Source organism: Hyla sarda, chromosome 5 (assembly GCF_029499605.1).
Source record: "Hyla sarda isolate aHylSar1 chromosome 5, aHylSar1.hap1, whole genome shotgun sequence".
In the NCBI taxonomy this organism is placed as follows: Eukaryota; Metazoa; Chordata; class Amphibia; order Anura; family Hylidae; genus Hyla; species Hyla sarda.
This window is the reverse complement of record NC_079193.1, coordinates 237,977,852-238,266,209: the sequence shown is the minus strand read 5'-3', so window position 1 is coordinate 238,266,209 and position 288,358 is coordinate 237,977,852. Positions and strand designations below refer to the sequence as shown.

Below are 288,358 nucleotides of genomic sequence, written 5' to 3'. Positions count from 1 at the left end.
TTGGGGTCCGGGGTTGGCTAAAACTACAAAGGGGCGACAATTCCTAAATTTATTGCAGGATAATTTTATGGGCCAGTTTGTGGAGGACCCAACAAGAAGTGATGCCTTGTTGGATCTGATCATTTCCAACAACGCAGAGCTGGTTGGTAATGTAACTGTGCGGGAAAACCTTGGTAATAGCGACCACAATATAGTTACTTTTGACTTAAAATGTAGAAAACAAAGACAGGCGGGGAAGGCAAAAACATATAACTTTAAAAAGGCAAATTTCCCTGGGCTGAGGGCTGCACTACAGGACATAGACTGGGGGGAGGTATTCTCAAATACTGATACAGAAGGTAAATGGGACATCTTTAAATTAACTCTAAATAACTATACAGCTAAATATATACCAAAGGGGAACAAATATAAACGATTGAAACTAAATCCTACATGGCTGACACATGATGTTAAAAGAGCAATAAACAGCAAAAAAATAGCCTTCAAAAAATACAAATCTGATGGGTCAGCGATAACATTTAAACAGTACAAGGAGCTTAATAAAATCTGTAAAAATGTAATAAAAACAGCAAAAATTCAAAATGAGAGACAGGTGGCCAAAGAAAGCAAAACTAATCCTAAATATTTTTTTAGATATATAAATGCAAAAAAACCAAGGACAGAGCATGTAGGACCCCTTAATAATGATAATGGGGAGGTTGTCACAGGCGATCAAGAGAAGGCGGAGCTACTGAATGGGTTCTTTAGTTCTGTATACACTATGGAAGTAGGAGCTGACATTGGCCAGGTCAGTGCTGGTAACACATCATGTAATGTACTGAACTGGCTTAATGTAGAGATGGTACAAGGTAAGTTAAGTGATATAAATGTAAGCAAATCCCCAGGACCGGATGGACTACACCCAAGAGTTCTTAGAGAGGTAAGTTCAGTAATATCTGTACCCCTGTTCATGATATTTAGAGATTCTCTGGTGTCTGGTATTGTGCCAAGGGACTGGCGCAAGGCGAATGTGGTGCCAATCTTCAAAAAGGGCTCTAGGTCTTCCCCAGGAAACTATAGACCGGTAAGTTTAACGTGCATTGTGGGTAAATTGTTTGAAGGACTTATAAGGGATTACATACAGGAATACATAGGGGATAATTGTATTATAAGTGATAGCCAGCATGGGTTTACTAAGGATAGAAGTTGTCAAACCAATCTAATTTGCTTTTATGAAGAGGTGAGTAGAAGCCTTGACAGAGGAATGGCTGTGGATATAGTGTTTCTGGATTTTGCTAAAGCATTTGATACTGTCCCTCATAGACGTCTGACAGGTAAGTTAAGGTCTTTGGGTTTGGAAATTTTAGTTTGTAACTGGATTGAACACTGGCTCATGGATCGTACCCAGAGAGTGGTGGTCAATGATTCGTACTCTGATTGGTCCCCGGTTATTAGTGGTGTACCCCAAGGTTCAGTACTGGGACCGCTGTTGTTTAATTTATTTATCAATGATATAGAGGATGGTATTAACAGCTCTGTTTCTATCTTTGCAGATGACACCAAGCTTTGTAGCACGGTACAGTCTATAGAGGATGTGCATAAGTTACAAGATGACTTGGATAGACTAAGTGTCTGGGCATCCACTTGGCAAATGAGGTTCAATGTGGATAAATGTAAAGTTATGCATCTGGGTACTAATAACCTGCATGCATCGTATGTCTTAGGGGGGATTAAACTGTCAGAGTCACTGGTAGACAGGCTGCTGCTTCCAAAGCCGGCAGGATATTGTCATGTATCAAAAGAGGCATGGACTCAAGGGACAGGGACATAATACTCCCCCTTTATAAAGCATTGGTACGGCCTCACCTGGAATATGCTGTTCAGTTTTGGTCACCTGTCCATAAAAGGGACACTGCGGAGTTGGAAAGGGTGCAGAGACGCGCGACTAAACTAATATGGGGCTTGGAACATCTTAGCTATGAGGAGCGATTAAAGGAGTTACAATTGTTTAGTCTTGAGAAGAGACGTTTAAGGGGGGATATGATAAACGTATATAAGTATATTAATGGCCCATACAAAAAATATGGAGAAAAACTGTTCCAGGTTAAACCCCCCCAAAGGACGAGGGGGCACTCCCTCCGTCTGGAGAAAAAAAAGTTTAGTCTCAAGGGGCGACACGCCTTCTTTACCGTGAGGACTGTGAATTTATGGAACGGTCTACCTCAGGAACTGGTCACAGCAGGAACAATTAACAGCTTTAAAACAGGATTAGATACATTCCTGGAACAAAATAAGATTAATGCTTATGAAGAAATATAAAATCTCATCCCTTCCCCAATATCGCGCCAAACCCCTACCCCTTAATTCCCTGGTTGAACTTGATGGACATATGTCTTTTTTCGACCGTACTAACTATGTAACTATGTAACTATGTAACTATGATACTTGTGGACTAAAGCCGCATCAATAAAGTCACCTGCTGATCCAGGATCCAAACATGCTGTAGCGCTGAAGGAAGACTTGGCTGAAGCAAAGACTTGTACAGGAATAGTTAAGCGTGGAGAGGTAATATTCACACCCAGGGACCCCTCTCCCACGTACCCTAGGTGCGGGCAAACTGTATAGTACTTGAGAAAGTGTTCCGGGCTAGCACAATACAAACACATTCTCATTGTGTCGTCGTGACCTCTCCTGTTGCATGAGGCTAGAACGATCTCTTTGTATAACCTCTTCAGCAAGAGGCGCAAGAAACTGAAGCGGTGGACTTTGAAACACGGGGGTCAGGGGGGCAGGTTCCCTCTCTAAGCGCAATTCCTCCTGTCTCTCGGCAAAACGCACATGAATGCGTGCGGCCAAGTGGATAAGTTCTGTCAAAGAAGATGGAGGATCACGTGCTGCAAGGGCATATTTAATCTTGCTTGACAGTCCTTTTTTGAATGTGGCACACAAGGCCGTATCATTCCAGGCAAGTTCAGAGGCTAGCATGCGGAATTGAACCGCGTAGTCACCAATGGTAGAATTTCCTTGACAGAGGTTCAGCAACGTTGTCTCAGCTGAAGAGGCACATGCGGGTTCCTCAAAGACACTGCGAAATTCTGCCAAGAATGTCGACAAATTGGAGGATACTGTATCACCACGGTCCCAAAGGTGTGTAGCCCAAGCCAGGGCTTTTCCGGACAGTTTCATCAGAAGCAGTTCAGACATGAGCTCTAAGTGCATGGAGCACTGTGTAACAAAGCCTCTACACGACTTGGAATCCCCATCATACTTGAAAGGCAAAGGCAGGCGTAGCTGGGAGCCAGAAGACACTGCAGGAGCTGGAGGTGGGAGTGGGCCAGATTGTGGTACCTGCTGCTGTTGCAAGGCCAAAAGCTGTTGCATCATGGCTGAAAGTTGAGAAAATTGCTGCGCCTGTCGGGCCAACTGCTGCGACTGACATACCACAATGGAGGGAAGATCCGCGACTTCAGGCAGGGGTACCTCAGCAGGATCCATGGCCGGATCTTACTGTAACACTCACGTTTCTGAAGACAGGAACCCCGGTGGATGTGGATCCGCTGGACCTGTGTGGCAGATTGTCAGGATCCGGGTACTGAGAGGATACTGGTGGTGGATCCTCTGTGTCAGTGGGGTGATGACGTGGGCCGTACCAGGGGAACGGAGTCTAAGGGGTTACTGGTATTCACCAGAGCCCGCCGCAAAGCGGCAGGTAACCCCCAGGTTGTTCCACCCGATAGCGACTCAACCCCGACTGACTGCTGAGATAGGCGCGGTACAAGGGATTAGGCAAGAGCAAGGTCGGACATAGCAGAAGGTCAGGGCAGGCAGCAAGGATCATAGTCAGGGGCAACGGCAGGAGGTCTGGAACACTGGCTTGGGACATACAAGGAACGCTTTCACTGGCACAATGGCAACAAGATCCGGCAATACAGGGAAGGGGAAGTGAGGTAATATAGACCAGTGCACAGGTAAAATTACTAATTTGGACCAGACGCCAATCAGCGGCGCACTGGCCCTTTAAATCGCAGAGAGCCGACGCGTGCGCGTGTCGGGACAGGACAGACGGAGGACAGGTCTGGTAAGCAGGCTGGGATGCGAACCGCGAGCGGGCGCGTCCCGCATCGCGGATCGCATCCCTGCTAGAGACACTATCGCAGCGCTCCCGGTCAGCGGGTCTGACCGGGGCGCTGCGAGCAGATAAGCGTTGCGAGCAGGTAAACGCTGCGAGCGCTCTGGGGAGGAGCGGGGACCCGGAGCGCTCGGCGTAACACAGATGACTCGGACCGTACCAGGGAGCAGAGTCTATGATGTCGCTGGTTTTCACCAGAGCCCCCCGCATAGCGTGATGGACTTGCTGCGGCAGGCGGCACCCAGGTTGCTACCCCTGGCACGGCTCGACCACACAGGCGGCTGAGGAGATACGAGGCACAGGAAGGATAAGGCAGCTCATAGTCTGGATAGCAGAAGGTCAGGGCAGGCGGCACAGTAGCGTAGTCAAAGGGAAGCAGGAGTTCAGTAGGCAGGCGGCAGAGGAGCAAGGTCAAGTCACAAGAGAAAGAGATCTGATACACGGCAAGGCAATACTGAGGAATGCTTTCTCAAAAGCACAAGGCAACAAAGATCCCGCAGGGAACTGAGGAGGGTGGAGGAATTTATAAATGAGCCACAGGTGGATTACACTAATGAGCGTACCGGACCTTTAAATCTTAAAGCTCTGGCGCGTGCGCGCCCTAGGAGACGGGGACACGCGCGCCGGAGCAGAGAGGCAGAGGCAGGAGAAAGACCCAGAGAGTGACTGACTGGGGCTCGCATGCGGGCGCGTCCAGCCATGCAAGTCCCAGCCCCGTTGGCATGTCCAGGTTCCTGACACCCCCAACACAGCAACGGGGCGGGGTCTTTGGGGAACACCTCCCGGGACCTTTAGGGCTTTCCAGCAGCCTGGGCAAGGGTGTAACCTCCTGGGTTTAAGCGCCCCCTCCCACAATTTCACGGTAGCCTAGTACCTTTCTACTAAGTCAACCATCCCCAGTGAATTGCTAAGGGAAGCCTGGCCAATCCAGCTCTGGAGGGAGAAAGGCAGAGCCCTCCAGAACATATCAGCCAGGAGACGGTCCAGCATCGCAGTGGGACTCAATGCCTCCAGCTGCAGCCATTTTTGCAGGCGTTGCAACAAGTTGTAATAGTGCGGCCTGGCAAGCTCATCTGGTTTATATTCCCACTTATGTACTCGCTAGGCCCAGACCCACACATTTACCCCAGTCTTGCCAGGATTTCACCCTTGACGACGTCATAGTCAGCAACCTGGTCATCAGGCAATTCAAAGTACGTCTGCTGGGGCCCAGATGCCAAGAATGGAGCGATGACCTCGGCCCACTGATCTCTGGGTAACTTTTCCCTCGTGGCCACTTTCTCAAAGACCGCCAGGTAGGTCTTGACATCATCCGAGGGGTCATCTTGGGGATCACTTTCCGCATGGTTTTCCGGGCATCAGGGGCGGCCCGGGTTGTCACTGCAGCTTGTAGCACCATCACGTGCTGTAGCAGCAGCTGGTTAGTCTCCTGCTGGTGCTTGTTGGACTCCTGCTGCTGCTTAGTGGACTCCTGCTGTTGCCGGTTGAACTTCTGTTGTTGCTTGGTGGACTCCTGCTGAAGCCAGTTGGTCTCCCATTGTTGCAAGTTGGCTTCCATTAGCGCTTTTATAACAGCCTCCATTTTGGCAACACTGCAGTCACTAGAACACTGCTTTGCCTTGACTCACTGGATAAAACACTCCCACAGTACTGACAGTCACTTGTCGGCAGGATTGTTGCCCCTAGCAACAACTCCAATGGGTTCTCCCAGGCTTGGTTCTTGGCAACAGGGTACTGAAATTCAACCGCTGACCTCACTGCGTTGCCCGCATCCTCCACCAAATGTGTTGATTCTCTCTTGCAAATAGGTGCGGTTGCAGTATAGAGGCAAGAAAACAGTACTTTTAAATCAAAGTTCAGTGTTTTATTCACACTTGACACACAGCAAACAGTTTTTAAATGCAGAACTAAGGCAAACGTAACAAAAGTCCACCTGTATTCCTCAGGTGTTTGTTCTCACCTGGGTCCATGCCATGCGGCATCAAGCAAGTCTTTTCCAGGCCTCCAGGCAAACTGTTCACCAGCTTCCAACCTTGCAGCAAATGCAGGGAAGAACTCCACATACAGCTCTCTCTGACAGTGTGAGCTGCAACTAGCAAATCCCCCACAGCTGGTGAAACAGGTTGCCTTTAAGGCCAACAAAAGGCAGCCTGGATTCAGGGGAATGACCCCCACTCTGCACTTGGTCATTCCCAGTAAGAGCCATCCCGGATTGGCCTTCCAGCCATACTACGGCCACAGTGTCAGTCTGCATCGCAGCACAGACACTGACTAAATGTTGGCTCTTACTTTACCAAAGCCAGGAGCCTTGGTGACACACATTGTCCATCCACCACGATGCCTTTCTCCTTCTCACAATATATATATATATATATATATATATATATGTCCAAAAAAAATGCAGCACTACTATACCACAGTAGACGGGTGCCAGCTCCTCAGGCTCGATCACAGCCAATTGATAACTTCAAAAAATGGTATGGCACTCCAAATATCCAAAAAATAACTTATTTATTCCACATGTCAAACAGTGCGATGTTTCAGCCCCTCAATGGAGCTTTTTTCAAGCATGCTTGAAAAAAAGCTCCATTGAGGGGCTGAAACGTTGCACTGTTTGACATGTGTAATAAATAAGTAATTTTTTGGATATTTGGAGTGTCGCACCATTTTTTGAAGTTATATATATATATATATATATATATATATATATAGACAAAGAATAAGTCAGCCAGCACTTTAGTTGATACCAAACTATTATATGGACCTGGCCTACAGGTGCACGCTACTAGGCTAGATATACAGCAACAGAAGAATGCAGCAGCACACTGCCAGCACAAGGATATAGGTGAAACATGAAAATGCAGTTAAAACATGGAGAGCTATACAGCTATGGTGTAATAGATGCAAATGTGAAACTATGAAATAGTGAGACCCTCAGCTCGCAAATTTGTCTCCGCCGGCGGTCAAATAGCTTGGACCGTCCCACCGCGATAAGTTAGCCTCCTTGGGACGGACCCTACACTGTGTATATGCCTCTGTGTGAACAGTTCAGTAAGCATGGCAGGATCTGGAACATCCAAGACACCTTATATACACACCTGATAGAGGTGGGTGGGGTGCAAGGCCAACATGGAGGTAGCCACTCCCCCGTATGTGCAATACAGACAAAGTTTGACCGCTATTTGACCGCCGGCGGAGACAAATTTGCGAGCTAAGTGCCTCACTATTTCATAGTTTCACATTTGCATCTATTACACCATAGCTGTATAGCTCTCCATGTTTTAACTGCATTTTCATGTTTCACCTATATCCTTGTGTGCAGTGTGCTGCTGCATTCTTCTGTTGCTGTATATCTAGCCTAGTAGCGTGCACCTGTAGGCCAGGTCCATATAATAGTTTGGTATCAACTAAAGTGCTGGCTGACTTATTCTTTGTCTGTATTGCACATACGGGGGAGTGGCTACCTCCATGTTGGCCTTGCACCCCACCCACCTCTATCAGGTGTGTATATAAGGTGTCTTGGATGTTCCAGACCCTGCCATGCTTACTGAACTGTTCACACAGAGGCATATACACAGTGTAGGGTCCGTCCCAAGGAGGCTACCTTATCGCGGTGGGACGGTCCAAGCTATTTGACCGCCGGCGGAGACAAATTTGCGAGCTAAGTGCCTCACTATTTCATAGTTTCACATTTGCATCTATTACACCATAGCTGTATAGCTCTCCATGTTTTAACTGCATTTTCATGTTTCACCTATATCCTTGTGCTGGCAGTGTGCTGCTGCATTCTTCTGTTGCTGTATATCTAGCCTAGTAGCGTGCACCTGTAGGCCAGGTCCATATAATAGTTTGGTATCAACTAAAGTGCTGGCTGACTTATTCTTTGTCTGTATTGCACATACGGGGGAGTGGCTACCTCCATGTTGGCCTTGCACCCCACCCACCTCTATCAGGTGTGTATATAAGGTGTCTTGGATGTTCCAGAGCCTGCCATGCTTACTGAACTGTTCACACAGAGGCATATACACAGTGTAGGGTCCATCCCAAGGAGGCCACCTTATCGCGGTGGGACGGTCCAAGCTATTTGACCGCCGGCGGAGACAAATTTGCGAGCTAAGTGCCTCACTATTTCATAGTTTCACATTTGCATCTATTACACCATAGCTGTATAGCTCTCCATGTTTTAACGGCATTTTCATGTTTCACCTATATCCTTGTGCTGGCAGTGTGCTGCTGCATTCTTCTGTTGCTGTATATATATATATATATATATATATATATATATATATATATATATATATAGTATGTATATTGTCATTTTCTACATTATATAAACATTTTTTGCTAATGACAGGTACACTCAAATGGATCAAGACAGGGCTTGCACAGTTACTCAAACTACAGTTAAAACCAGGAGTTTACATACACTATAAAAATTAAAAATAAACACATGCATGTTTTCATCATCATCTGATATGATATCAGAATAACCATTACCCGTTTTGGGTCAATAAGGATTATCAAAAATTATTTATATTTGCCAAATGCCAGAATAATGAGAGAGAGAGAGAGAGAGAGATTTTTTAAGGCATTTTTATTACTTACTGCAAAGTCAAAAGCTTAAATACACTAAGATTACTAGGTCTTTGAAAGCATGCGGATGTATTTTAATGTACACCAGAAATACACTGCTTATGTGTGTAACAACATGGGAAAGTCTAAAGAAATCAGCCAAGATATCAGAAACAGAATTGTGGACTCGCACAAGTCTGGATCATCTTTGGGTGCAATTTCCAGATACCTGCAGGTGCCTTGTTCATCTATACAAACAATTATATACAAGTACAAACAAGATGAGAATGTCCAGCCATCATATCGCTCATGAAGGAGACAGGATCTGTGTCTCAGAGATGAACGTGTTTTGGTCCGACATGTGCATATCAACCCAAGAACAAAAGCAAAAGACCTTGTGAAGATGCTGGCGGTAAGATTGTGTCATTATCCACAGTGAAACAAGTACTGTATCAACTGTATTAATTAGTATAGTTAGGTGGGTTTAGATTATTTTATTTTATTATTTTTATGTGTGTATTAATTTTTAATTGTCCATGTGTTTCGCATTTGCTGCATGGGACCTGCAAATGATGTTTGATATGCACATATTTTAATAAATTAGTTATATTTAAACTGATTCTCACTTGGTCCTCCCTCCTGCTTTTACCTTTCTAATATACTTCATTCCCATTACCTAGTAGGACTGCTAGTTGTATTTGTTTCTCTAGCCCAAATTTTGCACATAGATATTGGGTTTAGTATTGGTATTAGGTAACCTCGGTATTGGGTTTATAGATCTTTGTTAAACTCCCCAACCCTTGTTTTGTGATTTAGCTTTTGCATTACAGCATCAAAATATTCTGCTTGACATGGCCATCCTAAGATGATGAAATACACTTTCTCAGTGATTGTGAAATTTTGAATCCAGAAATGGCTAGAAGGTATGGAAAATGGAACAACAGACTAACAACAGTACAACATCTTTTTATTACATAATTTACAACTCCAGACATTTTCCTAAACATGACACTGGTTCCATAAGGATAACCTCATATCCACAGCATTTGTAACATGCAACTGAATTAAGTCTTCAATATCCCAGAAAGATAATCATTTTGGCGTTTAAAACCCTGGGATTTAAAAGGGTTTAGAGATTTTAAAGAAACACTATCTATCCTCCTCAAAATCCCTTTTCTTCCAAACTCCATACTGCTCTAAATATTTATCCTGTTTAAAATTTGAGGAAACATGGTCATATTACCTACTTTTTGCTTCTAGTCCAGAGCATTTAAAAGTGTTCCTGTCACTTTAAAAAAGACCCTTGACACATCCTAGACACATGTCAAAAGATTTATTCTGTTGGGGTCTGAGTGTTCAGACCCCCACAGATTGTTAGACAGAGCCAAGAGAAAGGCTTCTCTCCCTGGCTCATTTTAATCTCTGTCTCAATGCATTGTCTATTCTTCATTCTATCTTCTCTCTCCTGACAGTTCCCTCCTATTTGCTTCTGCCTCTCCCTCTCATAGTCTCCTTTAGAGTAAGGTCACACACAGCGCATCTGCAGCATATTTGAGCATATATGTGCTTCTGGCAATCACCGAGCGATGGCAGAGATCTCAACCAAAGAGCCCTGGCAATTTTATTTTTGCATTATACTTGTAATCCTGACTTCATAACCATTTCATACATGATTTACGAAAACATAGTACACATACATAATAGACAGGTACAATGATCAGATATGACAATCGATATGCAATATGATCACCTAATACATGTGGTAGCCCTTGGGGGGTGTATGGTAGGGATGGTAGGATGTTGGTATATGAGGGGTTAATATTAACCCAGTCACTCATGACGCCAGGGTGAGGGCTGGTATGCTGATTCTATGTTCCGGCCTATCGCCGCCCTTCCCAGAAGCGATAGGTGCAATGAAATGATTGAAGGTCCACAAGCAGATTTAACTTGAACTTCAATAACTTTACTGCAGTGCTAGCAATATCCAATACGTAATGACAGTCTCTTAATACAGTGCTTTGGTTGCATAGCGACTGGTAGAAGTTGCGGACCTTGCGGATTTAGTCCGGTGATGCTGCAGAGTGCTAAGGGATGACACACTCTATAATTTATATATATTAGGCTCAGGCCTAACTCACTGCGATAACTCCAATACAGGTTCTTCTCTGATGAAAGCCATCATCAGAGAAGGACCTGCTCCCTTATATGGGCAGGGGGTGTGGCAGTTTTGATTGGTCCGAACATCTGCCACTCACTTTACATGGTGAGATGGGATTGCTTACGTCACAGGCTCTATGTACATTGTAGAACCAGAACGAGGCTACAGATACCAGAACAAGACCTGGAACGCATCCAGAGTGAGGCTTGGAACGCATCACATGACCCGAAGGCCCTGCAATGCCGTAGAAACAAGCAATTAACCATTTACATACTGAAATAACACTATATACATTACTTTATAGATAAATTAGTAATCTATATACTATAATGGAGGCGACTAGGGGCGAACTGACCAATAAAGACTACTAAGTCCTAGGGACTCTGGCTATGGGGACCCACAGATAAATAAGTACCGTGGGAAATGCGGTACTGGGACACCACAATACATACTAAGGGATCATGGCTATTAATACCAAAATTTGGACCTGAGGTATACCGGTGGAATTTTGAAAATGGATGCTAGACTTTGCTTCCATAGAAATTCTTGTTAACTCTGAAGCCGGAAAATGTTTGCTGCACACCAGGGAGAAGAGGCACTAGGAAATAAGACAGTTGCCAGGAGATGGTACACTAAGGGCTCAGACAGAGAAGGAGAATCCAGCAGTAATCATACAGACCAGGTTATTAACAATGAACAAAAATAGACTCTAACAGACCAGTCAGGGATGACAACCGGCAGAAGAAGTGAGTGAGTGAGCAGCCAAAATACAAGGGCTGATCTAGTGTGGCAGAGCATTATTTGAACTGTATGCAAATACCAATGATCTAGGTATAGATTCTACAGGAAAAAATTGTTTAGCAGACTTTTACTTCTTCTGAATCAATCCTTTATTCCTTTGAATCAATTGTGTATTCAGTCCATTTGCTTGAAATTCTGAGTCTTTTTTTTTATAGATCACAATAGATCTAAATTTGGCTAGGTACATTTTATAACATATGTTATATATAACGTATGTTTATAGACGTAGGTAAACTAAGATCTAGCCTACAGAAAGATTGTTCGAAAATGCCCAGAGTTAAATGACAATAGTGTTTTTATGTACATGTTGTTGGGGAAACCAGAGCTACCGTGTTTCTCCGAAAATAAGACCGGGTCTTATATAAATTTTAGTCACAAAAAACACACTAGGGCTTATTTTCAGGGTAGGGATTATTTATTTACGGTATGGGGGGCTGCAGCAGTGTGGAGGATGGGAGGCTGCAGGAGTGTGGAGGATGGGAGGCTGCAGGAGTGTGGAGGATGGGAGGCTGCAGGAGTGTGGAGGATGGGGGGCTGCAGGAGTGTGGAGGATGGGGGGCTGCAGGAGCGTGGAGGATGGGGGGCTGCATGAGTGTGGAGGATGGGGGGCTGCATGAGTGTGAAGGATGGGGGGCTGCATGAGTGTGAAGGATGGGGGGCTGCAGGAGTGTGAAGGATGGGGGACTGCAGCAGTGTGGAGGTAGGGGGGCTGCAGGAGTGTGGAGGATGGGGGGCTGCAGGAGTGTGAAGGATGGGGGGCTGCAGGAGTGTGGAGGATAGGGGGCATCCTACAGTACCCTACACTCCTACAGTACCATACAGCAGTGTTTCCCAACCAATGTCCTCCAGCTGTTGCAAAACTACAACTCCCAGCATGCCCGGACAGCCTTTGGCTGTCTGGGCATGCTGGGAGTTGTAGTTTTGCAACAGCTGGAGGCACACTGGTTGGGAAACACTGCCCTACAGTGCCGCCCACCCCTCTGCCATAATAAACTTGGGTACCGGTACTCATTTCACTTTCATACCGTACGGTACCCTGCGGCGAGATCTTCTTCTGTTGCTTAGCAGCCGGGGGCAGGGACACGTCCGGGACGTCGGCCGTGCATACGCGCTGACGTTTTAGAACGTCAGCGTCCCTGCCCCGGCTGAATTACGGTAAGCTAACTTGCCGCAGGTGCCGCGGGACCAGCCAAAGAAGGCGGTGGGGTGGCCGAGGGGGGCTGTGGGGTCTGCGGGCATTAGTGGGGTGGCCGGGGGGATGTGGAATCTGCAGGCATTACCGCACTGTGGTGGCCGGGCGTGGTGTCGGGTCTGCGGGCATTACTGTGGTGGCCATGTGGGGTCTGCGGGCATTACTGGCGGCCGCGGTCCGGATCTGGACCGCGGTCCGCCAGCTGACTACCCCTGGACTAGGTCTTATTTTCGGGGTAGGCCTTATATTGCAGCCCCATAATCCTGCTAGGGCTTACTTTTGGGGTAGGGTTTTTTTTCCGGGGAAACACGGGGAATAACTTAGTCCACACACTTAAGTAAATAAATATATTTTATAATTATACATGTACATCCAGACATAGATATGTTATTATATGTGGGCATACATGCCTGTCCACTACTTAATCAAGTACATTACTTGTGCCCATGAGGGGTATAAGCAAGTTTGGCTGTACTGCTTTGCAACAACATATTCTAATCACTGTATTTTTTTTGTATACAGAGTGAGCACTAATTTTTGTTGTGCTGTGATCTGTTGTTTTTATTGGTACCAGGGGGTACATGGACCCTTTTTCCCCTTTATTCAATTTTTACTGGGATGTTGTAACACTCACGTTTCAGAAGACAGGAACTCCGGTGGATGTGGATCTGCAGGACCTGTGTGGCAGATGACTCGGACCGTAACAGGGAGCGGAGTCTAAGGGGCCACTAGTTTTCACCAGAGCCCGCCGCAAAGCGGGATGGACTGGCTGCGACAGGTGGCACCCAGGTCGCTATCCCTAGCACGGCTCAACAACACAGGCGGCTGAGGAGATACAAGGCACAGGAGGGATAAGCCAGCTCATAGTCTGGATAGCAGAAGGTCAGGGCAGGCGGCAAAGTAGCGTAGTCAGGACGTAGCAGAAGGTCAATAGGCAGGCAGCAGAGGAGCAAGGTCAAGTCACAGAGCAAAGGATCAGATACACGGCAAGGCAACTCTCAGGAATGCTTTCTCTCAGGCACAAGGCAACAGGATCAGGCAGGGAAGTGAGGAGGAATTTATCAATGAGCCACAGGTGAATTACATTAATGAGCGCACTGGCCCTTTAAATCTTAAAGCTCCTAGGGGACGGGGACACACGCGCCGGAGCAGAGAGGCAGAGGCGGGGGCAGGAGAAGCCCCAGGTGAGTGACGGACTGGGGCTTGCATGGGGCGTTTCACGTGATGCGAGTCCTAGCCCAGCCAGCAGCAGCAGGTAACGGGACCATGCGCTCACGGCCAGTGTGTGCAGCCGGAGCACATAACATAACAGTACCCCCCTCCCTTTGGTCTCCCCCTCCTTTTATGAGTCAGAAAACTCCTGAGAAGGTCACGGTTCAGGATATTCTCCTCAGGTTCCCAAAATCTCTCCTCAGGACTGTAACGCTCCCAGTCGACCTAAAAAAATTATTTACCTCTCACGGTTTTTGTAGCAAGAATCTCTTTAACCTCTTAAGGACCCATGAGGTACCGGTACATCATGAGTCCGCTCCCGTTCTATAACGCGGGGCCACGGCGTGGCCCCTGCGTCATAGTGGGTCTAACAACGGCCGGGACCCGTGGCTAATAGCGCGCAGCACTGATCGCGGTGCCGCACGCTATTAACCCTTTAGGCACGGCATTCAAAGTTGAACGCCGCGTCTAAAGCGAAAGTAAAACATTGCAGGTTAGCTCAGGGAGCTGTTCGGGGTCGCCTACCTGCCTCCATGCTGTCCAATCGCCGAATGACTGCTCAGTGCCTGAGATCCAGGCATGAGCAGTCAAGCAACAGAATCATCGATCAGTGGTTTCCTATGAGAAACCACTGATCAATGTAAAAGATCAGTGTGTGCAGTGTTATAATCTCCTATGGAAGCTATAACACCGCAAAAAAAAAAAGTGGAAAAAAAGTGAATAAAGATCATTTAACACCTTCCCTATTAAAAATTTGAATCACCTCTCTTTTCCCATTTAAGGAAAAAACTGTGTAAATAAAAATAAACATATGTGGTATCGACGCGTGCGAAAATGTCCGAATTATAAAAATATATTGTTAATTAAACCGCACGGTCAATGGCGCACGCGCAAAAAAAAAATTTAAGTCCAAAATAGTGCATTTTTGGTCACTTTTTATATCATGAAAAAACGATCAATAAGTCCTATCAATGCAAAAATGGTACCGATAAAAACTTCAGATCATGACGCAAAAAATGAGCCCTCATACCGCCCCAAAAATAAAAAAGTTATAGGGGTCAGAAGATGACAATTTTAAACGTATACATTTTCCTTCATGTAGTAATGATTTTTTCCAGAAGTACGACAAAATCAAACCTACATAAGTAGGGTATCATTTTAATCGAATGGACCTACAGAATAAAGAGAAGGTGTCATTTTTACCGAAAAATGTACTGTGTAGAAACTGAAGCCCCAAAAGCTACAAAATGGTGGGGTTTTTTTTTTTTCAATTTTGTCTCACAATGATTTTTTTTCAGTTTCGCCGTAGATTTTTGGGTAAAATGAATGACGTCATTAGAAAGTAGAATTGGTGGAGCAAAAAATAAGCCATCATATGGATTTTTAGGTGCAAAAGTGAAAGAGTTATGATTTTTTTTAAAGGTAAGGAGGAAAAAACGAAAATGCACAAATGGAAAAACCCCGGGTCCTTAAGGGGTTAACCTTGAAGATGTCAGAGGAGCCAAAGACAGGTGTTGGGACAAGATTCTTCTGAGAAAACCAGTTCATGACAAGAGGCTTGAGGAGAGAGACGTGGAAAGAATTGGGAATACGTAACATAGCAGGTAGACGGAGTTTGTAGGAGACAGGGTCGATTTTTTGTAGAATCTGGAAGGTACCAAGGAAGCGAGGACTGAGCTTGCAACAGGGGATCTTGAAGTGGATGTATTTGGATGAAAGCCACACCATGTCACCAGGAGAGAAGGACGGAGGAGGTCTTTTATCAGACGGAGGAGGTCTACTTTTATCAGCTTGCACCTTCAAACGTGAAGAAGCCTGGGATAATGACTGTCGGGTCTGTTGCCAGATTGTGGAGAAGTCACGGACCAGCTTATCAACAGCAGGCAATCCGGAGGAAACTTGGACAGGAAGAGGAGAACGGAGATGTAGTCCGTAGACAACAAAAAAGGGAGACGACCTCGTGGACTCAGAATCCTTATGATTATAAGAGAATTCAGCCCAGGGGAGAAGGACAACCCAATTGTCTTGGCGAGCTGAAATAAAATGCTGAAGATAAGTCTCAAGGATTTGATTAATCCTCTCCACCTGACCATTGGACTGAGGGTGGTAGGCCGAGGAGAAGTCCAGCTTGATGTCCAGATGGTTACAAAGGGCTCGCCAGAACTAAGAGATAAACTGCACACCACAATCCAAAACGATATGCTGAGGAAGACCATGTAAACGAAAGACATGCAGCAAGAAGTACTTTGCCAGCTGTGGAGCAGAAGGAAGACCTGGTAGAGGAATGAAATGAGCCATCTTGGAAAACCGATCTACAATGACCCAAATTACAGTGTTATTGTGAGATGGTGGCAAATCGGTAATGAAATCCATGGCAATATTGGACCAGGGAGTCTCCAGAATAGGAAAAGGCTGTAAGAGTCCTGCAGGTCTCTGTCAAGGGGTTTTGTCACGGGCACAAATTTCACAGGAACGAGCAAAATCAGAAACATCACGTTCAAGATGGGGCCACCAGTAATGCCAGGAGATTAGAAGTAGAGTCTTGCGTATTCCAGGATGTCCTGCTGTCAAGGAAGAATGAATGATCCCATTTCAGTACCTTGTGTCTCAATCTGGCGGGCACTAAGGATTTTCCCGGAGGAACTTGCTGAATTTCGGCAGGAGCGTCAGGAATCAAATGATCAGGAGGAATAATATGCCTAGGCGTGGAGTCCAAACCAATGATGTCAGAGGACCTGGAGAGAGCATCTGCTCTGATTTTCTTGTCTGCTGGATGGAAGTGGATGGAGAAGTTGAACCTTGAAAAGAACAGTGACCACCTTGCCTGGCGGGGGTTTAAACGCTGAGCAGACTGAAGGTATAGAAGATTTTTATGGTCGGAGTAGATGCTGACCGGATGAGAAGAACCTTCCAAATAAATGTCGCCATTCCTCCAAAGCTAGCTTGATAGCGAGGAGTTCACGATTCCCAATGGAGTTATTCCTCTCAGCAGGAGAGAATGTCTTGGAGAAGAACCCACAAGTAACAGTCTTGCCCTCGACATTTTTCTGAGTAAGAATGTCACCCGCTCCAATAGATGAGGCATCAACCTCCAAAGCAAAGGGCCTCTGCGGATCAGGTCTTGTAAGCATGGGTGCAGAGGCAAATGCAGACTTTAAACGGGAGAAGGCTTCTTCAGCCCTTGAGGCCAATTCTTAGGATTAGAAGCCTTCTTCGTTAGAGCCACAATTGGAGCAACCAAGGAGGACGAAAAATGTGGGATAAATTGACGATAATAGTTAGCGAATGCTAGAAAGTGTTGAATAGCACGTAGGCCCGAAGGACGAGGCCAATCCAACAGACAATTTATCTGGAATCTCGCGAGGGGCCACAAAGACATTGACATTTAGGAAGGCAAAGTTTGATCAACTCAGAGAAGCCCTTAACAATATAAAATGGGATAATGTCCTCAAAAACAAGAACAATGACACTAAATGGGAGACTTTTAAGAATATTTAAAATTCTCACTGTAAGAGGTATATATAAAGAGAGAGAGAGAGAGAGAAAGAGAGAGAGAGATACCTTATGGGAATAAAAGGGTCAGGGGAAAATGTAAAATATGTAAAAAAAAAACTGATAAAAGCCACAAAAATATAGACAGAAAGACTCATTGGCAAAGAGTAAAACTAACCCTAAAATGTTTTTTAACTATATAAATGGCAAAAAAATCAAAAAAGAAAGTGTAGGCCCTTTAAAAATGATGAGGAAGAAATTATAGACGGGGATCAGGAAAAAGCAAATATATATAAAAAAAATATTCTCCACTGTATTCACCGAGGAAAATGAAATGCCAGGTGAAATACAGCGATCTAAGGTAAACTCCTCAGTACAGGTCACCTTTATAATCCAGGAAGAAGTACAGTGCCACCTACATAAAATCAAAACAGAGAAATCACCCGGTGCCATATGGCATTCACCCCTGTGTTCTAAAGGAATTAAGTAATGTAATAGACAGACCCCTATTTTTAATATTCAGGGACTCTGTAGTAACAGGGACTGTTCCCCAGGACTGGCACATGGCAAATGTGGTGCCAATATTTAAAAAGGGTCAAAAGGTGACCCCGAGAATTATAGACATGTTAGTTTAAACTCCATTGTACGTAAATTGTTTGAGGGTTTTCTAAGAGATGCTATTTTGGAGTATCTTGATAAAAATAAATGTATGACTCCATATCAGCATGGCTTTATGAGGGATTGGTCCTGTCAAACTAACCTGATCAGCTTTTATGAGAAGGTGAGCTCCAGACTGGACCAGGGGCAATCGCTGGATGTCGTATATATGGCTTTTTCCAAAGCATTTGATACGGTGCCACATAAAAGGTTGGTGCATACAATGAGAGGGATTGGACTCGGGGAGAATGTGTGCAAGTGGGTAAGTAACTGGCTCAGTGATAGGAAACAGAGGGGCGTTATTAATGGTACTTATTCTTATTGAGTGACTGTTACTAGTGAGGTACCACAGGGGTCAGTCTTGGGTCCTATTCTATTTAATATAGTCGTTAATGACCTTGTAGAGGGGTTGAATAGTAAAGTAGCAATCTTTGCAGATGATACTTAACTCTGTAAAGCGGTAAACACTATAGAGGACAGTGCACTATTACAAATGGATCTGGATTGGTTGGAGGTTTGGGCTGGGAAGTGGCAGATGAGGTTCAACACTGATAAATGTAAAGTAATGCACATGGGGAGGAAACATCCGGGCTGGGATCATGTATTAAATGGGGAGCACACTTGGGATGACTGATGTGGAAAAGGACCTGGGAGTCTTAGTTAATAGTAAATTTAGCTGTAGTTACCAGTGTCAGGCAGCTGCTGCCAAGGCAAATAAAATCATGGGGTGCATCAATAGGGGTATAGATGCCCACGACAAAGAAATAATTCTACCGCTATACAAATCACTAGTCAGACCACACATAGAATACTGTGTACAGTACTGGGCACCAGTGTACAAGAAAGATATAATGGAGCTGGAGAGGGTTCAAAGACGGGCATCCAGGGTAATACAGGGAATAGGAGGACTACAGTACCCAGAAAGATTATCAGAATTAGGGTTATTTAGTTTAGAAAAAAGAAGGCTTAGGGGAGACCTAATAACTATGTATAAATACAGGTATAAAGGTGACACTAAGATAACACATCCTAGGTCTGAATGAATGAACTAATTGCAATAAATACTTTCGTCTTTACATAGTTGAATGTGATGACAACAAAATCACACAAAAATTATAAATGGAAATCAAATTTTTCAACCCATGGACCACACTACAGGCTGATCCAACTTTGATGTAATATCTTTAAAACAAGTCAAAATGAGGCTCAGTAGTGTGTGTGGACTCCACGTGCCCATATGACCTCCCTGCAATCCCTGGGCATGCTCCTGATGAAGTAGTGGATGGTTTCCTGAGGAATGTCCTCCCAGACCTGGACTAAAGTATCTGCCAACTCCTGGACAGTCTGTGGTGCAACGGGGCATTGGTGGATGGAGCGAGACATGATGTCCCAGATGTGCTCAATCGGATTCGGGTCTGGGGAAAGGGCGGGCCAGTCCATAGCATCAATGTCTTCCTCTTGCAGGAACTGCTGACACACTCCAGCCACAGGTCTAGCATTGTCTTGCATTAGGAGGAACCCAGGGCCAACCGCACAAGCATATGGTCTCACAAGATGTCTGAGGATCTCATCTCGGTACCTACTGGCTAGTGCGTCTTCAGACGTCTGTCACATGTGCCCAGTGTGAACCTGCTTTCATCTTTGAAGAGCACAGGGCGCCAGTGGCGAATTTGCCAATCTTGGTGTTCTCTGGCAAATGTCAAACGATGTTGGACTGTAAGCACAACCCCCACCTGTGGATGTCGGATCTTATTTCTGACTGTTTGAGTGGACACATGCACACTTGTGGCTTGCTTTGTCATTTTGCAAGGCTCTGGCAGTGCTCCTCCTGCTCCTCCTTGCACAAAGGCAGAGGTAGCGGTCCTGCTGCTGGGTTGTTGCCCTCCTACGGCCTCCTCCAAGTCTCCTGATGTACTGGCCTGTCTTGTGGTAGTACCTCCATGCTCTGGACACTATGCTGACAGACACAGCAAACCTTCTTGCCACAGCTCACATTTATGTGCCATCCTGGATTAACTGCACTACCTGAGCCACTTTTATGGGTTGTAGATCTCATGCTACCACTAGAGTGAAAGCACCGCCAGCATTCAAAAGTGACCAAAACATCAGCCAGGAAACATAGGAACTGAGAAGTGGCCTGTGGTCACCACCTGCAGAACCACTTCTTTATTGGAGGTGTCTTGCTAATTGCCTATAATTTCCCCCTGTTGTCTGTTCCATTTGCACAACAGCATGTGAAATTGATTGTCAATCAGTGTTGCTTCCTGAGTAGACAGTGGGATTTCACAGAAGTGTGATTGACTTGGAGTTACATTGTGTTGTTTTGGTGTTCCCTTTATTTTTTTGAGCAGTGTATATCAGAGGGGGCATCCTCTACGCTTAGAGGAAAGAAGATTTCTACACCAGCACAGACTGGGGGTTCTTTACTGTAAGAGCAGTGAGACTGTGGAATTCTCTCCCGGAGGAGGTGGTCATGGTGAACTCTGTAAAAGAGTTCAAAAGGGGTCTGGATGCATTTTTGGAGAATAATAACATCGCTGGTTATGGATACTAAATTTATAGGGACAGAGCGTTGATCCAGGGATTTATTCTGAAATTTGGAGTCGGGAAGGAATTTTTGCCTCTAGTATGAGAGTTTTTTGCCTTCCTCTGGATCAACTCAGAAGGGACTCATTTGGGGTATAGGTTGAACTTGATGGACTCTGGTCTTTTTTCAACCTTATGAACTATGTAACTATGTAACTATATATATTGTAGGAATGGCACTTTTACATTTATCTTTCACACTTAATACTACAAGATTGCCCAAACTTTCCTGTATTACTTCACAGCAAGAAAAGGAAACTGGGTTCATTTGACCTACTTATTTAAAAAAAAAAAATACATATATGTCATGGCAAAACAGAAATTCTAGAGTGTGTATAATAGTGTCAAGGTGAGAACTTGTGATTCATAATTCTGAGAAAACAAAGAGGAAATGATCTAAAAAATAAAAAACAATAGCTGCAAAGCAACATAAAACACAACTTCTGATTGAGTACCATGCATTAATTTAAATTTTTGTTTAAATTTTTTTTTTTTATTAATAATGTTTTACGTACTATTTGCAATGCAAATCTAACTGGTGAAACACACTTTTTTTTTTTAACAAGAAAAAGTGATATCACATGGCCCTTAGAGAATAGAGGACAATATACTTTTTATCAACAATAAATGTCCTAAATTTACCAATAATAAATAAATAAAATGTAACTTTTATCATAATGAATTGTAGCCCAAAAAATTAAAAACCAGCAGGGATGTAGTAATGTTTTCTGTATTTATATGATCCATCTCGGCCATTAAGCATTAGGTCAGTATATCATTTGTAACTGTATAGTGAACGTGCAGAATGCACTATAGTAAACTGACTGTATTAGCTGCTCCATTTAAAACACACAACAGTGCCTCCCCTCCAATATGCTTCCCAACAAGCATAGCAGCGTCCTCAGGGGCTATTGGGGCTGAGGACCCTGCTGTGCTTGGGATGGAACATGTTGGCGGGGAGGCACTGTTGTGTGTTTAAAATGGAGCAGAAAATGCAGTCAGTTTATTGTAGCATGTTGTGCAGGTGCCCTACATACTTACAATTCACATACTGACCTTTTGATCAATGGCAGACTACAATCTTATCAGGATAGAATTTATCCAACACACATTTATACTTTATTTATGTTGGGTTTGTTGGTCTCTGGAGCTCAGGCACAACAGAAGTAGGAGATGAGCTGGTCTGTGAAGACAGACAGGGATTAGCCTGTGATGAAAGGTATAATCCAAAGGACTTCACAGCCTTGACTAGGCCCCTTGGTCCTCTGGCCTGGCCTAGCAACCTGTCACTTTAACTGCTGCCTATTTATGTAAAATTGGAACTCCAGCCCAGCAGGTGTAAGGTTATAAATTATTTTGTGCCTCCATCTCATCTTAGAAGTGTTCAACTACCTTTCTGCAAAGTAAGGATAACTGGGTGTTATTTGTTCCACAATATCCAATCATCTGCCTATTATTTGCACCTCACCATTAAGGGCATCCCACCTTGCACTAGCCAGTTGATACTACACTGATAATGCCCTGGAAGAACGATTGCCCCCATTATTAAGTGCAATACGCTCATCACTGTCTTAGCCCAAGAAGTGCAGGAGTTCTGGATAAACTGCCATTGTGAACACCGTTACCAGATCGTAAAAGAGGACTACTACCCCCATTATTCCAGTCCAGACAGGGGCCATTCCAATGGGCCTCTACACAACACACTCCCCCTGGTTTGTTGCACACATAGGGGAGTATTCATCAAGAGTGGTGTAGGTGAACATCTTTTTACCCCATTCATTTCTATGGTGGACACTATGAACCTGCACCAGAATTAAACCCTTCTAAAGCAAAGTCGCAATGAAAAGTCTCAAAACAGTATCTGAGACAAACTGTGAGACAAATGTATACCACAAAACCAGGGTAAAACCAATGATGAATTCCCCCCATAGATTATAGACCTGTGGTGAACAACTTGTGGCCCAGGGACCACATGTAGCCTACAATGTCAATTTGTGACATGCTGCCCTGTAAACTAATGATTAAACAAAACACTATAAGGGTACGTTCACACATACAGGATCCTGCGCAGGATTTGTAACTGCCAATTAGAAGCTGTGCTCGGGTATTTAGTTTACATTGAAATCTGCAGCAGAAAATCCTGTGCATCAAATCTGCGTACGTGTGAATGTACCCTAAGGGTAGGTTCACACGTACAGGATCCTGTGCAGATTTGATGCGCTGGATTATTAACTGCCGATTAGAAGCTGTGCTCAGTCATTTAGTTTACATTAAAATCTATTATCACCAAATATAAGGCTCCAGTCACATATGAATCAACATATACTTTATTAATCACAATAAACATTAAAATACATAAATAATGAGAGAATCGGCAATGAGGTAGACAGGTGCACATGAAAGTGGTACTAAAGTGCATACAATTATTGCATACCAATCCATAAAGTGCATTATCAATGAATATTATAAGAACATAGCCATGGCAAAAATTGGACAGTCCTAGTGAAGGCCATTTAATGAAACATAAGAAAAATAGCTGAGAATGAAATAATAAGCACAAACAGGAAATGTCAGTAAGGTAAATGCATGCCGTCAGGAGCTCTGTAACACCTCCCCCCCCAGCGGATTATCCATCAGCCTGAAACCCAAACTGTCTGGTTTTTCCCACAACAACCAATCACAGCTCAGCTTTCAGCTCAGTTCATTAAAGGGGTACTCCGGTGGAAAACTATTATTTTTTTTTTCATCAACTGGTGCCAGAAAGTTAAACAGATTTGTAAATTATTTCTATTAAAAATATTAATCCTTCTAGTACTTATTAGCTGCTTAATAATACAGAGGAAATTCTTTTCTTTTTGGAACACAGAGCTCTGTGCTGACATCATGACCACAGTGCTCTCTGCTGACACCTCTGTCCATTTTAAGAACTGTCCAGAGTAGGAGAAAATCCCCATAGAAAACATATGCTGCTCTGGACAGTTCCTAAAATGGACAGAGATGTCAGCAGAGAGTGCTGTGGTCATGATGTCAGCAGAGAGCACTGTGTTCCAAAAAGAAAAGAATTTCCTCTGAAGTCTTCAGCAGCTAATAAGTACTGGAAGGATTAAAAATTTTTAATAGAAGTAATTTACAAATCTGTTTAACTTTCTGGCACCAGTTGATTTAAACAAAAAAAGATTTCCACCGGAGTTTAAGATATTAAACATGAGCTTTGATTTGTTGTTATGGGAAGACCAGGGTGTTTTGGTTCCAGGCAGATGGATAAATCTGGGCTATGCATTTTTAAGTAGTGACTTATAGTCCACCATACACTTTAACCACATGTCTGGTTCCTTACTTCATGACCCCCTTTCCAAGGTAATTGGTAACCCAATTGGTCATTTCCTTCATACAGAAGTAAAAGGTACCATAAGCTTTTTTCGTGTGGTGGTAATGTGTGCCAGATTTATTAAATAATTGCATGGCAAGTGAAATAATTCACATTATTTTAAATTATTATTAATTAAAACATTATTTAAACACTTCAGTACACAACTTTGTCTGGTTCCCCTGCTGTGAAAAAATCTGTGACTTTTTAGTGCGTTCAAACAAGCCAATTTTCCAGAAATCACTTCTAGAGCTGCAGAATAGTAATAAATATTTACGCAACAGAGTCACTGCACAAAATTTTGCAAAAGTCTCCCTACAATCTTATTCTTCCTCTACCTGGCACTGGCTACCCAGCAACTCTGCCAGGGCATCGCAACATTGAGCTCAAACAGCTTATGGGGAAACACCAAAAAAACTGTATATGCATTTCATTATACAAACAAACCATACATAATAGATATTGCTGTGTCTGTAACAATCCAACCTATTAAATGATCATGTGACTTATGCCACACAGTGAATGCTTTAAAAAGTTAAGATTAAAACCAATGCTAGAATAGCAATTATTTAACCTCATCTGTCAAAAAAATATATGTTTATGCAAAAATGTTACTAATAAAAGCTACAGCTCATCCCATTAAAAACAAGCCTGACATTAAATGAAATAAAAAAAATGTATGAATCCTAAAATATGGCAACTGGAAAAAACAACAAATATTTAAATGAAAAAAAAGGAAAACAGAAAAAAACATAAAAATTTACAATAGTATCTACTTAACCCTATCGACATGCAGACTAAAGGTAATATGTAACTTATATTTCATTAAAAAGTGGTTTTATTCTGCAACAGCAGTAAAACATAAAAATAAAACTATATGAACTTGGTATAACCGTAATCAAACTGATGCACAGAATAAAGTTAATATGTCATTTATACTGAATAATGGACAACCTAAAAAAAATTTACCACCATATCCCAACATGATAACAACCTCAAATGCACCACTAAGACACCCCTTGCCTTGCAGGCCTTGTAGACTTCTGACTTCTTCCCCAGAGTTTAGTGCTTACCGCTAGGCTTTGACATTCCTTAGAAGATGTGCGATTGCAGGATTAGACTTCTGATTAGCCTGAGGCCTCTTCAGAAAACCTTACACTTCTCTCTGACTTCTCCACACTGTACCTCAGGAGTTCAGCTCTAAACTAACACTGGAGCTAGACTGGAACTAATCTGGGCAGCAACTCCCCCCTACACTATATACTGGGTAATTTGGAGGATTCCCATTGGGGAAGACAGGTCACTTGATCCAGTCTGCACCTTCTCTGCTAACAGACTTAAAGAAATAGTAACAGAAAATTCTAGAATAACAACAATGGCATAACAATATAATATACAGTATTGAGTCCTGAGTAGTGGGCCCAAGACGGACACTGAAGGCAACATCTGCCTGACAGGATGGGCAGGATACAGTATTCTGTGCTGGATCCCTCTAAAGATAAGCTGCCCTCGGCGTAACGTCCTGGAGGGTGGATGTTGCAGAGGTGGACAAACAGGCCAAGTTAGTACAACAAAAATAGTTCCTGAGTCATTGGTTAAAATGTCCTTCTCAAGGGTGTAGACAGATGTGGCATTTTACTTGTAAATTTCCTGACTGACTCCAGATGAATGTATCAAAGTCCTTTGGGGTAACCCAAAAGGAAAAGTAACGCATCATTGGTACCTTTGTACTGATATTTAACCCATATGAACATTTTCAATTTCTTACAACAAAACAAGCATACATGAAACCATAAACAGACTATCTGTACACAATATGCTTTCTATACATTTCTGACTATTATACAATATACCTATATTACTTTTCTGACTGTACATAAGACTGACTAGGATATACTTTTTTTTAAGACTAGGCAATCCTGACTATAATAATATACATTTTGTTACTGACTAGACATATATACATTTGTTCTATGTACATTTGTGTTGATCATTCCCTATATCTGGCAGGTAATTGTCCCTGAGTAGACCGTTGAGATCTGCACTGCACCACCTCTTGGGGAACAGGATCCTAAGGTAGATCAGGGGATCCAGCAGGCATTTCTTCCAGTTAAGCAGGACCCCCAACTGAAGCTCCTGGGGCAGGTACATAGCTGGAGGGAAGGCAGGTTAGTAGCTGGATGTAGATACATACAGTACAGACCAAAAGTTTGAACACACCTTCTCATTCAAAGAGTTTTCTTTATTTTCATGACTATGAAAATTGTAGATTCACACTGAAGGCATCAAAACTATGAATTAACACATGTGGAATTATAGACATAACAAAAAAAAAGTGTGAAACGAATGAAAATATGTCATATTCTAGGTGGAAAGTGTCCCCAAGTGCAGTCACAAAAACCATCAAAAGCTACAAAGAAAATGGCTCACATGCAGACCACCCCTGGAAAGGAAGACCAAGAGTAACCTCTGCTGCGGAGGATAAGTTCATCCGAGTCACCAGCCTCAGAAATTGCAGGTTAACAGCAGCTCAGATTAGAGACCAGGTTAATGTCACAGAGTTCTAGCAGCAGACACATCTCTAGAACAACTGTTAAGAGGAGACTGTGTGAATCAGGCCTTCATGGTAGAATATCTGCTAGGAAACCTCTGCTAAGGACAGGCAACAAGCAGAAGTGACTTGTTTGGGCTAAAGAACACAAGGAATGGACATTAGACCAGTGGAAATCTTTGGTTTGGTCTGCTGAGTCCAAATTTGAGCTCTTTGGTTCCAACCACCGTGTCTTTGTGCGACGCAGAAAAGGTGAACAGATGGGCTCTACATGCCTGGTTCCCACTGTGAAGCATGGAGAAGGAGGTGTGATGGTGTGAGGGCGCTTTGCTGGTGACACTGTTGGGGATTAATTCAAAATTGAAGGCATACTGAACCAGCATGGCTACCACAGCATCTTGCAGCGGCACGCTATTCCATCCGGTTTGCATTTAGTTTGACCATCATTTATTTTTCAACAGGACAATGACCCCAAACACACCTCTAGGCTGTGTAAGGGCTATTTGACCAAGAAGGAGAGTGATTTGGTGCTGCGCCAGATGACCTGGCCTCCACAGTCTGGAGACCTGAACCCAATGAAGGCAAAAGGGCCAACAAGTGCTAAGCACCTCTGGGAGCTCCTTCAAGACTGTTGGAAGACCATTTCAGGTGACTACCTCTTACAGCTAATCAAGAGAATGCCAAGAGTGTGCAAAGCAGTAATCAAAGCAAAAGGTGGCTACTTTGAAGAACCTAGAATATGACATATTTCGAGTTGTTCACACTTTTTTGTTATGTCTATAATTCCACATGTGTTAATTCATAGTTTTGATGCCTTCAGTGTGAACCTACAATTTTCATAGTCATGAAAATAAAGAAAACTCTTTGAATGAGAAGGTGTGTCCAAACTTTTGATCTGTACTGTATATGTCAGCTGCCTTGGCGAAAACATGGGAACATCTATTGAAGGATGTATCCCTTCCCCAGGAACAAATTCACTGACTGGTTCTTCACATGGAGGAGGCGAGGTAGGGGAGCAGTCACTGGGAGGTTCTCTTTCACATAGAGTTTCATACGATTCCTGTGGACAACCTGTGGTTCACGATTAGACTTCCTGACTTCGTAGACATCAGACTCAGGGTATGGAATAGCTGTCACCGTGTAAGGCTCCATCTCCCAGATGGAGTCCAACTTGTCTGTTCTGAGAAATTTCTTTAACAAGACTTTGTCACTAACAAGTAAGGATTTAGCAGTAGCATGGTGATTGTTATCATCCTGTTGCCTCTGCCAGGCTTCCTCCATCTTTTGATTAACAATCTTTTTGGCTTCATGGATCCCCAGTTGATGGTCAGCAACCCAGTCTTGGAATGACAAGGGAGGGTCGCCAGCTGGGGCTTGCAACCCAAAGGCCCAGTCCTTAGGCAGCTGTCCATGCCTCCCCATCATCAATTAGAAGAGTGTATACCCAGTAGAACAGTGGACAGTGTTGTTGTATATTTCTACAAGTTCAGGTAACAGTTGAGGCAACTCTCCATGACATGTCCCAGAGGCTGCTAGCATGTGAATGAATACTTGGTTGATCCACTCACGCAAGGCCGCTCCACGGTCAGTTAAGACAGTTTACAGGCATCCAAGCGTCTGTACCCACTTGGAGTAGAACATTTGCGTGACCATTTTAGTCATGGGATCTTTAACTGGAACAATGACAACCCACTTGGAGAAGTGGTCAACCAGGGTGAGAGCGTAGGTGTACCCGGACCGGGTAGGAGCCAGTTTTACGTCGTCGACCAGTTGGTTGAGTCTGTTGCTATGGATGGAATGGAGGGGCGTCCTTATGTCCATTCTTGGTAACATTGCAGACAGAGAATTCACCAAACCTTTTCTCTATATCCCTTCACATCCCAATCCAATAGAACCTTCTCCGAACTGTGGCTTCTGTCACATGGACTCCGAAGTGTCCAGACTGGTCGTGGTATGCGTTGAGAACCATAGCTGCATCTCTTCAGGCAACCAGGATCTTATGAAGTCATTCACCAGAGACCAGATCCAAAGAATTGCGATACAGCAGTCCCTTGTGCGCAAACAGTGATTTCCTCTGATGCCACAGAAACTTCACCTCATAGTCACAATGGGCCAGACGCAGACACGTCAGCACCTTTCTCACCAGGAGGTAATCCCTCAGGTCTGCCATGACTTGGCTTTTGTCTTGCAGAGGCTTGTGTAGATATCCTCTTTTAGGCACCATATAAGCGTGGGTTGCCATTCATCACAAGTCAGTCACCATATAACATATTCATTTTAATTGCTACTATATCAATTTTATCATTTGTTTCCTACCTAGGTTCCTTTACCAATACTATCTTATGCACTTTCTGCCAGCTCTGCGCTATAGCATGCTATAGTATCCTTATGCATCAGGTATGCACCTCCTTTTAGCAAATATTTGATAATTTTATATTTTTATGCCACTCTTATGATACAATTATATATATTCCTCCGGCCGTTGAAAAACACCCAGTCATGTATGCACTTTACTGTCAACTGTACCACCATCTCCAGGTATGCTATAATTCTACTGTAATAGAATAATTATAAGTCCCATTCAGCACTTTTTATTTTCTTTTAATATATACTCTAAATGCCCATCACTGTTCAAGAGCACCCAATTTGGCGGTGTTCTGGTGCGCCAAGGATTGTTATCAGTGTAAACAGTGAACGGTGTGGCCGCCAAATAATCTTTGAATTTCCCAGTCATGGCCCACACTAGGGTGAGAAGTTCCAACTTGAAAGAGCTGTAGTTCGTGTCATTCTTCTCTGTTCCTCGCAGATTTCGACTGGCAAAGGCAATCACTCTTGGTCTCTTGGTTATCTTGAACTTGGGACAGGACGGCTACTTGGACTTGAAAACTGGCATTGGTGTATAGGTGGAATGGCTGACTGTAGTCCGGGTACGCCAAGATAGAGGGTTATGTAAGCAGGCATTTGAGGGCTTGGAACACTGTCTCCTTCTCTTCAGCCCAGGCAATGGGTGGACTTCCATTGTAGTTTTCCTTTCCAGTTCCCCGTAGGAGGACTGTAAGGGGCTCTGCAATTTAGGTGAAGTGTGGGATGAAACGGCGTTCATAGCTGGCAAACCCAAGGAAGATCCTGATGTCCTTCAATGTGCGAGGCGTAGGCCAATTCTTGACAGCGTCCTCCTTCTCAGGATTAGGCTGGACTCTCGCTTCGCTTATGATCGTGGCCCAGATAATTGACCTTAGGCTTGAGCGACACTTTCAGGGCTAGATCTTGAGCCCTACTTCATCAGGACATTGAAGACATCTGATAGATGACCAAGTACACTTTGGCAGTTCAAATGTCCAAGGCAACTTTCCATCAGATACCCTGTGGCAGGGGCATTACATAGCCCAAATGGCATGCTCTTTAACTCAAAAAGACCCATAGGTGTCACAAAGGCACTGGTTAAATATAGGGTGGAGAAATAGGCAGCAGAACCCAAGGCAGCAACTGACTCCTCAATGCGTGGCAAGGAGAGTGACGTTGTTTTTAGAATGCGTTGCTGGATCATCTACGTTTCCCCAAAGTCCATTGGGTGCTTACTGAAGGCATCATGATGTATTTTTGTCACATTCACAACTTGCTTAACCTGATTCGGAGGGGTAGTAGCGTCCCCTACATGGAGCTGCACCCACCAGGGTTCTGAGGTACTGGCACTGGGTTCACTGATGACTTGAGCCACTCGCTGTGTGGCAATCAGTCGCTCATTCATGATGTCTTCTGACTCAAGGAGATACAGCTGGTATACCTGAGTGTGCTTGGGCAAGACAGTGGCAGAATCAGACAAGTTCAACAACCTTACTGGTACGCTTCCATTTGAAACAGTGACTAGGCTTCTCACAGCCCAGACTAAGGGGTGGTCTTCAAGTTGGATGGGCTCCAGCAGGGCTTGCTTCGCTATGGTAGACACTTTTGACCCTGTATCTACTAATGCCCTCAAAAGTACACCCCAAAGGATCACCGATAAAAGGTTGCAGGAGGCGACATCAAGTGAGAGTCCAGACTTAGGTAATCCCGGGGGTTGATTGCTCTTTTCCTGAGGGCCAGCCTTCGACCTCAGGGTGAATCCATTTAAATCCCAGTACTGCATTTTCCAATGCCCAGGTTTGTTGCAGTAAGTGCAGAAGGGCCTACTACTTCCAGAATACCTATCCGACGGAGGTCTGGGGTTACATGGGTCAGAAGCAGAGGGGGGTTTTATAGGCAAAGATCGTTCACGGGAGAGTGGAGCAGGCTGGGTGGCGAGTTCCTTGACAGCTTTAGTCAACTGTTCAATGTCTAGTTTAACACTCTGAAAGTCTGTAGCCGTAGGGACTGACTGGGTTATTTGGACTAGGGGTGGGACAGGTGGATGAGGCTGTATAGGCTGGACTGTTGCCCATAAGGATTTCTGAGTGGGTGTAAGGGGAGCAAAGACATTGTCCAATTCAGTCCCGGACTCAATCACTTGTATGGCCAGCCTTTTAAAGGTAGGGAAGGAAATGCCTGGGTTTTGGACTGCTAATTTTCTCAATTGGGCTTTATCCCATTGGTTATCGGCTCCATCAATGAACCTGTCCATTGGCACCTTATTGCCCTGTTTGGGAGTTATGCCATCTAGCTTCTGGACAGTATCTAGGGCATTCTCTAGGGCCACACCACATGCTCTTAGAGTCTCACTTGGCTTTTGTTGCCTTTTACATAGTCGGAGACATACCTCTGATGGAGAATGAGATTCAAATACCTGGTAAAATCACCTTCTCAGATGCCGGCCAAGTGCGGACTTCCTCTAAAGCTGGTCCCTGGAGTTGTCCCATTAACAGCTGCATCTGTTGAATAGGAGGGAAAGAGTAAAAGACAAACAATCTCTGGATCCTTTCCTTGAAGTCCCACAGGGTGAAAGGGTCTCCGCTATAAGTAGGGAGTTTGGGGTTCCCCATGAATACAGGTGGAGATGCTGGAGCACAAGGGGCACTGGCAGTGGATGAGGACATAGCACTAGTCTCCGGAGTAAAAGGTGTACTTGCAGCAGGAGGTGGAGTGGTGCTCTTGCCCGGTTGTTAACTTTTACTTGGTTCGGGCATTTTGAAATTATAGAGTGCGCTGTCTCTTTAACCCCTTAAGGATGAAGGACGTAAATGTACGTCCTGGTGCGGTGGTACTTAACGCACCAGGACGTACATTTACGTCCTGTGCATAACCACGGGCATCGGAGCGATGCCCGTGTCATGCACGGCTGATCCCGGCTGCTGATCGCAGCCAGGGACCCGCCGGCAATGGCCGACGCCCGCGATCTCGCGGGCGTCCGCCATTAACCCCTCAGGTGCTGGGATCAATACAGATCCCGGCATCTGCGGCAGTACGCGATTTGAATGAATGATCGGATCGCCCGCAGCGCTGCTGCGGGGATCCGATCATTCAGAACGTCGCACGGAGGTCCCCTCACCTGCCTCTGTACGGCTCCCAGCGTCTCATGCTCTGGTCTGAGATCGAGCAGACCAGAGCAGAAGATCGCCGATAACACTGATCTGTTCTATGTACTATACATAGAACAGATCAGTATTAGCAATCGTGGTATTGCTATGAATAGTCCCCTATGGGGACTATTCAAGTGTAAAAAAAAAATTCAAAAAATGTAAAAGTAAAAGTAAAAAAAAAGTGAACAATCCCCTCCCCCAATAAAAAAGTAAAACGTCCGTTTTTTCCTTTTTACCCCCAAAAAGCGTAAAAAATAAATTTTATAGACATATTTGGTATCGCCGCGTGCGTAAATGTCCGAACTATGAAAATAAAATGTTAATGATCCCGTACGGTGAACGGCGTGATCGGAAAAAAAAAAGTCCAAAATTGCTACTTTTTAAATAAATTTTATTTAAAAAAAATTATAAAAAATTTATTACAAGTTTTTTATATGCAAATGTGGTATAAAAAAAATTAGCCCCCATACCGCCGCTTATACGGAAAAATAAAAAGTTAGAGGTCATCAAAATAAAGGGATTATAAACGTACTAATTTGGTTAAAAAGTTTGTGATTTTTTTTAAGCACAACAATAATAGAAAAGTGTATAACCATGGGTATCATTTTAATCGTATTGACCCTCAGAATAAAGAACACACGTCATTTTTACCATAAATTGTACGGCGTGAAAACGAAACCTTCCAAAATTAGCAAAATTGCGTTTTTCTTTTTAATTTCCCCACAAAAATTGTGTTTTTTGGTTGCGCCATACATTTTATGATATAATGAGTTATGTCATTACAAAAGACAACTGGTCGCGCAAAAAACAAGCCCTCATACTTGTCTTTGGATGAAAATATAAAAGAGTTATGATTTTTAGAAGGCGAGGAGGAAAAAATGAAAACGTAAAAATTAAATTGTCTGAGTCCTTAAGGCCAAAATGGGCTGAGTCCTTAAGGGGTTAAGAAAGATGATATGTGTTGCCCTTTAAAGAAGTTGAAGAGGTGCTGCAGCAACTTGGAGTTTGCACCAAGACTATAAGTGCGACGACTGCAGACACTCCCCCTCTGTTTTGCAGGTACTCAGCAACAAGAGACTTGGCAACTGGCAGCTATGGGCAGTAGTAGGATGATGGTAGCCGATCTGGACACCAGGGGTGCTGCCCAGCACTACGCAGGTGAATAATGATGCTTTCAAGTGATGCATTGTTGCGAGGCAGCGTCGGGGATAAGCGCAGAAGCCGGGGAGCTTTCAAGATGGCGGTGCCCAGGGAACTTCCTGCTCGGGTCCAGTCAGAAAAATCTTCCCCTGTGCAACATAGGATGGTCCTTTTGGTTCCTCCTTGCTGTGAGGGTGGAGCTGCAGCTACTAGCGTGCGCAGGAATCACGGGAGCTGGTTAACCCCTTCTGTGTAGGACAGCGATGTACTTACTGCACAGCACAAATCCCAATCACTGCTTGCACATGAAGGGAGTGATGGACACAGACTTGGTACTTTCACAATGGCCAGTAATAAACTTTTCTTCTCCCCCTCTTGTTCACTGGCACTTCACACTGAGCATAGGGGATTTTCCTTAGAAGATGCGTGGTTGCAGGGTTAGACTCCTGATTAGCTTGAGGCCTCCTCTGAATACCTTACACTTCTCTCTGACTTCTCCACACTGTACCTCAGGAGTTCATCTCACAGCTAGCACTGGAGCTAGTCTGGGCAGCTCCTTCCCTCCTACACTATATACACGGCAATATGGAGGATTCCCATTGGCGACAGGTCACCTGATCCACTTCTCTGCTAACAGACTTAAAGAAACATTAACAGAGAAAATTCTATAATAACAACAACTGCATAACAATATAATATATGTCTGTCCTGAGTGGTGGGCTCAAGACAGACACTGAAGGCAACATCTGCCTGACAGGATGGGCAGGAAATGGTATTCCGTAATGGGTCACCACACATATCTCAACCAAAGAAAGCTGGTAAGATATGTTAAATCCAGGGTAGCTGGCTATTCTTAGCAACACATAGCTTACTAGAGACCTTGGTAAGTCCTGTTTTCTGGCTTGGATTTTATGGAATGACAAACAGGTTGTTTCTTTCTAGCTGTCCATGTTGTGGGTTTAGCCTCAGTCTGTCCAATCTTAGAGACCAGCTCATTAGGTTTTGTACAGAGAACACTGGGATGCTGTCAAGGAACAGATCCTATGGTGTGGAGGCCATGATATGGAGGACTTCTTTTTATATTTCAAATATTTTTATTTGGTTTTCTAGAATTTTTGTAACAACAAGTAGAAAGAATAACATATATTCACAACAAATAAAATAAAATTAAAAGTAGAAAATATAAATCAAGGAAATATAAAAATTATAAAGTTATATCCTTTTCCGGTTCGCAATTTCACAGCCATTAATTATTAATTATTACAAATGGTTGAAAGTCCAATCCGACTATTCGAGGATTATATATATATATGCTTCAATCATTTTAACTGTGCTACCTACTACTAACCTTTAAAACTCAAGGAACCTAAGTTTGGAATCCGGAGTCCAGAGTCTTCCCCCTCCTCTCCATGTGGAAGAGAATCCAATTCTAGTATCAGTAAAGGTTATTCCAAGTAATGATTTCACAATAAGTGGTTCGAACCATTGTCTACTTATCAAAGTATAATGAACAAATGATTCGAAATGTGTCAATCTATCTAGGTGTCGAATAGTGGTCTAACCAGCTTCTCCATTTTAGACTACATTGAGGACCTCTCTGTTCCTTCCACGCGTATGTCCTCTCATATGGAGGACTTTAATCATGACTATTTTGTGTAGTGTTTATCTTTTGCTAGGTGGCTGGTCGTAAGCCATCTGTATGGTCAGGGCTAATATATGTTTGGGCAGTGCTTAGACAAGAAGTTTTTGCTGTGTCTTTGCAAATAAAGAACAGGAGAAGCCCTGCTCTGAACTGTGTCACTGTCTTTATCAGCTGTTTAATGCCATTTACCTGTTTCTACTGAGATAAACTCCCACAGGACTCATTGCTAACAAGGATAAGTCTCCATTTTAGCATCCATTGCTTTTTGCTCTGCACCATTGATAGTAGTGTGAGGTAAATGAAACACCTGTAGCTGGATGTCTTGCTGGTAGAGCAAAGTCAGGCAAGCACCTTCTGATGGTCTATGTGGACACTGTTCGATGTCTTTGTCTAATTTTTCACAGTTCAGAATGGATCCCATTTGCCATTCTTCTGATGACCTTTCAGTGCAGAAGTTCTTCTCTGCTCACCTTTTGCTGTCATTACTGTTTATTGGTCTCTCGACCACCGGGACACACGACATTACGCAGTGCTGATATTTCAACCTACACGTGTAGTGATCTGCCAGAGTGACAAACCAAGGTCTCAGGGTTCAAGAATTCTGTCCCTCTCAGTTCCCAACAAGATACAATAACTGGCATGTTAATAAAGAGGAGACACCGCACAATGTACTGACCTGATCTGATTTCTAAGATTTTATCTGGCTTTGATAGCATTGAAGCCCCTCCCGCATACCATAGATTGGAGCTAGGAGCTTTGCAGGACTGGGCAAAGTAAGTATTGCTTTTTAGTTTTACCATGCTCCCAGCCATATGTTAAAAATGTAATGAACCTGCATAACCCCTTTAAAATGCGTATTTATCGGGGTATACCACGCACCGGCCTATAACACGCACCCTCATTTTACCAAGGATATTTGGGTAAAAAAAGTTTTTTACCCAAATATCCATGGTAAAATAAGGGTGCGTGTGTGCGCGTGTATACCCCGATATACCCCCAGGAAAGGCAGGGGGAGAGAGGCCGTCGCTGCCCGCTTCTCTCCCCCTGCCTTTCCTGGGGTCTAGAGCGCTGCTGTCGGCCCTTCTCAACCCCTGGTTATCGGCGCCGCTGCCCGTTCTGTCCCCCTGACTATCGGTGCCGGCGCCGATAGCCAGGGGGAGAGAAGCGGCGCCGACATCCAGGGGGAGAGAAGGGGCAGCGGCACCCATTGCCGGCGCCGCTGCCCCGTTGCCTCCCCCCATCCCCGGTGGCATAATTACCTGAGTCGGGTCCGCGCTGCTCCAGGCCTCCGTCGTGCGTCCCCAGCGTCGTTGCTATGCACGGCGCGGCGCACTGACGTCATGCGCCGCGCCGTTCAGCGCATAGCAACGACGCCGGGGACGCACGCCGGAGGCCTGGAGCAGCGCGGACCCGGCTCAGGTAATTATGCCACCGGGGATGGGGGGAGGCAACGGGGCAGCGGCGCCGGCAATGGGTGCCGCTGCCCCTTCTCTCCCCCTGGCTGTCGGCGCCGCTTCTCTCCCCCTGGCTATCGGCGCCGGCACCGATAGTCAGGGGGACAGAACGGGCAGCGGCGCCGATAACCAGGGGGTGAGAAGGGCCGACAGCAGCGCTCTAGACCCCAGGAAAGGCAGGGGGAGAGAAGCGGGCAGCGACGGCCTCTCTCCCCCTGCCTTTCCTGGGGGTGTATCGGCGTATAACACGCACACAGACTTTAGGCTAAAAATTTTAGCCTAAAAAGTGCGTGTTATACGCCGATAAATACGGTAAGCATAAAACTATAGAGTGGACAGATATCTGGTGTATTACAAATGATGCCATCATGTGACATGTTGTGAGGGGGCTTGGATATTGCTAGATATATGAAACTATAAGCTTCAGTTAGGGTAAATTCATACCAGGCAGTTAAATTGTTCCATCCTACAGTTTCCTGCAAACATTACCTTTTCTAGTTTAGACGTTCAGGATGCAGTGTTTTTTGTTTTCTTCAATACAGCAATCTTAGAGCCTTACCGTATATACTCTAGTATAAGCCGAGTATTTCAGTACGCTTTTTCGTGCTGAAAGCGCCCCCCCTCGGCTTATACTCGAGTGAACTCTCACCCTGTCAATCCCTTCTCAGTGGTCTTAAACCTGCAGACCTCCAGATGTTGCATGAACGTCCCTGTGCGTCGTCGTCAAGGCAACGTCACTAGTCCGGGGCCGGGCCCGGAGCGCGGAGAAGAGGGCCCCCCAGGTGAAAATGGACAGCCCGGAACGACTAATCCTCCCCACCGGACGATCCCTGCAGCATAGATGGTCCGGACCAGCTCACTCTTCCTTTCCACTGAGGGGAGGTGAGTATTAAACTAAAGGGGGTGTCTGGATGATGACGAAGGCCGCAGTGGTCTTCATCCTGCAGACCTCCAGAGGTTTCAAGACTAAAACTCCCAGCTAACTCAAAGAAAAGTAGTTATATCAGCTCACCCATAGATCCACATAGACAGATGACGTTCCTCACAGTACATCTCAGGTTGGAAGCTCTGGGCTGTGCACTGAAGCCGTGTCTCCAGGTGAGATAATCAGAAAAAAGGAAGGTGAAAAAGTCCGGCTCCCATAAGAGTAAAAAATTGTAATATTTTATTGATTCATGATTAAAATCCAAAACACAAAAATAGCCGATGGCTGTCCGGGCATGCTCGGAGTTGTAGTTTTGAAACATCTGGAGGTCCACAGATTGAAGACCACTGATGAAGGGATTGACAGGCGGTGATGATGAAGGGGGATGATGACAGGGGTCTGGATGATGACGAAGGCCGCAGTGGTCTTCAACCTGCGGACCTCCAGAGGTTTTAAAACTGCAACTCCCAGCATCCCCTGACAGCCGATGACTGTCATATGGGCATATGACATATGTAGTATTTAATACCACTGTATTATTGTCAGCCTGAGTTATGTATACTTATTATTTTGCATGTTATGTATACAAAAAAATTATTGAAAACAGATCAGAGAAAAGCAGGACATGTTTCCCAAAACTTTTCACTGGGCATAGTTGTCCTGTTTTCCTCTTACGGGACCTGTATTTGATACTGAATATACAGCTTTCACAGTCACGGATCATATGCATAGTGACATATAACCCATACATGATCATGTTAGACTGGTCTTAGTTCTGACCTTATCAGACGCAGTCACATGCTTCCATTACTGTACCTAGAGGGTTTCCTAACACCCTCAAAGTTATACTTTAGATATTATAGTGCCTGAGGATGTTGTGTTGGGCTAATGGCGTGTATGTAGACTGTATGATGGTGTGTCTGAGGTGAATGTTCGTGACTCCAGTAGGATTAACCCACCACACTCCAGGGTAAAGCGGTTGCTTGGCAAAGCCTCCAATGAAGACAACTGCAGACAGATGGTACAAGCAGTTCAATTCAGTAGTAGTGCAATTTGACTGAAGGATGCAGTAGGAAACCACAGTTGCATTAGCAGGCACTCTGGGACTTGTAGTCTTTATCGACTAAGATGTGACTTTTACTTGACTAGTCTTGACTTGGACAGACTTGACTTAGCTAGACTTGACTGACTTAGACTTGACTGAATTTGACTTGACTTGGGAGCTGACTATGAAATCTAAAATGAGTGTTTACCACCAGGATGGACTTTAGTGGACAGAAGTGGCCGGAGGATCTTCACCCATTTATTCATAGTTTGCTATGGGGCCTGTGAGACTCTTCTGTTCTCCCCAAAGCTTAGACTTGACTAGACTGATGACCTGGTCGGTGGGAGCCTAGTGAAGAGTGAAGTTTTGACTGGGTCTTTGGGCCTGTCCATATGTGATGAGGGGCAGGTCTCAAAGCAGAGATCTTTCCTTGACCTTCACCAACTCTACACACAAACTCTGATTAACTCCTCCCTGTGTGGACAGACCTGGGTGGAGAAGGATAGGAGGCCCTGATTGGCCAAAGTGCAGATCCTCCTACAGAGATGAAGTTTCCTATTTTCATGGATGCAGGATATAATTACATTAAACAGAAGAAAATACATTAAAGAGAAATCACAAAATACATGACATTTCAACTTGGAGCTGTGGGCCAGCGCAGACAGCATAAAGTGAAATCCACATGACAGCGCACCACAAGGACATTAATAAAGATCACAGCAAAGGGCGTAGCTACAAAATGATAGGCTCCAAACTGAACTTTAATAGTAGCCCAATTATATTAAATAAAATTAATTCAAACCCCAAGATAAGATATAGATTGCCACTCAGGCCCTACTGACAAATATACTTCAGGTCAGGGCCCCTGCCACAAGTTGACTGATGCTGCTGCCCCATCTCTCACATAGACTGCCACTCCGCCAACCCCCAGGCTCATATAGATAACTGCACATGCCCCTATTCTCTCACACAGACTGCTGTTCTTAACCCACATAACATATAAACTCTTGCTCATGGCCTCTCTTTTCTTTTTACTGCTGCGCATGTGCCCCTGACACTGACCGGTCTCCATACCTCTCCTTCCTCACAAACTCCCCATGCCTTTCCCCCTTACCTTGCACCGCAGAAGTTTTGCTGTGATTTGCACAAAATCATATTAAAATACCACATCTTGCTTCAATTTATGTAAAAATGGCTTCAGAGCAATGAAGTCATGTGCAAATCACAGTAAATTTGCAGCAATTTTCAAAAAAAAATGATTACCGTATTTTTTGCCATATAAGACGCTCTGGCATATAAGACACACCCAATTTTAAGGGTTGAAAATCTAGAAAAAAAAAGATTCTGAACCACCAGCCGTTGGCTGTCTGGGCATGCCGGGAGTTGTAGTTTTGCAACATCTGGAGGTCCGCTGATTGAAGACCACTGGTATAGGAGGTAATACTCACATGTCCCCGCCGCTCCGGACCCGTCACCGCTGCCCTGGATGTCGCCCTCCATCGCTGTCGCCGCGTCCCCGGGGTGTCCCCGTTGCTCCGGAACGACTCTGCTGCCGGGTATCCTCGCTCTCCGTCGCCGCCATCACGTCGCTACGCACGCCGCTCCTATTGGATGACGGGACGGCGTGCGCGTCGACGCAGGGGATCCCGGCACGAAGCAGACACCGAGGAGGCAGGTAAAGTCCTTTCCGGTGTCCTGTAAGCTGGTTGGGACGCCGCGATTTCACCGAACAGCCGGGTTAGTGGCTGCGGTCAGCTTTGATCGCCGCGTCTGAAGGGTTAATACAGGGCATCAGTGCGATCGTTGATGTCCTGTATTAGCCGCGGGTCCCGGCCGCTGATGGCCGCAGGGACCGCCGCGATAGGACAGGTTTTAATGTGTATTTGCCGTATAAGACGCACCAACTTTTCCCCCCCAGTTTTGGGGAAGAAAAAGTGCGTCTTATACGGTGAAAAATACGGTAAGTAAAATACACAAACCTGACTGCAGCCCCATAGCTGTTCAGTGGCTCATACAGAATCCTTTGGCTCATCTGAGTCTTCAGGTTTACCATAAAGGTTGCTAACTGTCTATAAATCCACAGACTGTCTATAAAGACACTGGTCCTTTAGACTCTTGCTGTGATTTTGGGGATACAGTTCGCAGCAAATACTTCTAATTGCATTTATCGTATTGGTAACATATATTGGCTTTTTATTTTTAGGATTTTTCGTTTTTGGCAGACTGTATTGTCTGTTGCTGTTTTAATATTTGGTTACATTATAATTTTCCTACAACTTTGTCTTGGGAATTGTATTAGGATTGTCAGGACAGCATTTAGTGCTGCTGTTTTAGGGTGCGTTCACATGGAGTAATTGAAGAGAAATTTACTCGAGTAATTCCTGTTGAATTCTCCCCTCCAAATTAATGCACTTCTCCTCTGCCCATTCACTTTAATGTTATTTCTGCTGTCCTGTTCACACTGCGGAAATTCTGCTAGCAGAATTCCGACGCTGAATTCCGTTCCGCTTGAAGAAAGAACATGTTCATTCGCTAGCAGAAATCAATTGAAGTCAGTGGTAAAAAAAAATTCCGCCCGACATCGTTTTTGCGGGGAATTTGCACGGAATTCAAGTGGAAATGGCTGAAAAACCCTTCACTTCTTTCTCCCTCAATTCCACGCGCAATTTCCCGCACAATTCTGCGCAAATTGTGCAGAATTTTTTCTGCCCGTAAATTTTTCAGCGTGAATTACTCTTCATTTATTCCGTGTCAATGCACCCTAAAAAGAAAATGCATCATGTCCTGTAAACTGCATGGGAATGTCCCATTCATTGCAGTGTAATTGCAGGGTTTTTTACATACCACAAATGATATTGTTACAGGGGCACCCTAGCTGGTATTATAGGACATTATGGCTGAGATTATTACAGGTGCACTGCTGGCACTATTAAAGGGGTTTTCACATCTGACAAAGTTATCGTCTATCAACAGAATAGGGGATAATAAGTAACAGATTGCGGGGGTCTGATCGTTGGGCTCTTTCTGTGGCTCCCATAGAGAATAAATAGGCATATACACAACCCGCTGCTCCATTCTAATGGTAGACTGGGGTCTCTGTTCTTGAGAAAGCGGGCGACCTAGAGGTCAAAGTCCCACAATCAGCTAGCTGCCCACTATCCAGCGGATGGGGATAACTTAACAAGGGGCATTTTGTTCTATAATTTAAGTGATCTAGGACGGTATTATTTCTAAACTTATGTGACAGTACTTTTTAAATATTGATATTATATGGGCCCTATAAGGTGGTATTACTGGGTAAGAAATGGCACTATGATGTCGCCCATTTCATAAACATGTATATGAACTCAAATATTATGTTACTGTATAGCAGTATTAGGGGGTTTTTACATACGCCATTTTGTAGCAGTTTTTGCTTTAGTGAGTTTATTGAACAAAAGTTAATTCAACAGGAACAATTACAAGTCCTTCCTTTAGATCTCCCATTCCTTTTGAATTAATTTCAGAATTTTGCTTAGAAAAATTAATGAAAAAACTGCCACTTAAAGCTGTTTAAAAACCCTCTCTTATGCAGACAATAGAATGGCGGTATTATTTCAGAGCTTTACATGATGGATTCTTAGATTTCTTATAAACTCTAAACATAAGTGGACAATGTTGCAAGTGTATTTACATGTTTAATGTTATACTTTAGTAATAAAAAAAATGTAACATTAGTGAAGAAGTGAGGCTAGGTGAGGAACACAACTGTTTCTGCATAAAACCGCTAAATGCCAACCACTACTCCCACAGGATCTCAGACTACAGTGGCAGAAAAACAGTATGCTAAAACTGTGGGATATGATTCCGTACAAAAACAGAGCAAAAGAGAAATAAAGCCCAGTGAAGCGGCGCTTCCTGAAAAGTTCACAAAGTGCAAATAATTTCATAACCACAGGCAGACACCTTGGTGCGTTAGGGATTTCAGGTGCTACTAGCGCAGTTATCAAACTGCCTTAACCCCTTCCTTCTGGATACACACACGATGATTAGGCTGGCTCTTGAAAAGCAAACAATGATATTGTCTGGCAATCATACAGTTAACCTGTTCATCTATAAGATGGCCTTGTTCTGCAGCGCTTCATATTGTAAGAATGACACTGATTAATACGGTAAGTGTCACAAGTCAGATATTTACAGTGTACGCACAATAATAACAACCCTCAGTGTCTGAAACCAAATCCACTAAATCTGTAAGTAATTTAGCAGAATGGGATTTTCCTTTCCGTTGCCTGCCAGTTGCTCTTCTTTTCCAAATTTCCACAGCAGGGGAAGCCTATGACTTACATAATGACTTTAGCATGCAGGTTTTATTTATATATTTAAAATATATTTTTTTCCATTAAAAGTGCCTCACTTTTAATGTAGTCAGTGAATACTAAGGAATACACTTAGTAGTGTTAATTGTGTCGGGGGGATTACTACATGTGCACACAATACAACTAGGAGCTGCCAACTCTATATTAAAGAAATACTGCCACCAATAATCTGCGTGGCCATGGAATTTAATATAAAAGCACCAGGTAAAGATGTATATAAACTTGGACGTTGCAGGAGTAGCGAATTTGCAGAATTGATATTGTGGACGTTATTGAGTGAATTTTCGCTTTACGCCTTCTGTGATATAATGGACTACTGTGAGTGCTGCGTCCTCTTTAGTGTTTACCCACATACACAGGTGACAAATCTTGGAACATAAATAAATGGTTGGCTTCCAAATACAACCATCACATGATCCCTGATGAAGCCCAGTGTTAGTGAAATGTGTAAAGTGTCCAAACCCTAGATAGGCTCGGACAGATTTCTTCTTTAAATTTTGATTCTTCATTATTGCTCCCATTGTGATAATAGGTTATATTGAACATTGCCTGTGTGATTGATTTGTAGATTTAAAGGGGTACTCCGCCCTTAGACATCTTATCCCCTATCGAAAGGATAGGGGATAAGATGTCAGATCGCGGGGGTCCCACCACTGGGGCCCCCCGGGATCTTGGCTGCAGCACTCACCTGTTGCGGCTTCCGGCAGCGCTGGAGGCTCTCATCCTAACGCCTCACGACCACGGTGAGGGGAGATCGTGATGTCACGACTCCGCCCCGTGTGACGTCCCGCCCCGCCCCCTCAGTGCAAGTCTATGGGAGGGGGCGTGACGGCTGTCACGCCCCTTCCCATAGACTTGCATTGAGGGGCGAGGTGTGACATCACACGGGGGTGGAGTCGTGACATCACAATTTCACGTCACCGTGGTTGGGAGTTGAAGCCTCTAGCGTTTCCAGAAGCCGCAACAGGTGAGTGCTGCAGCCGAGATCCCGGGGGTCCCCAGCGGCGGGACCCCCGCGATCTGACATCTTATCCCCTATCCTTTGGATAGGGGATAAGATGTCTAGGGGCGGAGTACCCCTTTAAACCTAAATGCTTTATTGTTTTTGCTGGAGTTGTGATAACTCGTTTTACCATGGGTCTGCAATGCAGGATTTTTTGTGTGCATTAAGTGTTTTCAGTATTATGAGGAGAATTTATGTAGGTGAACTTCTTTTTACCCCTTTACTTTGTGTGGTGGAAACTATGTACGTGCGCCAAATTTATTAAATGGTGCAGGGCATGTGATAAATATGGTGCAGGTCCACATTTTGTATTTCAGTACTCCACTTTTTACCTGTGTGCCAAAATGTGATTTTTTTTTATAAAATGTTATTCACAGTTAGTTTTGTAAGCCAGGTCAGGGCTGGTGTACATCTGCCACAAATTGAGGGCACTGTGAAAAATTGTGGGACAAATCACTATGACAAATTCCTGAGCACTGCAAAAAGATGACCAGACTATGGCACGGCTACACTACCTACATTATGGCTAATCTAAGCTTTTATCTGACAAATGTATCCTCTATCCACAGGATAGGGGATAAAAAGGAGCTAAATGTGGGGGTCCGACTGGTTGGCTGTTTCCGCGGCTCCCATAGAGAATAAATGGGTACATCCCGTTGATCCATTCTAACAGTATACTGGGGTCCCTGTTCTTAAAGGGGTACTCCACCCCTAGGCATCTTATCCCCTTTCCAAAGGGGGACCCCCGCGATCTTGGCTGCGGCACCCCAGACATCTGGTGCACGGAGTGAACTTCGCTCCGTGCAGGATGACCGGCAATGCGAAGTGGAGGCTTGTGACGTCACACCCGTGCACCGTTCATGATGTCATGGCCACGCCCCCTCAATGCAATTCTATGGGAGAAGACTCCCATAGACTTGCATTGAAGGGGCATGGTTGTGACATCAGAAGCGGGACATGACAGTGACTGTCACGAGCCTCCGCATCGCATCCCCAGTCATCCGGCGTGGAGCGAAGTTCACTCTGTGCACCGGATGTCTGGGGTGCCGCAGCCAAGATCGCGGGGGTCCTCCTTTGGATAAGATGTCTAGGGGCAGAGTACCCATTTAAGAAAGCGAGGGGCCCAATGGTCAGACCCTCACGGTCAGCTAGTCGCCCACTATATCTTTGATAGAGAATAACTGTGTTTTATGAATTTTGACTGAACTGCCTGTGTGGATATTAGGCTAAAAGATGATGATTATTGGGTCATTGTACAAAATGTGATCAGTGACCGATATAAAGCAGAATATTGCAGACTGTCCAAGCTCCGCATGCGCTTACACGGGACAATATTTAGGAACTTTTGCATAGAATTTCTAAAGGATAATTAAAAGTAGCAACTTAGACGATTGTAATGTTATCAGTGAATTCTTTGCCAATATGTTGTCAGAAGTTTTTAGTTGTGAGCTAATGGTAAGACAAGTGAGGTCACTAAGTTTGGAGGAGTGTGCCTGCACTCAATGAGGGAAGGGGAACTACAAGCTGAGTAGTGACACAAGCTGATTCCCTCTCCCGGGAGTGCACAGACACTCCCCACCACTCACAGGAGTAGCAGTCAGGACGTCACTAGTGCCTTCTGGGCTGGGGGAGGTGCAGCAGAGGGGAGAGGAAGGAGGGACAGAGGAAGGTGCTGTGTGTAGGGGGTGTTTTCCAGCTTTAAAAAGGCAGCAGACACATAGCAGCCCTGCGTCAGAGAGACTTGGAGACTTTACTTAACTCCCAGCTTAACACAAACAGCTAGAGAAAGGCAAGAAGTCCCTCCAACTCCTCACTCACTGCCTGCAATAAGTACATGACACTTCTCATCCACTCACACAGCCAGTGCCACACATAGACCCATGTGCCAATGCCAGAGCTTGTGCTGTCACCTGCCTGCAGGACATCACCCAGGTCTGCACTTAGCATTGTAGCCACATAGCAGTCCCATCCCGTCCTTCTGTTACTAGGTGCACAGAGTCATCCTGGTCCCAGCAGCTCCTTGTCTCTGTCCTACCGATCCAGAGGAGGATACCGGTGCAAGGTGACAGCCAGCCGCACATTATTGCCCGATCACCGAGTGGATGCCACGCACTAGTGTAGCAGCTGCCGCTCCTTGCAGTCTTCCCCTCGGTCCGCTGCTTCCAGCCTGCGTCAGAGACACTGTGGAGTTCCAGCCCTTCTTCCCATTCATCATGAAGTCAGCGGAGGAAGGTACTGTGTGTGCGCTTGTCCTGTCATTGGGAACACGTGTCCTCCTGTGGATGTCACTGTCAGATATACAGAGCGCTTCCTCTACCCACTGCCTGACAACTTTCCGTGTGTCGTCGGGATGTGTGGTAGAAGAAATGCCGGGGTCACTCACCAACAGACCGGCTATATCTATGCTTACTATTCATTCTGACAGGTGACTGTGCTTGTGATAGGTAGAGGTGCAGGGATGGCGAATAGTAGACAATGGGTGAGTGGCCGATCAGTGATCAGAGTATGGATGTAGGTGTATGCTATGTTATTATCACTATTCTCTTATATATAGGACAAGTTTGGTTCTCTTGAGTGATTCACACTGTAGGCTAACATGTGATCAGAGTATTATGAAGGTGTATGCTATGTTACTATTACTACTCCGTTATATATAGAACTATAGGCTATAATGTGATCAGAGTATTATGAAGGTGTATGTTATGTTACTATTTCTACTTCGTTATATATAGAACTATAGGCTATAATGTGATCAGAGTATTATGAAGGTGTATGCTATGTTACTATTTCTACTTCGTTATATATAGAACTATAGGCTATAATGTGATCAGAGTATTATGAAGATGTATGTTATGTTACTATTACTACTCCTTTATATATAGAACTATAGGCTATAATGTGATCAGAGTATTATGAAGGTGTATGTAATGTTACTATTACTACTCCTTTATATATAGAACTATAGGCTATCATGTGATCAGAGTATATATGAAGGTGTATGCTATGTTACTATTACTACTCCTTTATATATAGAACTATAGGCTGTAATGTGATCAGAGTATTATGAAGGTGTATGTTATGTTCCTATTACTACTCCTTTATATATAGAACTATAGGCTATAATGTGATCAGAGTATATATGAAGGTGTATGTTATGTTACTATCACTACTCCATTATATATGGGACTATAGGCTACAATGTAATCATAGTATGGATGTAGGTGTATGTTATGTTACTATCACTATTCTCTTATATATAGGACAAGTTTGGTTCTCTTTAGTGATTCACACTTTAGGCTATCATGTGATCAGAGTATATATGAAGGTGTACGTTATGTTACTATTACTACTCCTTTATATATAGAACTATAGGCTATAATGTGATCAGAGTATTATGAAGGTGTATGTTATGTTACTATTACTACTCCTTTATATATAGAACTATAGGCTATAATGTGATCAGAGTATTATGAAGGTGTATGTTATTTTACTATTACTACTCCTTTATATATAGGACTATAGGCTATAATGTGATCAGAGTATTATGAAGGTGTATGCTATGTTACTATTACTACTCCTTTATATATAGGACTATAGGCTATAATGTGATCAGAGTATATATGAAGGTGTATGCTATGTTACTATCACTACTCCTTTATATATAGGACTATAGACTACAATGTAATCAGAGTATATATGAAGGTGTATGTTATGTTACTATCACTACTCCATTATATATAGGACTATAGGCTACAATGTAATCAGAGTATTATGAAGGTGTATGCTATGTTACTATTACTCCTTTATATATGGGACTATAGGCTACAATGTGATCAGAGTATATATGAAGGTGTATGTTATGTTACTATCACTACTCCTTTATATATGGGACTATAGGCTTCAATATGATCAGAGTATATATGTAGGTGTATGTTATGTTACTATTACTACTTTATATATGGGACAGGTTTGGTCATACTGTAGGCTACAATGTGATCAGTATGTGTGTAGGTATGCCACTATCATATGTGCCACATATGCCATTTATAAGTACAGTGTGTGGCTCTTCAGTGATATGGGCATATAAGTATGTATATGGTATGGATGAGTTATTGTGTAGACATGGCATCATATAACTCTTGATACATACTGTTTGCTCTTTATAAGGGAATGTTTATCATTGATATAGGTCAGTGTTTCCAACCAGGGTGCCTCCAGCTGTTGCAAAACTACAACTCCCAGCATACCCGGACAGCCAGAGGCTGTCCGGGAATGCTGGGAGTTGTAGTTTTGCAACAGCTGGAGGCACCCTGGTTGGGAAACAGTGATATAGGTACATGGCTTATCACAGATAGTTATATTAGTATATGTGTCCATACTCTTGTACATGCAAGAATTGCAATTTCCTAATATAGGTTTGGTATTCATATAGGTGTGTGGCTGAGGGTTAGCTGTATGAGGATTACTATGTAATATATATGTGACTATTGTAGCATTGCATATATATACATTCAGCATTCGGCTGGAGTGAGTATCAGGTATGGGTATGAATCTATATTATAAATGGGGATATGTTATGTGGAGGTGCGCATTCTATACTGATACAGGTGTGTAGTTCACTATTTATTGGTGTATGTACTGTATACGACATATACGGGTCACTTTGGGATAATACCGGTGTATTGCTCATAACTCATAACAATGTATAGACATGAAACTGCTATTTTCTGTAAGGCTTGTGTGCTGTGTAGCTACTTGGTGGCTGTATCTGTAGATAAGTGGTGAAATGTGCATGTATACAGTGCTTACAGTGTCATCTAGTAGTGTCTGGCATTGATGCCCACCAATATGTCAGAGATACAGCATTACAATGTAATCTAGTAGTGGCTGGCATTGATGCCCACCAATATGTCACAGATACAGCATTACAGTGTCATCTAGTAGTGGTTGGCATTGATGCCCACCAATATGTCAGAGATACAGCATTACAATGTAATCTAGTAGTGGCTGGCATTGATGCCCACCAATATGTCACAGATACAGCATTACAGTGTCATCTAGTAGTGGCTGGCATTGATGCCCACCAATATGTCACAGATACAGCCTTACAGTGTCATCTAGTAGTGGCTGGTATTTATGCCCACCAATATGTCACAGATACAGCATTACAGTGTCATCTAGTAGTGGCTGGTATTGATGCCCACCAATATGTCACAGATACAGCCTTACAGTGTCATCTAGTAGTGGCTGGTATTGATGCCCACCAATATGTCACAGATACAGCATTACAGTGTCATCTAGTAGTGGCTGGCATTGATGCCCACCAATATGTCACAGATACAGCATTACAGTGTCATCTAGTAGTGGCTGGCATTGATGCCCACCAATATGTCACAGATACAGCATTACAGTGTCATCTAGTAGTGGCTGGTATTGATGCCCACCAATATGTCACAGATACAGCCTTACAGTGTCATCTAGTAGTGGCTGGCATTGATGCCCACCAATATGTCACAGATACAGCATTACAGTGTCATCTAGTAGTGGCTGGCATTGATGCCCACCAATATGTCACAGATACAGCCTTACAGTGTCATCTAGTAGTGGCTGGCATTGATGCCCACCAATATGTCACAGATACAGCATTACAGTGTCATCTAGTAGTGGCTGGCATTGATGCCCACCAATATGTCACAGATACAGCCTTACAGTGTCATCTAGTAGTGGCTGGTATTGATGCCCACCAATATGTCACAGATACAGCATTACAGTGTCATCTAGTAGTGGCTGGTATTGATGCCCACCAATATGTCACAGATACAGAATTACAGTGTCATCTAGTAGTGGCTGGCATTGATGCCCACCAATATGTCACAGATACAGCATTACAGTGTCATCTAGTAGAAGCTGGTATTGATGCCCACCAATATGTCACAGATACAGCATCGATGCCCACCTAGGATGTTTCTGTGTCTAGTAGTGATTGGACTGCAGTGTTCTTTAGTGAGTTGTAGCTATCCTTGGCACCAGGTCATATTGGTCACTGATTTGCTTACAGGTGTTGGCATATGGGCCAGGTAATGAGGGGCACCTAGATGATGACAGTGCCTTGTTGCATACAGCTTGCATGCTGTGCTCTTTAGTCATTGTGTTGTGGGTGGTATGGCCGCTGGGCTGCACAGGTGTACTCCAGACACATACAGTTATACTGGGATCAGTTTAGCTGCGGGGTATGAAGAGGATGATGTAGATGAGGAGGCCGGATCCCTCATGGTGTCCCCTGGTTACCCCCCCAGCAGTTTGGAGCTGCACATCCTGTAGGAGTCTCCTGGGCTGGGACTTGGTCCAGATGCTTATCCTGCCCCCAGTGCCCTGTGATGTGCCCATCTCCCCTTACTACACTGAACCTACTGTAGTCAGTGTCTGATGGGCAGTAATTATAGTCTAGAAGCAAATAGCAGCGATTAAGGCAACACCCATAATTCTAACCATCCATGACATCCCAGATGAGACAGGACACATTCCTCCCCAGTCACATCTCCTGCTCCCCCTTCTCTTCTGGAGTTGGCAGTGTACACGTGTCAGTGAGCACTTACCTCTACACTGCTTTTCCAGTGCTACTCATCACACAGGCAGCAAGAACAAATGCCATTCACTCCTTAGGCTGCACTGGGATAACTCTCTGGGGTAAGATAACTCAGGATGTTAAATTGCAGTCCTATGTAAAATCACATAAAACACCTGTTGACTTTGCAGTAAGTCGTGGAAAATGTAATACTCAGTGCTACACGTTGGTATACAGAACATTTTCCCACAGCCAATGGATGACAATAAAGGAGCAGGTACAGATTATGGCAGGATATATTTTCTGCACCTAGGTACATAGCATAGGGCAGTGCTTCCTAACCAGGGTGCCTCCAGCTGTTGCAGAACTACAACTCATAGCATTTTCGGACAGCCAAAGGCATGCTGGGTTTTGTAGTTTTGCAACAGCTGAAGGCACCCTGGTTGGGAAGAGAGAGAGAGAGAGGGGAGAGAGAGAGAGAGAGAGGGGAGAGAGAGAGAGAGAGAGGGGAGAGAGAGAGAGAGGGGAGAGAGAGAGAGAGAGGAGAGAGAGAGAGAGAGAGAGAGAGGGGGGGAGAGAGAGAGAGAGAGGGGGGGAGAGAGAGAGAGAGAGAGAGGGGAGAGAGAGAGAGAGAGAGAGAGAGAGAGAGGGGAGAGAGGAGAGAGAGAGGGGAGAGAGAGAGAGAGAGGGAGAGAGAGAGGGAGAGAGAGGGGAGAGAGAGAGAGAGGAGAGAGAGAGAGAGAGAGAGAGAGAGAGAGAGAGAGAGAGAGAGGGGAGAGAGGAGAGAGAGAGGGGAGAGAGAGAGAGAGAGAGAGAGAGAGAGAGAGAGAGAGAGAGAGAGAGAGAGAGAGAGAGAGAGAGAGAGAGAGAGAGAGGGGAGAGAGGAGAGAGAGAGGGGAGAGAGAGAGAGAGAGAGAGAGAGAGAGAGAGAGGGAGAGAGAGGGGAGAGAGAGAGAGGAGAGAGAGAGAGAGAGAGAGAGAGAGAGAGAGAGAGAGAGAGAGAGAGAAATTAGAAGAATAGATGGGTAGATAGATGGAAATACTATAGGTAGATATATAGATAGGTGAATAAGATAGAGAGAGAGAGATTAGATGAATAGACGAGATATGAGGTAGATAAATAGATAGATAAAAGACAGATAGATATGAGATAGATAGATAGATAGATGGTAGATAGATAGATATGAGATAGATAGATGATAGATGATAGATAGATATGAGATAGATAGATAGATATAGATAGAGGTGAGAGAGAGAGAGAGAGAGAGAGAGAGAGAGAGAGAGAGAGAGAGAGAGATTAAATGAATAGAAGAAAGATGAGATAGATATGAGAAAGACAGACAGATAGATATGAGGTAGATGAAAAAACACTATATTGTGGAATTAGTATGAGAAGGTTTGGGTGTATTTTATTACACAGTACAATGTATAGGTTTCTAATGAATATTTAAGGTTTCCATGTGTGACACAACTACTTTGTACTATTACTGAGGACCCTGTGCTCCCCAGCAGCTTTGTACATACATCTCTGAAGGCTATAATGCTATTTTCTAATGGGAGAGCCAGCATTCCCCTATAGATCTTTATGCTGCATCCTGATTTATTTAGGGAGACCACTGGGTATCACTATGTGCCCTCTCCATGCCTTGGTCATGAATACTGCATCTGTAGCTACATATTAAATTGCTATCAAGTCTGTGCCAAATATTTGTATAGTTCCTACGTTGTTAATAAAACACATAATAAACAGGCTGCAGGCAGGGGAATGAAAGCCACCTTTATTTGTTGTAGAAATGACTACTATACACGAATAGTGTTTACCACCATGCCAGTGTGCCACTTTACACCCGGCTATGGGTTTGTTTACAAATAGCCTGTTAGAAATGAGATATCATGCCCTGGGGCTACACTCTTATTGCCCTGCATTGTGCAGCTGTAAGTAGCCCTAAGACCTACAACAGCGATCTTCAAACTGTGGCCCTCCAGATGTTGCAAAACTACAACTCCCAGCATGCCCGGACAGCCAACGGCTGTCCGGGCATGCTGGGAATTGTAGTTTTGCAACATCTGGAGGGCCACAGTTTGAAGACCACTGACCTACAACCTGATATGAATTGGAATCATAAATAATGTTCTGCCATATGTCCGATCATTCCCGGGATAACTCTGGTTTACTGTATTTTACTGAGAGGACCAACTCCTATCCATGGATAGAAACATAATCCTTCTTATTATTCAACAACCAATGTGTTATATAAAACGAATGTATTGGATAACAGAATAATAAATAATAGGAATTAAAAGACTGAAATGAGTAATAATCATCCTGCTAGTGTTGTGTTCCTATGCATTGTCCTGCGATCTGGTAGCATTTGTTTCTACTAAAGTATATATATATATATATAAATATATATATATTCACATTTGTTTCTACTAAAGTATATATATATATATATATATATATATATATATATTCACATTTGTTTCTACTAAATATATATATATATATATATTCACATTTGTTTCTACTAAAGTATATATATATATATTCACATTTGTTTCTACTAAAGTATATATATATATATTCACATTTGTTTCTACTAAAGTATATATATATATATTCACATTTGTTTCTACTAAAGCATATATATATATATATATATTCACATTTGTTTCTACTAATATATATATATATATATATATATATATATATATGAATAATCCCATATTTGCCTCTTATTATTTGCATCTAATTAATAATAATAATAATAATATAAATATATATAAAATGAAATAATAAATTAGTGATTTTTAAAAAAAAAATAATAATAATATAATAATAATAATTATTATTATTATTCAACTACATTTTATTAAGCATTTCAATACAAGAACAATGTATATCAGCGTTATTATTATTATTAAATGTTTTTTCTTCCCCTCGCTCACTCCTCACATGTATATTTGGCTTGATGTTTGGGGTGTCACACTTTACTACAAATTATAGTAAGAATTTTCAGGTCAGGTATTGCCTTGTTTTTATTTGAGTTTTTTGTTTGCTTTTTTAATGATTTCATTCCAATAAGCATAATTATTCTTATTTTTAATATGTTTAAGTTGTTTATGTGATGGGGCTGTATGTGTATGTGTGTACTGTGGGGCAGTAGGGGTAATCTATTACTGTTTTATTATGTTCTTCTTCCAGCAATCATAGGACTAAGGTAAACACTCTCAGTGGAGGAGGCTGTGCTGCTGTCAGTGTATAAGCTAACACATACATATACAGAGCAGTCACCCATCAGCTAACTATATAAGGCAGTAGGTTACTGGCCATGCTTAGTCTCCTAGTTGTCTCTGCAGTCATGGACATTTATAGGAAAAAAAACGATGTTTAGTTTTCTGTGTGTTGCTATACTATGCTTTTATCACTTCTGTGTCTTGGGATGAACAGGAATTATTCCATCTAGTGTCATATCAGTATTGAACATGGGTAATTTAGTTAGTATCACTGACTTCAAGTAAGAACTGTTTGCATAGAATACTATCACTAGTGGGTGCTGCAACTAAACACTTGCAAATGTCTGGATTGACAAAAAACAAAGCTGTTACATTGTTAGTGGATTGAAAAAAAAAAGATCCTCTATATAAGTGGTACACGTCATGTGAAAATAAATATAAATAAAATATATATATATATATATAATATTATTAATTATATATATACATATATATATATATATATATATATATATATATATATATATATAAAATAAATATATATATATATTATGTATACACAGTATGGGGATTTTAATAAAGGCCAAAATATCAGATATGTAAAACACAAAAATATGTAAAATGACATATTTGCTGACACTTTGCCGGTACTGATAATTCTTTCATTTAGCATTTTAAAGTCCAGAAAATGTAATATTCCCCACTTGTTTCGGTACAGATCTGTACTAGATTTTAAATTCCGTATATACAGATAACAATTATTCAGAGAACAAATAAGGAACTTTCTTTGATAGAAAAAAAAAAAAAAAGAAAAACATGCAATCCTGAAGTCACTGGGGAAATATAAAAAAAACTATAAAAATTTTTTTTTTTCCTTTTTTGGGCCAATGTTATTTAAAAAAAAAAAAAAAAATGCCCCATGCATTAGGTGTGGTATTTTTTCACCCAGTTTGTGGTGTTTTTCTGCTGTAGACATCCTTTTTTTTTTCTCCCTAAAAGGAAACGTGTAAATATGTTGCATTTTTTTTTGTTGCATTAAATGAGAAATATTTGAATCAAAGAATCACATGACTTATAAGAGGAAGACAGAAAACTGAATATATTAAACACACCGCTATGGAAAATGCTATAAAACTGTTAAAAAAATGCATGAAACATGAAATGAAACCCTGGTGTTTACATATTTAAAAACATTTTTTTTTAAGGAGAGCTCAAAAGTGATATTCCACAGTCCGCCTATTAGGTCTCTTATAGGCCAGAATAAGGATGCACTGAGCCTTATTTCAGCCATTTTTCTGTTCACATATATGGACATTTATCAACGGGTTTAGTCAGGTTTTCTTTACTATAATTGTCGCAAAATTGTCGCAACTGCGACTACGTGATTTTTCGTGCGACATTTTGACTGGAAAGCGAGAAAAGCAAGTTTTCCAAAAATTAACTACGTAGTAATAATTTTAAAATGGACTACGGGTAGTCTGGTATTTATTAACTGCGACAGTCGCAACTGCGCAAAAAAACAGGTTTAAAAATTGACTAAATTTACTCCGGCTCAAACATGGAGCAGAAAAAGCTACTACCAAAGTAAAAAAGGAAAAATTGCTTACGTGAAAGAAAATTATCAACAGGCTGAAACCAGTTGATAAATAAGTCGCACATAAGCAAAAAAAAAAGTAAGGAAAAAATTACAAAAAAAAAGAATACATAAGCAAACATTGATAAATGTCCCTCATAGTTTTTTCATTTTTTTTAATCCTTTTTGCCAGCCATATATGGCTCAAAATAAGGCTAAAAAAAGTGTGTGTAAGCACAGCCTTAGGCCTCCTTTTGCACACACAATTTTTTCACCATTTTTAAACTCCAAAATACGATGAATTTAAAAAATTTTCATAGCATTTTTTGCAAATATTTTAGAGGCATTTTTATTTTTATTTTGTTAAACTTATGCAATTTTTTCAGGTATTTTCAAGTCACATAAGGGAAAACTGTTAGAGGAAAAACAAAGCACCATATCAGAAACGGTTTAAAAATAATCCCACGAAAGGAACTTTTCCAAAATGATATATATCTAGACTATTCTATAATACCTGTGGCCTCGTAATTCTTTAAATAATTTAACATCTGTCTTCAGCAGTTTAAATGCCAATGGAAATGTTGCAAAATGCTGTGTGAATCCAGCCTAAGGGTACATTCACACATATGCAGATTTGATGCGCAGGATTTGATGCGCCGGATTTTCTGCTGCAGATTTCAATGTAAACTAAATGACTGAGCACAGCTTCTAATCGGCAGTTACAAATCCTGCGCATCAAATCTGCCCAGGATCCTGTATGTGTGAATAAGGATACATTCACACTTGCATATTTTCTGCTGCAGATTTACTGTAGCAGACTTTACTACCCATTCAAGTCAATGGACAGCAAAATCTGCTGAAGCAGATCTGTAGCAGAAAGTACGCATGTGTGAACGCACCCTAAAGACGTTTTTCTGTTGATGTAGGTGGACTAGACCACGATTACATCCTACTAAGTTTCCACTTTGGCAGTTTTTTTTCTGGCAGTTTTGTGTCAGAAGTGGATTCGAAAGGAATAGGACATATAAAGGAAGGACTTACACTTATGGATCCACTTCTGACTTTGGCTCAAAAACTGCAGTGGCAGATATCCAAAAACTGCCAGAAAAAAACCAAGAGGAAACTTAGCCTAAGGGTACGTTCCCACACGGCGTATTTGCTGCATATTTGCTGCTGTGTATTTTATTTTCCCTGTTGAAGTCAATGGGTAGGAAAATACGCAGCACCAAATACGCAGCAAATACGCAGCAAAATACGTTGTGTGGGAACGTACCCTAAGGGTGCGTTCCCACCTGGCGTATTTTGCTGCGTATTTGCTGCTGTGTATTTTATTTCCCATTGAAGTCAATGGGTAGGAAAATACGCAGCAAATACGCAGCAAAATACGCCAGGTTGGAATGCACCCTAAGGCTTCTTTCACACTGCCGTTGTGACACGACAATGCAACGCACGTCAAAGAAACGGGAGAATAGCGGAAGAAAAAATACCTTATGCAACGTCTTTTACTCCTGCTACTCCCATTATAAAACAACGGGGCCTGACGGACCCCATAACAGTAAATGAGATGTCAGGGATCTGTGTCCCCCTGACACAGCTGGACTGGATTTTTCGGTAAACATGTGACTTTTACCTGTAGAGTAATATAAAAATGGTTAAATGTAATGTTAGGTTAGTTTGCTAATAAAACTTTTTTTTGTTTAAATGCGTTCCTGAAGGGAGCAGAATGTCATGTGATTTTGTGCGCCAAAGCAGCCCACATGCCACGCATCCCCAGTGTTAATCTGCCCATACATGGGACAATATGTTTTACCCCCTAAATACAGTTTTTGTGCTGTTTGTTTCCCCCCCCAAAAAAAAATAAATAAACTGTGTGTATTGGGCATTTTCTCTTTGGTGTTTACCCCTGCATTTTTTTTCATTACAAGTCATGTGGTTCTTTCATCACATGACTCAAAGATTATTTTTATGAAAAAATTGGTGGAAAAAAATGTCAATATCTATACACACATTTCACTTTTTTCCACCAATAGAAGTCAATGGGAGGAAAAATGCCAAGACTTCATAAAAAACGCCATACCCTCAGCATGCTGTGATTTTGGAAGGCTACCACAGAGCAAGAAAGGGTGAAAAATGCCCAACCCCTCCCCCTCCCCATATGGGTATGGAATTTTTTATTTCTCTATTGACTCCCAGCTAACCTCCTGTCACAGTGGGGGAGATTTATCATTGAATATAGACTTTTTTCCCATCTATCCTTGGCGCTGTTAAGGCGCAGTACTTGTTTATTAGCGACTTTTGTGCGACTTGACTTGCAGTGCCCTTTTTTCACATTTAGACATGCAGCGCAACCTTATTTATCATATGCGACTTTTAAGAAAAGTCGCAAAGAATGCGCTATCGTCCATTTCTAGACGTAAACGTACACCACCCTGAAGTACGGTGATCCCTCAACTTACAATGGCCTCAACATACAATAGTTTCAACATACAATGGTCTTTTCTGGACCACTGTAACTTGAAACCAGACTCAACATACAATGCTATGGAATCTGCCAAACGTATCAATGGCTGGAAGAACCGACCAATCAGAATGGATATTTCACTGGTAAAACCCCTGTGCATGCACTGATTGGTGTCTGGTAGCGCCCCCTACAGTACAGGGAGGTATTACATGTTCTGTACTCTTTACCTGTGCCAGGGTTAGCTTCTCCTTTGGGCATCAGATGAGGGCGGCTCCATTTTCCTTTTTTTTAGGACATTGCATGTACTGTACAGGACCCTGAAAAAGCTCCTGTCCTCTACATAGACCAGTGTTTCCCAAAGAGGTTGCCTCCAGCTGTTGCAAAACTACAACTCCCAACATGCCCGGACAGCCTTTGGCTGTCCGGGCATGCTGGGAATTGTAGTTTTGCAACAGCTGGAGGCACCCTGGTTAGGAAACACTGAAATAGACAGTGATTTACACCTCCCAGCAGATCTTTCTTACTTTTATATGTAAGGACTTGCTTTATCTATATTAGTTATCTACTTATTTATCTTTAATCCTCACTTTTTCCTATTTTTGGATGACATTTTGGTGGCTTCAGAACCAATTATCAGGTTTCCATAGAGTTATGGTCTCAACATACAATGGTTTCAACATACAATGGTTGTCCTGGAACCAATTAATATTGTAACTTGTGGGACCACTGTATGTGTAGAAATTTCCTCCACCCTACAGAAAGCAGCATTAAATAGAAAAAATAGCAATACAAACTCTTAATTAGTCCTGCCACCCTTGACTGCATGAGGGGTGTTTCTTTACGACCTCCGTACGTTGATGGCCATTGTGAAGAAGGTGGCATTTCGTTAAATAGTGACATTAGCTGAATGTGATGTGAGCTCCTGAGGTGAGGGCTTTCAGCCCCTTTCTACTGCTGACCACTGTTATGGGGTAGAATTATATTTGGGATGTTATCATCATGGATTTCTGTAAGAGGTTAGGCTAATGGTTCTTCATACAGCTAAGGGTTAATGACATTGGTAAGGGCTAGGGAATAGGGATATTAGGGTCGCCCCCACAGAGCTGACTGCATGGTGACCCGAGAGGCACACACCCGGGCTCTCTCCCACCTCCACAGAAGGATGTACAGGAAGCCAAGAAAGAGAGGTGGTGCGGCCTTTTTCTTGACCTGCCGGAGTCTGTCTCCTGCACACCACCAGACAGGAGGACTGAAGGATTTCCGGAACACGCTAACGTGATGAGGTAAACAGTGCAGGAAGATGTCCAGCTGCAATGAGGTAAACAGTGCGGGAAGATGTCCAGCTGCTATGAGGTAAACAGTGCGGGAAGATGTCCAGCTGCAATGAGGTAAACAGTGAGGGAAGATGTCCAGCTGCAATGAGGTAAACAGTGCGGGAAGATGTCCAGCTGCAATGAGGTAAACAGTGCGGGAAGATGTCCAGCTGCTATGAGGTAAACAGTGCGGGAAGATGTCCAGCTGCAATGAGGTAAACAGTGCGGGAAGATGTCCAGCTGCAATGAGGTAAACAGTGCGGGAAGATGTCCAGCTGCAATGAGGTAAACAGTGCGGGAAGATGTCCAGCTGCAATGAGGTAAACAGTGCGGGAAGATGTCCAGCTGCTATGAGGTAAACAGTGTGGGAAGATGTCCAGCTGCAATGAGGTAAACAGTGCGGGAAGATGTCCAGCTGCAATGAGGTAAACAGTGCGGGAAGATGTCCAGCTGCAATGAGGTAAACAGTGCGGGAAGATGTCCAGCTGCAATGAGGTAAACAGTGCGGGAAGATGTCCAGCTGCAATGAGGTAAACAGTGCGGGAAGATGTCCAGCTGCAATGAGGTAAACAGTGCGGGAAGATGTCCAGCTGCAATGAGGTAAACAGTGCGGGAAGATGTCCAGCTGCAATGAGGTAAACAGTGCGGGAAGATGTCCAGCTGCAATGAGGTAAACAGTGCGGGAAGATGTCCAGCTGCAATGAGGTAAACAGTGCGGGAAGATGTCCAGCTGCAATGAGGTAAACAGTGCGGGAAGATGTCCAGCTGCAGGACGGCTACAATCTCCGTAACCTATTCCTACAAATCTCCGGTGAATTCATTGTATACACTAAGCAGTCTTGATGAATTTCACGCTGTCACGTAAAAATTTTGACGTAAATAAAGGTGATAAATCTCCCCCAGTGTTTTTGGCCCCAAACCGCCAAGTGTGTTTCAAGTCTTATGCTATTGATCCATGGATGCAGCATTTTGGGCAGCACCATTAGGTTACATGTGTAGCCACTGACCACCTGTAGTCTGAGCCAGCAGTGACTGGGCCCTTAGCTGTAGTTCACCAGAACCCTCTTCTGTCCCAGGACATGAGGTCTTGGCACAGGGGGTATAGTGGCCCCATGACCATGGGGTATCCAGCTATGGATGGGGCGCGCCAGGCTGGAGCCTTCACACCAGAGAGCTGGTATTCACACACAACAGCTGACGGTACATGCCAGGCGACTGTACCCAGCGGGCTGCCTGCATGCACTAGAGATGGGCACACAGGAGGAGTCATGCGGATTATCAGAAGTGAAGACATAGCGGGGAGGGGAGGAGGAGGGGGGCCGGCAGCCTCAGCAACAGGTCCCTGGTGAGGAGGAGCCAGCCGCTCAGCTCGTACCCAGCCTGCCAGCCTCACTCAGCGGCACCACCGCCTGTCACTGCCCGGACCATGAGCGCCACAGGGGACGACCCGGAGCTCGACTTCGACTATCTGTTCGAGTACGAGTACGACAAGGCGGCGGCGGGAACCGAGCACCGAGGTGGGTGGACCGGGACAGGACGGACCGTCTGCTGCGTGTACCAGCGCGCTGTAACCGGTGCCTAGCCAGCTGTTAATAAGACTACAACTCTCAGCATGCCCAGTCACTTGTAGTTAGTTGTTCAGCCGGAGAGCTGCAGGTTGCAGAGCACTAGTGTGTACTGTGCGGCTGGAACTCCATGTACACATTACTATGGGGGGTGTGGACTCAGACCTGTACCGCTGTATGCCCACCTGTACCAGTGTATGCCTGCCTGTACCACAGTGTACCTACCTGTACCAGTGTATACCTACCTGTACCAGTGTATGCCTGCCTGTACCACAGTGTACCTACCTGTACCAGTGTATGCCTGCCTGTACCACAGTGTACCTACCTGTACCAGTGTATACCTACCTGTACCAGTGTATGCCTGCCTGTACCACAGTGTACCTACCTGTACCAGTGTATACCTACCTGAGCCACTGTATGCCTGCCTGTACCACAGTATACCTACCTGTACCAGTGTATGCCTGCCTGTACCACAGTATACCTACCTGTACCAGTGTATACCTACCTGTACCAGTGTATGCCTGCCTGTACCACAGTGTACCTACCTGTACCAGTGTATGCCTGCCTGTACCACAGTGTACCTACCTGTACCAGTGTATACCTACCTGAGCCACTGTATACCTGCCTGTACCACAGTGTACCTACCTGTACCAGTGTATACCTACCTGAGCCACTGTATGCCCACCTGTACCACTGTATGCCTGCCTGTACCACAGTATGCCTGCCTGTACCAGTGTATACCTACCTGTACCAGTGTATGCCTGCCTGTACCACAGTATACCTACCTGTACCAGTGTATGCCTGCCTGTACCACAGTATACCTACCTGTACCAGTGTATGCCTGCCTGTGCCAGTGTATGCCTACCTGTACCAGTGTATGCCTGCCTGTACCACAGTATACCTACCTGTACCAGTGTATGCCTGCCTGTGCCAGTGTATGCCTACCTGTACCAGTGTATGCCTACCTGTACCACATTATACCTACCTGTACCAGTGTATACCTACCTGTGCCACTGTATGCCCACCTGTACCACTGTATGCCTGCCTGTGCCACTGTATGCCTACCTGTGCCAGTGTATGCCTGCCTTTACCGCTGTATGCACACCTGTACCAGTGTATGCCTGCCTTTACTGCTGTATGCCCACCTGTAACAGTGTATGCCCACCTGTACTACTGTATGCCCACCTGTACCAGTCTATGCCTGCCTGTACCACTGTATGCCCACCTGTACCAGTGTATGGCTGCCTGTACCAGTGTATGCCCACCTGTACCAGTTTATACCTACCTATGCCACTGTATGCCTACCTTTCTCATTGTGTGCATACCTGTGCCATTGTCTGCCTAGCTATGACACTCTATGCCTACCTGTCCCATTGTATACCTACCTGTGCCACTGCATGCCGGTCTGCCACTGTATAACTACCTTTGCCACTATATGCATACCTATGCCTATCTGTCCCACTATATGCCTGTATGCCTACCTCTGTCCATAGGGTCAACTGCAAAAACTTGTAGCAGTTTTTGGAGCCAGAGTCAGTGTCACGATGCCGGCTGGCAGGTAGTGGACCCTCTGTGCCAGAGAGGGATTGGCGTGGACCGTGCTAGTGGACCGGTTCTAAGCCACTACTGGTTTTCACCAGAGCCCGCCGCAAAGCGGGATGGTCTTGCTGCGGCGGTAGTGACCAGGTCGTATCCACTAGCAACGGCTCACCTCTCTGGCTGCTGAAGATAGGCGCGGTACAAGGGAGTAGGCAGAAGCAAGGTCGGACGTAGCAGAAGGTCGGGGCAGGCAGCAAGGATCGTAGTCAGGGGCAACGGCAGAAGGTCTGGAAACACTGGCAAGGGACACACAGGGAACGCTTTCACTGGCACTAAGGCAACAAGATCCGGCAAGGGAGTGCAAGGGAAGTGAGGTAATATAGGGAGTGCACAGGTGATAACTCTAATTGGAACCACTGCGCCAATCAGCGGCGCAGTGGCCCTTTAAATCGCAGAGACCCGGCGCGCGCGCGCCCTAGGGAGCGGGGCCGCGCGCGCCGGGACAGAACAGACGGGGAGCGAGTCAGGTAGGAGAGCCGGGGTGCGCATCGCGAGCGGGCGCTACCCGCATCGCGAATCGCATCCCGGCTAGCAGCAGGATCGCAGCGCCCCGGGTCAGAGGACGTGACCGGGGCGCTGCAGCGGAGGAGGTGAAGCGAGCGCTCCGGGGAGGAGCGGGAACCCGGAGCGCTCGGCATAACAGTACCCCCCCCCTTGGGTCTCCCCCTCTTCTTGGAGCCTGAGAACCTGAGGAGCAGACTTTTGTCAAGGATGTTGTCCTCAGGTTCCCAGGATCTCTCTTCAGGACCACAACCCTCCCAGTCTACTAAAAAAAAATTTTTTCCTCTGACCTTTTTGGCAGCCAAAATCTCCTTGACCGAGAAGACGTCCGAGGAGCCGGAAACAGGAGTGGGAGGAACAGATTTGGGAGAAAAACGGTTGAGGATGAGTGGTTTGAGAAGAGAGACGTGAAAGGCATTAGGGATACGAAGAGAAGGAGGAAGAAGAAGTTTATAAGAGACAGGATTAATTTGACACAGAATTTTGAAAGGACCAAGATAGCGTGGTCCCAACTTGTAGCTAGGGACACGGAAGCGGACATATTTAGCGGAGAGCCATACCTTGTCTCCAGGGGAAAAAACGGGGGGAGCTCTTCTTTTCTTATCCGCGAACCTCTTCATGCGTGAAGAAGCCTGTAAGAGAGAATTTTGGGTCTCTCTCCATATAATGGAAAGGTCACGAGAAATTTCATCCACAGCGGGCAGACCAGAGGGCAAGGGGGTAGGGAGGGGGGGAAGAGGGTGACGGCCGTACACCACGAAAAATGGGGATTTGGAGGAAGATTCAGAGACCCTGAAGTTATACGAGAATTCGGCCCATGGAAGGAGATCTGCCCAGTCATCCTGGCGGGAGGAAACAAAATGTCGCAAATAATCACCCAGGATCTGGTTAATTCTTTCTACTTGTCCATTGGACTGGGGATGATATGCAGAGGAAAAATTTAATTTAATCTTGAGTTGTTTACAGAGAGCTCTCCAGAATTTAGACACGAATTGGACCCCTCTATCTGAGACAATCTGCGTAGGCAACCCGTGAAGACGAAAAATGTGTACAAAAAATTGTTTAGCCAACTGAGGCGCAGAAGGAAGACCAGGAAGAGGAATGAAATGTGCCATTTTGGAGAATCGATCAACGACCACCCAAATAACGGTGTTGCCACGGGAAGGGGGTAAATCAGTAATAAAATCCATACCAATCAGAGACCAAGGCTGTTCGGGGACAGGCAGAGGATGAAGAAAACCAGCGGGCTTCTGGCGAGGAGTCTTATCCCGGGCACAGATAGTGCAGGCTCGCACAAAGTCCCCAACATCCGTCTCCAGAGTTGGCCACCAATAGAAGCGGGAGATGAGTTGCACAGATTTCTTGATGCCCGCATGACCTGCGAGATGGGAGGAGTGACCCCATTTGAGGATTCCGAGGCGTTGGCGTGGAGAAACAAAGGTCTTTCCTGGAGGAGTCTGTCTGATGGAGGCAGGAGAAGTGGAGATCAGGCAGTCAGGTGGAATGATGTGTTGCGGAGGGAGATCAACTTCTGAGGCATCCGAGGAACGAGAGAGAGCATCGGCTCTAATGTTCTTATCGGCAGGACGAAAGTGAATCTCAAAATTAAATCGGGCAAAGAACAGAGACCACCGGGCCTGGCGAGGATTCAGCCGTTGGGCCGACTGGAGGTAGGAGAGGTTCTTGTGGTCGGTGTAGATAATAACCGGAAATCTTGATCCCTCCAGCAGATGCCTCCATTCCTCAAGTGCTAATTTAATGGCTAGAAGTTCTCGATCCCCGATGGAGTAGTTCCTCTCCGCTGGAGAGAAGGTCCTAGAGAAAAAACCACAAGTGACAGCATGCCCGGAAGGATTTTTTTGTAGAAGAACAGCTCCAGCTCCTACTGAGGAGGCATCAACCTCCAATAGGAAGGGTTTGGAAGGGTCAGGTCTGGAGAGCACGGGAGCCGAAGAAAAGGCAGACTTGAGTTGTTTAAAGGAGTCTTCTGCTTGAGGAGGCCAGGACTTGGGATCAGCATTTTTCTTGGTTAAAGCCACGATAGGAGCCACAATGGTAGAAAAATGTGGAATAAATTGCCTGTAATAATTGGCGAACCCCAAAAAGCGTTGGATAGCACGGAGTCCGGAGGGGCGTGGCCAATTTAAGACGGCAGAGAGTTTGTCTGGATCCATCTGTAGTCCCTGGCCAGAGACCAAATATCCTAGAAAAGGAAGAGATTGGCATTCAAACAGACATTTCTCAATTTTGGCATAGAGTTGGTTGTCACGAAGTCTCTGAAGAACCATACGGACATGCCGGCGGTGTTCCTCTAGATTGGCAGAAAAAATTAGGATATCGTCCAGATATACCACAACACAGGAGTATAATAGATCACGAAAAATTTCATTGACAAAGTCTTGGAAGACAGCAGGGGCATTGCACAGTCCAAAGGGCATGACCAGATACTCAAAGTGTCCATCTCTGGTGTTAAATGCCGTTTTCCACTCGTCCCCCTCTCTGATGCGGATGAGGTTATAGGCGCCTCTTAAGTCCAATTTAGTGAAGATGTGGGCACCTTGGAGGCGATCAAAGAGTTCAGAGATGAGGGGTAAGGGGTAGCGGTTCTTAACCGTGATTTTATTAAGACCGCGGTAGTCAATGCAAGGACGTAGGGAGCCATCTTTTTTGGAGACAAAGAAAAATCCGGCTCCGGCAGGAGAGGAGGATTTACGGATAAAGCCCCTTTTTAGATTCTCCTGGACGTATTCGGACATGGCAAGAGTCTCTGGGGCAGAGAGAGGATAAATTCTGCCCCGGGGTGGAGTAGTACCCGGGAGGAGGTCGATAGGGCAATCATAAGGCCTGTGAGGAGGTAGAGTCTCAGCTTGTTTTTTGCAGAAAACATCCGCGAAGTCCATATAGGCCTTGGGGAGACCGGTTACTGGAGGAACCACAGAGTTACGGCAAGGGTTACTGGGAAGCGGTTTTAGACAGTTCTTGGAACAAGAGGACCCCCAACTCTTGATCTCCCCAGTGGACCAATCCAGGGTTGGGGAATGAAGTTGAAGCCAGGGAAGTCCAAGGAGAATCTCCGAGGTGCAATTGGGGAGGACCAAAAGTTCAATCCTCTCATGATGAGATCCGATGCTCATAAGAAGGGGCTCCGTGCGGAAACGTATGGTACAGTCCAATCTTTCATTATTTACACAATTGATGTAGAGGGGTCTGGCGAGACTGGTCACTGGGATGTTGAACCTGTTGACGAGAGAGGCCAAAATAAAATTTCCTGCAGAACCAGAGTCCAAGAAGGCCACTGTAGAGAAGGAGAAGGCAGAAGCAGACATCCGCACAGGCACAGTAAGACGTGGAGAAGCAGAGTAGACATCAAGGACTGTCTCACCTTTGTGCGGAGTCAGCGTACGTCTTTCCAGGCGGGGAGGACGGATAGGGCAATCCCTCAGGAAGTGTTCGGTACTAGCACAGTACAGGCAGAGGTTCTCCATACGGCGTCGTGTCCTCTCTTGAGGTGTCAGGCGAGACCGGTCGACCTGCATAGCCTCCACGGCGGGAGGCACAGGAACAGATTGCAGGGGACCAGAGGAGAGAGGAGCCGAGGAGACGAAACGCCTCGTGCGAACAGAGTCCATATCTTGGCGGAGTTCCTGACGCCTTTCAGAAAAACGCATGTCAATGCGAGTGGCTAGGTGAATAAGTTCATGTAGATTAGCAGGAATTTCTCGTGCGGCCAGAACATCTTTAATGTTGCTGGATAGGCCTTTTTTGAAGGTCGCGCAGAGGGCCTCATTATTCCAGGACAATTCTGAAGCAAGTGTACGGAATTGTACGGCATACTCGCCAACGGAAGAATTACCCTGGACCAGGTTCAACAGGGCAGTCTCAGCAGAAGAGGCTCGGGCAGGTTCCTCAAAGACACTTCGGATTTCCGAGAAGAAGGAGTGTACTGAGGCAGTGACGGGGTCATTGCGGTCCCAGAGCGGTGTGGCCCATGACAGGGCTTTTCCGGACAGAAGACTGACTACGAAAGCCACCTTAGACCTTTCAGTGGGAAACAGGTCCGACATCATCTCCAGATGCAGGGAACATTGGGAAAGGAAGCCACGGCAAAACTTAGAGTCCCCATCAAACTTATCCGGCAAGGATAAACGTATCCCAGGAGCGGCCACTCGCTGCGGAGGAGGTGCAGGAGCTGGCGGAGGAGATGACTGCTGAAGCTGTGGTAGCAACTGTTGTAGCATAACGGTCAGTTGAGACAGCTGTTGGCCTTGTTGCGCAATCTGTTGTGACTGCTGGGCGACCACCGTGGTGAGGTCAGCGACAACTGGCAGAGGAACTTCAGCGGGATCCATGGCCGGATCTACTGTCACGATGCCGGCTGGCAGGTAGTGGACCCTCTGTGCCAGAGAGGGATTGGCGTGGACCGTGCTAGTGGACCGGTTCTAAGCCACTACTGGTTTTCACCAGAGCCCGCCGCAAAGCGGGATGGTCTTGCTGCGGCGGTAGTGACCAGGTCGTATCCACTAGCAACGGCTCACCTCTCTGGCTGCTGAAGATAGGCGCGGTACAAGGGAGTAGGCAGAAGCAAGGTCGGACGTAGCAGAAGGTCGGGGCAGGCAGCAAGGATCGTAGTCAGGGGCAACGGCAGAAGGTCTGGAAACACTGGCAAGGGACACACAGGGAACGCTTTCACTGGCACTAAGGCAACAAGATCCGGCAAGGGAGTGCAAGGGAAGTGAGGTAATATAGGGAGTGCACAGGTGATAACTCTAATTGGAACCACTGCGCCAATCAGCGGCGCAGTGGCCCTTTAAATCGCAGAGACCCGGCGCGCGCGCGCCCTAGGGAGCGGGGCCGCGCGCGCCGGGACAGAACAGACGGGGAGCGAGTCAGGTAGGAGAGCCGGGGTGCGCATCGCGAGCGGGCGCTACCCGCATCGCGAATCGCATCCCGGCTAGCAGCAGGATCGCAGCGCCCCGGGTCAGAGGACGTGACCGGGGCGCTGCAGCGGAGGAGGTGAAGCGAGCGCTCCGGGGAGGAGCGGGAACCCGGAGCGCTCGGCATAACAGTCAGAAGTGGATTCAGCAGAAAGTATAAGCCCTTCCTTTATATTTTGAAGAAAAGAAAGAAAGAGCGCATAAAAACCATAACAAAATACAATGTGTGAACCCCTCTATAGTTCTTTTTATATGCCAGCCCTCTGTATAGCGGGGTACAGACTGCAGCACGCTCCTATACTGGTGAAACATACCAGCCTTAGGGAGGCCACAGTGGATGTTTATGTCTGGGCGAGAATGTGTCACACCTGTCTGAATGTCACATTTTATGTTGTGGCCTTGCACTAAAAAAAAATAAAAATCCCCCCCAATCATTCTGCATTCAGTACCCCATAATGACAAAGTGGAAACAGAATTATAGAAATCTTTGCTAATTTATCGAAAAGGAAAAACTAAAATATTACTTGGATATAAATATTCAGACCCTTTAAGGCTACGTTCACACTGCCAGCTGTCTCCGGTGGTGTAAAGTCCGTTATTTTAGGATCGAGAAAAGTTGGTGAAAAAATTGTGCTTGCACCATCTTTTTCTCTCCAAAAATAACAGCTGCTATTGAAAACAATGGGGTCCATCGGGCCCCGCTATTTGCCAGATTTCCCCCGGCAAAATTACGGCCGGCAAAATGCAAAAAAATGTATAAAAAGTTGGAGTTTGATGGACGATTTTGCTGGAGCATACAGGCAGTGTGAAAGGGGCCTACAGGAGATATGCAGCATAAATGTTTTATGTCCCCATGTGCCCGGGCTGCAGAAACTAATAAAACAAACTATAACTCACATACCTATGTTCCCCTGTTGCTCTGGTATCCGCGTCCCGTTCCTCTGCTGCTGCTTGGCTCCGTGCTTCGTATGCTTGAAACATCACGTTGCGGTCAGCCGACTCCTCACATGACCGTTCGCTCAGCCTATCACCGGTCGAGGCGGGACATTGCTGCGGCTGGTGATACGCTGACCGCAGCGTGATGTTTCGAGCCTAAGAGACCAGCAGCAGGGGAGGAACTGGATGCCGATACTGGAGCAATGGGGGAACGTATGAAGGTGAGTTAAAGGGGTACTCTGCACCCCTAGACATCTTATCCCCTATCCAAAGGATAGGGGATAAGATGTCAGATCGCCGGGTTCCCGCTTCTGGGGACCCCCGGGATCTCGGCAGCAGCACCCACCTTTACGGCTTCCCCCTCACACCGGCAATGCTGGAGGCTTCGGATCCTGACCACAATGGCGGACGAGCGTGACGTCACAACTTCGCCCCTTGTGACTTCACGCCCCGCCCCCTCAATGCAAGTCTATGGGAGGTCCGTCACGCCCCCCCCTATAGACTTGCATTGAGGGGGCGGGGCGTGACGTCACACGGGGCAGGGTCATGACGTCACGCTCGTCCGCCATTGTGGTCAGGATCCGAAGCCTCCAGTGTTGCCGGTGTGAGGTGGGTGCTGCAGACGAGATCCCGGGGGTCTGACATTTTATCTCCTATCCTTTGGATAGGGGATAAGATGTCTAGGGGTGCGGAGTACCCCTTTTAAAGTTAGTTTTATTAGTTTTTGCAGCCCAGGCACAGGGGGACATAAAACATTTATGCTGCATATCTCCTTTACCTCAGTACTTAGTTGAAGCACCTTTGGCAGAGATTACAGCCTCCAGTGTTTTTGGGGATGATGCCACACGGATAGCACACCAGAATTTGGGGATTTGGGGACAAGCTGCTTTCTGGTATTCCACAATGATGTTACTGGAATAAATGCAGTAACAAGTTGAAAGGGTGTCTCCAATATTGTTATTTAATGTGTAGTTAAAAGTTATGCAACTTTGTCAGATACTTTGTGGTACGTTTTCTCATCATTTTAACGATCTCTGCTTCCTGCTGATGGAAACCCTGCGGCCGGGTTACTGTTGTGTTTGCATCTAAAATGTGGAGCATGTCCTTTTAGATACATTCCATGCCTCACAGGGATATAGAGAGAAAGGGGGCATGACCTCGTGTGAAAGGCGCTGCTTAAAACATGGCAAAGGGCAACAGTATTTACATTAGACAAGTGTAGAGATCCACCACATTTATCATTCAGCATTGGCCACAACAAAATCTGGAGAATCCTTACACTGCCTGGGCTATGTTTCCAAGGGTTTAGTAAATCTGTCCCCTTATTCCACAGAGGCTGAAAAACCTGAATGAACCTAATGCTTCTCACAGCAGAGAGTTTGCTACAGTTGAATCCTGTGCAGACTGTCATGTGTGAGCAGAATACAGCAGCACTAACTTGTCTCCAGTCCTATAAGGGTGGGTTCACACCACGTTTTTGCAATACAGTTTTTTTATCAGGTTTTTTAAAATAAAAAAGCGGATTCCTCAAAACCTGACTAAACTGAATCAAAACGTGTGTACAAATTTTTATCTGTATACGGTTTGAGAAATGATGTCCAGTTGCATCCGTTTTTTAAGAAAAAAAAGTATACGTTTAGATTTTTTGACCCCATTATGAATAAAGTTTCACTTGTTTGATTGATTGAAATTCCAAGAAAAAAAACTGTGCAAAGTCTAAAACTGTATGGTGAAAACCGGATGGAACCGTACGCACATACAGTTCTGTACGGTTCCCATTGACTCCCATGTTAAAAAAAAAAAAAAAAAACGTATACAGGTTAATACAGTTTTTCACCCGGACCAAAAACCGTGGTAGACCACGGTTTTCTGTCCAGAAAAAAAAAAGTAAAAAACCGTGTGGTTTGAAAAACCGTATCCAAAAACTGTATGGCATTCCACAGAAGAGTACAGTAACAGCAAAGTTACAATACTTACCAAATCTGCAGCATTTCCGCACCCAATATTGCTGCAATATAATATAAACATATAAAAATATAATATTTTTCTAAAAGTAATGCGTTTAGGTTGTATTTTCCCCAAGGGTACATCCACATGTGGCAGAATATTTTATTACAGTGGTGTCCAAACTGTGGCTTCCAGATGTTGCAAAACTACAACTCCCAGCATGCCCGGACAGCCATTGGCTGTCCGGGCATGCTGTGAGTTGTAGTTTTGCAACATCTGGAGGGCCACAGTTTGGAAATCCCTGTTTTATTATATTGTATACATTTCTATAAAAAAAGAAATAATGACACGTGTCTCGGGAACCGCCCAGTATAGAAGAGGTTTGCAATGGGGATTTGCTTCTAAACTGGGCGGTTCCCGAGACACGTGTCATCAGAGAGCACTTAGACAGAAAAGAAAAACTCAACTTCAGCAGCTCATAAGTACTGAAAGGATTAAGATTTTTTTATAGAAGTAATTTACAAATCTGTTTAACTTTCTGGAGCCAGTTTATATATATATATATATATATATATATATATATATATATATATATATATAAGTTTTTTCCTGGATAACCCCTTTAAGCTTCCTGTACTTTTTCTGCAATACATAGAATAGGTATTTCTTGCAGTTCTGTTTGTAGTCGGCGTCCTCCTCACTCACGATGTGCTATAAACTGTTGTATATGTACATTTTTTGCATACATCCCTGTAATGTATGTGTTTGAAAACTTATCCCCAGAACAGGGGATGAGTGTCTGATCACGGGGGTTCTACCGCTGGGACCCCTTAGAACAGTGCATAAATCTTCCTGTACACAGAGCGGGGTCACCATGCCCTCTGTATGCATTCTATATGAGAGTGCCAGAGCTACACGAGCTCTGTACTCGGTTGTCTCCGGCACGCCCATAAAGAATACACATAGCAGGTGTGTTTACTCCGCTCTGTGCACAGGAAGATTTTGATGCGGAGATTGCGGAGGTCCCCGCTGTCAGACACTGGCAAAGTTAGGAGGCCCTTGACCTACAGAGGTGGAGCCCTTGTCAGTCAGACATTTATGGCATATCCTCTAGGTATGCTATACATGTCCCAGATGGGAATACAACTTTGAATGAGTTGTCTTAAAGGGGTACTCCGCTGCTCAGAGTTTGGAACAAACTTTTCAAAGCGCTGGAGCCGGCGTCGGGAGCTCGTGACGTCATAACCCTGCCCACTCATGATGTCATGCCCCGCCCCCTCAATGCAAGTCTATGGGAGGGGACGTGGCGACCGTCACGCCCCCTCCCATAGACTTACATTGAGGGGGCAGGGAGTGATGTCATGAGGGGGCGGGGCTATGACGTCAAAAGCTCCCAGCATCGGCTCCAGCGCTTGGAACAGTTTGTTCCAAACTCTGAGCAGCGGAGTACCCCTTTAAGACAACTCATTCAAAGTTGTATTCCCATCTGGGACATGTATAGCATACCTAGAGGATATGCCATAAATGTCTGACTGACACGGGCTCCACCTCTCTAGGTCAAGGGCCATCAGGTGCCATCAGGTGACCATGTGGCCTGAGTAAAGTAGCTAAGACAAAGTGGCATGCCATTGTCTTAGCTACTTTACTCTAGGGTTCGACTGAGGTCACAAAAGTTAGACCTCCATTGATCAGACATTAGTGCCATAATCCAGCAATTTGACACCAATGTTTATTTATGTATTTATTTATTTATTTATTTATTTATTTATTTATTTATTTATTCTGCACTTTAACTTTTTCTTATTGATATTTTAGAAATACTCACTACAGTATGTTTTAGGTGTGTTATTCATAGCACTAGTAAAGGATTTGCTTTATGTTTATACAACAAAAGATTTAGATCTAATGGTGTGTTGTAGTTTGTAGTTTACTTTACATTAAAGTTGCTCAAACAAATATTTTTCCGATATCACATTCGACTTGCACTGGATATAGACAGTTATTCTGCTCGATGAAATGAAGGTTTGTCATCTCCTCCAGGACTTCTTCCAAATCTGAAATGATTTGGCATCTCGTGTGCAGCAAACTTGCTTAGCACTCCGGTAGAGTGACAGGCTTGTACCAGTAACAGTGCTGCACTGGACTAGTAAAAATAACCTAAGACATCTGCTAGGGGATCTAGCTAGAGATTAGGTATCAGTTCTCCTTTAGATTATTGTACGCCCAGGTGCTGATGGCAGGGCAGCATAAATAGTGGAGAACCGCTATAGGGGCTCCACTAGCAATGTGGTATAAAATATATGAATATTGTGCTGCGTTATTGTTATTTATTGGATGCTCCAAGTAGGCACTTAAAGGGGTTATCCAGGAAAAAACTTTTTTTTTATACATCAACTGGCTTCAGAAAGTTAAACAGATTTGTAAATTACTTCTATAAAAAAATCATCCTTTCAGTACTTATGAGCTCCTGAAGTTGAGTTGTTCTTTTCTTTCTAAGTGCTCTCTGATGAACCGCCCAGTTTAGAAGCAAATTCCCATAGCAAACCTATTCTACTCTGTGCAGTTCCCGAGACAAGCAGAGATGTCAGCAGAGAGCACTGTTGCCAGACAGAAAACAACAACTCAACTTCAGCAGCTGATAATTATTGAAAGGATTAAGATTTTTTTTAATAGAAGTAATTTACAAATCTGTTTAGCTTTCTGGAGCCAGTTGATATATATAAAAAAAAGTTTTTTTCCTGGAGCACCCACCTGTTTCTGCTCCGGAAGCGCTGGAGGGTCTAGGTCCCGACCACGGGAACGGAAGTCACGCCCCCTCCCATAGACTTGCATTGAGGGGACGGGGTGTGACGTCACACGGGGACGGACGTCACACGGGGACCCAGACCCTCCAGTGCTTCTGGAGCAGAAACAGGTGGGTGCCGCATGCTATATTGCAGGGGTCCCCAGCGGCGGGACCCCCTCGATCTGACATCTTATCCCCTATCCTTTGGATAGAGGATAAGATGTCTAGGGGTGGGGTACCCCTTTAACCTGATAACAAATGGGTATTTTTATTTAGTACTGGCTATGGTAAATGAGTTACCTCTTGCTAATATACGGTACATTTACGACTTTAAATTAGCTGCAGTTTACATTAATGCAAACAACAAAAATGTTTTTATCTAGTAGATAATAGAATAAAGCACAGTTGTTGTTTTTAGGCATTTCTCCCATGCTGGAGAGTGTAAATGACCAGACTCTCCTCACACGGCAGGATGCTAAGGATAGTTATCACCGTTTATCTGCTGCCTCCCAGATAATCACTCATCCTGATTGACATCTCACTAGGATTGATGAGTGGATTATGGCAGGACTAGCACTGGGTCATAAAGGGGTCTTGTCATGTCACCATGTGTGGTCCCCAGTATCGTCATCACCGCCTCATGAGAACGCTGTCTTTTTTAGAAACTGTGGTGGATATGTTTGAGGCTTGAGATATAATACTTGTTTCTGAGGGAAATGTCAGGCTTTAGGTTCTCACTGCCTCATATCCATCATGACTTTAATGTCATATCTTTGACAATCAGCATTTGAATCATCTTTTCGATTCTGTTGCTGATAAATGGATGTTGATTTAACTCACCAAATGGCATGTGGCTTAGTAGTCGTTCCACAGTGGGATGCTGCCATCTGCCATTAACACCCCTGGCAAGCTGAGTACCGCATGTACTGAATGGAAGGAACTCCTGGCGTACAAGACTTAAAATGCATTTACACAGATCTGAAACTCTAATTATAGTCTATTTACAGGGCATCTAAATTGCAGCCTCCATCCCTTTGTTATGCATGGATGAGAGGACAGAAATGCGGCACAAAGCTACAGAGTTGCCATTTGTTTACATGTGTTTGCAGTATCACACCAATCTAGGTTATAAAAAATAAGCCATGTGATGTTGTTGGAATAAAAACAGACTTAAGAGTCCAGCCTTAGATCTGAGGAGGGGATGATGAGTGCGGCTCAGCTACCATAGAATATTTGAGTAATCTTATATGTGTATCCTGGTGCTGGAGATGTTGCCTATAGAGCTATAGAAAGTATAATATGATTTGCAATGTAAATCATTATAATCCTGTCTTTCACATTGTATAAAAACTTTTAAACTACTATCTCGGATCTTTTCCTAATGTATGGTATAGTGATATATCTAAATGCTTGTCAGAGCAAATGTATGCAAATGTCTGGGATCTTTAAAGGGGTATTCCAGGAAAAACTAATATATATATCTCAACAGGCTCCAGGAAGTTAAGCAGATTTGTAAATTACTTCTATTAAAAAATCTTAATCCTTCCAATAATTATCATCTGCTGAAGTTGAGTTTTTCTTTTCTGTCTGGCAACAGTGCTCTCTGTTGACATCTCTGCTTGTCTTAGGAACTGCACAGAGTAGAAGAGGTTTGCTATGGGGATTTGCTTCTACTCTGGACAGTTCCCGAGACAGGTGTCATCAGAGAGCAGTTAGACAGAAAAGAACAACTCAACTTCAGCAGCTCATAAGTACTGGGAGGATTAAGATTTTTTTAATAGAAGTAATTTACAAATCTGTTTCTGGAGCCAGTTGATATGTAAAAAAAAGTTTTTTTCTGGCTAACCCCTTTAAGGAAGAAAATGGAGACTATATATCCTCAGGCTATGTAATTCCTATTTATGTATGTGTGTCATGTTATAAATACATTAGAAATTTGTAAATACATTAGAAATACATTAGAAATGTGTAGATATAGTATATTCCACAGTATATAGATTTCATCCAGGTTTATAGGCCCTTGGCAGCTAAAATAGAGCTGTAGAAACTGTTAATCTGCAATGCATTTTTTTAATTTACCTAGAATTGCATGCATACAATTATTATTATTCATTATTATTACAATAATAATTATTATTTGTATAGCACTTACAGATTCCCCAGCACTGTACACTAAAATTGCCCCCCTTTCCCTATTGGGGCTCACAATCTAAATCCCCTATCAGTAACCCCTCAAGGAGTCAGGGTTTTTCAGTTTTTCCACTTAGATTTTTTTCCTTATCATCTTCTAAAAATCATAACGCTTTCAATTTTGCACCTACAGACTCATATGAGGTCTTACTTTTTTGCGCCACCAATTGTACTTTATAATGCCATTAATCATTTCACCACAAAATTTACAGCGAACCCAGGAAAAAAATATTTGTGGTGCAAAATTAGAAAACACGCCATTTTGTAACTTTTTGGGGCTTCCGATTCTACGCAGTGCACTTGTTGGTAAAAATGCACCATATATTTATTCTGCAGGTCCATAGGGTTACAATGATATCCAATTTATGTAGGTTTTCTTAATTTACTACCGTACTTAAAATAAATTATAACTACATGTACCAAAATTAGTATGTTTAAAATTGTCCTCTTCTGACCCCTATGTTTTGATTGGACTTTTTACACATTTTTTTATGGTATACAAAGTGACCAAGAATACGCAATTTTGAACTTTGGAATTTTTTTACATATACGGCATTGACCGCGCGGTTTAACTAACCTTATATTTTTATAGTTTGGAGTTTATAGTTTAGTGTTACGCATACGGCGATACCACTTATGTTTATTTTTATTATGTTTACATATTTTTTATATGTCATTTGGGAAATGGGGGGTGATTTAAATTTTTAATAAGAAAGGGGTCAATGTGTGTGTTTTTGAAACTTTTTTTTTTTTACACTTTTAGTCCCCTTAGGAGGAATCATTTGATTCCTCATACAAATCAATGTGGTTCCACAGAACCACATTGATCTGTGTGCTCTGTGCTTGATTGATAAAGCCTGGTCTTGCCAGGCTTTATCATTCACAGTGTAGCAGCTGACACAGGATGAGAGGTAAGCCCTCCAGCTACCTCATAAGTGGATCACCCCCCCGCAATCGCACTGGGGGGGGGGGGGCGATCCACCCCACTGGACCACCAGAGAACGTTTACAGGGTTCTTTAGACACCTCTGTCAGCTTTGACAGCAGCAATCGCCGCATGTCAGCTATTAATGCTGGCCCTCAGCTAGTAGAATCAGCTGAGGGCCGGCCAGTATGACGCAGGCTCGAATAGGGAGCCCGCGCCATACCCCTTTAACGGCACAAGGACGTGTATACACGTCCTTGGTCGTTAACCATTTAACCCCTTAAGGACCAAGGACGTACCGGTACGTCCTTGGTCCTGCTCTTCTGATATAACGCGGGGTTACACAGTAACCCCGCGTCATATCATGGCGGGCCCGGCGTCATAGTGAAGCCGGGACCCGCCTCTAATAGCGCACAGCGCCGATCACGGCGCCGCGCGCTATTAACCCTTTAGCCGCGCGCTCAGAGCTGAGCCGCGCGGCTAAAAGTGAAAGTGAAAGTTCCCGACTAGCTTAGTCGAGCTGTTCGGGATAGCCGCGGCTAATCGCGGCATCCCGAACAGCTGACAGGACAGCGGGAGGGCCCCTTCCTGCCTCCTCGCTGTCCGATCGCCGAATGACTGCTCAGTGCCTGTGATCCAGGCCTGAGCAGTCATGCGGCAGAATCGTTGATCACTGGTTTCTTATGAGAAACCAGTGATCAACATAGAAGATCAGTGTGTGCAGCGTTATAGGTCCCTATGGGACCTATAACACTGCAAAAAAAAAGTGAGAAAAAAAAAAGTGAATAAAGATCATTTAACTCCTCCCCTATTAAAAGTTTGAATCACCCCCTTTTCCAATAAAAAAAAAACACAGTGTAAATAAAAATAAACATATGTGGTATCACCGCGTGCGGTGCAAAAATGGTACCGTTAAAAACTTCAGATCACGGCGCAAAAAATGAGCCCTCATACCGCCCCATACACGGAAAAATAAAAAAGTTATAGGGGTCAGAAGATGACAATTTTAAACGTATTAATTTTCCTGCATGTAGTTATGATTTTTTCCAGAAGTCCGACAAAATCAAACCTATATAAGTAGGGTATCATTTTAATCGTATGGACCTACAGAATACATATCAGGTGTCATTTTTACCGAAAAATGTACTACGTAGAAACGGAAGCCCCCAAAAGTTACAAAACCGGGTTTTTTTTTCAATTTTGTCGCACAATGATTTTTTTTCCCGCTTCACCATAGATTTTTGGGCAAAATGACTGACGTCATTACAAAGTAGAATTGGTGGCGCAAAAAATAAGCCATCATATGGATTTTTAGGTGTAAATTTGAAAGAGTTATGATTTTTTAAAGGCAAGGAGCAAAAAACGAAAATGCAAAAACGGAAAAACCTCCGGTCCTTAAGGGGTTAAAGTGTGTGAGTAAACCAGAGGAAACCCACGCAAACACAGGGATAAGATACAAACTCATTGCAGATGTTGTCCTTGGTGGGACTTGAACCTAGGACTCCAGCGCTGCATGGCAACAGTCCTTACCATTGAGCAATAATAATGTATTACCATAGTAGGGAAGTCGTAGTGTGTATGGGTGTTTATCCTCTGTATAGAATACGGGCAGAATGCTGCTTCGATTCCACCATTTAGTGACTATTACTTATGAATGCAAATTCAGCATGTTTTCATTTCTGTACTACTTGGCTCCCATGCCCAAGAGCATCACATTTCAATTCTCTTCTGAAACATCTTAAATAACATTTGTATGAATTAGTTAAATTTGTTGAATTTCAGGATCAGTAATACATGTATCTCAACTTGTAGTTGTTTATACATTGTAGCGTTCAATATTTAGTCTGCATATGGTCCTCTATTAATAGCATTGTACTACTTTTCTATATAGGCAATGCAGATGTTTTGTTGGTGTAATTTTAGTGTGGGGAAACTGTTTTAGTTATGGAATCTATCTTTACAGTGGGTGGGAGGGCAGGGCAAGTTTGGTGAGTTTTCTGCTGTTCCAGCAATAGCCTAATAAATAGTTTGCTAAGATAAAACGGATACCTATCTTTTTTAGTGTTTTATTTTTATTTTTATTACAGCCTATACTCTGTACATTGTGTAGTGCAGTGGTTCACAATCAGTGTGCCCCCAGCTGCTGCAAAACTACAACTCCCAGTATGCCCGGACAGCCTTTGGCTGTCCGGGCATGCTGGGAATTGTAGTTTGGCAACAGCCGTAGAAAGACTGGTATAGGGGCTGTTCTGGGCTATTGCAGTAACCTACCATGGACATTACACAATGTGTAGAACTGTCTGTTTTCTGTGCTGTATGTGTATGTATTAAACTAGGGTGCTGAGGATAGGCCATCAATGAAAGGGTCCTGGAAACCCCCCTAAATTTTCTTTCCTGTTTTTTAATATCATCTATAAGCCAGTTGTTTTAGGTTACATAGGTTTAGAGTGCGGTGAACAACTACTGTAGGTCTATATGTTGTGCAGAATCCTGGACATTGCTAGCAGCGATTGTCGACTGACTGCCCCTTCATCATGTGTGTTTTAGGCCTGCCTAAGGAGTGAAATGATTCAGGATAGAAATACAAAAAAAACAAAAAGAAAAAAACACAAATAGCCGTAGTAGTTGCTGGTAGTTGCTATGAAGCTTAGCAGCGGAGCGAGCTTGCTTGTTACACTCCTGAAAAAAAACATCATTGCGCAGATTTTATGCAAAATTACCACTTTGGATATGATTGCAGATATGTAAATTTATACAAAAGAAATGTATAAAAATAAAAAAATAAATCCTCAGTGCTGTAAAAACTTCAGCAATGTGGATTTACTAAGGAATATGACCTTCCCCATAGAAGTCAATGGGGAAAAGAGAGAATCACTTCAATATCCATATCTCCCCTTCTCTAAAAATTTTCTTTTTTTAATCACACATCCATCAGCCAGCTGCCTACCAGAAACAAGTTTCAGACGATCAACGATTTACTGTATAATTATTATTACATTATCTTGTTAACTACCATATTTTTTATGAATTATTATATTCATTTTATGTTCATCTGGCATTTTACCATCTTTTGAAACATGCTATTTTTTTTTACTTACCTTTTTAGGCTCCTTTCACACTAGTGATTTTGCCGTTATTGAAGTTCCGTCGCATGCGATGGAACTTCAATAACGGAGAAATCACTAGTGTGAAAGGAGTCTTAGATAAAGCACATGCATGTCATTATTTTTCTTTTTTAACTAAACTTGACATCTTTCATCGTTTTTTTTTCCAGAAAACTATAACTATGCATCTTCCAATTTAAGTGCCAGCCTATCACTGGGTGTGATGAATTCTTCATTACCAACTCCATGCCATGGTGTTCAGTCATCCAACCCAATCATTTCCATTATTCCATCAGCAAGTCATTCATCTGGATATGGAGGGAATCCTGAGAATGAAGCCTCTGGATACTACCTATCTCCGAACATAAGGCCTAATGGAGCACCATTAGAAAGTCCTAGAATTGAAATCACTTCTTGTCTGGGGATTCACAGTGGCAATAACCAGTTTTTTCATGAAGGTGATGTGGAAGAATCCATACCTAAACGAACACTTTCTACTGCTACGTTGAACTTACCAAATGTTGACACCTACCGAGACCCTTCTTGCTTGAGTCCAGCAAGCAGTTTGTCTTCCAGAAGCTGTAACTCAGAAGCTTCCTCTTTTGAGTCAAATTATTCTTATCCATATACTTCCCCTCAGACCTCTCCATGGCAATCACCTTGTGTATCCCCCAAAACCACTGAGCCAGATGACGGCTATCACAGAAATATGGTGGCCTGTAATTTGGTAAACTCACCCAGGCATTCCCCATCTACATCTCCCAGGACAAGTATATCGGAGGAAAACTGGCTCACTGCTCCAAACTCACGTCCTACATCTCCGTTCAAAAGAAAATATAACATCAATGGTAGACAAACCTCTTACTCTCCTCACCAGTCTCCTACTCCATCTCCTCACAATTCCCCCAGAGTTAGCATCACTGAGGAGACCTGGCAGGGGAACACTCACCAGTATACCAATTTGGCTATAGTGGCAGCTATCAATGCTCTTACCACTGACCCCATAGACATGAATGATGGCATTCCAATTAAATCCCGGAAAACAGCAATAGATCACACCCCAAATATGGCTCTAAAAACGGAGCCCATTTGTGATGAACATGACACACTGTCACTAGCCACCGATTTGCCATCAGAAGACTTCTACCACATCAGGAAAACCATGCCTTGTGAACAATATTTATCAGTGCCACAGCATCCTTATCACTGGGCCAAACCAAAGAACATTTCCCCAACATCCTATATGAGGTAAGACATTAAAATTAGGTACCGTATATAAGGTATTCATTCATTTGAGTGCACATTAAACTGTTGTACCATTATTGTAATTTTAGATAGAAATTTGACACAAACATGCTTCAAATTATGGGTAATGGTTATGTTTCTTTGTTTGCAAATTCTGTTTACAACATAAACAAGTTTTTTTTAACAAAATTTGGCAATTTATTTTCTCCTCTAAGGCTGCTTTCACACTGTGAAAAGTATCCATTATATAACATCTGTTATAAAATAGAGGGCGATCGTGGGGTTAAACCGCCATTAGAAAATCCCTCACATACGTTTAGAAAATCCCATTATAGTCTATGGGATTTTTCTAATAGCCGTTTTAAACCGTTAACGGGCGTTATTTTATGACGGAAGATAGTAACGGGAGAAATAGTGCATGCACTATTTCTTCCGTTCAATCGCCCGTCACAAAATAACGTCCGTTATGAATAACTGGTGATAACGGATTAAAACGGCTATTAGAAAAATCCCATAGACTATAATGGGATTTTCTAACGTATGTTAGGGATTTTCTAATGGCGGTTTGACCCCGCGATCGCCCACTATTTTATAACGGGTGTTATATAACGGGTACTTTTCACAGTGTGAAAGCAGCCTAAGTCTTTAGAGCGAGATACGTGTCGTACAAATTGTATGCAATGAGGCAAATTTTCTATTGAAAATGATGCACATGCTGATTTATTATGCGTTTTAGTCTCTTTTTTTTTTTTTTTTTGCTGTTTCATGAAGGGGATATGGCTTTGGTATTAAAGGCGTGGCTTTAGCTAAAAGGACGTAGCCTAAACTGCGATTCCACGTTTCAAAATTGTGTCAGAATTCTGAGGATTCAGGTTTAAATTAAGCTGACTTATTATTATCCATAATGCAACGCATTTCGCAGCAAATCCGCTTCATCAGGCATGTTGGGAACAGGAGAGGCCAATAGTATTTATATTACATCATTAACCCTTAGATGAACATACAAAGACATTCTGTCGTATTGTTGAAGGGGTGCCTGTTGTATCTGTGGCTTAGGGCCAAGACAAGAAAAACTGCATTTATTACAGTTTATGCTAGAGAGCTAAATTTTCCATATTTGATATGAGTCACTTTTTATACAGCTATTTTCTCAGAGTGCTTGTAGCTGCAAAATCCAGTTTCTGTTATTAAAAAGGTTTTTGGGTTAGTAAACAAATATACCCAAAGGCAGAGGATCATAGTAAAAACTTATACTCACCCCTCCGCTGGCTCCCAGTCCATGGCTCCTATTGCACTCACCGGCAGAAATGCCTTAGTGATGTCACTGTACACGGTACTGCAATCAGTTTGTAGCCTTGCTGGTCATGTTTACTTGCTCTTTTTTATTTTATTTTTTATTGTTACTACCATCCCCTGCCCCTGGGAAATGTTTTATAAAGCCAAAAACTTTCACTATACATTATTTTTTCACAATTTATTAGTTGAAAGGTTTTATATTTGACTGCAGTATAGACGAGTATAAAAAATGTAAGACCAGTAAGTTTTCTGAGTCACAGATGTTAAGTCTGCTGAGACAGACAGTGTTGAAAGTCCCCATTTAATCATGGCAAAAGCTACAGATCATGAAACACATGATGTATGAGCAACATATGAAACAGATAAAAACACTGCATTCTTGAGTCCGAATTAAGGCATATACATTCCACGTCTTCCCAAAAAAAAAAAGTATCAAATTTTAGACAAGTTATTATCTTATGCTGAAGAAGCTGATATTAGCATTGTAGGTAGTTGGACTCTTATGCTATTCCCTCTGAGGATATGGTCTGCATATTTCCATTTCAGTCCCCAAAATGCATAAATCTTCTGCAAGGTATAGAAAAAAGAGAATCAGCTATATGTCTTGTGGCTGTAAAATATATTGCCTGGCAGGCTCCCTAGGCAGTGAGGGGGTTAAACAATGAAAAGATAGTGACCATAAAGCGGAAGTTTGTTGTGTGGTTGCATATTCATGGTGCAGAGGCCTGTCTCATGCAATGTCTCAGCTTTTTCAGAAGCTGAAAGTGTCAAATATTTACATTGCTTAAATTGATCTTAGTGCATTCTACGTCTGGGCCTATGTCACTCATGCAAACAAGCATCGTAACACATTATATGAGGGTAAATTGTGAGAAATATTTTTTTGTCATGTTCCCATAATGCTTCTTATCACAAGGGTGCACATACTTATTCCTAATGCATAGAAAACGTTAAACCAAGTTGATGCAAATGCTTCTCGCCCATTAACAATGTTATAGTTGACATTATTCAATCTGTCCGCTGAGGCCTTAGCATTATTTTCTAATAACAGATCATTTTATTAATATAGAAATGATTTTACTCCAACAATAACAGTCTGACACTGTCCCGTTAGTAATGACTTGTAGGGACCCACCCCTTTGCCAAGGGGAGTAGTAATAGTTGTAGATTTAGGCTATGTTCAAATTACTGTTGAGCCCTCTCGCAAAAGGATGGAATTCAGCGGATAAAAAAATGCATGTACTATGTTTTTTCCCCACTCACCTCCCCTAAGATAATAGACACCTGATGGATCCCATATAAGTCAATGGGATCTGTGGGGACTAGGATATGTCTGTTGTGCAAAGGGTTGGAGCACATCGGTAATATGAACATAGCCTTATTCATCGGTTTCTTTGAGAGCTACATAGAAACATTACATCAGTTTATTGCTCTGAAAATATGGTTTTGTATTGTTATTTCACAGGAAATACAATTATTTGCTAAAACAGACTAGTCAGCAGATCTGACAGATAATTCTTAAAGGGGTTTTTATGATATTTAACATTGACTACCTATTTATAGGATATATCAAGAAAAGGCTTCAAGGGAACCCGGCTTCACGTGGCTGAATGACCACAACAGGTGAACGGTAAAAGGAATTTATTTGACCAGAATGCAACGCGTTTCGCTGCGCATGCGCAGCGAAACGCGTTGCATTCTGGTCAAATAAATTCCTTTTACCGTTCACCTGTTGTGGTCATTCAGCCACGTGAAGCCGGGTTCCCTTGAAGCCTTTTCTTGATATTGCCATATATCTACCGGAGGGCAGCAGTCGACCTACTACTATCCTATGCTTACATCATTGTTGTGTATAAAGTTGCACAGCCACCCAGGGTGAGCAATTTATTTATTTAGTTATCTCACTACGGGACCTTAAAGGGGTATTCCAGGAAAAAACTTTTTTATATATATCAACTGGCTCCAGAAAGTTAAACAGATTTGTAAATAACTTCTATTAAAAAATCTTAATCCTTTCAGTACTTATGAGCTTCTGAAGTTAAGGTTGTTCTTTTCTGTCTAAGTGCTCTCTGATGACACCTGTCTCGGGAAACGCCCAGTTTAGAAGAGGTTTGCTATGGGGATTTTCTTCTTAACTAGGCGTTTCCCGAGACACGTGTCATCAGAGAGGATTTAGACAGAAAAGAACAACCTTAACTTCAGAAGCTCATAAGTACTGAAAGGATTAAAAAATTTTAATAGAAGTAATTTACAAATCTGTTTAACTTTCTGGAGCCAGTTGATATATAAAAAAAAGTTTTTTCTGGATAACCCCTTTAACGTTACTACTCTACGTTACTACGCCTGTCTCTTTTATCTCTATTTATAGGATAGGCCATCAATATCTGATCGGCGGGGTGCTGATACCCAGCAACCCACCACCAGCTGTTCTGCAGAGCATAAAAATAAGAATAAATATGTTTGGTACCACTGCAGCGCCACTTCAGGCACAGTGATGCTATTTTCTTTTAAACCAGTGGGCTGTCCATATAATATATAAACTTTCTGGGTCCTAAAGAATTAAAGACTCCCTTTGTAGCCCCTCTAAGCCCAGGTTAACCGATGAGGCTTATGAATGGGAGGACCCTTCTATTAAGTCAGAATAGAGTATGTGAAAGGGGTATTTAATAGTACTACACTCTACAACTTCTTTAATGGGGTACTCCGCTGCTCAGCGTTTGGAACAAACTGTTCCGAACGCTGGAGCCAGCGGCGGGAGCTTGTGACATCATAGCCCGGCCCCCTCAATGCAAGTCTATGGGAGGGGGCGTGACAGCCATCATGCCCCCTACCATAGACTTTCATTGAGGGGGCGGGGCATGATGTCATGAGGGGGTGGGGCTATGATGTCACAAGCTCACGGTGCCAGCTCCAGCACTCGGAACAGTTTGTTCCAAACGCTGAGCAGCGGAGTACTCCTTTAAGTGGTAAAAGACTAGAAAAATGATTCTTACAATTTGGACAATACCATTTTTTTTTCTTCAGCTTAAAAATATCTTTCGTCAACGATTTATCATCCATTTAGTAAATTATTTCAATCCTTATTTACGCTTATTTATGTTACAATGGCATTAGTAATTAAACATGGATTTTGTCTATTTCAGGATTTTATCTTTAGTTCTTCAAATAGAATTGTCTAATATTTTTGATTGAGCCCTCATAGCTGTCAGATTCTGCTGTAGTCAGAACCCAGTCAGCTTTTTACATTGCATTAATACACGCCAAGTAAAATCTCCAGCTCATGTAGCAAACATAGTTATAGAATCGTGCACATTTTATCAGATACCAGCATGCATGCTAAAAACGAGAAATTGCAACTATCTTATCAGTTGTGTGATATCAGCTGACATATGTAATCTTCCTTCTATGGATGTGAAGTTAAAAAAAACATTTTTAAGGTCACTGCTGTGTAAATGTGAGATAATAGAGTGAAGTAATAAAAAAAATGAAAAGTATACGATACAGAGGCAAACTGCACTGCTACTGAGAAGCCCATCCATGTAGCGAGCCACGTTTTACACTGGAGTACGGCACTAACAACTCAGGGATTTGTAAATGACTCTTCGATGTTTACATTTGTCATGATATGGAGCAGCTGCAGTTTTTCACGTTTCAGATACATACTGGACTGACAATGACGTGAAATCTGCGAGCACCTGGGTCAGAGTTAATCCAAGAGAAAAGCACTGATGTATTTATTAAATGTGCTGTAGACATTTTAGAGGATTTTTCATCTGATGTCAAAAGTTTTTTCTAAATTAAAAAATTCAGCAATGTCTACAATAAATGTTTTTAATCAGTTTTTTATGTCCAAGGTTGTAAATATTCATTCACATAAATGCATTTTCTCCTGTATATTAGTGGAATAGCAGAAGAAAAAATTCTGCTTCTCCCTCTACAAAATACCATCGCCTGAAGGATCCCATTATAAATGGCCGTTTAGGGACAGGGCATAACGGCAGTGTGAAAGTAGCCTAACTGATGTAAAAATTACATTTGGATAAGTATACACATAATTTTTTAAGAAACATAGATCAAAGAAGCACCATTAAAAAGGATACTTAGTTGTCTATCCACTGTTTGCTTCATTGAAAGAACTTGAAAATATAGTAAAAATATACAAATCAGCCACAACATTAAAACCACCGGCCTAATGTTACATAGGTCTACCTTGTGCCGCCAAAGCAATTTTGACTTACGGTAGGGTCACACGGGAGCGCATCCGCAGTGTATTTGATGCTGCGGATGCGCTGCCGGCAGTCAAAGAGCCACAGCGGAACAAGCTCCCTACTGCTGCTGCCGTAGCTCTGCGTGTCCACTGGTGACTGCCGTTGGGAAATCATCAGGTACGAGCAGACTCGCAGAGCTCTATGATTGGCAGCAGCACATCCGCAGCATCAAATATGCTCTTGTGTCACCCTACCCTTAAAGGGGTTTTACCATGATTAACTCTCCACAGCAAATTTTATATTTTGTTAGGTTGGATGAAATGAAACATATGTCTTAAAAAAAAAAAAAAAAAAACCACACAGACATGCCCTTATTTCCTTGTCTCTGCCTTCTTCTTATCCTCTCCTCTTGTCATATGAAAATCTGTGTGGTGGGCAGAGCTTCAGACTTTCACATGGTTTGCCCTGAACTCTATTTCCCAGCAGGCATTAGTGCACATGCTTTATCCTGTGCTGCATAGTGAGAGTCATCCATCAGGAGAATGTCATCTTAATGAATAGTAAAGTTATCTCTCCTCATACAGTGTGTTGTTATAGGGAATAATATATTTCCTTCCTCCCCTGCCTAGTGAATTTAGGGTTACAGCCTGTAATATAGAAACTAGAGCAGGATATGATATAATATTATATGACATATATTTACCTCATCCTGGCCAGTGAATATTCAGCCAGACTTTCTCATACAAATTTACTTCAGTTAATGATTTACTTGTAGAAGATTGTAGCTAGATAGACTACAGCATATACAGCTGCTACACTGATCTATCTGTCCATATCCTGTGTGTGAGGAGAACTGAGAAACTGACAATGCCTGACCAGAAGAGGAAACAGCCTACAGGACATATTCCATGGCAACAAGCAAAAAACAAAACGGCATCCAGCCTATACTGATAGTGCCGCCTTTTAAAAACGATTTCTGATAATTATGTGTATTTACAAACATGTTTAACGGGGTACTCCGGCGATAAGACATCTTATCCCCTATCCAAAGGATAGGGGATAAGATGCCTCATCGCGGGGGTCCCGCCGCTGGGGACCCCCGTGTTCTTTCACGCCACACCCCGTTAGAATCAGCCCCCGGAGCGTGCTCGCTCCGGGTCTGATTACTGGCGATCACGGGGATGGAGCATAGTGACGTCATGGCTCCGCCCCCTTGTGACATCACACTCTGCCCCCTCAATGCAAGCCTATGGGAGGGGCCGTGACAGCTGCGCCCCCTATTTATTGGTTATTATGAGAAGTAACTAGTAAATGTAATATTTTAATACCTTCTTTCAATGATTAGACTTTTTGGTGATATCATGTTTTGACCTTTTGACTTACTATCTGGTTCCCAGACAACACTTAATCTCTAGATGGTCCTGTTGCCCATGTACCATTGTAGGTGCTTTTGTGGGTGGACAAGGGTCCACATGGTTGGTTCTGATGTGTCCGAGGTTATGAAACTTCATAGGGTTTTTCTCTCATACATTTTAATAAATCATGGTCCTTGTCTTTTGTCACAACCAATTGAAATATTTTTTTTTCAGTTGTGCTACAGTAGCTCTTCTATTGGATCGGACCAGATGGGTTATGCTTCACTCTCCATGTGCGTCAACAAGCCTTGGGTGCCCATGTCCATGTTGTTAGGTTCCACTAACAGCACACCATGAGCACTCCTCAAGAACTTTCATATTGTAGATCCTCTGATCAGTTGTTGGGCCATCACCCTTGTCAGAGTCACCCTGACCCTTATATTTGCTCAATTTTTTTATTTCCAACACATCAAGTTACAAAAAAATAAAAAAATATAAATATATATATATATATATATATATATATATATATATATATATCTATCCCATCCTTGGCAGATTCCATTGTCATTAAATAATGTTATTCACTTCTATTGTTACATTTAATATTATGGCTGATCAGAATAATCTTTATGTTATAAAGGGTTTTTTAGTTTATATAATTAAAAAAAAAAAAACATTTCGAAAAAAAAGTTTATAGCCTTTTTAGGTAAATTTCCTTATGTAAAAGAAGAGTTAACATTGACTCAGTACCAGAGCTCTGTATGCCTTGGGCAAAATAAGAAGCATATCTTTCAGTCCTCACAGTCTCTCTTGTGATTCATGGGAGATTTGTTTTGCACAGAATACAGTTGTTAATTAATTCACACATTTATATGTGAGATAACAACTACATAAAAAATAATCCCGGTCTATGAGAGCTTACTGTATCACAGCATGTGGTCTGTGCTTTGCCTAAAATGTATCTTACTTTAAAATGGTAAAATGTTTGGAACAATGAAGTTATATTTATACAGTTGACAGTCTCTGGTCATTCCTTCAAAGCCAGTCATGGTATGAGATGTCAGAAACACTATAGATCGCACGTGCTGGGAAATGTCATGTCAGTTTAATCCTCACACATGCTGCATTTTGCTGCGTATTTGCTGCTGCGTATTTTCCTACCCATTGAAGTCAAAGGGTAGCAAAATCAGCTGCGAATTTTGCTACCCGTTGACTTAATTGAGTAGGAAAATGCACAGCAGATATGCAGCAAAATATGGCACATGTGACCCTACCCTAACGTAGTCTTGACATGATACTATGCAACTCTGGCCACAAGAAGTTTACCAAAAGGAAGCATTTATCACATGCCCACTTGATAGCTTATAAATGTAAAATTTATAAGGGGGGGAGGGTCTGTTTATTGGAACCCCCCTATGGCCAAAAAAGGGGACCAATGGAGCACTGCACTGTTGCTGTCAGTGCCCTCAAAATAAATGAGTAGTTGAGCATGTACCTTGCCACTTCAAGCCCCTCCCATCCATAATCTTGAAACTGGTAGATTCAATAAAGATGCCTGGTTTACTTGTGGTAAGAAGAAAAACAGCTGAACAGCCATCTTTCCCATAAGCATGAGCAAACCAGGCACATTTATTGCCATAAAAGATGGGGATAAGCTGCTGCCAGACACTTGGCTGAATTTATCTTCCTGGGGGAACATAGCTACAAGCATGTTAAAAGTCACGCTTCCTTATTTCCTTCAAGGCAGTTGGCTCCCTCATATGCATGAGATCACAAGGATCTGCCAATATCTATCCAGTGTGTTTGGCCAGCTACATCACTGACGACACATGCATAAAACATTTTGTATCATTTTCCATTGTGCAAACATATTGCAAATATAATGAAGAGCTGATAGTAGGTAATCATTCATAAGTCATATATTACCAAGGTATATCTGAGGTCACTAAATAGCCCCATTTCCTAAAAGACATGCAATAGTAAATATCTTCTTCCTGTCCATAGCAGCCAAGCATAGATCAGTATTTAGTTTGTAAACATTAATAAAAAAATGAAATACAGATGTTGAATGGTTGCTAAGGACAGCAATGCTATGTTTGTCATACATGAAACCTATAGTGCCTCATACAATGGCGGCCTCTGTACATGAGTGCTGGGGTCAGCACAACACAAATGTGCTTGCAAAAAAAAAAATTAGGAGTCATTGCAAAAGTTATATAAACATACTCGAGCGGACAGGAAATTTCCACTTACAGTTCACTATTACATTGCCTTGTTGACCATCATTAGTAAGAACTTGAGTGCATTAGAGCTTCACTTTCTCCCTTCTTTTTTTTTTTTTTTTACAAAACAACAGAAAAGATACAAGTTGCTGACATTTTTCTATCCAGTAGGCTTCCAAAGGTCGACTCTAAGGGCCCATGCACACGTGTATTATAGCCTATGTACGAGCTGTGTATTTCACGGCATTATTGTATCCTCTCGTGTTACATCAGGAAAGCCTGTCAGAAAATAAACTTCTGTATCAGCCAAACTACACTTAAAGTATTATATGTATATGGTGCACAATACTTGTCTTTATTGGACTAGTACCAGTCTCTTAAGAGTTTGTCCAATGGGTTGTCAATTATACATGCACCAAGCGGCTGGCACATCACACAGCTCTCTGCAGAGCACATCTAGGCAGCCTCTGGATGCCAGGACTCCATCCACTGATCGTGTTTTCTATGTGGATATACCCTGTAATGTTGGCCCATCTTATGTTCAGCATACGACATGGCTGTTATCGGACATCTTTATGGAGTGAAGACCAGTTTGTCTATCAGGACTGTACCCTGGACTGTTATGCATATGGTACACTCATACTGCCGGTCCATTCCCTGATGATGTCACGGCCATCTAGTAACAGAATTGCATGGGGTGGTACCTGAATCATTGTGATTGCCACATTGTTGACTGAAATTGATGCTTTTTAACTGTACCTATCTAGGTTTCTTTGTATTCTGTCCAGGACCCAGTGACCACCATTCAGGCCCCTAGGTAAACTGAATACAGCATATCAAATACACTGATAGTTGTTGAGTTTTATGCACGATTTATGAAAAGTTTCATTTTAGGCACTTCCAAAGTTTTATGTTTGTTTATACTTCAGTAGTTTATACTTCAAGTGTAGCCATGCTGCCATATGAACTTACTTTGTCTCAGAATAACAATAATGTGGTGAAACCCACAGTTTTTATGACTTTTATTATATATAACTGTACATTTGAAAAGATATGTGGATATATATATATATATATATATATATATATATATATATATATATATATATATATATAATATCTTTCTAAGTCAGATAGATTTAAGGTCTTATGTCAAGCAATATTGACATGAAAACTGTACCTTTTTATATACAGGGGACTGACTCTAAGCTTTTTTTATTCTTCTTTTAACATTAACTCAACTAAAGATTAGATTTTGCTTGACAGACAGAGTGCTTCAGATCTTTTACATATTTGTTTTCTAGGAAAATTCTAGCAGCAATGAGATTCAGTTGATTGGCTCTATACAGATTTCGATCACACAGATTTCCACTGTTTTGGTCACAATATGTTTCCTGCTCCCACTCAATATGTTTCCATCTGACCTTAGCAACTTTTGCTCTGTTCTGGTAAAAGCCAATACAGGAGAGAAATGGGAGCTATTTTGTTAATCTCACTTTTTAGCTAAACTTCCTTCCACAGTGAAAGTCCATCAACATACTTGTTTGCAGAATTATTTTAAATAGATTCCTACGTCACTAGGGTCAAAGACTACACAATGGAGTGATCCCTTTATGTTGTTTTTAAAAAAAATGGGCTGCGACCATACTTCCTCTTGGTGCACTTTAATGTTGTAATACTATGTATGTATGTATGTGTGTGTATATATATATAATATTTATATGTGAAAAAAACTATAAAACTGAAACTGAACACCTAAATAATTCACTCCATAGACTCATTATTTATTCCCATGTTTATATCTGCATTGGATGAATTTCAGTTTTAACCTTAAGGCTACTGTTTACACAGTGTAAAATGAATAGCAAAATACAGCCATAAAACAAATCCAAATTTTGACTTTAATAATGTGCACAATAGAAGTCTATGGAAAGACAATAGGAGTCTATGAAAATAAGTCACTGGAGCAAAAAAGGTCGGATTTGACAGCTGGTGAGGTGATTGAGCGTGCTGCCGCGAACTTCATAGCAATATGACTCGCAATTGTATTGGGTCTCAGGAGTGAGACCCGTGCCATCTAAACTTTTGTTGTCTGGGCCGGTATGTCAAAAGTCTAGTTTTCTAATATACTTTCTGCATAAATTCTTAAAATTTTTTAGGATTCGATTGTGTAAATAGCTGGACACCTATTTGTCCATAATATTACCAGAACAGGTTTTTATCTGCTGCTTGTGTCAAATAAAGTCTATATTGAATGACTCCAAGCAGAGATCTGAAAAGACTATGGGAACATGTATAACTTATATAAAGAATAATAACCAATGTGTAAATAATATTCATTGACCCTGATTTACTAAGAGTGGAGTGTAGGTTTCTTTGCTGGTTTTAATTTCCTACAATTTTTTTTCCACGGTATTTACTAAGGCTTCCCTACATTTTCCACTTTCCCTACATTTTGCTTTTTTTTACACATGTTCTGATCTGTGGAGTTTTCCTCAGCTCAAATCCACCACATTTTCTGTGGAAGCCTTAGTAAATATGTTGGGTTTTTGTGGAAATGTTGGGAACACGCCCCTTTTTGGTGACCATGCCCCCTTTTCCAGACAGCCATGCCCTTTTTTGGGGTTTTCTCAGTAAAATGGAGAGTTAGGGTGCATTCACACCACGGTTTTGCAATACAGTTCCTGTATCAGGTTTTTGATGAAGAACGGATTCCTCAAAACCTGACTAAACTGTATCAAAATGTGTGTACAAATTTAAAACCGTAAACGGTTTAAAAAATGATGTCCGGTTGCATCAGTTTTTTAAGAAAAAAGTATATGTTTTTAACTTTTCACTCCATTATAAATAAAGTTTCACTTGTTTGATTGAAATTCCAAGAAAAATAATTATGCAAAGTCAAAAACCGTATGGTGCAAACCGGATGGAACCGTACGCACATACGGTTCTGTACGGTTCCTATTGACTTCAATGTTTTTAAAAAAACGTATACGGTTTAATACAGTTTTTCACCCGGACCAAAAACTGTGGTAGACTACGGTTTTGGGTACAGGAAAAAAAAACGGACAAAACCGTACAGGATGCAAAACTGACACAACCGGATGCATCTTTTGGCATATGGTTTTCAGTGGAGAGTCAATGCATACAGTTCTATACAGTTTTCACATTGAAAATGTATATGGGAACAGTATTGCAAAAACGTGGTGTGAACACGTTGGGTTTTTTCAATTCTGGCACAAATTCTGGCGCAAGTTCTGGCATAGACAGAATTTCTGGTGCACAACCCATCGAAACTTGTCAGGTTTGCAATAGTAAATGAGGGCCAATGTGTAAAGAATTCTGCTTATGCCTAAGACTTGCTTTCTTCGCATGTATTTGAAGTATTTGTGCATTTCTGCAGTTTTTCTAAAGTGCTGTATAGTAATTTGCCTGCCCCACCATAGTACTTTTGTACCTTATTTCTTTCTTAAGGTGCCATATGGCCGAAAGCTCTCTCTTCTGATTTCCACATACACATGAATGCTTGGCACAGCCAAACGTTTGTATGTTCTCTATGGAGAGAGGAGTAAACTCCTGCTGGTCAGCTCTGGTGGTGGATTATCTCTCAGAGATCAAAAGTAGTTGAAATCCAACATGCTCAACCCTTCATTTACCAGCATCATATGTCCGGGGAGAGTCAGGAGGCCACCATACACTTTAGACAGTCAGCCATCCCTGACGAAATCAGCAGAGTTTTCCGCCATTTGTTTAAGTATATGGGGACATTTTGTCTAAAGTTTTTTTTTCTTTCTATAGCTTTTTAAATTTATTATTGTGTTATGTAAAGAAATTTGTAGTATATTTGCCCTTCATCGAGCTCTGACCTCTTATAACCAGAAAGATAAATCCTTCCTGTTAATACAGTATTACTCCATCATCTGCTTATTTATTAATACTCTCACTCTGAAGACAATTAAATGTGGTTAGATTCATGGAAAGGGAAACAATGTACACACAGTTTCCATTCACATAAGGAGTGCGGTGGCAAGGGTAACATCAGTGGCCATTCATCTTCATGAAGGGGAAAGAGGTTTTGGCCACTTCACGGGCTTCTAAATTACTTATGTCATGGCATTAGACCTATTGATGAAATTTTAAATGTAAGATAGTGAGGGATAGGCAGCTAATCATGGTCTCTAAAGTAATAGTGCCAAATTCCTGTGGTGTGGGATAATACACTTTGTGTTAATATTTAATAGCTGTTAAATAGCTATTCTTTTCCATTACAGCCCCTCTTTGCCTGCCCTTGATTGGCATCTGCCGTCACAATCAGGACCTTATGAACTTCGCATTGAAGTGCAGCCCAAATCTCATCACAGGGCTCATTATGAGACGGAAGGAAGCCGCGGGGCGGTGAAGGCATCTACTGGGGGACATCCCATTGTGCAGGTAACCATGTGATAGAAGGCATTGTTTGATCCTGGCATTTCATCAAAAATGTTACAATCCACAATAATGTGTAGAGGAAGATAAAACATTTTTTCCCAGGGATATCTAAAATGCATACATTGTACTGTACTTTAGAAGTTGATGGCTTTACAGGAGCTTCTTTCCTACTGAATTAAAGGTGTACTCTGGCCTTTAATACATCTTATCCCCTATCCAAAGGATAAGATGTCTGTTCAAGGGGTTCCCGCCGCTGAGGACCCCCGCAATCTGTCATTGCGCACCCACCTTTGTGAGCTCTCTGCAGCGCTGGAGGCTCCAACTGTGTAGCTTGACGACCACGTGGTCGGAGTTGTGACGTCACAATACTCCGGGCTACACATTTGGAGCCCCCAGCGCTGCGGAGAGCACACAAAGGTGGGTGCTCAATGACAGATTACGGGGGTCCCCAGTGGCAAGACCCCTGCGATCATACATCTTATCCCCTATTCTTTGGATAGGGGATAAGATGTTTTGGGGCCAGAGTACCCCTTTAGATATTTTTTCTGGTCAGCACCCAAAGGGATATAATCTTAAATGTTGTAGAAGTCATAAAAAGACACACTTGACAAAGTTACCTGGTTGCTAAAGGGATAGCCTACATTGCATAATTGTTAAGATTGAGGCTAGTCAAAATATCCTTTATTTTGGACACCTTTTGTTCTGAAAGCAAAGTTGGTGTAAGCTTAGGCTATGTTTTAGATGTCAGAAATTCCACATAGATGCGTAATCCTGCAACCACATTAATTTGGCCAGAATTCCGCATCTTTCTACATCTATGCAGAATTTCCGCATTAAAGGGGTACTCCACTGGAAAACATTTTCTTTTAAATCAACTGGTGCCAGAAAGTTAAACAGATTTGTAAATCACCTCCATTAAAAAATCCCAATCCCTTCAGTACTTATCAGCTGCTAAATACTACAGAGGAAGTTCTCTTCTTTTTGAATTTCCTTTCTGTCTGACAACATGCTCTCTTCTGACACCCTTGTCCATTTTAGGAATTGTCCAGAGTAAGAGCAAATTCCAATAGCAAACCTTTTGCACTGGACAGTTCCTGACATGGACAGAGGTGTCAGCAGAGAGCATGTTGTCAGACAGAAAGGAAATTAAAAAAGAAAAGAACTTCCTCTGTAGTATACATCATCTAAAAAGTACTGTAAGGATTGGGATTTTTTTAATAGAAGTAATTTACAAATCTGTTTATCTTTCTGGCACCAGTTGATTTAAAAGAAAATGTTTTCCAGTGGAGTACCCCTTTAATTCCTCAGGGATACTCAGACTGCTTTTTATTCATTGCGTAAGTTTTGTGCAGAATTTGCACAAAATCTGCAGTTTGCTGAGAAAAAAAGCCCCATTCACTTCAAAGGACTTCTGTAGCTGAATTCCGCAAAAATATGAGACATGACTTATATTTTTGTGAAACATGGAATGCAGAATTTTAGCTGCGAAATGTCCGATGAAGTTAATAGGCTATGAACACATGCAGAAATCCATGCAGAAATTCTGCAGTGTGATCATAGATAGCAATCCCTAAATCATGTGAAAAGGGAGAGCATGTGTAAAGGGGTATTCTGGTGTACAAAACTTATGCAAGTACAAAGTAAAACCCAACATGACCTGCAAAAGTGGGTGGAGGTTTGCTTTTCAGCAGTCAGGAAAATACAGGGGAGGAGAACAGCCTGAAAGCCAAGTCCACTCTTGCTGCATCAAGGAGGAGTAACAGGTTGCAAAAATGCAGCTGTAAGGCCCCATGCACACTACATAAATTCCATCAGTGGATCAATGCCATCTGGATTTGGGGTTCATTTGCTACCGAAATTAACTCCTCCGATTCGAAGTGTTGTATTGTTGTGCTGGGTGTTGTGACCCTACAACCTTTTTAAAGTTTCTTGTCTGAATGCGCAATACCCCATAAAACTAAAAATTGAAATGGTGGTATGAAGCTTGCAATATTCCAGAAAAAAATTAAGGTGATACTTTAAAGGAGTAGTCCAGTAGTGAACAAGTGGTGAACAACTTATCCCCTATCCTAAGGATAGAGTATAAGTTGCAGATCGCGGGGGGGGGGGTCCGACCGCAGGGTCCTCCCCGCGATCTCCTGTACGGGGCCCCGACAGCCCGCGTGAATACAACTCTATGGCAGTATCGGAGCGCTGCCTTCGGCAATCTCCAGCTCTGCCATAGCGATGTATTGAGGGGGCGTGTCAGCCGCCGCTTTGTGCGGGGGTCGACACCCGCTATCTGGCCGGAGATCCTGGCCCCCGTACAGAGAGATCGCAGGGGGCCCCAGCGGTCGGACCCCCTGCGATCTCAAACTTATCCCCTATCCTTAGGATAGGGGATAAGTTTTTCACCACTGGACTACCCCTTTAAAACTAACACACTTTCTGTTCACAGTACCAGTCTATATATTGCTTTTGCTAAAACATTCAGTTCACTATGACGAGTGGTGCAGCTTGTGCTGTACAATGTGTTGCTTTTGCTCCATGCTGCCTAGACATTCAGTGAATTTCCTGAATCTTTTAGCTAGGGCTGGGCAGTATGACCAAATATGTGTATCATGGTATTTTTGTAACTTATGTCGGTTCCACGGTATATATAACGGTATTTCTTTCACCCCCCACCCCAAATCATGTGACCCGCCAGCGCTGTTCTGCTCCCCCCCCAAAATCATGTGACCCGCCAGCGCTGTTCTGCTCCCCCCAATGATCAGCCCAGCGGGGTACTACTCACATATGTCACCCGCAAGCACTGCCCTCCTTATCTTTATTGGGGGCCGCTGGCGATGGAACTCTATACTGTACGCCAGTGGTCTCCAACCTGAGAGCCGTCAGCCTATCACCAGCCGCAGCGATGCCCCGCCCCGGCCAGTGATAGGCTGAGCCCACTGTCATGTAAGGAGCTCTGGCCGGCTTCTTACATGACAGTGGGCTCAGCCTATCACTGGCCGGGGCATCGCTGCGGCTGGTGATAGGCTGGCGGCTCTCAGACGTTCCCGTCCCCAGCGTAAGGCCAACATAGGTGAGTTTAAAGTTTATTTTCTTTATCTTTTGCAGCCTGGGCATAGGGATACAGTGTGCAGCAGTGCTCACAAACCTGCGGACCTCCAGCTGTTGCAAAACTACAACTCCCAGCATGCCCGGACAGCCAACGGCTGTCCGGGCATGCTGGGAGTTATAGTTTTGCAACATCTGGAGGTCCGCAGGTTTGAGACCACTGGTGTACAGTATAGAGTTCCAGCGCTGGCGGCCCCCCAATAAAGAGGAGTAGGGCAGTGCTTGCGGGTGACATATGTGAGTAGTACCCCGCTGGGCGATCATTAATTGGGGGGGAGCAGAACAGCGCTGGCGGGTAACATGATTTGGGGGGGGGGAGCAGAACTGCGCTGGCGGGTAACATGATTTGGGGGGGGGGAGCAGAACAGTGCTGGCAGGTAATATGATTTGGTGGAGGGGGGGGAGGGCGGGGAGCAGATCAGTGCCTGCGGGTCACATATGATTAGTTCCCCAATGTGGGGACAGCGCTGCTCTGGGCTGATAATTCATTCCCAAGGGGGAGGGGCCCAACTGGTATTGCGGTATGGGAAAAATTAATATCGTGCACCCCAAAAATGTCGGTATTCGGTATGAACCGGTATACCGCCCAGCCCTACTTTTAGCATAGCATATTTTAGTGCACTGTGGTTCTGTGCGGGTTAGCTGTAAATGAGTATAGTTGTACAGTTCACACAAGTTATCTTTTCCTGTACTATAACATTCTGTATCCACAACCATGCCCTCACAAATAAAAGAACATCCTGTATTTTCTTTTAACTAAATTTCTACCACTTGTATATACTTTATTTTCCTGTTAGAAAACACTGGCACATATTTTGCTTCAAATGGCATTTTGCCATTATTTGCTTTAGGAGGAAACCATCTTTTGCACATATTTACTATATTCACTTGCCATTTCACTCCAGCAGTAGAGGTCAGATGATGTTGTAATATTATTAGAGGCTATCTGTTATTATAGACTAAATATTGCATAATACAAGCATGTTGCACCTCCTATTATTCAGCCATTCTTTTTACTGTTTTTATGCCTGTCTCTATTCTTTTTAATAAAAACAAGATGAATGTATCATATACTAAGCACCTAGAAAATAAATCCTTTTTCTGCGTGGGCTGGAAACACAAATTGTATCTAACACATTCTTTGAGGTCTGAACATGAAGAACAGGAAATGTTTTGAGTCAGAATCTGTTAAAAAGTATATATATCAAAATATGTTTCTGTCCAAACAAAGATGAGAAAAATTAGAGGCTGGGAACGTGTTTAGCATAAATGTCATATATTCATTTGTGATGTGTAGACAAGCCAAAATTACACAATCGGAGGAACATTTGCCAAGACCTCTATGCCATATTGCTTCGACAGCATGTAAATTCTGCACTTATCCTTCTCATGTATTAGGTGCAAAAGAAGAACTAGATGTAAATGCCTTATTTGAGTAGGGTACGTAATAAAGAATATTGCGAGAAATCTGAAGCCTATTTATAAAGCATTGCTGAACACCAGTTTTCCGGGCCAACAAAGAATTTAAAGAATGTTTTGCAGAAAATGATGAGCAGCTCTAGCAGTGTGAACTGTTTCTATTGCCAGGGAAAGGTTCGCTGTTTGTAGATAGTGCTATAAAATGAGCTTGGATCTCGCTCTGAAAAGTACTTTCATGCACAATTTTATTTTTATTGAGTATCACATTCTCTAAATCGATTGTATTAGCTTCATGCGTAGTCTCTTCTACACTGTAGAAATCTACTAAGACAGGAAAATGGGCTTTCCACAACTACTGCTCTGTGTTATACCATAATTATAGCTCAGGGTCAAGGAGAAAGTTTAATTACAACTCATTGGGAACAAGGAGAATATTTTTGTAGCCGTGCATCAGGAGGAAGTGGAGGTAGAGTTGGAGTAGTAGACGGAGAGGAAACCTTCCAAATTGGTGTCAGTTCCTCCATGTTTTCATTATCCATTACCTACAATTTATGTATGGGTAATGCACAAATTGCTGGCTCCGTACCCCACCCATGTTTCCTTGGCATTCTCACCTGCACACGTGAACTGAAAAAGCCTGTGTCTATTGTCCATGTGTTTCTAAAATGTATCTGAGGTGCAAAAAAAGACATTAACACACATCTGCGAGCCAGGATGCAATTATTATATGTAATGAAGCCAGACAAACATACCACAAAGCAGACATTTTATAGCTCAATCATAAACGGCTGGCACTTTTTACCAGCAACTCCACATGGGTTATTGCAGTATGCACATGGCCAGCACTTGCCAAATAATACATTCACACATATTCAGCATGAAAAAGATTACATTCAAGTCAATGATTTCATCAGCTGGAAGCCGTAAGTTTGATTGTTGGGATCTGGCCAGTTGTCTCTGTGTTTTAGGCTCGCTTTTTCCCCCGATATACATATATTAACCTGTTGTATATTCCAGGTGGTAGAGCTCGGCAGTTTCATTGTCATGCAGAGCTGCTTCATGGTGTGAAGTTCTTTGGTGTCAGTTATTGTATATCACGTCTGGAACTAAAATTGTCATTAGAGTCCTATAGAAGACATGCTATGAGAGCAAATTGTTTCTTATTAGGTATCTTTTTACATCATATGTATGTCTTTCTTCTTTGTGGAGATTGTTGGCTTTGTCTGCTATGTGTGTAGATCAGCTTTGTATAGCGGTATTTCCTAGCCCCCCCCCCCCATAATAATTATCAGCCCACATCCTCATCGGAGTAAATACTCACATATCACCCGCATGCGTTGCCCTCATCGTCCTGTTTGTTGCGATCGCCAGCGCTGACACTCTATACTGTGTGGTATCCCTATGCCTGGGCTGCAAAAGGTAAACAAAATAAACTTTAATGCACCTACGTCGGCCTTACGCTGGGGACAGGAACGTCGGAGAGCTGTCAGCCTATCACCGGCCGCAGCGATGTTCTGCCTCGGCCAGTGATAGGCTGAGCCCACTGTCATGTAAAAAGCAGGCTTCTTACATGACAGTGGGCTCAGCCTATCACCGGCCCAGGCAGGACATCGCTGTGGCTGGTGATAGGCTGACGGCTGTCCGACGTTCCTGTCCCCAGGAAACAAGTGAGGCCGGTACCGGACTAACGGGAGGTGAGGTAAAGTTTATTTTGTTTATTTTTTGCAGCCCGGGCATAGGGATACAGCACAGTAGAGAGCAGTGGTCTCCAACCTGCGGACCGCCAGATGTTGCAAAACTACAACTCCCAGCATGCCCAGACAGCCAACGGCTGTCCGGGCATGCTGGGAGTTATAGTTTTGCAACATCTGGCGGTCCGCAGGTTGGAGACCACTGGTATAGGGTGTCACCGCCGGCGGCCGCAACAAACAGGACGAGGAGGGCAGCGCATGCGGGTGATATGTGAGTAGTACCCCGATGGGGACAGCGCTGGGCTGGGCTAATAATTAATTGGGGGGGGGGGCATTTATACAACTGTATATACATGCCTATGCCTTCAGTATGAATTTAGCCCAGCAGGAATGTAAGGTCTCATGCCTACTAAATTTTGCTCAGGTGCAGCAGCCTCCCTTGTTTTCAGTGTGATTCTGCTGCAACCGTGCATACTGCTGAATTTTTTCTGCCGAAACGTATTGTCGTCAATGAAAACAGCAAATGTCCAATTGGTCCTAGCACCAACTGAATCAGGTGGCAGAAATTCTTTAGTGTCCATATGCTCCTACTGTATGTTTATATTTAAAGGAGTACTGTGGTGCTAAACAATTTTTCGGTAAGTGTCTGATCGCGGGGGGTCCAACCCCTGGGACCCACTGCAATCTCCTGACTGGCCAACTGTTGGAATGGCTGCAATCTCCTGCCACGCTCTCCCCATAAAAGGAGCATTGCCGCTTCCCACGCGAAGTGGTGGTCAACATGCCCCCTTCATGTAACTTTATGGGAGAGCTGGAGATACATGAACGCTGTATCTCTTGCTCTCCCATAGAGATACATGGAGGCGGCATGTTGGCCAGTGCTTTGTGCGGAGAACAGCAACGCTCTGTTCATGGGGAGAGCAGGGCACGGTGGGCCTCCCAACAGTCAGACCCACGACGATCAGACACTTTTCCCCTATCCTTGGAGTAGGGGATAAATTGTTTAGCACCACCGTCCTACTTTAAAGTCATCTTACATTGTATATTTTTGTCTTATGTCCACCTATAGGTCTATAAGATGCGTACCTTCTATACTCATTTTAGTCCTGGTTTCAGAATAAATGAATACTCTTTTAAACTGTACAGATGTCTTGCATTAAGAAGAATAGAGCCATCTTGGCTTCTGCTTGATAAAGAAGAGTAGGTGCCACCTCTGTTTTTAATAAGTTCAGCATTCAGCCATTGTGTAACCTCTGTCATGCAGACAGGCACCCTTGCACATCATATATTTTGAAGAGGTGTGAACTATTTTTGTGTGAGCATGTAAAAAAAAAATCACCTATAATAAACCAAAATGAACAAAGAACAGATGTCCTCAGCACAAAGGACACACCATTTTATCACTTGGTTCATTTATTTTTGTTACAAGTGAAAGGGATCCATATGAAAACCATACAAGAAAACATATGCAGCTGACCCCTCTGATTTATACAGACGTGGAGAAGCCATGTTTCTGTATAGTTTGGCTCAGCCAGCAACCAGACGCACCATTATTTTTAGGTTACCTGCCAAACGCTGGGTATACAACATGAGGCAAGTGATACATTTTTATATGTCTGGCTGTAATAAAACATCTGGCCTCCATTCTTAGCGTAGTATCTTGGCATGAAAGGCTGTTTGCATCCAAATCGTATTAGTAAAAATCTGTTTGCATTAAAGGCATTATTAATTATAGTAAAATTGCACAAATAAAAAAGAAAATCTTTTTAAATGTTCTATCCTAATAAAGTCTCCCCTTACCATGTGGGATGCAGTACAGGGGAATTTCTGACTTGCTGTGGCCCCAGTATTTTATCATAATGGATTTTTATTGCACGGATAGTGTCTTATCATAAATGTCAGTAGCTGTTGTAGCATCTTGTCCCACACTTCTTTGCAGAGCAGATTCAATTCACATGATTTGGTGAGTTTTCAGACATACAGTCATGGCCGTAAATATTGGCACCCCTGAAATTTTTCTAGAAAAGGAAATATTTCTCACAGAAAAGGATTGCAGTAACACATGTTTTGCTGTACACATGTTTATTCCCTCTGTGTGTATTGGAACTAAACCCCACTGCCGCGGGGATCAGATCAGCCTCTGTCCGTCTCCCGGGGTCTTCTGCACTGATCTGCCTTCCAGCAGACCAGAGCAGAAGATGGCCGATAATACTGATCAGTGATATGCCCTATGCACAGCACTGAACAGTATTAGCAATCTAAGGATTGCTATAAATAGTGTAAAATAAATGTAAAAAAAAGGGGAAAAAAATTTAAAAAAATTATTGAAAAAGCCCCTCCCCCAATAAAGTTTAAATCACCCCTTTTTCCCATATTAATACAAAAAAGCGTAAAAAAAATACATGATAAACATACTTAGTATTGTTGCGTGCGTAATTATCCGAACTATAAAAATATAATGTTAATGATCCCCTACGGCGAACGGCATAAACATAAAAAAAAAAAAGTTAAAAATTTCGGCATTTTTGTCACATCAAACTGCAAATATTTTGTTATAAAAAGCGATCAAAAAGTCACATGTGTGCCACACTAAGCATGGACAACAGAAAGTGGAGAAGAGAACTGTCTGAGTACTTGAGAACCAAAATTGTGGAAAAATATAAACAATCTCAAGGTTACATGTCCATCTCCAGAGATCTAGATTTGCCTTTGTCCACATTGCACAACATTATCATGAAGTTTGCAAACCATGGCACTGTAGCTAATCTCCCTGGGCGGGAGAAGAGAAAAATTGATGAAAGGTGTCAATGCAGGATAGTCCGAATGGTGAATAAGCAGCCCCAAACAAGTTCCAAAGGTATTCAAGCTGTCCTGCAGGCTCAGGGAGCATTAGTGTCAGATCAAACTATCCATCGACATTTAGATGAAATTAAAAGCTATGGCGGGAGACCCAGGAGGACCCCACTGCTGACACAGAGACATAAAAAAAGCAAGACTATATTTTGCCAAAATGAACTTGAGTAAGCCAAAATCCTTCTGGGAAAACGTCTTGTGGACAGATGAGAACAAGATCGAGCTTTTTGGTAAAGCACATCATTCTACTGTTTACCAAAAACAGAGGCCTACAAAGAAAAGAACACAGTACCTACAGTGAAATATGGTGGAGGTTCAATTATGTTTTGGGGTTGATTTTCTGCCTCTGGCACTGGGTGCCTTGAATGTGTACAAGGCATCATGAAATCTGAGGATTACCAACGGATTTTGGGTCTCAATGTACAGCCCAGTGTCAGAAAGCTGGTCTTCCAGCAGGACAATAAACCCAAACATACTTTAAAAAAGCACCCAGAAATGGATGGCAACAAAGCCCTGGAGAGTTCTGAAGTGGCCAGCAATGAGTCCAGATCTAAATCCCACTGAACACCTGGGGAGAGATCTTATAATTGCTGTTGGGAAAAGGCTCCCTTCCAATAAGAGAGACCTGGAGCAATTTGCAAAGGAAGAGTGGTCCAACATTCCGGCTAATAAGATGGTTATAGGAAGCGACTGATTTCAGTTATTTTTTCCAAAGGGTGTGCAACCAAATATTAAAGGGGTATTCCAGGATTTTTTTTTTATTTGACTATGCTACAGGGGCTGTAAAGTTAGTGTAGTTAATAATATTTTGACCTGTGTGTTACGGTTTTCTCATAATTCTTCTGTGATTTTCACCCCAATATTTATTTTTGACAGCATACAAAATGACTGTCTCAGGTTTTTCCCAGGTTGCAATGTGGCTGAGACCTGACTCACTAGTCAGCTGATGACAGGCAGCCTGTCTACTTCAATGGGAGGAGCGATCGCTTGGTGGGAGAGAGATCAATCTGCAACTAATACAACAGTTGTAGGCACCCTGATTGAAAACCACAGGTCTTCTAATGGATGCAGCTCATTTATGTTTCAATGGGTGGGGTTGCTGATATGTGGGAGAGAGGAAGATGGAATTGTGGGATTTGTAGTCAAAAAAAGAAAAGTCAAACAGGAAATACCAGTTCACAAAAAGCTAGCCACAGTGTTATGGTAATCTCACAACATAGCCATTTAGCCCCAAGACAAGTGAAGATCCTTTCTAAGCATGTCCATTACTGTCTGCCAGGTACGTACTAAATTCACCTTATGGTGGATAACCCCTGTAAGTTAAGAGTGCCAATCATTTTGTCCAGCCCATTTTTGGAGTTTGGTGTGACATTATGTCCAATTTGCTTTTTTTCCCTCCCTCTTTTGGTTTAGTTCCAATACACACAAAGGGAATAAACATGTTTATAGCAAAACATGTGTTACTGCAATCCTTTTCTGTGAGAAATACTTCATTTTCTTGAAAAATTTCAGGGGTGCCAACATTTACGGCCATGACTGTACTTGCTTGTTGGTCCTGTCGTAGCATTAATTATATCAAAGCATCTTAGCACCATATTCATACTGTAAAAATCTGGATTTTTCAGATAAAACTGGAACTGCATTGCCCACAGAGTTATATGTTTTACTTGTGTGTACGTAGAACATTATCGTAGCCTGGACACATAAATGTAATTCTTTCCCATTCTCTTTCTCATTGTAAAGTAATAAACACTGGTTTTAACTGGGGCTAAAAACTTCTGAAAAGAGTTAGTTAAAATATCCTTAACGGCATAATGAAAGACTTTATAGAGAGGGTTTTAGGGGAAGGGCAACCAGTTTAAGGCAACATTTAATCCCCACTAAATCACAATAGGGAGCAGCCTTTAAGGTCCTTTCTGTTCTCATAATTGGGTAATTTGTATAGGAGAATTACGTCTAGGGCTGCACAGTGCAGATTTGTCTATCTTTTTTTTTTTTTAAACCTCTTGCTTGAATAGAGCTTAGAACTAATGGTCGATCAGCTTGTTTTCGAGCACCCGTGTTATTTTATATTTATCAATCTCAAGTAGTTACACTTCACGCATTCGCGCTGCAGTCGCTATGTTTAGATACAATGACAATGTTTAATGGTTTTATGAGATGGGAGTCCAGAAAACACTAAATTCTTACAAAATGAAACAGATGACATACGTAATGATCAGCACCCAATACTATGCTATTCCCGTCCTTCAGAGTAACAAAAAACCATTAAGTCTAATTCTGCTGTGATTCAGTTAAGTAGTGTGCGCTCACTCTTGTGCGTTCTTTGGCTTGCCTCCCTGTTTTGCTACTTGTTTGGAAGCATGAATGATATCATTAATAATCTGGCAGCTAGAACTGCTGCTTGCTGCTAAAGCAGTATCATCATTCAAGCTGTTATCTTGCAGAACCTAAAAAAATACAGTATCAGCATTCCAGAGAGAAGAGGGAACATAGTATCATACATGTGTCAAATCATGTAGCTTGCATTCCTTCTTGCCTTTTGACTAGGAAGCGTGCAACATGGGGTAGTGTCATGCTGCTGAAACTTCTACAAGGCAAATTAGACAAATAGATCCTTTGTAGACACAATTATCAGAGAATGCCTTTTAATCTTTCTGTTTTCTAGCAAGCTGTTCTTTGTTCACAGGACTGATAGAAAAGGCACGCTTAGAAGAATATAATCACAATTCACGAGGGAGAGAGGAGTCTTACTGGATACTTCTAGTTATTGACAAGTTTTAGAGGAGGAATAAGGGTCACGCTGCAAAACGGATGCTATAATACAATAAAGCTGCAGTTTCACAAGATGTGGACATTGATCAAGATGGGTGTAGTGCTGAGCTGCACGAGCGCTTTCTCTTCAAGCTGATGGGTGACCAAGGAGTACACATGGAATAAAATGTGAATGAGACAACCTACAGTATAATGGCAGGTTGTCTCATGGTAATTCCCATAACAGTAAACTCCCCCAAGCTTAAAATACAAGCAAGATAGCATTGTACATTCATATTGCATTTAAATAAATGGCAACATTTCTTGCTTTTCATCAGTACTGTGAGAAGCCGCTTCTTATAGATGCTTACACAACTGTATTTAGTAGTGCCATCTGTAATGTCAACAATACCTGTTCGCCTGCACATCCTCATATGGGTGGAAAATGCCCTGCTATGGTAGAGAAGGATTTTCCTTCAGGGAGACACAAATTAATCTCTTAGGAGAGCAGAGCAACATCCTTTGCTGATATTGCGGTTGGATTTGTAAATCTGCCCAGTTATTGTCCCATTTTCCACCAGGCTTCAGACTGAAATATACAAATTGCCTCCCAGTTTTATATAAAATACCTGAGATGCAAAAAAAATTCCAGTTTGCTGTGGCTTTTAATAAATAGGCATAACAGTTTTTTGTGCCAACAGGAAAAGTTACTATTAGTGATCACATACTATTATCTTATGGAATGACATCAATAGTAAATTGACTTTATTTCAGCTCCTGTTACCTGCACAGGAGCTGTGATAAGTAAACAAGAAAGCTGCGGGGAATTGACATTTCTTGGGCTTTCCATGTCAGCTAATATGCAGACTATCATACTGTCTGAATGGAAGATCAATCCTTGATTTATTACTGTGCATTAAATATGGGGCAAACTAGCCAATGTATCATAAAATGGCTAAACTGGAAGAATTACAGAATAGAAGTCTGAAGATAGAAACCTTATTTTGGCTACAGCTGCTATCACTTACTGGTCAATATCATCACATTCTTGTCTTTTACCTTGTTTTCTGCCGAGGGTTTCTCTACTAGGATATGCATATGTGGTATTCCTATCTTTATACAGAGATGGCCTATCACTAGGATATGCCATCATTTTATGATTGTGAGGATCAAACTTCTGGGACCACATTGGTCCTGAGAATGAAACTGCTCATTTAGTACTGTGTTCTAGAAACAAGGCATAGTAGGTCATTGTCAGAAAAAGACCACCTGGTCCATCTAGCTTGTACTCTTATTACCTTTTTATTTTTGTCTTAGGATAGATATATGTTTATCCCAGGAAAGTTTAGTTTCACTTACTGGGTATTTATCAAGCACATCTGCTGTTTGTTCCTATCACCTACTACTCTTTCAATAAAATAATATTTTCCTACGTTGTTTCTGATCTTCCCCCTAATCTTCTAAGCTACCTCAAATGGGGTTATTATGTGGTTCCTTGTACATAGAGAGGCTAGGCACTGCTGTGCAGAGAAAAAGCTGTTAAAGGAATGCAATGCTCTCATAGGTCTCATAGGTCAGACCTCCAAGGACTACAATGTGATTAGGTATGTCCCGATTCCATTTTTTTTAAGAGTACCGATACTTTAATTTTAGTACTCGCCGATACCAATTACAAGTACTTTTATTTTAAAGGGAATCTGACACCAGGGTGACCCAATTTCTGGCACTGCTTACCGTGTTGATATGAGGGTTCCTCAATGGAGGTGGCTTCTGTAGTATGAGCCAATATTTCTCTCTTCTCCATTGGACAGAACACGGAATTTGCAATAGCGACAAGACCGATGTCTCCGGCGCGATTGTGCTGATGTTCACATGGTGAGCAGTGGTAGAAACCGGGTCACCTGCACTATCTACTTATAAATTGAAGTTAGTGCAGGTGACTCTGCTGTAAGATTTCCATTAATAGTAGGTAGTATCCCCTTGTAGGTAGTATAGATAGTTGCAGACATTAGCAGCAGCCCCCTGTAGACAACAGCCCCCCCTTGCAGACATTAGTAGCAACCCTCTGTAGACCGCAGCCCCACCCCTGTAGACCGCAGCCCCCCTGGTAGACAGCTCGACCCCACTTGTAGACAGCACCCCCCTTGTCCCCCTTGTAGACAGGGACCCCCCCCCCTTGTAGATAGCACTCCCTCTTGCCCCCTCTTGTTGACAGCGATCACCTACGGCTTTCCTCGGATGTGGCCGCTCCACTGCCCCTTTCTCCCGTCGGCATAATGGCGTCCTATGGAGGAGCATGTGACACACACGTCACTCTTCTTCCTCCGTAGTGCCTACTATGGGGGAGATTTATCAAAACCTGTCCAGAGGAAAAGTTGACCAGTTACCCATAACAACCAATCAGATCGCTTCCTTCATTTTTCAGAGGCCCATTTAAAAATGAAAGAAGCAATCTGATTAGTTGCTATGGGTAACTGGTCAACATTTCCTCTATACGGGTTTTGATAAATATCCCCCATAGAGTAGTGCTATGTGATAGTTTTAACTCCATAGAAAACATATGCAAATATCATTATGCTGCTTCAAGAACCCAATCCAGCTACACACGGGAGCAGATGATAAAACGATGGAACATAGAACAGTGGGTCTGGTGAACACTGATGAATCACTTGTACAGTAAGTTAATGGCGCTTGCCAGACCCAGTTTTCATACACAAATATATTATCCATAGACAACAAATAATCTTAAAAATGGTGGGTGAGTGAAATGCAAACTATATTAAAAGGTTGTGTTACTTTTCATTATCTACATTATTTATACAGTTATTACCTGAGCAGGATACAAGTCAGGGCTTTGTCTAGAACATTTAAATTTAGTTTTTCATCAGTCTTTCAAATAGACACTTGTTTTTACACTCTAGATGCAACTTTCAAATGTCCAGACAGTCTCCCTAAGAATTTTTTGATACAGTGCAGAACAATTCCAAACAAAGCAAAGTGTCCATGTACTGAGCCAGCAAATCATCTGTTCTTACTGTGAAATACTGCATATACTTTACAGCATGCAAAATGGGGCCGAAGAGCATAAAGAAGTGGGGTATGTGTCCAAAACCCAATGTTTCTCCATTGCAGTTGCCATTAAGAGCTTGGGATGTCAACTCCGGGCTGCTTGCCCCAATAATTGACAGCACTCAGGGAATGGACAGCTCCACTGACTGACCAATTTTGCCTGCGCCAAAAGCACTTAGTAGAGAAGGTATTTCTTTGCTGCCAGTGTCCTTTACACACTTGCATTCAGGATAACAAAGGTAGTTGTATTATAATACTTAGCTGAGTTTCAAGAGACCTGCAGTTCCTAAGAGGGTTTTGTGGGTTGTTTATGACTTGATGAGTTACAGATTTGGTACGCTGGCCACTACTGGGTTCACCACTATTCCTAGGTGTCACTATATGAAGATAACAGCTCTTACTTTCATTTGATGAATTCCTAGATTCTTAGAAATGCCTTTAGCAAAATGTTTAAATATGTATATATATCACCGTTTTTCCTTTCATTGTGGCATAGGGTTCTCCAAAACTTTATAGTGGCTACATCATTCACATGGTACTATTCAGTATAGTGAGGTTTAGATATAAAAGTAGCCGTAAAAGGAAACCTGACTTAATCAAATCATATTTTCAATTTCTGTGCTTTTTACATAAGTGCAGTGATACTTATAAAAATAAAAAATAGGGTCCATCTTTATTCTTCTTTCCAGCACTGTACTACGATCAGACTCACTCATTGTCTTTTGTATGTATTCCACAAAGCCAGAAGTGTATTCAAAAGGAATGGGAAATAAAAAGGAAGGACTTCTACTTCTCTTTCCTGCTGGATCCACTTCTGGCATTGGCTAAAAACTGAAGTGGATGTTTTCAAACAAACTAACAAATAAACTGCCAAGTGGAAACGCATCCTTGAAGTAATTGTCTGCTTTTTGGGTAAATTTCCATAACAAGAGTCCAGTTCCTTAAAGGGGTACTCCGGTGGAAAACATTTTTTTTTTTATAAATCAACTGGTGCCAGAAAGTTAAACAGATTTGTAAATTACTTCTATTTAAAAATCTTAATCCTTCCAGTACTTATCAGCTGTGGTATACTTCACAGGAAATTCTTTTCTGTCTGACCACAGTGCTCTCTACTGACACCTTTGTCCATGTAACAAACTGTCCAGAGCAGGATGGGAATTTGCTTCTGTTCTGGACAGTTCCTGACATGAACAGAGGTGTCAGCAGAGAGTACTGTGGTTAGACAGAAAAGAAATTCAAAAAGAAAGGAACTTCCTGTGGAGAATACAGCAGCTGATAAGTACTGGAAGGATTAAGATTTTTAAATAGAAATAATTTATAAATCTGTTTAACTTTCTAGCACCAGTTGATTTGAAAAAAATAAATACAAATAAAAAAGATACAGTACCCCTTTAACCTATTGACTTCAATGGGAAGCAAAATCTGATACAGCAGATTTGCAGCAGAAAATAATGGGAATTATTAGAGATGAGCGAACTTACAGTAAATTCGGTTCGTCACAAACTTCTCGTGATGTCTTTTCCTGCATAAATTAGTTCAGCTTTCCGGTGCTCCGGTGGGCTGGAAAAGGTGGATACAGTCCTAGGAGACTCTTTCCTAGGACTGTATCCACCTTTTCCAGCCCACCGGAGCACTGGAAAGCTGAACTAATTTATGCAGGCAAAGTCAGCAACCGCCGAGCCGAGAAGTTCGTGACGAATCGAATTTACTGTAAGTTCGCTCATCTCTAGGAATTATATTTGTTCTCTGGTAAAAGGCTTGTGACACTGAGAAACCATTTTAACTTCTTTTTGATTGTACCATATTTCATACTGGATATTAGTTACTTTCTTTGAATATCACTGGCAAATATTTATTGTTCAGCTTGGTATTAAAGTTCTTTACTGTCTGTAAAAAAATGCTTAGAATTCATATTGAATATAACTTACAGTTTGTAAAAAGTCAGATCTTTGCTTCCATCACCTGAAATGTGAGCTCCCCCAACCCTGGAGAGATGAAGACTGTTCTAAGGGCATACAGCGGTTCATATAAAGATTAAATCTAACTTCACTGCCTCAGGTCACTGGAATAATGAGACATTTTTCTGACTTACACCTTTTTTATTGCACCAATATTGCAGAGCAAACTGATGGCCTAACACTCAGCACCTGTCCTGGTTATTTTTTATATTTTCATGCCTGAACCTTTTTGTTCTCTTGCCAGCTACACGGGTATTTAGAAAGTGAGCCACTTACCATCCAGCTGTTCATCGGCACGGCAGACGATCGCCTGCTGCGACCTCATGCCTTCTATCAAGTCCATCGCATCACTGGCAAGACCGTATCGACTACAAGCCATGAAACCATCATCTCCAACACCAAAGTCTTGGAAATCCCATTGTTGCCTGAGAACAATATGAAAGCCATGTAAGCCTTAGGCCACCTGCTTGCCAGGCCTGTTCTTGTAACTGTGACTGCTTTTGTTGGAGGCTCAATATGGGAATGCTTTGTTATGTAAATTCCAGAATGTGCCCAGCTTTTCCCAATCAGTTCTTGCAATATGCCCTTTGAAGTACCCCTCCCCATTTTACCTTCTCTATAAACCTTAGAAAACATTTCTGACCACTGATTGCTTTTGGTTATAGTATTACAGCCTATGTGCCTGTTGCTTTTTATAGATCACATCTCCGTAACACAGCTGTAAATATTCACTTCAGCCACAGTGTACACTTTATAGTATGACACCTATTGGATCTTGTATTGTGAGGTGCCCTGTTTTTAGAAGCACGTGAATGGATGACTCCCATGAACTTAAATAATATTATTATTCTACATTTTGCAAGTGTCCTGCTGTTAACCATAAAAAAGTTAATATAACACACACACACATATATATCTCAAAATTTTACTTGCTTGTGTAGTATACATTTACCCCCCCCCCAAACATAGTCAATTGTATCTATAGGCCTCATTTACCCAAGGAGGCCAAAAGAATGTAGCAGACTGTGCTATTCCATACAAAGGCATTTTTACAATAAAAACCTATGGGAGAGAGATGCCACTGGTTCAGAAGTATTCTGAAGAAATCATTTCAATGTATACCTCTGACTTATGCAGCGAAATGTGAAGAGCCTAACAAACATTTTCTTTTCTTTTATTGTAGTTTTCTCAAGTCTATCACTATTTCTCACCTTCCCTTAACTGTAATATATAATAGGACTATAGAAAGTGGGATAAAAATATTAAAGATAAATATGTAATGTGTTTATATGTTTAATGCTCATTAGTATCACATCTGAAAGCTTGTCTTGTATATGTCAATTTTGTCTTGTATATGTCAATTCCAAAAATATTGGTGCAATTTACAAACTGATCATCTTTACCTCTTGGAATAATTCAAGCCCGTATAGCACTTTTGTTTGTCACTCATATAACAGGACTATTGAACAGTTAAACACATTGCGGTGAATCATTGATATCAGCGGAGGTTCAGGCGTGCCAGACACTTCTCTAATTGATGACACATTCTCATTTCATGCAGTTTGCACTGTAGATTACATTGCTGGTGGGCGATTCTACCTCAGGCAAAATTTGCCATTGTCAACCCCAGCCATTAAAAATTGTTAAAATCTCCATTCTTTAATTGAAGCTGCATCATTGTAACATCAGATATTGGATTTACTGAGAGAATAGAGGGAGACATTGACAGAAGATATATATATATCGATATCAAGACATGAAGGCAGATGTTGACAGAGTGTATATTGAGATACTAAAACCTGTCATTTCAGGGTCTTCTTTAATGTAAATCAACCATATTTATTTGGCAATACATTCTACAAGAATCATGGAAAGGCAAAAAATGAATTTGATAACATCACACGGACTGTGTTCCACCATGCTAAAATGGTAGAACACAGTTTCTGTAGTCTACTATTGCTTAAGAAATGAAATCAAAGCATTTATCCCAATGCATGCAGGAACAAGGGAAGATTTTAGGGTTCATTCTACAAGAATATGAGCCCTTTGTTTTCCTTTCTTCTTTATCATACACAGGAAGGATTTCTGCAGAGAGAACAATGACACTTTATAAAAGGTGGGGTTAATTTTGTTTCCACGATTAATATCCATTTCGATCTTCTAAAGAAAGAAAGATTACTGGAAGAGGAAACCTGGAATGCATGACTTTAGAGCTAGAAGCACACATGCTGTTTTTTTTGTGGCAGTTTTTGATGCAGTTACTACCCAAAGCCAGGAGTAGAAGGGACATTATAAAATGTAGACTGGTACATCTCCTTTCTTTCATATCCGCTCATGTGTTTGGCTTAAAAAACTGCATAAGAAACTGCCACGTGTAATTGCAGCCTTCACAGACCCTTTTTTTCATCATCATTGTAACATTTTTGCAAACCTTTTTGTGTCTTTTGTATCTCTCGTCTAGAGAAGCCTATAGAAAAAAGCTGCTTTATAAAAACACAAACCAAAATTCTCTGCATATTGTTTAATTAATATTTTACTGTGGACTTTAATATCTGGCCACAGTGTATTTGGCTAAAAAAATAAATAAATTCAAAAACACCATACAAAAATATAGTTTAGTTTTTTTGGGATATTCCTGCTGCTCCAATGATTTAGACACTTGTTTTTTTTCTTATCCCCTTCCTACCTGATCTAATGAGAGCATAGACTGTCAATGGGGTGGTCCATAATGCTTAGGTCTCAGCGGAGCATGCACGTGAGTAATCTACCTGTTGACAATAGAGCAGGGATGCTTGCCCTGTTGACATGTCATTCTTACTAGTATATGCAAGAATCAACAGTGCTCCAATCCATTTCAATAAATTTCTTTTCAAATGGAGTTCTTGAAAACAAAAGTTCTGGAGTGCGGTTGATTCTTGCATATTTGGAATTTAAACCTAACCAGCCTTCAATAGCACCCAAAATACTCTGTAGAGTGCACAGCTATATTGTGGACTTATTAATATATTGGGCACTGAGAAAAAAAAATTTAAATACAAACACTGACTTGTAAAAAGAAATTATTCAGCCTATTCCTGCAAATGATACACTTATTTATTGAAAGATTTTTTACAGTCTTTCAACATTGATAAATATCAAATCCCCCTATGAGGTTTCTTGTAACAGTGATATATCCGGCCTTCTGTATGTTATCTTCTTCTACCATTTACTACTATGTTGCCGGCACATGACTGTAAATCTGGTGTTAAAAGCCTGTGGCACCAGTTGTTGACAGGATTGAATTCCCACTATGCTACGCCTGACAACTGAGTTCTTGAACCGAGTAGCAGTAAATACCATTTTCCTTATACAGTAAATCTTTTAGTGAACTTCTTAATAATTCTTTTCTTCTTTTTACAGTATTGACTGTGCAGGTATATTAAAGCTGCGAAATTCTGACATTGAGTTGCGGAAAGGGGAAACAGACATTGGCAGAAAGAACACCAGGGTGCGACTGGTGTTCCGTGTACACATTCCACAGGCCAATGGGAGGACTCTTACTCTTCAAGTGGCATCCAATCCAATTGAGTGTTGTAAGTCAACTCTTTTTTTCTGCAGTAATACTCCCATAGTAAAGAAAGTAGGACCTCGGTCAATAAAGGCAAATAAATAGCACTTTAATATAATTGTTGCTGTAGAAGCCATAGCTTCTGTATGTTTGTGATTTATGGTATTTCACAGGCACCAGAACATGCATTATACCAACTGTTGAAGTCTTAGATAATCTTCTCAGGGCTAGTTTAGTAAGGGTCAGCCACAAGTTGCTGCTTGTTGTAGTGTGTTTTCACTATATTACTAAGTACACCTAGAAGACAGGATAGCTAGCAGGCCATCAAATCAAGTGACAAAATCCAGCAACATAGTAGCATGTGTTAGACACCATGTTCTGATAGCATAGCTGTTGTATTGTGTCACCACTGCTAGAGCACTTGTGTGTAATCTATATTGGGAATATCTCTATATTTACCCTGGACATTTGAAAACCTGCTGAGAGACAATTGTATTATATTTCATTTTCTTTGTAGCCCAGCGTTCAGCTCAAGAATTGCCTTTGGTAGAAAAGCAAAGTATTGACAGCTTCCCAGTGACTGGTGGGAAGAAAATGATTGTGACTGGGCACAACTTCCATCAAGATTCCAAAGTCATATTTGTTGAGAAAGCACCAGGTTTGTCAATCATGTGTTCTGCAGACTGAACAAATATTGTTGACTTGTGATGTCTTACACGCCAATATTTTATTATTCAGTGCATTCTTGTATTTGCCACCTGTGTACACAGGATAGACACATGTAGAAGTACATGCATTTATTTCTCCATCTGCCATGTCTCATCCTGATGACTGCAGTATAGAGAGGGAGAGAACTGTCTCTAGATTAAATCTACCAAGAAATACTGTAATGACAATATAGCAGCATCTGGGCTAAGAGACAGCCTCCAACTCATAGTTACAAAGCTGCTGGCACATTGTAAGTTGAGATATAGCTTTTTTCTTTATTGCCTTCAATTTCAGGTTAATACAGTGCCTTGCAACATTGCACCTCTGTTTCTGCCACACACCTATAAACAACAGGACACTTTATAAAGCCTTTACTGAAGTCCTCTCTTTAGCAATACTATTTTTCTTAATGTAAATGTGTTGACTAGTTGTTTAATGTAGCTTTACAGCTGTGGCAGCTTGTTTTTTTTTCTGATACCCAACTGGATAAAGTTAAATAATAACATTTGGTCTTTCTGCAATTGCCAGTAGTGAAGCTTAGTTTACTGCTTACCCTTCATACATTCTATTAATGGTAAAAATGTATGCTGTAAGCTGCTAAACAAGCCTGTAGTAGCAGATGAATACAGCCAGAATTTTATTCTTTAGCTTTATACTTTATGCATGTGGAACTCTTTGAAAAATGAAATTCCTACAGCTATGAAAACATGTTTACCATAAATCAGCTCAGAATGTTGGACCAAAAATTCTGTATAAGATGGCAATAGAAAAGATAACTGTTGACTAAATGATAGGTCATCAGCTTCGATGCTCACAACAGTGCAGGGAGCATTAAGAGACTGCTGGATCTAGAACCTGTTGGATCCTTTTTTTTTTGTTATTTCACAGCAGCATTTGGCTGGTTGTCCAAAAAGTTCTGTATGCTTTTGATCAGGACGTCTCAAACTTTTTTTTTTACTGGGGCCTCACTTGATGGACCAAGGAGATATATCAGATTGATGCTTGGGCCTCACCATCTACCATAAAAGTCACTCTGACTCTATCTAGATGACTCTATCCTTAAATTTTCTCCTAAACTCGGTATAACATTAAAATAAGTACAAAATGAATTAATTGAACAAGAGAAAGGTGCTTGGAAAGGACTTTAGCAGGGAAGTTCGGAAAGCCAATTCCCTCCTCCTTTGCGCAAAAGACAGTGTTAGCATATTAGCAATGGGGGCCAAAACTGGCATGGGACCACTGATCAGGGTTAGTGATACATAGTTACTTCACTAAGAACTGCGCACCAAGCTGTGCCTCATCAACACCTAAGGGGCACCTCATTGGTGAGGCCCACTTCATAGTTTAAGAAACACTGCTTTAGACTAATGATGACACTGCCAACAATACTCTGGGTAAGGCTTGTATGGAAGTTTTCTTTTGTACAAAAGTTTCATTATTATTTATTATTGGGTATTTCGGTGCTTTAGAAAATAATTAACATAATGTTTGGGCTGTGGGCTGCCCATTCAGCCAGTAATTGGCCACATCGCTGTTCTGTCTCTACCAGTGATTGGCTGAGTGGGCAACTTCTTCAAGGGGTAGTCTCAGAAGAAGGCAGAAGAGATAAGTGGCTGGGGAACAGAAACAGAAGAATGGGGTATCACTTACCCTGAGTGTGAGTGCCTATCTGAGCACAGAGGAAGGAGGCAGAGAAGCCTGGAAAGCCAGCTCCCTCCTCCATTGCACAAAACAAGGGCATTAGCATATTAGCAATGGGGGCTATAACACAGGCATGGGACCACCATGGTGCATCGATTAAATCCAGGTTTCCCGCTGTGTATTGGGTTTAGTGTGAGTGAGCCAAGTGTCAATTACCCCTTAATTTGACCATGGAATTTCTTTGGTGACTACCAGCCAATTGCCGTGCCTTTACATAAGTGCATATTAATACATTAATATACATATATAAATTTTTTGCCCTCTAATGCATTCCGCAATTGTTTTCCTATCTAAGTATTATTGCACAGATTACATTGTTGCATTGGCTATTTCATCACCTCAGTACAGATAGTATATGCACTGATCAGCAGTTATGCTCTGCGTTTCTTCATTGACACCTTAGTTTAGATTGCTGTTTAGTCAATTGCTAAATGTAAAGTATTGAGAGCTCTGTATTATTATTTTTTCTATTCACTCCATAGATATGCCACAATATTCCATGCAAGCAAAAATAAAGATTTGTCTAATTCTAGTAAGAATACATTTAAGTACACATTGGTGAATACTTAGTGGTCTGCCAATAGGGCAATGCCAAGATAATGTTTGTGAATATTTTATATCACATTGTTAGCCCTTATTTTGCAGCAACAAGGCGTCTTTTGTTTATTTTGGTCATAGAACTTGTTTTAAATAGCTGTTTAATAGAAACATTTCATTGTATATAAATTACATAAATTTCAGCTCAGTCTGAACTTTTCAGATTGTTTTGAGCAGTGTGATGCTATTAAGTGGTTTGTGAAAACACGTATTGTGAATAATTATATTGTGTTATAATTAAGTAGGCCTATTCTGGAATAGACTTCTATTCAGCCCACTCAACAGGCATTAAAGCCAAAATAAAGGAGCCGAGGTGAGGACTTCCTTCGTTGAGCTCTGGGTCTGGCCTTCTAAAACAATGGCCTTTTAAATATCCTGGACTTGAGTTGTAATGCCAATTAATGTTTGACAAAAAATGCTGGCGTATCCAATGGTGATGCATCATTCTCCAGTAACTCTTGTTTTAATTGTATTTTGTGCGCCACCACTTAAATGCAATTGAAATAAAAATATATAATAATAGTAATTTTAGTTAATTAGCCATCTGCAGTATCTCCGACAGCAGGGTGTTTTCTTGTTACCTTCAAGAGTAAAAACAACAGAAGCAGGTACCTGACACCCTGCATATAGCTGCTGGGGGTTCCGCTTTTCTTCTGAAGACTAAGGAGATTTGTTCTTTGAAAATTAAAATTAACATAAAAGTTAATAACATTCCTAGTGGGCTTCAGCTAATAGAATTAGAGGAGGTTAGTCATTATTATAAACACCTTAGTAAAATCAAGCAAAATAATGAATGCTTCCATAGAAAATGAAATAATCATAGTAGGCAGAATCAAAGGGTTGTCGCTTGCTATTTTGCTGTTGTATATAAAAAAATTCAACATTTTAATGGGTAATTATAATCTGTAGCAGCGAAGTCTAAAAGCCTAGCAGTGGGTGAGTAATTAACCAGAAAGAGGCAGTAGAGAGAGGGCAGTAAAAGAAGGTCACCAACTTCCTTTATTAACCAGTTCCATCACAAAACGTTTTACATATATGGTACAGTGGCAAGTGCTCATAGCATCCTGTCAAGTAGGACCTGGAAGTTTGCTGTCATAGACACTCAAGGTTTCGGACTGTTTACAGAGCACAGACAAATTACCTGTTTTACATGTACCGCATACAGAATTAAAGTGGCTCTTTTTTTCTTACTCTTTTAGTCCTTTAGAACAATTAATTTTTATCATTGTTGTGAATTGTGTAGCTATTGCATTTATTATATTTCAGTCACATTAAGTTTTTTTTTTTTTATCTGATGTTAACGGTCAAATATTAGCTGTGAGTCAGAAGTATGAAAAGCCAGACACCCACATGGCATTTTTTTTTCTTTTGGTGTTTTAAGGCTTAGGCCTAGTTTAAAAAAAAAAAAAAAAAAACAATGTGGATTTTAGATTGGAATAGAATAAAAATCAAGTGAATAAATCACTTGACTAACCCAGGGGATAAAATGCCCAAGAAAAATGCCTATACTAAAACCCACTATTTTTGAACAAAGAAAAAACTGAAACTGAGTGCAAAATGTGGGTGCAGTTTATTGTGGCTTTTCTTGCTAAAAATAAAAAGGCCACATAAAAGTTGTGTGGAATCCCAGCCTAAGTGAAATTTATTGACTCAGTGACAGTTTTGAAAATTAGCAGCGTGCTCTAGCTTTGGGATTTCCCCCCAATTCTGTAGTATTTTTCCTCCTGTAGAACTCTATAGGTTGGAAAAATACATGTATATGGACACTTTTTCTGTCTTTTTCCAGAAAAAAGGCCTTGAATCACATGATGAAAAAAAATCACATGAAATGAGAAAGACGCAGGGGAAAAATGTCACAAAAAATGTATAGTAATACGCACTGTTTTGGGAAAAACTGCCACAAAAAAACTGTATGATAGAGAAAAAAAAGTGGTGCTTTTTTTGTTGTTTTTTCAGGCCAAAAGAATACTAAATAAAATTTGTATCTGAGAGAAGCCTTTTAGAGACGCAAAGCTGTAGCTGTGTTATGCCTGTGCAAAACACTTTTAGGCTGGGATTGGGTTTTGTTTGGGTTTCTTGACAGAAATAAGTGCCACAAAGTACCTTACTCCCAATATGCAGTTTTTGTGGCGTTTTTTTCAAATAAAAAAATAGTATATATGAGTATAGGCATTCTTACTTTTTAGTACAAGTTATGTATTTCTTTCTTCATGTGACTCAAAGGAGTAGTCCGGCATGCACTTTTCTTATTTTATCCGGTCCGGACTGCAAAAAAAAAAAAAAAAAAAAAAAACTACTATAACTACTATAACCCTACAACTACTTTCTCTTGCCTGCCTACGCACCCCCGGAGCTCCGGTACAGATGTTCGGACGCCGGGCTGTTTGCTTCTTTCTTCCTGTTAGCCCAGCAAATCACATGGAGCTTCAGCCTATCACCGGCCGAGGTGGGATATCGCTGTGGCCGGTGATAGGCTGAAGCTCTGTGTGACGTGCCGGGCTAACAGGAAGTAAGAAGCAAACAGCCTGGCGACCGAACACCTGTACCGAAGCTCCGGGGGCGTTTAGGCAGGCAAGAGAAAGTGTGTTTTCTTTTTTTTTTTTGCTGCCCGGACTGGATAAAATAATAAATAAAAAAAACATCAGACAAAGCATCAACAATGTAACATTTCACTTTCCAGAGTGGTTCCACTTGGTAGCTTGCATTGATATCAGTAAGAGCTCGGAAAAACACCTCAAAGGCCACATGAAAAACCACATTATAATCAGCACAAAAATCCGCCCAGCAAATTTCACACTGATGTTGAGGTGTTTTTTCATCAGCGTTTTTTTGCCTGGGTGAACCTACCCTTAGGTCTCCTTTACACACAAATACGCTATTTTTTCAACAATGAATTTTGACCATTTTTCATAGCATTTTTGTTTGCATCTTTTAAAAATGTTTTTAACAATTTGAAAAAAGACCTATAGAGAAGCATGCAGGTGTCCCACTACTGGAACCCTCACCAAGTACAAGAAAGGGGTACCGGGTGTCCCTGTTTGTACGGAGTTGTGAATAAGTTAAACTCTATGGGACTGCCAGAGATAACGGTCAGCTATTCTCGGCAGTCGTATATTCACACGGCAGAATTTCCGCAAATCTGCACCAATTCTGTGTCCGCATTTCTGGCTTTTGTGGATTTCATGTGGAATCGGTGCGTATTCCGTATGCTGAAATTCTGAAATGTGAATGGGAGTGCGGAATCCCATTGAAGTCTATTGGGCTTTAATTTGATCCGGAATCCCAGGAGTGCTATTTTTGATGCTCTGGGCATGTTGGTACCGACTCTTCCTGGCACCCCTGTGCCGGTGGGTAGCGGGTAATAATTGGGGGTTAGCGCTAGCTGTTTTGGGGGCTATCGCTAAGCCCCAGCTTAGTAATGGATTCCGTCAATAAGACGGCTTCCACTACTAAGCCTGAAAATTCTATAAAAAAAAAAACATTGGAAACATTTGTTTATTTTAAAAAACACTCCCCCACAGCCCTCATTAGCCATTTTATTAAAAAAAATCCAGTTCATCCACAGTAGTCCTCCAAATCTGCTGTAATCCTCTGCATACACGGATCTGAAACGAGAAGAAAAAAAAAACACCAAAAATTGGTTAGGAAGAGCGCCCATATTGCAATGTCTTCCCAAACAGGGAGCCTCCAATTGTTGCAAAACTACAACTCCCTGTATGCCCAGGCAGCCTGGCTGTCTGGGCATGCAGGCAGTTGTAGTTTAACAACAGCTGGAGTCTCCCTGTCTGGGAGGACACTGGCAGAAGGGTCTGTTCACATTATACAAAACGTACAATGTGAAAAGAGCCTCACACCCTTACCAGCCTGGCTCCCGTCTGTAGCTCTGCCCCCTAATGACATCATCACTAGGGGTGGAGGGAGGTTAAGGGACTTCTTCGTCTTCTGTATACACTATATACAGCTATCTATAGATAGCTGTATATACTGTATACTGCTCAAAGGGTTTATCTACACTGTCCAGCAGTGTAAGTTAACTCTTTCCTTGCTCTATCGGCACATAGGGAACAGCTCAGCAAGGGGTTAAAGGGGTTGGCGATCTGTCTATTAATGCAGGTACTACAGCTCCCAGCATGGAACAGAGTGTGCGCCATCTTGAGTAGTAGTACCTGCAGTTAAGGTCAGATCACAGCGGGTGTCACTCCTGACACCTGCTGCGATCCTCCGGTATAACTTATCGAAGTGGGCGGCAGCTGCTCTTCTCTGGTCCCTGCCCGACACTATACTCCGCTGTGATGCGAGGTTATCTTCACTTCACAGATTTGTATATGCCGCTGAGAGCTGTGAGTGGCCAACACTATCCGGTCAATCACATCTCTCAGCGGGAAATATGATTCTGTGAAGTAAAGAGAACATCACAGTGGAATATAGTGCGGGCAGGGGACTAGACGACAAGTGTGGTGCTGCCCGCTTCTATAGCTTATACTAGAGGATCGCAGCGGGGGTCAGAAGTGACACCGGCTGCGATCTGTCTTTTAATACAGGTACTACTACTCCTATCATTGAACAGTCTGTTCGATGCTGGGAGTAGTAGTACTACCTAAAAAAAAAGTTTTAAAAGTTAAGAAAAACACACACATTTTATTAAAACACATAATTAAAATACATTACTAATAACAAGTTTTACAAAATTAATTATAAAAAATATATAATAATATTTTATTAAATGGCCTCTTTCTAAATTTTTTATATTGCCGGCTAGATTTTTAGCTCTCTGCCCGCCCACATAAATTGATCCCTGTTTAAAAATGTATAAAAATTTTGTTCTTAAAAATATTAATTTAGTTAAATACTTAATTTTTTATTTTCTTTTTAATGGTACCCTACGAAATTTAACAAAAAAAGGTATCTCCATCTCTTTTTTGGATCGCTAAAGTCCAAAAAAAGAATAAAAACCACCTGCAAAAAACTCCAAAGTTTAAACCCACATGGCATTTTTTCACTTCCATAGACTTCTAGGGGGAAAACACCAAGAGCCATAATCTGGATTTAAGGACATTTTTTTGAAAACCAGCCCCTGAGCCCAAAAGAGATGGAAAACGCCCAAAGGATAAAAAAAAATGGCAGAATTTCCGTACAAGATGTTTTTTCCATGGAAATTCCGATTCCGGTGTCTGCAGAAAAAAATATACATGTCTATTCTTTCTGCAGATTTTGCAAGGAAATGCATTGCCGTCTATGAGATGGCGTATTTCCAAGTGGTCCTAGTGCCGGCATATTCTGCAGGCGCTCCACTGTCAGTGGAATGTCCACACTGAAATTTTTGTGCTGACATTCCACAATGCAGCAGCAGTGCACGTTCTCGACTGCTACCCCATTCAGGCAGGTTAACTCAGATCTCCTGTTCTTGTGATCAGTGAGGGTCCCAGCAGCCAGAGCCCCACCAATTAGATAATTATCACCTTTTCTGTGGATAGATGGTAAGATGTCATTATGGGAAAACCCCTCAGACTCTTAGGCTTGAATTCCACTTAGTTGTTTTTGGGAAAAACGCCAAGAAGGTCGCCAATTCTGCCGCATTGCGTTTTTTTCGGCAAAAAAATGCTGTGGCCAGATGTTAGCTGTAAATCAATGAGAAATCGCAAAATTCTTTTTACACTTGACGTTTTTCACTTTGGCTTTTTTTTTTTTAATCCTTTTGGTGTTTTTTCACTCTTTCTTGGTGTTTTTCAGCTCCTTGGCCGTTTTGCAAAATGATGAGCCTATGCCGTTTTTCCCCCTGAAATCATGGTGCTTTTCTCCCATAGAAGTCCATGGGTGTAAAAAAAAAACGCCTAGAAAAACGCCATGTTTTTAGCTTTGGTGTTTTTGAGAGCGAGTTTTTTATTCTATTTTTGACTTTAGCAATCCAAAAAAATGATGGAGATACCTTTTTAAATAAAATTTCGTAGGGTACCATTAAAAATATAAAATAAAAAAGATACAGTAGTAATGGAAAAAAGTTTATGTAACAAAATGTATGTTTTTTATGATGACATTTTTATAAATTTTTAAACAGGGCAGGGCACTTAAAATATAGCCGACAATAATAAGTGTTTTTCACTTTTTTTTTTTAGGTGGTACTACTATCACAGCATGGAACACACTGTTCCATGATGGGAGTAGTAGCAGCACCTGTACTAATTGACAGATCACCCCTGGTCCATTACGATCCTCCTGTATAATTTATAGATGCGGAGGGCCTCTCTCCTATGGTTCCCTGCACTGACGTATATATACACCTATTCATATTTTCAGCAGAGAGCTGTGATTGGCCAGATTGTTCCAGCCAATCACAACTCTTTGTGGGAAATATGAATAAGTGTATATATATGTCAGTGCAGGGGACCATAGAAGAGCGGCCGGCCACATCTATACATTATAAAGGAGGATCACAGCTGGTGTCAGGAGTGACATCCGCTGTGATCTTTCCTTAACTGCAGGTACTACAGCTCCCAACATGGAGCAGAGTGTGATCCATGTTGGGAGTAGTAGTACCTGCAGTTAAAGACAGATCACAGCAAGTGTCACTCCTGACACCCGATGCAATCGTCCTATCTATTGCAGAGATGCGGAGCGACTTTCTCCTGCGCTCCACATCTCTGCACTGTACTCTGGCCAGTGATGTGACTAGAACATCACTCATTCATATTTCCCTCTGAGAGCTGTGATTGGCTGCAACCATCCTGCCAATCCCCACTCTAGGCGGAAAATATGAATGAGTGATGTTCTATTTACATCACTGGCCGCAGTATAGTGCAGAGATGCGAGCGCTGTATAGAGACGCTCCGCATCTCTGCTATATTAAGGACGATCGCATCGGGCGATATGTCTATTAGTACAGGTACTACTATTCCCATCATGGAACAGTCTGTTCCATGCTGGGAGTAGTAGTACTACCTAAAAAAAAAATAATTTGAGAAAAAAAAAGTGAAACACACATACATACCTTATTAAAAATTTATGAAAAGTTCATTATAAAAGACAAAAATTCCTTAAATAAACTTTTCCCATCCCTACTGCATCCTTGATGCAGAAAATTGCACTGGCGTTTTTTTCTGGCAATTTTTCTGGCGTTTTTTCCAGTGAAAAAAACGCTGGGAAAAAAAACAAGTGGAATCCTAGCCATAGGCTAGGTTCACACTACGGAATCTCCAGGCAGAAAATTTCCGCCCAGAGATTCCGAGTTGGCGCTAGGTCCGCACGCACACTGAAGTCTCCAATAGACTGCAATGTGTTCCGCAAGTATTTCCGTTTGAAGAATGAGCAACGCCATTCTTCAGGCGGAAATTTTCAAGCGGATTTTTCTTTCACAAATTCCATTTCACAAATTCCGAAGTGTGAATTTGTGAACAGAAACCCGTTCACTATACTATACATTTTAATAGGGGGAATTTCTGCCTGCAATTTCAAAGCGGAATTGCAGGTGGAAATTCTGTAGTGTTAAAATGCTGCAAATGCTACTAGTTACTAGTTACACAAAAGAGCCCAGGAGAATGCTACATGTTTTTGCCCCAGTATATTCTAAATGGACATCAGTTTATATCTTGTCTAATTAACTGTTTGCGCTAATACACTGCCAATGCACGCCAGGAAAAATATACACTGGAAGAGAAAGTTATTGGAGATGATAGTGCACTATTACACCTTCGACTGGTTTTACCTCCAGGTCTGACATTAATCCGTGCCTCTTACAAGACAAAATCTCAGCTGTTATACCCTCAAGAGGCAGAGCATTATCCTGCTCCTTCAATAGGGAGTCTCTGTTCTAACAATGACTCATTCCAAGAAAATCCCAAATGAACAATCATGTCAGTGCTTGAACTTGAAAGCAGGAGTGCTGCCTTCTCAGATTAACCCTCTGCTTCCATGTCAGCTGTGTTATGACTGCGTGGAGCAATTGTGTGTTTTCAGATGATATGTGTATGGCCCTTTTCAGACACACTTTTTTCTGTGTTCTATTTCCCTAGTAAAAAATGCTATGAATTTCAAATGTTTGTCATTGCTTTTTTTTCGCAAGCAGTTTTGGTGGCATTTTGTTTATACATCTTATACTAGTTTTCATTGTTTCAAGTCTTATAAACCTTATAGGAAAATGCCATAAACAATACTGTGTGCAAAACCTAGCGGTGCAGATTAACTAAAACTATAAATTTTTTAGACAGTGTAAACTTAGACTAGATTGTCTAAGGTGAGCAAAATTTAGCATAGGGTTCACACATACTATTTTGGTTAATGTTGTGGGAGGTGTATTTATTGTGCTATTTATTATTTTGGCCTCATGCACAGTAAATCACACCTTTTTTGTGTAGGTTGCACCAAAAATGTGCCAGAAACTTTATCATTAGTAAACTAGTCAAGAAAACATACAACCCTCTAACCATTCCCCCTTGTCGGGAACTAATGAACATGTCAATAAAGAGTCACCTAAAGGCTGGAATTCCACAAGTTTTTTTTTGGGGGGGGGAGGGGAAATGCCAAGAAAAACCTCAATTCTGCCACATGGCGTTTTTTCTGCCAAAAAAACGCTGCGGCTAGATGTTAGCTGTAGATCAATGAGAAGTCGCAAAATTCTTTTTCCTCTTGGCATTTTTCAGTTTGGCATTTTTTTTTATCCTTTTGGCGTTTTCCACTCTTTTTTTGGCATTTTTCAGCTCCTTGGCGGTTTTGCAAACTCACAGAATGTTGAGCCTATGTCGTTTTATTCCCTGAAATCGTGGTGTTTTTCTCCCATAGAAGTCTATGGGAGTGAAAAAACACCAAGAAAAACGTCATCTGGGTTTTAACTTTGGTGTTTTTTCAGGTGATTTTTATTCTCTTTTGGACTTAAAAAAAAAAGTGATGGAGACACCTTTTTAAATAAAATTTCATAGAGTACCATTAAAAAAACTAATAAAAAAAGATACAGTAGTGATGGAAAAAATTGTATTTAACAAAATGTATCTTTTTAAACAGGAATCAATTTATGTGGGCGGGCATTGCACTAAAAATATAGCCGACAACAATAAAAATGTAGTGTGCGTGTGTTTTTCACTTTTTTTCTTTATTTTTTAGGTGGTACTACTACTCCCAGCATGGAACACACTGATCCATGATGGGAGTAGTAGTTCCTGTACTAATTGACAGATCGCCCAGGTTCCGTTGCGATCCTTCTGTATAATTTATAGATGAGGCCTGCCGCTCTTCTATGGTCCCCTGCACTGCTATGTGTATATATATATATATATATATATATATATATATACACACACATATTCATATTTCCCGTAAAGAGCTGTGATTGGCCAGATGGTTCCAGACAATCGTAACTCTCTGTGGGAAATATGAATAGGTGTGTGTGTGTGTGTGTGTGTGTGTATATATATATATATATATATATATATATGTACGTCAGCGCAGGGGACCATAGATGAGCGGCCGGCCGCATCTATACATTATACAGGAGGATTACAGCGGGTGTCAGGAGTGACATTCGCTGTGATCTTTCCTTAACTGCAGGTACTACTACTCCCAACATGGAGCGCACTCTGCTCCATGCTGGGAGCTGTAGTACCTGCATTAATAGACAGAACGCAACAGGTGTCAGAAGTTATACTCGCTGCGATCTGTCTATTAATGCAGGTACTACAGCTCCCAACATGGAGCACAGTGTGCTCTATGATGGGAGTAGTAGTACCTGCAGTTAAGGACAGATCACAGCGGTTATCACTCCTGACACCCGCTGCGATCTATTGCAGAGATGCAGAGTGATATTCTCCTGCGCTCCACATCTCTGCACTATACTCCCGGCCTGTGATGTGAATAGAAGATCACTCATTCATATTTCCTGCTGAGAGCTGTGATTGGCTATTCACATCACTGGCCGGCTGGAGTACAGAGCAGAGATGCAAGCGCTGTATAGAGCCGCTCCACATTTCTGCTATATTATGGACGATCACATTGGGTGTCAGGACTGACACCTGGGGCGATATGTCTATTAGTACAGGTACTACTACTCGCATCATGGAACAGTCTGTTCCATGCTGGGAGTAGTAGTACTACCTAAAAAATGTTTTAAAAAAATAGAGAAAAAAAGTGAAACACACATACACACTTTATTAAAAATGTATTAAAAGTTCATTATAAAAAATAAAATTTTCCTTTAAATTTTTTCTCATCCCTACTGCATCCTTTTAAAAAAATTTTTGGGTACTCAACACATTTTTAAAAAAATGCCAAAGGGCCAAAAATGCTATTTCAATTAAAATGCAAAAACGCCAGAAAAAATGGCAGAAAAAACATCAAACGCAGGAAATTGCACTGGTGTTTTTTCTGGCATTTTTTTCAGTGAAAAAAATCCAAGTGGAATCCTAGCCAAAGACTACAAACAGACACAAATTTTGTCTGGCCTTTTTTTTGGCCTGAAAAAGCACCAAAAAATCCCTAATTTTTGCACCCTTTATTTTCTTCCTCTATTATATAGTTTTTGTGGCCTTTTTAATAAAAAATAATATGTATTAGAATAGCCGTTCTTTATTTGCCATTGTATCACCCCTAGCTTTCTGATTGCAAGTCATGCGAATCTTTTGTCATGTCACTCAAGGATTTTTTTTAAACAATTGGGGGGGAAGCCAGAAAAAAAATCAACATACACAATGGCATATTTCTAGGCTTTTTTGTATGAATCTAGCCTATTTGTGAACCTAGCATGTTTATAATACATTTCTGATACATTCAGGGCATTTTTAGACATCTTTGTCTAACTGTACTATTGGTTGGCTTAATTTGTGCCACAATTTTGGTGCATGATGGTGCATCTCATGCTATGTCTCCTTCCCAGAAGACCACTTCCCTTTACAGCTGTCATGCCCCTTGTTAAATAAGGGGCAAAAAGTGTCTAAGGCTAGGTTTATTCTGCATTTAGTGCTTTTGTCACAGATATTCATCAGCATCTCCCCAAGAATGGATAGCCGAAATATACTTTGGTGGAGAGCAGCGGGTGACTAGTGTGGTACCAATTTACCAATAAGGCCATTAGCCGAGGCTAATCCTCAGGGTATGTTCACACGGCAGAATGTTTGTTCGGAATATTCTGCACCGACATTCTACTGCTGCAGAGTCCCATTGATTTCAATGAAATTTTACTGCACTGTGTACACGGTGGAATTTCCATGGTAGATGTTTCTACTGTAGAAATCCTACTTCAGAAGTCCATAAAATAAATAGACTTGATTATTCTATTTGCGGATTTTGCTCTGAAATGCATTGCCGTCTATGAGACGACACATTTCCCAGCCGTCCTAGCACCCACTGGATTATTTAAATGTGCGGAATGTCTGCATGTGGTTTCCATGCAGACATTCAGCACATTTTACGCTATATGAACTTTGCCTCAATCAGATTTGCAGCAGAAATCTAATTGTCAGCTTTGCAGTAAATATTTGCCGATGGCAGATCTGACGTGTGTGACATGCCTTAAGTGATTTTCACAGAATAAGTGCAGCATGGGAAAGTTCTGAAAAAGGGAGTAAAAAGATCGAATGAGTAAACACACATATATGTGCCTGATGTAGTGGTAAAACCATTTAGAGCTCAGTCTTTATATGAATAGTACTATTTAACTTTTTCTATCTCATGAAAAATATAATATACAGGGTGGGCCATTGATATGGATACGCCTTAATAAAATGGGAATGGTTGGTGATATTAACTTCCTGTTTGTGGCACATTAGTATATGTGAGGTGGGAAACGTTTCAAGATGGTTGGTGACCATGGCGGCCATTTTGAAGTCAGCCATTTTGAATCCAACTTGTTTTTTCCATAGGAAGAGGGTCATGTGACACATCAAACTTGGGAATTTCACAAGAAAAACAATGATGTGCTTGGTTTTAACGTAACTTTATTCTTTCAGGAGTTATTTACAAGTTTCTGACCACTCATAAAATGTGTTCAATGTGCTGCCCATTGTGTTGGATTGTCAATGCAACCCTCTTCTCCCACTCTTCACACACTGATAGCATCACCGCAGGAGAAATTAATACCACCAACCATTCCCATTTTATTAAGGTGTATCCATATAAATGGCCCACCCTGTACATTGGCCACATTGCTATGCTACAGTTTAAAAGTAATGGACACTGACCTTTGAGGTTACTTTGCACCACGAATAAAACATAAGTCTTTACAAAATAATATAACTCAGGACTTAAAGGGGTACTCTCGTGGAAAACTTTTTTTTTTAAATCAACTGGTGCCAGAAAGTTAAACAGATTTGTAAATCCCTTCTATTAAAAAATCTTAATCCTTCCAGTACTTTTTAGGGGCTGTATACTAAAGAGAAATCCAAAAAAAAATGCATTTCCTCTGATGTCATGACCACAGTACTCTCTGCTGACCTCTGCTGTCCATTTTAGGAACTTTCCAGAGCAGGAGAAAATCCCCATAGCAAACATATGCTGCTCTGGACAGTTCCTAAAATGGACAGCAGAGGTCAGCAGAGAGCACTGTGGACATGACTTCAGAGGAAATGCATTTCTTTTTTTTATTTCTCTTTAGTATACAGCCCCTAAAAAGTACTGGAAGGTTTAAGATGTTTTAATAGAAGTGATTTACAAATCAGTTTAACTTTCTGGTACCAGTTGATTTAAAAAAAAAAAAAAAAAAGAGTTTTCCACGGGAGTACCCCTTTAACAGGGAACTGTAATAGCATCAAATGTAGCCTTGTGTTACAGCACAGATAGAGGAACCCAACAGCAGTGGAGACTCCTGACGGACAGTTACAGTACATGTTAATGATCAGGTCTTTAAGAGTCTTCCTGCTCACGGATCTTCCATCATTTTATTTTCCATGATCTGCTTCCTTCTGTATAAAGAAGCTTACCTCTTATGTACTTTCTGTTTTTCTCTGTTTAATTTTCACAGTTTTAGCTGGTAAATACACCTTTCTTGCAAGGCATGTGACTAGTATACATTTTGAACTAAATCTTTATGATTAAAATCAAATACGTTTAATGTTTCTCACATTTGCTGTCAAAGTGCAGTTGGCCGAGAGTATGTATAAGTGATTTATTCTGTAATGTTCTATATTTCCCCAGTTTAGAAAAAAATGCAGGCCATCACTGTGTTCATAAGTCTGCAAATAAATGGATTTGTAAACAATGAATGAAAAATTCAGTAGAGTTATCATTAAAAATTTAATCATAATTCAGTATTTTAGACCTAACTATATACTGTGAGTATATGGGGGAATTCTTAGTAAAATCATTTAGGCTGTGTTCAGATGATGCATTTCTCACAAATTTGCCCCAGTCTCGCTAAAATCAGACCAAATTTGCATAAGAAAATGCTTTAAAAACATGGAAAAACCACCTTGCACTGTGCTCTTTTGGAATCCACTCCTGTTTTTTTATATTATCTAACTAGCTGAGTACCCGGCGTTGCGCGGTTTTTCCTTCCTAATACTTGTTGGGGAGGAAAATCAACAAAGGAGGAAGCTTTTCACTTCAAATCCTATACCCATATATTGTTGTCATATCCCAACCCCATATCCCGTCCTCCTATCCCGTCCTCCTATCCCGTCCTCCTATCCCGTCCTCCTATCCCGTCCTCCTATCTCGACCTCCTATCTCGACCTCCTATCTCGACCTCCTATCTCGACCTCCTATCTCGACCTCCTATCCCGTCCTCCTATCTTGACCTCCTATCCCGTCCTCCTATCTCGACCTCCTATCCCGTCCTCCTATCTCGACCTCCTCTTCCGTCCTCCTATCTCGACCTCCTATGCCGACCTCCTATCTCGACCTCCTATCCCGTCCTCCTATCCCGACCTCCTATCCCAGCCTCCTATCCCGACCTCCTATCCTGACCTCCTATGTCCATCTCCTATCTCCACCTCCTATCCCGTCCTCATACTCATATCCCGACCATCCCGTCCTCATATCTTGACCTCCTATCTCGACCTCCCATCCCGTCCTCATATCCTGACCTGTAATATGTGTACCAGGTATTGAAATATCTCCAGCCGCACAGAAGTTATGTGAGAACATACATTTCCCATTGATTTGCATGGGACTTTAAACAAAAACCCAACCCTCACAAATGTGGGTAGTTAAGGGTTAAATTAACTGTCCTATATTTTAAGTGGACATATAAGTAACATGTGACCAAGTATTATGGAAATATCTCCAGCCGTTTGGAAGTTATGCAGTAACATATATTTCCCATAGAGTTGTATGGGACTTTAAACATAAACCCCGCCCCTTGCAAATGGGGGTGAGTAAGGGTTAAATCACCTATCCTATGTTTGTTGTTGACATATAAGTAACATGTGTGCCAAGTTTCATTTTAATATCTTTAGCCGTTTGGAAGTTTTTGTGGAGCAAACATATACACACACACACACACACGTTGAGTTTTATATATATATATATATATATATATATATAGAAGGGGTCAGTACTTTCCTCAGGGAGAGGACACCTCTTCAGGTGTAACGGAGATTCAGGTTAGGCCATTTAGCACTCCGCAGGCATTCTGGGTAGGGGAATATGCAAAGCAGCTCATTACACAACCTTTTCAGGTAGTGTTCCCTGGTATCAGCTTAGCTCCTGTTAAGGAATATAAAAAGCTGAACGGGATATATGTCAAGCCAGACTACTCCCCAAAAGGGTCGAAACTTCCCTTTTGGGGAGTAGTCTGGCTTGGCATATATCCCGTTTAGCTTTTTATATTCCTTAACAGGAGCTAAGCTGATACCAGGGAACACTACCTGAAAAGGTTGTGTAATGAGCTGCTTTGCATATTCCCCTACCCAGAATGCCTGCGGAGTGCTAAATGGCCTAACCTGAATCTCCGTTACACCTGAAGAGGTGTCCTCTCCCTGAGGAAAGTACTGACCCCTTCTAAAGCCTCAGGCCTCTCACCACAGCCAAGCCAGATCACCCTGCTCTGTACTGACGAGGGGCAAAAACCCCGAAACAGCTGTCTGCAGATGGGTCGAAACTTCCCTTTTGGGGAGTAGTCTGGCTTGGCATATATCCCGTTCAGCTTTTTATATTCCTTAACAGGAGCTAAGCTGATACCAGGGAACACTACCTGAAAAGGTTGTGTAATGAGCTGCTTTGCATATTCCCCTATATATATATATATATAAATTCATTATGATTAACTCCGGGTTTGGCTTAAGAGCTGCACAGCAGCCAAAGGCTAAGTTTCCACTTCTTTGGAAACTGCCACTGCAGTTTTTGAGCCAAAATCAGAAGTGGATCCGTAAGGGAGGAGAAGTGTAAGTTCTGGCTTTGGCTCAAAAACTGCAGTGGTAGTTTTCCAAAAACTGCCAAAAAAAAAAAGTGGAAACTTAGCCTAAGAGCAGCCTTATAAATGAAGATATACTGACTAATCAGACATGACATTAGAACCACCTGCCTAATGCATATTGGCAAAACTGCTCTTAGCTGGCAAAGCATGGTCTCCAAAAAGATCTCTAAAGGGGTCCTGTTCCATCTGGCACCAAAATGTTCGCAGATCTTATAAGTTCTGAAAGGTGGGACCTCCATAGATCAGCACATCCCACAGATGTTTGATTGGAAAACTTTCCAGGTAGAGTAAGAACAGATCAGAATGATCAGAATGTTTGTCTATCACCATCCTCATCTGTCCCCTGATGAGCCCAGGAGGGCATAAATGCATTGAGACCTTCTGAACCTTACCTAAAACGATAGGTACACTGGCCTGCTTCAATTTATGTAAAAGGAAAAGTAGTAGGGATGGGAAAAGATGTACCCGACAGAGGGACCTCAAAATGTAGCCGACAATAATAAAAATGTAGAAAGGGGCTATTTAAATGTAAAAATAATATATTGTTTATAATGAATTTTGTTAAAATTTGTATTAGTAATGTATTTTAATAATGTGTTTAATAAAGTGTGTGTGTGTGTGTGTTCCATGATGGGAGTAGTAGTTCCTCTACTAATAGACAGATCGCCCCGGGTGTCACCCCTGATCTATACGCATAGGGTTCCCCGTATTTTTATTCACAGTCAGAAACCAACCAAGCAGCAACAGCCTGACATTACCAGTGTGGGCTAGGACCATTATTACTGGCCCTCCGCAGCCTAAATAACGCCAGCCTATTCCCGCCTAGACCCAGGAGCGCCATTTTTAAAGCCCCAGGATTGTTGGTACTGGCTCTTCCTGGCAACCCTGTGGCGGTGGGTACCAGTGTAATAATAGGGGTTAGCGCTAGCTGTTTTGTGGGGCTATTGCTAAGCCCTGGCTTAATAATGGATTCCGTCAATAAGACGGTTTCCACTACTAAGCGTGAAAATTCTATTTAAAAAAACACGACACATTGGAAAACGTATTTTATTTTAAAAAACACTTCCTGGCAATCTCCGCAGAGATGCGGAGCGGCTTTATACAGTGCTCTCATCTATGCTCTCAACTCCGGGCCGGCTAGTGATGTGTATAGAATTCATATTTTCCACCCAAAGTGGTGATTGGCCAGATGGTGGCAGCCAATCCATCGCTCTCAGCGGGAATTATGAATTTAAAGGTTCTCCGGTGCTTAGACATCTTATCCCCTATCCAAAGGATAGGGGATAAGATGCCTGATCGCGGGAGTCCCGCCGCTGGGGCCCCCCGGGATCTTGCATGCGGCACCCCGTTTGTAATTAGTCCCTGAAGCTTGTTCGCTCCGGGTTTGATTACGGACGACCACAAGGCCGGTGGCGTGTGAGGTCACTCTTCGCCCCTCAATGCAAGCCTATGGGAGGGGGCGTGATAGCTGTCATGCCCCCTCCCGGGGGCTTGCATTGAGGGGCGGAGCATGATGTGTATATATACACCTATTCATATTTCCCACAGTGAGTTGTGATTGGCTGGAACCATCTGGCCAATCACAGCTTGCTGTGGGAAATATGAATAGGTGTATATATACAGCAGTGCAGGGGACCATAGAAGAGTGGCCGCCCGCATTATTACATTATACAGGAGGATCGCAAAGGGTGTCAGAAGTGACACCGGGGGCGATCTGTCAATTAGTAGATGTACTATTACTCCCATCATGGAACAGTGTGTTCCATGCTAAGAGTAGTAGTACAACCAAAAAAAGTTTTAAAAGTTAAAAACACACACACACTTTTTTCAACACATTATTAAAATAAATTTTTTATAAAAAGTTTAACAAAATTATATCAAATATAATATTTTTATATTTAAATGGCCCCTTTCTAAATTTTTATTATTGTTGACTACTTTTTTAGTTCCCTGCCCGCCCACATAAATTCCTACGAAATTTCATTAAAAGAGGTATCTCCATCACTTTTTTGGATCGCTAAAGTCCAAAAAAGAATAAAAACTGACGGCAAAAAACGCCAAAGTTAAAACCCACACAGCGTTTTTTCACTCCCATAGACTTCTATGGGAGGAAAACACCAAGATTTTCCTTTAAAAAACGACAAAGTCTTAGCAAGTGGTCGTTTTTGAAAAACTGCCAAGGAGCCAAAAATTGCTAAAAAACGCCAAAAGGATAAAAGAAAACGCCAAGGAGATATGGCATTTTGCAGTTCCCTATTGACTTGCAACTAACATCTGGCCATGCGGCAGAATGGGCATTTTTATTAGCGTTTTTGCTATAAAAAAAAGCAAGTTAAACTTAGCCTATGGCTAGAATTCCAGGTTTTTCATGCAAAAACGCAGATTCTGTGAAGAAACGCCACGGCCAGATGTTAGCTGCAAGTCAATAGTGAACTGCAAAATGCCAGATCCACTTGGCATTTTTGATTTTGGCATTTTTTTTTATCCTTTTGGGCGTTTTTCAGCTCTTTTGAGCTCTTTTGGGTTTTCAAAAACATCCTCAAATTCAGAGTATGGCATTTTTTTCCCGGGGAAAATCTTGGCGTTTTCCTCCCATAGAAGTTTATTGGAGTGAAAAAACGCCAAGAAAAATGCCATGTGGGTTTTAACTTTGGTGTTTTTGCAGGCATTTTTTATTCTTTTTTTTTACTTTGGTAATCAAAAAAAGTGATGGAGATACCTTTTTTTTGTTACATTTCGTAGGGTACCATTAAAAAAAAAATTTAAAAAAAGATACAGTAGTGATGGAAAAAATTTTACTTAACAAAATTTATATTTTTTATTCATTTTTAAACAGGGATCAATTTATATGGGAGGGCAGAGAACTAAAAATCTAGCCAACAATATAAAAAATATAGAAAGGGGCCATTTAATTATAAAAATAATATATTTTTTATAATTAATTTTGGAAAACTTTTTATTAGTTATGTATTTTAACTGTGTTTAATAAAAAGTTTTAGTTTTTTTTTACTTTTTTTTTTATTTATTTCTTAGATTTTATAGGTAGCACTATTACTCCTAGAATGGAACAGACTGTTCCATGATGGGAGTAGTAGTACCTGTAATACTAAACAGATCGCAGCCGGTGTCGCTTCTGACACCCGCTGCGATCCTCTGGTATTAGCTATAGAAGCAGGCGGCACTATATTCCGCTGTGATGTGTGGTTATCTTCACTTCACAGATTCATATTTCCAGCTGAGAGCTGTGATTGGCCGGATAGTGTTGGCCACTCACAAATCTCAGCGGCATATACAAATCTGTGATGTGAAGATAACCTCACATCACTGCGGAGTATAGTGCGGGCAGGGGAGCAGACAGTTGAGGCTGCTGCCCTCTTCTATAGCTTATACCAGCGGATCACAACGGGTGTTAGGAGTGACACCCGCTGTGATTTGACCTTAACTGCAGGTACTACTACTCCCAAGATGGAGCACACTCTGCTCCATGCTGGGAGCTGTAGTACCTGCATTAATAGACAGATCGCAACGGGTGTCAAAAGTGACACCTGGGCCATCTGTCTATTAGTACAGATACTACAGCTCCCAGCATGGAGCAGAGTGTGCTCCATGTTGGGAGCAGTAGTACCTGCAGTAAGGGACAGATCACAGCAAGTGTCACTCCTGACACCTGTTGCGATCGTCCTGATGTGAATTTCAGGACTCGTATATCTACTGCCCAACAAGAACTTACAGTAAGCCAGCAATGTGTATACAGTATACACATTGCTGGCTCACTTAACCCCTTGCTGAGCTGTGCGCTAAGTGCCAGCCCGGCAAGGAAAGAGGTAACTTGCACTGCTGGACAGTGTAGGTTAACCCTTTGGGTGGTATACACTATATACAGCTATCTATAGATAGCTGTATATAATGTATACAGAAGACTAAGAAGTCCCTTTACCTCCCTCCAGTCCTGGCTGGGTCTATGTAGCTCTGCCCCTAATGATGATGTCATTAGGGGGTGGAGCTACTGACGAGGACCACTGTGGATGAACTGGATATTTTTCCTTTTAATAAAAAGGCTAACGAGGCCTGTGGGGGAGTGTTTTTTAAAATAAAATACGTTTTCCAATGTGTTGTGTTTTTTTAAATAGAATTTTCAGGCTTAGTAGTGGAAACCATCTTATTGACCAAATCCATTATTAAGCCGGGGCTTAGCAATAGCCCCACAAAACAGCTAGCGCTAACGCCTATTATTACACTGGTACCCACCGCCACAGGGTTGCCAAGAAGAGCCAGTACCAACAATCCTGGGGCTTTAAAAATGGCGCTCCTGGGTCTAGGTGGGAATAGGCTGGCGTTATTTAGGCTGGGGAGGGCCAGTAATAATGGTCCTAGCCCACCCTGGTAATGTCAGGCTGTTGCTGCTTGGTTGGTTTCTGACTGTGAATAAAAATACGGGGAACCCTATGCGTTTAGTTGTAGTTAAGCAACAGCCAGGGAATCCCGCTTATCTGCCACCGCCTGCGTCGCGTGACTACAGCTCCCAGCATGTCCTCACTGTAAAGGCATGCTGGTAGTTGTGAGGCGTGGACGGGTGACAGGGAAGCTTGTCACCCTCTCGCACATCTCCCACTCGCCTGCGCCACATGACTACAACTCCCAGCATGCCCTTACAGCAAGTACATGCTGGGAGTTGTGGTTGTGTGGTGTGCGGCAGGTGATAGATGCGGGCGGGTGGGCGGTGTGGAGCGGAGACGGCCGGGAACCTTGAATATAATACTACGGCATTGTAATTTCATATTCCCCGCCTGGAACTGTAATTGGCTGAGGGGTCTCAGCCAATCACAGCTTCAGGAGGGAAAAATTAAACGACAGTGCCGTAGTTTTATTTTCCTGTTAGCCGGCCGGGGAGCGGAGCGCTTGTCACCTGCCCACACGACACAACTACAACTCCCAGCATGCCCTTACTGTAAGGGCATGCTGGGATTGGTAGTCATGCGGCGCAGGTGACAAGCGCTCCCCGGCCAGCTACCATTAATATGATACTACGGCATTTCCCTCTGAAGCTGTGATTGGCCGAGACCCCTCCAGGCGGGGAATATGAAATTACAGTGCTGTAGTATTATATTCATGGTTCCCGGTCGGCTCCGCTCCCCACTGCCCGCCCGCATCTACCAAGCGCTGCCTCCCGCATACACCCACCGCCCACAGTATGCCACCACGTGGCCCCCCCCATTTAACACCTGCTGCCCGCATATGCCACTGCCTGGCCGCATTTAACACCTGCCAGCTAGTTACTGTGAGACTACAACTCCCAGCATGTCCTCACTATAAGGGCATTCTGGGAGTTGTAGTCTTACAACAGCGGCAGGCGGGTGGTATATGCGTGCAGCCTGTGATAGATGCAGGCGGCGGGTGATAGATGCGGGCAGCCAGCGGGTGTTAGAAAAAGTAGCGTAAAGTCCCGCCTGCATCTAAGGCAACTTTTTTATTGTGTAGATTTGCGACTTTTCAGGCCATTTCTGACCTTTTTTGCGACTTTTGATAAAAAGTCGCATTTAGTAAATCCCTGCCTACAGCTAAGTAAAAAACAGATCTTGCGTAAAAACAGCTGGATTGTAAGAATTTGCACAGGCCGACGTACCACTAAAAGTCGCACAAAAGTCGCACATGAAATTTTTTAGCGATTTTTGTATACCAAAAATCCTGTGTAAATCCCTTGATAAATTCCCCTCATTGTATATGTGAATCAATATATAATTTATTTGGCATGTCCATTTTCCTTACAAGCAGAGAGATTCAAAGTTAGAAAAATGCTAAATTTTCAAATTTTTCATGATATTTTGGAATTTTTTTTCCAAGAAATGATGCAAGAATCGAGGAAAATTTATCACGAACATAAAGTAGAATATGTCATGAAAAAATAATCTCGGAATCAAATTCATAAATTAAACCATCCCAGAGTTATTAATGCTTAAAGTGACAGTGGTCAAATTTGCTAAATATGCTCTGGTCCTTAAGGTCAAAATGGGCTTGGTCCTTAAGGGGTTAATTAAGTGGTGACAAGAATTACAATCTGTCTTTACAAATAAAGAGGTTCCTTCTGGTAGTGTAAAACACGAGGAGAACACGGTAGCAGTACAAAGCAAATTTAGCACAGTTGCTCATAGTAAGCAGGTTGTCTGCTGGTTTAGGTTTCTAAAAATTATCTCAATAATACAAGTTTATATCAAATTGGGTGCTTTGGGTACATTCTCTTCTTTTCTTTACACCAGTTTTAAAATGTCCTAGAACTTGCACAACAAATTCTGTACTCATTTATAGTAAACATTATATAGATGCCTTTGTACTATCTTTTTTAAGATGATAGTGTAGTGGAAAAAAGAGAGAAAAATTCCTTTCCTGAAGTAGAGAATTGCCATCCTGTAACACATTTATGTGTTATCACTTCCATCATGAATGAATTCCTTTTATCTCACCACACCATAATCACACCTATTATCCTGTCTGGTTGCTTCCTAAGCACTGCTCATCGGAGCCATGGTTTCCATACCTTGCTTTGATGGAGGATATCAGGCTTATATAGCTGCAAGTTAATGTCTTTGATTTTAAAGGAGGCTTTTGATTTTATTATAGAAACAGGACACGTCTTTGTACAATGGAAAGTGCCACAACTTTCTGTATCAATTTTATGTTATCAGGACTTTGGCTTTCAGCAATTAAAAAACGTTACTATTTAGAGGCTAATAACCTGTCTTGATTATGTGCTACCCATTACTGTACCTGCCATTGTTACACTTTGGTTAGCTTACTGTACTATTTTCTGCTTGTTTTCGCAAAAAGAATAGTTAACTTGGTAAAAAAATACTTGTCACTCTTCTTGGTGAAAAAATGTGATTGGGTGTAGTACCCTTGACCACAATGCACAATATCTCTTTGTGCATTTATCATCATCCTGGTACAAGGCAACATTGTGCAACAGTATAAGCACTACAGTAGTATTTTGTGTATTTTGCTTATCTGTCTTATTGTGATCCCCTGACTATTTTCCTTTAGTATGTCTTAAGGTTTAGTAGACAAGTCTAATCTGCTTGACAGCAGCCATTATTTAAATCTGGAGGCAGATGCAATTGGAGGCTTAGGATTTCAAGTGCTGTTTTGACGAAGGGTGACGCTAGCTGAATTCAGGCCAGGCTCCATTTGGTAAGAGATATTGCATTCTTCGAGGTCTTTCCACACTCTTCCCTTTGCCAGTAGCAGTCACAGTGAAGAGGCCACTGGCCAGGAGCGTGTCATATTACCACTTGTAATCAAAATGTAATTCATGTAAGAAAATATACACAAACACTACCATTAATTCATTGGAGCTGTGCTGTGTCAGTCTCCATATCATATATTGTAAGCGTTCCCTTCATTCCAAAGTAAATACACCAATTTATATAACACCAGTTTGTTAAGCCCAGCATGAAAGATCATGGATTTAGCCAAAAACGAATCAAATGTACATTTAAAAACATTGTAGTTTGGATTGGACATCCTTTCGATGTTGCTTTATGGATAAAAATATCTTAAATGAAGGTTTATATGTCCTCATGCCAACACTGTCTATTTGTTTAAGACAAAACCCTATACTTTTTTTTTATTATACATAGGTTTTACTGTATTTTTGAGTTCAGAATACAATTATGGTACTTGGCACAAATATGACATGGCTGGTCCCCTAGAAACTAAATACTAGGATGGACAACAACAAGTCTTTAAGTAATGGTTATTCACCACTGTATTTATTGAACAAGAATCAATCCTATGCATCACTGCAATACAGATAGCTATATAATATATATACATATATATATATATATATATATATATATATATATATATATATGCTGTACCCAGGGCTCAAGTCCAGTAGGAACATGTGGGAACTGAGTTCCTGCACTTTTTCCACAGCAGAAACACCATTCCCATTAGTAGAAGTCCTGCTGGGCCAGCCCTTGAATAGAAGAGTTCCCACAATTTTTTTCCCCCAGGACTTGAACGCTGCCTGTACCTGAAGCAAAGATATACCCTTAATTTTGTAATGAAAAGGAAGTGATGTAGAGGTCAGAGTAGACTGTGTTCATATTGTACCATTCACATCATTTTTCAGGGCTCTGTAATATGTCAGAATACTTTCAAAAAGGTATTCCAATTCTGCAGACTGCCCAAGCAACAGCCATAGACTTTAACAGACCAAAGTAGTGTACGATTGTCTATGTTTGGTCTGTTTTATGAAAATATGTTGGTTGCAGCTCGCATAAGTGTAATCTACTATTTAAAATGTTTAAAAATATATATTTTTTATTAAAAATGTTTTATTATAAATGCCTTAGCATCAACAAACAACATGCATGACTAAGCTCTCGTTCACACAGAGGAATTTCCGATCGGAATCTGGCAGAAAAAAAATCCCTTAGAAATTCCATTGCAGCAGAGTCCCATTGTTTGCAATGCACACAGCACAATTTTTGCGCTGTAAACATCTTGCGCAGAAATTAACATTTTGGCCTACTCAAAAAGAAATAACATGTCAGCTGTCTTGACGGAATCCGCTTGAAAATGCATTGCAGTTTATGGAGACAATGCATTTTTGATAAGTACTAGGGCCACCTGAAAAGTTTGCGCCTGCTGTGGACAAAATTTTCCAGCACTGCCTTAAACCTCTTGGGCATGGAGTTCACCAGAGCTTCACAGGTTTCCAGCAGTGTCCTCTTCCACTCCTCCATGATGACATCACAGAGCTGGTGGATGTTAGAGACCTTGCACTTCCCACCTACCGTTTGAGGATACCCCACTGATGCTCTGGTCTGGAGACATGCATGGCCAGTCAATCACCTCAGCTTCTTTAACAAGGTATGTTACTGTACATGTTGACAATCATAGTTCCTTCAGTGAACTGTAGCTTCCCAGGGCCAACAGCATCATGCATACCCAGACCATGACACTTCAACCACCATGCTTGAGTGTAGGCAAGACACACGTGTCTTTGTACTCCTTACCTGGTTGCTGCCACACACGCTTGACACCTTATGAACCAAATAAGTTTATCTTGGTCTCATCGTACCACAGAACATGGTTCCAGTAATTCATGTCATTAGTCTTCTTGTCTTCAGCAAAATGTTTGTGGGCTTCTTCTGCATCGTCTTTAGAAGAGGTTTCCTTTTGGGACTTTGATAGATAGATATGGATATATTTTAGAATCAGTCTATTTTATTTTTTATGTGGTAACTCAACACAAAACTGAAATTCTCCCACTGCCCCAAGTTCACACTTTGCCTTTTTTCCAGCACTCACTGCAATCTGAGCTGAGTGGTGTCAAGAACTTCTGCTGGACCTTTTAGATACTATAATTTTTTCCAAAAATAATGAGAAGAAACAGGGTGGACTGGTCCATCCTTAAAGCTCTTTACTCTTTAGCTAAACATACTTTTGAAGTAAAGCAAAGGTTGTTGGAAAATGCATGTCACATTTCATGTTCAAATTAAAGGGGTTGTTTAGCGATGTAAATATTTTTTTCGATGGAGTCAGGCTGGCTGAAAAAAAAGTGCTACTCACCTCTTTGATCCTCCACCACTGTCATTCTGACATTCATAGGGTCCCCGCTGATCTTCATTTCCTGTCCCTTGTCTTAACATACAGGAAATGCCCACTTAGCCGATCATTGATCAGTTGATCTTACTAAAATTTACTCCAATTTACAAAAATTTTTACAACAACTGAAAAATATTTGTATCCCCAGACAATCCCATTAAGGAAGTTTACTTTTGGAGGAATTCTCAGGGATAATGTTTCCCTAAGTACAAATAATTTTGTTAATCAAAGTTTTAGGCTTGCTATTTTGAAACCTGAAGACTTTAGTACAGACTATTCAGTTGTTTTATTACTTTTGTGGGGTTTTTGATAGTTGAATTAAAAAGCATGTTCCATTGGACAATACATTTAAATATATTGGAATGTTCTTCGGTCTTATTTAATTTCCACAGTATCACATTATTTTAACTACATAAGCAGCAAAACATTAGCCTGCTGCCAAGTGCTTGAAGTGAAATGCTGTGTGATCGAAGCCATTAAAAGACTGAAGTCAGGATCCTCAATACAGTCTTAGAGGGTACTGATACTGTGTGTGTCCTTGTTCTGCATTGATTGTTTTCTTTTCTCAAGCACACTCAGAGTTGAATTCCCTTTTGCTGATGTTGAGTGGCTTGACCCTAACTAAACATTAGGCTTATCTTGCTCACAAAGCCATTGCTTTGTGAAGCAGGATAGATTTGTTTCACTTGTCTCTTTGGGCACAGTTGTTCTAACAGCTTGAATCAGCTTCACAGAAAATTAGATGAGAATGATCAGGATAAGACTAGCCAGACTCTTAAACAACCGTGGAATGTGACTTTGCTTTTGTTTTGCTGGTACAAAATGGATCAAACCCAACAAAATAAATGTAAAATAATATATTTTAGTATTACTGTATTCATCTCTTTTGATATTGTACGAGGCCACACAGAGCATGAGAGAATGGTCTTATCACAGACTGTATTGTGTAAAATAATCTCGGATGCCATGCCATGGGAAAATTTTGTTTTTAAAAGGTTCTAAAAGAATTTACTTTTAAAAGGGACCTGTCATGTCCCCAAAATGGAATGTGGTTTCCTGACAGATTATTTTTTTCTATTGGCTTCCTCATTATTCTAGGTCTACATTTGCGTCAGCATTCTGTATAGGGCCTTCCCCAGTAAATGGAGCCAGATGGTCCGTTGCATAACAGACACCAACAGATTTCACTGACTTCAATGGAATCTGTTGGGTTTTCTTGTGTCCTGGTGTCCATTTGCTCAAGATGGTCTGTTGCACAACAGGCACCAATGGATCCAGAGAGATTCTAGTGACTTCAGTGAGGTCTGTTGGGTTTCTTCACGTCCTGGTGTTCATGTGCTTGCAGTATTTTTTTTGTCCACTCTGGTCCTGCAAAATAAACACAATCTGTGATGGATGCCCCGAATAGAGCCCCAGCACAAATGTGAGCACAGCCTTATTCTGCAATTGGCACCATTACTTTTGGGGCCAGATATGCCAATTAATGAATACATAGACGACTAGGCAGTTTTTTACCATGCAGTGTCAAAGAGGTGGAAACGTGGACTACCTTTGGGTCTACGTGGGGGACCCAAAGGAACTGCAGCACCCTGAGAGGTAAGTATAACTTTTTTTTTCCTTATTTGCAGCAGCACCAGCATTATATTAAATATTGGTAAATTTGGGATACTCCCCTAATTGGCATATTGTTTAGCATATTGTAATGGCACCAACTGTGGATGAACAAGGGGCCAATAAAAATAAGAAATGTTCAATCAATAAAGGTATACTGGAAATTTTACTTTTAACATACATTATAAGTCCTCATAAAGTCCTCTTCATCGTAACTTTTACTTTTAAGAGTAGAACAACTAATAGTGATTATCTGTATAATTTTATTTTGTCAGATGCACTATAAAGTAAGGGCCAGGATGAGGAGTTTAAAAGACAATCGACTGCCCTATGGGGAACTCATATGGAGAAAAGTTTACTCTTATGAGTCCTATGTATTATCAGAAGGAGATTTCTATCCTCTGTGTTAAATCTGCACCTGACCACCCTCAACAGTTAGTATTTTAGTCATTTGAAGCCATCCATAGTAATGCAAGGGTAACATTTAAGCTCAGCAGATTTAGCCTGGGATGAGCATGTGGTTATGCATGTCTATATGTGGAGAACTGGAGGAATCAGCTGAGCTTGATGTCTGCTCCACTGCTACTATTTAACTTTACTTAAATGTCAGCCCTGGACCCTCTAATCTGAATTGTTACTTAGTTTTAGGGACCAATGAACTGTGGTAGTGTTATCATTGGCTAATGTTTTATTGTTCTTATTCGTATAAGATACTGCTGGGTATTGATATTAAAACCATCATAAACTCTTGGGAACATTATCAATAATTAAAAGGCTTTTCTACACCTATGAGCTGATTACTTGACGTAAGGTGTCATCAGTGTCAAAATCATCAGTAATTCACATGCCGCAAAAAGACCCACAGTCTGAAAGGCGGTGGGCTAAACCACATAACTTCTTTAGGCAAATGCTTCCTTATAGAGTATAGCCAAACGCTGTATCTCTGGCTCTCCCATAGAGACACATGGAGGGGACGTGTCGGTAGACGCTTTATGTGGTAGGTTGACGCTCTCCGTTTCGGGGTGAGCCTGGGCATCGTGCATGAGATGACGGTGGGGGATAGGGTCCCAGCGGTGTGACCCCCGGTGATCAGATATTTATCCCCAATCCTTTGGATAGGAGATAAGTGTCCCTGCACCACAGTACTCTTTTAAATGCATTTCTATGTCATATTATTTTGCAAGACATAAATTTTTTTATAGATTTGATCAGAACGCAGGATATTCTTTTAATAATATGCTTAGTTCCTTTATCACAAGGAGATTTCTACATGTGTATATCTATAGAATACTATTTGTTCTAAAATTACATTTTCTAAAATAGCATTATTTCCTTTCTAGATCATTGTAAGGTGACTCAACTTTTTATATAGTCACAGAAGAAAAAATCTATGACATGTTGGTAGTCCTGATTTACGTGTATATCATTTGTTTGTTTAGGTTCTAAGTTTAGTTCATGGATTGTTTATATTTAACCTAACACATTTACTACATGAAATGGGAGATATGCCTTACATTGTTATATGCTGTCATTTTACCAGTCATGTGCTGATGAGGCCTTAGTTGTAGAAATACCCATAGTTTTAGATTTAATGTATTCAATGTTATACCTTAGATATTACATTATTAAAATGGGTTTACAGTCCGCCGGACACTCAGCAAAGACAAAGGGGCAGATGTACTAATGAAAATGTGCATCTGTGAACACAATAAAACTAGTGTACATGCCTTGTGCCCCAACATAGGGGTGTGGTTTATTAGAAAGGTGTATAACTTTGTATAGAGGGGCATGGTCTGAAATGTGGTGCAGTGCTTTAAAATATTTGGAAACAAAAACTGCCACAAAGTACGACAACAAGGTCTTAAATGCACCAAAATTATGAAACAGCATGAACCACTGTGATAAATTTGGACAATTCTTAGTAAATCTGGGCCATTGTCTTGTAAGCCACACATATCATCCATACAGTACATACATGTGGACTAGTCTTTGCCTAGTCTTTGAAAACTAAAAGGGTCCCATACAGCTATCAACCATAACATTCGCATGACTTTTGGTTTTAATACCTATTTCTTTGGCAGCTGTGAAGGAATGGAAAGTTTATGTGTTGGATGCAGCATAAATTGACAAGTGTAAGGTTCTTAAAAAACTTTAACAAATAAAGTTGTGATGGCTTTATAATGGTTAAGAGAATCTTTGGTTAACTGTTCCCAATTTCCAGTGGTTTGAGCCAACAAAATTGGTCAAGAAAAGACAAAAGGTGAACTGGCGACAGGGTCATGGGTGTTCAGGGCTCAGTGATGTGCATGAGAAGTGAAGGTACTGCTGCATAAGTTGCTGAAAAAGGTAATGGGGACTAGACAGGAAGGTATCAAAACACACACTGGATTGCAGCTTGCTGTGTATGGGGCCACCTTTATAAAGACTGTTCGGAGTGCCCATACAGATTATTGTCCTCTACCAAAGCACCTTCAGTGAGCATCAGAAATGTACTATGGAGTGATGGTGAAAGTGGCCTAGTCTGATAAATCATGTTTTCATCATGTGGATGGTCGGGTGCATGTGTCACAGGTTTCTGCTTGGGACAGAGACAAACTAGTGAAGGCAGTGTTATACTCTAGGCAATGTTCTGCTTGGAATTCATGCATCCTGGCATTCATGTGGATGCCATTTTGACCTACCCAAGCATTCTTGCAGACTCTCTTTATGACAATGTGTTTCCCCAATGGCCTCTTTCAGCAGAATAATGCTTCCTGCCACACCTTAAAAATTGCAGAATGGTTTTGAGGAACATGACAGACTACATTGCGTTGACTTGTGTTGACCTCCAAATTCCTCATATCCCTATCTGATCAAGCATTTGTGGCATTTGCTGGAAAAACAAGTCCGTCAATGGAGTCTCCACCTGGCACCATACAAAACATAAATGATCTGCTGCCAACTTTGTGGTAGATCTTGTTGAGTTTATGCCTCGATGGGTAAGAGCTATTTTGAGCACAATATGGGGGCCTAAATGATAATAGGCAGGTAGCTTTAATGTTATGGCTGATGCATTAACCCGGAATATAGATGTTTCCTCCTTGAATGGTAATTGTCATCATCACATTTAAAATGTCACTTAAGAGATAGTATCAAGAAATACTCACTGCCGGCAACAAGGAGGCAATAGACTAAACTAGCGTCAGTCTAAAAGTAGCAGGCGTTTGTTTTTACATTTATGTATGTGTGCTATATTTGGATCAGCATTTATTGTTCCTGGAGCAAAAACAAAATAAACTGTGTAGGAGCAGAAGTGAAGGTGATAACATAAGTGACTGTTAATGCTCCACCTTCAGAGCTTTCCTAGCCTGTGGCTGTATGGTTTGTTGCTGGCTAGCTGACAGTCTCATAAATAAAATATGCTACAGTTGTAGTATTTCCTTTATGGAACTGCTAAAAATAATGTTTTTGTTGCATTTAAGGATATATATATATTTTTGTATTCAAAATGTATGTAAAGGGGATTTTTTTTAGTTTATTCTTGTACTCTTGCAAAATCTGAATTTAAAAAGATGTTTCTAGTTTTGTTTTATTGATGGCCTATGCTTAGCATAGGCCATTACTATCCTATTGGTGGGGTGTGACTTCCAGCATCCCAATTAGCCAATTGAAGGGGCCATTGTGCTTATAATATCAACAAGAAAGAAGTGCAGCTCACTTAAGGTTATAGGAGTGCCGAGGTTAACTGAGTGGCAATGAATACACGAAGTGCCTAGCGGATAGTTTAATAGTGTAAGAACAGGGGGTACAGTCCTCAAAGCACTCTCTAATGGGATACTATGGGGAAGGGAGGGAAGAGAAGGGAGAAAAAAAAAGGGAGAAAAGGGAAAAAATCTTCCCTCTCCTCTCCCCTTTTCTTCCTTTTTTTTTACCCCCCCCCTTCCCCCCCCCCATAGTATCCCATAGTTAGTGTTATGGCCTTTTTACTTTCTATTAGGCACAGCCTCTTGGACAAGCTTCAGTACTAGGTACAGCCACAGCCTGCCAGGCACAACTTTGTAGATAAAGAAGATTGAAGCAGCACTCTTGGTCCAAAAATGGAGGCTCTTAGCGCACTTTTTGATTAAAACATGTCCCCCAGCCACCACTTGGAAGTGGCTTTCTTCTGACGAGACCCTAACACGCTCATTCCACTCACCTCTGCTGAGCATATAGCCTCTGACTGGATAACATGCTAGATCCACTATCAATTTAAGGGGTGCCACTCCCCCTAACTCTTATAGAAAAAAAAAAAAGGAAAAATAGCCTGCACAACTACATAATACACGGGCACACACTGTTGTGGCAAATGTTTACACCTGAAAATGAAGAGACTGCAGAACTCATAAAAGCACAGTGACTCCATCAATTAGCCAGGGGGGAGGGCTGTTAGATGGCCACCGATTGTATGTTGTTGGCTAATCCTACAAAAACCTATTTAATATAAATGTTTAAAATTACTATGCTTCTCATTACAAAAGTAAAATGTAGTTTGCAAGTTGTATGCTAAAACACCCATTCTATCATATGTCTACTCTCTACCCCTCTATTTTTTTTTGGTTTTGTTTTGTTTTTTCAAGGGGAATACTACCAACTGTATCAGGGATGTGGAATTCCTATCACCTGATGCCCGGGACATGCAGTTCCGGGCAGGTGCATTTTTCCGGCCCTCAGCCCGGCTTCGGGCAGGCAGAGCCGGACCTGACAAGCGCTGCGGCGCTCTGCAGTCTGTATGGAGCGGGCTCCCGACTCTTGTCCGCTCCGTACTCTGCAGCCCCCGGCTGTAAAAACTTGCGTCCTCTGAAGGCAGTGCAGTGGGAGGGGAGATGAGAAGCTGTGTACGTCATCTCTCCCCTGCTCTGCCTTCTTTCTCCCGTGCAGACCTGCATCCTCTGCCTTCCTCCCCCCAGCTCTAGCTTCGGAGAGCTGAGGGGAGGAGCGGACGCAAGTCTGCACGAGGCGCAAGTTTCCACCTCACACTGCCGCTAATAGCCAGCATGCGGCACTCAGCAGTCTGTATGGAGCGGGCTCCGGACTCGTGCCCACTCCATACTCTGCAGCCACTGGTCGCCACTAATAGCCAGAATGCGGCGATCGCCGTGGCTGGCTATTATCCCTTTAGATCTAAAGGGATATGTGAATGCTCCCTGGTGGGGTGGATCGCCCCCCCTCCCCCCGCAGAGTGATTGCAGGGGGTGATCCACTATAGAGGAAGCCGGAGAGCTTACCTCTGTTCGCTGCTGTCCCGTGGCTCTATCATTGATAGAGCCTGGCTTGACTAAGCTCTATCAATGGATCGCAGAGCACACAGATCAATTGAGTTCAATAGAACTCTATTGATCTGTATGAGGAATCTAATGATTCCCTCTAAAAGTCTAATAAAGTGTTAAAAAAAAGTTTTAATAAAAGTTTAAAAGACACACCTTAACCCCTTCCATGTTAAAAGTTCAAATCAGCCCCTTTTCCTATATAGAACCATGCAAACATAATAAAAATAAACATATTTGGTATCGCTTCGTGCGTAATTGTACGACCCATTAAAATATAACATTATGTATCCTGTACGGTAAATGTAAAAAAAAAAAAAAAAAAACACAGAATTGCAATTTTTATAATATCCCAGAAAAAAAAGTTAAAAAGCGATTAAAAAGTCAGATCAATACCAAAATGGTACCGATACAAAAAACTGATTATGGCGCAAAAAAATGAGCCCTCATACAGCCTGGTATGCAAGAAAAAAAAAAGCTACAGGGGTCAAAAAATGGCAATTAAAAAAAATTCGAATTCAGAATTTTTTTTAAATGAGTAAAACATGACGTAAACTATACAAATCTGGTATTGCTGTAATCAGGCCGACCTAAAGTGTGAAACCAACATGTTATCTGACCACACGGTAAATGGCGTAGAAAAGAAAAACCACCAAATCTGCAAAATTATCTTTTACTATTTCAATTTCACTTCACCTAATATATATATATATATTTTGGTTCAGAGAATATTATTGAAATAAAAAAGTTAATTAAAAGGTATCATTATAGTCGGTATTTATGGCTATTATAGGGCGAGGAGGAAAAAATGAGAGCGTAAAAGCGAAAATTGGCCCGGACAAGTGGATCGTCATGAGGGACAAGTAGATTTTGCTCCATTTTAGTCCTGTGGACAAGTAGTTTTTTATAAAATTTCCACACCCCTGTGTATTGAAAAATGTAGAACCATGCAGTCAGTAGTGGTGCTAATTTCCATCTACTCAGGTAATACACAAATTATATTCGATAGATGAAAATTATAAACTATGCACCCCATGTGTAGAGTCCTTCAAAAATAGACAAAAGGGTGGGACGAAGAGGGTATGATGTTTTGGAGTAATCTATATTGTTTTTAGATATTCCTGAGTTACTTTCAGTGCGAAAGAAGCAGGCAGCGATTTACTATTTCGGTGCACAATAATTATGAGCTTCACTAGTAGTGATGCCAGTGCATGCCATGATGTAAGCTGAAACATAAGGTTTGTGCAGTCTAAACAGTGTTCATTGAAATTATCCCCTTAGCATCACATGATGCAGATCCGTACTGTCAAATGCAAAGGAGCAGGATTATAACTACTTATATTCTGTAGAAAGGTCTGACTTAGTTAACGCTTGACATATGACCATTCCAGCTGTGTTATGTCTGCAATTTAATTATTTGCATTTGGAAAAAATGTATATACTTTTCATACTTGGATTTTTGCCAGTCGATGATTTACTTTGGATTGAAGGGGTAGGGTAGGGTAACAACTAATTTCAGTTTTTTTTTTTTTTTTAATCCTTTACTAGAAATAGAAAATATATATATTTTTTTCATGGATATAGCCTAAATATGTAAAGTCTTCTATTCAATGTTATATCACGTTTGATTTGTAGATTGTAAATATTTTATATAAGCTTACATATTGTATAAACTGCATGAAAACCTGTGGATTCATGGAGCACTGTTGCTGCAATCAATACCAATGTATATATTGTCATGGTTTTTACTCATGATCAAGTTAGATACACAATACTTAAGTAGCCAGACCTTAAATGTGCCCTCTTATTAAAACTAATTTTTGCTATTGCACTCCGTATGCTAAATAAAAATATTTCTAATATACTTTGTTTAAAAAAAATGAAGTTTTACTATGTTTTATTTGTGTTAAAAAAAGCTGCTACTAGGTGTCTCCCTACTTATCCAGAGCACATTTCCTCCACCTCTAGCTGAGACTTTGAACTCCTGCTAGCCTGGCAGAAGTCCAAAATCTGGAAATGCAGTCTGGAGTGCTGAGAAGGGGGTGGTGGTGCAGCCTTAGCCAATCACAGCTCATCTCACACACTGAACTGCTCTGAGCTGTGTGTAGCAGAGTGAGGGAGGAAGTTCTCCCCTGTATGACTTCAGATGATGTCACGCCTGCTGGGGAATGCTCCTTACCAGTCTGTGAATCTGACTGAGACTGAGCAGAAAATACAGAGACTGGCTGCACTGATGGCGTATTTATGTATTTATGCCTACCAGCCTTGCTCACAGCAGGACTGGTTAGCCTCTCAGGAACCAATGATAGTGGGTCAGTGATGCTCAGTTCTGTCATTCCATGCTTCCTGAGCAGCGGTAGATTTAAACAGGCATCTAATGACCACAAATGCCTGTGATTTTGTTTCCATGAGAGCCACTCTTGTGTTTGTTACTTCAAATCTAATGTCTATTGATTTACATTAAAGCGTACTCGTCAGATCCAACCAAAAAAATTTTTTTAATACATCACTCAGTACCTAATCCTGACCATGTACATTTAATTTTTATGTGTCTAGCACCTTTTATTTATTTTTTTACACTTTTAATTTAGCTCACTAGTCTGAATTCCTCCCAAAGGGAGGGGGCGTGGCCTCACTGTGCAGGTCTCCACCCAGTCCCTCAATATGCTGTCTGCTCACATCTCCCCTACCATTAGCAAAACAACAACTCCCAGCTTGTCCTCACTGACAGTAGCGGGACACAAGCTGACAGTGGGAGGATTTTTCCTCCAGCTGTGAGCCCTGCGCTCGCAGCTGTCAATCAAGGAAATGTGTCCATGATGTAGGTGATGATGCATGGACACAGCAGGACTAGCATGTGTCCAAGCAGGCGGGGGGGGGGGGGGGGCAGTTGTTTGACTGGCTTTTTCAGTATGAAATACTGAAAATTTTCTAATGAAAGCAATTGCAAAACCTATTAGTTTTGCATGCTTTACAACATATGAAAAGTTTTTGTATCTGACAGAGCCTATTTAAGGTTAACTGGTTTCTGCCCTTGTACTGATGTTTTCACTCTTGTCGTTCCCTCTTGGTTATCTGACCCCAGGCTTGGCTACAGACTTTTCTCTGGTATCTGACTTTTACCTTGGCACAACTTCCTTGCTTTTTCCTCCGCTCTGACTACAGTTATGGTTCTTACTCTGTCCCTGACATGCCTGACTGGTTCATACTTGGTTAGTTAATCTATTCTCCCTCCTGTTAGACAAGGTCCCTATGCACTTAGTGACGAAGGGACCATGGCCCAATTGGGGCCGCCAAGGCGGGGACACCAAGTAGGTAGGGACAGGGCTGCAAGTGTATGACTGCACTTTCCTGTCCCCTACATTACGGGTTTTTAAATGATTTTGTAAGTACTAGTATGCTTTAAATCAAAGATATACTAATGTATTTTTTGCTAAAATGGCTTGCCATAATGTAGGTGTTTTATGCCAGGCTCATTAATGTAGTAAAGATTCCATTGCATGCCATTTTATTCAAAACTCGGACTGTGAAAGAATTGTTTGTTCTATTGGAGAAATTATTTGATGATAGTGATGACTACAATGCTGTGTGATTCTTTCTCTCCAATACAATATAGCATTTTTTTTCTTTCTGCCAACCAACATGAGCAAGATACATTAAGTAACTGAAAAATAAGTAACTGTTTCATAATACTAAATTAAATGAGCTTTTTTGAATCGCAGTAATAAATTTAACTAAGCTTCATTAAATGTTAGAATGTTATTTTTCCTGCACAGCTAATGCAGTTTAGAGTAATAGCTCATGAGCTGAATCCAAATGTCTGAGCGTATTTCTAGCAAAGCTCCTCCCCATTAGAGCAGATGTGGCAGACATACAATGGAAACTTCTGTGGCTTATGTGTCCTCAGGCATATCCTAGTGAAAAAAAGGTTATCCCATTGAGATTGTGGGCTGCAAAATATACATGGGCAACAAAACTAAATGCTTTTACTGTTCAGTAAGGTCATTTTTATAAACGGGCCCCCGCAAATTGCTCTAGTACCTTTTTTTCAGAATTTGTGTGCAATTCTGCAAAACATGTTTACAGTAAGGGGCTGACGTAGTGGTCTAAGGTTTCCCTCCTGGACTTGCTCCCAGTTCATAGGCGTTGAGATTTCCCTGTTGGTTTTCTAGACGTAATATGAGGAATTGTCTAAGTTTTTTTTCTTCATCTACGTCTGTATCGTAGCAGCTCCTGCTTCTTATGTTTTTCTTAAATAAAATGGCACTACTTCTTAATGAGTAGACTACTCTTTTTTATAACTGTAAGGTTCTGGATATTCTCAAAAGAATCCCTTACAGAAATGAAAACTATTTCTTGTTGGCTTCCAGAATACTGACAAAAGACTAAACAGAGTTCAGGTTTTAATTTTGTAAACTTCTGGATTATGAGATAGAAATTCGTTTTTTAGCATGTATCCCTCTTATAAGCACTAAAAAAAAATGTGGTGTCTTGGAACCCAGCCAAGAAAAATAATTTGCACAAGATCAAAACATATTAAGAGTAATTTAGATGACTGGAAGTCTAAGTGCATTTAACAATAGTATTTTAAACAATTCCAACTTCAGTTTTAAATTATGTATTCTTTATAGTAGTATGAATTTCCCTGTCTATACATAGGCATGTTGACTTAGCATTGTATGAAAGTATACTGTATCTGATCAGGGGATATAGCTGAAGTTTTATAATTACCATTATATTTTTCATTTATTTTTATTGTATAAAAATGTGAACTGGCCATTGTTGAGTTTATATACAGGGGGCAATACCTATAAAATATATCTTCCATATCAGCATGGAATTATGAAAGGAAACAAATGTAAACAATGGAAGAACATACAAATGATGTGTAAATGTTGATCTGTCACTATCTTTAATTAGGGAATTGCTAATTTAATCTTTAAATATGCTATCTGATAGGGATCGACTGATGTTGATTTTTTAGGGCCGATACCGATAATATGTTAACTTTGAGGCTGATAGCCGATAACTTATACCGATATTCCGGTATAAGTTAAAGTGGGCGCTTTGAATCAATGAACTGCAGCTGCTTTTGCGGGGCCAAAGACCGCCACTGCCACCCGCTACTCTCCCCCTGCCTGTCCTGGAGTCCTCCCTAGTCCAACCACCGCCGCTGCCCCATTGCCTTCCCCATCCCCGGTTTTATTACCTTTATTAGCTGTTCCCGGGGCCTGGGGTCTGCGCTACTTCTGGCTCCGGCGGCGTCCTGAGCTGTCACTGTGCGCACTGACGGTGACGTCGCGTTGAGGATGTCACTCGCAATAGCGCAGGACGTCGCAGGAGCCAGAAGTAGCGCAGATCCCGGGAACAGGTAATTATAAAACCGGGGATGGGGGAGACAATGGGGCGGTCTCGGGCCGGGGGGGCTGGGCATTATCAGCATATCGGCAACGTAATTGCCGATACTGATAATGTCAAAAATCGTGAATATCAGCCGATAATATCGGCCAAACCGATAATCTGTCGATCCCTACTATCTGAGACTTATTGATGGCATATCCTTAAGATCAGCCATGAATATTAGATCAGTTGGGGTCTGGGTCTGGCTCTTGGCTGTGGTGCTTGCTTCATTGCAGGGAACAACTCTGCATACTCTGATGTCTGATATTACAGCTCCATTCACTTTAATGGGACGAAGCTGTAGTGATTTGTAATACTAGGCACAATTGCTACAAAGATACATTGAAGTTAGCTAAGTTTAGTTCTATGAATATTGTTCTTTATCTATTTGTGAACAAATTAGTTGGAAAACTCCAGAGGAATGACAGTACAACATCAAATTAATTTTATTTATTGTGTTTTCATAGCTAATCAAATAGTTATTTTCTCACTGGAAATAACCAATAAATTAAAAAGTAACTGTCATTTAACAAAACTTTAGACATGTCATAAAGATATGTCAAAAGTTTTGATCGTTTGAGGTCTGAGTGTTTAGACCTTGACCAATCTCTAGAACAAGCCCGAAGACATGTTTGGCTGAGCACTTCCTTCCCTGTTTCGCTCCAGGAGACAGATCAGCCGAGCACTTCACCCAACTCATTCTAGCAACCGTTTGAGATTTGAACACCCGGACCCTAACCAATCAAACTTTTTGACATGTCTGAGATTGCGGGGAGGCGATCAGTTGTCTTGACAGCCCAAGGCCTTTCGAAGGTCATAAAGGTATGTCAAAACAGATCTTCTGTTCAATGCAATAGCAATGCAGTGGCAATTGCAATGCATTGAATTGAAAAGGATACTAATTATTGCTCAATGGGACTTAAAAAATCTTAAGACAAATGTAAAAATCCCCCCCCCTCCTTTCCCCCTTTTTTCAAACCATAAACATTTTTGCCACATGCGGAACTATAAAAAAGATTACGTTAATATATCCACATGGTGAATGGTGTAAATGTGAAACACTCCACAAAAAATGGAATAAAAAGCAATCAAAAAGTCTGATCAAAACGCCAACATTTTACCAATAAAACCTATAGATTATGGAGCAAAAGTTAGGCCCCATACAAGGTTAATGCATCAACGTAAAAAAAAGTAAAAAGTTATAGGGGTGAAAAAAATGACAATTTAAATAATTCATTTTTCTTAAAAGTAAAAAAAAAAATTTTAAGTAATAAGACATGATGGAAATTTTACAAATAGGTTATTGTTGGAATTCTACCAATATGAGGAGTACAGAAAACCTGTCAATTTTACCACACATTGAACAGGGTAAAAAATAATTTTCCTTTTATTTTATGGTCAAATAAAAGGTGTCATTACAACATACAATTAGTCCCCCAAATAACAAGCCCTCATATAGCTGTGTATATTGAAAATTGAAAGAGTTATGGCTCTTAGAAGATGAGGATGAAAAAATAAAAACACAAAAATTAAAATTGGCTGTGTCTTCAAGGGGTTAAGGCCCAAGCAGGCTGAATCGTTAAGGGGTTAATGACCCTCAGTGTATCAATTAAATGGATGAGCTACAGTCTCTTATAAAAAGGGGCAACATCTATTTAGATCTCTTTTAGAAGTATGTCCCATGGATCCTAGACAGAAGAAATAGAACCCATTTTGCCAATGCTTAGAAAAAAAAAACATCTGGTATATAAATTTGAGCAGTGATCCCCAGAAGCCCTTAAAGTTTTGTTCTGTTTAGTTCTGGCAGACCTAATATAAACTACTGCTAGGAAGATTTGGATACTGGCACAACATACAGTTTTTTCCCCCAACCACTGCAAAACCTATTCGATTTTTGTTAATAGCTTTGAGATTTAGGCAACGTAGGAGTGTAAAATAAGAAAAATGAAAAGTCCGCACTTCATCACAAGAAAAGCAAGCCTCTTTAAGCTGAGAACTGCAAATCGATTTGCCTGAGAATGCAAACGACCCGAATGTTTCTAAGCTAACACAAATACCTGAGTCCTGTTTGAAACAGATTTCTTGCACAAAGAGACTTCTGTACACAAAATATGATTATTTCAGACATTTGCAATAAATCAGGTTGCTCTGTATGTGAAATGTCTATATGTATGGGGCGTGAGACTGGATGCTGAACAAAAAGGGCTTTCACTAAGAGCTCTTGAGATACTTTTTTTTTTTTTTTTAAGCATGCAAAGGCTGTGCGGTCAAGTTCAAAATAACTAATATTTGCATTGCCAAGCCTGTATGCTGACATACATATTCAAAAGCAGTTGCTCTGCAGTGCTCTGACATCTGATCTCTAGTATGTCAAACTACTGGTGCAACAGGTATCATTCACCAGGCAAGGATTGTGGAAATGAAATTAGTTATAACAAAAAAACAAAAAAAAAAGAATAATTTACTTTGAGTAGTTTTTTCTTTAATCTTGAAATTTTTGAACAATAAGTGATCACTTTTGATCTGATATAGTTTACTAGATACGTTGGTTTGTACTAAGCCTTGGAAAAGTATAGTCTTATTACAGAGGAAACTTAAGCATTGGCTATCAATTAACATTTTCCTTTATTTGGGGACATCCAAAAATTTAAGGAGTTGTCCCATCCAAACAATTCCTATTTGAGTCAGAATTGTGATCAGCATTGGCCTGGCCTTCCTACTTCCCAGCGATCAGTTATTAACAGTGAAGAAAGCCAGCACAAGTCTCTCCTGTAGGAGTAATGTAGCATTTCATACCACTATTGAAATAAATGGTTATCCATGTAATACATGGACATGCAAGGTCCACAGAAGCCCTTCTAACACATAGAACAGAAAACTCCTTTTATGAAGTCTATATGTCCTAATAGGTCATAATGACAAGACAACCCACTAGTCAAGATATACAGTCATGGGCGTAAATGTTGGCACCCCTGACATTTTTCTAGAAAATGAAGTATTTTTCACAGAAAAGGATTGTAGTAACACATGTTTTGCTATACACATGTTTATTCCCTTTGTGTGTATTTGAACTAAACCAAAAAAGGGAGGGAAAAAAGCTAATTTGACATAATGTCTCACCAAACTCCAAAAATGGGCTGGACAAAATTATTGGCACCCTTAACTTAATATTTGGATGCACACCCACATGGAAAAAATAACTGAAATCAGTCGCTTCCTATAACCATCAAGCATCTCACACCTCTCAGCCCGATTGTTGGACCACTTTTCCTTTGCTAACTGCTCCAGGTCTCTCTTATTGGAAGGGTGCCTTTTCCCAACAGCAGTTTTAAGTGTTCAATGGGATTTAGATCTGGACTCATTGCTGGCCACTTCAGGACTCTCCAGCGCTTTGTTGCCATTCATTTCTGGGTGCTTTTTGACATATGTTTGGGGTCATTGTCCTGCTGGAAGACTCAAGATGTCGGACACAAACCCAGCTTTCTGACACTGGGCTGTACAGTGCGACCCAAAATCTGTTGGTAATCCTCAAATTTCATGATGCCTAGTTCCAGAGGCAGCAAAACAACCCCAAAACATAATTGAACCTCCACCATATTTCACTGTAGGTACTGTGTTCTTTTTTTTGTAGGCCTCATTCCGTTTTCAGTAAACAGTAGAATGATGTGCTTTACCAAAAATCTCTATCTTGGTCTCATTTGTCCCCAAACGTTTTTCCAGAAGGATTTTGGCTTACTGAAGTTCATTTTGGCAAAATGTAGTCTTGCTTTTTTTTTATGTCTCTGTGTCAGCAGTGGGGTCCTCCAGGGTCTCCTGCCATAGCGTTTCATTTCATTTAAATGTCGACGGATAGTTTGCGCTGACACTGATGCTCCCTGAGCCTGCAGGACAGCTTGAATACCTTTGGAACTTGTTTGGGGCTGCTTATCCACCATCCGGACTATCATGGATTTTTCTCTTCCGTCCACTCCCAGGGAGATTAGCTACAGTGCCATGGGTTGCAAACTTCTTGATAATGTTGTGCACTGTGGACAAAGGCAAATCTAGATCTCTGGAGATGGACTTGTAACCTTGAGATTGTTGATATTTTTCCACAATTTTGGTTCTCAAGTCCTAAGACAGTTCTCTTCTCTTTCTGTTGTCCATGCTTAATGTGGCACACATAGACATACAATGCAAAGACTAAGTGAACGTATCTCCTTTTTATCTGCTTTCAGATGTGATTTTTATATTGCCCACACGTTACTGGCCCCATGTGAGTTTAAAGGAGCATCACATGCTTTAACCCCTTAAGGACATAGGGCGTATCCATACGCCCCCGTTTCCACGTCCTTAAGGACCGAGGGCGTATGGATACCCCCTGAGCATTTCCGGCCCCCACCGCTAGCCGGAGGGGAGCCGGGGCCGGATGCCTGCTGAAATCGTTCAGCAGGCATCCCGGCATATCGCCCAGGGGGGTCATTATGTCCCCCCATGTCGGCGATTGCCGCAGATCGCTGGACAATTCAGTCCAGCGATCTGCGGCGGATTCCGGGTCAATCGGGTCTCCAGTGACCCGATGACCCGAAATTACTGGCTGATCGGGGCCGTCAGAGACGGCCCCGAACAGCCAGAGCCAGCAGGGGTGAGGTGGCACTGGTGCCACCTCACGATCGCCCTGATTCGTCGGCCGGATTACCGGCCGACCAATCAGGGCGCCTGCTGCGGGTGTCACTCCCGCAACCCGCTCCGCCCCTCTTCCGGAGGACGTGAGCGGGTGCGGGAAGACGACCCCCGGTGCTGGGGACCCCGATCCCCGGCGTCCCTGTTGGGATCGGGGCCCCAGGAGCAGCGGCGGCGGCGGAGACGACGAGGGACTGACCTGTGCAGCGAGGATCGTTGGAGGTGAGTGACAGCCTCCTGCTGTTGCTTAGCAACAGCTCCCAGCATGCAACAAGGGCATGCTGGGAGCTGTAGTTATGCAACAGCAGGAGGCAGACCGCCACAACTCCCAGCATGCCCTTATGGGCATGCTGGGACTTGTAGTTTTGCAACAGCTGGAGGCACATTCTTTCTATGGAAAAGTGTACCTTCAGCTGTTGTGTAACTACAACTCCCAGCTTGCACAAACAGCTCAAGTGCATGCTGGGAGTTGTAGTGGTGCATCTGGTGGTTGCATAACTACAACTCCCAGCATGCCCGTTGGCTGTCGGTGACTGCTGAGAGTTGTAGTTTTGCAACAGCTGAAGGCACACTGAGTTAAGTAGTAAACCAGTGTGTCTCCAGCTGTTGCATAACTACAATCCCCAGCATCCCCAGCCAATGTAGTATGCCTCCGGCTGTTGCATAACTACAAGACCCAGCATGCCCTTCCGCTGTCCGTACATGCTGGGGGTTGTAGCTTTTGCAACAGCTGAAGGCACACTGGTTGCAAAACACTGAGTTTGTTACCAAACTCGGTGTTTCACAACCTGTGTGTCTCCAGCTGTTGCAAAACTACAACTCCCAGCATGCACTGATAGACCGTCCATGCTGGGAGTTGTAGTTTTGCACCAGCTGGATGTTCCCCCCCCCCCCCCCCCAATGTGAATGTACAGGTTACACTCACATGGGCGGAGGATTACAGTAAGTATCTGGCTGCAAGTTTGAGCTGCAGCAAATTTTCTGCCGCTGCTCAAACTGCCAGCGAGAAACTACTGTGAACCCCCGACCGTGCAACTGTACCCTAAAAACACTACACTAACACAAAATAAAATAAAAAGTAAAAAACACTACATATACACATACCCCTATACAACCCCCCTCCCCTCCCCAATAAAAATGAAAAACGTCTGGGACGCCACGGTTTCCAGAACGGAGCCTCCAGCTGTTGCAAACAACTACTCCCAGTATTGCCAGATAGCCACTGACTGTCCAGGCATGCTGGGAGTTTTACAACAGCTGGAGGCACCCTGTTTGGGAATCACTGGCATAGAATACCCCTATGTCCACCCCTATGCAAGTCCCTAATTTAGTCCTCAAATGCGCATGGCGCTCTCACTTTGGAGCCCTGTCGTATTTCAAGGCAACAGTTTAGGGACACATATGGGGTATCGCCGTACTCGGGAGAAATTGGGCTTCAAATTTTGGCGGATATTTTCTGCTATTACCTTTTTTAAAAATGTAAAATTTTTGGGAAAACAGGCATTTTAGGTAAAAAAAAATTTTTTTTTTTACATATACAAAAGTCCTGAAACACCTGTGGAGTATAAAGGTTCACTTAACCCCTTGTTACGTTCCCCGAGGGGTCTAGTTTCCAAAATGGTATGCCATGTGTGTATTTTTGCTGTCCTGGCACCATAGGGGCTTCCTAAATGCGGCATGCCCCCAGAGCAAAATTTGCTTTCAAAAAGCCAAATGTGACTCCTTCTCTTCTGAGACCTGTAGTGCGCCAGCAGAGCACTTTTCACCCCCATATGGGGTGTTTTCTGAATCGGGAGAAATTGGGCTTCAAATTTTGGGGGGTATTTTCTGCTATTACACTTTTTAAAAATGGAAAATTTTTGGGAAATCAAGCATTTTAGGTTAAAAAAAAATATTTTTTTTACATATGCAAAAGTCGGGAAACACCTGTGGGGTATTAAGGTTCACTTTACCCCTTGTTACGTTCCCTGAGGGGTCTAGTTTCCAAAATGGTATGCCATGTGTGTTTTTTTGCTGTCCTGGCACCATAGGGGCTCCCTAAAGGTGACATGCCCCCCAAAAACCATTTGTCGCTCCTTCCCTTCTGAGCCCTCTACTGCGCCCGCCGAACAATTAACATAGACATATGAGGTATGTGCTTACTCGAGAGAAATTGGGTTTCAAATACAAGTAAAAATTTTCTCCTTTTTACCCCTTGCAAAAATTCAAAAATTGGGTCTACAAGAACATGCGAGTGTAAAAAATGAAGATTTTGAATTTTCTCCTTCACTTTGCTGCTATTCCTGTGAAACACCTAAAGGGTTAATACACTTATTGAATGTCATTTTGAATACTTTGGGGGGTGTAGTTTTTATAATGGGGTCATTTATGGGGTATTTCTAATTTGAAGACCCTTCAAATCCACTTCAAACCTGAACTGGTCCATGAAAAATAGCGAGTTTGAAAATTTTGTGAAAAATTTCAAAATTGCTGCTGAACTTTGAAGCCCTCTGGTGTCTTCCAAAAGTAAAAACTCATAAATTTTATGACGCAAACATAAAGTAGACATATTGTATATGTGAACCAAAAAAAAAAATTATTTTGAATATCCATTTTCCTTACAAGCAGAGAGCTTCAAAGTTAGAAAAATGCAAAATTTTCATTTTTTTCATCAAATTTTGGGATTTTTCACCAAGAAAGGATGCAAGTTACCATAAAATTTTACCACTAAGTTAAAGTAGAATATGTCACGAAAAAACAATCTCGGAATCAGAATGATAACTAAAAGCATTCCAGAGTTATTAATGTTTAAAGTGACAGTGGTCAGAATTGCAAAAAACGCTCCGGTCCTTAAGGTGAAAAAGGGCTCGGTCCTTAAGGGGTTAAACAATCATATTCATCCACAATTTTGAAAGGGTGCCAATAATTTTGTCCAGCCCATTTTTAGAGTTTGGTGTGACATTATGTCCAATTTGCTTTTTTTCCTCCCTTTTTTGGTGTAGTTCCAATAAACACAAAGGGAATAAACATGTGTATAGCAAAACATGTGTAACTGCAATACTTTTCTGTGAGAAATACTTCAGGGGTGCCAACATTTATGGCCATGACTGTAATAGCCAAATGCAAGACATATTTTAAACAATGGACATGCAGAAATGTGAGTCCTAACTATTTTGAAACCAAAATATAGAAAAATGCAAATAAACATACTTTAAAGTCCTTAATGAAAACTTTTTATAAAATGTGGATAATACCATTATATGTATATTTGTAATATACATTGGTTAAAAAAAATTTGTATATTTTTGTCACAGCTGTTATCTGTGTGTCTCTGTGAGGAATCGAAATACAGGAAGGGTGGGCAGACAAGCAGAGCTCCATGCACTGAGGACAAGCAGGGCTCCGTGCACTGAGGACAAGCAGGGCTCTGTACACTGAGGACAAGCAGGGCTCTGTACACTGAGGACAATCAGGGCTCTGTGCACTGAGGACAATCAGGGCTCTGTACACTGAGGACAAGCAGGGCTCTGTACACTGAGGACAATCAGGGCTCTGTGCACTGAGGACAAGCAGGGCTCAGTACACTGAGGACAAGCAGGGCTCCGTGCACTGAGGACAAGCAGGGCTCCATGCACTGAGGACAAGCAGGGCTCCGTGCACTGAGGACAAGCAGGGCTCCGTGCAGTGAGGACAAGCAGGGCTCCGTGCAGTGAGGACAAGCAAGGCTCCGTGCAGTGAGGACAAGCAGGGCTCCGTGCAGTGAGGACAAGCAGGGCTCTGTACACTGAGGACAAGCAGGGCTCTGTTCACTGAGGACAAGAAGGGCTCTGTACACTGAGGACAAGCAGGGCTCAGTGTAGTGAGGCTCTATGACACGCTCCTGGCTCACACAGCAGGATGACCGACAAGTCCTGCTTGTCCCACCCACAAGTCCTGCAGGGCAATAGCTGCAGGGACAGCATTTTTTCACCCAAAAATATAAAAAAAATGTAATCAATGTATATTACAAATCTACATATAATAGTATTATCTACATTATATCAAAAGGTTTTGTTAATGACAGGTACACTTTAAAGAGAGCCGGTCAATAGTTTTATGCTGCTCGAACTATGGGCTCCTTAAGGACATAAGGACATATGACCACTCTGCCATGTTATCTCAAGCTAATCATAGATGTGACTTCCTTATACCCCACTGATCAGCTCTGTATAATCTGTGTAAGCACCTCAGCTTCTTCAATATTTACTTGCACTCATACTTGCATTGCTGTACTATTCATAGCAGCAGTACAGGGAACTACAGTGTTGCTCCATTCAAGTGAAGAAAGCAACACTGCTGTTCCATTCACCACCCTTACTATAAGCATAGTGATGCACAAGAGCGCTGCAGCGGCTACAAACAGATTATCGGGGAAGAACAAGAAGTTGGACCTCAATTATCTAATATTGATGGCCTAGTACTGAAATTATTATATCATGTACAGTTAAAAGCCACCTCTTTGAGAAGATCAACTTCTACCCAGACCAGACTTTCTGTGACAAACTTTCAGTTCCTCACTTATTATGCATTCTTTGAGAATACCACCTTTCTAGATGCCAACTTTTTATGAAGCCTTGCATGGTCGTCTCAATGAGGTTTCACTGTAATTGTTATGTCTCTTTGGGAATTATTAACGCTTTTATCTGTGAGCATTAAGCTTCCACAAAATAAATATCTGTCAATGAGTTTGTATATTCAAGCTGTTACACTGGCATCCCCTATCAAAACATGACTGCTTCTGTAGTTTTGGCTGTCACATTTGTGACTTTGAAAAATGGACATACAGGGAGCTGAAAATAAAAATGTAATACTGTTTCTCTAATAGTTTGGAGATGGAGAAGGGAATTCCCTGAACTATGTTAAATTGTTTCCACTATGCAAAAGTTACTAGAACTTTTAGTCACCCTGAGGTTGCATTGTTCACGAATTGTTCGTTCGAATATCAGATAGTAGAAAAATGCACTTTACTGCTAAAAAATTTAAATGAAAGGCTGAAGAAGGAAATACATTCCACTCAAAGCAGCATCGCATGATAATGGAAAAGATGACATAACAGAGATCCCTTTTCTTAAATGAGTTCATACCTTAGTTTGTGCCAAAGGACATTTCCAAAACCTGGAAAAAAAAGTTTTACCTAAAGGTATGCGGTGTGTTGATGTCTTCAACTTTGCAAACAAAAAAGTACAGAATTACAGCAAAATAATTTTTCTTAAATTGCCTTTTATTTCAGACTTTTTTTTTTATAGCCTTAGTTCAGATGCCATTACAGTACATAAAAGTACAATGCAATATTAATCTTAAGTACATAATACACACTACATAATATACATATACATTCGTTAAATGAAAGCGGTTATCGAGTTATTTAGAATTGATGGCCTATCCTTAGAATAGGCCATCCATATTACATTGGTGAGAGTATGACTCTTGGCTTTGCTGCTGATCAGCTGTCATCACATTTATAGTGACCATGCATGATATGGCACTGTATTCCTGTTACTGGAATTGAACAACAGTTATATTGTGGTGCAACATGAAGCATGAAAGAATGAAGAGGCCACAGTACACACACGTACAGGCATCATAGCCCTACAAACGGCTGATCAACAGGAGGGACGGTTTGGAGCTGGACCAATCTGATATTGATGTTCTATACTAGGCATAGGCCACATTTTTTTTTAACTGGATAAACCCAGCAATAAAACTATCATAACCATTGTATAATCAATATACAAAATGAGATTACATTTTTTTGTTTTAGATGGTCATCATGTCTGGGAAATGGAAGCCAAGACGGACAAAGAAATGTTCAAGCCTGTGAGTATCATTTATTTATTTTTAAAATCACATATGGTTGTCAGTGTTAATGGGGAATTCCATCCCACAGTCAGTTGATCATTTCGAATAAGAAATTAAATGAAATAAGAGTATTTCTAAGTGTAATGCCAAGAGAAAGATGAATCTGCATATATTTATGTCTAATTCCCTGACTTACATCCAGTAGAACTGGGTAGGTTTTCTTTGAGGGACTTAAATAATAATATAAGGGTATATTGACACACTGCAGATTTATTGCCAAAATTTCTACTAATTTCTCATCGATTTGAATTAGACCTGCAGAAATCTGCCTCCCACTAAAAAAAGTTTCAGCCCGATGAGCGGAACTGATTTTCTGTGGTGTGTGAATATACCCTTAGATGTCTTCTAAACCAATAGATGGAAAGGTGATGAATTATTGGACATATTGATTCAATTTACTTTTTTCATTCCAGAACTCACTAGTTTTGGAGATCCCACCATTTCGCAACCAAAGGATATCCAGCCCAGTTCAAGTAAATTTTTACGTCTGCAACGGAAAGAGGAAAAGAAGCCAGTACCAACAATTCACCTATCTGCCAGCCAATGGTAACATAATGACTCATGAAAGTGTTTCTTATATTTCTGAAGCTGGGTGCTTGCAATTTTGTTAAAGTGCAGAAATGTCTGTTGTAAAACTGTGTTTAAGAAAATCACAGCTCTGCATTTTCTTAACAACGTCTGGTGGATGAAGGAAAGTGGCAATCTTGCTAGAAAGAACTGCTTGTTTTGTTCTGGCTAATCTGACAAGCATACTACCTGACCATCCCATTTGCAAACATCCTATTTGGTGCCAAAAACATACAGTCTAAGTAGCTAAACCTTTTAAATGGTGCAGATCCTTGAGGGTTCATACCATGGCCTACTAGATGACACAGTTGAGGGGACAACATGTATTTTGCATGAGTCTTTTACAGTGCTGATGTTTGTGAGCTCAAGCAAACAATGAACTTTATTGTTTTAGGAATATCTTTTTTTATTTTAATTTTCATTTAATCTAAGTTATGCCTTGAAGGATTGCATTTTTTTTGCAACTGGGGCGAGTTGAGAAGAAAAGGATGGGAATAGAAAGAAAGGTCTCACCCGCTGTTTTGGCAGTAGCCTATGCTAAATTAGAAGCAAAACAGCTGTTGCTGATCTGGGTGTGGCTGGGGAAGAAACAAAGACTCTTTTTGACAAACCTTTGCAGGGCAGAGGTCTAGCAATCTTTAGCTACAATCTTGACATTTATTTTTACATGGAGTCCTTATTGGAACATGGATCTAAGCCATGCTACCTCATCTGTGTTAAGATTAGTGCATGGGAATTTTCGCACTGTTTCCTTGTTAATTGAGGTAGTGCAGTCTATGGTATGTCATGAATACACATATGGGAATCACTTTCATATTCATATATATATATATATATATATATATATATATATAATTTTTTTTTCCAGTATATACATTTTTGTGAAACAATCACCCCATGTATTATTATTTTTTTTTATTTCAAAAAATTACATTGTTAATTTTTTTTATTTATATGTAAAATAAACTTGTTTTCTTTGTAAACAATCCCAACGCATTGTTTGCTGCTCATATTACTTCAAGTAAGATTTATATATTGTTGCATGTATGTACAAATTGTTGATGAGGAGGTGTAGCCGACCTCTACAAATAAGTTTTGATTATTAAAAGGGTAAATTGGCAACAAAAAATATTAAGCATTTACAGTGAGTTGACCTTTTATGGTCATTATGGCTTGAGCCAATATTTATTCTTCGTGGGGTTACATATTAAATATTGGTTTAAAGGCATTAGATAGACAGTAAATTCCAGCAATTTACTAATAGTTATCTCTACATTCTGGGCATTTAAATTATTTTGCTGCTTATTATATATCTATTTCAATAAAACTGAACTAAGTTTGTGTAATATCCTTTGACTTATCTGGATAAAATCAAGTATATTTCTTTTCGTGATTGGCCCTACATTACAGATTGCATGGTGAAAGGTTGTAAAACATTATTTTACGCTTCATTTTTGAACATTAGTTTTGTGAATTGAATTATACTCTGTGAATTTTGTTTGTACAATGAAGATCAAATTGTAAATTTCGTTTGTTTTATTAAAATAAACAGGTTGATTTTATAACCAGTTGGAACTAAGTGGATTATGTACAGTAAAAAGTCTCAGGTATGCGGTGAGAAAGGAACTTTGCAGAATGTGGTCTTTTCCTATGTCTTCCTAATAAGAAACGCTCCCTTGTGTATCGACCAAACTATAAGCTGTGACATAAGTAAGCAGTTAGCATAGTGGGAAGAAACTCACATGCTTTCCTGCAATTTATATGACCTTCATGCCAAAAATTATTTTTTACAACTATGTTTGCTACATATTTCTGAAAAATACTGTATGTCAGACTGTACAGCTGGTGGCCCTCAGGTTGGGTATTGTCCATAACAGCTTTTTTTGACTGTCTAAACCTAGAGAGCTCTAGAGACTACCGTGTAAACATATGAATATGTAACATCTATGTGGCCTTATTCCTGTTGAGACTTCTATGTTATCTTCTATACTACAGAGGGGTCTGTTCACTCTTAAAGTAACACTTCATTTTTGTTGTTTTACATATACCACCTGTAAACAGACTAAGCACTGTACTTTCTCAAGCTGTCATCCACACATATCTGTTCTTTCACCTGCTGGAAGTTTTTTTTATAACAATTGATCTTACACTTTTCTTCTTCAGAAGATTTTCTTTTTACTCTGATTGGGGACATGACAGGTATAAAAATTAAATGCACGGCACATACAGTATGTGACCCTTTAAAGGAAATCTGTCGCCAGTGTCATGCAGGTGACACTGATGATAACGGTACTCACCTTGTCTCAATCCGGGGGGATCTCCAGTAATCTTCTCTGTTAGCTCCGCTCCGGGCACTCTGCTTGGGGCACGTGCGGAGCTTAATGACATCACCACTGCTGTTCTCTCACAGCGATACTCAGCAGAAAGCAGCAGCAGCTGGAACATGGGGCGGAGCTTAGTGACTTCACCGCTGCTGCTTTCTTCTGGGTCCCTCTGTGAGAGAACAGCAGCGGTGACGTCACTAAGATACGCCCATGCCCCAAGCCGGAGCTAACGGAGAAGATTACTGGAGATCCCCGGCACGGAACGGGGCAAGGTAAGTACCGTTGTCATCAGTGTCACCTGCACCACCTGCATATAGGGAGATTTGTGAAGAGCACACCTCGGGGGGATGGTCTATTTTCACGGCTCTTGACTTTGTTCAGTAAGAGAACCAGTGATAAGAAAGGAACAGTGGGGTATTCAGGGACTCAAAAACCTGTAGTTTCTCATTGACCATAATACATTAAATAGTTCTTTCTGAGTAGATTCAAGTGTGTTCTCAGATGAAAGTGTTTAGCAATGTGTCTGTCACTTTTAGTGTCTAAATATTTAATATTTGTTTCTAAATAGGGCTCCTCCTCTATAACATATACTAATACAGTCATGGCCATAAATGTTGGCACCCCTGAATTATTTCAAGAAAATTAAGTATTTCTCACAGAAAGGGATTGCAGTAACACATGTTTTGCTATACACATGTTTATTCCCTTTGTGTGCATTGGAACCAAACCAAAAAAAGGAGGGAAAAAAAGCAAATTGGACATAATGTCACACCTTTAAGTGAATATTTGGAAAAAATTACTGAAATCAGTTGCTTCCTATAACAGTCAATAAGCTTCTTACACCTCTCATCCGGAACTCTGGACCACTCTTCCTTTGCAAACTGCTCCAGGACTCTCTTATTGGAAGGGCGCCTTTTCCCAACAGCAATTTTAAAGGGGTACACCGGTGAAAAATATATATTTTTTTAAATCAACTAGTGCCAGAAAGTTAAACAGATTTGTAAATTACTTCTATTAAAAAGTCTTTACCCTCCAGTACTTTTTAGCAGCTGTATGCTACAGAGGAAATTATTTTATTTTTGAATTTATTTAAAAAAGAAATTAAAAAAGAAAAGAATTTCCTTTGTAGCATACAGCTGCTTAAAAGTACTGGAAGGGTAAAGATTTTTTTTATTGGTTACAAATCTGTTTAACCTTCTGCCACCAGTTGATATAAAAAAAAATATTTTCCACTGGGGTACCCCTTTATCTCTCCACAGGTGTTCAATGGGATTTTGATCTGGACTCATTGCTGGCCTCTTTCAAGGCACCCAGTGCCAGAGGCAGCAAAACAACCCCAAAACATCATTGAACCATATTTCACTGTAGGTACTGTGTTCTTTTCTTTGTAAGCCTCATTCGTTTTTGGTGAACAGTAGAATGATGTGCTTTACCAAAATGCTCTACCTTGGTCTCATCTGTACACAAGACATTTTCCCAGAAGGATTTTGACTTACTCATGTTCATTTTGGCAAAATGTAGTCTTGCTTTTTTATGTCTCTGCGTCAGCAGTGGGGTCCTCCTGGGTCTCCTGCCATAGCGTTTCATTTCATTTAAATGTCGACAGATAGTTCGCGCTGACACTGATCCTCCCTGAGCCTGCAGGATAGCTTGAATATATATATTTTTTTTTTATCAATTATGTGTTTTATTTTTCAATAGAACAGCCAATAACCAACAAAACAATGTGGCAGTTGCAGCTGCCAAAACGAATATTATACAGAAAAGGCAATTTGTACGATAGTGAGAACAAACAAGATGATATTTGGTAATCTGGCAGAGAAAGGCACAAATATCCTACGAGGAATCACGAGGTAATACTTTTTAACACTTTGGCAGCAGACCTCTCAATAAGGGAAGGAAAAGGGTAGGGAGGAGAAGGGCTTGGGGAAGGGGAAGTGTGTGGGGTAGTGAAAAGCGGGAGGAAAATGTCTATTTAATTCAAAGTCCAGAACACCAGTCATGCACATGTAGCACCAAGTGGAATTATAGCTCATGAGGGGGAAGCCTGAAGCCACAGCTTCCAGATGTTCAGAAATTGATCATGAGACCTCATAGATCTGTGGGACATTTCCTCACACCTACACACCTGGTGGACCTTTGCGATCCATTCTTGAATTGTGGGTGGCTCTTTTTGCAACCAGTGAAGTGGTATCAGTGATCTGGCCACGGCAATCATATATAGTTACATAGTTACATAGTTACATAGTTAGTACGGTCGAAAAAAGACATATGTCCATCAAGTTCAACCAGGGAATTAAGGGGTAGGGGTGTGGCGCGATATTGGGGAAGGGATGAGATTTTATATTTCTTCATAAGCATTAATCTTATTTTGTTCCAGGAATGTATCTAATCCTGTTTTAAAGCTGTTAATTGTTCCTGCTGTGACCAGTTCCTGAGGTAGACCGTTCCATAAATTCACAGTCCTCACGGTAAAGAAGGCGTGTCGCCCCTTGAGACTAAACTTTTTTTTCTCCAGACGGAGGGAGTGCCCCCTCGTCCTTTGGGGGGGTTTAACCTGGAACAGTTTTTCTCCATATTTTTTGTATGGGCCATTAATATACTTATATACGTTTATCATATCCCCCCTTAAACGTCTCTTCTCAAGACTAAACAATTGTAACTCCTTTAATCGCTCCTCATAGCTAAGATGTTCCATGCCCCATATTAGTTTAGTCGCGCGTCTCTGCACCCTTTCCAACTCCGCAGTGTCCCTTTTATGGACAGGTGACCAAAACTGAACAGCATATTCCAGGTGAGGCCGTACCAATGCTTTATAAAGGGGGAGTATTATGTCCCTGTCCCTTGAGTCCATGCCTCTTTTGATACATGACAATATCCTGCCGGCTTTGGAAGCAGCAGCCTGACATTGCATGCTATTCTGTAGTCTGTGATCTACAAGTACACCCAGATCCTTCTCTACCAGTGACTCTGCCAGTTTAATCCCCCCTAAGACATACGATGCATGCAGGTTATTAGTACCCAGATGCATAACTTTACATTTATCCACATTGAACCTCATTTGCCAAGTGGATGCCCAGACACTTAGTCTATGCAAGTCATCTTGTAACTTATGCACATCCTCTATAGACTGTACTGTGCTACAAAGCTTGGTGTCATATGCGTAATCATTGATTTTTTATTCGGCGAAAACCCCTCAGTTGGAAGACCAAGAAGTACTGCATCTGGACTAAGGGTGATTCTACTTTTAACAATAGAATTGATCTTTTCAGTAACCTCCTTCCAGAAGGAAGCTATCATAGGGCATGTCCATAAAACGTGCAGGTGGGTCCCCCACCTGCTGTGTACTTCTCCAACAGAGGTTAGTTTCTGATAAGCTATGTATCTTTGGAACTGTTTGGGGCTGCTTATCCACCATCTGGACTATCCTGCGTTGACACCTTTCATCAATTTTTCTCTTTCGTCCACGCCCAGGGAGATTAGCTACAGTGCCTTGTAGCTACAGATTAGCTACAGTGGACTTGTAACCTTGAGATTGTTGATATTTTTCCACAATTTTGGTTTTCAAGTCCTCATACAGTTCTCTTCTCCTCTTTCTGTTGTCCATACTTAGTGTGGCACACACAGACACAAAATGCAAAGACTAAGTTAACTTCTCTTCTTTTTGTCTGCTTACGGGTGTGATTTTTATATTGCCCACACCTGTTACTTGCCCCAGGTGAGTTTAAAGGAGCACCACATGCTTGAAACAATCTTCTTTTTCCACAATTTTGAAAGGGTGCCAATAATTTTATCCAGCTCATTTTTGGCGTTTGGTGTGACATTATGTCCAATTTGCTTTTTTTTCTCCATTTTTTGGTTTAGTTCCAATACACACAAAGGGAATAAATGTGTGTGTAGCAAAACACATGTTACTGCAATCCTTTTCTGTGAGAAATACTTCATTTTTTTAAAAAATTTCAGGGGTGCCAACATTTACGGCCATGACTGTAATAGTGAAAGTTATGTGTCAAGTGCAGAGTTAATCAAAAGATTACTTTTACAAACCTATATGAAAATGTACAGAGACTATTGGATACAATTAAGAAATTAGCCTGTTGGTGCCCTTCTACTACTAGATTTTCATCACAACCAACCAACTGAAGAATCCAACAAAGAGGTCATGTTTTTCTTATTAAATTGGATTATATTTTGCATGGTTCTATATTCTTTATATAATCAACTATGGCTAATAAATTATCAATGATAACATTAGCTTATAGTCCCTCTGCATAGGTATATAACTAGAACTTCTTATATTGCAGATAGTAACAAATAATACAAGTTCTGTCCCACCCTAAGTTTGGATGTTTGCTGTTCAGCAATTTACAGATGATAACTAGGTTTCAATGTCTCAAGGTGGTGAAATAATTAGTTCTCTATGCCTTATGAATGTGATCACTAATGTGGAAGCCATGGAGATGTAAAAGGATATCCTGTATAAGGGCCAAGCAAAAAGTAGTGCAGGAGATATGTGATCTGTGTCTTCCATGCATTGCTGTACTTATATATAAATGGCTTATAATCTAATATCTATCTGTTGTCTTATGACTGTTAAAAATATTCTATATAAAGGGAAATTTATGAGAAAATCCCATATTTCTCATGTACTTCACTGTTCTCTTACAGACTAATTTTTAACCATAGTTAAACATGCTGCCATGTTGATATTTGTTCTTGCCCACTCTCTTGGAATTATTCTCAAATATTTTATTTTTGAGCAAGTTTCCAAGATGCTGGCTTGAAGACAGCAGTTGGTTTTAAACTGCTTATTAAAGAAGAAAACGAACAGCCCTTGTTTATTAATATAGGGTACAACATTGCAATTTTTTGCCAGAAGGAAATTGAAAGTACCATATTTCCCTTTTGACAGCAAAATAATAAATATTTAATGTTATCTTTTTTTCTTTAAGATAAATCATATCATCACAGATTTTGTTTTTTATGGCTTATCCAAAAACAAATTTAATTCCACAACCAAAAAGTGTGTAAAGGGCAATATGGTAGAAAGTTATAAAGACAGTAGAAACTATGGTAACAAATCTGTAGTTGTGAAAGGCTAGGGTTTTTGTTCTTGAAACGCGTTGTAGGCATTATCATGGATCAAGTAGTTTATGGATGTTACTTACTCATGAGCAGAAAATGTAAAAGTTTTTATTTGTAGTATATGCTAGTATATCCAGGTTGGCTTGTATAGGAAGGACAAATTACTGGTCACAATACAATAGAATGACTAGAGCAGAATAAATGCTGTATATATCAGTAGCCCCAATGGAAAAGCATTATATGTGTCATAGATATGCTAAACAGAGGCAATAAACTGCTGATTTCCATACATTGTATAGTGCATATTCTACATCCCACTAAAAAATTTGAAACAGACAAAAAATAGTAAGGATGGGTTTTATGTATACCAGAAAAGCCTTGTTCCCACTCATCATCCGAAATCTGGCATTTTTGCCATCCTATGTGCAGGTGCTGGATCAAAAACACTGCATGTTCCATAGGTTAGGTGCCGTGACTCATTTTAGCCTATGGAACAATAGATGGTCAGTGGATTCAAATGATCTAACTTGTGGCATTTGGCCTTCTTATTCAGAATGGTGCTGGATCACCAGACATATTGTATGTGAACACTTAAACACCCGAAAAACTATATAATGCATTTAGAAAGTCTTTAGACCCTTTCCCTTTTTTCCCATTTTGTTATGTTGTGACCTTGTGCTAATATAAAAATAAAGTTTCCCCACTTAGAACCCCATAATGACAAAGCAAAAACAGACTCTTAGAAATATTTACAAATTTATTGGGAAGGAAACACTAAAATATTGCATTGGCATAAGTATTCAGACCATTTTACTGTGTACTTACGGTAGTTAAAGTACAGCTTCCCTTCTTCTTGAGTATGATGCCATAAGGTATAAACACCTGGATTCGGCACTGTTGTGCCATTATTCTCTGCAAATCCTCTCAAGCTCTGTCATGTTGGATGGCTGTGGGCAGCTATTTTCCGGTTTCTCTAGAGATGTTCGATTGGGTTGAAGTCAGGCCTCTGGCTGGGCCACTCAAGGATATTCAAAGAGTTGCCCTTAAGCCACTCCGGTGTTGTCTTGGCTTTGTGCTTAGGGTCATTGTCTTGTTGGAAGGTGTTCACCTGCCTATTCTGAGGGCCAGAGCAATCTTGATCAGGTTTCGATTAAGAATATCTCTGTACTTTTCTCCATTTATCTTTCCCTCAACCCTGACCAGTCTTTTTGTCCCAGCTGCTAAAAAACATCCCACAGCATGATGCTGCCACCGCCATGCTTCACTGTAGGGATGTTATTGGGTAGGCGATGAGCAGTGCCTGGTTTCCTCCAGACAAGACACTTAGAACTGAGGTCAAAAAGTTCAATCTTGATTTCACCATTTCAGCAGACCAGATAATCTAGTTTATCACTGTCTGGAAGTCCTTCAGGTGCTTTTTTTTTTCTTTTTTGTAAGTGGGTTATCATGTGTCTTTTACTGAAGAGAGCCTTCTTTCTGGCTACTATGCCATATATACCAGATTGGAGGAGTGCTGCAGTAATGGTTGACCTTCTGGAAGTTTCTTCTATCTGCAAACAGGATCTTTGGAGTTCAGCCAGAGTGACCAAAGTTCATCCATTTAAGAATTATGGAGGCTCCTGTGCTCATGGGAACTTTTAGTGCAGAAGATATTTTTGTACACTTCTCCAGATCTGTGCCTCCACACAATTCTGTCTCTGAGTTCTACAGATACCTCTTTCCTACTCATGGTTTGGTTTTGGTGATTTTATTGTTTTATGATATGCACTGTCAGCTGTGAGACCTTATATAGACACGGCTGTGTCTTTACAAATCATGTACAATCAACAGGATTTACACAGGAAAACAGGTGATCCCAGTCAATGGGAGGTCCCAGAGCCAAAATCTAAGACATAGCAAGAGTCTGAATAATTGTTACTTGTGGAGTAGAGCCTGGACAAAGAGGGGGGAAAGTTAAAATTTTACCCCCGTTTGTCTGGGAGTACGTCATGTGTACTTCCACCACATTTATTAAAGAAATACATGTTCTTCATAAATAGCAAAATAGCTTGGATGTTTAAGAGTTTGGGTCTGGGCTGATGCAAAAATATGAGAACGCACACATTTCTTTACAATTTAAAAAGTCACAGTTGATAAATAATGGACCACTGCAAAAAAGCTAACCATGCCATACTACATTAAAGCATACCTGTCAGATCCCCCCCCCCCAAAAAAAAAGAACTTAATATGTTATTCAGTACCTAATCCTGACCATGTACATATCATTTCTATGCCTCTGTCACCTATATTTTATTATAAAAAAAAAACCAAAAAAACTTTTCATTAGCTCACAATATTAGAAATGCTCTCAGGGGAAGGGAGCTTGTCCCTCCCTTGTTGTGGTGGGAGGTGATTGGGGCTCATGACTCATGGACAAGCCTGGTGCTGCTGCAGGACTGGTTAGTGTTCCAGTAGGTATGGGAAACCCTAGTGGTGGGATTTTCAGGAGCTGTTTTATGTATTAAATATTCAAAACATTTTAAACAACCATATTACAAAAGGTTTTTCATTTTCATCATTAACAACAAATTAAACATTTTTGCATCTGTCCATTTAAGCTGTTTTCTTATATGAGTTGGGGCCCAAAATACCCTTGTGTAGAAGCTGCAAAACAATGTTTCTAGACTAAAATATAAGTATGCATTTGTATACGATATGCTTTGTATCATTTAGTTATGAAATAACTTCTAGCTAGTATTCCAGGTGCCCTTTAGTAAACTACTGAGTCTTATTATTTGAGCACTGCTACTCTAGACACATGGCTCAATTGAAAAGGATGTGTAAAAGAAATGTTTCACGACAGCTGAAATTAGAGTGTCTAATTTGAGATGAGGTCACCTTAAGTGACCAGGGGGTACCAGTTTGGCTTTTTCATGGTTAAGAAAAAGTAGATTTATTGGTCAGTTATTACATAGCTGTGATCAATAGATTTACACCATATATTACAATAGCACAGTCTATTACATTTTTATAGCCTTAGCAATGAAGAGGCAGGCTTTGAATTCTACTTGTGTGTATTTTGGCAAGTTATCTTTACTTACAGGAACAGATGGAAGTTCCAGTTGAAATTTCTTTGTGTGTTATACATGTATATACTGTATTGATATATGGCAGTTCATGAAGGAAAATGAAGAATGCACTCACTTGAATGAATAACTTGCTAGAAGAACTTTATTCTAAAAAGCAGTAAGCATACATCAGGTAGGATCAAGGAGCACCTCGCGGCAACAGACTGTTTCCTGCGCCCAAGCCCACTTCCTCGGGCTGCTCGTCTACATCAGTGCTAACAGGTGTGAATTAAATAGGTATTAACAAATCACTATGGAGACACACAAATATGTGCAGCAACGTATACAACAAGTAAAAAACTATTAGAGAATTGAGCCAAGGTTGTGATGGTCATTCAGACCAGCCTGACCTAAGGCATCCATTTAGTTTAGTTTAGTTTTGGAGTAAGATTTTATTTCTATCACCTCCATATTTCGGACTGTTCACTCTTTCTAAACCGTCAAACTTCAAACATGTTCCGTCACCCCCGGACATGCATGATAAGTCTCGGGACTCCTTTGCCTGTAACAATAGATCGAAGATGTTCTCGCATTTTAATGTAAAGACATCTGATCATTTTGCCTATGTGCACATAGCCACAAGGGCAAATGAGCATGTATACTACATAGTTCGTCTTACTGGTAATAAGCTAGTTTACTATATGCGCTATGCCTCGCACCTTCACTAATCTAGTCGATAGGTTTTGTGGGCACAAAGAACAATTTTTACAAATTCCCTTAGGAGTCCAAGTGTCAAGCCATTGTCTGTTTGATTTAGTGCTAGCCACAGCATTATTTCTAAAGACGTCTCCTAGTGTAGTGCTTTTTCTATGTGTCATTAGAGGTTGATTTTTAGCAATGTCAGAAAGCAGTGGGTCTCTCTCTAATATGTACCAATTATGTCTGATGGCTGTATTAATTGTGGCATTCATGTTGCTATTGTCAAAACCAAAGGTAAAGCGTCTATGCGTGTCTGTGGTGTTCTTCTTTTTCTTAGTGAGAAGCAAGGAGGATCCATTAACTGCTTCAACTCTCTTGAAGCATGTATCGATAAGTTTTTCTGGGTACTGTTGCTCTAAAAAAAAATTTTTTAAGTTCCATGGCTTGTTTGTGGTAGGTGTTAGGGTCATTATTTATTCTTTTCAGCCGTAAGAATTGGCTATATGGGATCTCCTTACGAATATGCAACGAATGTGAACTATTGAAATGTAAAATAGAATTCTTGGCAATATCTTTTCTATACCCTTGTGGCTATGTGTACGTAGGAAAAACTATCAGATATCTTTACATTAGAGTGCGAGAACATCTTAGATGTATGCTTACCGGCAAAGGAGTCCCGAGACTTATCACACATGTCCAAGAATGTCACTGATGTGACGGAACATGTTTGAAGTTTGCCGGTTTAGAAAGAGTGAACTGTCCGAAATATGGAGGTGATAGACATAAAATCTTACTCAAAAACGATCTTACTCCAGGTCTGAATGAACGTCACAACCTCGGCTCAATTCTCTAATAGTTTATTACTTGTTGTATACGTTGCTGCACATATTTGTTTGTATGTCTCCATAGTGATTTGTGAATACCTATTTAATTCACACCTGTTAGCACTGACGTAGACCAGCGGCACGAGGAAGTGCGCTTGGGTGCAGGAGACAGTCTGTTTCCGCGAGGTGCTCCTTGATCCTACCTGCTGTACGCTTACTGCTTTTTAAAATAAAGTTCTTCAACAAGTTATTCATTCGGGTGAGTGCATTCTTCATTTTTCTTCATGAACTTCCACAGAATAGCACCCCCATGAATGATCCTCCGTATATGCCTCAGCCTTTCCAGCTTATAGGACGCACTTCAGACCGTGCAGTGTGACTGTATTGATATATATCTATGTTGCCTAAAGTAAAGTATTAGTTGGGTTGGGTTATTTCATCACCGCTATTCATAAAAATTGAAAATTCTGTCTCTATAACTAGAAGAATGAAGTCGAATTGAAAAATTCTTTGTATTTTAACATTGCTCTGTCATAGGATGTCACTGTCAAAAACCTTTATAAATCTGTCAGGGTCAACTTTAAAGTTTTGTAAAAAGGAAATATCTAGGACCTACAACTAAGGACAAAAGAGGCAGGTCACACAAAGTTTCCACCCTCATGCATCTGAAGACAAGTCTGAGATTACCATCTGCAGTGCCCAGCATTAGTTGGAGTGTTGTACACCACACTACCTCTGGAGCCTGAAACCATGAAAAATTGTTATTTGTAGTGTGAAATCCCATATATTTATCTTGGCACTCTGGCATCTGTGTATGGTAGTGCCAGTAGAGGTCTTGCTGCTGAATGCTCAGTACCAATTGGGAAGTTTTATAATAATGTAGCGATGCTGGACTCTGGACTTGTTCAAATTTTGGGATGTTTTAGTGAGTGTAAATATTAATGTTACAGTATATTACATTCTAGGGAATTTTGGTATTCTTACTGTCTGGCTGCAGTAAGTAGGCCTCTTTCTGTGTCAGATACAATTTTTTTTTTTAATGGACCTTACTTATTACACTGGAGAAATGACATTCTCAGTGTTGTTCATAGTTCTCCTTGGACTTCAGTGCTATCAAATGCCTTTGGAATGAATTGCAATGCCAAATAGAATTCACATAATTTCCCAACCTCAATAGGGTTGTTAATACTAATCTTAATGCTGAATATTACACAGCTACACCCATCTTCCAGAATGTAGTGGAACGTTTTTGCTTTTCATGGAACTGTCATTGCAGTAAAGTGTGCACCAACTGCATATTAAGGACCATTTGAGCCACAATTTCATTAAGAAAATATGAATCTTATTTATTTTTCATTCCTCTAGCCATATAGGCACATAATTATAAATCTGCCTGAAACTGTCTGGCTTTCCAAAGCAACCAATCACAGCTCAGCTTTTATGTTACCAGAACTTGATAAGATATGAAAGCTAAACTGTGATTGGTTTCTATGGGCAAAATCAGACAGTTTTAATTTCAGTCACATTGATAATTCTGGGCCATAGTGTGTATACAGCACATCACATACAATACAGGTCCAGGTTCTGAGATTCTAACTATTAGCTAGAAGGCAGTTTATTGCCGAAACGTTGCACATGGATGGCAAATAAAGTCTTATTCCATCTACTAGCTTGAGTCCTCAGCTATTTGGTGCTGTATCCACCTTGGACTTTTGTATGCCTTTCCTGGTTGGCATTCCCGGATGATCACCTGCACATGCTGATTGGATCGGTGCTGTCTCTTCTCTCTACCTAATATTAGCTAGAAGGAAGAAGAATTGCTTATTTGATTATAAGAACAATTCCCGACCTCTCCTAGGAAGAGTTAGTCTTGTATTGGAGTTATACTTTCTGTAGCCCCTGCAGGGCTTTCTTCGGTCCAGTTATCCCCACTAATCAAAACATCTGTCATTGTTTTTTAATCTTTGTTCTGATTACATATTTCCATGTTATTCTATATACACTGCTCAAAAAAATAAGCGGACCACTAAGATAACACATCCTAGATCTGAATGAATGAACTAATCGTATGAATAGATAGATGGCGGAGGGGCAGTAGACATCGCATATCTAGATTTTAGTAAGGCTTTTGACACTGTCCCGCATAGAAGACTTATCAATAAACTACAGTCATTGAGCTTGGACTATTGTTGAGTGGATTAGGCAGTGGCTGAGTAACAGACAACAGAGGGTTGTAGTCAATGGAGAATATTCAGAGCATGGTCTTGTCACCAGTGGGATACCTCAGGGATCTGTACTGGGACCAATATTGTTTAATATCTTCATTAGTGATATTACAGAAGGTCTCGATGGTAAGGTATGTCTTTTTGCTGATGACACAAAGATATGTAACAGGGTTGATGTTCCTGGAGGGATATGCCAAATGGAAAAGGAGTTAGGCAAACTAGAAGAATGGTCAGAACTCTGGCAACTGAAATTTAATATGGATAAGTGCTAGATAATTCACCTGGGGCGTAATAACCCTCAGGCAGAATATAGATTATTTGACACAGCCCTGACCTCAGTATCTGAGGAGAGGGATTTAGGAGTAACTAGTTCAGAAGACTTAAAGGTAGGAAGACAATTTAATAGAGCAGCAGGAAACGCTAGCAGAATGCTTGGATGTATAAGCAGAGGTATAAGCAGTAGAAAGAGAGAAGTGATCATGCCGCTGTACAGAACCCTGGTGAGACCTCATTTGGAGTATTGTGCGCAGTATTGGAGGCCGTATCTCCAGAAGGATATAGATACTCTAGAGAGAGTTCAAAGAAGATACTAAACTAGTACATGGATTGCAGGATAAAACTTACCAGGAAAGGTTAAAGGACCTTAACATGTATAGCTTGGAAGAAAGAAGAGACAGAGGTGATATGATAGAGACTTTTAAATACATAAAGGGAATCAACACGGTAAAGGAGGAGAGCATATTTAAAAGAAGAAAAACTACCACAAGAGGAAATAGTTTTAAATTAGAGGGGCAAAGGTTTAAAAGTAATATCAGGAAGTATTACTTTACTGAGAGAGTAGTGGATGCATGGAATAGCCTTCCTGCAGAAGTGGTCGCTGCAAATACAGTGAAGGAGTTTACACATGCATGGGATAAGCATAAGGCTATCCTTCATATAAGATAGGGCCAGGGACTATTCATAGTATTCAGATTATTGGGCAGACTAGATGGGCCAAATGGTTCTTATCTGCTGACACATTCTATGTTTCTATGAAATAGTTTCGTCTTTACATAGTTGAATATGATGACAACAAAATCACTCAAAAATTATCAATGAAAATCAAATTTATCAACCCATGGGGGTCTGGATATGGAGTCACACTTAAAAATCAAAGTGGAAAGCCACACTACAGGCTGATCCAACTTTGATGTAATGTCCTTAAAACAAGTCAAAATGAAGCTCAGTAGTGTGTGTGGCCTCCACGTGCCCGTATGACCTCCCTGTAATGCCTGGGCATGCTCCTGGTGAGGTGGCGGATGGTCTCCTGAGGGATGTCCTCCCAGACCTAGACTAAAGCATCTGCCAACTCCTGGACAGTCTGTGATGCAACGTGGCATTGGTGGATGGAGCGAGACATGATGTCCCAGATGTGCTCAATCGGATTCAGGTCTGGGGAATGGGCGGGCCAGTCCATAGCATCAATGCCTTCCTCTTGCATGAACTGCTGACACACTCCAGCCACATGAGGTCTAGCATTGTCTTGAATTAGGAGGAACCCAGGGCCAACCGCACCAGCATATGGTCTCACAAGGGGTCTGAAGATCTCATCTTGGTACCTAATGGCAGTCAGGCTACCTATGGCAAGCACATGGAGGACTGTGCGGCCCCCCCAAAGAAATGCCACCCCACACCATTACTGACCCACCGCCAAACCGGTCATGCTGTAAGATGTTGCAGGTAGCAGAACGTTCTACTCAGCATCTCCAGTCACGTCTATCACATGTGTTCAGTGTGAACCTGCTTTCATCTGTGAAGAGGACAGGGCGTCAGTGGCGAATTTGCCAATCTTGGTGTTCTCTGACAAATGCCAAATGTCCTGCATGGTGTTGGGCTGTAAGCACAACCCCCACCTGTGGATGTTGGGCCCTCATACACCCCTCATGGAGTCTGTTTCTGACCGTTTGAGTGGACACATGCACATATGTGTCCTGCTTTAGGTGATTTTGCTGGGCTCTGGCAGTGCTCCTCCTGCTCCTTCTTGCACAAAGCTAAGTTGTTGCGCTCCTGCCGCCTCCTCCACGTCTCCTGATATACTGGCCTGTCTCCTGGTAGCGCCTCCCTGCTCTGGACACTACGCTGACAGACACAGCAAACCTTCTTGCCACAGCTTGCATTGATGTGCCATCCTGGATGAGCTGCATTACCTGAGCCACTTGTGTGGGTTGAAGACAGCATTCAAAAGTGACCGAAACATCAGCCATGGAGCATAGGAACTGAGAAGTGGTCTGTGGTCACAACCTGCAGAATCACTCCTTTATTTGGGGTGTCTTCCTAATTGCCTATAATGTCCACCTGTTGTCTGTTCCATTTGCACAACAGCATGTGAAATTGATTGTCAATCAGTGTTGCTTCCTGAGTGGACAGTGTGATTTCACAGAAGTGTGATTGACTTGGAGTTACATTGTGTTGTTTAAGTGTTCCATTTATTTTACGTATTACAGGGGTCTGAGTCAATAATGTCCATCAGCCAATGACCAATGTGCTTAAAGGGGTACTCCACTGGCCAGCGTTCAGAACATTTAGTTACAAACTCAGTGCTGGGCGCGCTGCGGGGGGATGTGGCCAACCCCCGCAGTGCACGCACATAGTTCGGAACTAAATGTTTTGAACGCTGGCCAGTGTAGTACCCCTTTAAGTGTTTTGGCAGGGTTGTCTATATTACTGATATAATACTCTGCTTTTTTATTTTAATGGTTATTTTTTGTGCTGTTTCACTCTTATATATTAATTACACATTGGGCCATGTAAATGTTACCTGTTCCAAAGTCCTGTAGCATGGTTGCTACGTTGGTTACAGGTGAGACCACTGCTTCTTTTTATGTTGCCTAGATGGGTTGTTGCTTTCCTTTACCCTTGTAGGAAAAGCATAGCATAACAGTATATGTAGACATGAGATTTTAAAAATAAATATGTACTTGATCAAAAAATAGAATATCTCACAAAACATAGTATTAAGAAACAGCGCTCTACATTCTGTTTATTATAGTTATTAAAATTTTGTTGAAAAGTCATGGCTGGCGTTCCCTAGATGATGCATACTACAAAAAAAGGGAAAGATAGACTTATCTATAAAGGAGATTCTTCACATGAAGCAAGATGTCTTTATAGGCAGATAACCTTTATTATCTAAAGCGTTTACAGTATTGCTGCCCTCATGTGCCACCTACGCTTGCTATTTGTTATGTTTAGTTTGTGGTGTTTTATTTGTTGAATATATTTATATATAAAAAGTGAAATGAATTTTTTCTGAAATTGGTAAGCAGTACCAAATACAAATCTTCGTCATCACTTCACCCACTCAACTTCCTTCCTGAAACCTAAATTTATCTTTAGGAGAGTTCAGTAACAGATTAACAACAAGCATCCTTTCACTGTGAATGCCAGTCAGTGGACACACAATGTTCTATTCTTACCTGCTCTTACTGTCAGGAGTCCTTATATGTCAAGACAACCTATAAAAATACATTGTATTACATTTAGTAACCACAGCAGAAAATAAATAGTATAATAATAAGAGTATCATTTTTATTAATTCTTTTGACCTGTAGAATCGAAAAATATTCTGCTTATTCCTGTATTTGATCACGGCATGTAGTCTGTGCCAGAAATTTTGAAATCCACCAGGAGTATTTTTATTAATATTAGTATGGGTGAGCAGCATATATATAGATAGGAGACAACGTTCTTTCCTAGAAGCTGGATTGCTACAGATTGGTTAATGGTAAAAAAAAAACATTTTAGCAAAGTGAACACTCATGGGATAGAATACCTTCAAGCATTTCATGTAGGTTAACAAAAGTGGTTTATTCCACATGTGTATGACACTAAAAATTCAGAATTTACTAATTGTAGTTAGTCACCAAGAGTTCATGTACATTTTGACTTACTTGCAGCCATGGACATATGGGAAGCAGTAGACCAATGTTCATGGGAACTCTGACGCATTTTGCTAATTTCTCAGTACATGTTGTAATGAGTCAGCAGGCATTCTTCTGAACTTCTTGGGAGGGAAATTGAAACTACCAAGCTGTATGGACTATACTTCAAAGCCTGACAACGTTGCAAGAAAAATCCACATCTAAACCATAATGTTCGAATGGCCAGGGCATATCATTGAAACTGCCCTTTAGAAACGAGAATGTTCAGTTGTCTTTTACAAATTTTTAGCATTACATTACAAAATATATGAACATACAGAGACAAAGGGTGCAAATTGGTTTGTTGTCATCATCAGCTAACATCTGAAAAATCCAACATGGCAGATCAAATAGTTTGGAAAATAATTCATTCGCAATTTGTCTATTCAATGAAGAACATTGACCAATATATAAAATAAAAAAAATACATAAATAAATAGACCATGCTTCAGGCACTTCAGGGGTTAGAGGGACGATCCTCTCAAAGAATAAGTCCACTATAGTTAGAGGGGTTGTCTGGGGAAAAACAACCTATACCCTATCAACAGGCTTGCAGGGGATACGACTTCTGGGCCCCCCATTCATTTTTATTTTTTATCTTTGGCGCCCTCATAAAAATGAATGTAGTGTGTGCCGCCTGCAGCACATTCTCCCTCTGAGAGTTGATACCCCATTCTGGAGATTGCAAGGTGTCCCAGCAGTGGGACCCCCCTACGATCAGACACTTATTCTCTATCCAGTGGATAGGGGATAAGATGTAAATCAGGGCTGATCAGGGCTGATCTTCTCAAGTTGTTGTTTGGAGAGATTTAACGGCATAACATATAATGCAATGTGCATCACTGGGACAGTTTCACACTCCAGAGAAAACATTACTGACCTGCTTTTTCACTGTTCTGTATGTCCTAAACCAAGGTGTAGCAGACATTCCACAGAGAGTAAGATTATTCCTTCTTTATTTCCATTCCCACCATTTTTTATATATTTGGCTGTCAAAGTCATTTTCACTGGTGGATCCAATGTACCGTATTTTTCGCCGTATAAGACGCACTTTTTCTTCCCCAAAACTGGGGGGGAAAAGTTGGTGCGTCTTATATGGCGAATACACAACTATCGGGTCGGTCCCTGCGGCCATCAACGGCCGGGACTCGCGGCTAATACAGGACATCACCGATCACGGTGATGCCCTGTATTAACCCTTCAGACACGGCGATCAAAGCTGACCGCCGCGTCTGAAGCCAAAGTGACACTAACCCGGCTGCTCAGTCGGGCTGTTCAGGACCGCTGTGGTGAAATCGTGGCATCCCAAACAGCTTACAGGACATCGGGAGGGAACTTACCTGCCTCCTCGGTGTCTGCTCCAGGCCGGGATCCCCTGCATGGCCGGCGCTCTCCTTCAACGTCATCACATCGTCGCGCACGCCGTCCTGTCATCCAATAGGAGCGGTGTGCGTAGCGACGTGATGACGGCAACAGAGAGCGTGGATCCCAGGGAAGTAGACGTCCGGAGCGTCGGGGACACCCCGGGGACGCGGCGACAGCGATGGAGAGACATTCAGGGCAGCGGTGACGGGTCCGGAGCGGCGGGGACACGCGAGTACTACCTCCTATACCAGTGGTGTTCAACCTGTGGACCTCCAGATGTTGCAAAACTACAACTCCCAGCATGCGCTGTGAAGGCATGCTGGGAGTTGTAGTTTTGCAACATCTGGAGGTCCGCAGGTTGAAGATCACTGTTGGGTGCAGAATCTTTTTTTTCTAGATTTTGCACCTTTAAAATTGGGTGCGTCTTATATGCCGGTGCGTCCTATAGGGCGAAAAATACGGTACTTAAGCAAGCTTGCACAAACATTTTCATTGATACAAAGAGTGTACAACAGGTTTATGATATGAACCGAAAGGCACTTTAGGTGTCACTGCATGGTGCTTTAGTAAGGAAAAATCTTCTGTTTGTTTAACCAAGTGCCCAGATATTTATGGGCACTTTCTCTGAGATGCCTGAGATCCATTTGACAAGGATCTTGAAAAGGTTTTACATTAATTTTTGCTTTAATGCTTGTGTAAAATGTACAGTTACATGCATACTTTTTGCTATATAAAAAAAAAAAAGACACCGATTTAATAGCTATAAAATGCTGTGTTCATTATTTGCCTTGAGACCTTGAAGACGGCTGACACCTTTTTATTTTTTTCTGTTAACGTTTCACACAAACCACCAGCCGCCTGAAAGTTTTTGCACCTATTTATCATATAAGCTTTACTTAATAGGCACAATTTCTTCAAATAACCTTCAACACAGCCTCACTTTTAATCCCATGATTAATGTGTTATACAAACAGCAATAAAGGTATACACAGGCCTACCTGATGAAATACTTCTTAAAAACCTATTAATGTTTTAAGCTGGTCTCAATAAAGAGGCGACACCTGCAGCCATTTGTTTGGCTCTGTTTCTGAACTGAAGTAACTTTCACATGTGTTTTCTTTCTTCAGTAACTTTTACATTACCCGAAATATTGAGCCTGGACTTCTGAGTGGGGGAAGCAGTCTGAATAGGTTCTTTATACTTTGACATTTAAGGCCCACACCCTCATTTGTTGGCTGGCCCAGCTGAACAGTTTACTGTGACTAAACTTTATACCATTTAATGCATTTTACAAATGAGAGAGCACTAAGCAACTTTGGCATATTTTATTTACTTAACTCTGATAATAAAGGTTTTTTTGTCTGCAAGGACCAGAATTTCTTAGTCTTCTTTTAATGTACCTATAAAAACTCAAATACTGTGTCATACAGTGCCAGTGAACTCATTTTCCATCATGCTTAAGAAAATAATTGCTGAAATATTGGGTTGTGGGCTAGGTTAGGCTCTTTTTTTTTTTCACTTTATTGAAATGTACTTTTTTCCTGCATCTTGTTGAAAGGCCATTTTTTTGGTGGGAAGATTCACCTTTCAAGCAGAATGAAACATTTTTTGTAATATAAAAAAAAAGTATCTTTCAACAGGTTGCGAGGACATGTGGCCTCCCCAGACATTATAATTTGTGCTAATGCTACAGTGAGATTTGCATAATGGACATGCTGGAGCCGGCAGTGTGATCAGTGGAATGATGGGGGTAGTAGTACTTACAGAATCTTTTTTTCTTCAGATCCCTTATGTTGTTTCAGCTCCCAAGAGATGAACGCGTTCAGCACCAGATCCAGGCTCACAGTCCTGCGCTAACAAAAGCTTGTAGTGTTGAGGCTACAGGTCCTTACAGGTATGTAGAGCAGGAGCAATAGCTGTGCACTCGAATGTACACAACATGAGCTCTGCACTGCCAGGACCTTTACATTACAAATCATTCTCAGGTCCTGGCAGAATAGAGCTCACATTGTGTTCATTCCAGTGCACAGGTATTGTTGCTGCTCTTCACACCTGCAAGGACCTGCAGCCTTTACACTACAAGCCCATTTTAGCATGGGACTGTGAGCCGGGATCTGGTGCTGCACTGTTTCTGGGGAGGTGAAACAACATGAGGCATCTATAGAGCAAATGATTCTGCAGGCACTACTGCCGGTATCATCTTTTACACTTTCAGGATGATATGAGAGATCACACAGTCGGCTCCAGCATGTCCCTTTTGCAAATCACTGCAGCATCAGCACACAGTAGTGTAATGAAGGGTACGCCCATCTGACAGATTCACTGACAGTGAAATGGTGTACAAAAACTTTCTTATCTCAGGGATTTGGGAGGGGATTATTAAATAGTAACACCCCTAGACTCAGGACACCCTAAGCTTTCAGGGGGTTTAAAAAAAAATCATAGTGTCTGATAGTGTCTGGGGAGGTCACAGGTCCTCTTTAAAGGGGTACTCTAGCAAAATGGTTTTCTTTTTTCTAAATGTGCCCAAGCTGCCTGCTTAAACAGAATAAATAAGGACTTACCTTCTTTTGAATAGGTCGCTATATGTTACACATGCTTTTGATGTACAGTTAATATGCTGTGCAACAGCATGCGCTGACTGGTGAAGTTATATGCTCTGTATGGTGTAGTTAAATAGGTTTTCAAAATATGGACCTTAAACCTGTTGTCCCAACAAAGACAACTCCTTTCAAAATGTGTCTCCTCTGTTGATCAGTTGATCTTCCCATGAACCACATTTTGATAGGAGTTGTCTCTGAATTCAGCTTCTGGATATTCCAGCAAATATTGCTGGAGTGGCCCGCAGCCAGAAAAGGACTTCTGTTGCAACTAAAGCTGTTGGGGAAATGTAGTATTGCACAGTAGAAATTCTGATGAATGTGTGTCATTGAAATACTAAAACAGTTTGGAGAGATATTCTAAATAGATTTTTTTTTTAATCTAATGTGCTCAGTCTGGGGAGAAACAAAAATACGGTATATAGTTATATTCCTCACTCCCACCACCATCCCCATTCTCCCGGAGCCAATCCTGTTGCATAGCACTTCTTGTGTTTGGGTTCACTCTGCCAAACAGCAGCAGAGGCAAAGCACCACTGAGGCCGCTCATTGGCTGAGCGGACAGGTCATACACCAACCCAAAATATGCTCTATGTAACAGGACTGGCCGCAGAAGCGAGAAAGGTAAGTAATTCTTGTCCTGACCTGGCGATTCATCTCTGTGACACCATAGGATCTAATACTGCATATGGACAGGGTTGTCTTCATAATATGATCCCATTTATGAGATTTTAAAAAGATGTGTCGTATGTCGTTTTAATCTTGAGAATAAATAGGTACTGTCAGGGATTTCAGTTGTGAGCTCACTGCTCAAGAACAAACAACTGTCCATTAAAGTTCTCAATGGATCATCCATCCTATAGATTGTTGGCTGTTCGTTAAAAACAGTTCTATTATCAATACTTTTGGTCTAGATATCTTTTACAATTTTCAAGCTTCTAAAAGGGACTTTAGGCACACTTACCTAAATAAGGCTGGGTTCACATTGTGCTGTACAAGTATGTTACTAGTATATGTTGGAAGACTATTAAAAAAAAATAAATAAATAGGGAAGCCGACATATACAGTAGCTTTGTAATTAACTTTAATGGCCTAAACATAGTCATCTAGAGACTACAGTCATGCTATTTGCCGTGCATATATTTTATATTAAAGGGACTTAAAAGCATGGTCTGCTGCGATTTTGAGTACAGCTGAATCTATGTGTGCATGCGGGAAATGATTCGTAGTCTCTAGTTGACTACCTTCAGGCCACTAAAGTGAATGGGGCCACTGCCTGTACTGTGTCTGACATACGGTGGCATTCCTTTTTCACAGGTGGTTTCTGACGTACACCAGTTACATGTTAGAGTGTGATGTTAAGCCAGACTTAAAAAAACTATGTATAGATATGTAAAGCTATATTTTCTATGACATTCAAAAAGGCTTTATTTCTAGCCATTTGGGGTTTTCTTTCCATTTTTTTTTGTCTTTAAATTTTTCAGAAAATTATGTCACTTAAAGTATGATATTTTATGATATTTTTAACTCTGTTAGACAGCTAAGGCTATTTTGTGAAAACACCTTTTATTGTTTTTCTTTTTCTTTAGTGTGATGCATTGTTTTTTTCAAGCTTTTTAAATAAACATGCTTCAGAAAATTCACTTCCATAGAACTGTTTAGGCAACTGGGGATCGTAGAGTAGATTTACACTTAAATCAATATGTGGTCTCCTCTGAGAACGTAGTATTAATCAAAAGTGACAGAAATTGTGGCACCTAATATGATGATGTCTCCATTTTGAATTTAAATTAAATAAAAATCTGAAATCTTATAGCAGGATGTAGATGTGGTTGAGTTGGGTAATCTATATTATTCCATGTAGTGTAAGTGATCCACTAAAATAAGGATGCAAAGTGGTCATATACATATAGACTGACATATTTGTGACTTACAAGGCTGGATCTGACTCAAGCTGCAAGGTACTGTAGAGCATAAGTTATTGTATTTCTCAGTGGTTCCTCAGTGAAGAAACAATGTTGTTTCATCTATGCCATAATGTACTCCATATTAAACGTATCGATAATTCTGCATGGATACATTGAAATAATAGCTAACACCAGGGTTGAATCGTAGCCTATATTTCTAATTTGATTAGAGAGGGTGAGCTAGTCACAAAGCACCTCCATGACTCAAAAATTCCTCATGGCATTCCTATCCACTAGTACCAGTGAGCTATGAGTAGGAATTATAAACATAGTCCCGTTCATGTTTTCATACTAGCACCGACATCCCCCCACCCCTTGCCTACTGGTCATTTGTGAAGCTATATTGGTTGCATATATGGCGTGTCCAGGTGTGCCATAGATTGTAGGCCCTTTTACATTATATGTTAAACTGTTGTATTGATAGTAACAAGATACCCCTTGCAGCCAGTTATCTTTGATGATATACCATCTACCATGATGTACTGGTTAAAACATTTTGGGGACATTTATCAAGCCATGCCAAGGGCACAGACACTTTAAAGTCTCAAATGTTTGTCCTGAAATTGTATGCCGCTCGTGCCAAGGGGGCATTAGGGAGTTTGGGTTTTAAAAACAATATCCAGCTCTAGAAGTCTGCTGATGGTCAGATGGTTAATGAATAAAGTTATTTACATAGGAAAGATACATTAAATGGTAAATTAACAACAAAGAAGGAGCAGGAAATAAAGTCAGAGATTACAAAAGTGAAGATCTCTAATGAAACCTTTGTGCCGTTTGGCATACCCAAAGCAAAGCCAATGATGGGGACATCTCATGAGTTGGACACAAGTGTATAAAAATAAGTAAATAGAAATCTGGCAATTATACTAAGTAATTCTATTCTCCTTTACAATGTATATTTAATTCTTCCTAACACAAATGACTGAAGAACATTTTGGCTGATGGCGTACTTCAAATTACCCTAACTGATTGACTCCATTACTATGCTAACTGCGTTACTGGGAGTGGATGTGGTTAGGCTCTGATGGCCTATAATGGAGTTCTGCTAATTTGTAAATACACAATCTGTATTGTAAGCAATGACACTAGCATGTTTCCTTAGATTTCACAGAACAGCTCCTATTTTGGGTTTTACCTTTTAGTTTTTCTGTTAATATTCATGGCATACATTTACGATCTAGTAACTTCCATATCTACAAAAAAAAAAAATTTAAATAAGTTTATGAAAAGAAACTGTATGTAAATAATAAAACAATGAATAACATGTTTTTCTGTTGAGTTCACAAGATATATAACCTTAGATATGTGATATTTGTTATTATTATATTTGTTAGTCTCTTTAGAATTATAAGGTTTTGTACTCATCAGTGTAGTTGAACTAAGCATGTGGTCAAGTAACACTTGTGGAGTACAAAGAAATGATATTTGAAACAAAAAACAATCAGGATAGGCTTGGGAGACTGCCTTAGGATTGAGAAACTGACCTTATACCAAGACAATATGAGGGTTGCTCTTGAACAGCGTCAGACGCAAGGGTGAGAAAATATGTATTTTTGTAATAAAAGGGCTTAATAACACAACAGGTTTTTAATTTAATTGTATTTCAAAACTTTTTAATTATATTTTTGTAGTATAAAACACAGGAAGTGAAGGAAGGAATAATTAAAAGGGCAGACGGGAAATTTTAAAGGTTTATCTCAGTAGTTCAAAATCCTAGTAGTGTTCCCAGTCCTTCAGGATAAGTATAGGGGAAGTCATTGGCCAGCATCCACAATGTGCTAAGGAGAGTATGTTAAAGTGTTTTAATCTTATAGAATGGTATGTCAAGAACAAGGGGAAATCCCAAATGTATATTTTGCTGATACAAAAATGTATTGGCCAGTCCAGTATATTCTAACAAAATATCTGGAAAGTAAGAGAGAATATGATACTTCTAAGTTCACTCACAATATGCAATAAAATAAAGTGAGGGAAAGACAGAAAAGCGATAGGAAAAGGTTAAAACATATAAATACTGAAGTAGCTAAGGGGTCATCAATTGAGACTATTGAAGGGTAATATTATTTGTTGAGTATTAGCTACATTTTGTAAAGTTAGAAATATATTGATATGTAAGTGTTTTTAGTTAATCCTGTGAGGGTGAATGTAGTTGTGTGAGTGGTGTATAGGTGGTGGTGTTCACATTTTACGGTGTAACCATAAGAGGGAATATGTAATGGACATTCAAGAGAAGGCAGTGGGATGTTCCACATTGTTCACTACTTGGTGTTACTTTAATTACTTTAATTCATACTTGAATGACTGGTTAATGAAGAAAACTCTTATGAGTTAATATAATTTTCTTCACTTTGATCACTTCCCTATTTTTTGTGTCTGTGTCTATTGTCTTGGATATTGTCTTAGAATAATTTGTTCAATTTGCAGCTATTCCTTTTATATTTAAACTCTTCATTTAAAATATTCTGATTCATAGTATAAGATAGATAAATAGATGGAGCATGTTAGAGTCTAACTTTCCTGATCCTTTTTCCCTCTGATGTAAAATATCAAGGTACTGTCAGACCTCCCCATATATATATTCTGCAAGCTTCTGTATTCTTTTATCCAATAATCATGGACAACCTAAGACTCTGTGGACAGTATTGATTTACAACTCTCTGCAGGAGCTGTTTACTTAGAGCCCAAGATGGCCCAGAATGCCTTCCTGAGGAATCAGGAAAGTCTTTCTCAAATCAAGTTTAAGAAAGGCTTACCTTTTGTCTCAAAAAATACAGTTCCTGGACAGAACCGTAAACTGGCCATAACAATTTATGGTTGACTCCAAACTCTCCCTGACAACTCTCGTAGATAAACACCAGGGTTGACTAGCAGCAGCTTACTTCCCTCTCCCTATTGAAAAAAAAGCAATACCACTAGCCCTCTTCAGTTGCGCATTCCCACTTACGGTATCCCCAGGTAGCAGAGTGATGTTTGCGATTGCGCATGTCAGTGGCTTCTCGCTTACTCTTGACATATTATATAGTAATTCTGAATGGGAAATCAGATGAACCCCAGGAGGCACCATAATATAAATGTAACATCAAGAGACATATGAGCATTTTTAAATAAACCCAATTTGAAACAAAGTGAATTACTATTTAATCATTAGATAATCCCTTTACACTTGTAGGTATAAAAGCCTTACTGACGTCTATAGTCAACCTCTCAATAAAATCCCTGAAATCCCGGAAACCTAGAAAGAGTGAACAGAATTATCTTCCTAAAACTCTTTACATTTAAAATTCTCAACATAGGAGAATATAAGCAGTTCCTTGAAGTCAAAGGGATTAAAAGCTCTTCACTAATGGGTGTGAATAACAGGGTAGCAGTACCTAGTAAAGAAGGGACAACTCCATTCAGAGATACGGTAGGTCAGTTAAAGGGTAGCTCCCACCATCCTATAAGGTATTTTTTTCTGTCCCTGCCTATTGCCCATCTATCCCTAACCCCCTCCCTGCTTAAATTTTTTTTTACTATATTAAAAAGGTATTTTTGTCTGCCTGGTAGTGTGCTCACTACCAGGCAGACTTCCCCAGCAGGCAGACGTCACTTATGCCTGCTGGGGCCGACACTTCCGCCCTTAGTTCACTATGCAGTGTGCCTCCAGCTGTTTCGCCACTACAACTCCCAGCTTGCCCTGACATCTATTGGCTGTCAGGGCATGCTGGGAGTTGTAGTGGGGAAACAGCTGGAGGCACCCTGTGTTGAAAACAATAAGTTAGGGCCATGGGCGCAGCACGGCGCTACTCTGTTCCCTCCGGCGCTAAATGCCCCCCATGTTGAAACCCTGATCCCCGCAACCCCCGTGTTCAAACCCCCGATCCCCGCAACCCCTGTGTTCAAACCCCGATCCCCGCAACCCCCGTGTTCAAATCCCGATCCCCATACATATAAAACTGCAGAGTCCAGCAGCATCAGCGGCGTGCAGGGGCAGCATCAGCGGCATGGTGCGGGAGGAGTGGCCGGCGTCTGAGGCCAGGGAGCCAATGCGCTCGCTCCCTGCCTGTCTGATTGACAGGCAGGGAGCGAGCGCAGGCTGAATGAATTAGGACTGATGCCCGGCCAGCATCAGTCCGAATTCATGCGTGACGTCACGCCAGCCTGCAGCCGGCCACTAGGAGGGAGACCCTAGTGGCCGGTTTTCAAACGTTAATTTTAACATTTTAATAAAAAATAAAAAAATATATATATATTAGAGATATGTTGTAGTACATATGTACTACATCATATAAAAAAAAAAAAGTTGATGACAGTGCCATTTAAAAAAAAGGGCAAGAAAGGATAAGAAATTAAATTAGGATTAAAGGGGTACTCCACCCCTAGACATCTTATCCCCTATACAAAGCATAGGGGATAAGATGTGTGATCACGGGGGTCCCGCCGCTGGAGACCCCCATGATCTTGGCTGCGGCACCCCAGGCATCCGGTGCACGGAGCGAACTTTGTCTTTCCGTTTATTTACTTATCTTGCAGAGGCACTATAACATGATGAGTCCATTCTGCACTGCAGACAGAATCCTATAATTTTTTTAAGCCAGTGAATTAAAATTTAAAAGTTGTAATCATAATACTATATTTCTGTGAAAACGTGCCTAGGTCTACATTTACATGAAAGTGATTGACTAACACCACAGACATGTTAATGTGTTACATAAGGAGGTCACAGGAGAGATGTCTTTCTTTAGCGAGGAAAGTTGAGTACAGACTCAGTCAACACTGCCTCACAACTCTGACATCTCACATTAGTCTGACCTTCCTGTAACATATATTTCAGGCTTGTAATTACAGAATGGTGGGAACACTGGGGGCATAAATGTAACTACTACTGACATCCACACCAAGAATTAGTCCTCACACTCTTTTTTTTATATACTGATGAACTGATGATTTTTCGCAGTTTTATGATTTACCATTTTGCCTATGCAATTGGCTGAAGAGATAACTACTATGGTTTTAGTTTATGATGAATGTGGAAGGACATTGCAGATGTGTGGTAACCAGCATTTGATCTTCAGATAAATGAAATTATGTTAGTCAGGCCAAGGCTGCTTGTAAGGCCTCGTAGTGAATGTCATCCTAAAAGCACAATCTCAAAATGCTATTTTTACACATTTAGCACAATTTGGTTAAAGGAGTTGTCCCAGGAAGCAAAGTTGGTAAAACCAGATGTGTATCATATACATAAAGCAAATATATATAGATGAAATGCACTGTTTTCTTTTAAGTAAAATGACCTACATCCCTGTACTGTACTTCTCCCCCATGGATTTGATCACTTTCTGGTTTCTTCTCTGGACTGTAACCTTGCTGTTCCCTTAATCCCCCTTGCTTGTATACACAATAGAGACTGACAAACAACATGCAAATGACCTAAGCATGCCTGACTGGCTCAGTGAATACCCTAAGACGGTTCGAACCAAAGGCAACAGGACAAACCAAAGAATATATCTCTCAAACAGTACATTTTCAGAAGATTGGGTATATTTAAAATGTTGCATAATGCATCAGTTTAGATGTATTTATCTTTGTGGTAAAGCCCTTTAAGTTTCATTGTGCATTTCCTTTTCATACCAAACCAGGAGTAGTTCCTATTCTCAAAAATGTTGCAGAAACTTCTGCACCTACAAATCCATGATGTAGAAAAGTGTTACTGTAGTAAGCACAAGACTTTTAGACATCCCATTCAGATCTATCGAAGAATCACACAAATGTAGTCAACAAACTGCTTTGTATTAGCGTACAGGAAAAAAATCTTATGAATTTAATTCTTTCATTCATAAGTCCCCACATACGACCCTGGGTTCTGATTTCCATACAAAGACCATAAGGTCTGCCTGCTGGACATGCATGAGCCTACCCAATGGCCACATTGTAGTGTGTAGGGTCTTTCCTGAACCTTCTGATTTAGGGTACGTTCACACAGTTGGATTTATTTGCGGGTTTCCCATTGCATATTTTAAAGGGGGCAGACTCTTCTCGGCTGCGAAAAATCTGCCGCAGACTCTACTGACTTCAATGGGGCTTGCGGCGGAAATTCTGCAGAGGAAAATCTGCTGCGGACAGCCGCAAAGAGCCCGCCCCCTTTCAAATACGCAGTGGGAAGCCCACAAATAAATCCACCCGTGTGAACGTACCCTTAATATGGATCTTTTCAGAGGTGACTTTTAGCTTCTAGGCTCCTATGCAAATGTCCCAGTGTACCTGCTGCCTCTGCACCCCCTATAGCTACGGCCCTGGAGGTCTTTTGTGTATTAATAAGTATTAATAATGTGTAGTATTAAGAAAAGGAGATGGGCACCGCAAATATATCCTACGTGGGTGCAACAAGTTGCCAAAAACTGAAATGTTACAAAGAGAAAAAAGCTAGCAACCATAAGATAATGCACACCAACATATAACAAAAAAGCGAGTTCACACACAGTTAAAATTATTTAAATACATATGACTATCCAGAGCATAGGAATGTAATCCTATACTTTTTTACGGCATGTGCCACAAAAAAGTATAGTGGCCTGAGCAGCAATGGATTATCCCAACAGAATCCAGGAGTAGTATAAGAAAACAATTCCAATGACAATGACTGTGGCGGGTGTACTATGACTGGGCAGTCAAAGGCAAACAGGCTGTGAAATAAGTGAGTTACTGTACTGTGTCCAAGGCAGCTTGTAGATTCCACTCTAGTCTTTCGGACTGTTTAACTTTCTTGGATAACTTGCCAAAGACGAGGAAAAAATATGTTCTAAAATTAAATATGAATTGAATTTCACTGGAAAATATACTGCCAATTTATCATTGTGGTTTTAATGCACACAATAAGGTGTACAGCTTATTATGTTTTAGTACAGTTACCAGGGTGTGATTAATTTTGTTTGTGACTAATGTTCTTAATGGCGGGGAATGGAATTCAAGGAACTACATTCTGTGTGATGCCTCACTGTTTGTGCTCTGCATAGATGTCATGAGTCTACAGAAACGCAGTATGCATTATGTGGGTAAAATCAGGGAATACAGCTGGCTTACACTTTACATGAGCTGTGCTCTAGGTATACAGTTGGGTAATATTCATACCAAAGAATTGTATTTCTTTTTATGAAAAATAATCTTAGGCAAATTAGATCCTCAACTTTCTTAGCATTACACAACTTTAGTTTATCCATATAAAGTGTCTATAAAAACAAGCAAGAGTTGTGTCTTTAAAGTGTCTTTGACATATGAGAAATCTTTTGACATGTCAAAAGTTTTGATCAGTCGGGATCTGAAAGTCCATACTCCCACTAATCAATAGAATGAGCAGGAAGAAGTTCATGGCTGGGCACTTATTTCCGTGGCTCACTGCTTTTTCTATCTTGCTGCAGGCAATGGGCGTGATAGATTTAGGGAGAAGACTATAGAGAGAAATGCTCAGCCATACCCTTCTTCTGGCTTGTTCTAACGATTGTGGGGGTCTGAACACTCAGACCCAGACCCACTCAGACCCAGACCATGGTTTATTTTTATTTTTTTATTTTTACAGCATAGTCACAACTGAAATCCGACTGTTCAAAGTTATGCTTTTCGCTAGTATAGCATCTTACACAATCCATTACATTGTTGCTCATACTGGGCACATGCAGGGGATCAGTCAGCCAGTGGTCACTTCACTGCTTTCTGATACTAGCATCAACAAAAAACGTAATGGTCCTGTGAAGTAATACTTACTGGGGGATGGGGTAAATATAACACTTGGAAATGGTAAGGAATATTATGCAATAAACTTGCACTGAAATGAATAGACTGCTTGTAAATCAGCAGTGTTATCCGGTTATGTATGACATTGTGTATTAAACATTATTATTACAGTCTACAGTAGTCTGAAAACAGTTAATCTAAACATGCTCCGCATTGCTGGACACTGTCATAATCATCTTAGTTGCTGGTGACATCATAAACCACAACTGCATTTACTTGTATATATTTTATCCTTGATTCATTTGAAACTGTTTAGTCTGACAGCAATTTTACCAAACACACAGACATTTATCAAGTGATCCATCAGTAGCGGCAGAAAAGGCAATAATACATCCAAGTGAAATTTTTTGCTTTGATTAATACAAATCCATGGAGCCCTTGGGTCCAAAGCTTCTTCAGCAACATGGCTATTTGCAAATAGATTTTTATAGCACATTAGTGCTGGAGGAGATTCCAAAGAAAATAGCTCTTTTGAATATTAGAACCAGCTGTGACTTTCTTATGCTGATGACTCATAGCTTTTTTTTTATTGGGTGGGAGAAGGAGGCAAAAGACACACAGAGTCTTATTCAAGACGTTGTTTGTTTTGCAAGGGGTATCCTAGCCACAAGCCAACTTGATCTTACCAAAATGCAACCCGTGTTTATTTAATTTTTTTTCTCCTCTCCTAACAGGTCCAATTATAAAAACAGAGCCCACTGATGACTATGAGTCAGCTCAAACCTGTGGCCCAATGAACCAAGGATTAACTCAACTCTCCAAGCCATACTACAGCCAACAAATTCTGATGCCCTCTGATCCTGGTTCGTGCCTTGTATCTGGCTTCACGTCCTGTCAGCAGAGAAACACTGTGATGTTGTCGTCTCCAAACTCAAGTCCCAAACTCCATGACCTTTCAACTTCTGCGTACAACAAATGCATCTCGAATCCCGGTCACCCTCAGCTAGGACTTCAGCAGCCCACTGGAGGTGTCCCCACCATACAGGAAGTGCCAAGGTCTATAGTTGTGCACCCAAGTTCAACCGAACAGTCATCCCACATCATGCTGCAGCCGCAGGTGAGTCTCCATCAGAGCAGTAGCTGTTCCCTTGGTTTTCAACAAACAGTCTATCCCAACAGTCCCTCTTCTCCAGTTCCATCTATTACCCAAGAGCCATCCTATTTACAGCCCTGCAGTCCAACTCACTCATCAGTAATGGGCCAACAGCAGCACCAACAACAGAAGGTTCAGAGAATTGAATCTCCAACCATTCAACCTCTGTCACTGCCAGAGTTGCATGAGGACAGTAATCATAATTTGGCCCCTATTCCTGTAACCATCAAGTGTGAGCCTGAGGAATTGGATCAGTTGTACTTGGATGATGGTAAGTGTTCCGCAGCTGTTGAGGCATTCATTCCACTATATTGCTGTATCAGTAAGTTCTTTATTAACCAGATGCTTTCAGGAGCACTCATAAATTAACAACACTAAGAAATGGTGCAGAAATATGTCCATTTAGAATTAATAAAAATAAGAAAAGGGAATTGAAAATGTTCCTAATGTAGCATTTCTCATACTGTGTATTTAAAGCATTAAATGCCATTCGTAACCACAGAGGTAGCTTAACCACCAATTGCTACACACAAGTAATTGCAACCATATGCTCTTAGCTCATGCAGGTGATTTGATAAAGTCTGAGTAGAAGTACAATAAAATGTCTAGCTCTGAATAGTTCAGCTCTCTAGTGCAAGCACTCCAGTAGCAGAAAATGTCACCTTAATCTAAAAGGACTGTATTCATCACAGTATTAGAGCTGTTTGAGAAAAGCTTTGGGTTTATTGATTGCTTTTATGAAAATAGTGCAAATGAAACGTCTGATTAAAAAAGGTTATTATATGGAAATTATTAGAAAGCGGTCATAGACTATCATGAGCAGCTTTGAGGCAATGTGCTCAGTGTCATCATATGGGAGCTATACTGCTATCTCTATTTTGCAGGTGTATATTTACTCTGTTTATTTATTTTTCATTATTCTGTTTAACAAAGATGATTACCATGTCTGACATCTACGAATGGCAACCAGTGCCATTGTCACCCAGCTTTTTACAGACCCGTAATACACTTAGCCTCTAGAACACACAGGGGCAATCTTATAGGCCCGTATTGCACTTTCTGTGCCTCCAATTTCATAAAAAGATGTTTTTGCTCCTAATGAATTTATGGTAAAATAAATCATGGCAGAATACTGTGCTGAAATGAGGGATCATGTTATAGCATACATAGACCCTCCATGTACATTATGCCTATGGCCAGGTACAGCTTCCCCATCTAAAGTTTACCAGCTAGTCAATGGTCAGTCTTAGGCTGGGTTCCCATTACGGGAGCGCATACGGCAGGGGAGAGCTAAAAACTTGCGCTCCCATATGCCTTTCTATGCGCTCCCGTATGTAATTCGTTTCAATGAGCCGACCGCAGTGAAACATTCAGTCCGGTTGGCTCATTTTTGCCCCGTTTGCGCTTTTTCCCCGCACCTAAAATCGTGGTCGACCACGGTTTTAGGTCCGGTTGTAAAAGCGCATACAGAGCAAAATTAAGCCGACCGGACCGAATGTTTCACTGCGGTTGGCTCATTGAAATGAATTACATACGGGAGCGCAAGTTTTTAGCTCTCCCCTGCCATATGCGCTCCCGTATGGGGGAAAGCGTATTGGGAAGCCAGCCTTATAAGCAAGTTCCACTATCTTTCAATAGAAAAAGGTTGGCTATATTTAGGATCCCGTCCCACAGTTCATTAAAATAGTCTTGAAAATGCATCTCTACAACTTGTCTTTGAAATTGCATCTACTATTTGAGTGATGTTCCCTATTGTTGACTTTTACAGTCTACAATGTGTGGCTGAGACAAATAGAAGATGTGCACTAGTCTTGTTTATTGCTCCTGGAGCACTGAGAAGGTGTCTGAAAGAATTTTAAATAAGGATGGTACCGCCATGTGCCTAAGTCCTATCTAGGGGAAAATTATGATTCTATTTAGTGGCCAAGAAGCCTAAACAATAAATAACACTACATTTGGAAATTAAGCAATCACGGACGCAGGGCGTACAGGTAGCATTGAACAGTGTAAGCAATCAAAAGATTGCATTGTATAGCACCCTATGGGGGCTAAAAAAAGTAAAAAAAAAAAAAGTTAATAAATGTGAAGAAGCCCTTCCTCTAATAAAAGTTTGAATCACCCCCCATTTAGCATTTTTTTAAAATAAAATAATGTGATAAAAATAATCATGTGGTACCGCCGCATGCGTAAATGTCCGAACTATTAAAATATAAGGTTGGCTAAACCGCACGGTTGATGGCGTACACGTAACCAAAATTTAGCATTTTTGGTCACTTCATATGCCATAAAAATATTAATAAGAAGCGATCAAAAAGTCCCATCAAAACAAAAATGGAACCAACAAAAACTACAGACCACGGTACAAAAAATCAGCCCTCAAATATCCCCATATGCAAAAAAATAAAAAAGTTATAGGGGTCAGAAGATGACAATTTTAAAAATACGAATTTTGGTGCATGTTATAATTTTTTAAGTAGTAAAATAAAATAAAACCTAAATAAATGATGTATCCTTGTAACCGTATGGACCTACAGAGTAAAGATCAGGTGTCATTTTTACCAAAAAGTGCACTAAAAAGTAGCAAAATGCAGTTTTTTTTTATTTCACCCCAAAAATAAGTCGTTTTTTTGGGTTTCGCCGCAGATTGTTATAAAATAGGTGATGTCATGATAAAGTACAAATGGATACACAAAAAACAAGCCTTTAAATGGGTCTGTAGGTGCAAAATTTAACGCATTATGATTTTTAGAAGGTGAGGAGGAAAAAACAAAAGTGCAAAAATGAAAATTGGCCTTAAAGTCTTTAAGGTGAAAATGGGCTAAGTCTTTAAGGGGTTAAACATCTGGTAAATCAACATATATTAGATACTGAAGTAGAATACTAAAATGAATCACACAAGAGGCAACATAAGAATTTATATTTTGTGGGCACTGTCATTTCAAACAACTTCCCTCAATATTTTTTAATTCCTTCTTTTACTAAAAAAAAAAATGACCATTTGCTAAAAGTATCATGACCACTAGGTGTCTCACTTTCCTACAAACTGCTGCCTACTTCCTGATGTTAGGTCAGTTATATCTCTACCAGTTGAGAAACCAAGATGGAACACACAAGTGGGGAGGGACTTAGCTTATGCTTTGTGAATGCAATACCGACTCTATCTGTCCTCACTAGAGGGTCCCAATGGTGTCTAAAAGATAAATCAAGGATTCCCTCTTATCTCTGACCAGGGTCCCCACTATTTATGAAGGGTAAATAAAGGCTTTCTCTGGCCACCCATAAGGTTATTGGCAACTGTCCCTTATGCAGTTTGTCATCATTAGCAGCAGCAGTTAACTGCTTACACCAAGGCAGCTTTTCTGATGCAACTTCTGCCTTACTGTAACCTACCTCCCCCTCCCTTCAGCTTGTTATGATCCTTATCAGCAACAGTTCACTGCATAGACCAGGGTAGCTTTTGTGGTGTAACAACTGAATTGTTGTGATCCTATTTTCCTTTCTGCTCCAAACCCAGTATATCCATACCTCCTATTTTTTGCTGAGAGACCCAAACCCTGGCCCTGACCACAGCCTCAGTCACCTGTAGCTTGTTTAGTCCACTTCACCTTCTTCAGCACTATGTCATGGCATAACAGAGTAGGTGCTGTCTTGTGATTGGCCAGAGAAATATGGGAAATTAAGTATATGTTTGAATGCTGCTGGCAATGGGACATTCAGGAGCTCAGTAACACCAGTGTTAAAACACAAATACCTTGTCACTACTATTATAAAACTTTAGCTCACACCAGGTCTCAGTTTGGAGATACGGTGCAATTACAAATATACAGTCATGGCCGTAAATGTTGGCACCCCTGACATTTTTCTAGAAAATGAAGTATTTATCTCAGAAATGGATTGCAGTAGCACATGTTTTGCTATACACATGTTTATTCCCTTTGTGTGTATTGGAACTAAACCAAAAAAGGAAGGAAAAAAGCTAATTAGATATAATGTCAAACCAAACTCCAAAAATGAGCTGGTCAAAATTATTGGCACCCTTTCAAAATTGTGGAAAAATAAGATTGTTTCAAGCATGTTATGCTCCTTTAAACTCACCTGGGATAAGTAATAGGTGTGGGCAATATAAAAATCACATTTGAAAGCAGATAAAAAGGAGAGAAGTTCACTTAGTCTTTGCATTGTGTGTCTGTGTGTGCCACACTAAGCATGGACAACAGAAAGAGGAGAAGAGAACCGTCTGAGGACTTGAGAACCAAAATTGTGGAAAAATATCAACAATCTCAACATTGCGCAACATTATCAAGAAGTTTGCAACCCATGGCACTGTAGCTAAATTCCTTGGGCGTGGATGGAAGAGAAAAATTGATGAACGGTGTCAATGCAGGATATTCTGGATGGTGGATAAGCAGCCCCAAACAAGTTCCAAAGATATTCAAGCTGTCCTGCAGGCTAAGGGAGCATCAGTGTCAGCGCAAACTATCCGTCGACATTTAAATGAAATGAAACGCTATGTCAGGAGACCCAGGAGGACCCCACTGCTGACACAGAGACACAAAAAAGCAATACTAAGAACTTGAGTAAGCCAAAATGTTTCTGGGAAAACGTCTTGTGAACAGATGAGACCAGGATAGAGCTTTTTGGTAAAGCACATCATTCTACTGTTTACCGAAAACGGAAGGAGGCCTACAAAGAAAAGAACACAGTACCTACAGTGAAATAAGGTGGAGGTTCAATTATGTTTTGGGGTTGTTTTGCTGCCTCTGGCACTGGGTGCCTTGAATGTGTGCAAGGCATCATGAAATCTGAGGATTACCAACAGATTTTGGGTCACACTGTATAGCTCAGTGTCAGAAAGCTGGGTTTGCGTCTGAGATCTTGGGTCTTCCAGCAGGTCAATGACCCCAAACATATGTGAAAAAGCACCCAGAAATGGATGACAACAAAGCACTGGAGAGTTCTGAAGTGGCCAGCAATGAGTCCAGATCTAAATACCATTGAACACCTGTGGAGAGATCTTAAAATTGCTGTTGGGAAAAGGCGCCCTTCCAATAAAAGAGACCTGGAGCAGTTTGCAAAGGAAGAGTAGTCCAACATTCGGGCTGAGAGGTGTAAGAAGCTTATTGATGGTTATAGGAAGCGACTGATTTCAGTTATGTTTTCCAAAGGATGTACACCCAAATATTAACCCCTTAAGGACCCGGGGTTTTTCCGTTTTTGCATTTTCGTTTTTTTCCTCAAAAAAATCATAACTTTCAATTTTGCACCTAAAAATCCATATGATGGCTTATTTTATGCACCACCAATTCTACTTTGTAATGACATAAGTCATTTTGCCCAAAAATCTACGGTGAAACGGAAAAAAAAAATCATTGTGAGACTAAATTAAAAAAAAAACGCCATTTTGTAAATTTTGGGGGCTTCCGTTTCTGCGTAGTACATTTTTCTGTCAAAATGACACCTTATCTTTATTCTGTAGGTCCATACGATTAAAATGATACCCTACTTATATAGGTTTGATTTTTTTCGTACTTCTGGAAAAAATCATAACTACATGCAGGAAAATTAATACGTTTAAAATTGTCATCTTCTGACCCCTATAACTTATTTATTTTTCCGCGTATGGGGCGGTATCAGGGCTCATTTTTTGCGCCATGATCTGAAGTTTTTAGCGGTACCATTTTTGCATTGATAGGACTTATTAATCGCTTTTTATTCATTTTTTCATGATATAAAAAGTGACCAAAAATGCACTATTTCGGACTTTGGAATTTTTTTTGCGCGTACGCCATTGACCGTGGGGTTTAATTAACGATATATTTTTATAATTCGGACATTTCCACACGTGGCGATACCATATACGTTTATTTAAATTTTTTATTTACACTGTGTTTTTTTTTTAAATGGGAAAATGGGGGTGTTTCAAACTTTTAATAGGGGAGGGGTTAAATGATCTTTATTCACTTTTATTCATTTTTTTTGCTGTGTTGTAGCTCCTATAGGGACCTATAACACTGCACACACTGATCTTTTACATTGATGATTGATGATTCTGCCGCTTGACTGCTCATGCCTGGATCTCAGGCACTGAGCAGTCATTCGGCAATCGGACAGCGAGGAGGCAGGTAGGGATCCTCCAGCTGTCTTGTAAGCTGTTCGGGATGCCGCGATTTCGACGTGGCCCCGCGTTATAGATCGGTAGCGGACTCATGACGTAACGTTAAGTCATGGGTCCTGAACAGGTTAAGTTAAGGGTGCCAATAATTTTGTCCAGCCCATTTTTGGAGTTTGGTGTGACATTATGTCCAATTTGCTTTTTTTGTTCATTTCCAATACACACAAAGGGAATAAACATGTGTATAGCAAAACATGTGTTACTGCATCCTTTTCTGTGAGAAATACTTAATTTTCTCGAAAAGATTTCAGGAGTGCCAACATTTATGGCTATGACTGCAAGTCAGAGCAAAAAATAAATTAAAGGGTCACTCCGCTCCCAAGAGTCTGGAACTCAATGTTCCAAATGCTGGGAGCGGGCTTCCGTGTTCACGCCTACCCCCTTGTGACGTCATGCCCCGCCCCGTGATATCATGCCCCGTCCCCTCAATGAAAGTCTATGGGAGGGGGCGTGATGGCCGTCGCGCCCCCTTCCCATAGACTTTCATTGAGGGGACGGGGCATGATGTCATGGGGCGCTCCGATCCCCAGTTTCACATTAAGTTCCAGATGCTGGGGAGCAGAGTAACCCTTTAATAATAGCTTATTTCCTTGCTCTCTTCAGCGCTGTATGTTTTTTTTTGTGTGTGTCGTAACCTGTACTTTTTATCAGTACCACTTGGGCATCAATGAGACATTTTGATCGCTGTCAACAAAATTTTTTGGGATATCATGTGACCAAAAAATGAGTAATTTATGTATTTAGGGTTATTTGTTTGCGTTATTCACTATGCAGGAGCAATAATGTTATTGTTATTGCAGAGATATTTTTTTCTTTTTAGTTTTTTTTTATAGTGGGGGCTTTTAAAAAAATATTTTTAATTGCATACAACTATAAGTCCCAAGGGGACTTTTATAAGCAATCACTATATTGCTTTTACAGTTCACTGCTATACTACTGTAAGTCAGTAAACTGTCAATTCAGCAATCTTCTAGCACAGCCTGCTTGAAGTAGACTGTACAAGAAGATTTCCCCGCGGCAGTCATAGAGGCCTTCAGAAGGCCTATGTCAACCATGCTAACCAGCACTCTGCAATTGGGTTGTGAAGGTGCCAATCAGGGGGTTAAACTTCCTGCATCAAACATTTGCCACATATAATGATCCTACTGTATATGCAGAGACAGCTAAGTGCTGTAAAAAAAGGCTTAAAAAAAATTGACATGTCACAGACACCTGTCAAAAGTGTTGTTTAGTTGAGGTCTCCGTGTTGAGACCCCCGCCAATCAGGAGAATAGGCATGCGCTAAAGGGCTTCACTCCTCAGCTCACTGCAATTTCCATCCAGCTTCACTTGATGGCCCCATACACTTATGTGACAGGGACACTTTAAGGCACAATTACTTTGTCCAGACTCTATATATTCTGCTGAATTTGAATCTTTCAGATGTTACATGTGTATTATACTGCACGTTTCCCTGGCAGCTATATCGCCCTTCTGACACGTATCCCACTAACTTTTTAAAATGACTTATCATATGCATGAAGTATTGGAAATGTTATACATGGATTTACATATATATTGTTTTACAACACTAACATGCAAATTGTTACATTTTAAGGTATGTATTCCAAAGCTTAAATAAACCGCTTTAATTTTAACATTTAGTTAACATATATATATATATATGTAAGTTAAATGCCCAGAATTTTTTTTCTATGGAGCCAATTTTAAACTTTTTAAGCCATGAAAAAGTATAAGATCTCTGTTGGCCATGTTGTCAGACTTTGCTTCTGAAAGATTTATTGGGATATTTTGAAAGGTTAATCTAAAATGTGATTATGTGACCTCACCGAGCTGCGATTTAGCACTCACCACTGCGTATCCCAAGGTCTTCAACTCCTTGTATTACTGTGATACATGAGGTCTTTATTTTGAATAGCATTATAATTTACAATTGACTTGTCTGCTTGAACTAATAGTTGCCAAGAAACATCTGAATGTGATTGTCTTTTAGGAAAAAAAAATATACGCAACAAAACAGAGTTCATTTTGTCTTTTTGAACAAAGTTAACTGCAGGATTTTGCTGGATATAGGTAGAAAAAATAGAAGGTTGCTTGGGGCCTGACTAACAAGGGGAGCTTTTTACTGTGTAGACGAAAAGAAATTTCCTTATTACCACAGCTGCAAAGCTTAATAAAAATGTCAGACTTGTTCTAATTATTTACTCCAGCTTGGGATATGATTCTGTAACTCTTACTAATGATTTTTACTAATATAAAACAGGTCAGTGATTATATCTAGAAGTTTATATGTCTTATAAATGTGTGATTCTGAGAGAGTTTAAGACAGTATAGTGACACCTGAAGGTACTTATAAACTCAAGGGTGCCCAGCCGTTAGCTCTGCAAAATAAGTTCCTCTCCAGTCTCAGATGTGTATGAGTCTTGTTTGGTGGGGTTAATGGAACCTTCTTTTTACAATCGTTGAAGAGTTTGTTGAGCTACATTTGTCAGTAGACTGGTCAATGCAGAGTACTAAAGTTTATTTCCCTGTCCTAAAAATGAGTGGTTACATAGGTTTAAGAAGTCAAATATAGATTTTAGACCCTGCAAATCAGTATTACAGAACAGATTTCCAGGCTTTAGCCTCCTGCTCTTCTCTAACTTACAGATGTCAAAGAAGCCTCCTTTCTATAAGCCTTTTGCTCTGGTGGACCTAGCTCATATATGCATGACATAGTTGGCCATTTATATGAATGGCAATGGAGATCACTGCATCAGCTTCAATTTAAAAAGAAAGTGTCAACCCTTTTACTTCCAGTCAAGGCTGAATTTGCTGTTGTTTGTCTAGGATTTCCTTCACAAATAGTATACTTAGAGTGATATTCCAACTAATAATACTCATCTTATTACTTTGGGAATACGGTACCGTATATACTCGAGTATAAGCCGTCCCGAATATAAGCCGAGGCCCCTAATTTCACCCAAAAAAACCAGGAAAAGTTATTGACTCGACTATAAGCCTAGGGTGGGAAATACATCATCACCCCCTGTCATCATCCAGACCCCCGTCATTAACACCCTCATCATCATCACCCTGTCATCATCCCCCCCTTTATCATCTTCCCCCTGTCATCATAACCGCCTGTCATCATTACCCTGTCATCATCATCATCCCACACCACCCCCTTCATCATCACCGCTTGTCAATGTTTGATTTAACAGTGGTCTTCAACCTGCGGACCTCCAGATGTTCCAAAGCTACAACTCCCAGAATGCCCAGACAGCCATCGGCTGTCTGGGCATGCTGGGAGTTGTAGTTTTGAAACATCTGGAGGTCCGCAGGTCTAAGACCACTGCCCGGGCCTTCGTCATCATCCAGACCCCCTCCCCCACCCTTTAGTTTTGTACTCACCTCCGCTCGGTGGGACGTTAGGGTGAGCTGGTCCGGGCCATCTGTGCTGCAGGGACCGTCCGGTGGGGAAGGATAGTCGATCCGGGCTGTCCATCTTCACCGGGGGGGGGGGACGGCTCTTTTCCGCGCTTCGTGCCCGGCCCCGGAATAATGACGTTGCCTTTACGACGACGCACAGGGACGTTCATGAGCAACGTCCCTGTGTGTCGTCGTCGAGGCAATGTCAATATTCTAGGACCGGGCCCGAAGCGCGGAGAAGAGGCCCCCCCCCCCGGTGAAGATGGAAAGCCCGGAACGACTAGCCCTCCCCACCGGACGGTCCCTGTAGCACAGATGGCCCGGACCAGCTCACCCTAACGTCCCACCGAGCGGAGGTGAGTACAAAACTAAAGGGGGGAGGGGGTCTGGATGATGACGAAGGCCTGGGCAGTGGTCTTCAAGCTGCGGACCTCCAGATGTTTCAAAACTACAACTCCCAGCATGCCCGGACAGCCGATGGCTGTCCGGGCTTGCTGGGAGTTGTAGTTTTGAAACATTTGGAGGTCCGCAGGTTGAAGACCACTGAGGGCGCAGAGTTCACTCGAGTATAAGCCGAGGGAGGTGTTTTCAGCACGAAAAATCGTGCTGAAAAACTCGGCTTATACTCTGGTATATACGGTAAGTGTCTGGTCGCAGGGGTCTGCAGGGAAAACCCGACCAAGCCTCCCCCCCCCCCCCCCTCTTTCGTAGAGTAGTTGTCACACACTCCTGTGGATAGGAGGGAAAAGTATGTTGAGGGTTAAGGTTACCCCTTTAAAGACACTGAACAATACCCTTTTTCTATTAGAAAGGGTTTCACAGCTAGTTGGTATCGCCTTTTGCCAAAACATGGAGTGAAGATCTTCTACAAAAAGCAGGAACACACAGTATAAAAACTATGCTCTATGCTATACTTAATTTAGTTTGCAGTATTGATTGTATAGTGGATGCTCTTTGCAGCAGAAACAGCTCATATGTGCTTATTTCCAGGTCTTCCAACAGGCTAAACACCCCATGATCAATTCATTATTTTAAGGGGTACTCCGGTGCTCTAGCATTCTGAACATTTTGTTCAGAACGCTCGGAGCCAGAGGCCGTGATTGCGACATCACGGCCACGCCCTTTGTGCCGTTACACCATGCCCCCTCCATTCATGTCTATAGGTGGGGGCATGTCTGTAGAAACGCCCCCTCCCATAAACATGAATGGAGAGGGTGTGGTGTGATGTCATGAGGGGCGTGGCCATGACAACTTGACCACTGCCACAGGAACTGCTGCAGGAGATCACTGGGGCCCCAGCAGTGGGACCCCTGCGATCAGACATCTTATCCTCTATCCTTTGGATAGGGGATAAGATGTCTAGCAGCAGAGTACCCCTTTAAGAAGATGTTTGCAGGACAGTGGAAATGAACTGTCCAAAGCAAACAACTCCTTTAATAATAATAAATCTAAGCAGAAATGTACCAATGATATTTATGGTATTATCCCCTTAATTGTCTAGATGTGTCCCTTTAATCTACAGGATGGGCCATTTACATGGATACACCTTAATAAAATGGGAATGGTTGGTGATATTAACTTCCTGTTTGTGGCACATTAGTATATGTGAGAGGAGAAACTTTTCAAGATGGGTGGTGACCATGGGGGCCATTTTGAAGTCGGCCATTTTGAATCCAACTTTTGTTTTTTCAATAGGAAGAGGGTCATGTGACACATCAAACTTATTGGGAATTTCACAAGAAAAACAATGATGTGCTTGGTTTTAACGTAACTTTATTCTTTCATGAGTTATTTACAAGTTTCTGACCACTTATAAAATGTGTTCAATGTGCTGCCCATTGTGTTGGATTGTCAATGCAACCCTCTTCTCCCACTCTTCACACACTGATAGCAACACCGCAGGAGAAATGCTAGCACAGGCTTCCAGTATCCGTAGTTTCAGGTGCTGCAGAATGGGCAAAACAAAAATTGTAACAGGACCCTCAGTTTACGCAGAAGATTTTGTTCAGTGATGAGGCAAACTTTTATGTGAATGGTGAAGTTAACAAACAAAACCACCGCTATTGGTCTGACACTAACCCACGTTGGATGTATCCCTCGAAGACTGTTGGAACACAAAAAATTGATGGTATGGTGTGGTATATGGGGTACAAAGATATTGGGGCCATTCTTCATCAATGGAAACCTCAAGGCCACTGGATATGGGAAATTACTACATGATGATGTGTTTCCCTCTTTATGCACTGAAGTTGGCACATTCCCTTAGTTTTTCCAGCAAGATGGTGCACCACCACATTATGGGTGTCAGCTCCGAGCATTCCTAGATGAACAGTTTCCTGTAAAGGGGATTGGTTGTCGTGGGCCAGTTGAATGGCCCCCAAGGTCACCCGATCTGACCCCCTTAGACTTTTATCTTCGGGGTCATCTGAAGGCAATTGTCTATGCTGTGAAGATACGAGATGTGCAGCACCTGAAACTACGGATACTGGAAGCCTGTGCTAGAATTTCCCCTGCGGTGTTGCTATCAGTGTGTGAAGAGTGGGAGAAGAGGGTTGCATTGACAATCCAACACAATGGGCAGCACATTGAACACATTTTATAAGTGGTCCGAAACTTGTAAATAACTCATGAAATAATAAAGCTACATTAAAACCAAGCACATCATTGTTTTTCTTGTGAAATTCCCAATAAGTCACATGACCCTCTTCCTATTGAAAAAAACAAAAGTTGGATTCAAAATGTCCGACTTCAAAATGGCCGCCATGGTCACCACCCATCTTGAAAAGTTTCCCCATCACATATACTAATGTGCCACAAACAGGAAGTTAATATCACCAACCATTCCCATTTTATTAACGTGTATCCATATAAATGGCCCACCCTGTAGAATACTTTAATACAAAGAAATAATCCTGACCCACTGATCGTGTTATGTGTGATTTATTTTAATTTCTAACCATTAGCAGTCAAAATCTGATTTACAAAGGTTATTTTATTACCCTGCCTTCAGATTTTGTATTCGTTACTTGTGAAACAATACTATATTGTATTTCATCATTCTGAAGTTGTTCTCACTGCGAAACACACTAGTCCAGAGTGTTCCCCAATGCTTTGAATATTACAAGCAGCACTGACCTGAATGAAGTTAAACAGTGACTGCATGTAAACAGTAGCTCATGTTTCTCATCCTTATGGGATTTTTCAATCATGAAAATGTTTTGTATGTTGAGGTTGACCAGGCTAAAACGTATTTACAGAGCTGGTAGATTGAGTGCATATGATCTGAGCTTTCAACAATTGTTATAAATTAATATGGAAATATAAAAGAGGACTCATCAACATTAAAGATAAAGTCACTAGTGACTAAGTGAAAGATGACATTCAGACGTTAATTTGAAGAAAGGACAAAATGTCAGTTCAGCCTGGTTTATGTTTCTAGTCATGAGGAATTGTAGAAAATTTGATGTGAAAGCTGGAACAGCTAAACTTCCTGTCAAATATTGGGCAGAAAAAATATGAGGTTTTGTAGATTTTTAAGTTGTATACCTGATTGATAATATATTTTCCTTTTGATTTCTAAAAAATTTATTTTGCCACAAAAACGTCATAAAAAGTCATCATGGGGCCAAAAGAACTAAACTTGCAATGTAGTCTGTGCCAACAGGACATGAAAAGCTTTAAATATACCTGTACTTTCAGATGCCATTTCTTAGAATAGGCTGACGTGTGTGCACATGAGAGATTGCTGTCTTTCTGAACATGATATCACTTTTATATGGTATTTTTCATCAGTTTTCCCCTCTGCAGGCTCCATCTTTACTTGACAGTTTTTCTTGTACACATCCCTTACTGCATCTCCTCCAGATTTTCACCCTCCCTTCTTAATAGACTTCTGTGGGCAGCATGTATGATAACTTTAACTCATAAGGCATTCATTAGCTATATGTTATATCAAGTTAGGTCCAAGGTATGTCTTTGGAATATGTCATCAGGTTTTCTGAAGACTTTGGCATGCATTTATCAGGACTGGTGTTACGCCGAGTGCTCCGGGTCCCCGCTCCTCCCCGGAGCGCTCGCAACATCCTCGCTACTGCAGCGCCCCGGTCAGATCCACTGACCGGGTGCGCTGCGATACCGCCTCCAACCGGGATGCGATTCGCGATGCGGGTGGCGCCCGCTCGCGATGCGCACCCCGGCTCCCGTACCTGACTCGCTCTCCGTCGGTCCTGTCCCGGCGCGCGCGGCCCCGCTCCCTAGGGCGCGCGCGCGCCGGGTCTCTGCGATTTAAAGGGCCACTGCGCCACTGATTGGCGCAGTTGTTCTAATTAGTGTGTTCACCTGTGCACTCCCTATGTATACCTCACTTCCCCTGCACTCCCTCGCCGGATCTTGTTGCCATTGTGCCAGTGAAAGCGTTTCCTAGTGTGTTCCTAGCCTGTGTTCCAGACCTCCTGCCGTTGCCCCTGACTACGATCCTTGCTGCCTGCCCCGACCTTCTGCTACGTCCGACCTTGCTCTTGTCTACTCCCTTGTACCGCGCCTATCTTCAGCAGTCAGAGAGGTTGAGCCGTTGCTAGTGGATACGACCTGGTTACTACCGCCGCTGCAAGACCATCCCGCTTTGCGGCGGGCTCTGGTGAATACCAGTAGTAACTTAGAACCGGTCCACTAGCACGGTCCACGCCAATCCCTCTCTGGCACAGAGGATCCACCTCCTGCCAGCCGAATCGTGACAGTAGATCCGGCCATGGATCCCGCTGAAGTTCCACTGCCAGTTGTCGCCGACCTCACCACGGTGGTCGCCCAGCAGTCGCAACAGATAGCGCAACAAGGCCACCAGCTGTCTCAACTGACCGTGATGCTACAGCAGCTACTACCACAGCTTCAGCAATCATCTCCTCCGCCAGCTCCTGCACCTCCTCCGCAGCGAGTGGCCGCTTCCGGCCTACGACTATCCTTGCCGGATAAATTTGATGGGGACTCTAAGTTTTGCCGTGGCTTTCTTTCGCAATGTTCCCTGCACTTGGAGATGATGTCGGACCAGTTTCCTACTGAAAGGTCTAAGGTGGCTTTCGTAGTCAGCCTTCTGTCTGGGAAAGCTCTGTCATGGGCCACACCGCTCTGGGACCGCAATGACCCCGTCACTGCCTCTGTACACTCCTTCTTCTCGGAAATTCGAAGTGTCTTTGAGGAACCTGCCCGAGCCTCTTCTGCTGAGACTGCCCTGCTGAACCTGGTCCAGGGTAATTCTTCCGTTGGCGAGTACGCCATCCAATTCCGTACTCTTGCTTCCGAATTATCCTGGAATAATGAGGCCCTCTGCGCGACCTTTAAAAAAGGCCTATCCAGCAACATTAAAGATGTTCTGGCCGCACGAGAAATTCCTGCTAACCTGCATGAACTCATTCATCTAGCCACTCGCATTGACATGCGTTTTTCCGAAAGGCGTCAGGAGCTCCGCCAGGATATGGACTTTGTTCGCACGAGGCGTTTTTTCTCCCCGGCTCCTCTCTCCTCTGGTCCTCTGCAATCCGTTCCTGTGCCTCCCGCCGTGGAGGCTATGCAAGTTGACCGGTCTCGCTTGACACCTCAAGAGAGGACACGACGCCGCATGGAGAATCTTTGCCTGTACTGTGCCGGTACCGAACACTTCCTGAAGGATTGTCCTATCCGTCCTCCCCGCCTGGAAAGACGTACGCTGACTCCGCACAAGGGTGAGACAGTTCTTGATGTCAACTCTGCTTCTCCACGCCTTACTGTGCCTGTGCGGATATCTGCCTCTACCTTCTCCTTCTCTACTATGGCCTTCTTGGATTCCGGATCTGCAGGAAATTTTATTTTGGCCTCTCTCATCAACAGGTTCAACATCCCGGTGACCAGTCTCGCCAGACCCCTCTACATCAATTGTATTAACAATGAAAGATTGGACTGTACCGTGCGTTACCGCACGGAGCCCCTCCTAATGTGCATCGGACCTCATCACGAAAAAATTGAGTTTTTGGTCCTCTCCAATTGCACTTCCGAAATTCTCCTTGGACTACCGTGGCTTCAACGCCATTCCCCAACCCTTGATTGGTCCACAGGAGAGATCAAGAGCTGGGGTACTTCTTGTTTCAAGGACTGTCTTTAACTGGTTCCCCCTGTAACCGGTCTCCCTAAGGCTTATATGGACTATGCTGACGTATTTTGCAAAAAACAAGCTGAGACTTTACCTCCTCACAGGCCTTATGACTGTCCTATTGACCTCCTCCCGGGCACTACTCCACCCCGGGGCAGAATTTATCCTCTGTCCGCCCCAGAGACTCTTGCTATGTCTGAATACATCCAGGAAAATTTAAAAAAGGGGTTTATCCGCAAATCCTCCTCTCCTGCCGGAGCTGGATTTTTCTTTGTGTCCAAAAAAGATGGCTCCATACGTCCTTGCATTGATTACCGCGGACTTAATAAAATCACGGTAAAGAACCGCTACCCCCTACCTCTTATCTCAGAACTCTTTGATCGTCTTCAAGGTGCCCACATCTTTACCAAACTGGACTTAAGAGGTGCTTATAATGTCATCCGCATCAGGGAGGGGGACGAATGGAAAACTGCATTTAACACTAGAGATGGACACTTTGAGTATCTGGTCATGCCCTTTGGCCTGTGCAACGCCCCTGCCGTCTTCCAAGACTTTGTTAATGAAATTTTTCGTGATCTCTTATATTCCTGTGTTGTTGTGTATCTGGACGATATTCTGATTTTTTCTGCCAACTTAGAGGAACACCGCCAGCATGTCCGCATGGTTCTTCAGAGACTTCGAGACAATCAACTTTATGCCAAAATGGAGAAATGTCTGTTTGAATGTCAATCTCTTCCTTTCCTAGGATACTTGGTCTCTGGCCAGGGACTACAAATGGACCCAGATAAACTCTCTGCCGTCTTAGAATGGCCACGCCCCTCCGGACTCCGTGCTATCCAACGTTTTTTGGGGTTCGCCAATTATTACAGACAATTTATTCCTCATTTTTCCACTATTGTGGCTCCTATCGTGGCTTTAACCAAGAAGAATGCCAATCCTAAGTCCTGGTCTCCTCAAGCGGAAGACGCATTTAAACGGCTCAAGTCTGCCTTTTCTTCTGCTCCCGTGCTTTCCAGACCTGACCCATCTAAACCCTTCCTATTGGAGTTAGATGCCTCCTCAGTGGGAGCTGGAGCTGTCCTCCTACAAAAAAATTCTTCCGGGCATGCTGTGACTTGTGGTTTTTTTTCTAGGACCTTCTCTCCGGCGGAGAGGAACTACTCCATCGGGGATCGAGAACTACTGGCCATTAAATTGGCACTTGAGGAATGGAGGCATCTGCTGGAGGGATCAAAATTTCCAGTTATCATTTACACCGACCACAAGAATCTCTCCTATCTCCAGTCTGCCCAACGGCTGAATCCTCGCCAGGCCAGGTGGTCTTTGTTCTTTGCCCGTTTTAACTTTGAAATTCATTTTCGCCCTGCCGACAAGAACATTAGGGCCGATGCTCTCTCTCGTTCCTCGGACGCCTCGGAAGTAGAGGTCTCTCCGCAACACATCATTCCTCCTGACTGTCTGATCTCCACTTCTCCAGCCTCCATCAGGCAAACTCCTCCAGGGAAGACCTTCGTTTCTCCACGCCAACGTCTCGGGATTCTCAAATGGGGTCACTCCTCCCACCTCGCTGACCATGCGGGCATCAAAAAGTCCTTGCAACTCATCTCTCGCTTCTATTGGTGGCCGACTCTGGAGACGGATGTTGTTGATTTTGTGCGGGCCTGTACTGTCTGTGCCCGGGATAAGACTCCTCGCCAGAAGCCTGCTGGTCTCCTTCATCCTCTGCCTGTCCCCGAACAGCCTTGGTCTCTGATTGGTATGGATTTTATTACAGACTTACCCCCATCCCGTGGCAACACTGTTGTTTGGGTGGTCGTTGATCGATTTTCCAAGATGGCACATTTTATTCCTCTTCCTGGTCTTCCTTCAGCGCCTCAGTTGGCAAAACAATTTTTTGTACACATTTTTCGTCTTCACGGTTTGCCCACGCAGATCACCTCGGATAGAGGCGTCCAATTCGTGTCAAAATTCTTGAGGGCTCTCTGTAAACAACTCAAGATTAAATTAAACTTCTCTTCTGCTTATCATCCTCAATCCAATGGGCAAGTAGAAAGAATTAACCAGGTCCTGGGTGACTATTTACGACATTTTGTTTCCTCCCGCCAGGATGACTGGGCAGATCTTCTACCATGGGCCGAATTCTCGTACAACTTCAGAGTCTCTGAATCTTCTTCTAAATCCCCATTTTTCGTGGTGTACGGCCGTCACCCTCTTCCCCCCCCTCCCTACTCCCTTGCCCTCTGGTTTGCCCGCTGTGGATGAAGTGACTCGTGATCTTTCCACCATATGGAAGGAGACCCAAAATTCTCTTTTACAGGCCTCATCTCGCATGAAAAAGTTTGCCGATAAGAAAAGAAGAGCTCCCCCCATTTTTTCTCCCGGAGACAAGGTATGGCTCTCCGCTAAATATGTCCGCTTCCGTGTCCCCAGCTACAAACTGGGACCACGCTATCTTGGTCCTTTCAATATCTTGTGCCAAATTAATCCTGTCTCTTACAAACTTCTTCTTCCTCCTTCTCTTCGTATTCCTAATGCCTTTCATGTCTCTCTTCTTAAACCACTCATCATCAACCGTTTCTCTCCCAAACTTGTTTCTCCCACTCCTGTTTCCGGTTCTTCTGACATCTTCTCCGTGAAGGAGATACTGGCCTCCAAGACGGTCAGAGGGAAAAAAATTTTTTGGGTTGATTGGGAGGGCTGTGGTCCTGAAGAGAGATCCTGGGAACCTGAGGACAACATCCTAGACAAAAGTCTGGTCCTCAGGTTCTCAGGCTCCAAGAAGAGGGGGAGACCCAAGGGGGGGGTACTGTTACGCCGAGCGCTCCGGGTCCCCGCTCCTCCCCGGAGCGCTCGCAACATCCTCGCTACTGCAGCGCCCCGGTCAGATCCACTGACCGGGTGCGCTGCGATACCGCCTCCAGCCGGGATGCGATTCGCGATGCGGGTGGCGCCCGCTCGCGATGCGCACCCCGGCTCCCGTACCTGAATCGCTCTCCGTCGGTCCTGTCCCGGCGCGCGCGGCCCCGCTCCCTAGGGCGCGCGCGCGCCGGGTCTCTGCGATTTAAAGGGCCACTGCGCCACTGATTGGCGCAGTTGTTCTAATTAGTGTGTTCACCTGTGCACTCCCTATGTATACCTCACTTCCCCTGCACTCCCTCGCCGGATCTTGTTGCCATTGTGCCAGTGAAAGCGTTTCCTAGTGTGTTCCTAGCCTGTGTTCCAGACCTCCTGCCGTTGCCCCTGACTACGATCCTTGCTGCCTGCCCCGCCCTTCTGCTACGTCCGAACTTGCTCTTGTCTACTCCCTTGTACCGCGCCTATCTTCAGCAGTCAGAGAGGTTGAGCCGTTGCTAGTGGATACGACCTGGTTACTACCGCCGCTGCAAGACCATCCCGCTTTGCGGCGGGCTCTGGTGAATGCCAGTAGTAACTTAGAACCGGTCCACTAGCACGGTCCACGCCAATCCCTCTCTGGCACAGAGGATCCACCTCCTGCCAGCCGAATCGTGACAACTGGCATCTATGCTGCCCTTCTAAATGAATACCCTGCCAGCTAGGGCTGCCTCTCCCTGAAATCTTTGTCAGCTCCAAGTAAGGCTACTGTCACGATGCCGGCTGGCAGGAGGTGGATCCTCTGTGCCAGAGAGGGATAGCGAGGACCGTGCTAGTGGACCGGTTCTAAGACACTACAGGTTTTCACCAGAGCCCGCCGCAAAGCGGGATGGTCTTGCTGCGGCGGTAGTGACCAGGTCGTATCCACTAGCAACGGCTCACCTCTCTGGCTGCTGAAGATAGGCGAGGTACAAGGGAGTAGGCAGAAGCAAAGTCGGACGTAGCAGAAGGTCGGGGGCAGGCGGCAAGGTTCGTAGTCAGGGGAGATAGCAAAGTTCTGGTACACAGGGTATAAACACACAAAAACGCTTTCACTAGGCTCTAGGGCAACAAGATCCGGCAAGGAAGTGCAAGGGAGGAGACTAGATATAGCCAGGAAACAGATGGGAACCAATTAAGCTAATTGGGCCAGGCACCAATCATTGGTGCACTGGCCCTTTAAGTCTCAGGGAGCTGGCGCGCGCGCGCCCTAGAGAGCGGAGCCGCGCGCGCCAGCACATGACCGCAGGAGACGGGAACGGGTAAGTGACCTGGGATGCGATTCGCGAGCGGGCGCGTCCCGCTGTGCGAATCGCATCCCCAACGGCCATGACAGGGCAGCGCTCCCGGTCAGCGCTGACCGGGGAGCTGCAGGGAGAAAGGCGCCGTGAGCGCTCCGGGGAGGAGCGGGGACCCGGAGCGCTAGGCGTAACAGTACCCCCCCCCCTTAGGTCTCCCCTTCTCTTTATCGGGTAACTGCCTCCCCTGGGATGAGGACACCGGGAAAGGAAGGAGGGATTCCTCAACGGCAGGCAGAACCGCAGGAGTAGGAATGGGGAGAGAGGGCAGAGGGCGAGACCTGGCACGGGGCAGTGTGACACCAGGACGAGGGCCATGAGGGGACACAGAAGCTTGCCTGGGAGGGGGGGAGGGGCATTTCCTGTGGCAGGCAGAGTCCTTAATGACCTTAGGGGGACCGGATACAGGAGGAACCACAGAGTTACGGCAAGGGTTACTGGGAACCGGTTTTAGACAGTTCTTGGCACAAGAGGACCCCCAACTCTTGATCTCCCCAGTGGACCAATCCAGGGTTGGGGAATGAAGTTGAAGCCAGGGAAGTCCAAGGAGAATTTCCGAGGTGCAATTGGGGAGGACCAAAAGTTCAATCCTCTCGTGATGAGATCCGATGCTCATAAGAAGGGGCTCCGTGCGGAAACGTATGGTACAGTCCAACCTGGCTCCGTTGACCGCGGAGATGCGGAGTGGCTTGACAAGACGGGTCACCGGAATATGGAATTTATTCACAAAGGACTCCCGAATAAAATTCCCAGAAGCTCCAGAGTCCAGACAGGCCACGGCTGAGAGGGGAGAGCTGGCTGAAGTGGAAATCCGAACAGGTACCGTGAGACGTGGAGAAGCCGACTTGGCATCAAGAGACGCCACACCCACGAGAGCTGAGTGTGAGCGTGCGTTTCCCAGACGTGGAGGACGGATTGGGCAATCCACCAGAAAATGTTCAGTACTGGCACAGTACAAACAAAGATTCTCTTCCTTACGGCGATTCCTCTCTTCCAGGGTCAGGCGAGACCGATCCACTTGCATGGCCTCCTCGGCGGGAGGCCTAGGCGCAGATTGCAGTGGAGACTGTGGGAGAGGTGGCCAGAGATCTAAGTCTTTCTCCTGGCGGAGCTCTTGATGCCTCTCAGAAAAACGCATGTCAATGCGAGTGGCTAGATGAATGAGTTCATGCAGGCTAGCAGGAGTCTCTCGTGCGGCCAGAACATCTTTAATGTTGCTGGATAGGCCTTTTTTAAAGGTCGCGCAGAGAGCCTCATTATTCCAGGAAAGTTCAGAAGCAAGAGTACGGAATTGTATGGCGTACTCGCCAACGGAGGAATTACCCTGGACCAGGTTCAGCAGGGCAGTCTCAGCAGAAGAGGCTCGGGCAGGTTCCTCAAAGACACTTCGAATTTCCGAGAAGAAGGAGTGTACAGAGGCAGTGACGGGGTCATCACGGTCCCAGAGCGGTGTGGCCCATGACAGGGCTTTTCCAGACAGAAGGCTGACTACGAAAGCCACCTTAGACCTTTCAGTAGGAAACTGATCCGACATCATCTCCAGATGCAGGGAACATTGGGAAAGAAAGCCACGGCAAAACTTAGAGTCCCCATTAAATTTGTCCGGCAAAGACAGGCGGAGGCTAGGAGTGGCCACTCGCTGCGGAAGAGGTGCAGGAGCTGGCGGAGGAGATGGTTGCTGCTGCTGTAGCTGAGACTGAATCTGCTGTAGCTGCGACTGGAGTTGCTGAGTCATGGTGGTCAAGTACGACAGCTGGTGATCTTGTTGGGCAATCTGTCGGGCTTGCTGGGCGACCAGTGTGGGGAGGTCGGCGACAACAGGCAGAGGAACTTCAGCGGGATCCATGGCCGGATCTACTGTCACGATGCCGGCTGGCAGGAGGTGGATCCTCTGTGCCAGAGAGGGATAGCGAGGACCGTGCTAGTGGACCGGTTCTAAGACACTACAGGTTTTCACCAGAGCCCGCCGCAAAGCGGGATGGTCTTGCTGCGGCGGTAGTGACCAGGTCGTATCCACTAGCAACGGCTCACCTCTCTGGCTGCTGAAGATAGGCGAGGTACAAGGGAGTAGGCAGAAGCAAAGTCGGACGTAGCAGAAGGTCGGGGGCAGGCGGCAAGGTTCGTAGTCAGGGGAGATAGCAAAGTTCTGGTACACAGGGTATAAACACACAAAAACGCTTTCACTAGGCTCTAGGGCAACAAGATCCGGCAAGGAAGTGCAAGGGAGGAGACTAGATATAGCCAGGAAACAGATGGGAACCAATTAAGCTAATTGGGCCAGGCACCAATCATTGGTGCACTGGCCCTTTAAGTCTCAGGGAGCTGGCGCGCGCGCGCCCTAGAGAGCGGAGCCGCGCGCGCCAGCACATGACCGCAGGAGACGGGAACGGGTAAGTGACCTGGGATGCGATTCGCGAGCGGGCGCGTCCCGCTGTGCGAATCGCATCCCCAACGGCCATGACAGGGCAGCGCTCCCGGTCAGCGCTGACCGGGGAGCTGCAGGGAGAAAGGCGCCGTGAGCGCTCCGGGGAGGAGCGGGGACCCGGAGCGCTAGGCGTAACAGCTACTTTCACACTGCTGTTCACATCCATCCCATTCGGGGTCCGTTTGGCACTTTTTCTTTCTTGCACTGAACAGACCCTGAAACTGAATGGAGCACAATGGAAAATTCCGGGTTACGATGGACGCTATTCACTTGAATGTGTCCATCAGGGATCTGGTAGATTAGCGGAATTTAGCGTAGAAAAAAAATTGTGCATGCACTATTTTTTTCTCCTCCAAACTCCTGTCATTTTGACGGAGTTGCTTTTATAATAAAGCTTCAAATAGCGGAGTCTGGTGGCAGTGTGAAGGTACCCTTAGTTAACAATGGTAAGCTGTATTTAGTTCACTGAATGTGGGGCGGCCACGCCCCCTTCAGCTTAAAGCAAAGTCCCTCTGTAGCAAAGTTCCCCATGTCATCAGAAGTTATTAAACAAGGAGCGGGCGGCATGCTCCATTCCCCTGCAATGTACTATGTATTTACTTTCATTTTTAAATTCCCCGCTGGGAGCCCTGAATGGCCGGTACTGAGGAGCCACTCAGGGCTCCCGGCGGGGTTTTCAAATTGCATCGCTGCGGTGGCTAAAGATGTATAGAATCGCTGGGGGGGTAATATATCTTGCCCCCCGCAGCACATTTATATATGTTCCCCCCCACAGCGCATTTATATATGTTCCCACCACAGCGCATATATATGTTCCCCCCACAGCGCATTTATATATGTTCCCCCCGCAGCGCATATAAATGTTCCCCCTCCAGCGCTATCATAAGCCCCCGGCAGCGCTATGAAAGAAAAGTATTCTCCAGCAGCGCATCTGGCCGGAGCGATGTGCTGCAGAAAGAATTCTTGTCATTCACAGCGCTGCAGCGGTATCTGTATATAGATGTCCTGCATGGGTCAGACATATATCCATATGTCTGGCCCCCACAGCGCTTCGTTAATCAAATGCCTTTGCGCTATGAATGAAAAGTATTCTAAAAGCAGTGCATCGCTGCTCCCCCGCCCCCTGCAATTCTATATAGCTTTCCGCACCGCATCGCTCCAATTTCAAAACTCCACCAGGAGCCCTGAATCGCTCCTCCGTACTGGCCATTTAAAAATGATAGCAAATACATTGTACATCGCAGGTGAGTGCAGCATGCCTCCCGCTCCCCTGTTTAATAACTTCTGATTGCATCGGGTCTCAGAAGGGAGACCCGCTGCAATCAATCCCTTAGCACCTGTACTACAACCCCTATCATGGAACAGAGTCTGTTCCATGATGGGGGTTGTAGTACAAACCCTAATGTAGCCTCCCCAGCCACCGACAGACTCCCGCAGCCAGGGAATTACTACTCCCATCATGGCGACAAGTATGTTCCATGATGAGAATAGTAGCTCTCCCTTAGCACTGCAGCAGTCTGCTGATGTCACCTCTTCTGAGCATGCTCAGAAGTAATAACGGATATTATAAACCAGGTGCAAATGGATGACATAAAGGCTCATCCGTTTGCCATAGACTTTAATGTTAAAAATAACGGCCGTTAATTTACCCGTTTCTTGTGACGGAAGAAAAATTAGTGCATGTGCCGTTTTTTCTTCTGTCACAATTAACGTCCGTTATTCATGACGGGCTATAACAGGTCATAACGGATAATAAAAAAATCCAATAGACTTTAATGGGATTTTGTAACGGACATTTAACATCCGTTTTTAAAACTTTTCTAACGGAAGTGTCACGATGCCGGCTGGCAGGTAGTGGACCCTCTGTGCCAGAGAGGGATTGGCGTGGACCGTGCTAGTGGACCGGTTCTAAGCCACTACTGGTTTTCACCAGAGCCCGCCGCAAAGCGGGATGGTCTTGCTGCGGCGGTAGTGACCAGGTCGTATCCACTAGCAACGGCTCACCTCTCTGGCTGCTGAAGATAGGCGCGGTACAAGGGAGTAGGCAGAAGCAAGGTCGGACGTAGCAGAAGGTCGGGGCAGGCAGCAAGGATCGTAGTCAGGGGCAACGGCAGAAGGTCTGGAAACACTGGCAAGGAACACACAAGGAACGCTTTCACTGGCACTAAGGCAACAAGATCCGGCAAGGGAGTGCAAGGGAAGTGAGGTAATATAGGGAAGTGCACAGGTGAAAACCCTAATTGGAACCACTGCGCCAATCAGCGGCGCAGTGGCCCTTTAAATCGCAGAGACCCGGCGCGCGCGCGCCCTAGGGAGCGGGGCCGCGCGCGCCGGGACAGAACAGACGGGGAGCGAGTCAGGTAGGGGAGCCGGGGTGCGCATCGCGAGCGGGCGCTACCCGCATCGCGAATCGCATCCCGGCTGGCAGCAGGATCGCAGCGCCCCGGGTCAGAGGACGTGACCGGAGCGCTGCAGCGGAGGGAGTGAAGCGAGCGCTCCGGGGAGGAGCGGGGACCCGGAGCGCTCGGCGTAACAGTACCCCCCCCCTTGGGTCTCCCCCTCTTCTTGGAGCCTGAGAACCTGAGGAGCAGACTTTTGTCAAGGATGTTGTCCTCAGGTTCCCAGGATCTCTCTTCAGGACCACAACCCTCCCAGTCTACTAAAAAAAAATTTTTCCCTCTGACCTTTTTGGCAGCCAAAATCTCCTTGACCGAGAAGACGTCCGAGGAGCCGGAAACAGGAGTGGGAGGAACAGATTTGGGAGAAAAACGGTTGAGGATGAGTGGTTTGAGAAGAGAGACGTGAAAGGCATTAGGGATACGAAGAGAAGGAGGAAGAAGAAGTTTATAAGAGACAGGATTAATTTGACACAAAATTTTGAAAGGACCAAGATAGCGTGGTCCCAACTTGTAGCTAGGGACACGGAAGCGGACATATTTAGCGGAGAGCCATACCTTGTCTCCAGGGGAAAAAACGGGGGGAGCTCTTCTTTTCTTATCCGCGAACCTCTTCATGCGTGAAGAAGCCTGTAAGAGAGAATTTTGGGTCTCTCTCCATATAATGGAAAGGTCACGAGAAATTTCATCCACAGCGGGCAGACCAGAGGGCAAGGGGGTAGGGAGGGGGGGAAGAGGGTGACGGCCGTACACCACGAAAAATGGGGATTTGGAGGAAGATTCAGAGACCCTGAAGTTATACGAGAATTCGGCCCATGGAAGGAGATCTGCCCAGTCATCCTGGCGGGAGGAAACAAAATGTCGCAAATAATCACCCAGGATCTGGTTAATTCTTTCTACTTGTCCATTGGACTGGGGATGATATGCAGAGGAAAAATTTAATTTAATCTTGAGTTGTTTACAGAGAGCTCTCCAGAATTTAGACACGAATTGGACCCCTCTATCCGAGACAATCTGCGTAGGCAACCCGTGAAGACGAAAAATGTGTACAAAAAATTGTTTAGCCAACTGAGGCGCAGAAGGAAGACCAGGAAGAGGGATGAAATGTGCCATTTTGGAGAATCGATCAACGACCACCCAAATAACGGTGTTGCCACGGGAAGGGGGTAAATCAGTAATAAAATCCATACCAATCAGAGACCAAGGCTGTTCGGGGACAGGCAGAGGATGAAGAAAACCAGCGGGCTTCTGGCGAGGAGTCTTATCCCGGGCACAGATAGTGCAGGCTCGCACAAAGTCCCCAACATCCGTCTCTAGAGTCGGCCACCAATAGAAGCGGGAGATGAGTTGCACAGATTTCTTGATGCCCGCATGACCTGCGAGATGGGAGGAGTGACCCCATTTGAGGATTCCGAGGCGTTGGCGTGGAGAAACAAAGGTCTTTCCTGGAGGAGTCTGCCTGATGGAGGCAGGAGAAGTGGAGATCAGGCAGTCAGGTGGAATGATGTGTTGCGGAGGGAGATCAACTTCTGAGGCATCCGAGGAACGAGAGAGAGCATCGGCCCTAATGTTCTTATCGGCAGGACGAAAGTGAATCTCAAAATTAAATCGGGCAAAGAACAGAGACCACCGGGCCTGGCGAGGATTCAGCCGTTGGGCCGACTGGAGGTAGGAGAGGTTCTTGTGGTCGGTGTAGATAATAACAGGAAATCTTGATCCCTCCAGCAGATGCCTCCATTCCTCAAGTGCTAATTTAATGGCTAGAAGCTCTCGATCCCCGATGGAGTAGTTCCTCTCCGCTGGAGAGAAGGTCCTAGAGAAAAAACCACAAGTGACAGCATGCCCGGAAGAATTTTTTTGTAGAAGAACAGCTCCAGCTCCTACTGAGGAGGCATCAACCTCCAATAGGAAGGGTTTGGAAGGGTCAGGTCTGGAGAGCACGGGAGCCGAAGAAAAGGCAGACTTGAGTCGTTTAAAGGAGTCTTCTGCTTGAGGAGGCCAGGACTTGGGATCAGCATTTTTTTTGGTTAAAGCCACGATAGGAGCCACAATGGTAGAAAAATGTGGAATAAATTGCCTGTAATAATTGGCGAACCCCAAAAAGCGTTGGATAGCACGGAGTCCGGAGGGGCGTGGCCAATTTAAGACGGCAGAGAGTTTGTCTGGATCCATCTGTAGTCCCTGGCCAGAGACCAAATATCCTAGAAAAGGAAGAGATTGGCATTCAAACAGACATTTCTCAATTTTGGCATAGAGTTGGTTGTCACGAAGTCTCTGAAGAACCATACGGACATGTTGGCGGTGTTCTTCTAGATTGGCAGAAAAAATTAGGATATCGTCCAGATATACCACAACACAGGAGTATAACAGATCACGAAAAATTTCATTGACAAAGTCTTGGAAGACGGCAGGGGCATTGCACAGTCCAAAGGGCATGACCAGATACTCAAAGTGTCCATCTCTGGTGTTAAATGCCGTTTTCCACTCGTCCCCCTCTCTGATGCGGATGAGGTTATAGGCGCCTCTTAAGTCCAATTTAGTGAAGATGTGGGCACCTTGGAGGCGATCAAAGAGTTCAGAGATGAGGGGTAAGGGGTAGCGGTTCTTAACCGTGATTTTATTAAGACCGCGGTAGTCAATGCAAGGACGTAGGGAGCCATCTTTTTTGGACACAAAGAAAAATCCGGCTCCGGCAGGAGAGGAGGATTTACGGATAAAGCCCTTTTTTAGATTCTCCTGGACGTATTCGGACATGGCAAGAGTCTCTGGGGCAGAGAGAGGATAAATTCTGCCCCGGGGTGGAGTAGTACCCGGGAGGAGGTCGATAGGGCAATCATAAGGCCTGTGAGGAGGTAGAGTCTCAGCTTGTTTTTTGCAGAAAACATCCGCGAAGTCCATATAGGCCTTAGGGAGACCGGTTACTGGAGGAACCACAGAGTTACGGCAAGGGTTACTGGGAACCGGTTTTAGACAGTTCTTGGAACAAGAGGACCCCCAACTCTTGATCTCCCCAGTGGACCAATCCAGGGTTGGGGAATGAAGTTGAAGCCAGGGAAGTCCAAGGAGAATCTCCGAGGTGCAATTGGGAAGGACCAAAAGTTCAATCCTCTCATGATGAGATCCGATGCTCATAAGAAGGGGCTCCGTGCGGAAACGTATGGTACAGTCCAATCTTTCATTATTTACACAATTGATGTAGAGGGGTCTGGCGAGACTGGTCACTGGGATGTTGAACCTGTTGACGAGAGAGGCCAAAATAAAATTTCCTGCAGATCCAGAGTCCAAGAAGGCCACTGTAGAGAAGGAGAAGGCAGAGGCAGACATCCGCACAGGCACAGTAAGACGTGGAGAAGCAGAGTAGACATCAAGGACTGTCTCACCTTTGTGCGGAGTCCGCGTACGTCTTTCCAGGCGGGGAGGACGGATAGGACAATCCCTCAGGAAGTGTTCGGTACTAGCACAGTACAGGCAGAGGTTCTCCATACGGCGTCGTGTCCTCTCTTGAGGTGTCAGGCGAGACCGGTCGACCTGCATAGCCTCCACGGCGGGAGGCACAGGAACAGATTGCAGGGGACCAGAGGAGAGAGGAGCCGAGGAGACGAAACGCCTCGTGCGAACAGAGTCCATATCTTGGCGGAGTTCCTGACGCCTTTCAGAAAAACGCATGTCAATGCGAGTGGCTAGGTGAATAAGTTCATGTAGATTAGCAGGAATTTCTCGTGCGGCCAGAACATCTTTAATGTTGCTGGATAGGCCTTTTTTGAAGGTCGCGCAGAGGGCCTCATTATTCCAGGACAATTCTGAAGCAAGTGTACGGAATTGTACGGCATACTCGCCAACGGAAGAATTACCCTGGACCAGGTTCAACAGGGCCGTCTCAGCAGAAGAGGCTCGGGCAGGTTCCTCAAAGACACTTCGGATTTCCGAGAAGAAGGAGTGTACAGAGGCAGTGACGGGGTCATTGCGGTCCCAGAGCGGTGTGGCCCATGACAGGGCTTTTCCGGACAGAAGACTGACTACGAAAGCCACCTTAGACCTTTCAGTGGGAAACAGGTCCGACATCATCTCCAGATGCAGGGAACATTGGGAAAGAAAGCCACGGCAAAACTTAGAGTCCCCATCAAATTTATCCGGCAAGGATAAGCGTATCCCAGGAGCGGCCACTCGCTGCGGAGGAGGTGCAGGAGCTGGCGGAGGAGATGACTGCTGAAGCTGTGGTAGCAACTGTTGTAGCATAACGGTCAGTTGAGACAGCTGTTGGCCTTGTTGCGCTATCTGTTGTGACTGCTGGGCGACCACCGTGGTGAGGTCAGCGACAACTGGCAGAGGAACTTCAGCGGGATCCATGGCCGGATCTACTGTCACGATGCCGGCTGGCAGGTAGTGGACCCTCTGTGCCAGAGAGGGATTGGCGTGGACCGTGCTAGTGGACCGGTTCTAAGCCACTACTGGTTTTCACCAGAGCCCGCCGCAAAGCGGGATGGTCTTGCTGCGGCGGTAGTGACCAGGTCGTATCCACTAGCAACGGCTCACCTCTCTGGCTGCTGAAGATAGGCGCGGTACAAGGGAGTAGGCAGAAGCAAGGTCGGACGTAGCAGAAGGTCGGGGCAGGCAGCAAGGATCGTAGTCAGGGGCAACGGCAGAAGGTCTGGAAACACTGGCAAGGAACACACAAGGAACGCTTTCACTGGCACTAAGGCAACAAGATCCGGCAAGGGAGTGCAAGGGAAGTGAGGTAATATAGGGAAGTGCACAGGTGAAAACCCTAATTGGAACCACTGCGCCAATCAGCGGCGCAGTGGCCCTTTAAATCGCAGAGACCCGGCGCGCGCGCGCCCTAGGGAGCGGGGCCGCGCGCGCCGGGACAGAACAGACGGGGAGCGAGTCAGGTAGGGGAGCCGGGGTGCGCATCGCGAGCGGGCGCTACCCGCATCGCGAATCGCATCCCGGCTGGCAGCAGGATCGCAGCGCCCCGGGTCAGAGGACGTGACCGGAGCGCTGCAGCGGAGGGAGTGAAGCGAGCGCTCCGGGGAGGAGCGGGGACCCGGAGCGCTCGGCGTAACAGGAAGTTTCTAACGGATCTTTTATCGGATGAATTTTATAGTGTGAAAGGGGCCTTACAGATCCACTTTTGTCTGTCGGCTGTTTCTAATGGCAGGAAATATTTACTCTAGGCTATGCTGTTTCATTTTTTTCTCTTGAAGTTTCATTGGAGTAAATAAAATAAATGGTTGTAATGGTGTGCATAGCCATTAACTATTTAATAAGCATACAAGGGTATTTAAGACACAAAAATGTACACTGGAATCAAATAAAGGAATTGGATGGGGCAGGCAGCTGACATGATATCACTATAATTACTATGTTTTTTTTTTTCTTTATATAGAAACTACAGTTTACTTATTTTTGTAGCTTTTTTGCGTTTGCCTTTCTATATCTTGCCACATGGGCTTAATTTAGGTTAACTTGCTTTTTGTTTTAGAATGTCAGGGCGGTTTGTAGGAAATAATATCACTGTCAGAATGTTTTAAGCTGTAGTTAGATTTTGGAAAAAAAACATGCCTGATAGTTGAGTGCCGTCACTTTCAAGTTCGCCACATGTTGCTACACGAGACAGCTCTTTTGTATATGGGAAACATTGACAGTGAGGCATTGAAATAGGTACAAGTATCTTTTGTGCAGCAGGTAGCCTTTTGTTTGTTGCCTTTAGATAGCACAATTGGTGGGTTCAGCCTGAGGTTGACACAATTATGTCTTCTGAAAGCCCATGTGCTCACTCCAGTTTCCAGTAGGTGGTATGTCATTACAGCAACATGCGTGCAGGTAGTGTACGAAGTTCAAAACTATTGTCTCTTCTGCAGTCTAAGTGCCAAACCTACTACTTCCTCTTCAGCCCAAATAACCAGTCTTGGATGAAAAAAGCTTTCTTTATGGAAAGTTTTACTAATCTGGCTCCTTGCCCATACCTAGGGCCCACCACATTTCTAATGATGATTGAAAGAGTACATGCTGTGATAAAACGTGCTGACTTGCTAACATTTAAGATGAAGCTTTAGATTTGATGGATAAAAAGAAAACAAACAAAGGGACAGAATAACCTATTAGGGTCAGATCTTCATTGGGTTTAACCCCTTGAGGACACAGAGTGTAAATGCACGCCCTTGGCTCCTGGGCTTTAGTGCACCACGGCGTACATTTATGCCTTACATATTTCCAATCACCGCCACTAACGGTGTGCCAATGGCGAGCTCCCTAGAAGGCAGCACCGTACTACTTTGCCTGCCCACCAGACAATTATCCCTACAGGTAAACCTGTCTGGACTGTCCCTGAGGACTATGAGCCCCTGAATCCTGGGTTTGTTGGCCACACATTTTGTCACCCAAAACACCAATGCATTTTTAGCTAGGCCCAAGAGATCGGCCTTTGCCAGCGCAACCGAGATACGGACATATTGGGGTAAAAACTGCCACATGTAAAAAATTAAAGTTTCCAGAAAAAAAGCTCTAAAAAAAAAGCAAAAACACTGGAAAAAAGCAGTTGCAGCTTTTCTGGCATATTTCTGGCATCTTATAGTTATTAATGGATAAAGTGATACATGTCTGATTTGAAAAAGTTGGCTGTGTCCTTAAGGCCATAACAGGCTGCGTTCTTAAGAGGTTAAATGTTTACTACTGTGAGGCAGAGAGCTATAAAACAATTCAGACTGCCAGGATATCATGCTTGCCTCTCCCTGTTTAACCTGTGCCCCTTCCCCTGAACATCTCTCCAGGGGCTCTCAGGAGAGATTGGTCTGTACAGCTTAATTGACAAGGGCAGGTGGCTCACATATTTGCAAGCCAATAACTTGTTCTAAATGCATTGCTTCAATGAACTTTACTTTTACTTAACAGATTTTTGGTTGGAAATGGGAAATGTACAAATAGGAAGTTCACACTCCTATTTAGAAGAAAATCCCATTACAGCTCTTAAGGGATAAACATTATAAAACATAAAGTTGTATTTAAGATTTCATAAAATGTAAAACAAACTTCTCATAGAAAAGAATGATCATCTAAAAAAAAATCCTGCTTTCATTGTGGTTTTTCAAGACACCCCTAAATTCCTTGTCATGTTACGTTTTATAGTAAAATGCAAGAAAAAATATGTGAACCCTTTGGAACTTGGATTTTTGCATTGATTATTTATGAAATGTGGTCTAATTGTTATCTAAGGCACAATTATGGGCAGACACAATCTAAGTAAACTAAAAACACAATCAGTTATAATTAATCTCTTTATTGAGCACATTGAGTAAACATCCACAGAGCAGGGGGGGTAAGCCTTAAATGTAATAACCTGTATATTCCTGTTTAGCAGCAATTACCTCCACCAAACATTTCCTGAAAATGTACCTAAGATTTGTACAACATTGAAGTTGGTTTTGGCATGCAGTGTTCTTTTTTGTTGTTTTTGTTGGACAGCAGTTGTTAGTATTGTGCTAAGGAAAACTGTTCTTGTTCAGTGCTCTTGTACAGTACACAGTTTTTTGCAGTTTGTAGAGCCTTCTCTAGCTCTTTTAGGGTGCGTTCACATGCTAGTAACTAGCAACGGGTTTCCCGCTGCGGGAAACCCGCTGTGAGTTACGCTACCATTCATTTGAATGGGTCCACGGACAGTCCGCAAATCTGACACTATTGCGGACTGTCTGTGGACCCATTTAAATCAATGGTAGCGTAACTCGCAGTGGGATTCCCAAAGCGGGCAACCTGCTGCTAGTAATAGCGTGTGAACGCACCCTTGCTGTTGAATTCTTTCTTATCTCTTTCAGGATTGCCCCTTGTTTTTTAAAGTGATCTTATCACCATTCTGACTTCTAGGAAGTATAGCAACAATTCTGATTTATTTTCTATGTATTCATTTAGGTCTTCAGAAATGCTTTTGGAGCTTTTTTGAGCTTCAGGCATCTCTATAACATGTCTTCTAAGGTCTTATCAAAGTTGTTTGCATCAAGACATGGTTCACATTTACAGGCTTTGTGTGCCTTTATTTAATGGGCAAATGACATGTTAAACCCATACTTCTGATCTCATTCCCTTAACCGAAACACTGTTTGTCAGCTCATGGAGAAGTCATTTTAACACTTTTTCTCCCTGTAGTGTGGATGTTTAACAGTATTGTGTAACAGTTTCACAATATTGGCCCTCATTTACTTAGAAAATCAGGTTGTAAGTCTATCTTGCTTTCTTACCCAACTGCTTTTTCCCCCTTATATTTATTATTATGTCGCATCCTGTTTGTCGCACGTGGGTTTTGGTTTCCAACTCCTCTGAGTTGTCGGGAAAAAATCCACAACAATTCAACAAATTCGGTTTGGAAACCTTTATAAATACGTGGGAAAGCTCAGAAATGTCCGGTTACACCCCTTTTTTGGGTTTGGTAGAATCCACATCGGGTCTGTCGGGAAAAAATGTTGCATCGTGTCGCAGACAAAGATGCGCCAAAAAAACCCGACATAACAAGTCGGGTTTAGAAAAGTAAATGAGGGCCATTGTGTTACAGTTTTTTTTATCAGTTTAGTTCAATTGTGTTTATGTATATATGTGAAATTTTCTTGCAATTGTAGTTTTAATAGCCCAAATTATCCCTTACAAGCAAAGCTATACAGTGCATTCAGAATGTTTTTAGACCCTTTCACTTTTTCACATTTTGTTATGTTGCAGCCTGGTATTAAAATTAAAAAAAAAAATGTTTCCCCATCAAACAGAATATTACAAATTTTGCTAATTCATTGAAATAAAAAGACTAAAATATTGACTAACATAAGTAATCACTAACATAAGTAATCAGACCCCTTTGTCAGTACTCTGTCTGGTTAAATAGGGATTGTCAGTGAAGTCAGGGCTCTGGCTGGGCTACTGGGTCCTGTCAGATCCCACAAAAATACTACTCAGTACCTAATCCTGCCCATGTACATCTAATTTTTATGCCTCTATCACCTATATTTATGATTTTTTTTAAATGCCTCTTTTCATTAGCTCACAGTGTTAGAAATCCTCTCAGGGGAAGGGAGTATGCCCCTCACTTGTGTTGGTGGAAGGTGATTGGTGCATCTGTTCATGCAGCCCTGTCCATAAGTCATCTCTTGTCCATGGCTCATAGACAACCTGTTGCTGCTGCAGGACTGGTTAGTGTCCCAGTAGGTATGGGGACCCCTAGTGGTGGGATTTTCAGGATTCAGGATTTTTTTATTAAATATTCAAAAAGTTTTAAACAACCACTCTACAAAAGGTCTTTCTTTTCATCAGTAACAACATATAAAAAGTTTTGGGATCTGACAGTGCCCATTTAATTCTGGGCTCTGGCTGGTCTAGGACCTTCGCAGAGTTGTCCCTATGCTAATACAGTGATCCCCCCGACCTAGGATAGCCCCGACATACAGTCATTTCAACATACGATGGCCTCTCAGAGACCATCGTATGTTGAAGGCAGCATCAACATATGATGCTTTTATATGTCGGGGCCATCGCATAAACGGCTATCCGGCAGCGCAGACTGCTTCAGCTGCCGCCGGATAGCCGTTCAATGTGCCCCGTGTGCTCGCCTGTCCCCGGCGTTCCAGACCGTCCTCTTCATGCTCCGCTGCATGGCTGTCGCTCTCCTTCATCATCAGCACGTCGCCGCGTACATCGTCCTGTCATCCAATAGGAGCCCGTGATGACGGCGATGGAGAGTGATAATCCATGGCAGCGGTGAGGGTCCGGAGTGGTGGGGACACCCCGGTAACGTGATGATGGCGATGGAGAGCAATGATCCAGGGCAGCGATGACGGTCTGGAGCAGCGGGGACACGTGAATATAACTTTTTATATTATTATTGCATGGATCCCTCAACATACGATGGATGCAAGTAACGATGGTTCATTTGGAACGAATTACCATCATATGTTGAGGGATAACTGACTGTACTGTGTTGTCTTGGTGTGCTTAGGGTCATTATCTTGTTGAAAGGCGAACCTTTATACCAGTCTGAAGTCCAGAGCTCTCTGGGTTAGGTTTTCAGATTTTACTATATCTTTGTACTTTTCTCTATTTAAAGCGTACCCGTCAGATCCAACAAAAAAAATTTGGTTTTTTTTAACGTCACTCAGTACCTAATCCTGACCATGTACATGAAATGTTTGTGTCAAGCACCTTTATTTATTTTGTTATTACACTTTTAATTTAGCTCACAGTCTGAATTCCTCTCAAATAGAGGGGGTGTGGCCTCACTGTGCCGGTCTCCGCCCCCTCCCTCAGAATGCTGTCTGCTCACATCTCCCCTAACATTAGCAAAACTACAAGTCCCAGCTTGTCCTCACTGACAGTAGCGGGACACAAGCTGACAGTGGGAGGATTTTTCCTCCAGCTGTGAGCCCTGTGTTCACAGCTGTCAATCAAGGAAGTGTGTCCATGACATAGGTGATGACGCATGGACACAGCAGGACTAGTATGTGTCCAAGCAGGCAGGGGGGCAGTTGTTTGACTGGCTTTTTCAGTATGAAATACTGAAAATTTTCTAATGAAAGCCATTGCAAAACCTATTGGCTTTTCATGCTTTACAACATATCAAAAGTTTTTGTATCTGACAGTGCCCATTTAACTTTCCCTCAGCCATGACCAGTCTCATTGCCCCAGCTACTGAAAAACACCCCCACAGCATGTTGCTGCCACTATCATGCTTCACTGTAGGCATAGTATTAGGCAGGTGATAAGCATACATTCAATGTATACTATGGTAAGTATTCTTTTCTTTCTTTCAACATGTGATAGCTGCAGCTGCTGGCTGTCTTATGGTATGGCTGATGCAACTTTCCTCTGTAAAAACATCTGAGCGCCAGAGTTTTCAGAAGTTGGTCCCATAGCGATCAAGTGATTGTCGGGTCATTTCAGAAAAGGTTGTATTTTTGAAACAACCCATTTAACTGCAATTTAGACTTTTTCCAGAAATCAACTTAAAGGGGTACTCCGCTGCTCAGTGTTTGGAACAAACTGTTCCAAACGCTGAGTACCCCTTCAAGATACAGTGTTTACACATGTTGTCTTTTTCTATAGCAAATACCTGTTTTATAAATAATTATACAAGTCTGAAATTTATATTTTAGAATATGTTATGTATAAATAACTCTTATTTTATTGAAAGAAAATTCTTACTGTGTTGTTACCTTTAAATAAATGGCATACAACCTGCTGATATTGCTAATCCTGGTATAAAAATGGTCCATATCTACATGTGAGTGAGCCAAGGAGTCCAAAGTATGCCATGCTAAAGTCCTAGCAACTGTTCTATTTTAAGGTTTGTGACAGCTATGTTGGCACTGCTTCTGACCACTGTCATTATTTTAGGAGCATCTCCACTAGTCAGAAGGATTTTAATAACCTAGCTATGCATTTCTTGCAATGTAGTCATTGTGCATAAATATTTTAATTGGATTAAGTCAATAACTGTATATAAAACACTATTCACAAATGCAGGCCGGCCGTGTGCATTTCTTCTAAAGACTTATGTAACATACTTTTAGTGTTAGTTTCATGTTATTTCTGTATGGTCATTTCTAACAAATCCATCTCAACTAATCCACATGATAGTAATGTTTTAGTACGAATTATTATTTCTTAATGTGATTGGATAAATAAGACTGATAACACTTATAGGCAGATAGTGTTTGCCTGGTTAAAAGGGTGTCAATGTGTCATAACTGTTCTCAGTAAGTAAAAGAAAATCTGTATGTACCTTTTTTAAATCTCTTGCTTTTTTTTTTACTGCCTTTTTGGGCTCTCCGATGGTGTAGAGACCCAAATTGAAAGCATTATAGTAATATATGTTACTGTCACTTCAGGTCATTTGGCCTGAGGTTTAGCCAGGACTTAAAGTAAACATGTGTCTGTAGTACACACATTGTAATGTGGCCTATAGCTGTTCTTAGAGTTTTCTTGTATACCGACTGACTTACCTTTTCAGCTGTTTCACATTTTATCTCCAGCAGTTGCTCTCTGTTTTGTTGTCTACTCTTCTTCTCCGTATATGCACATTGCCCTGTTCTTTTAAATATAAGGTTGGGGACATTTTAATAAATCAGTATGCCCAGTGGTTAAAAACATTGCCTTGGCCAAATGGAGTCCTAGAGGAAATACTCAGAGAAAGCACTTGGAGGGGGGAATGCAAAGAACGTGAAGCTGTCCTTAGCTAGTAGACAGGTCTTAAAGCGCAACTGTCATGGAAATTATACCCCCCAGACTAATGACATAACAGTATAGATGATGATACGTGTAATGCAGCTATACTTTTGGCTGCTGTTCATCACTCTTTATCAGCAGGAAAATAGTTTTATCGTGCGGTCAACAACAGTCAGATAGGAGTGGGTGGGGATCGTAATGCCTCCGCCACGCCTATCCCCTGTAAGTGAGCGCTGGACCACTGTGTGATTGACACTCAGGTCCCCACCCCCCGATGTCCATGATGTGCGGGCCTCCACTGAGCCTATACATGTAATGTGCACCTTTATGTTGTATGAAATACAGTGCCCGTTCTTTCTTCTCATGGTGCCGGAGACGCGCTGCTTCTGCTTTCACTATAGGCAGAGAGCTCGCTCCCTGCCTCTAGCACTGCGCAGGTGCACTGAGCAGGCGGAAGACAACGGGAGCGAGCTCACTGCCTGTAGTGAAAGCAGAAGCAGCGCATCTCCGGCACCATGAGAAGATAGAAGAGGAGTACGGACACTCTGTATTTCATATAACATAAAGGTGCACATTATATGTATAGGCTCAGTGGAGGCCCGCACATCATGGACATCAGGGGTTGGGGACCTGTGTGTCAATCGCACAGTGGTCCAGCGCTCACTTACAGGGAATAGGCGTGGCGGAAGCGGGGCTTTACGATCCCCAGCCACACCTATCCGACTGTTGCTGACCGCACGATAAAACTATTTTCCTGCTGATAAAGAGTGATAAACAGCAGCCAAAAGTACAGCTGCATTACATGTATCATCATCTATACTGTCATGTTATTAGTCTGGGGGGTATAATTTCCATGACAGTTGCACTTTAAAGGGGTTATCCAGGAAAAAACTTTTTTTTATATATCAACTGGCTCCAGAAAGTTTAACTACTTCTATTAAAAAATCTTAATCCTTCAGTACTTATGAGCTGCTGAAGTTGAATTGTTCTTTTCTGTCTAAGTGCTCTCTAATGACATGTGTCTCGGGAACCGCCCAGTTTAAAAACAAATCCCCATAGCAAACCTCTTCTACTCTGTGCAGTTCCCGAGACAAGCAGAGATGTCAGCAGAGAGCACTGTTGCCAGACAGAAAACAACAACTCAACTTCAGCAGCTGATAATTATTGAAAGGATTAAGATTTTTTTATAGAAGTAATTTAGAAATCTGTTTACCTTTCTGGAGCCAGTTGATATAAAAAAAAGTTTTTTTCCTGGAATACCCCTTTAAGACAGCCTTAGGTCTTGTAACACAAAAGGTGCTGGACAGCCCAAGGAGAACAACTGAGTATTTTATTAAGGTACATTTCTACTTCAAATTATGACATAAAGTTCTTTGGGGCACATTTATCAAACCAGCGTAGAGGAAAATGGTGTAGTTGCCCATAGCAACCAATCAGATTTATACTCTCATTTTTAAAAAAAGGTCTTTGAAAAATGAAAGAAGCAATCTGATCGGTTGCTATGGGCAACTACACCACTCTTACTCAACCCAGGTTTTGATAAATCTCTTCCTATGTGTCACATAATGCTAAATATAGAACCTGTTAATAGATGGGCATACACAATGTGATCATGTGCATCATTGGACATTTTTATAAAGGGCATCTGATAAGCAGGAATGGTTGCTGCCACGCACACACAGATTTTTCAGAATGTTTCATAATCTCCCTCCAAATTGTGCAGATCTTCTATTTTTCCAGTACAAAGCAGCCAATTAGAGATGAGCGAACTTACAGTAAATTCGATTTGTCACAAACTTCTCGGCTCGGCAGTTGATGACTTATCCTGCATAAATGAGTTCAGCTTTCAGGTGCTCCCGTGGGCTGAAAAAGGTGCATACAGTCCTAGGAGACTCTTTCCTAGGATTGTATCCACCTTTTCCAGCCCACCGGAGCACCTGAAAGCTAAACTCATTTATGCAGGATAAGTCATCAACTGCCAAGACGAGAAGTTCGTGATGAATCGAATTTACTGTAAGTTCGCTCATCTCTACAGCCAATGTTCTGATTTGGTGTAAAATAGAAAAAAATACATGCTCAGCAGTGATATGTAAAGTATTATTATTTATAATAAAATTATTATGTTATAGTATAATCACATGAGAAACTTTAACACACCATGGGTTAATATTTTCACTATAATAGCCCAATCTGTACAGGCTTATTGCAGCCCTAGGCCATAATAGAAATGCTTATGCGTAACATGTTTGAAAATGTGTCTGCTTCATCTTGTAGCATAGGATTTTCTCTAATCTGCAGTTGATATGGAACACAATAGGACTTGTCCACAGTTACTCGTTTTCTTGTTATCCTTGGGTGCACTTGAAGCTATCGTTCCCATGTCTGTATCGCTGTGGTCTTTTCTTTGTTTGTAGACATCAGGGGACTGTCCTATCTCTGCTATTAGAAAATCTGATGTTGTGCCCACGCTATCAGCTCCCCTTTTAACTGTCCTACTCTCCATTCCCAACCCCATGTGTAGCTTTCCTCCTCCTTTGTGAAAGTCATTACCCAGGGAATTCTCTATCAGACCCATGCAGCTGTTGTTTTTTTAGATATGGCAGGAAGTAGGCACCGGAAAGCAACAAGAAGATAGAAAAAAAAGGATAGAAATTCCTCTTGATTTTCAAAGGTTCTGGCTCCAATCATAGCCAGTTGCAATAGAAAAAGTAGACATCCCTGTCTGGACTGTTGATGTCAGGACGGAGCATTAAGCCATCACCTTCTGTAGGGTACTCTGGAGTTATATGATACTGCTCTGTAAATCTTGAAGCACTTGGCTCCATGAAAAGTTCCACTTCACTTGCACTATAGAGGTGGAACTGACACGTGTGCAGTGGGGGAGACTTCTGCTTGCTCAGCCTTTTAACCAGCTGAGAAAACCCCTTTGTATAATACATGGTGGAATCCAAGGCACTCCCGTTCACACTCCTTTTTAATAGCAGTTCTGTGCTCCAGAGTCTCTTAATTCCTGAAGACTCTTGTCAGTTAGAAGTAAGAGTTTGCAGGGGGGGGGGCTTTATATAAATAGTCTTATACACATGCACACACACACACACACATATATATATTTATATATTAGAAATCAGCTGTAAGTCCAGTTATGTTCAGATATATTACCTCTAACATAATCTGAAAAACTTTAATAAATTCATAGAGAGGGAGAGGAAGAATTGCATAACTGCAAATACACTGCTCAAAAAAATAAAGGCAACACATCCTAGATCTGAATGAATGAACTTATCGTATGAAATACTTTTGTCTTTACATAGTTTACATGTGCTGACAACAAAATCACACAAAAATTATCAATGGAAATCAAATGTATCAACCCATGGAGGTCTGGATATGGTGTCACACTCAAAATCAAAGTGGGTAAACCACACTACAGGCTGGTCCAACTTTTATGTAATGTCCTTAAAACAAGTCAAAATGAGGCTCAGCAGTGTGTGTGGCCTCCACGTGCCCATATGACCTCCCTACAACGCCTGGGCATGCTCTTGAGGGATGTCCTCCCAGACCTGGACTAAAGCATCTAAAGCGAGACATGATGTCCCAGATGTGCTCAATCGGATTCAGGTATGGGGAACGGGCGGGCCACTCCATAGCATCAATGCCTTCCTCTTGCAGGAACTGCTGACACACTCCAGCCACATGAGGTCTAGCATTGTCTTGCATTAGAAGGAACCCAGGGCCAATAGCACCAGCATATGGTCTCACAAGAGGTCTGAGGATCTAATCTCAATACCTAATGGCAGTTAGGCTACCTCTGGCAAGCACATGGAGGGCTTTGTGGCCCCCAAAGAAATGCCACCCCACACCATTACTGACCCACCACCAAACCGGTCATGCTGAAGGATTTTGCAAGCAGCAGAACGTTCTTCACGACATCTCCAGACTCTGTCAAATCTGTCACCTGTGAAGAGCACAGGGCGCCAATGGCGAATTTGCCGATATTGGTGTTCTCTGGCAAATGCCAAATGTCCTGCATGGTGTTGGTCTGTAAGCACAAGCCCATCTGACCGTTTGAGTGGACACATGCACATTTGTGGCCTGCTGGAGGTCATTTTGTAGGGCTATGGCAGTTCACCTCCTTGCACAAAGGCGAAGGTAGCGGTTCTGCTGCTGGGTTGTTGCCCTCCTACGGCCTCCTCCGTGCCTCCTGGTAGCGCCTCCATGCTCTGGACACTACGCTGACTAACACAGCAAACCTTCTTGCCACAGCTCGCATTCATGTGCCATCCTTTATGAGCTGCACTACCTGAGCCACTTGTGTGGGTTGTAGACTTTGTCTCATGCTACCATTAGAGTGAAAGCACCGCCAGCATTCAAAAGTGACCAAAACATCAGCAAGAAGCATAGGAACTGAGAAGTGGTCCATGATCAGCACCTGCAGAACCACTGCTTTATTGGGGGTGTCTTGCTAATTGCCTATAATTTCCACCTGTTGTCTGTTCCATTTGCACAACAGTGTGTGAAATTGATTGTCAATCAGTGTTGCTTCCTGAGTGGACAGTGTGATTTCACAGAAGTGTGATTGACTTTGAGTTACATTGTGTTGTTTAAGTGTTTCCTTTATTTTTTTGAGCAGTGTACGTTTTCCACTCTGGTAGAAATAAGAAGATTCTAGGCCACAGGTGGTAGTTGCCTTCTAAACGCCTTACCACTACCATGCCAATAGTCCCCTCTACCCCTTTATGACTTGGTATCCTGATATGACCATGGCAGTGAGTCGCTGGCCATTAAACTTATATATTAAGATGACATGTCACTACTGGAGCAGCTTGCACAAAGAATGCCAGGAGACCAGGGAACAAACGGTGAGTCCACAGAAGTTGGATCAAGTCAGCAGGAATCTGGAGTGAATTCCAGATGACAAAGCTGAAGCTGATCTAGTATATGTAGACATACCCTAAAGGACAGCTGGATAAAGATGTTGAACGGGGAGATCCTTTTAAATTGGTTCTGTACTGTTTTCAGCATATTTAGTATCTCAACTTTCTAACATACGTTATGCAGAAGAGACAGTATTTGTTTATACTCAGATACTCTGTATAAAAGGTGTGATCTGATTCAAAGCGTTCAGCTCTGTATAAAATAATTGGAGCCCTGGCCATGCACTGCTGGTCTGTTCATTCTCAGGATCACAGTCATCAGACCCCCATTAAACAGCAAGTAATCCCCTATCCAGTGGCTAGGGGGTAACTTTGCAAGCTTTAACATGTTAGCAGGATCCCACATTTTGCAGACAGCTAAAAAGACAGCAAAACACTGCATGACATAAACATAGAGTGTATAGGTTTACTAAATGCTTATGTATGTGGCGCTTGCAGTGTGAGTTCTATTCATTGCAGCATGCACCTGCACGTTTATTCCATTTTGTTTGGAAGTGCCTTCAACTGATCTCCTTCTTGGCTCAGTCTAGACACACAGGAAGTGCTCAACCAATAACTAGCCACAGCAGTGCGAATTTCCTGGGTGTCAAAACGGTACCAATAAGTACATATGAATGGGACCCTGAGAGCCCTTAGAACAGCAGTAGCAGGGTACGGGATGCCATTTTGTTTTTAAAATAATCTTCCACTTAGGACCTTTCCCAAGCCTGAAATGGCTGCTTGCATGGAATAACATATTGCTTTAAACTGAAAAACAAATGTAGATATAATATTAAAGGGGTACTACTGTGGAAACTTTTTTTTTTTTTTAAATCAACTGGTGCCAGAAAGTTAAACAGATTTGTAAATTACTTCTATTAAAAAATCGTATTCCTTCCAGTACTTTTTAGGGGCTGTATACTACAGAGGAAATGTTTATCTTTTTGGATTTCTCTTATGTCATGACAACAGTGCTCTCAGAATACACTAGCCATCACGCCCCCTCCCATAGACATGAATCGAGGGGGCTGGCATGACATCACAAACGCGGAAGCTGCAAGTTTCCGTGTTCCGGGCGCCGTCGCTGCCGGCCCGGAGATCGCGGGGGTCCCCAGCGCCGGGACTCCCGCTATCAAACATCTTTCCCATGGAGTACCACAGACATCCAGAGACTGCCTTAGGTCTTCTCACACCAAAGGACAGGCCATAGAAAAACAACTGAATATTTTATAAATATACATTTCTACTTTTAATTATACCATAAAGGTTAAATGGGTACTCTAGACATCTTATCCCCTATTCAGAGGATAGGGGATAAGATGTCTGATCGTGGGGGTCCGGTTGCTGGGACCCCTGCAATTTCATGCAGGCACATGGCATTTAAAACGTTATAAACACAAAGGAAGAAAGAAGGGGGCTTTCATGTAAGTCTTCTCTCATCTGCATTTTATTCTTTTCTTAAAGGACATCTGCAGCGTGATTAACACTTATCCCCTATCCACAGGATAGGGGATAAGTGTTTGATCACGGGGGGTCCGACCGCTGGGACCCCTGTGATCTCCTTTACGGGGGCCGCGGCTGTCCTGTGCAGGGGGCGTGCTGGCCGCAGCATGACGTCGCAGCCTGCATGCTTCCTCCATACATCTCTATGGGAGAGGCGGGTAGGCAGCCTTTGTGCCTCCCCGTCTCCCCCATAGAACTGTATGGGGACAGGGAGGAGACGGGACATCACCGTCGACCTCTAGGTCGATGCTACGTGCCTTAGCGCTCACCATGAGCACTAATGGCAACACCCCGTTAGGGAAATCACGGGGGGTTCCAGCGGTCGGACCCCCCGCAATCAAACACTTATCCCCTATCCTGTGGATAGGGTATAAGTGTCATACCGCTGCAGTTGTCCTTTAACATCAGCAGGGACACCGAGCAGATTTCATAAAACACCGGACCAGAAACAGGTAGGAGCCATGATGGTGATGGCCATTTTGCGCCGCTCCCGGCGCATCTCCAGACCACGCCTCTTCCGTGACGCTGGCCAGGTAAAATACCTGCTGGCCAGATGCGTCACTGGGAAAGGCATTCACCATATACTTAGGGCGTTTACCCAAGTGCATTAAACAAAACACAGTGCATTAAAACAAGCAAAATGTACAAATCCTAACTTAGCAGCATTAACGATAATATTCTGTATATAACTATCTAGCATTTCATAAGCGAACGATGGTTTAAATAAACGCACTCATGCCTAATCGGTCATTCAGACCGAAAATACCTTGTGCTCTTGTTTTGATGATCCATTTACCTTCCCATTGTAATAATTTTTTTTCCTCTCAATTCGCTTAAATGAAACCCAATACAAGTCCTTCTGTAAGAAAACAGAGAAAAAGCTGGCAAGTATCCAAGCAACCATCAAGGATACCAAAAGGGATACGTTCCTACGGGATAAGCCAGACTTTGACGATGGGAAGATCTTCACATTTGCCAAGGAGAAGTAAAACACGGCGCAGAAGGACAGGGTATTGGACAACTGAGTCCGAATCAAGTGGTTCTGAAGAACAAAGCGGCACAGGAGAGAAAAAGAACCAACAATCCACAGATGGTATTGATGTAAACAGTACCACTGCCCATTTAGGAGGAAGAAATACATGAGGAGGGGACGGAAAAGGAAACAGAGGATTCAAGAAAAAGACAGTGTTGTGGAAGTAGAGGGGGGTGTACAAGATCTCACTGTAGTTAATTTATCAGATATGGTGCTAGATGATGCTATGATCTCTGTCCTGTACAAAGGGCTTAGTTTCTGTATAGCGGAGGAGTTTGATGTGGTCACCTTTGAGATTCACCTCTTCAAGGCTCTCCGCAAATTGAGTTTAAAGAAGTTTTTAAAGAATAAATCTAATTTGTATATGAGAACTGAAGGGGACATTCCTGTTAATATTGGAATGGTGGGGTTCACTGTAATGGACGAAGCTTCAGAAGCGGAATGGGACATGATAGATCTATTATCTGAATATGATCCGGTCTCTGCCTCTGATACATTGTATGTTCCTGAGTTTGTAGGTGGGTTAAAATCCACCTTCTGCCCACCTGTCCAAATTGGTAGCAGTATCAATAGTTTCCAAAAACGAGTTTTAGAGTATAAAAAATCCCTCAAATACCCCCCTGCCTCTCCTAATTTAACACAAGACTAAATAAAAATGTTAGAAACCTTAAAGAAGAGAGAAGATATAATAATAATAAAGAAATATGATAAGGGGGGAACATCGTCAGGGGGGAACATCGTTACAATGAAAAAAGAATACTATCTAGCTAAGGCACAACGACAATTAAATGATGAGAGTTGGTATCAAAAGCTAAAAAGTAATCCCACACCTAGGCTAACAGCAAAGATACAGACCCTACTGAGACATAATGTTACGGTGTCCTGTCAAAAAGGATGGTGGAGAAACTGTTTCCATCTACTCTCTGGGAAGCAAACTGGTATTTTCTTCTTAAAATACATAAAACCTTAGTGTCCCCACCCAGGAGACCTATTGTCTCCAGGGTGGGGACACTAATGGAGCCATTATCAAAATATATTGATTGGCTCCTACACACCCTACTTGTAGAGATACCATCATTGGTTAAGGACACAAACAAGTTCCTCAATACCCTAGAGGGGTTGAACTGGCCAAAAGGCTGTATCGTTGTGTCCATAGACATAGAGAGCCTATATATAAGTATCTCACAAGTGGGTAGTGTGGAAGTTATCAGAACCTTCCTACAAACGTCAGACAAAAGTCAAGGGTTTGTGAACTTCTTCAACTTTTTCAAGTTCGGGGACGAGTGGTTTGTTTAGACAGGCGGCGTAGCAATGGGCACACCTGTTGCGTGCATCCTTGCTAATCTATATGTCGCAGCCTTTGGTGAAGAAGTTTGGTTTTTCCGCTGAACTACTTCCCTACTTGAAGCATTTTGCCTTTTATCGTCGCTTTGTCGATGATATCTTTATGGTGTGGAATTATACTGAAAAATCCTTCATCGAGTTTGTGTCTCATCGGAATAACACTATCAACATGAACTTGAAGTTCATGTGGAAGGTGGGTCCAAAAAGCCTTGTATTTTTGGATGTCCTGGTGTTACTAGAGGAAGACGCTCTGGTGACCCAGGGCTTCCGAAAACCCATGGCGTGCAATGCGCTATTGCACTTTAAAAGCTATCACCCAGAACACACAAAGGCAGCGGCCTATGGACAATTCTTAAGACTAAAAAGAATGAACAGTAGAGAGAGCAATTACCACTTGCAGGCAGAAGTACTCAAGCAGCAACTAATAGTGATAGGCTATCCCACGTATGTGTTAAAAAAAAGCAATGAAGAAAGCAGAGAATATTAGCTGTAGAGAACTGCTACAAGGCAGGAAAGAAAAGAAAAAAAAGTTAAATTGACATCAGGACAGGGACCCCAACACAGTAAACACCATACAAGAGGAAGGTCCCTGGTTCTGTGTTTCGTTCAAATACAGTCCAGTGGCAAAATGTATAAAGTCCATAAATGTATAAGAGTAAAAGAATAGTTTTTTGATACAAAATTACATAGACCTAAAAGAGTATGCTGACAGCAATCCGCGGGTAACTTTGAAAAAATGTAAAAACATTAAAGATATACTGGTGCAAAGCAAACTCAGAGAGGGTACTAAAAAAGAAACCTGGCTAGGTAAATGTTTGAGCCCAGGGAATTATAGGTGTGGAACCTATAACTGGTGCTCCTATCTCTGCACAGAGAGAAATGTTAATTTGCCAGGAGAGCGAGTGCATTTCAGGAGCAACTATGTAGTGTATGCTATAATCTGGGATTGTAAACAATTTTACATAGGATGCACAAGAGCTGACAATGTGAGGTTCAGAGAACATGTCAGTTCGATAAAAACGGGAAAAGGTTCCCCTAGACTAATTGCCCACATAAAAGAAGAGCATAACGGAAATGTGAAAACCATGTCATTTTTGGAGTTCAAAAAAGCAATTGAGAGAAAAAAAGCATTATTACAGCAGGAAGGTAACTGGATTATGAAAACAAGAGCACAAGGTAGTTTCGGTCTGAACGACTGATTAGACATGAGTGCGTTTATTTAAACCATCGCTCACTTATAAAAAGATAGATAGTTATATACAGAATATTATCGTTAATGCTGCTAAGTTAGATTTGTACATTATGCCCTAAGTATATGGTGAACGCCTTTCCCAGTGACGCACCTGGCCAGCAGGTATTTTACATGGCCAGCTTCACGGAAGAGGCGTGGTCTGGAGAAGTGCTGGGAGCGGCGCGATATAGCTATCACATCATGGCTCCTACCTGTTTCTGGTCCGGCGTCTTATGAAATTTGCCTGGCGTCCCTGCTGATGTTAAGCACTGAATAAAATCCAGATGAGAAAAGACTTACATGAGTGTCCCCTTCTTTCTTCCTTTGTGTTTATGGATGGACTTGCTGTATTTGGTTTGGGAGAGTACCACTGGGCTAACTCTGGGGGTCACAACTGAATGACCACCTTGCTAGTTAGCTCACACCACATCTTCCTGATGCTGAAGTGCGTCTGCCAGTACCAACATCTCTGTCTTTCATGTGCAGATTCTAAACATTATGTTCAGAATGCTGGGTTTGGGCGGCCGTGGTTGTGACATCACACCACGCCCCCTCCAGAACTAGGTGCCTGCACAGAGATTGCAGGGGTCCCAGCTGCCGAAACTCTGCGATCAGACATCTTATTCCTTATCCTTTGGATAAGTTCTAAGTTCTTCCCTGTGCCAAGTATAAAATATACATAGTGTGGTCATGTGAATCACTGGACCTATACTGACACCATGTATAGTAAGCGTCTGATGAACAGGCAGGTTTGCAGGCAAAAAAAAAAAACTGGAAAAAAGCTAAAAACACCCGTGCAAACCATGCTGATTTGCAGGCTATTTTGGAGGATATTTTCCCTGACAGTTAATACATATGTTTTGTAATTATTTAAACATATCCTTTGACAGTTTTCATTTTAGCCCACATAATACCATCACTTAGTGCCAAGATAATGCTGCAATAATATAGGGCCCGCATTACATTGCCATACAGTGCCCCCAAAATATATATAGTATAGAGAAAACACATAATACTGGCAAATCAATAATTATACTACAACTCAACACAAATAATACTGGGGGTTTTTCAATAGCCCCTAGTATTTTTGTGCTTAAGTCCCTCCCTCAAAAAGCATTTTCTTATGGGTACAAAAACAAGACACAAAACATTCCTGTATGGCTTGAGCCTTCAGCTCTTTTTCTATGACATTTCCTAAAGCTTGTTTGCCCCTGATACAGTGAAATCTGTCCCCCCTATACACAAAAATGTATCTTGAAATCTAAAAAAGTATTTACTAACAAAATAATGTGCAAAACGTATTATTACATCATCGCCCCATTCTTCACTTTTACACCATCCCACATCTGCAAACGTTTAAGTTGAAGAAATGACATTTTAAGATGTTTTCATTTTCACTACAGTCTCTAGATGATATTTGTCAGAGAGGGTGAGTGTATTCCACAGTGACAGATGTCAGTAACCAGTATCCCATACTGCAGCCAGCTATGATGGGGGAAGCCGTGCTGTTTGCTGCTTTTGGCTCAGCTTCGCACTTTTACAATGTCAGACTCAGAACTGCCTTCATAGGCAATATCTTCTTTTTTTCCTTCCTTTAAACAGTAGCTCCAGCCAGAAAGCTGTATACTACTGTATATTACCCTGGTTTAAGAACCCAAAGATTCAAACAAATTAATCTCCTGTTGACATTGTAATAAAAGTTAGAATAGACGAAAGGCTTCAATTATTTTAAGAAGCTGAGATAGTTCCCTAGGAATCTCAGACTCCCAGTGCAGAGAAGCTATTTCCTTTTGGCCGTTGACTGAAAAAAGGTTTGGTTTTATTAAATGATGTGGCAGATGTAGAGCTTAAGTCAGCTGGGAGGAAACGGTGTCTCCCCATTACTTATATGTGTTCAGAAAGCACACAGAATTTAACTATTTCTGCACTAGGGTACTGAATAGAAATAGTATAATATGTGGAGTTATTAATCATGTACCGTATATACTCGAGTATAAGCCGTCCCGAATATAAGCCGAGGCCCCTAATTTCATCCCAAAAACCCAGGAAAAGTTATTGACTCGACTATAAGCCTAGGGTGGGAAATACATCATCCCACCCTGTCATTAACACCCTCGTCATCATCACCCTGTCATCATCACCCTGTCATTTTCACCCCCATCATCATCATCCCGTCATCATCACCCTGTCATTTTCACCCCCATCATCATCATCCCGTCATCATCATCCCGTCATCATCACCCCGTCATCAACCCCCCCTTCATCATCACCACCTGTCAATCCCTTTCAGTGGTCTTCAACCTGCAGACCTCCAGATGTTGCAAAACTACAACTCTCAGCATACCCGGACAGCCTATGACTGTCCGGGCATGCTGGAAGTTGTAGTTTTGTAACATCTGGAGGTCCGCAGGTTGAAGACCACTGAGAAGCGATTGACAGGCGGAGAGTTCACTCGAGTATAAGCCTAGGGGGACGTTTTCAGCACAAAAAATTGTGCTGAAAAACTCGGCTTATACTCGAGTATATACGGTATATTTAAAATACAATACATCTTACTTGTCTTCAGAGGTCAAGTCCTGGAAAAAAAAAAGTGAGGGAACTCACCCAAGATCTCCACTCAATGGCTGGTCCTGCAGGACTCCTGCTAATGGGAACAGTGTTCCTGCTGTGAAAAAAAACTGCAGGAACTCAGTTCCCATGCATTTCTGCAGGACTTGAGCCCTGCTTGTCCTCTTATGAAAGGGTGGTAAAGTGTCCCCCTTTCTAGTCTTCATAACCCTTTACTGAGAGATATTTAGATGACAGCTCCTGCCTACAGGGTCTCCCATGCTAGATTACCCACTATGTAGATTACCCACTATGTAGCATCTCCTCATTCTCCACGTAACACACTTCGGCCAACTGCCTACCATGTAAAGATCAAGCTTCTTCTGCTAGCCTACCAATGTCCCTGATGATGAGGAGCTCTCAAGTCTCCAGCTCATTGATATGTCTTTATTTACAATTGATCACTCACGTGATCTTAATACCCTATTTTTCCCATCCATTAACTAAGTATTAAAACGTAACTTTTATTCTTATTGCCTATAAGTGAATTTAAAACTCAACATGCGGTCACTATGTAACAATATAATGATCCCTTTTGCATGTACCTACATGCTTATATGATGCCCTAATGCTTGCGGCTGCAGTCCGCTATTAGGCAATCTTAATATTGAAGGACCGCACTGTTGCTTGTTTAAAACCAATTACACATCGCACCCCCAACGTTTCACCACCAGCCGGTGGCTTTCTCAAGGGTTTAGGACAAATTGTCCTAAACCTTTGAGAAAGCCACCGGCTGGTGGTGAAACGTTGGGGGGGGGCGCAATGTGTAATTGGTTTTAAACAAGCAACAGTGCGGTCCTTCAGTATTAAGATTGCCTAATAGCGGACTGCAGCCGCAAGCATTAGGGCATCATATAAGCATGTAGGTACATGCAGTAGGGGTCATTATATAGTTACATAGTGACCGCATGTTGAGTTTTAAATTCACTTATAGGCAATAAGAATAAAAGTGAAGTTTTAATACTTAGTTAATGGATGGGAAAAATAGGGTATTAGTGATCACGTGAGTGATCAATTGTAAATAAAGTCTTGAAATTAACCCTCCATCCATAGGTCCCATTTGTTACAGCACATTGATATATCTCAGATGGACAGACCACAGGCCTATGAGTTTACTTTGGTCTACATAACCCCACACATGGACTATCCACATTCTGCACCTTAGCATCAAAACACATTGTTGTAGCACCTCCTCACTACCTTAGCAACACACTTGCACGTCAGAAACAGGCTCGTTCTGGGCCTGTGCTGGCATTTTCTCCTGTTACATGACAACTATAATACTAACCTTTCTCCCTGTCTAGAATTGTGTCAGGACATGGCACTGCTAACAAGTTTTGCAGCCCACAAGTTATGGGTTATGGCAATGTATTCAATGTTGTATTCAACACATAATACAACATGACATAGACACAGTGTAAGATACATATATACATCTGTAGTGGGGTGATCTGCAAGCACCAATAGTTACCTCATTACTAGGCTACAATTGTTTTATTGCACTGCACTTGTAAGAAGTTTGTTGGGATAAATAAAGTGCCTTTATTGTGATAATGATGAATATGTTGTAATGTTTATGCCGTTGTACTTACAGAGTCCAGGCACCTCCTGGTGCATTTAGTAGTATTTGGTGATACCTATATTACAACACTAAGAATGTATGGATGTATGCTTGTATTTATTTTGGGTTCTGGTGTGGGGTATGATATGGTGTTCTTGGACTGCAATCCTACAAGAGGCAGAAATGTCAGATTCCTCAGCATACACTCATAGTAGTACTGAATACCAAACTGACCAAACACTGTTTGTCCCTGTAAAGGCTCTATGCATACAACATTACTATTTTTATTAAATTTTGCCTTTATCTTTAATATTTTGTATCATGCAAATCTCATCAAAATTACATTTAGATGCTGTGACCAGCATTACTTTCTTAACAGAATAAGGCCTCCTTCACACTTGTATGTGTAAATATGGAGCTAAATACTGACACACAGTTTCCTTGGTGTATTTAGCTTCATTTTTATATCAATATTGTATCAAACCTATGCACTTTCATCTCTTTGTTGTTTCAGCATTTTTTGTCACTTATTTGAAATACAGATCTGTACTGCATAAATCATATGAAATTTTACGGAAATCTTAAAGGAAAACTGTCAGCTTTCTTCCCCCGCACTAACCAGCGGTACTGGCTGGTAGTGCGGGGGACGCTGATCAGTTTGATCCTTACCGTGCCCGGATCCGCCGCGCTGTTCGGCCTTAATCTTCTATTTCCTGTATATTCAAATTAGGTGCTAACTGGCACTCTGACGTCAGTGCCGGGCCGCAGCGTCGCCCAGCTCATCAATATTCAGTACCGCTGGTTAGTGCGGGGGAAGAAAGCTGACAGTTTTGCTTTAAGGAAATCTTTACGGTATAACTTTCTTTTTTAGGCTTCATTGACTTGTATGAAGACAGTACAATAACAGTGACCCCATGTTTGGGACCTATTCTGTATGAAATGAATACAGATCCGGAATATACAAATGTCATTGAGGCCTAAATGGCATGAAAACAGCTTCTGTTTTCTGAAACTTCTTGGAATTTACTTTCTACAGCTGCACTCCTGAGGGTAAATTACTCCTGAGGGTAAATTACTCCTTAGGGTAAATTCTTTATCATAATAGTATAAATATATTAAATATAAATAATTACCGGTATATATTTTTTTAATACTAGACCTATTGTAGTGCCTGTAGTGCTAATGTCATAGTATAATAGAATACACTTTACCTGTAATGACACCCACATCTGGAAGTAGTCTATTAGCAGCACCTATTTTATCTTTTTTTAGGTGTCGTTTAAAAAAAAACTTTTCACATGTACTAGAGACAAGTCCAAAGTTTTGATCAATTGGGGTCTTAGTGACAGTGTCCATTTAAGTAAATTCTGCTATTAAAAATCATCTCAGAAGAAGGATGTATGTGTAACAGGAAACCTTTATTTCTTATTGCTATACAAGGTAGAGAAGGAGACAGATAACATACCTACCAAAAAGCAGCTTCTTATCCATCAGGAAAGAGTTAGTGCAGTTGAAAGAGTTTTTAAAATGTTGAATTTCTTGATTGACAGTGGACAATAGTCCCTTGCCTAATATGAACTTTAAGGTTCGGTTTGGCGACAATAACCTTTTTTGAGGACAGCAAATATGTGGCAGATTTTTTAGCAGCTAGTACGTTTAAAATGAAATTGTCTTTTACCAGTCAAAGATATGTTGGCATCAACATAATCAATGTTTCCTGTTTGTCACTGCCAGGATAGCGCTTGGTGCATCGCCAAGAGCAAAAGTTAGTTTGTGGCTTTTTTCTAATGTTAACAATTAAGTAAGCCTTGTACAGCTAAAATATAGCCTTAGTAACATCAATAAATGAAAAAAAAAAAAAAACATTTAAAACTGTATTATGATATCTCGCTTTTGCCGGAGTAAATTCTTAATGGTGTGGCTCCATAATATTAGTTACATTCATCACAGTTTAATGAATAGGTATATGATTCCCTTTTATTAGTAAATATATTTCTTTATATATGTAACATAATGCACATAATATTTTTTTAATTAATCTAACAGAAGTGTTTAAAGAATAATCCAACTTACTAAAGGATATTAAATATTAGGCCACAGCTAATGTCTATCACAGCCCTATAGACTCTAGTAGCAGATATAGTTAAAAATGATCACTGTATCAGCCCCAAGTCCGTACTGACTAATGGACTATTTGCATATAGATATCATAAGTGGTGAGCTCAGGGTAAATCGCCAATCCCCAAGGATAGACAGACCGACACACACCTGACATACACAGTATCTCCCACGATGGGTAGCAACAATATATTATCTCATCAAGAATTGCTCTACCTCCTCTCAAAGCAGTAAACATCAATGTATATTATATATTGGGAGATATATAACTCACCAGCGAAATTCCAGGTGTACACCTTAAATTATACCACCTATTGTGCAATAATTCGTGAGTGAAATAATAAAAAGGACATTACAATTTTTCCCGTTCCAACGCGTTTCCTCCCATATTATCGGGGTTTCTCAAGGAACCTGCAGGTTAGTCCTATTGATGTGGACTGATGTCACACAAGGAGGCCTGTACACTGATAAACCTAAACGATAAACCTTGTCTTAATGTGCATCACGGATACGTCAGGCGCCCCGGTGGGTATGTTGTTCAATAGGCAGGCGTATTCCAGGTCATTTTGAATCTCTTCACAAGTGTCCTTGGTTACTCTTCTGGTTATTCTTTTCACTCCTTTATAGTGAACTGATTGTCTTCCCACTTCCGTATTATGGCTCCAACAGTGCTCACTTTCAGAAGCTTAGAAAAAGGTCTGTAACTAGGGATGTTCACACATTGTGCAGAAAGGGGGCTTGAGCCCCTGCCATTTTAATATCTTCTCCTTCAGTTGCCCCATAAGTGGCGCCACAGAAGATTCATCATCATGTAAAAGGTGCCCTTAGAGCACATGTAAAAAACTGCATGTGGGGGATGGGGTAATTTACATGTGTATATGGGCCCTGCATAAGGGAGGGAACTTTTATATGTATATTGGTCCTGCAAGGGAGGAGGGACAGTGCCCTTTTTTCACTTGAGCCCCTGCCCCTCAAAAATGTCTGTGCACGTCCCGGTCTGTAACCAACACCATTGTTTTACAACAATTAGGTTGCGAAGGTCTTGAGACAGTTCTTTGCTTTTATCCATCATGAGATGTGTCTTGTGTGACACCTTGGCAATGAGATCTTTTTGTAGGCCATCAGTTGGGACTGAACCAGCTCATATTTTTAATTATTAATAGATTTCAGCCATTGTCTTGCCTTTCCATGCTTTTTTGCACTGCCCTTTATTCCTGTGTTCAGTAAATTTCCCTTTTTCATTTCACATTATTACACATAACTTACTGAACTTTTTTTTTTTTTTTTTTTTTATAGTATGTATGAATTACTTGGGTTTCTACCAATATCTGGTAAAACATTTGATGTCACCTTTGTAAATATGTTAAGTGTGAAAAATGGTGATGTGTTCAATACTTATTTCACTTGCTGTAGGTTTTTTAAATCAGAATGGGTTGTTTTAGTGCATGTAGACCTGTGGTATGCCACATATGATTGGCAATCCAAAAAACTATGGGGGGCACAAAAATCCTTGTCTTTGGAGGCTGCTCCATGCAAAAGAAAAGAGAAGTGTTTGGCAGTGCAGTGAGCTAGGATGGGTTAAAGGGATACTCATTGTAGGACTTTTTTTTAACATCATCCCCATGCTTTCTGCATATAAAACAAAATCTGGACTTACCTTCCAATGTTCCCTCAGTGCCCCGTATCACTGTTTCCGTCCTCCACTGCACTGTCCTTCCTGGTTGCCTGTAGTCAATGCATCACACTGCGGTGGCTCAGCTAATTGCTGGCCACAACGATGTCATGCCTCGGCCAGCAATAGGCTGTGCAGCAGTGCGACAGTATTGTACCCCACACTGGTCTTTATCCTGGTGGCAGGGGTTAATACGTTTCACTGCAGCTTAGCCTATCACCGACCAAGGCGAGTCATCGCTGCAGCAGGTGATTAGCTAAATGACAGTAGGACCTGTTGACCACTTATCAGAGCACCAAGGGTGCGGCAGCAGGTAAGTCCTAGAAAACTTCTTACTCCATCATTTTGATTGAAACCTTCTTTACAACTTCATCGAGAGCTGTCAGGGGCTCAAGTTTGTATCCAGTCAGACCAATGTCACTTTTATCTGTTGTGTGTAAGTTACCCCTTGATCTGATTAAATTTGTCTCAGATGTTCTGCCTGACAACTCATCTGTCCTTCTTTACATTTTTTTTTCTTTCAGTTGCCATTATAGCCATGATGGTAGCATCTGACAATCACATTGCAGAGACTAGATGGGTTTTGTTTTACTGTGATCAAAGCAGAAGGCAAGGATTAGTTGTATCCCAACAAATCTTTCCTTACTGAATGTGGTATAATTGCTCAGAAAAGTGTGTCTGTAAATCCATTTATGGACCTAATTGTTTAGAATCATTCTTGTCATGGAATTGTATTGTGAATTGCTATGAATCTGCCCTCCTGTGTGGACACAATGCCAGCAGGGTTGCACAGAATAGAAATAGTGCTGCAATGTTCTTTAAAAGTTTTTCTCAGGGTTTTGCTACAGATGTCTCCCAGCTGCTGTGTGAGATCCATCTCAGTGTTGCAATTCTAGCATGTGACCTTTGGTAGTTTGTTACGGTGAGGAAAGGAGGTTGTGGAATGCTGGGGATGGCTCATGGTGCATTGCCTTATCACAATGGAAATCTGTTGTTACTGTGTCTTCTATTTGAATTCTAAACACATTACTAGGAAGTGAAACCCATACAATATTCACAGTGTATGGTACAACAAGCCATAGCTCAGAGCCCAGTGTTATCTGTAACTCGGGGAACAATGCCATATCTCAATTAGCATTAACCTTATTTTTCTCTATTAATATGTCTAGCACAAGTGGGGGGGGGGGGGGGTTGCGTTATTTGCTAAAAATTTTCTGTGATCAATCTATGGTTGTCAGATGTTATTGAAATTAGTGAGGGATCTATGCTCCCAGGCCGCCAGGGCCTCCAGCCTGTGAATATGGTCTACTTTAGTAATCCATTTATTTATTGTGGGTGCAGAATTAGATTTCCAGTATTGAGATAACAGGATTCTGGCAGCTGAAAACAGAGTCCTCGGGAGAGTCTGAGACTTGGATGGAATGGAGCTCGGGAATAGATGGAGTAATAGCAGTTTGGCTTGGAAGGGGATATTTTACGAGCAAATATGATTGACCTTCTGGTGGATCTTTGACCATGTAGTGGGACTGCCCCACCGTACACCCTTAAAGAGAATCTGACACCCTGTTCAACCGCTCTAAATCCAAAATATTTTGTTATAGTACAGGTAAACAGCTTTAAAAAGAGGGGTCACTTACGCACTATACCCAATATACTGGGTTATAGTGCGGGTGAACAGCTTTACAAAGAGGGTTCACTAACTCAAGTGCATTCAGTATATCCTGCGTTATGACACTGTAATCTTCAGCTGCATTGTGCTCCAGCACGCAATGGAGGCTGGGAGCTGACTCACCCAGCTCCCTCCTCCATATTCTCCGCCCACTCCCTTCATTAACATGCTAATGAATGCTTTTCGTGCGCTCACCCATGGTCTTCATTAGCTTAAAAATTACAGGGGTGGGGCAGATGGAGAATATAGAGAAGGCAGGAGAAGTGGGTGAGCCATCACACTCGCTAGATTGCGTGCTGGAGCACAATGCAGCCAAAGATTACAGTGCCAAAATTCTGCATATTCTGAACGTATTGAAGTGACCCATCTATATAAAGCTGTTCACCTGCTCTATAAACCAGTATATTGGGTTTAATTTGGGTTTTTGGGTTTTTTAATACATAGTAAAAGGCAGACATGAGGCTTTAGCAGAACAACAGAATGGAGAAAAACAATTTGCCCACGGACTCACTGTTTATAGCAGACTGGGGGGCTTTTAGAATGCTGCCCTGGTATTCTCCTATACAGTCTGCAGAATGATTGACAAATAAAAAGAACAAGTTATGCTAGCGCAATTTGTATGTTACAGTGGCTTGTTTATTATATAATTCTGCAGAGAATTGCCAGATTGGATCATTTTTATCCCACCCTGACACTTTTTAAGATAAAAATAATTCTCTGTACAACCCCTTTAACTGGGGGTTTTTAACCTACAAAATTGACATATTTCCACTGTTAGGACCCTATTACTTGATTGGAGATTATTGGCTGAACAGGTCATAGGGCCAGAGAACAGCTGACAATAAAACATTTGTTTGTTAGCCTATCGCGTTGTTTTAGTGTGCTAAAGATCTTTTTTCATCTGCTGCACATCTTCACATGTCATAGGAGACGTGTGGTTGCGAATGATGGAAGGAAAGGGCTGCACGATATTTGGTGCAGCCAAAGACAGATTTGGCTACAGATGCCATAGAAACTTTTACCTTGTCTGCGAAGAGACAAGATGCCATTCTCTTCACCCTTTCTTTCCTAATACTTCAATTCAAATCTTTAAAGGGTAGCACCCACCATTCTATTATTTTTTTTTTGGTAGCCCGTTCCCCCCCCCCCCCCCCCCCCCCCCGCTACGGCACTAGCCCGTTCCCTCCTACCCCCCCCGCCCCGCATACCCCATTCCCTCATTACACTTGCAGTTACTGCAGAGTCCGGCAGCGGGCGTGCAGGGACAGCGGTGGCAACGAGGCGGCAGCGGCGATGTGCGGGAGGAGTGGCCTCTCAGCCAGTGGCAGGGGAGCCAATGCGCTCGCTCCCGCCTGTCTGATTGACAGGCAGGGAGCGAGTGCAGCCTAACTGAAAAAGGACTGATTGCCACTCCAAAATCAGTCCTTTTTTCAGTGGCCAGTTTTTAAATGTAAATTAAACCTTTTTAATGAAAAAATAAATAATAAAAGTATATTAGAGATATGTTGTAGTACATAAGTACTACAACATATCAAAAAATAAAGTTGGTGACAGTGCCCATTTAAAGCTGATTCTCTTGCAGGATGAAATAGTCACATGCTGTTACTGCAGTATAGCATCTGAGAATACACATACGAATAGCTGGAACCTGTCAAAAGGGTATAGCACAGGAGTGAAAACAAACAACTAGAGTATTAATAGAATGGAATATCTTCCCTGCTAGTCTGCTCTAGAATAGTGAATGTATAACATAAACAAGCTAGGCATGTATCAGGAAACTACGAGGCCCTCAGCTATTTCTCTACAGGTTTAACCCAGTTATGTTACTTACTTATCTTTCTGGATTTCACCCTAATGACAGCCCTTTATGCACCTTTGTATTGACATGTATATACAACACAGAGTCCTCCATGCTACCATATAGATCTTTCTTAAAGTCTGGGTAGAAGGTAGGAAAATATTTCTGTACCATTGTTTGACAGTCACATCTGACAATGCTAGTCATCACTGCCAAAACCACATGCTTAGGGGAGGATCGTGTTTTATTAGAACTCGCTACTTGTTGTCAGTTAACAATGCCTCTATCCAGTCTACATTCCAAAAACAGCATGTCCTACGGCTATAGATTATTATGATTAGACAGAAACAAATGCTTTAACTTTAAACAAATCCAATGCACCTGAAGTAACGAAAAAACAGATGAACTCTTGCAAGAATGTGTTACGATATATTTTCCATTACTTCATGACTTTTCCTATGTACTCCTCTTCTTGTGTTATACCTGCTTACATGCCATTCTGTGCTCACCTTTAAGGGGATCTCTTTTATCTTGAGATGTTTTATGCATTATAGGATTACAAGAAGGGTAATGGGAGTTAGCTGCAATGACAGGCTCAGCCACCACCAAAGGTATGGAGCTGTAGCTGACAACTATGAAGGGAATACAATGCTAGCTATAGCAGAAGATTTATCAAAACCTGTGTAGTAGTGGTGCAGTTTTCCATGGCAACCAATCAGATCCCTTCTTTTTTTCCAGAGGCCTTTTTTAAATGAAAGAAGTGATCTGATTGGTTGCTATTGGCAACTGCACCACTCTTCCTTTACACAGGTTTTGATAAATCTCCCCCATAGTCCCTTCAGTCAGCTGATCATGAGCGTGCTGGTATTTGGCCCCCAAATAAAACCTTGAAAACTAATATAACTAATGTCCCTATCATACCAAGGCCATCTATTATATAGGGAGATGTGCAGTCAATAAACCATGACCTTTTTAGCATGACACAACAGCACAATCAGCCAGCAAATGTGGCTTGTTTGCCAGCTGATTGCTGGCCCTATGTCACAGTGCGTTATCACCCTGTTCAGTCCAAAATTGCTCCATTTAATAGGGCCCTAAGTTCACTTCTTTGCATTATGCGCTTTGCATAGCATCCTAAAAATGTCCCTGAGGGACCCTGGCCTTAGTAGAAACTTGGCACTAGTCCACTGAGAATAGTAATTGGCTACAGCATGCCCCAGTGACATCTTCAAGAGAGTACTGAGAGCATGTCATGTAGGGAAAGGCAGAAGGAAGGGCCATTGCTGTCATGCGGAACTCAGCAAAGGGGGAAAAAAAAACAATGCATATTGTATTTTGGTATCTTGCTAGACTGTATAGATCCTGAACAACCTCCTCAATGTGCATGCTAGGGCATAGTCATCAAAATCCCCTAGTCCAAGGTAAATTGTTCTTAAAGGGAATTGGTCAGCTCATGCTCAAAGCTCAAGTGTCACAGAGGCTGTGCTGAGCCTTCCCCACCCCCTACACCTCCCTGCCCTAAATTATAGGGCTTCTCTTCCAGCATGAAGGTCAATTAATAAAGGTAGGGAGGGGTGGAGGATGGAGGAGGCTCAGTTCAGCCTTTTTGACACTCAAGCTCTGAGCATGATCTACAGTACTTAAGGAACAAGAGCGTACCTGTACGCCCGTGGGATTTCCGGTCCCCACCGCTCGCCAGGCGGGGACCAGATTGGGATGCCTGCTGAAATCTGAGACCGCGATCGCCGCAAATTGCTGATCAATTCAGATCGACTATATGCGACGATTCCGGGTCAATCGGGTGATCAGTGACCCGGTGATCTGGAAAAAAAGGGTGATTGGTGCAGTCCAAGTCGACACCAATCACCCTTGCCCAGCAGGAGTGAGGTGCCACCTCACGATCGGCATGATTAGTCAGCCGGACCGGCCGACCAATAACCCGTCCTGCTGGGTGGCATCGGCCGGACATCAGCGTTGGAGGAAGGGGTTGATTGGCGGTTGGGGGAGTGAAGAGGCTTACCCGGGGTCCGGTGTGGTGGCAGTCCCGAGTGGCACCGGTCCCCAGCAGTGGCGTGGTTCACAGCGGTGGCAGTCCTGGCGGTCTTCGGCGGAGAGATCTAACAGCAGGAGGTAAGGGCTGTTTGCCTCCTGCTGTTGCCTAGCAACAACTCCAAGCATGCACAGCCAAAGGGCAAGCTGGGAATTGTAGTTTTGCAACAGCTGATTGAAAAATTGTGCCTCCAGCTGTTGCATAACTACAAATCCCACCATGCACATACAGCCAAAGGCATGCTAGGAGCTGTAGTAGTGTGCCTCCAGCTGTTGCAAAACTACAACGCTCAGCATAACCTTCGGCTGTCAGTGCATGCTGAGAGTTGTAGTTTTGCAACAGCTGAAGGCACACTGGTTGTGAAACTCAGAGTTAAGTAACAAACTCTCAGTTTTTTGCAACCGGTGTGCCTTCAGCTTTTGCATAACCACAACCCCCAGCATGCACGTACAGCCTATGGGCATCCTGGGGGTTAAGGCTCACTGTACCCCTTGTTACGTTCCTTGAGGGGTGTAGTTTCCAAAATAGAATGTGGGTATAGGTTTTTTCTTTTTCTGCTGTTCTGGCACCATAGGGGCTTCCTAAATGCGACATGCCCCCCCAAAACCATTTCAACAAAGTTTGCTTTCCAAAAGCCAAATGTGACTCCTTCTCTTCTGAGCATTGTAGTTCGCCCGCAGTGCACTTGATGTTCACACATGGGGCATTTCCATACTCAGAAAAGATGGGGTTACAAATTTTGGGGGGCCTTTCCTCCTATCCCCCCCTTGAAAAATTGTAAGATTTGGGGGAAAACCAGCATTTTAGTGAAAAAAAAAATTCATTTACACATCCGACTTTAACGAAAAGTCATCAAACACCTGTTGGGTGTTAAGGCTCACTGGACCCCTTGTTATGTTCCTTGAGGGGTGTAGTTTCCAAAACAGTATGCCAAGTGTTTTTTTTTTTTTTTCTTTTCTGGCACCATAGGGGCTTCCTAAATATGATATGCCCCCCCTAAAAACCATTTCAGAAAAACTCACTCTCCAAAATCTTCCCTTCTGAGCCCTCTACTGCCCCCGCCGAACACTTTACATACACATATGAGGTATTTCTTTACTCGAGAGAAATTGGGTTAAAATTTCAAAAAATGAGTCTACAAGAACATGCGAGTGTAAAAAATAAAGATTTTGAATTTTCTCCTTCACTTTGCTGCTATTCCTGTGAAACACCTAAAGGGGTAACACACTTACTAAATCAATATATAATTTATTTGGTATGTCGATTTTCCTTACAAGCAGAGAGAGAGAGAGCTTCAAAGTTAGAAAATTGCTAAATTTTCTAATTTTTCATGACATTTTAGAATTTTTCACCAAGAAATTATGCAAGTATCGGCATAAATTTACCACTATGTTAAAGTAGAATGTCACAAAAAACTGTCTCATAATCAAATACATAAGTAAAAGCATCCTAGAGTTATTAATGCTTAAAGTGACAGTGGTCAGATGTACAAAAAATGCCTGTGTCCTTAAGGTGAAAATGGGCTTGGTACTCCGCCCCTGGCATCTTATCCCCTATCCAAAGGATAGGGGATAAGATGTTAGATTGCCGCGGTCCCGCTGCTGGGGACCCCGGGGATCGCCGCTTCGGCAACCCCGCCATCATTACTGCACAGAGCGAGTTCGCTCTGTGCGTAATGACGGGCGATACAGGGGCCGGAGCAGCGTGACGTCATGGCTCCGCCCCTCATGACATCACGGCCCGTCCCCTTAATGCAAGTCTATGGCAGGGGGTGTGACGACCGCCACGCCCCCTCCCATAGACTTGTATTGACGGGGGTGGGCCGTGACGTCACGAGAGGCGGAGCCGTGATGTAACGATGCTCCGGCCCCTGTATTGCCCGTCATTACGTGCAGAGCGATCTCGCTCTGCACAGTAATGATAGCGGGGTGCAGCAGCAGCGATCCCCGGGGTCCCCAGCAGCGGGACCCCGGCGATCTGATCGGCGATCGGCGATCCTTTGGATAGGGGATAAGATGTCTAGGGGCGGAGTACCCCTTTAAGGGGTTAAGCAAGCATCTCTATTTTTGCATTTTTAAAATGATGTTGCACAGTGGTATATAAAAACAGCTCATTCTTTCTTTTGCATAAAAAAAAGAAAAAAGGGGAGTGGAGAAGGTGAGATGTAGAGTCATTCATGGCACAGGTATATGAATCTCTCTGAGACAAAAACTGGAGCTCTTTCCCCACAACAACCAATCATGGCTCAGTTGTGATTGGTTATTGTGGGGAAATCTCTCCAGTTTTTGTCTTGGATAGATTGATAGATCTCTTGATTTTTTTTTTTTTTTTTGGGGGGGGGGGGGGGGGGCACAATTCACTGGATATTTGATGCAGTATATTTGATACTTGGCAAGTGCTGTTGAAATGACCATAAAAAACTGCTTATCATTTGATTAATATGAGCTTAATGTTATATTATATATTCACATTATAAACATGCATCTATGTATATACACATATAAACTAACTTCTTTTTATCGTGGGAGTAAGAAAAGTAAACAAGAAATGTAATATTCAGTATGTGGACGAAGACAAAAAAACATAGTTTACACATATCAGTTACCAGATCACTGTGGTTGGTACTATAGGCTAAAAATAGCACATAAGCAAGATTCTAGTTTCTATTTGTGGACACAAAGGAAAAACATATGTAAGAATCATGTCTCACTTTCTTTTAGTGCACTGTGCACAGGACAGACTACCTGGACTATGTGGAATGGTACAGACAAGAGTTCATCCTTGCAGACTGTAGATATTATGTATGTATTATAACAAAATCCAGATTCGTTTATAGCAGCCTGTTTGTATGCTGCTTGATAACCTATATGTTTCATTGCGTTACTCAGCACTAAAGCGTTCTGATGTGCAGCTATACTCATCCCAAATTATTATACAGCTTTTGAACATCATTTTCAGCTATGGACTATCCTCACTGTTGTGAAAGGCCAGTAGGAGGATATCTAAATTCCAATGGCTGCTCATCCACCTCCAGCTCCAGACACTCCTGATTTATAAGCTGCAGATGTGATTATGGCGGGAGGCACAAAGAATCTATGTGTACGAGGGCAAATCAAATGTTCCCCCACATCTGGATTTCAACATGCTTGATCCTACAGTATGTTCATGTGTGTTTCTAGCAGTGCCATCCCCTTCCTTGCAGTAAGTGTACACATTCAGCCTTTCCAGTGTATATAGTTATGGGGGAATTATGCTAGATAGCTGGGTTGACATTTTATACAGTTATGATGTGCAAGTTTGAGCAATGTAGTTTTAGCAGATTGGGATTCCTAAAGGCATCAAAACTATAAACCTAAATTAGGTGAACACAACATTTATAGGTTCTGCAATGGCAGTTTTTCAAGTATAAAAGAGTTGTCTGGCCACAAAAAATTAACAAAAAATGCCTATATGCCCCATCTGTCCCAATGGTGCCCGATCCCATGGTGGTCCCAAGCAGGTATTGGCACTTCCTGTCTCAAGATGAAAACAGGATGGATGTAGCAAGTAGGTGAATATACCGTATTTATCGGCGTATAACACGCACTTTTTAGGCAAAATTTTTTAGCCTAAAGTCTATGTGCGTGTTATACGCCGATATACCCCCAGGAAAGGCAGGGGGAGAGAGGCAGTCGCTGCCCGCTTCTCTCCCCCTGCCTTTCCTGGGGTCTAGAGCCCTGCTGCCGGCCCTTCTCTCCCCCTGTCTATCGGCGCCGCTGCCCGTTCTGTCCCCCTGACTATCGGTGCCGACGCCCCATTGCCGGCGTCGATAGCCAGGGGGAGAGAAGCGGCGCCGACAGCCAGGGGAAGAGAAGGGGCAGTGGCACCCATTGCCGGCGCTGCTGCCCCGTTGCCTCCCCCATCCCCGGTAGCATATTTACCTGTTGCCGGGGTCAGGTCCGCGCTGCTTCAGGCCTCCGGTGTGCGTCCCCTGCGTCGTTGCTATGCGCTGCACGGCGCGGCGCATGACGTCAGTGCGCCGTGCATAGCAACGACCTAGGGGATGCACACCGGAGGCTTGAAGCAGCGCGGACCCGACCCCGGCAACAGGTAATTATGCAACCGGGGATGGGGGGAGGCAACGGGGCAGCAGCGCCGGCAATGGGTGCCGCTGCCCCTTCTCTCCCCCTGGCTGTCGGCGCCGGCAATGGGGCGCCGGCGCCGATAGTCAGGGGGACAGAACGGGCAGCGGTGCCAATAGCCAGGGGGAGAGAAGGGCCGGCAGCAGGGCTCTAGACCCCAGGAAAGGCAGGGGGAGAGAAGCCGGCAGCGACGGCCTCTCTCCCCCTGCCTTTCCTGGGGGTGTATTGGGGTATACATGCGTGCACACGCACCCTCATTTTACCATGGATATTTGAGTAAAAAAATTTTTTTACCCAAATATCCGTGGTAAAATGAGGGTGCGTGTTATAGGCCGGTGCGTGGTATACCCCGATAAATACGGTAGCCTTTTTCATTCTTCTGCCAGCCTGAGTCAAAACGAGATATCTGATTTCATTTTTGAACATCAGTTTTATGATGTACAGAAGTTGCAAACTTTTGCGCAGGCCATGTTTTGCTCTAATATTTGTGACAATTTACATGACATGCCATTTAAAAGAAAAAAAAGTGTGGCTTCGCAGATTGGGCCTATTTTACATTACTTATGTCAGAAATCTACTTCAGCTCATAGAGACAGTAAAGACTATATGGGAGATTTATCAAAACCTGTGCAGAGGAAAATTTGCCCAGTTGCCCATAGCAACCAATCAGATTGCTTCTTTCATTTGTAACAAGGCCTCTGCAAAATAAAAGAAGCGATCTGATTGGTTGCTATGGGCAACTTTTCCTCTGCACAGGTTTTGATAAATGTATTTATATGTCTGGGGCATTTTATTCCTGTGGACTTTAAATTTAGACCGGTATGTGAAATATCAGTCTTCATAGATTCCCCCATTAGTATATTATAACGTTACAATGCTTACTATTTAAAAAAAAAAATATTATTTTTTATTTAAGACAGACCTCTCTTATGTCAATGTGCACATTTCTAAATAAACCATTTCTTCCCATATCACCTGGTATTTTTGGTAAGAGACTGTGGCAATAATAGTTTACATGAGTAATATAAAAAGTGCACATGTGTATCTGTTGTTATTAATATCCACTTTCAATGTGAACTACTGTAGAACACCGTCAGAGAAATCAGGGTATGACCAAGCTTCACATAATATTGCTGTGATTTTCTGTTCTTGAACATTGAGTTTCCATCTTCTAACTTGAAGAAATGAAAGACGTGGGATGCAGAAAAAACATGCTCAACTGAGTACATTTATGTGTGGTCTAACAGCTTGCCACATCCTGTTTTACTATCTCTTTTCATAGTTTTATACAAGCAAGCAACTTCATCCTACAATTCTGTATAATACGTGGTGAATTTCACCGGTTACCTGAAGTTCTCAGCTATTTTACTGGTCATGTTTTTCGGTAATGGAAAAGCTGTAAATGAAAGTGGAAACAAATATTTTTGATTATGATTGCTGGATGAGTTATCTGGAAAATAACACAGTAACTGTTCAGAAACAATTGAATAAACAATTGGTAACATGGTGTTGTAACAGACCAAATCACATTCAAGTGAATGGTCAAAAAGAGCTAAACAATGTAGTGCTCAGCCGTCAAAAAGTAAATAGGGGGAGATTTATGAAAACCTGTCCAGAAGAAAAGATGCTGAGTTGCCCATAGGAACCAATCAAATCACTTATTTCATTTTTCAGAGGCCTTTTTAACCTCGCTGGCGGTATGATTCTGTCTGGAAATTTGTACCAAAAGCAGTACATTTTTTTGCATTGAATTTCACATCTCCCCCCGCCCATTTCTCATCTCCCCCGTCACATTCCCCCTCCCTTGTCACATCCCCCCCCCTTATCACATTCTCCTCCCCCTTGTCACATCCCCCCCCCTTATCACATTCTCCTCCCCCTTGTCACATCCCCCCCCCTTATCACATTCTCCCCCCTCCTTGTCACATTCTTCCCCCCTTGTCACATTCTTCCCCCCTTGTCACATTCTTCCCCCCTTGTCACATTCTTCCCCCCTTGTCACATTCTTCCCCCCTGTTACATCCTCCCCCCTCCATGTTACATTCCCCTCCCCCCTGTCACATCCCCCCCCCCTTGTCACATTCTTCCCCCCTTGTCACATCCCCCCCTTCATGTCACATTCTCCTCCTCCCCTGTCCCATCCCCCCTTCTGTCACATTCCCCCCCCCCCCCGTCACATCCCCCCCCCCCCCCCGTCACATTCTTTCTCCCCCTTCTCACCTTGTTCTGCAGCAGGATACACTAGGTTTGCCGGGCAGATTTCAAACCTAGTGTATTTGCTACAGAACAAGCCCTTTCCCCTTCAGCCAATCACAGGCTTTACACCTGTGATTGGCTGAAAAGGGAAAGGTCCTAGAAGATGAATAGTGAAGAGAGCAGGGACCAGAGCGCACGGAGGGGAACGGCATATGCAGGGACCGGGATTAGGTAAGCAGAAGTTTTTTTTATTTTACTACTTTTTCCTTTTACACTTAGCTCAGTGTTTTTCTAACAGGGTGCCTCCAGCTGTTGTGAAACTAATTCTCCCAGCATGCCCAGAAAGCCTTTGGCTGTTCGGACATGCTGAGAGTTGTAGTTTTGCAACAGCTGGAGGCCCCCTGGTAGGGAAACACTGACTTTTAGTATTTTTCTTTACCTGCTCTGGCCGGCCCCCGCAACGGGAGCCGACCCGAGCAGATAATCGCAAGTTTTCCCAGGGGCCGTATCGCTATATCGCATTGCTTTTGCGATATACCGTGCAGCCCCGCCGGGAACTCTGCAATTCTACCCCGAGCGTGACTCGGGGTTACCGATCCTGGCAGGGAAAATTAACCTCGCTCACGCTTGGGATAACCGCTCAGGAGGTTAAAAATGAAAGAAGCGATCTGATTGGTTGCTATGGGCAACTCAGCAACTTTTCATCTGGACAGGTTTTGATAAATCTCCCACATAGTATCCAGCTTGTTTTTTAACCTGTACAAAAAAAAAAAAAAAAAAAAGCTGAAATCCTATTGGTTAACAAGCAACACAACATGTTTTCTTTCTTTGCTGTAGTCATGTTATACAAGATGTCTATATACTGGTAACACTGTTAGGCTGGGTTCACATATATCAGGCATTCTGCATATGGAAATTAATGCTAGAACTGATCCCATTTATTTGAACGGGACAGTTCACAATCATCCAGTGTTTCAATTTTGATTCCGGATGCCATACATATGTGAACCCAGCCTTATAGTGCCAACATCGAAATGTTACAAATGTATGATATATTAACATGTAACCTTTATCTACATATTGAAATGCTACTTTTTCATTCATTATAGAATACTAAATATTGTCAGCTTGACATGCACTTAAAGAGGTTTTCTCACTGTAGGTCTACATCCATATAACAACAGCATATCGGGCCTCATTTACTAAGGCTTTTCCGAGTAGATTGTGTAGGCTATTTGTGTCGCTTGTGTTGGGCACCAGAATCTCCAACTAAAAACCCCTAAAAACTCTATTAACTCTCCACTTTACTCAGAAAACCCTACAAAGGGGTGTGGCCATCAGATAAAGGAGATGTGTCTCCAAAAAAAACGTCATTTTCTACAAACTTACAAACATAAAATGGGGTGGATTTGAGCTCTGGAAAACCTGACAGCTCAGAACATGCATAAAAAACGCAAAACCTAGGGAAAATCGCCAAATACAAAATACAATAGTAAATACCATAGAAAAATACCTGTCGGAAACAAAAACCCACAATGTGAACTAAACTCTACTCCTAGTAAATTAGGCACATTATGGCTGATTGACAATCCTTCAAACTATAATGTTGTCAGTTTATGTCATTGGACCTATTGTTGGACAGGGGCTTGTGGCCATAATACTGATTCAGGAATACAGCTGTATGACACTTGTGTGAAACTGTCCCTAATTTACTTTCGGAGTAGAAATTAAGCATCACACCAGGTCCACATTACATTACAGGTCCACAAGAGAAAAAAATATATATTGCACTTACTTTTTGGCAAATTCATTATGGTTCTGAATCTAGGAGATTATATGCAGCCATGCTTGGTTCTTTGAGCACTGTAGAGAGGGAGGAAGTCTTTTTTTTTAGTTGTAATGGGAGTGCTCTCTTATTTTAATACACAAAAGAACTATGTTAAAGCCAAGAAATCCCCTTTAATATATTCTGAATATACTGTGTACATTTCATTTTATCAGTTATTATAAACCTTATAATAAAAAAGGTCTTTTTAAAGGAGTTACTGTGACTCATTTGTTTGTGTTAAAGGGGTTATCCACCATAAGGTGGTTTTAGTACGTACCTGGCAGGCAGTAATGGACATTCTTAGGAAGGATTTGCACTTGTCTTGGGGCTCAATGGCTATGTTGTGAGATTACCATAACACTGTGGCTAGCTGTTTGAAACAAAAGACCTGTGGTTTTCAATCAGGGTACCTACAGCTGTTGCATTAGTTACAGTTGATCTCTCTCCCACCAAGCGATCGCTCAACCCATTAAAGCAGACAGGCTCCCTGTTATCAGCTGACCAGAGAGTCAGGTCTTGGCCGCATTGCTAGCTGGGAAAAATCAGAGACAACAGTCATTTTGTATGCTGTTAAAAATAAATAGTGGGGCGAAAATCACAGAAGAATTGTGAGAAAACCGTCACACACAGGTACAGACACTATATTATGAACTACATTATGCCCCTGTAGCATAGTCAAATAAAAGAAATTCATGGAATACCCCTTTAACCCCTTAAGGACCGGGGGGGTTTCCGTTTTTGCACTTTAGTTTTTTGCTCCTTGCCTTAAAAAAATCATAACTCTTTCAATTTTGCACCTAAAAGTCCATATGATTGCTTATTTTTTGCGCCACCAATTCTACTTTGTAATGACGTCAGTCATTTTGCCCAAAAATCTACGGTGAAATGGAAAAAAAAATCATTGTGAGACAAAATTGAAAGAAAAAATGCCGTTTTGTTACTTTTGGGGGCTTCCGTTTCTATGTAGTACATTTTTTGGTGAAAATGACACCTTATCTTTATTCTGTAGGTCCATACAATTAAAATGATACCCTACTTATATAGGTTTGATTTTGTCGTACTTCTGGAAAAAATCATAACTTCATGCATGAAAATTAATACGTTTAAAATTGTCATCTTCTGACCCCTATTACTTTTTTATTTTTCCGTGTATGGGGTGGTATGAGGGCTCATTTTTTGCGCTGTGATCTGAAGTTTTTAACGATACCATTTTTGCATTGATAGGACTTATTGATTGCTTTTTATAAATTTTTTCATGATATAAAAAGTGACCAAAAATGCACTATTTTGGACTTTGGAATTTTTTTGCGCGTACACCATTGACCATGCGGTTTAATTAACGATATATTTTTATAATTCGGACATTTCCGCACGTGGCGATACCATATATGTTTATTTTTATTTTTATTTACACTGTGTTTTTTATGGGAAGGGGTTAAATGATCTTTATTCACTTTTTTCACTTTTTTTTTTGCAGTGTTATAGCTCCCATAGGGGGCTATAACACTGCACACACTGATATTTTACATTGATCAATGGTTTCTCATAGGAAACCAGTGATCGATGATTCTGCCGCTTGACTGCTCATGCCTGGGTCTCAGGCACTGAGTAGTCATTCGGCGATCGGACAGCGAGGAGGCAGGTAGGGACCTTCTGGCTGTCCTGTAAGCTGTTCGGGATGCCGTGATTTCACCACGGTTATCCCGAACAGCCCACTGAGCTAACCGGCACTTTTTACTTTCACTTTTAGCCACGTGGCTCAGCTTTGAGCGTGCGGCTAAAGGGTTAATAGCATGCAGCACCGCGATCAGTGCCGCGCGCTATTAGCGGCGGGTCCCGGCTTCACTATGACGCCGGGCCCGCCGTGATATGATGCGGGGTCACCGTGGGACCCCGCGTTATATCACGGGAGCGGGACCAAGGAAGTACTCATACATCCTTGGTTCTTAAGAGGTTAATATAGCCAGGATGGACTAAATAATAAAAGAAAAGTGTACTTACTTGCCTGCCATCACCTTGCTGCTGCCATTTGGACAGTGCGCTGTCCTGCTTCTCAGCACTTCCTGGTCTCAGTCTTAACATAAGAAGATTTCAGTTAAACCAATCAATGAGAATGATAATCTGGCACCTATTTTACATGCATGAAACCTAAGAACTGTGACTAGTTGTTTCCATATAAAAAAAGGAAAGGACCAGAATATTTACTATACATTGCACACACAGGATAGGATCACATGTGCCATATTTTTCTGTGTGTTTGCTGTTGTTTTTTCCTACCCATTGAAGTCAATGGATAGCAAAATCAGCTTCAAGAAATACGCTGCAAAATACATACAACACATGTTACCCTACCCGTATAGTGTCATTTTTATTGTGAATCAGAAAGTGACTTGAATTATGTACAGTGGAGCAAAAAAGTATTTAGTCAGCCACCAATTGTGCAAGTTCTCCCACTTAAAAATATGAGAGAGGCCTGTAATTTTCATCATAGGTATACCTCAACTATGAGAGACATAATGAGAACATTTGTTTTTGCAAATTATGGTGGAAAATAAGTGTTTGGTCAATAACAAAAGTTCATCTCAAGACTTTGTTATATACCCTTTGTTGGCAATGACAGAGGTCAACGTTTTCTATAAGTCTTCACAAGGTTTCACACACTGTTGCAGTTATTTTGGCCCATTCGTCTATGCAGATCTTCCCCAGAGCAGTGATGTTTTGGGGCTGTCGCTAAGCAACACAGACTTTCAACTGTCTCCAAAGGTTTTCTATGGGGTTGAGATCTGGAGACTGGCTAGGCCACCTCAGGACCTTGAAATGCTTCTTTTGAAACCACTCCTTCGTTGCCCGGGCGGTGTGTTTGGGATCATTGTCATGCTGAAAGACCCAGCCACGTTTCATCTTCAATGCCCTTGCTGATGGAACGAGGTTTTCACTCAAAATCTCATAATACATTACCCCATTCATTCTTTCCTTTACATGGATCAGTCGTCATGGTCCCTTGGCAGAAAAACAGCCCCAAAGTATTATGTTTCCACCCCCATGCTTCACAGTAGGTATGGTGTTCTTTGGATTCAACTCAGCATTCTTTTTCCTCCAAACACAATGAGTTTAGTTTTTACCAAAAAGTTCTACTTTGGTTTCATCTGACCATATGACATTCTCTCAATCCTCTTTTGGATCATCCGAATGCTCTCTAGCAAACTTCAGATGACATGTACTGGTTTAAGCAGGGGGACACTGCATGATTTGAATCCCTGGCGGCGTAGTGTGTTACTGATGGTAGCCTTTGTTTCTTCGGTCCCAGCTCTCTGCAGGTCATTCGCTAGGTCCCCCCGTGTGGTTCTGGGATTTTTGCTCACCGTTCTCGTGATCATTTTGACACCCCAGGGTGAGATGTTGCATGGAGCCCCAGATCGAGGGAGATTATCAGTGGTCTTGTATGTCTTCCATTTTCAAATAATTCCTCCCACAGTTGATTTCTTCGCACCAAGCTGCTTGCCTTTTGCAGATTCAGTCTTCCCAGCCTGGTGCAGGTCTACAATTTTGTTTCTGGTGTACTTCGACAGCTCTTTGGTCTTGGCCATTGTGGAGTTTGGAGTGTGACTGTTTGATGTTATGGACAGGTGTCTTTTATACTGATTACAAGTTCAAACAGGTGCCAACAACTCAACTGCAGCAGCTCATTAGTACTGAAAGGATTAAGATTTTTTAATAGAAGTAATTTACAAATCTGTTTAACTTTCTGGAGCCAGTTTTTCCTGGATAGCCCCTTTAAAATTTTCCACCTACAGACCCATATGAGGGCTTGTTTTAGTGCCACCAATTTTACTTTGTAATACCATTAATCATGTCACCACAAAATCAGCAAAACCAGAAATATGTGTGGGGCAAAATTGAAAAAAAAACAACTTCATTTTGTAAATTTTGGGGGCTTCCGATTCTACACAGTGCACTTTTCAGTACAAATGAAACCTTATCTTCATTCTGTAGGTCCATATGGTTACAAGGATACCTAATTTATATAGGTTTTTATTTTATTTTACTTCTTAAAAAAAAAAAAATATAGAACTACATGCACCAAAATTTGTATGTTTAAAATTGTCATCTTCTGACCCCTATAACTTTTTTTTATTTTTCTGTATATAGGGGTGTATGAGGGCTCACTTTTTGAGCAATGATCTGGATCTGAAGTTTTTATTGGGACCATTTTTATTTTGATGGCACCTTATGATCGCGTTTTATAAATTTTTTCTAGTATATGAAGTGACCAAAAATATGCATTTCTGGCCTTTGGATTTTTTTTTACGCTTGCACCTTTGACCGTGTAGTTTAATTAACATTATATTTTAATAGTTCGGACATTTACGCACGTGGCAATACCACACATGTTTAGCTTTTATTTATTTTTTTACATTTCTTTATTTGATACATGGGAAAAGGGGGGTGATTTAAACTTTTATTAGGGAAGGATATTTATTGACTTTTTTTAATTTATTTTTTTTACACTTTTTTTTTGTCCCCATAGGCAGTCCCGATCAGCCCACTGAGCTTTCCGGGAACGGACTTAACGGCTTTTAGACGCCACAATCAATTTTGATCGTGGCGTCTAAAGGGTTAATGCCGGACATCAGCCCGATTGACAATGCCCGGCATTAGCCGTGGATACAGGTTGCTGATAGCAACTGGGATTCACCGGTTATGATGCACGCTCACCTGCTGAGCTCGCGTCATACAGTGGGAGCCCGCAGTGTACGTCCATTTATTTTGCAGAGCAGATTTTAGCCATTTACCTTAACCCTTTCCCACAAATGGACGAATATGTACATCCATATATGACCATTTGTGGGAAGGGGTTAAAGTAAATGGCTAAAATCTGCTCTGCAAAATAGGTTTAAAGCATACCTGTCATAGTGCAATAAGTGATATGTTACTCGGTACCTAATCCTGATCATGTACATATCATTTTTATGTGTATAGGACCTATATATCCCTAACAGATAGCATTCATATGTTTCTCACTTGCTTTTTGTTCATGCCTTATGGAGGGGGCGTGTCACCCTCTCTCCCTCACTGTGATGACTCAACTGCTCATTGTCCGGGAGAAGCCTGGCAGTGTGCAAATAACTTAGTAGTTTTTATGCATACATTTTCTATCTGTTCCTAGTAAAGATGGATGTTAATCAGCACAGCTGTCACTATGTGTGTCATTTGGCTTTCACAGACTCCTGAATGTCTGATTAGCTTCTTTGTCATCCAGGAGTCAGAGAAAGCTTTGGCTGTTCAAGCATGCTGGGAGTTGTAGTTTTGCAAGAGCTGGAGCTGCAGTGTTTATAAAGCACTGTGTTAGAGCAGTGTTGCCTTTAGCTGTTGCAAAACTACCACTCCCAGCATGCCCACACCTATCTTGTCTGTAGTTTTACAGGAGCTGGAGAATACACAGCTCTAAAACAGAGTTTTACAAAGATTGTTCCCCCAGCTGTTATAAAACTACAACTCCCATCATGGGATTGTAGTTTAGGAACAGATGAAGGCTGTAGTGGTGCAATGGTGATCTCCTATACTGGAAATCAACATGCATTATGGCCGGTATCCAGTATGCTGCAAAATACAGAGTAGTCTGTCTGCATAAAGATAGATGACCCCTAGGGGCGGCTATTTTCATTTTTGATTTTTTTGGTAAAATTTTAATTTTTTTAAATAAATGTATATTTAAAAAAGTAATCTTATTAGTAGTGCTACAAAATATAAAAAAGTTTTTCACAATGACAGTGCCTTTTTAAAGAACCTTTTACATTGAAAATGCAGCCCAATCTGCAGGCATCATGTTAAAGAGAAGGAGGAGCTGACCAGAATAATGCATTGTTTTGTGGGACAAGTTAAAGGCTAACTTGTTAATTATTAATGTAAATAACTGCTTATTCTAGGCTAAGTAGTCAAGTGGGCGGTCCTGCTAAAGGATTATCAGATTATCCTAAAACTTTTACAACTAACTATATATCAATCTGCTTTATAACAATTTTTTTTGTTGTTATTTTTTTTCCTAAATGAAAAATTAAGCAGTTTTCTTAATAGTATGTATTAAAAATGTGCTACTATTTAGCTGCGACCGGAGGAACATTGAAGCATAGAAGCTTACCAATGCAGTTAGCATCCCAGGGCAGGGCTGGCCAGGGTATTTTCTCCTCTAAACTTCTTCAGACCAGAGTGACAGCTGACAGGGTTCAGGTAGGTTCTTGCCAGGTCTGCTCTTTCTTTATTATCCTGCGCCGCACGTCAGCTGACATCAGGGTTGTTTGCTATGTGGCTGTCATTTGCTCTCTTAGGCTATGTCTTTAACTTTGTATTTGTATTACCGTGTAGCAATGCCAATTATTACCTTTTTTGGTTAAATCATGTGTACATCCTACTTTTTTAACAAACTTTACCTACATGTTAATATTCATCTTTCCTCATACAAGTGCTGTTGTCTAGACTCTTAAGTAGGCTGTAGGTCACTGTACAAAATGTGAGGCTTGTGTGATGCAGCTGTACTTGCCACAAACATATGGATAGCTGTTCCACTGACGCCCACCAGGGTATTCCCTTTGAGGCAGCTTTCAGGTGTTCTGGTGGGTTGTGTTGGGGAAACCCATACTGAAATACTTATTTCTTCCTCTTTCTGATTTAAGCAGATGTTGTTTCTCTGTTAATTGGTTTATTTTAGGTAACTGACAGATCAAAAAGAGAAAGCAGGTGTGTCAATACGTAGATATAGAATAAAACATAGAACAATATGACATTCACTAGGGTGAATCCGTGATCCACAGGCAAATGATAGCTGCATAGGTGACGTATATAAGTTGTAGAACCTGCTTCTTCCTACACTTATGTGAATCTTATTAAACCTAAAACATCATATGATCACCATTCTTTATATTCAGTAGACCTAATAACATTTTGATGGTGACCTTTTGCTGAGGTTACCTGTGTATGAGGTTATCTATGAGGTTACCTATGTGTAAAAAACTTTATTTACTGCTCATAGGTCTTCTCATGAAGTTGGTAAGGCCATATCCTTACATACACTAGTAATTATAAAAGATTATCTCTTAAGTAAAAAGAGTCCTATGGTGACCCTTTTATTGCTTTTTCAATAGAGACATTTACTTGTGTCCAAGTAGAAAACTTGGGGTGTTTGTATCTGTTGACATTTAGCATATCTCTGTGGTAATCAGGTGCTTGTGGTGGCAGAGGTGGTATTGAGTGGGTGGGTTGGGGAGGGATGGAAACAGGAGGGATGTTGTACAGCTTGCTTTAGATGGCCTTTGCCAGGTTCAGTCATTTCCTGTCCGTCTGCCAAAAAACACAGGCTGATAAATTGACATGAAATGATGAGTGTGGGAACTGTATAGCCTGACAGTGTACAGGACAAGACGACAACGACACAAGAAGTACCATCTAACAATCTGGTCATGTTTTTGTAGAAAAATTGTTTCTTCTTTATTGTCATGTCCCTCTCCATAACACATAGCTAAAGAAATAATAGTGGAAAATAGAAAGGAGATGAGACGTAATAGCTGAAAACTGATGTCTATACTCGGAAGTCAAGCTGCTCCCAGCTGTGCTCAGCTCCCAGGCCTTTCTGCCACATTGTTTGGAAATCTTTAGTTGTTTCCTAGTAGGGAAACATATTGGGGGTCATGTTTGAAAGTGTTAGTTCACAAAATGGCCGAAACATACCTCAAGTTTATTCTTTTTTCTAAAGATCTAGGGGGGTTTGTTTTAAAGGGGGTGGGAAAATAAATATTCTATTGAGAATTGAATAAATTATTCAGTCTCTGTGAAGGATGAATGTGCAGGTGGATATGATTGAAGTAGGAGGAGTTGAAAGAGGAACAGTTACCAGGATTTAGTAATAGGTAATGTCCCTTTGTTAGTTTATGAAAATCAGACTATTCTAAAGGCCGAATCAGATGGCTCGGGCCGCTATGTTAATAAGTCCTGATCTTGTTGATAGGCGCTCATTTAAATAGTCTATTAAACTTCATAGTAATTGTGTGGGGAGAGCTGCATGAACCGTCAATGGATTGTTCGTATGGTCCTTTCTTGTAATTCCCTTTACATGGAGAGAGGTGCAGCTCACAGATAATGATTTTTTTAATGATCAGCTGACGAGTGTTTGCTCGTTCATTGGCCTATTGTTGGCCCTATTACACAGGGCAATGTCGGCCTGTTCACATGATAATTGCTCTGTGTAATAGGGCCCATACTCCTGTTGACACGTACATAGAATTTTCTTGATCTTAGTGAAATAGTTTACTGTGGCTATAATATAGGGCTGGTCAATTGCCTTTTATGTCTTTTGTATTGATGCATTTGGTCTACGATATTCATTTTTCACCAGCATCAAATGTCTACAGTAATGAAACAGATGTGTTGATCTTATACAGCATACCTTAGACTAGACAGTTAAGGGATGCTCAAAATATTTCACATTGGTTCATGCTGTTTGTTAAATTTGGTGCATCTTTAGACTTGGCAACTTTTTATTCCAATATTCTGCTCAAAAAATTTTGAAACATTAAAGCCCCACCCCTTTCTCTTTCACTTTGTCACTTTAGCTGCAGAAACTTCTTAAACATGAAATAAATGTGAGTAAAAAATGTATAAAATTTACTATGAAGTCTTAATGCAAACATATTAGATAATCTGCCCCAACGTGTCTACTCCTGCCCCGAAATTAGCATGAACAATGTTGCTTACTGAATACAATGGGGCCAATGCCTGCCCTTGGAAGGATACATTGCCATTACTTTTTGACATTTTGCTGAGGTATCTGTTCCTCAGAAGGCATGGTGAATGAACCCATATACAGTATCTGTAGCATACAGTACAATACATTACAATACACGTGCATGTTGTATAAATATTCTGTTGATCAACTTGGAAGTTTTATTTTAATGTCTTTTAACCATTGTTATTCTCTCCTCTTTGAACATGATCCACATGATTTCAAGACAGTCTTTGTGTGTAACAGCATGTCGATTTACCAGAAATATGTCTTACTGTTTTTTATTAATGTTTCTGTTATTCATAGTACCATAAAGCATTATTTTAAATATCACTGTTATTTTCTATGATGATGCAATAATTATTAAATTTATGGTTAGGGTTGGTTTTACCTAAGCATTAGTAATTTCAGGTCAGTTATTGTTACCTAATGGACTCTCTTTAGAGAGAGTCTCCTCTGATTATACCTAAATCTGGCCCTGGGTATTATTCATAAGTATATACTATAGCAGTAATCCCCAACCTAGTCCTCAAGGCCCCCCGACATTCTGGATGTTTTCAGTTACTCGATTGGAATAAAACATTCAAATCCTGGGCTGTTGGTGGGCCTTGAGGACTGGATTGGGGACCTCTGCACTATATGACTGTAGATTTCTTGCTCAGTTATTTTACTGTCTAGATTTAATGTTTTTTCTTTGTTTTTATTTTTGCAGTAAATGAGATCATAAGGAATGACTTGTCCAGCAACAACGTCCACACATAGCTATGACAATCCTGGACTTACTGGACAGAGACTTCTGTCCCCTATCTGCTTATCAAGTGAAGACTGGAATGGACCATTCTTCATATTATGGAGATTCTATCTCCGATAATGCAGAAGCGTTCAGTCTTCAGCAGAATTATCATCTCAAGAATAAAAACATTTAAACAAACATTCTATGTATTTGTAGGATATCTAACTGAAATACTTGACAAAGCTGAGGGCCAGGGACCGTAACTGATTCTTTTGGCACCACTGGATGCCTGCAGTGCCTTAAATGTTTGTATTTGTGGCATTAGGATGAATCAAAAAGCTTTCTGTTTGCTACCAAAAGAAGTATTTTCGGTGCAATGGACTTTGAAGCAATCGTTCAGCTTGCTGATATGGGTGGAAGCAGACTGTATTGTCAAGAAGAAATAAAGACAAAGATTGGATGTACGTACAGAAGATCCAGCAAACTCGCCTTAAACTCTGCGCCTCAAAAACCACCAATCTGACTCTTTATACTCTATTTAATCCATATAAAGAAATCCATTTTATTAAAAGAATGTTTTGTTCTTAATTTGGAAGCAAAGCACACAAAAGATAAAAGCACATACAAATCTAATAAACATACATGCATGTTAAAACATGAATTAATCCCTAGATGATGCTTCATAGTATCAAACATCTGTTCCTGCCATTGACATAACTAGCTCAATTTTAAGGCATATTGGGTTACATACAAATTAAGCAATGCTCATCATTCTTTACCTAGTAAAAGAAAAACAATAACGAAGGCAGTTCTATTAAGCTACAATGTTGCCTGACGTATATTGACACCATGCAGTGTATTCGGTGTTCCTCATGATCACAGCCAAGTGCAGTATATTGTATGCATCGCGTTGCTCAATCCTGAAAGCAAGCACTTTAGATAAAATAGGAAACGTTTCAATAGAGTAAAAGCAACCAAGTGTAATTTGTACATAGGTAACTATAAGATTGTAAATATTTGTTTGGTTTCACAAAAGCCTTATATCTATGATTCTTCTACAGTAGGGGTGGTTTGACATGTGCCCGTGCAGCTGTTGTTAAACTACAATTCCCAGAATGCCAGGTGGCACGGCATGCTTGAAGTTGTAATTAAAACAGCTGGACAGCCACAAATTGCCTCAGGCTGTATGCCGGGAATGTTACCAAAAATGGCTGACAATGCAGTGCTATGTGAGCTGTGTCCATATGTGTTAATATCATTTGGAGTATAGTAAAGATATGTAGTATGATCCTGTTCATTATCTATTGTACAAGTAGCAGCTAAATACTAGTGATACATTTTTACGACGTGTAACCAAACTCTAGCATGGTCTAATTGAGAATACAATGTAACTAATGTTGTGCCTTAGTAATCAATGCCCTCTTCTGGAAAAATGCCTGAATTACAAGCTGATTAAAGGTATCCGGCTTGAATAAATATAATGCTGTGTATTATGTCTTACTTTTTGAAAGAAAATGTAAAAGCCATATTTAATATTTGCACTTGACTGTGATAAATTGAATGGATAATATGGCTTTTCTGTACAAACCAGGCTTTTCATCATTGTAATAGCTATCTTTTACCTTTTTATGTGTAATCAAAGATGTTTACCCATTATATAGCACTATAAGATTTGCATGATATATGTATAATAGATGACCAAGTAGACGTTTCAGTGCTCAGAGTCTACGTATACTGGCTATGCCTGAATGGTAACAATAAAGCAATATTATGGAGCCAGTATTGCCTTGCTTTCTTACTTTCTTTGCTTTACTACATCTAATGTTCCTGTATTTTGTCATTATTTACATAAATCCTGGTCCCCAGAGGGCACACAATTTAATTTACCTTACACACACACACAACCAAGGTGCAATTTGTTGGGGAGCCAAAGAACCAATTTGTATGTTTTTAGAGTAAGAGGAAAACCAAACACAGGAAGAACATACAAACCCTATACAGGTATTGTCTTTGGTCAGAATCAAGCCCAGACCTATACTGCCCATGTGCATTATTATCAGGTTTAGGATAACATTCATTGTGGCAACAGATGTGACAATAATTATACCAATCCATGAATAAACCAAAAATGAGTTTCAATGGAAATCTATTTATTTTAAAACAAAACAAAGCAAAACTTATTTAGAAATGAGATCACAGTCACTGTGACATCCATGGATTATTAAAGGAAAACATTCAGCCTGCTCCCCCTGCAGTAACCAGTGGTACGCTGATCAGTTTGATGCCTACTGTGCCCGGATCCACCCAGCGGAAATCTTTGTTTTTCCGTATATCCTAATGAAGTGCTAACTGGCACAGGTGGGGTAACTGGCATTCTGACATCAGGGGCCACCGGCCGCAGCACCTCCCAGCTCATCAATATGCGGAGGGAGGGGAGGAATATTGATGAGCCGGGCGGTGCTGCAGGCGCTGACGTCAGAGTGCTAGTTACCCCGCCTGTGTCGGTTAGCACTTCATTAGCATATATGGGAGGTCCAGGGCACAATATTTATCAAACTTATCAGCGTCCCCCGCACTACCAGCCAGTACTGCTGATTATTGCGGGGTGAGCAAGCTGACAGTTTTCCTTTAACTCTGCCCACTGTGGGCTCAGCTTCATCCATCATTCCTCATTGGTCCCCTGATAATCTCAGGCAGGTGAAACATGTTGAGACCCATTATCACCTAGACATGATTAGTAACACATTTCCTTGTTTGTTCTCCTGTTCTATTTGGTATATTGTCTACCCTGTTGTTTGGCAGTTTACATATGCAATGAGTCGCACAACATAAGTTTTTTTTTTTAGAACAATCTTCAGCAGCACAATTATTTGTCTGCTTCATTATTTAGCAATCCCAGACCTGGCTTAGGTCTGGGATTGCTAGTATCTGCTACTATATTTTATATTGATTTTGTGTATTTGCTTGTATCTTGCCTAAGTTTGCCAAGTTGATCATAGGGACAATGTGTGACTGCTTGAATTTTGGCCACAATGTGACAAATCCTCACCAAATAGAATAGTTTTTATTAGTTAGACAGTTATTCTTAGCACCCATGGCAACAGAGAATAGATAGAAGTAGGTTCCTGTGAGGGGTGGTCCTTTATTGTCTAGGTATTGTTAAAGTGAGGTCTGGAGCTAGTGACTTGTAGGCAAATATTTATCATTTTAACTAAACCTTATTTAAAGGTTCATTAATAAAGGTTAAGTTTTAGTATTTCAGTCCATCAAGTTAAACCTACAACCCTAAAAAAAAAACCTTATGAGGCAGATGGCTACAGCCCAATTCTAGGGAACAGTTTTTTTTTCCTAACTACAAGTATGAAATATGAGTTAATATCTGGATCACGTTTCCAAAAATCTACATAACTTTTTCGAAACAGTCTTCTGAATGTAAGTCCTAGACATGTGTATCTGCACTAAGAGGCACACTTTTTTTTTAGCATATATGCTAAATTCGCATTATAGAGAAAATGTTGCATAGTACGGTTGAAAAAAGACATATGTCCATCAAGTTCCACCAAGAAGGTGAAGGGAAGGAGTATGGGTGGATGAAAGGGGGGGTGCTATGTTTCTGCATATACATTAATGTTATTTTATTCTAGGAATGTATATAACCCTGTTTTTAAGCCCACAACTGTCCCTGCTGTGACCAATTCTTAAAGAAGTTCCTGTTGCCTTATCTTTATATTTGTTGTAGATCTAGAAGTTCATATTTATGCCAACATTACATTGGAATGATCTCATGTACAAACAAAGTTTTTCCCATATGTGGACACCTTTGGAAAATGGAGGAGGTTTTATGGTAAGAGTTTTCAATGGCCAGAAGATAAATATTTGATGAGCAAATTGTACTTAACTGCATAACTACAGGTCCATGCTGTTGCAGTTTCTTCACCCAACTTCATACATTGATAACCCACAATACTCAATAGATTCTAAAAGCAGGACTCTGTCCCACAAATTCTATCTAATATTCTCTGTATCCAATGGTGCAGGCATCATCTCCATTACAAAATCAGAAATCCATGTATTGCTAGTGAAGATTTCCTCCAATGTGCCTGGATTCATTCATCGAACTCCTGCATTGGTGGGCGATTGATTTAGACTGACGTGTGAAACATCGTTCTTGATAACACCCAAGGAGCAGTTTGCTGTGGGGATTTGCTCCTACTCTGGACTGTTCCTGACATGAACAGAGGTGTCAGCAGAGAGCACTTGTGGTCAGGCAGAAAGGAAATTCAAAAAGAAAAGAACTGCCTGTGTATTATACAGCAGCTGATCAATTGGGATTTTTTAATAGAAGTAATTAACAAATCTGTTTACCTTTTTGGCACCAGTTGATTTAACCACTTAGGGACTATTTTCACCTTAAAGACTCAGCAAATTTTAGTTTTTACCTTTTTGCTTTTTCCTCTTTTCCCAATTTTGCACCTACAGACCCATATAGGGGCTTGTTATTTGCGTCACCACTTGTTCTTTGCAATGACATCACTTATTTTATAATATACCGTGCGAAAAAAAAAAAAATTATTTGTGGGATGAAATTTAAAAAAACGCCATTTTGTATTTTTTGGGGACTCCCGTTTCTACACAGTGCAATATTTGGTAAAAATCACACCTTATCTTTATTCTGTAGGTCCATATGGCTACAAGGATACCCAATTTATATAGTTTTTATTTTATTTTAACACTTAAAAGAAATTATAAACTACATGTATCAAAATTAGTTTAAAATTGGCATTTTATGACCCCTATAACGTTTCTTTTTTTCCGTGTACGGGGCGGTATGAGGGCAAATTTTTTGTGCCGTCATCTGTAGTTTTTATTGGTTCAATTTTTTTTATGGGACTTTTTGATCGCTTTTTATTAAAATTTTTATGGTATAAGAAGTGACCAAAAATGCACAATTTTGGACTTTGGTATTTTTTTACATGTACGCCATCGACCGTGTGGTTTAGCTAACCTAATATTTTAATAGTTCGGAAATTTACGCACGCGGCAGTACCACATATGATTATTTTTATTCTTTATTACATTATTTTATTTAAAATATGGGAAAAGGGTGGTGATTTAAAGGGAAGGGGTTAAAGAACTTTTATTTAATATTTTTTTAGCTCTATTTTAGCCCCCATAGGGGCTTCTGATTGCAAAGCACTGATCAGTGTAACCAGCAATCTGCTGCTCTAGCCTGCTGTGCAGGAGCATGGAGCAGTAGATCGCCGATCAGACAATGGAGAGGCAGGTGAGGACCCTCCCGTCATCCGGTAAGCTGATCGGGACATTGAGATTTTGTCCCGATCAGCTCCACTGAGCTGCCAGGATGTTTTACTTTCATTTTAGATGCCGCAATCAACTTTGATCGCGGCGTCTAAAGGGTTAATGCCGGGCTTTAACTGGCTGACAATATGGAGAAAGCGCACAAAGAATAAATTACCTTTTATTTTTATCTGGTTAAAGAAAGTTTTCTGCTTTTAAATGAAATCTTACCACTCCTCATGCCTGACTCTACTCAGTGATAAACGCCTTCTGGCTACTGCACAGTTCTTGCTTATGTTTCTATCAAATATTCTGGGTGAGGCCTGACCACACACATACCAAATGTACATGGCAGGCAGCAGAATTCTTCAGGAAGAACTGAAGGGAGCTTTCGTTAATGTGGCTGTTCACATAGCTCTCCAAAAGGCTTGCTTATATTGGCCGACGGACCTTCCTTTACTTCAACTACTTTAGGGATAGTGGAAAATAGTGTTTTTGTGTAACTGACTATATTCTAGTAAATAATTTTATCCTCCATTGCACGACTTATGTTAAGTGGCCTCTACTAATAATTGTATCAATATGTGATTAAGATATAAAATATAGATTAGAGGATAGATGATAGAAAGATAGATAGATAAAAAAGAAAGAGAGAGATGCTTATTTATTGACCAAAACTGTATGTGTGCAATGTTTCAGCTCATAAAGAAATTTTTTTAATAAGGCTTTGTATGAGCTGAAATAGTGCAGGGTGCAGACATATTGGCAAATAAATAACCAGCTTGGTTTCACTCAAATATTGGCCCAGATTTATCATCTGTTAAAGACAAAAATGTGTCTGATTTTTGTCCCAGACAGACAGTAACCAATCGCAGATTACTTTGAAAAAGCTGAGCTGTGATTGGTTGTTATCTGTCGGAGACAAAAATCTGACACATTATTGTCTCCAACAGATTGGTAAATCTGGGCCAATATGTGTCTTCCATTTGCTCTCTACAAGGGTCTTCACATTATGGAGATTTGCCTTGCAGGTACAAGCCTGCTCTTACACCATAATCATACTGAAAGCAGAACACGACCTCACATGGGATCAACACAGCTCTCTTTTAAGATCCTCCATTTCCTTGATGAGGGTCCACATAGCCCTACATTGAAAATTAAACATTCAACAAAGACTTTTCCATTCAATAGGTGGTCTGTGTACTGTAGGACAGGTTCTCTAAGCAGAAGGAGCAGAGCGGTGATGTGAACTATCAGTCAAGATGGGGGGGGCGGGACCACGGACGGAGCAACGGGACCCGGTAAGTTTAGAGGGGTACTCCACCTTCAAACATCATATCCCCTATCCAAAGCATAGAGGATAAGTTGTCTGATCGGGGGGGGGGGGGGGTCCTGCCACTGGGACCCCCCACAATCTTTCCTGTGGCACCGCATTCATCTAGCGCACAGAGCAAACTTTGCTCCATGCCTGATGACTAGCAATCTACCATGACGTCATGGCCGCGCCTCCTTGTGATGTCACGGCCACGCCCTCTCACTAAAAGTTTATGGGAGGTGGCAAGAAGGCCACCATGCCCCCTCCCATAGACTTGCTTTGAGGGGGCATCACCGTGACATCATAATGGGGCGGCCATGACGTCACAAGTCTCCGGTGCCGCAGCCAGCATTCTAAACGAATGCTGGGTGCTGCAGGGAGATTGCGGGGGGGTCCCAGCGGTGGGACCCTCACGACCAGACATCTTATCCCCTATCCTTTGGATAGGTGATAAGATGTCTAGGGACGGAGTACCCTTTCAAGTCCCCGCCCAAGGGACTGCTTACGGGGTGGCCGGGGGGAGACTTTATAACTTCATATCTTCAACATCCCTGGGGCCAAAAATGTTCCTGGGGATGGTGAGGATAAAAATTTTAGCATATACAACGCATTGTCAAGCCTCATATAAACTAAAATCTTCTGATTGGTTAAAGGGGTATTCTTGTGGAAAACAAATATTTTTAAATCAACTGGTACCAGAAGTTAAACAGATTTTTTAATTACTTCTATTTAAAAATCTTAATCCTTCCTGTACTTATTAGCTGCTGTATACTACAGAAGTTGTATAGTTCTTTCCAGTCTGATCACAGTGCTCTCTGCTGATACCTTTGTCCATGTCAGGAACTGTCCAGATTAGAAGCATATCCCCATAACATAACTATCCTGCTCTGGACAGTTGCTGACACAGGCAGAGGAGGTGGCATAGAGCACTGTGGTAAGACTGGAAAGAGCTACACAACTTTCTCTGTAGTATACAGCAACTGGTAAGTACAGGAAGGGTTAAGATTTTTAAATAGAAATAACTTACAAATATATTTAACTATCTGACACTAGTTGATTTGAAAAAAAATTTCCAATGGAAAGAACTTACCATTTTGCTGTTCAGTTTGCATACCCCAACTATAGAAGCAACTGTAAGGGTCTGTTTTTTTTAGACGTATTTAAAGGGGTACTCCACTGAAAAACATTTTTTTTTAAATCAACTGGTGCCAGAAAGTTAAACAGATTTGTAAATTACTTATATTTAAAAATCTTAACCCTTCCAGTACTTACCAGCTGCTGCATGTTCCTGAGGAAGTTCTTTTTCTTTTTGAATTTCCTTTCTTTCTGATTACAGTGCTCTCTGATGACACCTCTATCCATTTTAGGAACTGTCCAGAGTAGGAGCAAATCTCCATATCAAACCTATCCTGATCCGGACGGTTCCTAAATTGGACAGAGGTGTCAGCAGAGAGAGCACTGTGGTCAGACAGAAAGTAAATTCAAAAAGAAAAGAACTACCTATGGAGAATATAGCATCTGATAAGTACTGGAAGGATTAAGATTTTTAAATAGAAGTCATTTACAAATCTGTTTATCTTTCTGGCACCAGTTGATTTAAAAAAAAAAAAAAACTAATGTTTTCCAGGGGAGTACTCCTTTATTGTTTTTTTATTGGGTCTAAATCCCTGCACTTCCCATCCCTGTTTTGACATAAGGAAATGTCTCAATCAATTTCTGAGGCAGGTCATCCTTGTAGCCATTGATTGGCTGAGTAAGTATTCCTGCCTGTTGAAGTAGTGGTCAGCGGGGACCTGGTGAATCATGGAACAGCAGCGGGGGGGATTGGGCTCATGAGTAATGCTTATTTTATTTTTAGTTTATTAAAAATAAATAAAAAAGATAAATATTAAATAAGATTAATAATTGTGCTATTCTGTGATCCATAAGTTTTAACTTATTAAAAATACCAGACATGTTAAATCTGATCACTCATGTTTACTTAAAAAATGTATCTGTGATGTGCAAACGTATGCGCAAAACTACATAATTTTTTATGACAAAATGATTGTTCTTTGAGATTCGGCATATTTTGTTGTGATTTTTTTTCTTTTTGTTCTTATTTTATCACAGGTTCCTTTTAAACAGACTGTGGAATATTTCCTGTCAGATACTGGACACATCCTGATGCAAGACTCCACTAAGACATGATGTCATTGCCTCCGAATAACAAAACATTACAGTCATACAGTAATATGGATGAGTCACAAAACAAAACAAGAAGCGGCTATGAATGGCCTTTTGGAAAGTGCAGACAAAAAAGCAGCAAAGGTGTAAAAATAAAAGGTCAGTGCTCACTAGTTATACACAGTTTTGTGTATGGGTTTTCCTCCTGCTCAGTTTTAAATATATGGGCAAAGAGCTAATATATTAGGAAAGGAGAAATTGAACAAGGATAGAAAGGTATCGGGGAAAATGTATAAAAAGTAGTGCCAAGGACAGATACTAATAGCAGCCGATTGGACATCGTTGATATAATGGGTAAAACCAAAGTATTAATTTGGAAGTGGAATGAAAAGTCATGAGGAGGATGAGAAGAAACTGTGGACCCAGAGGGGGGAGGGGAACACCAGTACAAGAGGGCAAAAGGAGGACATTAAAGGGGTATTCCAGGAAAAACCTTTTTTTTATATATATATATATATATCAACTGGCTCCGGAAAGTTAAACAGATTTGTAAATTACTTCTATTAAAAAATCTTAATCCTTCCAATAGTTATTAGCTTCTGAAGTTTTCTGTCTAACTGCTCAATGATGATGTCACGGGAGCTGTGCATTATGGGAGAATATCCCTTGCATGAAGGGAGAATATTCCCATAGGAGCTCATCAGAAGCAGTTAGACAGAAAACAGCAACTCAACTTCAGAAGCTAATAACTATTGGAAGGATTAAGATTTTTTAATAGAAGTAACTTACAAATCTGTTTAACTTTCCGGAGCCAGTTGATATATAAAAGAAAGTTTTTGCCTGGAATACCCCTTTAACTATTAAACCAAGAATGAAGGAGGGGGTGGGGAGGGGTGGGGCATGACCCATGTGGCCCCTAACTCTTATGGATACAGGGGCCCCTAACACTCTGGTACAGTACAGCTCGCTGAAGACATCATCAATCCTTTGGTTACCAATGACAACACTAGTGGGTGGTCAGAAATTTTGGTTCTCTTTTTGGCAAAAGTAAATCCATCCCAGATTATCTATATAACACAGCAGCTGGATTATACTTCTCTTCAAAAGAAAAAAGTGGTAGTATAGAAAAGACCAAGACCCCCAGCATCCACAAACTTTCTCTGATTATAAGAATAGTTTACTTAAAAAGAGATTAGTCTTGTACACTAAGGGGTCGCTAGACTTTCCTATAGACAAAACACTTTTAGATGGGAGTTATACAGGTGAATTTTTGCATCCATACAACAGAACCCACTTTTAGGCTAGGCAAGACTATGCACACATTTGCAAACCCTGGCCCGTGGAATAGTTCTATCTGCAAACCTTTAAAGGGGTACTCCGCCCCTAGACATCTTATCCCCTATCCAAAGGATAGGGGATAAGATGTCAGATTGCCGCGGTCCCGCTGCTGGGGACCCCGGGGATCGCTGCTGCAGCACCCTGCTATCATTACTGCGCAGAGCGAGATCGCTCTGCACGTAATGACGGGCAATACAGGGGCCGGAGCATCGTTACATCACGGCTCCGCCCCTCGTGATGTCACGGCCCGCCCCCGTCAATACAAGTCTATGGGAGGGGGCGTGGCGGTCGTCACGTCCCCTGCCATAGACTTGCATTAAGGGGACGGGCTGTGATGTCATGAGGGGCGGAGCAATGACGTAACGATGCTCCGGCCCCTGTATCGCCCGTCATTACGCACAGAGCGAACTCGCTCTGTGCAGTAATGATGGCGGGGTGCTGCAGTGGCGATCCCCGGGGTCCCCAGCAGCGGGACCGCGGCGATCTAACATCTTATCCCCTATCCTTTGGATAGGGGATAAGATGCCAGGGGCCGAGTACTCATTTAAAGGTTGTCAATGTCTCACTTACCGGTATTCCACTACTCACGACCATGTTGCTACAAATTTCTATGTCTCCGTTTCTGCAGTGGCAGATCTCTGCAGCAACAAGGCCGTGAGTAGCCAAATATAGCCTAGCCTAAAAGTGGGCTTTGGACACATGCTCATTGGATGGTACATTGATACAACAGAAGCAACACCTGGACCAACAACCTATCACATATGCTATTTCAATGGGAGTCCCAGAGATATATGAGTACAGCAATTGGGTATTTCAGGTGGTCCCATAGAAATGAATGGATGACATGGTGTCTGCAGTTCCAGAATGCACGGAGAGCTGGGGCCCCATTCTGGAGATCATGGGGGTCTCATCAATTTAACCCTTTGCGATCAGACACTTATTTCCTATACTGTGGATAGGGAATATGTTGTTTTTCACTGGACAACCGCTTTCATTTCTGTGAAGTGTTTTCACAATTACACCTTTAATGCAAAATTGAATAAAGTTGTCTGTACATATAAAATTCTGAGTTGCATTTTGACAATGTGTCAGATATCTACTTTAGTATGATTTAGTTTATTTTTAATTATTTTTAATTATTTTTTTTTTGTAATTTAGGTTTTATTTGTACAGGTCAAAACCAAACAAGTCTACCAAAGAAGCAAAACGTATGAAAACCCCTGGCAGCAAAAGTGCTAAATGTGACACTGGTGACAGCCAAGGGATTATTTTTATGGATTTGGTCTCTTTTAAAAACAAAGGACAGAAACAATTACTGATGCACATATAAAAGTTTAAATTCTTATGGTCTATCAAAGGAATATTCAAAAGA

General features: G+C 42.1%; 1 protein-coding gene across 9 annotated transcripts; it reads left to right on the top strand.

The window, feature by feature from the left end:
• Nucleotides 1–45,482: 45,482 nt before the first annotated feature.
• Nucleotides 45,483–278,637, top strand: NFATC1 (nuclear factor of activated T cells 1). Of its 9 annotated transcripts, none has more exons than XM_056521378.1 (10): nt 45,483–45,987; nt 79,560–80,637; nt 93,987–94,146; nt 111,228–111,430; nt 114,383–114,555; nt 115,048–115,188; nt 165,217–165,272; nt 165,728–165,860; nt 198,418–199,107; nt 276,849–278,637. In XM_056521378.1, the coding sequence occupies exons 1-10, from the start codon at nt 45,858–45,860 to the stop codon at nt 276,896–276,898; spliced, it is 2,814 nt and encodes a 937-aa protein (XP_056377353.1). In that variant the 5' UTR covers nt 45,483–45,857; the 3' UTR covers nt 276,899–278,637. The 9 variants fall into 9 exon arrangements, with proteins under 9 accessions (XP_056377353.1, XP_056377362.1, XP_056377359.1 ...); XM_056521387.1 differs by lacking the exon at nt 276,849–278,637 and adding an exon at nt 169,907–170,058 and having other exon boundaries at nt 198,418–198,532; XM_056521386.1 differs by having other exon boundaries at nt 45,484–45,987; nt 198,418–198,800.
• The last annotated feature ends 9,721 nt before the right edge of the window (nt 278,638–288,358 follow it).

Coding starts and splice junctions, on each gene's coding strand:
- NFATC1 (XM_056521378.1), top strand. CDS start 45,858: ATGCCACGCACTAGTGTAGCAGCTGCCGCTCCTTGCAGTCTTCCCCTC. Junction 115,189..165,216: donor ATTTGTTGAGAAAGCACCAG/GTTTGTCAATCA, acceptor TTTTTGTTTTAG/ATGGTCATCATGTCTGGGAA. Junction 165,861..198,417: donor CACCTATCTGCCAGCCAATG/GTAACATAATGA, acceptor CTCTCCTAACAG/GTCCAATTATAAAAACAGAG.